The following is a 288358-nucleotide window of genomic DNA, read 5'->3' as shown; positions in this document are numbered from 1 at the left end:
TGTGTGTGTGTGTGTGTGTGTGAGAGAGAGAGAGAGAAAGAGTCAGAGAGAGAAAGAGAGAGCTTGGCACTGGTGGCTCATGCCTGTCAACTACTCAGGAGGATTGTAGTTCAAAGTCAACCCAGGAAGCAAAGTCTGTGAGACTCTTATTTCTTATTAACCAACAAAAAGCTGGAAGTACAACTGTAGCTCAAAATCTAGAGTATTAGCCTTGGATAAAGCAGTTCAGGGACAGCACCCAGTCCCTGAGTTCAAGTCCCGGGACCGGCACACATACCAAACACACACAAATGTGAAATACTTTGGTGCTAGGTGTCACCTGAAACATAAAAACAATGCCAAATACAGTGTTGATTTCAACAAACAGTATTTCAGTTATTGCAGAAGTAGTATATAAAGGCCACTCCAATTATCAAAGCATTTTAACCAGAAATCTGATGAAACTCTTGACTGGAAGAATTATCTCTACTCACCATACTATATCAAATGTCCATATGCCTAAAAATATCTCTCTTTTCAGCATATTTCCACTAATAAGACAGACTGTGAAAATAAGTATCTTGCTTATCTTCATGTAACATGTGGATGCTCTCTATTGCCTAGATTCAAAACTTGGACGTAGCTATAATGATAATTTTGTGATTGTTTGGGGCAATCATTTAATTTCCCTGTGCCTGGATCTGTCTAGTGATTTTTCATTTGGTTATAGTCACATTTTCTATTTTCTTGCATGTCCACTGAGGTTTGATTTTTGTTGATTTTTTTTAAACTGGATTTATGACATAAATTTTCCATTATTGATGATTTAATCGTATTCCTTTATATAATGTTGGACTAGTCCCAAAAGGCAATTATGGATTATTTTGCTCCTCTCAAGGTTTTTTTACAGGCTCCTTTAGGTCTGGTCTACAGTAAGGCTTATTCTTCTTAGTTCATCTTCTAAGGTCTCCAAAGTTTCTACTGAAATTTCATATATCTCAAACATTTGGCTGAAGATACTGCAAATGGTTTCTAGCACTATAAAATAATTCTCTGGGAATTATTTTACAGCCCCTCGATACTTATTTTCTTCCCAGGAATTGCTCTAAGACAAATACCTGGGGCCTCATACTACTCAAGTCTAGATTGATAATACAGTGAAAGATTCAGTGGTCTTTTGTTCTGATTTCTAGAGTTTTTCTCTTGTCTCCTCTCCTCCCCAGTACCATTCCCCCCCCCCCCCCCCCCCCCCCAGTTATTCTGTTTTGTTTTTTGTTTTGGGTCCGGTCCTGGGGCCTGAACTCTGGGCCTGGACCTTGTCCCTCAGCTCTTCAGCCCAAGGCTAGCACTCTACCACTTGAGTCACAGCGCCACTTCCGGCTTTTTTCTTATGTGGTGCTGAGGAATCGGACCCAGGGCCTCGAGCATGCAAGGCAAGTGCTCTACCACTGAGCCACCTTCCCAGCCCCTTTCTCTCATGTCTTAAATCAGAAGTCTCTCTGAGGACGTTTTGTGTGTATCACTATAATACTGATAAATTAGTCTTCAAGAGGTCTCAAAGGGAGCCCATTTTCATAATCGCTTCAAACTACCTACTAAAGATTCCCAATTACATTGACAACACTGATATTTACATTTCATCTACATATCCATTACATAGCCTAGATTAACGTTAGGTAAATTCATATCTCTGCCTCTCCTCTTCCTCCTCATAGAGGGGGGGAAGGGGAGAGAGAGAGAGACTTGGAAAATGATCTGGGGGACTATCTCTTTAGTATAGTTGTAAATGAAGCCCTAGCTTCACAAGTTAATATGGGTCTGATATGCATTTAGTAAAATGACAGGAGGTGTATGGGATTTTGCTAAATGCCTCAGAATTGCCAAAGTATTACCTACAGTGTGAAAGAATGGAAGCATTAAAGGGTTAATGCAAACTAGATGTGCAAACATTCTTTGTCTTAACAGCCAAAAGAGTATTAAGTAAATTCAAGATACTAATGCATAAATTAGCGTGGATCATTGTAATGACTTTTCCCCTTGTGTATGTCTCCCCTGAAGTTTGACTTTTTATCATAAACTCCAAGAGAGGTCAAGAAATTCGTTTTCTATGTGTTGAGGTAAGATAGTACATGCTTAGAAGCTAGATGTAAAGGAGTAATGCAGTTGAATTTTATTTCATTCAGCGATTGCAGATGTAGACACAAAAGCACTTCAAAAATGCCCTTTTACAACTCTTTGCATTCTTTCTGCCTCTGTCTCTGTGTCTCTGTCTCTCTCTGTGTCTATGTCTCTCTCTGTCTCTCTGTCTCTCTCTCTTTTTCTCTCCTTTAACTAAAGTTAAGAATAACAAAGGGTAGAGCTGTTTCTGGGGTTGTTTGTTAGATATGTGTGGAATTAAAAAAGAATCTTGTTTTCTTCCTCCACCCCTTGTTTCTATTCAGGAATAATTAACATAGCAGGTGAAAAATAATGTCAAAGAAAGACTTAGAACCAAAGAAAAGCCTTATAGGTTAACGCCTTACTTTCACATTTTACATCCGTAAAAATTGAGGTTTAAAGATGTCAAGAACTTTCTCAGCCTAAAAAAGCCCCCAAACACCACAACAACTGACGGAACAAGAACTCTGATTTTCGAGCCAACGATTCACTTACATCCTAATTGCCAACTAGATGTCCCACCTTGGAGGTTTGATTACAAGCAGCTATGACATTTGCATAGCATGGGACACAGCTGTTCAAAGTGAATAGGCAAGAATACTGGAAGCGCAGGGATTATTTGGCCATCTATTTAGTAAGCAAGTGACGCTTGGAATGTAGCGTGAGAGTTGGAAAAGACATTTGGAATGGTATTGTGATGAATGAGTATGGGTCTAAAGTTTTAAACTCTGGACCAGTTAGTTACTTTTTGCCTTGGCCGCTGAAAGTTTAAAAACAAGGGGAACACTTGATTAAAACTATTGCTCTGGTCAAGGTTGACCTGAGCATATAGAAAGATGAACGAGGTAGGAGCCTAGAGGTGCAAATACAATGATAAGATTAAAGATTACCAAAATAAAACCTCTGTTTTCAGCTGGGAGTCAAAGGGCAACAGGTGGGAAAGATAAAGATCTGAAGCTTTCCTGGAATGTCAAGTCATCCAGGGTCAAGACAAGGAGAATTTTGGAAGGGTGTGCATGTAAGGCCTAGAGAAAGACACAGGAGTGTGTGTGTGTGTGTGTGTGTGTGTGTGTGTGTGTGTGTGTGTGTGTACTTGCACTCAGGGCTTGGAAGCTGTCCTTGAGCTTTTGTGCTCAAGGCTAGTTAAAGCACTTGAGGCAAAGCTCCATTTAGTGATTAATTGGAGTCTCAACGACTTTCCTACCAAGGTTGGCTTCAAACGGTTACACTCAGATCTCAGCCTCCGGAGTAGCTAGGATTACAGGTAGGCACAGTTTTATACATTTGCATTTCGGTTTTGTGGAGGTCATTCAGATAGAACGTAAAAAGCTCAGCGAGAACCCAACCCGCAGACCTCAAAGCTTAGATAGATCCAAGACACAGCCCCACCTCTACAACTAGCCTGATTATGCAAATGAGCGAGGTCCACAGGGATGCCCCATCCTAAGCTCCGCCCAATCGGCCTCGCGCCTGCGCACTCTCGCCCTCCTCTTGGCCGCCGCCGCAGCCGCCAGGAAAGAGCTGGGGGTGGACGGTGGCCCGCGAGGCTCGTCGCAGACAACGCGGCGGCGATGTCCGCGAGCCAGGCGAGCGCCGCGGCGGCAGCGGCGGGGCCTCGCGCGCGGCAGGGCGGCCTGGGCTTTGGCCTCCCTCCGGTTCCCTGGAAGCGGGCCGGTGAGCAGCAACGCGGGAGCGGCAGCAGCAGAGGCGGAGGCCCCGGCGCGCGTCTGTCTCCTTCGGCCTGAGCCCGGGGCGGCCGGGCGGCGCGGGGGACTGGAGGGGGTCCGCTGCCCGAGGATGGGAATTCTCTTCACCAGGATATGGAGACTGTTCAATCACCAGGGTGAGGGGCTCGGGGCCGCGGCCCGCCGGGCCGGGGAGGGGAGGGGGGTCCGCCCGGACCGCGCTGTACGGGTGGGGGCTCGGGACACTTCCGGAGTGCGGGCGGCGCGGGTGCGGGCCCGGGACCCCGCCGGCCCTCCACTCGCGGTCTGGCGGGGTGGCTCGGGACCCGCCGCTCTTTGTCCCAGGGCAGCGTCCGAGGCAGTCGGAGTCTGCCACGAACCCATTGCTCGGATTTCGCGCCCCGGAGTGGAAAAAAGGCCGCCACGTCCAACGTCCGGACGTGGCCTGGGCCGGGCCTGTCTCTTCTGGCTTCCTTCTTCCAGCTTGGAGGAATGCCGGGGTCACCCGGCCATGGGGGTGGGGGGAGAGGGGAGGTCGTAGGTTACGGCCCTAGTCACCGCTGAGCCAGCGAGGGTTGCAGAATGCGGAAAACCCGGCAGCACTCTGGACCGGGCCGGGTACACCTCCGGGCCGGGAGCCGGCCTCACCCCCCCCCCCCCTCGGCGGGGAGGGCCTGCCAGCCTCCTGCGGCTTCCTGCGGGGTGATGGGTTTCTTTCAGTTTTATGTGTTGTTATAGATCATCTTAAGGTTAGGCTTAAGGTCATTAGCCTACCTGAGTGGGTCATTAGAGGGTTTTTCTTGTTTTTGTTTTTCTTTTTGGCTGTTAAAAAGGGTTAGAGTCTCACTGGAAGCTTTAAAAACCATCCTATCCTGTATTAGTTCACCTGAGGTCACTAGCAAGTTACTGAGTATAAAGGTATTTTGTAGGGATGCTGACATTTATATAAATGCAAACGATTGTTTCGAGATACAAAATTGGTTACAAAATGCATGTGTAAAACTGGGGAAAAAGTAGTTTTAACCAAAACTGGGTATTTATTACAATGCAGTGTAGTATACTTCTCAGGTTCGGCTATTCAACGTACTTCCTGTCAATAAAAGCAACTCTCCATCCTCCTTCAGGATGGAGCCGCCCCTCGTAAAGAGATAGGGGAGGCAGCACCAATGGACCCTTATGTTTTAGTTAAATTAAAGACTATAGTTTAGATCACGTGGTGCTAAGTGGAATTTTTCATAAAGTGAGAAAACCAGTTCTAATCAGCACTGTCTGTGCCTGTGTGCGTCCAGAAAGGGAGAGTGGGAACCATTCACTAACCTCTGTGAGCTTATGTGTACTCAGCTACAACACAGGGGATTTGTGGAGCCTACTCATTTTGAAACCTTAATCTCTAGGTTTTAAGTATTCAAACTTGCTGCAAAACGGATAGTGCTGACAGTAGATAAGGCCTATCCTAGTCTTAATTTCCATATATTAAAACAATTTCTTTAGTGAAGCTAGTGTTCTATCTTTACTATAGGGTTTGCTTTTTAATTGAGCTCTGGTACTGACAGGAAGGTAAGATGTCTCTACTTTGTGGTTTGAATGAATGATAAAATTGTTTCTGTTAACTTAAGAATGAATTAGAGCTTTTCCAACAGTTACTTGCTAGTAGTAAATAACAAGAAAATGCATTGATCACTAATGGTCACATTCTTGTAACCTGTGTTCTGTGGTCATTTAAACTGGTCATTTACTTTGTTAGGAAATAACTAGTAAGGAATTGGTGAAGTCAAATTCTAGAAAGTTACCTCTCAATATTGGGAAAGAGCAAGTAAACCTTCTCTTCAGTTAAACAATGTGGTGGTCTAATCAGCAGTCATTTTTCTGATTATTGGACATGCAAACTAGATATATTTTAGATGTTTTATTTTACCTTAGCGGGAAATTCAGGACACATTCCTATATTTTTTTTGTTTTTATTTTTATTTATTTCACAGAGACACTTGGGAAGGAGGCTTGAAGGATTTTGCCATATCTCTGTTTTGAAACGTCTTTTCAGTTAGGCATAATATTACTGCACAGTAGCGAGGTGCATTGGCTTAGGCTGTAATCCTAGATACTCAGAGGCTGAGATGTAAGGATCACAGTTCGAAGCCAGCCTGTGCAGGAAAGTCCAGGAGACTATAATCTCCACTTAAGCACCAAAAAAGCTAGAAGTGGACCTGTGGCTCATAGATTGCTGTTGTTCAGCACAAAACCTCAAGGACAATGCATAGGCCCTAAGTTCAAGTCCCAGAACTGCCACCAAAAAGTTTTTTTTTTTTTTTAAATTATTTCATTTTGAAAGCCAATTGCTTCCTTCACAAACTAGAAAAGCCAAAAGTTATATTTACATAAGGGATTCAATTAATACAGCATTCTAATAGATACTGTAATTTATATCATCTTTTTTTTTAAAAAAAAAGTTTCAACAGTTCTTTATTTAAATAGTCATTTATTCCCTCTCTGAAAAGAGGTAGAGGAACTTTCCCAGGCTATACAGCTGTTACATGGCAGACTCTGGCAAGGCAAAATAACAAAGGTATGTGGTGCTGGTTATTGGTCTCCTGACCTAATTTCCCCCCCTATTTTTCTGTTCAAAGTCTTTTGTAGCTACACTGTAAATCTTTAACTTTGGGACTTAGAAGACTTAATGACTTTTCATATATATATATAGAAGAGCCTTTTGTCAGTGATTTACTAAAACCAACAAAACCCAGCAATTTTTAGCTCCTGTTTTAGGTGGTGGAAATAAGGCTGGGAACAAAACAGACAAATCCCCCTGCCCTTAAGGAGCTTCCCTTGCAAGTTGTGGGGAAGTTCACTTTTATTGGCTTTTGCAAGGTTCAGCTCAGAGTGTTTCAGAAGATGGGCTAATTTAACCTTTACTTGGATGATTAACTCTTCACAGATTTCCATTTTACCAGGCAAGGAAACAAAGGTAGTTTTTTTTTTTTTTTTTGGGTCCAGTCGTGGGGCCTGAACTCTGGGCCTGGGCGCTGTCCCTCAGCTCTTCAGCTCAAGGCTAGCGCTCTACCACTTGAGCCACAGCGCCACTTCCGGCTTTTTTCTTTTTGCTTATGTGGTGCTGAGGAATCGAACCCAGGGCCTCGAGCATGCAAGGCAAGCGCTCTACCACTGAGCCACCTTCCCAGCCCCAGGTAGTTTTTTTTTAACTCCATAAATTAAAAGTACCTTGGATTACACGTGCGCGCTCGCACACACACACACACGGAAACATTAGGTAATTTTTTTAACTCCATAAATTAAAAGTACCTACACATATACACACACACACACACATTTTAACTCCATAAATTAAAAGTACCTACACACACACACACACACACACACACACACACACACACACACACACACACACACACACACACACACACACACACACACGGAAACATTAGGTAATTTTTTTTAACTCCATAAATTAAAAGTACCTACGCATACACACACACATTTTAACTCCATAAATTAAAAGTACCTACACACACACACACACACCAGCTTTCTTTGTCTAAGGATTCCTGTTAGATAAAATGAGGAACTTTCTGACACTGGTGTGAATAAGAAAAGGTTGTGAATTTCCTTATTGGTAGCCTTCATATTCCTCCTCTGATTAGTTCTTGGAAAGGGAGTTAGAGATTATAAGTGAGTGCCAAGGAAGATGTCTGTGCCGTGCAGACTGGCCTAGGGAAGTTACTCCGGCTTATATAGCTTATGTAATTTTAGTGAATTCAAACATGCAGAAGAGTACATGTGGAAGCTGATATCACAAAGAGTAGACTATACCATTTGTCAGTATATGGCCTCTTGGTTCCGAATGAACTTTTTTACATACTCTGAAAATGAAGCTGAGTCCTTAAAATACTTTTCTTTTGCCAGCTGGCATGGAGTTAGGCTCTATCAATAGACAGCAGTGGAGGAACATTGCAGGAGGACAGGTTTTTCTTTATGGTTATGGTTACCATATGCTCTGCTGACAGGCTCTTTGTGAACACACCTCACCAGTGCTGGGCTCTTGAACCTCCCCCAAACCTACCTCACCCCGAAACTGGTTTTCCTCAGAACCTAGAGAGGGGATTTCTAGTAAGTTCCGGATACCCCACCACCACACCTGCTTGGCCTTTTAGTGAACCATGTCTGACCTCCAACACCCTTCCTTCTGAGTCCTGAGAGACTGCGAGAGGAGCCCGTCTCACCCAGGGATGAGGCTTCTTGTTTGCCATTCCTTGACTTTTTTTTCTTACTAGCAAATCTCATTCCAGTCCCCTATAATGCATACTTTCTTTATATTAAACTCCACAAGTTCAAATGATTGTTTATGTCTCCTGATTGGCTCTCTAATTTTGTCATGTGTAAGTATTATTTTTTCTTTAAGAAAAAAATTTATTTTTCCCCCTGAAAATTTATTACTGTTGCTATAAATAACAAGTTTATTTTCAGTTTTTTAAAAAATTGATGATACTTAAGTTTTGAAAATTGACTTTTCAATCCAAATGGCTCCATCACATATCTCCTTCCAGATCTTTACATCTTCTAGGTCTGATTTGTTTACTAAATGATACATTATTTTTATTTATTCTTGCCAGCTCTGGAGCTTGAATTGAAGGCCTGGGTGCACGGTCCCTGAGCCTCTGTGCTCAAGGCTAGTACTCTGCCACTTGAGCCACAGCGCCCCTTCTTGTTTTTTCTGAGTAGTTAATATTAGAGGTAAGAGTTTCAGGGGCTTTCCTGGCCAGGCTAGCTTCCAACCAGATCTCAGCCTCTTGAGTAGTGGCCACTGGTGCCCAAAGATACATTATTTACCACAGACTTTCACACTCTGTGCTGAGGACTGAGGGAACAATAGTGAACATGATGAATCCGTTTTTTGCTCTAAAACTCGGTAAGGCTTAGTGGTCATTTGCATATGAGATGAGAATGTAGAAGCAAAGTGACGCCCAATTTTTTTGCTTCTGTGTTTTCTGACTTTGTATAATTCATAAGGCCTCCAGAATAATACTTTAAAAAATTAGATTTACTGCCGTGTTCAAATGTATATACATATGTATTTGCCTTTTTTTATTTTGGTGTTTTTGAGACTAGATGACATTGTTTATTTCAGCTTGCCTTCAAACTTTTGGTTGTTCTGTTTTTGCCCCCTGAAATTACAGGCATGTGAATTCATGCTTAGCTGAATTCATGCTTAGCTGAAAGGAACTGCCTGAGTGTGTAAAAAGAAAATAAAAGAAAAGAGAAATGAGAAAAATAAGGATTATTGTGACAAAACAACTGATTGGTAAACCAAAGCCTAAATGATAAATCAGAATTCCATCAAAGCATATAACAGTATGTAGTTGTTTTGGCTTATATGAGTAATTGCAGGAATGCTGTAGCACAGATAATGTAAAAGAAAAATCATAGTAAGCATGAAACTTGTTATAATTCACATGTATCAAATAGTTGAGATGACTGAAAATTCAATTAATGTTTTTCCATAGAAACTTCTTTGAGTGGCCATGTTTTACTTTGGTGTGCATTTGTCTGGAAGGACATTTTAACACTTTTCAGGCTACAGATTTGTGTTTATTGATATAGAGTCTTGTTTCATCTTCATGAGGAAAAGTACAGGCCAGCGTGGTGAAAGAACATAAGAATATTAGGCGTTAACTTAGTATTACAAAGTGTGAATAATCAAGAAATTGACTAGTTGGCACCTTTATCTTTGAACCCATTACACAATCAATTAATTTCATAGTTCTCATTGTGATTCACATGCTGTAGTTTAGATTTAGAAGGCTATTGAAAATAATCATTGATACTGTCTTGTAAACACTTTTTCTCCTCTCCTGCTAGCAGAAACCAATCTTGGGACCAATGGTCCAGCCTCCGGTAGAAGTTGGAAATGAGTGTTAGGCCAGGGTAAGGAGGTGATGATTCTCTGGATCATGGATTCTTCATTGGAATGGCCCTCCAGAAAGATCTTTGTTCCAAGCAGGTGGCTCTTCAGAGATTTCCTAGGTTCTATATGTTTGAAGTTTCTTCCTTTTTCTTTTTGAAGTATTTTTAACCTTTAAAAAAAACTCTTGTACATTTTCTTGATTGACTTTAGAAATCAGAGTTGGTATATTTGCACATTCATGTCTGTAGTTGACATAGGAATTGCTCATATGTTTAAAGTTGGGTAGGCAGGTGAGCAGGTTGGTCTTCAGGTAGAGAATGGTATGAGCAAAGTGAATTGGAAAACTATGAGACTTTGGGAACCAAGTAGAGATTTGGGTTAAAACTAACCCTTCTTTGTCATGTCTGTCCTTTTTCACCATGTTTCTACTCTTAACTTCTTTTTCCTTGTCTACTTTATCTGTCAACATGGTACATAGGCAGAAGGATACATGGCTTTTTGTTTTAGACTGAATATTTCGGGTCCGCACCTACCTTGTTGTATCTGCTGTACCCCATTAGCTATTTACCTACTGGGATTTCCAGTCATTCCTTGTCTTGTTGGGTAACATTTCTTTCCTTGTATGAATTCAATAGCTAATTGATTCATTACTTCAACCTTTTTTCCCTATTATTATAAAGGTGATGTTCAGAGGGTTACAGTTATGTGATTTAGGTAAAGAGTACATTGCTTTGGGGATGATGTCACCCCTTTCTTTGCTTCTTTCCAGCTTTTCCCTCCTGTCCCTGCCTACAAGTTGTAAACTTCATTTTCCACAGTGTGTAGTGAGTACCACTGCTGTATTGATTACTTTGTGTGTGGGGGTGGGGTGGGGGGAACGCAGGTGTGGTGGTCATAGGGTTTGAACTCAGGGTCTGTGCCCTGTCCTGTCCCTGAGCTCTTTTGCTCAAGGCTGGTACTCTACACTTTGAGCCACAGCTCTATTTCCAGTTTTTGAGGGGTTAATGGGAGGTAAGAGTCACTTAGGGTCTTTTCTGCCAGGCTGGCTTTGAACCACAATCCTCAGATCCTAGCCTAAGTAGCTAGGATTACAGGCATGAGCTTTGATTGATTGCTTTTTTTTATCATCAACTCTGATATCCTTCTTTGTTATTTTTCCATCATGCCACACATGGATTCTCATACTGTGTTATTTTCCATATTTTCTGTCTGCAGTGGTTTTTTTTTTTTTTCCCTAAGCACTGTTGAAAAAAGACAAAAATTAAAAAGGTTACACTTTTATCCACCATAGGTTATGGTATCTGATTTCAGTTTTCTGGTTGTCTGGTTCATTCTGTATGGTGGCTTCTTTTAAGAAGAGGCATCTTGAAACTGTCAGTACCTTTCCTCAGCAGGCAGTCAGCTTATGATATGAAATCTTTCTCGTATGAGCCTCTTCTGCCATCTTCCTTATTCCTCCTGTGTCTCTTATCTGTAAAATAATGGTTCAGTTTAGAACAGGTTTACCTTGCTTGTCACATTCTTTTCAGACAATAGAAAATCTGCCTGTTATTTTATTATTTGATAGATTCAGATCAAATTCTTTTTTCTTTTTTTTAAAATTTTTGCCTAGCTAGGTCTTCCTAACTAATTAGGAAAAGTCATAAGTTTAGAATCAGGCTTAGGGACATAGCTAAAAACAAATATCTACCTTGACCTATACCAGATGAGGATTTTTCTTTCTTTTTTTTTTTTTTTTTTTTAAATTTGAAAGCTAATCCTAGAAGGCTCCACTGATAATGTGCTGCTCTTGAAACTCCTTTTAGAATTTCTTCGGAGATAATTTTTTAATCTTTTTTAAGGAATTATACCTCATTTAACAATAAATAGTACTTATTTGAGGTACTTTTTCTTCATAACAAAAACAAATAAATCCCTTCTTTAAAATCAAATTAGGGGGCTGGGAAGGTGGCTCAGTGGTAGAGCACTTGCCTTGCCTGAGGCCCTAGGTTTGATTCCTCAGCACCACATAAGGAAAAAGAAAAAAGCCGGAAGTGGCGCTGTGGCTCAAGTGGTAGAGCACTAGCCTTGAGCTGAAGAGCTGAGGGACAGCGCCCAGGCCCAGAGTACAAGCCCCACAACTGGACCCCCCCCAAAAAAATTGTGGATAAAATCAAATTAGGGCTGGGAAGGTAGCTCAGTGGTAGAGTGCTTGACTTGCATGCATGAGGCCCTGGGTTCAATTCCTCTGCACCACATAAGTAGAATAAAAGCCAAAAGTGGCGCTGTGGCTCAAGTGGTAGGGCACTAGCCTTGAGCTGAAGAGCTGAGGGACAGTGCTCAGGCCCAGAGTTCAGGCCCACGACCGGACCCCCCCCCCCCAAAAAAAAAATAAATAAAATCAAATTAATCTTCAAGCTGGGCACCAGTGGCTCATGCCTGTAATTCTAGCTACTCAGGAAGTTGAAATCTGAGGATTGCTATTTGAAGTCAGCCCCAAGCAGGAAAGTCAATAAGAGTCTACGTTATTGCCAAGAAAACTACCAAAAAGCTGGAAGTAGAGCTGTTGCTCAACTGGTAGAGTACCAACCTTGAGCAGAAAAGTTCAGGGACAGTACCTAAGCCCTGCATTCTAACTCCAGACTGGCAGGTACACACAAATTACCTTCAAAGACGAAAGGATTTGCCACCATTGAAGGTATTCAGAATTTTATATCTTAGGTTTTGAAAGCAATTACAGCAGAATAGTGGAAAAAAAATCATAGTGTTGTTAACATAAGTGTTTATCCTCCTTAAGCCATTAAGCAACATGTAAGAAACATTTGTCTTATATTTAGAGATCTCTATGTACTTTGTTTATACACACACACACACACACACACCACACACACACACACACACACACATTTCTATTGTTATAAGGGTACCATTTCTTTCATTGGGCAGAGTCAATGTGTTTTCCTCATGAGTTTTGGCAAGTGTAACTTTTGTCCTGTCCCTAATATATGCTATTATTATAAAGTGTATTCCTGGAACACTTTAGCTGACATTTTAAGAAGGCACTGATTAAAAATTAGTAACCATCTGAGAAACTTCTGGCTGTACAGGTAGTTACATTAATAAAATTGAAGAGACGTGTCATTGTAAATTGGGGGCATAGAAAAATGGGTAGAAAGATAGAATTACCATGCTGTTTAGAAACTTTCTAATAGGAAAAAACCTGCACTGTTGAAGGCGTGGCTGTATTGTAAAGATGAGATTTATTGTGTATCACAGCCTATAATATTCCCTAGGTTGGAATTCCTTCCTCCTGAAATGAAGATTTTATTTTAATTAATTTATTTTTGTTGGTAGGGATTGAGCCCAGGGCCTGGGCTCTGTCCCTAAACTCTTTTCCTTAAGGCTGGTGCTCTACTACTTTGAGCCATAGCTTCACTTCTGGTTTTCTTGTGGTTAATTGGAGATGAGAGTCTCATGGACTTTCTTGCCAGGGCTGACTTTGAATCATGATTCTCAGATCACACCCTTCTAAGAGGCTAGGACAGGTGTGAGCCACCATTGCCTAACAAATGATCTGATTTTAAATGAGTCATGCTACATAATTTTTCTCAGGGAAAGATGGTCATCGATGCTATATGTTTAATAAAAAATAGAGATACATCTTGGGATGGAGCTGATAGATGTTAGTACTTAATATGGCTTATATGTGTTAGGTCAGAGTGAAACAATCACACTTCTTTTTTTTTATTTTTATTTTTTTTATTTAATTTAATTTTATTTGTGAACATACTGTACAGAGGAGTTACAGTTACATGGGCAGGATAATGCGTACATTTCTTACCAAGCATTGCAACCTCCTCCTTTGTTTACCCTTCACATCCCTTCCCAGCCTCCCCCCTCCCCCCCTAATCCCAATCCTCCTTCCCCCCCTCCCCCCCTTCCCCCCCCCCCCCCCCCCCCCCCCCCCCCGCACCAACGTTGTAAAGCTCGTTTTGGACATGACAACTTGTACTTCTTATTGTTGCAACAGGTCCACCTGTATCCTTAAACAACTGGTTTTTCCCCATCTCCTCCACAAGTTATACTGACATCAAATATAGTGAAAGCAGGGGTTATACTGTGGGGGAGGGACATACAAAGCAACAAAGAGATAATCTTATAAATGTGTTAGAAACACATGCATGAAAGAAAAAAAACATTAAAATACACATCTAAGGGTTCATTTTCCTGACATCACATTATCTGACCTTTTCCGCTTGACTCATACATATACTAGATATTACAAATAAGGGAAATCATGGGACCTACGTTTCTTTGGGCCTGGCTTACTTCACTTAATATAATTTTTTCCAAGTTTTTCCATTTCCTAACAAATGGGGCAATGTCATTCTTTCTGATGGAGGCATAGAATTCCATTGTGTATATATACCACATTTTCTTGATCCATTCATCTACTGAGGGGCATCTGGGTTGGTTCCATATCTTAGCTATGGTAAATAATGCTGCAATAAACATAGTTGTGCTGGTAGCTTTAGTGTGGTCTTGTTTGTAAACATTAGGGTAAATGCCCAAAAGTGGGATTGCTGGGTCATAGGGGAGCTCTATGTGAAGTCTTTTGAGGAACCTCCATACTGCTTTCCAAAGTGGTTGAACAAGTTTACATTCCCACCAACAATGAAGTAAGGTTCCTTTCTGTCCACATCCCCTCCAGCATCTGTTGTTGTTAGAGTTCTTGATTTTTGCCGTTCTAACTGGAGTGAGGTGATATCTCAATGTTGTTTTGATTTGCATTTCTTTTATGGCTAGGGATGTTGAACATTTCTTCATGTGTCTATTGGCCATCCTTCTTTCTTCTTCAGAGAAGTTTCTCTTTAAGTCTTTCGCCCACTTATTTATTGGGCAGTTGTTTCTTTGAGGATTTGTTGTTGGGGGGTTTAATTTTTTGAGTTCCAAGTATATTTTAGATATGAGACCCTTGTCCATTGTATGGCTAGTAAAGATCTTCTCCCAATCCATGGGCTTTCTATTGATCTTGCTAGCTATGTCATTTGCCCTGCAGAAGCTCTGCAAGTTTATGCAATCCCATTTGTCCAACCTTTCTTTGATTTGTTGTGTTTCCGGGTCTCTATTCAGAAAATTTCGGCCTGAGCCAAGGAGACCTAGGGTTTCTCCTATTCCATCCTGTAATGTTTTCAGAGTGTCTGCTTTGACTTCAAGGTCTTTGATCCATTTGGAGTTGATTCTGGTGCACGGTGATATATAAGGATCTAGCTTAAGTTTTCTACATGTGGTTAACCAATTTTGCCAGCACCATTTACTGAAGAGGTTGTCTTTCTTCCATTCTATTGTTTTAGCTCCCTTATCGAAGATTAGATGGCTATAGGTCTGTAGGTTCATTTCTGGGTTTTCAATTCTATTCCATTGGTCCTGAGGTCTGTTCTTATGCCAATACCAAGCTGTTTTGATTACTATGGCTTTATAGTAGAGTTTGAAGTTTGGTATTGATATTCCTCCAGCAGTGTTCTTTCCATTCAGGAGCGTTTTTGCTATTCGGGGTCTTTTATTGTTCCATATGAATTTTTGGATTGCCTCTTATATTTCCTTGAAGAATGAGGTTGGAATTTGGATAGGTATTGCGTTGAATTTGTAGATAGCCTTGGGAAGTATTGCCATTTTCACGATGTTAATCTTTCCAATCCAGGAGCATGGGAGGTTTTGCCATTTTTTAAGTTCTGTGTTGATTTCCTTTTTCAAGATTTTAAAGTTTTCATCATAGAGGTCCTTCACTTCTTTAGTTAAGTCAATTCCTAGGTATTTTATTTTTTGTGGGGCTATTACAAATGGAGTTGCTTTCCTAATTTCAGCCACACTTTTCTCATTGTTGGCATACAGAAAAGCCATTGATTTTGGGGGGTTAATTTTATAACCTGCTACAATCACACTTCTTAAACAGTTTTATTCTGTTCCGTCTATGACATCTCTTAACTCCCTTAACAGGTTTTCTACCTATTACTAACCTTTCAACAGCTACAACATTGTTATTCCACCCTGTTCATCTCTAAACATGAATAGAATGGGCTCTGGGTTTTAAAAATGATACTGAAGGGGCTGGGAAGGTGACTCAGTGGTAGAGCGCTTGCCTTGCATGCTCGAGGCCCTGGATTCAATTCCTTAGCACCACATAAGCAAAAAGAAAAAAGCCGGAAGTGGCGCTGTGGCTCAAGTGGTAGAGCGCTAGCCTTGAGCTGAAGAGCTGAGGGACAGCGCCCAGGCCCAGAGTTCAGGCCCCACGACCGGACCCAAAAAAAAAAAAAATGATACTGAAAAGCCTGTATGAGGGAACAGTACTTGCCTTGTGCCAGGAAGAGTAGTTGTCACCAGGAGTGTACAGGCCAACATGTTATAAACGGTTGAGCGGTGCTATTTTAAGCTGAGATTAGTGCACATAGAAATAATGGTGGTAAGTGGTATACAAGAAGTGTTGTAGGAAGGCAAAAGAAAAGTAATTTCTCATGGAAAATGGGACCTTAAAAGATGATTACAGGGCTGGTAAGGTGGCTCAGTGGTAGAGTGCTTGCCTTGCATGCATGAGGCCCTGGGTTCAATTCCTCAGCACCAATCAGGAAGTGTGCTGTGGCTCAAATGGTAGAGTGCTAGCCTTGACCTGAAGAGCTGAGGGACAGCGCTCAGGCCCAGAGTTTATGCCCCATGACCGATCAAAAACAAAAAGATGAATAGAAATTCCCTGCTCCTGCCATGAGTAGAAGTTGAAGAAACATCTGTTGTTGAGTGTATACCCTGAAGGGAAGCATGACTTGAACTGGTAATAGTAATGAGAGATAAAGCTGAACCCACTCAATTGTGAAAATCAAATAAGAGTGGCATTATCAGCTCTGTAGTGCAGAAAAAAATATTGTAGAAACAGAAGATGGATTTGAGAGAGACTAGGGAAAAGGATCAAAAAAAGAGTTGGGAAGGACTTCACCTAAAAAAGTAGGCAGTAGGTAGTTTTTTTGTTTTGTTTTGTTTTGTTTTGGTGGTGGCTTCTGTCCCTCAGCTTTTCAGCTCAAGGCTAGCACTGTACCACGTGAGCCATTGTACCACTTCCAGCTTTTTCTGCTTATGTGTTGGTGAGGAATTGAACCCACGGTCTCGTGTATGCAAGGTAAGCACTCTGCCATTGAGCCATCTTCCCAGTCCCTAGTTTTTTGAGATAGAATTAATGGAAGTTGTTAACAAAAAGATGTTGGGATGAATTTAGGAGGAATTTGGGAGCACAGTGTAGAAACTGTTTTGGTGGTAGGCATTCCGGTGTGCTATCCTAATTGTTATACTATACTGAAAGATATTTCCAGCCTGGGGGCTGGAAATGTGGCTTAGTGGTAGAGTGCTTGCCTAGCATGAAGCCCTGGGTTTGATTCCTCAGTACTACATAAACAGAAAAAGTCAGAAGTAGCACCGTGGCTTGCTTAAGTGGTAGAGTGCTAGCCTTGAACAAAAAGAAGCTTAGGACAGTACCCAGGCCCTGAGTTCAAGCCCCAGGACTGGCAAAAGAAAAAAAAAAAGATAGTGTTTCCTCTTATTATTTTACAGCAAAGAAATAAGGCCTTATAGTTAAATTTATTAATACATAGAATCAATATGCATTAGTAATTACAATTTCTTAAGAGAAAGAATCTTGGGGTCAAAGAAGTAATTGCTATAGTCACATAATCTTTGAGTTAATTTGTGATACAGTCAGTAATATATTACTATTTTTCATGGTTCTGTTATTTGACTGACCGCAGCCAGAAAGCTGTACCTTGGGAACTTAATTTTCATTACAGTCAGATGGCGGCTGGAACTATAGAGGCATCTAAAGCTTCAAGCATGCTGCATGTGCTAGATAGTTTCTTTATTCTTGGGTCTAGCGTGTCAGCTGGAATGGCTAAAACTGGGGAGGCTGGCTTTTGAGAGGCCAGCCAATTTTTTCTTACCATAAAATCTAACCATCCTAGCTTTCCTCACTTGACTGCACAGAATCTTGGACTTTATAATGTCTGTTCACCCTCGGTGGGAATTGTCTAAAACCACCAGGTGGCAAATATGTGATTTCTTTATCATTTAGGCTCAGAAATAAAACATCATTACTTCTTGCTACTTTCTGTGAGTTAAAAGTGAGTGTTGGCATCAGCTCAGCATCAAGAGGAGGGTATATCCAAGACCATGACTATGTAAGAATTGTCTTTGGAGACTAGCTTCCTCCACACACTGCTGTCTTTAGGATATGATTTTACACTCTGGAAATAGATGAATACCAAGGTGCCATAGTGACATATGAAGTAGGTAAATCCTGGAGAACACGAAGAGAAGGCAGTTAAAAACAAAGTAATAGTCAGGTCTACTCGTAGTGTAGTATAACCAGTATAATCGTAACTGTCTACAAATAAGTGAATTTCTGACTCGAACTTTAGGTATCAAGTGTATATATGTGAGATCGATGAATAGGAAAGAAAAACAATGCTCTTTGTAGTGTGTAACTATCATTCGTACATTTAAACCGTCGAACCATGGTAACATGACAGATCTAAGGATCTGTAGCTATGGTAGCAATGATTCCTCTTTGACTTGTGTGGCATCATAGTCTCTTCAATTTTCTTCCAGTCTCCTGACAGTCTGGTAGAAAGAATATAGTGCTTCTGGCTGCCTCCAGAGGTTGCTGGAAAGAGAAGAGGTCTCTGTGTAGAATGAGGAGAACAAGGGAAATGAGCATAATAGCACAATTCTGCTGGTATTCTTTAGTTCTAAGACGGTAAGATATGCCATAAAGTGAATTTACTGTACTAAGATGGGGCAAAGACAAATCTTTTGGGTGTGTCTATGTTTCTTTAAGGTATTTTCTTTAATTAAATTTGTTTTTTATATTTCAGAGCACAAAGTTATCATTGTTGGGTTGGATAATGCAGGGAAAACAACCATTCTTTACCAATTGTAAGTATTAACTACCTTAAAAATTAGTTGTTTTCAGTTACTTTTTCTGCCAGGTGATATTTGATAAATGAAAGCAAAACAATTTATGTGGAAGTTTCTCTGTACGAAAGCAAGTTGACCATAAACCAGAAGCCAAATTTAACTAAATCTTTATAGAAACAACTAGACATTTATGATATTGAGCATGTTGTTCAGTTGTTTTGTACTAATGCTTTTTTGCTTTGGGAGAGGTGAAAAATATTTGTTTATTGACTTTTCTGGAATGATCTAGATTATTACTCAATTCCAGTTCCAGTTCTTTTAAGTCTTAATTTGCTCATGATATGAGTTAGTGGGAAAGGGATAATTTGCTAAAAATATAAAAAGTCAGGTTGCTTTGTTTCTCAGCTAAAAATGCTTAAACAAGCTAGCTCCCTTACAGATTATAATATATATATATGATTTTTTTCCAGTTCTATGAACGAAGTTGTACATACATCACCTACAATAGGAAGTAATGTAGAAGAGATAGTGATCAATAATACACGTTTCTTAATGTGGGATATTGGTGGCCAAGAATCTCTTCGTTCTTCCTGGAATACTTACTATACTAACACAGAGGTAATGTTTCTTAATATGCTAAATCTTCTATGAACAGTATTCTGTAAATCTTTAGATTTGAAACTTTTAATCTTTCAAAAATATAAGTATTTTGATATATTGAGTTTAAGCATAGTAGAATATTTGATTTGGTATTATAGTATTGCATTTCTGGAAGGAAAATTACTAGTTGATTAGTCTGATTGTGTCATTGGTTTTAGACTGTGTTTTCATAATGACTTCCATCTCACAGTTTGTAATTTTATTTCTTATATTTGCTAAGGGGGGGCGGAATTTAGTTAAATGAGAGAAGACTCTTAAGGTTTTGAATCTTATCCAATTGTACTGTGCATTTTTTATGCGACACAGAGTATTTTTTCTTTTGGTTCTAAAGCATTTTAGACACAATCTTATGTTTGTATTTACATGTTTCTTCCCAGGAGAGGGTTTTAGGCGTATTCATTTATATACCTATAAAGTGAAGGGGCTGTAGCAATTGTTTCTTAGTGCTGATCATACTCTAAAAGTGTAAGGCTCACTTTAAATCACTAAGTAACAAGGATATATAACGGTCTGATAACCATTAAGAATTTAATTATAATTTTTGGAAAAGAAGAGATGTATATAATGATGAAGATACTAAATTATACAATACCTTGGAAAGTAATAGCTGTATTAAAATGCTTTGGAACAGAATGCATATGTAGTAATAAAGCCACTTAGTACACTAGCTGTTTTCTTATCCACTTGCCTCTGGATATTGAAATCCAACAGTAATTTGTTGGAAACAAATTAAGTAACTTTTAAAAAGTAAATAACTGGGAGCCAGAAGCTTGTACTTGGAATCCTAACTACTCAGAAAGTTGAGACTTGAGGATCACGATTTGAAGTCAGCTGGGACAGGACAGTCTTATCTCTTATCTCCAATTAACTACCCCCCCCACCCCCCCCACCCCCAAAAAAAAAGCCAAAGGTGGTAGAGTTCTAGACTTGACCAGAAAAGATCAAAAATAGGTCTAGGGTTCAGGCTCCAGGACCAGCACAAAAGGGAAGGAAAGAGGAAGGATTTTTTTTCTTGCCAGGCCTGGGGCTTGAACTCAGGGCTTGGGTGCTGTCCTGAGCTGCTTTTGCTCAAGGCTAGCACTCTACCACTTGAGCCACAGCACCACTTAACTTCTAGCTTTTTCTGTTTATGTGGTACTGAGGAATCGAACCCATGCTAGGCAAGTACGCTACCACTAAGCCACATTCCCAGCCCAGTAGGAAGGATCTTAATGATAGGCATTAACTTAGGCATTACAGATTAATTTACCACTGTTTCCCTCTTTTTTTATAGTGCTCTTAGAATTGAGGATCTTTCATTGTGTCTTCTACCAGTCTCTTCCTTGGGTTAAGAAAGAGCTCTACTTTCAGGAAACAGATTTAAATTACACAAGAGACAGTTTGTTTTTTAATTTAAAAGATTTCACAAGGAAGAATTTAAGAATGTAAACTAGCTCTGGTAGAAAGGATGTCTCTTGGTATTTACCGAATTGCATAAAACAGTTTTAGATACTGTCCAGATTTGGAGTATAACGAGCTGTTATGTAGTTAGATATATTATTTACTTTTTTTAAATTTCAGTGGAGTCATCAGCTTGGTTTCAGTCTGTAACATTTTAATGGATTCAAAATAAATTATATACATAGACATTATTATAAAAAAAAGCAACCATTTGATTTAACTGTCACATTACTTATATTCATGTCCTTTTCAGTTTTCAAATGGATATCAGTAAGAAATATATGCCTGGAAGTAACTTAATCTTAGGACTGTAACTTTTTTTTTCTTATGATAAGGTAATTTTTTTCTTTTTATTCTTTTTTCTTTTTTTTATTGTGAAAATACTGTATAGAGGGGTTACAATTACATGGGCAAGATAATGAGTACATTTCTTATCAAGCATTGTTGCCTCCTCCTTTGTTTCCCCTTCCCATCCCATCCTCCCCCCACACCCCCCTTTTAAAGGTTTTTTTTTGGGGGGGGGTCCGGTCGTGGGGCCTGAACTCTGGGCCTGGGCGCTGTCCCTCAGCTCTTCAGCTCAAGGCTAGCGCTCTACCACCTGAGCCACAGTGCCACTTCTGGCGTTTTTCTTTTTTTGCTTATGTGGTGCTGAGGAATCGAACCCAGGGCCTCATGTATGCGCTCTACCACTGAGCCACCTTCCCAGCCGGTAATTTTTTTCTTTATAGTGCAAACAGCTGGTTATAGGTCCATTAGTATTTAAGACTAGTTTAGAAAACAAATGTATTCTGTTTTGATTAAAATGTTAGCATCATGTTATTTTATTTTCCTTAAAAGTCAGTAAATATATTTGACTTAGACATGGATGAAACCTTTAGACTTTATACTCCGTAGCAACTATCAATGGTTTTCAAGTAATACCATAAGATTCTAATGTCTTGGTAGGCATGTAGACTCATGCCTGTAATTCTAGCCTTCAGAAGACTGAAGCATGAGGTTCTGGAGTTTGAGAGTAACCTGGGTTATTTTGTTGAGATTCTGTCTCCAAAAAAACTGTAAACAAAACAAAAATAAGAAAAAAGGATTTTAATCTTGTGGTACTAGAAGCCTTTACAGATTTTCAAATGCAAAATTATGTAATCACTCTTTTTGTGTGTGATCTTTTTAGTTTGTAATAGTTGTTGTGGACAGTACAGACAGAGAGAGGATTTCTGTAACTAGAGAAGAACTCTATAAAATGTTAGCCCATGAGGTAAGTCATCTTTTTACCTTAGATACTGGGGGAAGGAAATGAGAATTTGCATCACATTTGTTCTTCCCAATTTCTCATGGGGGTGCTATTTCAGAATTTAAAAGAAACATTAGTTCTAAACATCCAAATCTAAACTTTTTGTCAAATGATCCAACTTTTCTAAAACTTCACATATGAGGCTTGGAGAAACAAACTTATAACTATAAATGGCATACAGAAGTTGCTAGTATATATCTCTTGAATTTGCTATTCATCTCGAGTAAAAAAGTGTGTCATTTTAAGAATAGATATCTTCAGTACTTAAGTGTTTAAAATGGTTCATGTACAAAAGATCATGTTTGCCTTAAACATTGACATCTTGCTCTGTCAATTTGATGGATTGTCTTAGTCCAGTATATTTTCTGCTGATTTCATAAAATAGGTAAAATAGATTTACTAAAGCTAAATCAAGATCACTAAATAAAATTTGAACCTTTTCAATGTAAAAAAAAATTAAATTCAGAGTTTTATTTTGGAGACCCTTAAATAAATGGCTTTATTGTGTTTTCATATTTTTGGCTTAGGGATTTCTCCAAATAATTTCAAAATTAATGCTGATTACTTATAAATAAAGTAGCATATAGTATATATGCTAACTTGTGTTAGAGGTTTGTTCTTTAAATAATACCAGCATTTGCAAGCCTGACCTATAAAAGACTTGAGCAGCACTAGGAAGAGTTGTTGAAACCTAACAGGATAGGAATTCAATCCCATGGAAAATCCATTTACTTAGTGGCTCAGTCACATATCAACTACCAATGATGGTCCATTTTCCATTTAGGATAAGAGAGAAAAATAGTTAATGTCCTTGATAATGACTCAGTGCAAGTTATAATCAATTTCAAAATTTTTGGCCTTTTATAGAGCTACATGAATGAATTATAGTTGAAACTCATAATATTAAAATGATTAACATTTAGAAATTTTCCTTCCTGAACCTGTTATTCAAGAACTGTCAGCTGTGTAGCATTAACAGCTGCCATCCTGAAGAGGGCACTGTAACTAAAAGTCAGGCCTTCAAATAGTTGGACAAGGATTGTCAATTTTTTTGGCCTATAAAATGTTTTACATAATCATTTTAACTAAGAAATTTATATATTTTTCTAATAAAAAGATTGAGAAAGTCATCAAAACCATATTCAAACAAAGAATCATGTATGGAACAGTATCAATTTGTTCTCACTGATTTTTTTGGTTGTGCTAGTGCTGGTATTGGAGTGGTCTCTGGGCTTAGAGCGCTTGATTGGCTTTTATTATCAATGCTGGGGCTCTGTTGCTTGAGCTATGCCTCTGGTTTCAGCTTTTTGCTGGAGAAAAAAGTCTCAATTGTGTCTGGTTGGGCTGCCTTTGAACCTCAATCCTCAGTTCTCAGCTTCCTGAGTAGTTAAAGATTATAGGTGTGCTTGCTTGGATTCTTTCTTAAACACAAATATATACAATTAAGATCACAATCTCTAAGCAAAACCCTGGATTCAATCCTCAGCACTGCATAAAAATGAAGAAAGACAACATTTAACACAGTTGAGAAGATTTACAAGCACAACAACAGAACATTAGTTTTGTCAATATTGCTCTCTATATAAGTAAAATTTTATGGGACTTTAATTTATCAGTTCTAGTCTTCATGGTTTTGTGGCCTAAGAAAAATAAATATAATTTAGTTCTTGTACTTATTCTCAAAATTGTACATAAACTTTAAAAAATATTTACCTGCATGCATTTTTATCAGGAAAAGGGTGGTAACTTTGACTTGCTATCCAGTAAGTTTTGTCTTCGGCTTTAAAAAAAAGTTTTGGGGTGAACACAGTGGGCTAGAAAGAGACTAGGAACCTTTGGCCTATTCTAGGAATAAAACCTACCAGTCATCTTGTGATATGTATAGTTCCTATATTTGGAAAGGGGTTAACTGTGGTGGATATCTTGCTCAGATCAGGTTTACAATGAATGTTAAATTATAAAAAAACAAATTCAGAAAGTTGAAAGAACTTTTCTGAGAGTCATAGCATAGAAGTGTTAGAACTTAATATCTAACTGGGGAAATTTGATAGGTTTATTGCCCATCTAAGATGACTGTTACTCAAATTTATGAAATCTTCATGGCAAGGCCTCTGAGGTTTGAAGATGAGTACAGTTGAATTAGGATAGTGTTTCTCAACTGAGAATTAAGCACTAAAACTCTTAAGATAAACATATGTAATGAATTCACTTATTGCCTGTGCATTTAGAAGATATTAGCTATATCCACTGTTGGAAGACATGCAGTGTAGCCATGGTAATCACTTTTTATAGAACTTTGTTCTTTTGCGGAACCCTGGTTGCTAAAAGCTGGTTTAGGAGATTGGAGGGTGGGCAATGTATGCAGTTAAATGATTTGAATAATGTGGAGATAAGACTGCTCAAAATGGTTCAGAACAGTAGATAGATGATCAATTAAAGCAGCATATTTAAGCCAGCAAGGTAGCACATGTCTGTGGTCCCAGTGCTCAGGAGGATTGGGTTTGAAAGCATACTAGGTTACCTAGTGAAACCTTGTCTAAATAAATAAGTACATAAAATCAATAAAATAAAGCAGAATATTAGATAATGAGTAATGTTAAGTCAGAAAATGCAAAGTAAAATAGAAGAGTATAAGTCGGGTAGAGTTTTGGCAAGCCTTTGAGAACTAGATAATAAAGAGCTACTTTTTATTGGCCATGAAGCTTACATCTTGTATTTGAATATATGAAATACAAGGTACAATAAAAATGATAAATTTGTAAGTTCATACACTTACATATTTAAAGTTTGTTCAATTTTAAGTTGGCCTCTCCAAGCCTATGAGCTGTGACTTGGTTTAGGTAGAATAATTAAAGAAATTCTGAACAGAGGCTGGGTCTGCTAGTGGAGGTAAGATGATTGCTTTCTGAAAACAGCTGGCAAATAATTGTGAGACCTTTTTGAAAAGTAAACTAAAGCACAAAGGACTGGAGATAGAGATCAAGTACAAGATTCTAAGTTCAGTTTGAAACCCAACACTGCTGAAAGAGGAAAAAAAAACCAACATTATAAGCAGGCATAGTTGGGTGGGGTGCTGGTGGCTGAGAATAGAGTTTAAAAAATAAAAATAGATTCTAGTTTACTATGATTATGGAAAATTTGTTAGTTAAATTGGAAAATAAGTAGGAAAATATATTCTCATTAGAAGTTTTGTTTGCTTTCATAGGACCTACGAAAAGCTGGATTGCTGATTTTTGCTAATAAACAAGATGTTAAAGAATGCATGACTGTAGCAGAAATCTCCCAGTTTTTGAAGCTAACTTCCATTAAGGATCACCAGTGGCATATCCAGGCATGCTGTGCTCTTACCGGCGAGGGGTAAGAAGTCTTCCCCTTAGGTAACATGTATTTAGTCTAAAAATGTATTTCTTAAAATCACTTAAGTATTTAGAGGGGAGTTGTGTAACAGTTGAAGTCTACAGAGATTTCTTTTAGAATGATTCTGCAAATACTAAGACACAGCATAAATATAATACACATAAATCCCAACTAATACATATAAAGATGATGCAGTTTCTGAAGGAGCTCTTTGAGAGTTTGAAAAGTCAGGAAATGCCTGTTGTGTTGATGGAACTTAAGAATTAACCATTGCTAAGCATGTCCTATCTCTGGAGTGCTTTCCATACAATGTCTTAGTTAATCCTTACGACTACCCTACAGGATAATTGTTCTTACTCTTATTTTATGCATAAAAAAGCCAAAAGATGAAAAGACTCAAACCTAATATAGTGATACTCGCTGTTTATTGTATCACTGTTATCTGAAGGAAATCATTGCTGTGTGTTTGGTTCATGGGTAGACTGCTTGCCTAGCAAATGCAAGGCCCTGGGTTCAGCCTCCAGCACTGGGAAAGAAAAGTTATATGGCATGTGAATCCTTAGCTCTAGAGAGAGGTGTTGGAAAACGGGTAAGTATACCTACAGTAAGGTTTTGCCTGAGTCTAGTGCCAAGAGGTGAAAGTATTTCAAAGTAAAAGTAATGGATAGTTCAATTAAATGTTTATTGAGTTTAATAAAGAGTGAGTAAATTCAATGAAGCAGTTAATCAGAACAAATTTTATGTATTGGGAAAGTGGGCACAGGATGGTGAGTTTAAAAGGGAAGTGGATTTTAGGATAGCATCTCTAAATGCTTTTAAGTATGACAAGAAGAGAAGGGAGAGATTAAACAAAGGAAATTTCATCTGGATAAAAGCTATAAGGAACTGGGCACTGGTGGCTCAGACCTGTAATTTCAGCTATTGGGGAGACTGAGAGCTGAGGATTGTGGTTGGAAGCCAGTTCCAGCAGGCAAAGTTGAGAGTTTCTTGTCTTGAATTAACCAACAAAAAAAGGAAGTGGAAGTACAGGGGTGGCTTCTAGTGGTAGAATGCCACCTTGAGTGGAAGGGCCAAATTTCAAGCTCCTGTATGGAAGGGGAGGGGAAAAATAAATGGAAGAGCAAAGTTTCTGTTGTTATTTTTGAAAAATATGACAGATCTATATGTATTTAAAAGCAAGAATAAACAATTAGAGACAAGGATTCTATAAAGAGTTTTAAGTTTTAGGCTGAAATTCTTGGTGTATTTTGAAAGGGCAGAAATAAATGGGGTAAATGAGAAATTCTTACCTTTTCTACACCATGATGAAAGGTGAACAAATATTAATGAGTTCTCAAAACTGAATCTTAGTGAAGTAGAAGACTTGGTTTTCATTTTGATCAGCATTTAGACTCCGATGGTTCAAGAGCACACACTCTGGAGGCTGGCCTCACTGTTCCTCCTAATTTGCCACTGCTAACCTGGGTTTCACTAACATGGAAAGATTTTGATCTTACTATTAAGAAGACTGAAGTAATGGCTGTTAAATGATTAGTACATTTTCTAGGTAAGGGCTGCTCATTTAACAGTTTGGAGTTAAATTACCTAGTTCTTAATTTTATTATTTCGAACTATTCCCTATTAGTAATAAGAGAAAAACAAAAGCCACTCCAAATAGACATTTGTTTCTCTCATTGTCACTGACTTTTAATGATAACATTATTTGACTCTACTTGACTCCAAAAAATTTGAGATTTAAAAAATAAATTTTATCATGGTCTTTTCATGTCTACAAAAGCTCATATTAGATATTCATTAATAGTAGTTAACCCTTGATTTTGTTGTAACATATGTTTATAGCCATTACCTTCTTGCTAAACATTTGTGGGGTTTTCTTGCTGTTTATATCATAATGAACATTCTTTTTAGTATTTGGTTTAGTTCAGTTACCTGTCATTCAGCAGTAACTGGTTTAAGTAATATATTTTATTGCCTTCAAATTTTTATATCCAAGTATAAAATACGTATGTATAAACTCAATAACACTACTATAATAAAGTATTTTTTTGGTGTGTGTGTCCAGTCGTGGGGCCTGAACTCTGCGCCTGGGCGCTGTCCCTCAGCTCTTCAGCTCAAGGCTAGCGCTCTACCACTTGAGCCATAGCACCACTTCCAGCTTTTTTTTTTTTTCTGCTCATGTGGTGCTGAGGAATCGAACCAAGGGCCTCATGCATGCAAGGCAAGCGCTCCACCACTGAGCCACCTTCTCAGCCCCTTAAAGTATTTTTTGAAAGGAAAATTTTGTTACCTGATTTTATTTTAAGGTTACATTTCTAGAATTAGCAAAAGTGTTAGAGTGTTGGTATTTTTAATATTTTTGACATGTATGGGTCAGGCAGTATTTAAGGCTGAGTGTGTTTGTGTATTTGAGGTTTTGTGTTTGTGGTACTGGGACTTGGCTTGTTAGGCAGCTGCTCTGTCACTTGAATGCTTTCTTCATCCTGGCATTAGAGCTACAGTAGAACCAAAAGTAGATGTACGGGGTATAAAAGTGTGGCTTCAAAAAGCCGGGCGCTGGTGGCTCACGCCTATAATCCTAGCTACTCAGGAGGCAGAGATCTGAGGATCGCAGCTCAAAGCCAGCCCGGGCAGGAAAGTCGGTGAGACTCTTATCTCCAATAAACCACTAGAAAACCGAAAGTGTCACGGTGGCTTAAGTGGTGGAGTGCTCGCCTTGACTGAAGAGCACTGGGACAGTGCCCAAGCCCAGAGTTCAAGCCCCATGACCGACCAAAAAAAAGAGTGTGGCTTCCCTGTCATAGTGTCAGAATTGAATGTTACTGATTTTTTTTTAAGTCCTTGTTCAGGTTAATGAAAAATGTCTTAGTTTGTAGGCTGTAGCATTTTTAGTTCTGATTTTAATCATAACATTTGGTTTTCTTTCTAGATTATGCCAAGGACTTGAGTGGATGATGTCACGACTCAAGATTAGATGATCTCTACTGTCCTCTTCTCATGAACTTTGTATAAATGAAGTGCTGGACTTTACCTGAAAGCTGCAAAAATTAATGGTTTAGATATATTTATAATAAACTTTCAAACTTTTTCTATAAGAAGAAAATTAAGACCACTTATTTGAAAACAAAGATGAAGTTTCACCTTCTAATTTTCTTTCTCATTATTTCCTTCCAAAGTATGTTATTAAACTGTGATTGACATTTTTCTCAATGAATCCTTTCAGGACATTGTAGAGCCTGTGGTAAGTACAAAGGGAGAGGAAGACATTTTGAACTTTTAAGAGATTTATTATCAGTATAATACTCCCTAGTTGATTTTACTCTCTTCTTGTTCCATTGTGTTAAAATACAAATCACAGATGCTGTTTCCAATTTTTTTAATGTAATACTACTTAGGAAAAGTATTTTGTTTAGGGCTGTGTATGTATGTATACCTCAAATTCAGGTTAATGTCTTGATTTATATTCTGTAGAAAAGAAAATAACACAAAAATTAATATTCTTGGATAAGTACTGGCCTTGGTATTCAGAGCCATTTTGTACTTTTCCCTGTGTTCTCTGTATTGTACTAACCAGCTTTCCCAAATCATTGAGCTGCTCTTAAAAAAAACAAGAACCCTTGATATTGTGTACCTGCTTTTTGTTGATCAACAATACATGGAAACATGTAATCCAACCAAGAGGAATATCAGTCAGAGTCTTGGCTTAGTGTTACTAATGGGCAGAATTGCACAGTAAGCAATTACCAGGTTATTCCTTTTGTTCGTTCTTACACCATCTGAATTACAGAATGAACTTTTAATTAGCCAGTCATAATTGTGATTAAAACTACCAAGTTTTTTTCCTGATTACAAGCTATTGTCTATCCATGTCTATCCAGAAAGGTAGACTTCTATAAATATTATTAAATAGTTTAACTGCAGTCTTTTTTTTATTATTAAGCTAGATGTCAAGCAGTTAAAATGGATTTGTGAGTATAAGGCATCTGCCAAGCAACATTGATCATTTCTTATTTCACAAATTTCTTATTTTAGTAGTTGGGATAGTTTGAGACTTTTTTGTTCCTTTAAGTTTTCTTGTATCTTCTGTAATACAAATGCAATGTTTAACAACTGTAAAATATGAATGTTTTTGAATGATTTTAAGAATTTGATTGAAAAGTTGACTGACTTGTTATTTGTACTAGGAAATAAGTTGAACCCAAACACTTTTTATATTTGCTTAGCGTTTTTTTCTTTTTTTAATCTGAAAGTTGAACTTCTGTTATGACTAGAAATAGAATTATCCTATATTAAAACATACACTTGAATAATCTATTTACTTTTTTCATGTCCTGAAAATGTTAATCCAAAAGTTAATCCAAATTTAAGAATATTCCAGGAAAAAAAATAACTCAATCCTTTTAAACTTTAGATTTTGGTTAAGTCATAAGCCTTGAAAGAATTTTGAAAGTTCTTTCTATAAGATAAGGAATAGTTAATATCTAAATCCAATTCAGACATGATCAATGTTAACATTGGAGGTTTTGTGTTTTGTATTTGTGTTATGTTCATAATGCAAACAGATTACATAGTATTTGTCAACATCATTTCTAACAGTAAACCCTAAATTACTAAACTTTGTTCATAGGTTCCATACTTTTTCAAATCACTATAAGATGTATTAGAAATTCTTTAAGCTGGGTGTCAGTGACTCATAGCTATAATCCTAGCTATTTCATTAGAGGCGAATACTCTGAAGTAGCCCCCAAACACTCAGCTTTTGTCCTTTATGGTTTTTAATTTTAATAATCATGTTCAGTTCATTGGATTGTTGTCATGCCAGTAGACATGATACTAGCACATTTCCTTGTCATCAAGATGGCTGAAGTTCAATGGGTGTTTAAAGCATGAACTATGCTTTTACAGTTGTACTAGTATAGTTGATTTTTACAACATTATGAAAAACTTAAACCACATTTACAAAACATGATTTTTATTTTCTTCCTTCCAAGCTAAGCAGAACTTGTATGTAAACCCAGAATTAAAATGGGAAAAAATTTAAATTTATATTTGAAAATATCAAAATGTTAACAGTATTAAAGACAGAGCCTAATGAACAGATTTGAAATGCACATGTAATTTAAGTAGAATTAAACAGTGCTTTGGAATTTTTAGTATGCAGTTTTTGTTTTAAACATCTCATTTACAGTCATTATGCTCAGTTTTGAAAAGAAAATGTGGCTAGGCTTAACTGTTTTGATACTAGTTTTGAAAGTCATGTACCTTTTATTGACATGTTTATAAAAGTGACCATCTAGTAAAGCATTTAAGTATAGTTAATTATGTCATCATAGCATTTATAAAGTATTTTTTTAACATTATATTGAGGTTTTTAGCCTGGCACTGGTGGTTCATTCCTGTAATCCTAGCTCTGAGATCTAAGGATTGAGGTTCGAAGCTAACCCAGGCAGGAAAGTCTGTGAGACTAGTTAATCATAAAAAGAGCCGAAAGTGGAGCTGTGGCTTAAGTGGTAGAGTGCTACCTTGAGCTGAAGAACTCAGGGACAGCACCCAGGCCCTGAGTCCAAGTCCCAGGACTGATACTCCTCTCCCCCACCCCACCCCCCAAAAAATGTCAATTTTCATTATATTCCTAGCACATCTTGGCCATCACAATAGGCAAGTATACAGTGAAGGAAAATGGATTGGAGGTTAGGGAGTAGGTATTCATTTTCTTATATGACTTTCTGCCTTAAAATTAAAAGTGCTTTATTTAGCACAGTTGGCATTTTTAATGCAGGTGGTCAAAGTGGTTTCAGATAAGTGTAGTGTGAAGTAGAGGGAAGAAAAGTTAGTTTTCTGGCCTTTCAGAAGTGCCTAGTAGGTAGTTATCAGTGAATCACAGAGGTGTGCAAGGAACGAGAAAAGTGTGAACTCCCTGAGATATTTCCTTTTGTCTGAGTGAATAGTATTAAGATGCCTAGAAATGAGACTATTGTCTCCTCTCTTGTGGCACTTTACATTTCTTGCTGTGACTACAGCAACCACATACAGTACAGACAACCTCAAAATCTGTTTATACTATGTAAATAGAAACATTGTAGACAACCTTCTAGTGTTACCTGTGGGCAATCTGCTCTACTTTGTATATAAAATATAGTTGTACATCGTAGATCATTTGTCAATTTTAACATCATACTCTCAATAGCCCAGTCATATCCTGGCATCATTCCCTTAACTTGGACCCCCTCCCATTCTCCAAATATAATCTAAACTTCTTGCTTCAGGATCAGTTTTCCCTAGTTCAGCTATTCCTTGCTGTCCTGTATGTTTGTTCATTGTCAATCATAATAATTTTCTTTGTCCTGAGCACAGTTTAGGATGTATGTAGCATACAAGTGTCAGTAGAATTCTATAAATTATTACTATATTTAACAATTTAATGTGTCCTAATTTTAACTTTTATGTTGAAAAGTAATTGAGAAAGATAAGAGAAACATTTAGACTGTCAGATCCTTACTAGTTAGGACCATAAGGTATTATGTTAAATATATATTATGTTCACATCACACCGAAAACTGTTTTGGAGAATACCAGTTCAGCCAGTATAAATTGAAAAAGATGCCAAACCAAATCTGTTTGTAGAATTGAGTCATTGTCTACACGTCACATTTTTTCCTCAGGTTTACTTAAAGAATAATGATGAACATTAGTAATAGGAAACCTAGTTTTACAGAATAAACCTGTGAAGTGGGCTTTAAGAGACACCCAAATAATCAGCCATCGTGTGTTGACTAGATGTGGATACAATATAGGAAATAAATTTTCAGAGCTCCACATGTGCAAAAATAAAACTATCATACTTCCTCAAAGAATGTACGAGTAAGGGAAGGGAAAGAAATAGAGAATTCAGCCCTTTGGATGCTTATAAGGTGACTACTTCTACTTAACCTTAAAACAGTATAAAATTGTGAAGAAATGTAACTACATTTGGATTGGTTATGCAATATTGTTACTGTCTACTCTTGCATATTCTAAAAATGAAAGTTAAGGTTTTTATGGTTTTATCTGACAAGTATACTTTTAATAGAAATTTCTTATAGTATGTATTCAAGAAGTGCCTGAAATTGATTTGTCTTGATTTTTAAGCCCAGCTAATAAATTGTGTTTTTTTTATGGTATTAGAAATGCTTATCATACCGATGACACAGACCTGAGAGTTTCTTAAGATAAAATTTGTGTTTATTTTGAATAAAAATGCTTGAAATTGAAGCTACCCACCTACCCCTCATCATATCATGGTATAAAGAAGCTAAAATAGAACTATTTTTTTCTCTTTTCTGATAAAACTATTTCATGACCCTTGCATTAGTTAATGCAGAGACTAGAAAATTTAACTTTCTGTTTTTAAAAACAATTAGAAAATTTTATTATGTTTAGAAAACCTACTAAGAGTTTGTTGCTTGTATGAAAGTAGCCTCTTAGTTCTCATACTCTGTAAGTAATTGTTAATGTCATTACCATGTAGCTCCTGGACTGCTTCATTTATGTATATATAAATATGCATCAAATATTCATCTTTACATTCTACTTATTCACCAAAATATTTGATAAGATCTTACTAAAGTTTCTTTTGTGTTGTCCCATTTTTTAAAAATAAAACTGACCAGAGAGTGTAATTGAATTCTAGGGCAAATTATGTGCAATGATGTACAGTTACAATATTGTGCTCCTGTTACACTTCATCTTGCATGGAAAGTGAAATGTGTACATGACCTTAAATTACAGTTATGCATACTGTTCCCTTTTTTCAAGCTTATTGCATTGACAATATACAGAATTCCTCTCGTGTTTGCCTGAAATTAGTCTGCATAGATTGGGTAGCCTTTTCCTTTTGTGTGTCCCTTAGTGGTTCCAGGAGTTGGGTTGATACCTGCAAAGCACTTTTAAAAATTTTTAGGTTATGTCCATGGTACAGCATTGAGGAAGCAGCTATGTCTTTTAGGGGCTCTTTAGGTAACTAGAGATGAGGAAAAGAATGCATATTAATTTTAATTTGCGCATGAAATATATTTGCTAATTATATTGATTTTTAAATCTTTCTTGTTTATCATACCCCCCTAGAGAAGCCTATATTAAAAATGTATTCCAGTAGTCTCTGTATAAACCCCACCTAAACCAACAAAACCAAATTGAACTCTAGGCATATAATATCCAAATTAGAAATCCTTTTGAAACATTTTAGGTTTGTTTTATTGGAATTGCCAATTTTGTAAAAGATTTTCACTCAAGCTTTGCATGCAAGAAGAGGTCGAAATTGTGTCTTATCTCTGTATGACCTTGTGTTTCTCTGTATGCTAGGGAGATTTTACATTGAGGAAATTCCAGTTAGGGAGGATATTGGGAGCATGGTGCTTTTGTATTCCTCAGTGCTGCTGTGTTAGCTGTCTTGGATAACAATGCTTCATGGCCTTGGTGAGACAGCTTCATGGATGGCTGGGCGTATTATGTTTGGTCTGAGTCATGGGTAGAGTGGGCAGATTAGAGGGGTCACCCTTCTCCACTGGTACAGCAGCAGTTTTACAGATGAACCACTTGGCATATTTGTAACTTCTTGTTTCCATAATTGACTTTCAAGTTCCAGAAATTCAGGGCATTGGCCAAATGATCAGTAATACAACCTTTTTGGTTACAAAATGCAGGGGTACTATCAAAGTAATTAAAGGGAGGAAATGATGAAATTTTAGTGGTAAATTTCCATGTTTGATATGTATATACCTTTCTTTTTAAGTTGCATGTTAATCCAATGTATTGTCTCTGCTTTATGCTTTAAGCAGTTAAAAAAAATAAATAAAAGACTTGAGTTAAATCGTTACGTATTATGTACTGTTATGTACCTTTTCTTTCAGAAAGGGTTAATTATAGTGATTACTCACCCCTCTATATTGTCAGCATTTTTATTCTGATTTATTCTCTAAATGTACATATTCATTATAGTAGGGCTGGTATCTTCCTTGGCAGTTGGAAATGCAAGGCAGAGTTACCTGATGTTCTGTAGGGCCTTTTCCTACAACTTCATAGAGAGTTTTATCTTTGGAATGTTAGTATTGAAAATGAGCTTATTAAAAAGTGACTAGTGTGTGATTGGTGTGATCCAAAATGTGAAGAAAATCCAGTTACTTAAAAGGAATATTAGTGGACGTTCATGAACGACAATGGTGAAAGGGAGAGAATGGAACCTCAGCCTGGCATATGCTGCTTGAACATTGTCCTCTAATTCGTCTTAAGTGTAAGGAGGGCAATGACCCTGGGTATTGTGTTTACCAATTTACATGTTTAAAAAAGGGATAGATTCAGGGTTACTGTTTTTCACATTAGTTCTTAGCAATAAGTCTGATTTCCTAACAAATAACCTGAAAGCACAGCACAATGCAATGGGAGGCAAGTATATACAAATTTTATTTGGATCTGCATCTAGGGATGTTATATACTAGTGATTGAAATAGTAAATGTTTAGCAGCTTTTTTGATGGATAGGGGGTAAGGAGTATCGGCTTTTTTTGATCTCTTACTCACTTTTGTTTTCATATTGAACTATTACCTTTTCCCAGTAAGTAATTTGCCACATGGGATGAGTGAGATTTTCACAACACTAAAATAGCCTCTGACACTCATTCTGAATGTGTCCCTTAATGATTTTTTTGGAGATTACAAAGTGGCTAGTTATTCACATCCCCCACATGCTTTACATGCAAATCAAAATCAAAGGATTTCAAACTCGGTGCCAGTGGCTCAGGCCTATAATCCTGGCTGCTTAGGCTACATTGACCAGGTCTGCACCCTCCCCGCAGAAGGCTACCCTTTTTGGTTCTCACAGCAGTCTTTACATCCCCACAGTCTGAACAGTTAGATAAGGGTGAGAGTAAGCAGTGTATCCTTCCCAGTTGCCATACTATATAGCTCTTCAGTGTTTGAGCACATTTCTGTAGACAGTGAATAGATGTTAATTTTCATTCAGCTCCAGGTCCCATAACCAGTAGGTAGTATTCATGCAGAATGAATGGAAGCTTGCAGGGATTTGCCATGTTTTATTTTAGCATGCAATTATTGTGAAGTGGTATAAGTACCATATCCCCAGAGTTGTCTTAATACTACATATATTTTTAGTGAAGAGTTTATAAGGTGCCTTAGTGGTTTGTCTGCTCTTTTAAAGATTTATCAATTCACTTGCTTAGTGGTTAGGTGCTGAGTCTGTATGTAGGCTACAATACTTGTTTAGTTTATTCTCTGCAATAATATAATTAGGTAGAAGGAAAGGGTCTACATCAAAAAAGAAAAAACTAAGGCAGAGATTAGTTAACATGCTCTTTGTTGAGTTGCTAACTACTGAAAAACTAGGCTTCCTATTTTGGTGCTTTGTAAGTCATTAATGTGTTAAATGCAAATTTTAATTAAATTTAGTTAATTTATACTTAACTGATTTGGATCAACCTTATATCATTTTCTCTTATGTGCAGTTTCTATTTTAGGGGAAACAACTTGGCTAATGGCCATTCTGAAGACAAAAGCATTTGGAACATAAAGGTACTCTATATGAGACTAAAGTGTGTCCTTGCAATTTAATTAAATTTTCCCCAAAAATGTTTTCTAGAATGTAACTACACTTATTTTAAAGCTCATTAATTTTTCTTCATCGTATTTTTTTTTTCTTGACACTATTGCTGTGTAGCTCAGTCTGGCCTCAAACTCTCAAGCCTTCTGCCTCATTCTCCCAAGTGCTGGATGGCAGGTATGCTCAGGTCAACATTGTATGTTTGTTGCCAGGGCCCAAACCAAGGGCCTCCTGTATGCTAGGCAAGTGCTCCTAACCACTGAATATTATTTGATTACAAAATTGTTTGATTCAAGCAAAATAATATTCTTTCTCTTAAACGCAATCTTACTTGACATGAATAAAGGCAGATATGGAATGCCACCAGACAGTGGCTTTCTATAGAAAGGGGAATGTGGGGCTCTAAGACTAACTTTATGCCAGCCTTTAAGCCTAACTTTATGACTGAGCTGTGACTATTTAAGATGTTGATTTAATTATTCAAATACAGTTATAGTATCAAATTGATTATAACTCAACAGTATATTATGAATTGATTATCAGATCAAAACAGAAAAACACAACTATAAATATAATGAATAATAACAACAATGATTTTTCCACTCTGAATTTAAAGTTACAATTAATAGGCTCTTTGAATGCTATACAACAAGCTAATAGTTTAACCATTCATTAGTAAATGTATTAAAATGAAATTCACTGTAAAAGTAGATTCAGGTGTCCTATGCTAGATTTGAAGTTGCTGACAACACTGGTGGCAATATCCTGAATAAAGTTATGTCAACAAGCATGTGTTTGCTTCCTGCTAAGGGAAAGTAGTCAATGTAAGTATTGTGATCTTATTAAAGGCCAGGAAGCTGGTGAAATACTTTCCATAGACAGTACAGTTTTACAGCTGGCCCTGTCACTCTAGGAAGAGCTCACTTAAAAAAAGATCATGAAGTAATTTGAAACTCAGGAGTAGGACTGTAAGAGAATGAGCTAGAAATCTACTCATTAAAGTCAAAGAAAACCTCGTGTTTACTCCCCTATTTTTAGCCTATGTGATTTCTTCAGTGTCACTATTCCAATTTGCATACCCTATCACTGGGAATGCAGAAAAGGTGAGTGTGGAGCTTGGTGTTGTGAGAAAAATGCCTTTAAAGGTAGTAACAAGGGGAGAAAACCTATTTAGATGTCCATAATGTAAACCTCCATTGTTTATGTCACTTAAATCATTTCAGAATTGTGTTTCGAACTTATTAATTGCCTGTTTCCTCACAGCATAAATGTCAAGTATATAAATAAAATGCTTGAGCCCCAATACATGGAAGGAAGAGTCAAAGTCATTGCCTTCATCGTCAGCTCAAAGGAAATAAGAATGAAATACATGGCTTTCAGTGGACCACTGTCCTGAGCAAAGTCAGTGTTTCTTAGGACAGTATCTACAAATGAGTGATGTATCTCCCATATCCATCCTCCTTTCCTAGCACCCAAAAATGTATCTGGCTATGGATAGCAAAATTTTATTTATAGCAAAACAAAATCCACCAGCCATCTGGATAAACTGCGGTGTCCTAGGAGCTGTGCCAGGGATGAGGATAGGTTGCAGGGTCTGGAGTTAAGGTGTTAGTTTTAGGTGTTTCTGGAGATGAAGCTCCGGGCCTTATGAACTCTACTGAGCCACATCCCCATCTGTGGCCATGGTTGTAGAGAGAGAACATTTCTATTCATAGGTATATAAATCTGGTGGGATAGATTTATAAGCAAATAGCTTTTGTGGTGTTAGCTACATAAGAGGTGTTTTCTGTTTCTTGTAAAGTCAGTGGACTTTTAGAATGGCCCAAAGGCCAATGGGTATAAGAAAAAAAAGTGCCTGAGAATCTATGTCATTAGGTATCAGTACCAAGTATAATTCTAACTGGAATTTTTTTTTCTGCTTTATTTGTGACTACTGACTTGCTCTTTTGCCCTGGATTTTGGGCATTCCCTATGAAACATACACTGCAAATCATTCAGTTATTCCAAACATCCCTCTCCATCCTTCGTCTTTCATCCTCGAGCCCGTGTCATCTGTGATTGTTCAGAGAATGCTAAAATGTGATTTAAATTCATTTCCTTCCTCTCCCACCTGCCTATTCTTTCTAATTGCCCAGGTTTCAGCAGCATTGGCTACCTCTAGACACTGCAAATCACAAAAATCTTCAATAGAATGCTCTATTTTGCTCTTCCCTCTTTCCCTTCTCACTTTTTGGCAGTTATTTATGTTTCTCTTCTTTAAAATTTCAAGCAATCTTTTGGAATTTTCTCTTGGTTTGAATTCATAAAACTCGCTTCCTTCAACATTAACTACTCAAATCAATACTAATCAGCTATGTTAATACAGAACTACTAGTTTAGTATATATAAGGTATATAGAGTATATTATGTTATATAATATATGCTTATATAACACAATATATTTTATATATACTATATACATATATAGTCCTAGAAATGGTATACCTCACTCACTAATGCTTACCTTGCACTGTCAAGAATTACTCACATGGTTACTGGATGCAAGCTAGCTGGGCAATGTCATCACTGGCTTGGCAGCCTCTGTGCCATTACCACATAATAAAATCAATAGAAAGTTGGAGTTTGGTGGACAGCTGCTCACTGTCATGTAGGGTGCATGGACAAGTTAATAAATTACAAAATCATAGGAGAGGATACACCTAACGCAGTCAACTCATACTGAGAGACAGACCAAGAAAGGCTTTTTCCAAGAGGTGACATTGGAAATGTATCTTAAATGAGCCAGGTGAAGAGAAATATTTCAGGCAGAGAAACATGCACATATACAAGTGAAGCCACAAACCTGAAAGCTTCCCTCTTGTATGAGATAATGACATTGTTCCCCACACAGGCTGTTCCTCAGTCTTTGACAGATGCTGTCCTAACACCTTCAAGCAGAGGATTCTGGGAAAGGTTCAAGAGAAGTTCAAGAAAATTGTGACTTAGACAACCCCACTTGTCAATATCAATTTGGAGCATGATGCTCTGAATGAGTACTTTTTCAAGAGTTCATTATACCAAAAGAGAAGTATTAGAAAAGAGGAAAATAAACATCTAAAGAGCAAATGTTTGCTAAAGAGCAAACATTGACAGTTGTCTATAGGATGGGATATGAACGGCACTTTAACAGGATTTTTTTACTCAAAATCTTTTTCTACAATGCCTCTACCCCTGAGAACTTCCCACAATGACAGTCTTCTGTGTAGAGGGAGATTTTATTACAGCACAGTAGAAATGCCCTTGTCTTTATAGTGTATGTATCAATAACATTCAAACAGATATACCATTAGTGTTGTACTGCTTGAGCCACAGCTCCACTTCTGGGTTTCTAGAAGTTAATTGGAGATGAGTCTCATGGACTTTCCTACCTGGGTGAGTTTTGAACTGTGATGCCTCTTGAGTAGCTAGGATTACAGGCATGAGCCACTGGCACACAGTTTTCTTTTGTATATTTAGAGTTGACAAAAGTTTTATTTATGATATAGAGTATAATGTTTTAAAATATGTATACATTGTGGAATAGTTAAATCAAGCTAATTAACACATGCATTCCTTTATATGCTTCCCATTTTTTTTTACAATGGAAATATTTTAGAGATACGTTCTACTACAGTCACCATATTATAAACTATATTTCTTAAGGTTATTCCTCCTGTCTGAGAATTTATTCTCTTTGGCCAGAATCCCCACAGCTCCTTCTGCTTTCTGCTTCTAAGAGTTTAGCTTTTTTAGTTCCATCAGTAAGTGAGATCATGCTTATTTATCTTACTGTCTAGCTTATTTCACCTTAGCATATGGCCTGTAGGTTTATCCATATTGTTACAGTGGCTAGAGTTTCTCATAAAGAAATGTTGATTAGTAGGAACCCTGGCTTCTCCAGTGCTCCCTGAAGCATCCAACTAAGTACACACAGGTGTTGCTTCTCCTCACCTGCATCGGGGGAATCCCAACAAGCCCATGGACTCACTCCTCAGGCTCCATGGGTGAGAACATAGTTGAGACAGCTGGAATGGTCAAAGTACAACTTCTGTTCTAATGGGAAGAGTCTTCATTGTCTTTCACTTTCTCTTTCTGTTTAAAGAAAAAAATAGAAAAAGTTTAATCTCTTGACTTCATGCTTTATTTATTTGGCTTCCTTCTTTGAGAAGTGGGGCCTAGTAGGTGGTCTTCATGTCATTAAAGGACTGTCTGAGAAGGATTTGGGGGTCTGGACCCTCTTTCTCTTTCACATCCAACCATGATGTGAGCAGCTTTCTACCTTGTACTCCCTGCCTTGAAGGGCAATCTTACCACCATCCCAAAAGCAATGAGGTCAGGTCAGCTGATCCTGGCCTGAAAGCTTTAAAACTGAGCCACAAAATCTTTTCTCTTTGTTACAATAACAGAGAGCCGACTAATACACTTTATATATCCAAGATGTTATTGCAATATATAACAAATTAATGAGGCCTTTTATATTTTTATACTCAGTCTCCAAAATCTATTGTGTATTTTTAATTTAGAGAATATCAGAATTTGAGTTGACCCCACCCACATCTAGCCGTTAATAGTAATATGTGGCTAGCCAATAACTCCTATATTGGACAATTCAGATCTAGAGCACTAGCTTTTAGGTGGAGATGACAACTGTGATAATGATTCAGAAGTAAAGAGCCATCTTCTATAAGTTGTGAGGCAGAGCGGTACCACTGGTCATATCAGGGTAACAGGCTTTATTCACCTGCTGTCATCTGAATAAGCCAGGAGACATAAAGCACAGTGGGCAGAGAATAAATGTCCCTGGGCCAGGATCAAGGTGGATATATGCTCAAGAATCTCAACCTTTAGGCAGAAATAGGGGGGAGGAGGGGGATGGAAAGAGAGGGGAGGGGGGAGAGAGTGACAGAGAGAAAGAGAGAGATCCTTGTACAGTAAGAGGAAGTAGTGGGTCACAGTGCTTGCTAAATAGGCATCTGCCGACACATGAAAGAGCTCTCAGAAGTATTTATTGGAGGAAGAGACCATGTCTCAGTCTGTTAGTGCTACTATAGCAAAATGCCAGACTAGGTAAGTGTAGACAACAGAAATTCATCACAGTTCTGGAGTCTGGGAAGTCTAAGATCAAGGATAGATACCTGTAGGTTTGATGTCTGATGAAGGCCTGGTCTTCCAAGCCCTTGTATTATAAAGGGCCCTAGTCTTATCCATCTGCCTGTATGATTTATTACTTCTAATGGCCTGATTCACAACACTATAACACAGGTAACCATAGTATTACAGAATGCAGAGTGAGTGTGTGTGTGTGTGTGTGTGTGTGTGTGTGTGTGTGTGTGTGTGTGTGTGTGTGTGTGTGTGTGTGTGTGTGTGTGTGTGTGTGTGTTGTATATCGGGTTGAATTCAGGGTCTCATATTTTCTTGCTCTGCTTTCTTGCTCACAACTGGTACTCTACCACTTAAGCTACCCCTCCAAACTGGTATTTTGTTTGTTAGCTGGAGATGGAATCTCATGGCCTTTTCTGCCCACACTGTCCCGCAAACTATCATCCTATAGGTCTCAGTCTAGTGAGTAGCTGCGGGCTAGAGGTGTAGGCCACTGGCACCCAGCTGTAATTTGGATTTTTTCTTATGGGTTATTCTTTATTAATTGGTGTATGTTGAATAGTGCATTGTAAGGAGGCTTCATTAGGACATGTTCAAACATGCACATAATGTACTTTTGTCATAGATCTTCATGCCTCTTTTGTAATTGTTTCTTACCCAACTGTTCCTTCTTCCCTCCACTTAATTTTCTCCTTCTGCCTCCCTAATACACCCTTTTTACTTTTATGACCTTAGTTTTTTTTTTTTGTTTGTTTGGTTTGGTTGCCTTTAGTTCCCACAAATGAGAGAAAACATGCAAGACTTGTCTTTATGGGACTGCCTTATTTCATTTGTTTCAGTCCCATCCATTTCCCAGCTAATAATAAAATTTTGTTCTTCCTAAGGGCAAAGTAAAATTTTAGTGTGTATACATTTTCTTTCTCTGAGGTGGGGAGTACCCCTGTGGCTTGAATTCAGGGCCTTGTGCTGCTTAACTTTTTCATTTAAGGCTTGGCATTCTACCACTTGATCCACATCTTTATTTCCACTTCCAGCAAGAGTGATTATAAATTTTGTTTGTTGTTTTGGAAACAGGATCTCATTATTTAGACTACACTGGCCTTGAACTCATGATCCATTACAAGCATGTACTACCATGACCTCCTTTTCTTTCTTTTTTTTTTTTTTTGTGGATCATGGGGCTTGAACTCCAGGCCTGGGCACTGTCCCTCAGATCTTCAGCTTAAGACTAGTGCTCTACCACTTGAGCCACAGTTCTGTTTCTGCTTTTCTGGTGGTTTATTGGAGATTAGAGTCTCATGGACTTTCTTGCCGGGGCTGGCTTTGAACCATAACACTCAGATCTCAGCTCCTGAGTAGCTAGAATTACAGGCATGAGCTATCAATGCCTGGCTTCCTTTTTCAAGTTTAGTGTGTATATTTAAATAGCACAGTGTGATAGTTTGATACATGTATAAAATGTTCATTAGCAAGTCATTTCTGTTTCCTTAAACCTTAAGCATTCCTTTGTGCTAGAAATCTTTGAACTCCTTTTGTTTATTATTTATCATATATGTAATAATTTGATATGAACTATACTCCCCTACTATGATGTAGCTTACTAAAACTCCTTTTTTCTTTTTCTCCTTTTTTTCTAATTTGCTTCTCATTGTCCTGTAGACTGGTTTCCTTTTTGTAAATCTTTCAGCTAATTTACAGCATGTTTGGGGACTATTGGAAGAATCCAGCCAAACTGTTCATTCCAGTTTCTGGGTAGGAGATTGTCTCCAAAAAAAAAAGGGACAAGGAGCCTGATGTGGTGGCTTACATCTGTAATCCTAGCTACTCAGGTGGCTGAGATCTGAGGGTTGTGGTTTGAAGCCAGCCTGGACAATAAAAGTCCATGAGACTCTTACCTACTAACCATCAAAAAAGCCAGAAGTGGAGCTATGGCTCAAGTGGTAGAGCACTAACCTTGAGCACAAAAACTCAGGGACAGTGCCCAGGCCCTGAGTTTAAGCCCCAAGACTGACAGGAGAAAAAAAAAAGTGACTAGTAGATGTGAGCCATTCCCTAGACAATATCCATTCTTATATTCATTAACACATTTATGGGGAAAAATCCCTTATGTTTATTTAAAACTCATTTTTGTTCTATGAGAGCAAAATGTGTGTCATGCAAGGAGTCCAACCATCTAATATCCAGAGCAAGAAGGGTCTCCCACCTGCAGATGACAATTGTGTTTCATCTGCTTGGTGTCTTTATCTTTTGTCACTGAGTTCCTGAGTCAGAAGGCCCAATGGGGCAATTAGCTGTGTGGTTGAACCCTCTGATATGCCTGAATGGAGCAAGTAGAGAGGTGGACAGTGAATCACTGTACATGGTTTCCAAAGGTGGCAGTGGTGGCAGTAGGTGTCTGTAAGTAGGTAGGAGCTCTGAGCAGCCGTGGCACCACTCCAAAGACCCCAGCCTGCAGCAACAAGTGAGCAAAGGGAACATTTGTCTTTTTAGGAAAGGAGCTCCTCCTCCACCAAAATTTCAAATAAAATCTTGAAGTAATATTTTGATGGAAATGCATGATTTGAAAAAGATCACATAACCTTGGTGAGAGATTGCCAAGGTGAAGGAAGGAGGTAAAAAGAGCTCACCCAGCTCTTTCTTAGCACTAAAAATCCTGCTAACTTAGTGAAAAATATCAGCTGCTGTTTGGTAACAAACACAGACACATGATCAAAGCCCAACTGTTCCTCTCAGACTATATTAATATAATTAAAATCTAGTAAACAAGAAAGATCAGTAGGAGAATGTTCCAATGAGTAGATTGAGTTTCTCTAAGGAAAGGTTAATCCCTATTTACAGGCTTTCCCAGTTAAAAAAAAAGAAGTGAGTCATCATTGTATCACTGGTTATTTTAAAAGATTTTATAGAGTTAATCAGTGTTACAGCAAATGATCTTCCTGTCTGTCTTTCTATATGCATCAAAATATTCTACTCACCCTTCTTCCATCTACCCAGATCGATCAGATCCTATGGCCCTGAAAAAAATGAAACTCTTTGGGATGGCAAAGTTGAAGAGCAATGATGTGAGCTGTTCCATCTACCCAAGGGACTATGAACAGACTGTCCTTTAGGTCTGCAACTGGGAAGCCTGTAGCTCTGCTCTATGGAGCTTTCTGAGCCCTGGTTGTTTGGCCTCTTTTCTTCTTTAGACTGTACCGGATGTTTTCAGTAACATCTTCATGTACGTATGCATTTTTGTTTATTTATAGTCATCTAGAACCGACTTCCAAAGCCAAGAACACTAAGGGATGGAAGAATCTAGTAAGTGATGACACAGATGGAAATTCACTTAAACTTATATCAGCTGGGCACCCAATGGCACCTGCGTATAATCCTAGTTATTCACGTGAGTAAAATCTAGAGGATTAAACATTGAGGCCAGTTGGGGCAATAAAGTTCACTAGATTCAGGCTCCAAAAATAACTAGCAAGCAACAGGGATAGAGTCATGGCTCAGGTGCTAAAGTATCAGTCTAGCAAGCACAAGGCTATGGATTCAAACTCTCTGGTAGGCAAGGCTCAGCAGAGGTGTTACAGTTCAAGTGATCCTGTTCCTGTTGGCATTGACCTCAGACCATGGACACAGAGTGCATGATCTCTATCAGAAAGTTACAGCCTAGGGAAATTTGTCTTGTACACTGCTGTCATTGCTATTCCCCAGTTAAGAATCTAAGATACCCCCTGTCCCCAACAGGTCAGCTTTCCCAGTGGCAACTGTCCACTATACCTCTTGCCTAACTGGGGACCTGGGAAAGCTGAGGGGAACTAGTTGGCACTTCTGGGAAACTTGTCTAGATATACTAACCATATCTAGACAGATGGCTGGATTGTGAAGGACCAGTGTTGATTTTCATTAGAATTAGGCATTATTTTGAGGGTGAACAGGTTAGGATAGCATTGGGAATAGTTTGTGTTGCTTTTTGCTGTTCATATTAGGCATTAGAGTGAATGTTAGGATTAGTGTTAGCATTGAGAATACAGTTAGGGCTGTACTTGGGTGAATGTTAGAATTAGGTGTTATTTTAAAGGTTAAGGCTAGAGTTAGCATTGGCAATAAGGTTTATATTGGGGTTTACATTACTGTTAAAATTAGGCACTATTTTTAGGGTAGTGTTAGAATTAGGTGTTATAGTGAGGATTAGGGTTGCCTTTAACATTAGGAATAGGATTAGCGCTGATTAAGGGTTTGAGTTAGTGTTAGAATTAGGCTTTATAGTTAAGGTTTAGGGATACAGTTAGCATTAGGAATAGGGGTTAGAGTTGATCAGGAATTTGGGTATAATTAGGCATTATATTGAGGGTTTGGGTTAGGGTTAGCATTGGGTATAAGTTAGTTTGATTAGAGGATTTTGTTTTTGTCAGAATTAGGCCTCAATTTCTGACTTTGAAACCATAAAAATGAGATTTTTTTTACCTCTTGAATAAATAAATGGGAATTATTTAACTATAAATGGGTGGGGGAGGGCAACAGCCATCAAAGGAATATTAGCTATCCTGCCAAGCATGAGGCCCTTTGTGCTTAAACCTCAGTACTATGATGGGGAGTGGGGTGGGTGGGGGAGAGAGAGAAAGAGGAAAGAAAGAAGTAGAGGAGGAGGAGCAGGAGCAGGAGGGACCTGAAGGAGTTAACTTGAAGACAAGACAAAGGGTCCTGGTGTTCTTGCCCGGGTAGTGAGCCTTTCTACAATTCCCCAGGGACCCTCTGCTGCTGCCAGATCCAGCAGACAGACTAGAGAGAGATTCCAGAGCACACATGTGTCCTTGCAGGTGTGTGGTGGGCAGTAGTGATGGGTGGGAGGTTGGAGAATGTTTCCCTGGGAAAGCACATGCTGCATATTGGTGTCCAGAGGAAACCACCACCCTGGCTTGGGGAGACTGGGAGTGCCAGTCCCACTTATGCCCCATTCCTTTTTTCTTCAAAACCTGGATACACACACACACACACACACACACACACACACACACACACACACACACACACACATACACATCTGTGAAGCTTAAGGGAAATGGGACAAAATCCACTCAAGTTCCTGGATAATCACACACACACACTCACCCCTGTGAACACACACACACACACACACACACACACCTGTGAAGCTTAAGGGAAATGGGACAAAACCCACTCAAGTTCCTGACTTGAAAAGAGATGAGGTGATATAAATACCCAAGACTGGGAGACAGAAGAAGCGGTTTGCTACCTGGGATAGGATGCTCATTCCCAGCAGCACAGCACAATGGGGGTGAGGGAGGGAGGGGGAGGAGGAGGGGGGAGGAGGTTGTCCTCTGAAGGACAGAGTCACCTGGGGACATGGTGCCACCACTATATGCAAGCATGGATCCCATCTGGGCCATCTGGGATCCTGTAAAGCTCAGAATCAGATTTTGCAGAGAAAGAGATAGAGTCAGCAACTGCATCAGGTTCAGAGGACGTGTATGGCTAGAGACCAGTCACCAGCTTCCCAGCTCCCATTTTTTTTTTTTTCATGTGGGCCTGACTTTTAGTGTACCATCCTAGGCATTCCCAGCAACCTCTGCTCTCCTCCCAGTAATTAAGTTTAGGGTTTGCTAGGAGCTTGAGACCTTGTTTCCCTTGAGGTCTGCCATAGGCAACCCTTCAGAACCGAAAAGGGAGTGCCATACTTTTGGGACTTTGCCCAATTGAGCCATTCCGCTAAGGTCTATGCTTCAACAGCAGGGTAAGAGGCAAAACAGGATAAGAGATAAGAGTGGTCTGACCACTGTAGCAGGAACAGGCTTTAGACAGGGACTGGAGAGTCCTTTCAGTCTGATTTGTTAGGCCCAAAGATCAGGTCAAGGTAAAAGTAACCAGTTGGGAAAAGTTATAGTGAACAACTGAAATCAAGCTGTGGTGTTCCACCTATAAAAGGTGGAAAAGCCAGTGCTGGGTGCCTGCCACTCAGTGACAGAGTCCTAGCTGGCTGGACCTGTGAGGACTGGTCAGACCTTTGATAGGCACTTTGATAGGTAGCTACCAACCCAGTTCTTCAGAGCAGCTAAAAGGCAACTGTCCTTGTCTTGCAAATGTAGTCAAGTCCAGGACTTCCTAGCCCTTTAAATACATAAATACATACATAAATAAATAAGCTGGGACTGTGGCCCAAGGAATGAAGGGCCTGATTAATAAGCCTGAGTTGAGGTCCTGAGTTGAATTCTAGTATAGCTGATTGTTTGCTTGTTTGCTTCATTGCTCCATTGATTGAAACATTCTGAGGGGCCTGGGGATGGATCAGTTAGCCTAACAGCTGTGAGGTCCTGAGTTCCATCCCTGACATTGGAAAAAGCAAAACAAAAGCTTACTGATTCTTTTTTTTTTCTCCCCCAGATAGAAGGGGAAAAAAAAAATTCTTTTCACACAGGGCTCTCTATAGCCTACACCTATTTGGTAAAGGATATCTTTAAGTTTAACCATTGAATTTGCTCTGTAGTCCATCTATCATCGCTTCAAACTTGAAAACAAAGACAGGCAGAATAGATCAGGAAAAAGAAAACATGGGAAATAGCATCAGGATTTCAGAGACAAATGCTGCCAAATTAATGAACAGCTTGAGTTTAAAAGCACATAAGCACTATTTTCTGTTTTAAGCCTTACACTCCCTCATAAGTAGCAACATTTAGTAGAAAGAAAAGGGAAGAGGGCGAACAGAGCAGTTCTTTTCCCCTTACCATGTCTGCTACCCAAATAAATGATAGACTCTGGAATTGAGCAAAGAAATGTTAAAGGAAGAAACTTACGTTGGGGAGTGGGATAGAGAAAGCAGGGGAGGTAGGAATAGAAGCAAAAACAAGCCAGGCGCTGGTGGTGCATGCCTGTAATCCTAGCTATTCAAGAGGCTGAGATCTGAGGATCACGGTTCAAAGTCAGCCCGGGCAGGAAAGTCCGTGAGACACTTACCTCAAATTAACCACCAGAAAACCAGAAGTGGTGCAGTGGCTCAAGTAATAGAGTGCTCCCCTTGAGCTGAAGAGCTCAGGGACAACGCCTAGGCCCAGATAAAGCCCCATGACAGACCAAAAATAAATAAATAAAAGAAACAAAAACAAACACCAGGAAAATGAGTCTGCTGGGTACAACACATGTCTAAAATTACTTATTTCACCTGTCTTAAAGGGAGCTTGGGAAAAACCCATCTCTGTTCCAAAAGTTAGGGTCAGATTTTAGGATAAGATTTAGAGAGCTAGTTTTAGGGTTTGGGGTTAGATTTTAGGGCAAGAGGGTAGAAATTAGAATCTTTTCAAAGTGGTTGCTTGACATAAGCACTGTCATTTTAAGGATACCTGCCCACTTACAAGAAGCTATTTTAATTAAGCCACATCCTGTTATAAGACTTATTTTTCCAGGGGCTGAAGGAATGCACAAGTGATAGAGTGCTAGCTGAGTAAGAATTTTTTTGTGTCAAGTTTTGGCCAGATATCCTGGTTTTGGTTGATTGCTCCCATCAGCTTTTAACCCATTTCAAACTAGTCAGTCGTGCAAGATTGTGAACCTATTTCTTTTCTTTTATTTTTTTTTTTTGGGTCCGGTCGTGGGGCTTGAACTCTGGGTCTGGGCGCTGTCCCTCAGCTCTTCAGCTCAAGGCTAGCACTCTACCACTTGAGCCATAGCGCCACTTCCGGCTTTTTTCTTTTTTGCTTATGTGGTGCTGAGGAATCGAACCCAGGGCCTCAGGCATGCAAGGCAAGCGCTGTACCACTGAGCCACCTTCCTAGCCTCTGTGAACCTATTTCTGACCAATCAAAACAAAGAGCAGTGATGAACTAGGGATAAAACCTCCGTGGACTGCCCACCCAACACTTGTTTAGTTGGCTTTCTGTCAGTCACACGTCCTTCTACAGAAGTAAACTTTGCCTTACTGAGTTGTTCCAAGTTGGTGTCCGTCCTGTAACACCTCATTATCCTCAGATATTTTCAACAATTTGAGGTTTCTCCCAGCATCTTTTCATATTTCCTGAGGAGGGCTTGAAGGTCCCTCCTTAGGAGGAGAGATACATTCTGCTCTCCTCTGGTAGCACCCTTACAGCCATACCAGAGGGTTCTCACACAGCCTGATTGCTTCCTCATTCTCCAATGTTCATTCTTCCCTAGAGAAAAACAAAACCTTGGAGTGGGACTCTGCTCTCTCTGTCTTAGTCTTGGACACATCTCATTGAGAGAGAGAGAGAGAGAGAGACCTGAAAACACCTAACCACCAACTTAGAGCCTAAGGTTATCTGAGTATTGGGGTGCTTGCTAGGACCCCTTTCCCACTTGCTGGGTCTGTTGTCAGCTGTGAGGGAGTATGGGTTTTGTGCACCCTGGAGGTTGTCTAAGGAAAGCTGAACTAAGCAGGCTCCTTAGACATTTTCCCAATAGTCCATTAGGGAAATTGGGGGGAAATATCGAAGAAAAGGTCTGAGAAGTCAGTTTTTGTTTTTTGATTCAGTTTTTAAGTTCACTTTACACTTCTAAACTAAAATGGTCTGTTCTCTAATATATAAAATATAATCTTTAAAAAGGTAGATTAGTCAGGTTTAACCAAATACAGGCATTCAGGAATTAACTCTGGCTCCAGCTAAAGGAAAAAGGCAGTTTTAAATTCCAGTGGTAATAAGGTCTTCAAATTTGGTTATTTAACAGATATGTTTAATCATTATAGCATAGAAAAAAAAGTAAGATAGCTTTTATTTTTAGATACAATATTTTATTTTTATCTAAATTCAAAGGTTTTATAAGTTACTTCAAGACACAAATTTTAAAAAGAAGAAAACCACGTAGGAAAGATATGGGAAGGTATGAGGACATGTTTTTGTAGTTAAGTAAAAAGCCAAAGAGAATCAAACAGCCCAGGGAGGAGGAGTAAATGGAAAAGAAGGGATGAGCTAATACCTCAGATCTCTGTTTAAGCCCAGTCAAATTCCTTTTAGAAGAATTGCCAAATTCTAGCAAGCATAACTGTCTAAACCTGATAGAATAGGAGACCAAGATGTGAGCAGACCTATGAGAAACCAACCCCTTTTGAGACAAGTGATAAACTTTTTGTGGTTGGTTCTTCCCTGGGTAACTGAGGAAATACACAATAGATACGCCACAAGACAGAACTGCCTGACTGTGGTGTTCAGTCAGGTTGATTAAAAAGCGTTCAGTGATTCCTCAGCAGGCTATACCTGCAGTGATTTCTTCTTAATTGTTCAGCTCAAATCCACCAACTATTCACAATCAAGTATGATCAAATGGCAAAGGAGAGGATACTGTCCACAAGGAGCTTATCATTTAAGTCCTAGAAAGTTGCCTGATGAGCCTTGTGCTTCATCTTCTACTTTGTATTCTTTCAGGTTGAGGGGCTTTTGGGCTCAAACTCCTTTTTCATGAGTTTCTAGCTTACCTTCACCCACCTGGATAAAAGTCTATGGATAAAAGTATAAATGTATTTGATCCCACCTGGGAAGGATATCCAGTCCTTTTTACAACCAAGACAGCTATTTTAGAGCAGCAGAATAAAATTTGATCCATTAAACCAGAGTCAAATCTGAGTTAAGGTTTCTCTAGCTTCTTTCAGAAGGAAGAATTGACTGTTAGTCCAACACCCAAACCTAAAGCCTTCCAGAGGGGTGTTACCCTAGGTAAACATCACCTTGAATAATTCCCAGGTGATAGTTTGCCTTGCTTCCAAGGCCTAAACAGACCCTTGAGTTGTATGGATTGGGCCTTGGTTTAAGAGTTGTCCCTCTGAGTAGATGCAAAATTTGTTATAAATTCCCCACCGCAATGAGTCTTCCTGTAAGTACAACTCTCACCTCTCCTCTATTAGAAAAAAATGTAAGCAAGGCAGGGTGAACCATTTTTTTTCTCAGTATTCTCTAGTGGGGACCACTCAGCTTCTTGACAGTGTCTATGATTCAGTGTACAATTGAAGCAGAGGAGGACTCATGGGATGGTGAGTGCCTTTGGATCCATCTCAGTCTGTGGATCCTCAGAATAGGTGCCCAGGAAGAACCCCCTCCTCCACATGCTCTGTAGAGCTCAGCACACATGACTTCCATGCTGAATTAATAGTCTTCCCAAGGTAGGTAAGGAACAACTGAATGTTTCAGTAAGTGTCTGAGAGACAGCAGGTCACTGAAGCACTAAAGCATCCAGTAGAGACTGACACACCCTGAAGGAGACCTGGAGCCTGGTGTAGACAGCCACAGGAGGGTCAGGTGTGCACTGAGCAGAAAGGGACTGACATCAGCACGGCAGTGGGTTCACTGAGCCACTTCAGCAAAGTCCCTCACCATCTCTACCTCTTCGATGGCTATGTCCAATTTGGGACCTGTTTTTACCTACAAGGCTTGCACATAATGCTTACACATATGACTCAGACTTTAAATGCTGAGTCACAGGTCACTTATTGAATACTATTGACTTGAGATTTTCCTTATGGTTTATTAAAAGAGGAGGGGTAGAGGAGGAAGAGCAAAAGGAAAGAGAAGGAGGGAGAGAAAAAGGACAAGAAGAGGAGGAGAAGAATGAGGAGGAAGAGGCGAGAAATATGAGCTGATGCTAGACACCGGTGGCTCACACTTGTAATTCTAGCTACTCAGGAGGCTGAGATCTGAGGATCATGGTTCCAAGCCAGCCTCCAGCAAGAAAGTCTCTATGAGACTCGACTCCAATTAACCACCAGGAAGTGGCATTGTAGCTTAAGTGGTAGAGCGCTATCCTTGAGCACAGAGAGACTCAGGGACAGTGCCTACACCCTGAGTTCAGGCCCCACAACTGACAAAAAACAAAAAGTGGTCTGAATGCAGCTGAGTGTGGTGGTGTGCACAAGTCTAGGTGAGTCACCTTGAACTTCTAGTCCATAGTCTTAGGGAAGCTTCTCAACCTTTCTGGTACTTTCTTTCCTTACTCCCTATAAACATCATAAAGAAAGCAATTTCTAGTGTAAGATATTCAATGTTTGGTCAGCAATAGTGTGTTGAGGCAGTCTGACCCAGCTTTAGGACAGGTGGAAGGGAGCAGAGTGAGGACTTGGGGGAAGGAGGTTCTGGGCTGAAGGCAGAATAGGCTTCAGTCCTGGAGCTCCCAGCAAGAAGGTCAAGGGCACTGGGGTCCAGCCATTTGGGGAACTAGAAGGGGATGTCAGGGAGGAGAGTGCATTTCATTTCATTGGCAGTTCTCAGAATCTGGTATGAGAGGAAAAACCTCACTTTTCCTTCTTTGCCTGTAATGGTGGTCTTCACCCCTGGGAGGTAGAGCTGAGGCTGGGTGGGAAGAAGTTGGTAGCAGAGGAAGGAGATGGAAAGGGAGCACATTCCAGTTCATCCTATGCTTTTAGACTTTGAATTCACTGTGTAGGGGAGGAGATAATTCTGCATTCTCCCTCCTTTCCTTGACACCCAGAAAGCCTTGAAGTTCTTGCCTATGATTTGTTTTGTGTCTTACTTTAAAAAAGTATTTGCAAAGTTGAATAGTTATGTGTCATGCATATTTTCTTCCAAAGAAATTTGCTTAGCAAAATCTTTGAAAGCAAAGTAGAAATAGTCACTATTCTGCTGGTCTCAGGCTTCTTACTAGTGGTGGTGGTGTGGTATGGACTGGAACCTTCTGCTTTCCTTGAGGATCATAGGTGAGTTCCAGTACTTAAAACCAAGTAAGGAAAGTGATTTAAAATTTGATAAGGAAATGAAAGGAGCAAGCCTAGGATTTGAGAAATCCTAGGCAAAGATCAAACACAAATGATCAACATTAACTCAGCTATGTTCCTGATATCTGACCAGTCCTCAGTTACCTTTCTTTACCTAAACTTGTGCCAAATGGAAATACTTGAATTGGCAGACTCCAGTTTTGTCTCTTACCGTCAGCTCACCTTCCTAGAAGTATAGACAGGAAGGACAGGGAGTGTGAGGGAGGAGAGGTCTGGATGAGGCCTACCCACTTCCTAATTAACCCCATGGTATCTAAGATCTAGTAATGGCTTTTTGTTCATCCCTGAAAATTCCATCCAGTCCTCACCAGAAATGACCTTCCCAAAGAGTATTTGGGATGACTGTTGTCATCCCAAAACATTATACCACATGCTTGCTTTCTTGATCATATTTCTTGTCTAATAAATGTTTCTACCTTGTTTGCCTCTTGCCTGAATTTTCTTGACATAGGTAAGTATCAGTGTTAACTGCCCTGAACTTTTTGGTAATAATATAGTTGTTTTGGTCCAAATGTGTTTTTTCCCCTGACATCCATCCCAGGGTTAATATATGGGAAGCCTGGTCCTCAGTACGAAAGTGGTAAAAATTCTTTAAAAGAAGAGTCTAATGGAAGATGTTTCAGACATTTGAGGGATTAATCCTGGTCCTGCAGAGTGAGTTGTTATAAAAGAACAAGGCCAATACTTCCATGGTGGCTGACTTCCTATCATGTAACATGACTACTTCCTCTTACATGCGCTCCTCCATAATGACATCTGCCACATTGTGACTCAGCCAAGGAGACCCTCACCAGAGTTCACCCCAATGGGCCTGTCCTATCTTGAACCTGTAAGCTAAACAACCTTCTTTATACAAGAACAAAACAACGACATCTAAATGATACCCTTCCCAAGATTTAGAGATGTGACTTTGTCTTGTCTCCTCCCATCTCCTCTTCCAGCCCCCTTGGACTCTCTTCTTTGCTGAACAAAGCACATCTTTCTCTCCGGGCTTGTGTGTTTCCTCTGCCTGGGATGGTCTCTCTCAGACACTGTCAGCTTACTCTCTCCCTTAGGGTGATGCTCCAACTTTATCTGGCCCTCCTAGACTGCTTCTAATCACTTGCCTTCACTTGAATGTAAGCCAAAGAGGAGTTGATCTGTAGCTGGTATTACTTCCTAGAAAAATGCTATGTTTATGAACAGAGTCATAATTGTTGGCCCTCTATTGTTCCCAGGATCACAAACCTGTAGACTTTATTTGCTTTGATTGTATTTTTTGGCTGTGTGTACATTCATACAATGTGTATGCATGCATGTGCAGTTGCATATTAGAAATCATTTAATAGAAGTGCTTTTTTATCCAATTTTTGAGAAATTTGAAATTGTCACGTTTGCAAAATCAGGAGGCTGTTTAGCCAGAAAATAGAAGGGACAGAATGTTCAGCTTTGCCAATGTTCTCTGGGGTTCAGGGAGGCAGCCCAGCAGGCCTGCAGCTCAGCCTGGCTAGTGTAGAAGAGATACGCCACTCAGGACTTGCCTGGAAGTGTGAGGGTAGGTCTCCAATCTATATCTATGCACTAGGATCTCATACTGCAGGGCCCTTTGGCTCTGGCCTCATTGGACTAGGGAGATGTTTGATTGCTGCTATACTGGTATTGTGGGTTATATGGAGTAGTTAAAGGTTATGAAGTGATCTCAAGACCTCTGATTCTTTTCATTTGGTGATCACTGTCTTGCTGGGAGGATGGGGAGGTGGCACAGCCTATGCTGTGAGGAATGGTTGTCACAAGGAAGTCATCTCCTGTGCACCCTGCCCATGCCTCTTGTGAAGGTCCTTTTAGTCTGGCCTGCAGTGACATCATTTAGCATCTTCTAGTGTAAAATGTAAAAAATTACCAAGCATGTATATTCTGAATCATTTAGGTTCTTCTGTAACTGTTTGCCAAGTCTGTGCTAAAATTCATTAAAATGATTTTAAAACAATTTCAAGAGAAAAATCCCAGTGTGTAAAAGAACTATATGCAACTCTGAAGTATTCTTCAGACTAGGGTAACCCATAGGAGTTAACCTTGAGTGCTCCAAAGCCCATGGTCATAAAACCTCTATGCAAGAGTATTTCTAATAATGATAATAATGATAAGGGGACATGAATGTAACTGGGGGATGGTGTAGAAGGAGTCAGGGATGGGGGAAGGGAAATAAGTGAAGAGAATCAGAGCTGTATATATACACACACACACACACACACACACACACACACACACACACACACACACACACACACACACATATACATATACTTATACACACATACACATATGGGAATATGGTCAGAAGGTGAATTTGTTCAACATGTACTGTGTACCTGTATGGAAATATCAAAATGAAAGCCACTTATATTTGTAGGTCATTAGAAAAATTAAAGTATTTTTCAATGTTAAGAAAAGAGTTCATTCATGTTAGGTCTATGTCAACAGCTAACATTAAATATCATGTCTCCAACTGAAACTACAGTACACCCTTAGTAAACTACTGGAATTTGTACTGGTTGAAAGGTGGGTGGTTCTGAGAATCACTTCAGAGAAAGGAAGATCCCAGAGTAACCAAAGGTCATATTTAGAACAGTTGTGTCTAAAAATACACATCTACATGGGTCAGAGAGCTCTCTCATGTCTTGGCATATTGTTAAGACCATACCAGACAATAGCAGTTCTTGTTGCTAAAGGTGAAGAGTGAGGTGTGGCCAGCTAAGAAGTGGAGGAAGAACTTTTGTTTTTGGTGATTGAGAACTTGGATCTTCAGATCTTTCTCAGGCAAAACTGAAAACAGATGGTAAACAGTCATTCTTTCCCGTCTGATCTCTTGCCAGTGGTCTGTGGTTGACTGGATGGTTCCCATGTTTAAATCATGATGATGGATGGTCAGAAATAACTTATCAGCATTTAAGGATTAATAAGAAAATACCATTTTTCTAACAAGGCATAAATTGAATCATTTAAAATGTCTAATAGTTCTGATAATGCATAAACGTTAATGAGTTTTTATTTTACTATTTAATTTTGTCACATATAATAGTCTTTTTATACGTATGTGTTTTAATAACCTACAGTCATATGGTCATAGATAGTAATCATTGCATTAATTTGTAAAAGTCATAATATGTCAAATTAAATGTAATGACCAATTCCAGAAATGGATATCCATATCCACTACACATGTGCACGTGCATATGTATGTATGTATGAGCATACATGTATTCATGTGTGCACACACTCATGCATATATCTTAAATGGAGAATCATAAGTTAAAACTTTTAGTAACCAAAATATGAATTGATATGATGTTCATTTTTTAATTACAAGATAAATTCCTCAGGCAGGCATTTAGGTAAGTTAACGGTCTACAACTTGTATTTAAAAGTATGCATCAAAGTTTACTCAAAAGTAAAGGGCTGCTCTGTCAGCCTGGGATCTTAGGTTTTTACAATGTCCCCAGGTTCTTTTGCTGCTGCCTCAGTTTCTCACATTGGTATTTCACGGGGAGTCATTTAGTATCCAAGGGGTAATGGCTGGAAGTGGACATACAATCTAAGTGAATCACAAAGGTTCTTTGAGATCCATTTGTTCACTTAAACATGCTTTCTTTGAATACCTCGTCTGCTGAGTTACAGATGAAAACTACCAGACTTGCTTCCCACAGCCTAGAGAGGAGACAAAATGCAATACAGGCAAGGAGCCCAGTTCTACCTAATGCCTGGACCATCTAACACAGCTGTCTTTTTTTTGAGAGGTGTGTGTGTGTGTGTGTGTGTGTGTGTGTGTGTGTGTGTGTGTGTGTGTGTGTCTGGGTATAAGTGTAGGTGTAGGTACTGGGGCTTGAATTCAGAGCCTTACACACTTACCTGCTTTTTTGTTCAAGGCTGGTGTTCTACCATTTGAGCCACAGTTGTACTTCTACCTTATTGCTATTTAATTGGAGATAAGAGTCTCATGAGTCTGACCACCTGGGCTGGCTTTGAACTACCTAGCCTCCTAGGTAGTTATGGTTATAGTCATGAGCTGCCAGTTCCTGGCTAACACAGCTGTTTAAACAAGGGGAAGCATCCTAGGGATGTTGTGGGAAATATCACAAACTGGGTGGTTTACAACAGAAACGTATTGTACAGCTGTGAAAATAGAAGTCTAAAATCAAGGGTTTGGTGGGTCAGGCTTCCTCTGAAATGTATTGGGAAAAATCTTCTTTCTAACATTATTTGACAACCTATGGCTGGCTTTCTTTCTTTCTTTCTTTCTTTCTTTCTTTCTTTCTTTCTTTCTTTCTTTCTTTCTTTCTTTCTTTCTTCCTTTCTTTCTTTCTTCCTTTCTTCCTTCCTTTCTTTCTTTCTTCCTTTCTTTCTTTCTTTCTTCCTTTCTTTCTTTCTTCCTTTCTTCCTTCCTTTCTTTCTTCCTTTCTTTCTTTCTTTCTTTCTTTCTTTCTTTCTTTCTTTCTTTCTTTCTTTCTTTCTTTCTTTCTTTCTTTCTTTCTTTCTTTCTTTCTTTCTTCTTCCTTCCTTCCTTCCTTCTTTTCTTTCTTTCTTTCTTTCCTTCTTTTTGTTTTGTTTTTGTTGGTCATGGGGCTTGAACTCTGGGCTTGGACACTGTTCCTCAGCTCTTAAGCTCAAGGCTAGCTCTCTACCACTTGAGCCACTGCACCACTTCTGGTTTTCTAGTGGTTTATTGGAGATAAGAGTCTCATGGACTTTTCTGCTTGGGCTTGGTTTGAACCATGATCCTCAGATCTCAGCCTCCTAGGTAGCTAGGATTAGAGGCATGAGCCACCAGTGTCCAGCCCTTTCTTTAGCTTACTGATAAGTCATTCTGCTCTCTCCCTTTGTCATGACAGGGCTACCTTCTCCCCTGTGTTTATCTCTTTATGTGGTCATCTTTATTATGACCCTACTCACAAGGATACTAGTCATACTGGGAGAAACTCTCCTTATTCCAGCCTACTCTTAATTACATTTTCAACAACCTTATTTCCAAGTAAGATCACAATTGTAGCTCCTGGGGGACATGTTTTAGCATATCTTTTGGTGGCCAGGCCACATTTAACCCACAGTATGCATGACTATAAAGTTTTAAGAGACTCAGTTTGTCCTATTATACTTCCTCTTTAAAGTCTCTGGCTTAGTTAAAGAAAATTTTTTAAAAACTCTAGCAGGATTAGTAGGATTATCAACACTGTCACTTTAAAACTGGTTTAAATTATCAAATGAATGTAATAGAAACAGTTGGGAGATAACTTGATAATGACAGATTTAACTTAAAAATACTAATTTATAGTGCACTTTCAAAGGTCAAATCTAGAATTTAAGTTCTTAGATGAATAGTTTATTTGAATCTTCTTCGTTTACATTGGTCAGCAACTATGAGCTCATTGATAATAATGTCAGACACCCACTCTTGAAGTCCTTCCTGACAGCCAGGCTGAGCCCTGCCCTCAGTGGGAAAGAAGCCATTTGTATTGAAATATGGGTGTTCCTTCCCTTCTACCTGCTGAGCCAGCCCTGATGCTTTCCATCTCCCCAAAGCCTCACCTTTCTGACTCACAGTGTCAGCTGTCCCTCTCATCTGCATCCTGCCTGCTCATTGCTAAAGGGTGAAATGCTGCTAGCTGGCCGCATATGGCTGCTATTTGTAGCAGTGAACTCCATGGACAATACTGTGCTGGTATGCATCCCAGGCCTTAAGCCTATTTGCTGTTGTCTCCTGACCCAAGAGGGCTCCATGCTGACATACTTTTCTGAGTACTATAAGTGATTTTGTGGAATATTCTCCATAGATGATGGAGAGAAATTCAAAAAATATCTCATTTTTTTGTGCTGGTCTTGGGGCTTGAACTCAGGTCCTGAGCACTATCCTTGAGCTTTAGAGGTCAAGGCTAGCACTCTACTACTTGAGCCACAGTTCTACTTCCAGCTTTTAATTAGAGAAGACCCATTGCAACAATGACATACAATTTTTTGCGGGGGGAATGAGGAGTAGGCAAAGAAGGGATAGTAGAAGAAAAAAAAGGAGTGGGTAACAATGTTCAACAAATATTCTCATTACCTTACTCATGTAACTGGAACTCCTCTGTACAGCATCTTTACAATAAAAATAAATTCAATTTTATATACACATGTATATATGTGCATACACATATAAAGAATGTGCATATAATGTGTACATATATATATATATATATATATAATGTGTATGTATTTTATATAAACACACACGCATAATGCTGGCCAATGTGATGACATAGACTACAGAGTAGTCAATAAAGTCTTTGGATTTTCTTGGCAAAAAAAAAGTCTCAAGGACTTTCTTGCCCATGCTGACTTTGAACCACAATCCTCAGATCTTAGCCTCCTTAGTAACTAAGATTATAGGCACCAACACTGAGCTGAAAAATAATCTTAATTGAGTACTGGCCAGGTATTAGGGACTGTGCTAAACTTAATTACATGAGTTCTCCATTTAACCTGAAAAATCGTTTACAAGGTATAATATTTTCAGGCATGAGGATGATTTTAGGTACACATAGTCTCAGAAGGCTCAAATACAAGCAGAGGATTAGAGAGCTGACTTGCCTAAGGACATAATGAAGGCATCTTTGCAGAGCTAGGCATGCCACTCTCAGATGCTCTGAACCTAGGATGAGAATTTTCATCATTGTGGTTGTCTTGATCCTATCACAAGATACCACAGCTTATCAAGAACAGAAAATTGTTGCCATTTTAAGGGCTAGGATGTTGATCAAGGTTCTGATAGCTTTGGTGCCTGCTGATGGTCATCATCTTGACATAACCTTTCATGGCAGAAAGAGGACTATCTCAGACCTCTTGAAAGGAGCACTAATCCTACTCATGAGAACAGAGCCCCTATCAGTCTCCCAGGAGGCTCTCAATATAAAATGGCTTCGCACTGAGAATCAGGTTTAAGCTATGAATCTAGGGGAGACACATTGAGGCCACAGCAGGTCCCCTGCTGAGGAAGATCTGTGGGGGTCTATGGATGGATGAATAGTGAGGAAGCCCTTCAGGTGTCACAGAAACCCTCTAAATAAAGGTTATGGGAGTCAACTGTTTAGACTAAGTCACATCAGACCCAACAGAGCAGGCAAAGAATCAAACTGGAATTACTTATTCTAACTCCCATCACCAAGGTGTGCAGTCAATAGGTTTATCAGGCATAAAAAATCAGAATTACAGAAATTATAGCCTAATTTCCCAGACATACTTCAACTAATGTGATAATGCAGTTGGAAAGAATATGAAAGAACTGGATTTTTAAAAAAATTTTTTGTCAGCCATGGGGCTTGAACTCTGGGCCTGGGTGCTGTCTCTGAACTCTTTAGCTACAGGCTAGTGCTCTACCACTTGAGCCATAGTACCACTTTCAGTTTTCTAGTGATTAACTGGAGATAAGTATCTCACATACTTTCCTGCCCAGGCTGGCTTTGAACCATTATCCTCAGATCTCAGCCTCCTGAGTAGCTAGGATTACAAGCCTGAGCCACGGACGCCTGGCTAGATGTTCTATCTGGGTAGATGTTTTAATGTTCTATTTTTCTATTCCCTTCAAAATAACATTGAAATGACCAACCTACCCAACTTTTCTTTCTTTGTTTCTGTTTTTATTCTGTTTTTTTCTTCTTAAGTAGTTGTACAAAGGGATTTCAGTTCAACTTTCCCATTTGTGAATATACTGTAGATCAATGTCACCCCTTTCATCATTCAGCTGTTCTTTTGTAACCAACACGATTGATTCCCATCTTGGGTAGTGAAAAGCCAAAACAAGCACAGCCAAGAAATAAGAGTGGAGAAAGATTTATTACCTACAGCAGGTAACGACATAGAAGTTACTTCCAAAGCAGTGGCCTTTTCAAAGAATGTTTGGATATTTTATTTGGGGAGATTATGCATATTCATGTAGAAAGCACTTTAGGGGCTGGGACATTCCTGAGGATGTTTGGTTAAAGAAGCACATTCCTGAGTGTTCCATTTAAGGTCATAGTTCAAGAAGGAAAGATGGTAGACATATTATGGAACATAATTCCTCAAGATCAGGGAACAGATGTTCAAAAAGTTAAAGTGGTAGATAGGGACATATATAGAGAAGCTCAGCTTGCAATATCATTCTCTGTGACATAGTCCATACACTTCCAGGTACCAGAAGGACTTGACACACCTGCATTTTAGGTAGAAACTCTAGCAGTTTATGGAGACCAGATTGGAGGTTTGGATTTAGAGACCAAAGAGGAAGCCATTGATAATCCAAGTGAAAAATATTGATTGGCCTACATTAAAATAGTGACAGTGAAGAAGAAAAGAGGTGATGTGAAAAAGACTTAGGAGCTAACTCTGGGTTTGCTCTCCTAACAGCTTCCCATGGTTAGGGTTTCAACATATGAATTTGGGGAGAGTGACAAAAATATGTAGTCTGTTTCAAATACTTTGCCTAGGAAGTTGTAATTCCCAGTGCATGTAGATTGGATTTGCATGTTACATTTACATCTCTCTCCCAGCCTCTGTAGCTTCAGATTCATTCATTTCATATCTTTTTAACACTTCTTTAGGTTGTAAATCAAAATTCCAGCCAGTTACTCCTAAGGAAGGGGGGCACCAAATGAGTCACACCTGTAATTAAGAAATGTACCAAGTCGATTCCTCAGCACCACATAAGCAAAAAGAAAAAAGCTGGAAGTGGCGCTGTGGCTCAAGTGGTAGAGCACTAGCCTTGAGCTGAAGAGCTGAGGGACAGCGCCCAGGCCCAGAGTTCAGGCCCCATGACTGGACCCCCCCAAAAAAAAAAAAAGAAATGTACCAAGGATTTTTGTTTTTCTTAAAAACATGAAAGAAAAAGAGAAATTTTAAGGTAAAAAGATATTAGTTCCAATGGCTCCCGGTGTAACTCTTGATTCCTTGGAATTCCTCTTGGATATTATCTTATCCAAGGAAATTTCTCAGCAAGAATCAGTTAGCTTTGTGTACATTTATAAAACAAAAGTCAGGACTACATATTTATCAAATAAAACCGATACCATTGCTTTGCAATGTCATATAGTGCCTTAAAATATAAATTTTTTCCCCTTGGAGATCAAATTGGTCTTCTTGGAAAGTTACTAAGTGTCAGTCTTCAGCTATAAATTCATCCTGAGACCCGAGATATGGAACATCTATTTATGGAGGATTAGCTGTGGTGTCTGTCACTCAGCAGCCTAAGGGCTGGGGAGAGGTCAAGTTCTAAGGTGAACTTCACCCATGGGAAGAGATTCCACAGTGGTAGAGCTGAGAGGGTCACACAGCTCACTCATTTCACAGATGAGGAAAATGAGTCCCACAGCAGGAGACCAACTAACCACAGGTGACACATTTAGTTGTAAATGAAATGGCATGCAGGTCAGAAATGAGGACAGTAACGTGAGCCTTTCTCCCTGATCCTCAGTGCCAGGTCTATGCCGTACCAGCTCTGAGGACTCAAGTTTAGACTAGGACAGGTCTGGACAAGCATTAAGATACAAAATCACAAGTCTATACTATGGTACAAAATTAACTTGTGTCACCTAAAGCTATTGTTCCGTACATGACAAGTGAAATAAAACCAATAGATTTCTTTTACTTTGAGACAGCACTTCCCAGAGAGTTTAGAATTCAGTGTGCCTGCCAACCTCATAAAGTTACAAGATTCACTGTCTGCCACACTGTGGGCAAGAGACCCCTCATAGCCTGGCCTATGAAATGAATGATTCTGCAGAGCTCAGATTAAGAAAGGCCAGTCCCAATTCCCTTATTTACTCAAAAGGAAAAAAAAACTACAGTGAGCCTTTAAGGGAATGGAGTGACTTCCATTTTGGAAAAGAGGTTCTCAAGTTTCAACAAGCCCCAGATCATGCCCACTCTGGACAGCTGTCTACTGATGCAGGGATGTACCAGGTCAGGCTTTTGTTTGGATCACAAACTATAGGGCCTATAGGACCATCTTGGCCTTCCTAAAGTATTTTTAGTCACTGAAGATGGAAGGAATGACCAGTTCAGTGACCGCCAAACTAATGTTCAGTGGGTCCTAATCAGCTGGGCTTCAGGAACCTATCCATACTCTGAAGACTTTTCTGACTCCGATATGGATCTGGGAGTCAATGAACAGATGTCCACTGTTTATCTGCCTGATTTACTATTGTCAGACTTTCAGCTTCACATGTTATATGATTGATCATGAAAAATTAGTGAAGAAAAACTCCTCCTCATTTTCTTTGTGGAAAACAATGACAGAAAATGAGCTATATATTAGTTCAAACTCTTTTAGGCATTTACAGACTGCTCACAGACAGCACTAATAACATTTTAAAAACAACAGAGAATTATTGAATAATTGTTTGAGATGGTTTGGGTGGGATCCTTTGGCATTATAGAGGACTTTACACAAAGCCCACTCCCACACAGCTTTTCTCTTGCTAAATACAAGTTATAGGAGGGCATCTTGTTCCAAGACCAGCTCATTTGAACAAAGTCACATGGAAATATATATTCAGTTTTATAATTTTTATTGGAAGCTAGGCATGTCGGTACGTATACATCTATACTCCCAGCCCTTGAGAGGAGACAGGAGAATCACACCTAGGCTTGAGGACAGCTGGAATTATAGCGCAAGACCCTGTCTCAAAAAAAAAAAAAGCATACATAGACATATGTAATGTATAATTTCAAACTCTAGCACTTATTTTGACAACAGTGTAATGTCTTAAATTCAAATTAAGACTTAAGGAGTCCTTTTATCATATATATATGTGTTTGTATCTGTGTATATAATAAGCACACATAAATGTATATATACACATGCACATATACACACAATTTGTGTTGGAAATATTGCTATCCCTAAGTTACATTGGGTATTGTTATTTTATCTTTACATCTCATATTGGAGAAAAGTGAGGACGTGTGTGTGTGTGTGTGTGTGTGTGTGTGTGTGTGAACTTCCACTTGCAGATTTTTGGAGTTGGGATTGCAGATTTTTGGCAGTAGGTTGGTAAATTCTGATCATTTACATGGTAACAGTTAAATGTCTTTGAATAGTGGGTTGAAAGTAGTTTTAACTTGGCTACGGAGAGGTGTAAGAGGAATTGCAAAACACAGAAAATGTTTGGTTATTCTGATTTCAATGCAGAGATCAAAAGGCTTGGGACTTCCAAGTCAGGATTCTCTAAACAATAAAGTTTAGTGAAAGAACTCCGTTAGAAATAAATAAATCTATGTCCACAACCATTAGAAACCAGGGATAGGAGAAGAGGAATGTAGATATTAGTGAATCTTTCCCAACCTCCTTCCTGGAATGTTCATGTGGTTTCCTTGGGAAAATCAGGAGGGGGAGGTAGGAGGACTTGGAAGAGTGGGCTATGTTGGTGAAACTCTTTTTTTTTTTTTATTGTGAAAATACTGTACAGAGGGGTTACAATTACACGGGCAAGGTAATGAGTACATATCTTATCAAGCATTGTTGCGTCCTCCTTTGTTTCCCTTCCCATCCATTCCCACCTCCCCTCCTCTGCCCACCCACCCCCCCCTTCACCCCGTTGGTGAAACTTTCTATATATTCAACATGGACTTTGAACAGCAGATAGCACAGGAAGTTTGACTGTTTCATAAGGTTCCTTCCTTCCTTCCTTCCTTCCTTCCTTCCTTCCTTCCTTCCTTCCTTCCTTCCTTTCTTTCTTTCTTTCTTTCTTTCTTTCTTTCTTTCTTTCTTTCTTTCTTTCTTTCTTTCTTTCTTTCTTTCTTTCTTCCTTTCTTTCTTCCTTTCTTTCTTTCTTTCTTTTTCTTTCGCCAGCCCTGGGGCTTGTACTCAGGGCCTGGGCACTGTCCCTGACCTTCTTTTGCTCAAGCTAGCACTCTACCACTTGAGCCACAGCACTACTTCCAACTTTTTCTGTTTATGTGGTATTGGGGAATCGAACCAAGGGCTTCATGCATGCTAGGCAAGCACTCTACCACTAAGCCACATTCCCAGCCCCTTTATATATAAAGGAGCTATATATATATAACTTTGTATTCATACCCATGTTCTTACTGATATTGAATCTATATGTTTCACAGTTGATTATTGATATGATATATTTTGGAATTATCCTTTTTTTGCTAATGTCTGATTTATGTAAAGGTCTGTATTTTGTAGAACATAACAGTGATATGACCTTGTCAGAAAAAACATCATTTTTTACTGTGTGGCTGAGAGCTCAGGATCCCTCATTATATAGCTTTTACTTTGTGGTCTGCTTTTGGTTTACTACATGGAACTGTCTGGTGGTTCCTCAAAAGCTATCCCCTATGACCCTGCCATACCACTCCTGGACTCTACCTAGAACATCACAAGCCCGTCAAGACATTTGAACATCCATGTTCATTGCTGCGCTATTCCCAGTAGCCTTGTTATGAAAATAGCCCAGATGAGTAGATGAGTGGACCAAAAAAAAAATGTGGTATATACAAAATGAAATTTTACACACCTACTAGAAAGTATATATTATGTCATTTTCAGGGAAATGGGTAGACCTATAACAAATCACGTTAAGTGAGATAAGCCAAGCTCAGAGAGACCAGTGATGGATGTGTTCTCTCCTATGTGGAAGCTAGATCTAAAATACACTGGGACAATACATTTTACAGGATTCTAGGCATTCACACAGTGAGACCAAGGGAGGATACTCTTAGGGGAGGAACAGAAAGGTATAATGCCTTTCTTTGTGCTTGTGATCATATAAAATAATATTTATTAAAATGAACTTCAGGGAATGAAAACAAGAGGACTCTTGTTTTCTTTTTGTCTTGTTTGTTCATCTAGCTGTCTTTTGGGGGGCAAGGGGAGGCACAGAAATGGAGAGAGAACAAATGCAGCAGTGATACCCCCTAGACACTATGTTGAATAGACACTATGTTGTGACTGCGGATGGGAAGGAAAACTGAGAGAAAGCAAGAATAGAAAGGGGTGGCATTGTTTAAAAAGAAATGTACTCATTACCTGATTTATGTAAGTGTTTTTTTTTCTGTAATATCTTCTTTTTTTCTCTTTTTTTTTAAATGTGAAAATACAGAGGGGTTACAATTACATGGGCAAGATAATGAGTACATTTCTTATCAAGCATTGTAGCCTCCTTCTTTGTTTCCCCTTCCCATCCTTTCCCATCCTTCCCCTGTCCCCCATCCAATCCTCCCCCCACACACACCAAAGTTGTAAAGTTCGTTTTCAACATAACGACTTGTAACCCTTTTACATCACCTTTATAATAACAATAAAAAAGTTAAAAATAAAAAAAAATTAGTTTGGCCCATGAACAAGTGATCATAATTGGTTTCATTTTGTCAGAAATATAGTTTGAGTTGCTGTTTTTAAAAATAGATAAATTTGTTTTGCTGTGTTTCTCTTATGAAAAAGCATGAAAAAAGATTGTTAAAGACTAAGTCCTCTTTTTTTCTTCATGCATTTTTATTGTTATAAGGTGATGTACAGAGCAGTTATAGTTAGATAAGTCAGATATAGAGTACATTTCTTTTTGAACAAGGGACTAAGACCTCTTCTGACTGGGCTCTAGCTTTGCATCACTACTGTTCTATTTGTAGCCTCATAGACTCAATATGGCTGCTGTATCCCCAGATATTATATCTTTATTCAAAGCACAATCACAGAAGGAAAGGATGGCACAAAGAAAACAGTACATTCTACCTGAGTCTGTGTCTATTCATCAGGAAAATTATAGTTTTCCCAGAAGCTTTATCCCCTAGAATTAGGCTTATGTCTTACTGGGAAAACTGCATCATGGATTACCCTTAACTCAGGAAATCTAAGTACATGTTTAAATGGGTATGTTTTTGCACCACACTAAATTGTGGTTCTGTCAATAGATAAGAAGAGGAACATACCAATTGTTTAGCTTACCAGTAGCACCTGCTGTGTGAGGAAGGGATACAGAACAGCGCCTCATGCCTTGCCTATATTAGTTAAATGAGAAAAAAAAAAGGTTTCTACAGAAACAATTGTTGCCTAACATTTTTACAATGAAAAGATACTACTTTCATATTAACTTGAATACAGATTTTTATTTGAAATCCTAGAGCATCGTACAGTCCAGAAAGTAAGTGATTACACACACACACACACACACACACACACACACACACACACAAGTGTGCACACAGGCATACGCAAAATCCACTGGTATTTTATGGGGACACACTCTTGGCTTCTTGTTCCAGCCTGTTCCTGGGTTACACTCTTCACTATGAGTGGGGTTTCAGGTTCTGCTCATCATCAGTCTGCCTTTTAACTGCCAAAGTATTTTTTTTTTTTTTTGCTGGACGTGGGGCCTGAACTATGGGCCTGCTTCAGCTCAAGGCTAGCGCTCTACCACTAGAGCCACAGAACCACTTCCAGCTTTTTCTGCTTATGTGGTGCTGAGGAATTGAACCCAGGGCCTCATGCATGCAAGGCAAGCACTCTGCCACTGAGCCACCTTCCCAGCCCTGCCATAGTATTTTTAAAAGGTACATATGGCTGGGTGCCAGTGGCTCAGGCCTATAATCCTAGCTTCTCAGGAGGCTGAGATCTGAGGATTGAGGTTCAGAGTCAGCCCGGGCAGGAAGATCTGTGAGATTTAGCTCCAATTATCCACTAACAAACTGGAAGAGGACTTGTAGCTGAAGTAGAATGTTAGCCTTGAGTAAAAAAGCTAAAGGGCAGTGCTGAGGTCCTGCAAGTTCCAATATTGCAATCCCCCCCCAAAAAAATTAAGGACATATAAAGAACGTTGGAGCCCATTTCTGCCAAAACAGAAACCCATAAACTGGCTGCTTACAACAGAAATATCTTCTTCACAGTTCTGGAGGTTGTAAATCTGGGCTCAGGCACTAACTTGGCTGGGCCTCTCTGGCTGCACACTGACAGCTTTCCTCACCCCTTTTTTTTCTTTTTTAATAAGAGCACTGATGCCATTAATAAGAGCTCCATTCTCATAACCTAATCAGCAGCCCAAAGCCTAGTCTCATAACATATCATGATTTCCACATATGAATTTGGGAGATACAACATTCACCTTAAAGTAGAAGAGTACACTATTATACCATTAGACTATACAGATTTCCCAAGGCTGATTACTGCTAAACTTACGGAGATACTGCACAGAAAACAGGTGCAACTATTTTGGAGACTCTGCTATAGTAACTACTTGTAGAAGTATACCTTACAGATACATTTTATACCAATATGCAAAGATAAACAGGGAGGCTCATGTTATTTTCTTTCCCTTTTATTTTTGACATAACGTGCATGTAAAACAATTTATTTGTGGTGTATGACTATAATGTCAATACTTGGGAGGCTGAGGCAGACAGATTAAGAGTTTGAGGCTGCCCTGGTCTATATAAAGAGACCCTTCCTTCCCTCCTCCAAAAAAGATAAAGCAACTTAAGTGTTCATTAATGAAGCAATGATTAAACAGATTATACTCTTCATTTAGCAGAATTACTTGTGGAAAACAGAAAAAGGTTATACTCTATTCATTTAGCAGAATTACTTGTGGAAAACAGAAAAAGGTTCACCAATGTGAAGTTTCACAAAGATGCTACATATTTTGTTATGGATAAATTTGTGTTTGTATCTACTGAACATGTCTAAAACTTGACATAGCTTACCTCTAAATTTTATGCTTTTTACTTTTATATAATTTTATATTCTGTTCTTTAGAATCATTTTCAACTTCAATGTTTTTATAGCATGTATTGAATAGTAAGTCACAAGGTTAGCTTGCAGCTACTCAGTGAATGAGTTTATATTATACAAATATCTCACAGGATATGTGAGAAGAAACAAGATGAACTGGAATAATTAGTTTTTTATGACAAAATTATGTTAAATATAATTTAGCACATTATGAATCACAGAAGAAGAGAACAGTTAGATGTGTTTGAAATATGAGATTACTTCTTTTTTAAATATACATTTTTATTGTAAAGATATTGTACAGAGGGGTGACAGTTATATGAATAAGGTAATGAGTACATTGTTACCCCTTCCTTTGTTTTTCCCCTACCATCCCTTTCCTCCCCATGAGATTACTTCTTAACATTGCATTTCAATGAGAGGTTATAAATACATTGTTTCAAATTTATATGAAGATACAAGGGACCCAGAGGGTTTTGCCTCAATTCAGAAGCAACTCAGAGACAGAGAAATTCTCTGTCCTGGAAAAACTTGTGATTATCTGTGTTATATGTAAAGACAGGAAGACAGAATTTGATTTTACATGAAAAATAAAAGTGCCCCAGGAAGAGAAAGTATAAGAATGAAGAGCATCAGTCAAATCGTAAGAAAATTGTTACATGATTTTTTACAAGGTAAATGTCTTACATGGTGAATTGCCCCAATATGAAACTATTTCTCTTACTAGAGTATTCATTTAGTGTCTGTTCTTGCTATTCAGAAACTGAGCCTTTGGAAATCTGTGTCCACACTTTGCTCCAAGGAAAGAGGGGTCATGACTAATAGGAAGGCTGTAGCCAAGGTACATCTTAAAGGCTATGTATTCCTAGCTGCACCTGAGAGAATGATCCAAGTTCCAAATGGACATACTTCTTTGTTTAGTAACCGAAAAATGACACTCTGTGGATGTCTTGTCCAGTGTTACCACCAAATGGTTTTCACCAAATTTCATCACAAAATAAGGGTTTTAACAACTCGCTGTTTTGTGAGCGTTATTCCTCAGTTTTTCACACAGCAACCCCACTCTCACACCTGTATGTAGGTCACCTGGCAAACATTCTGAGGGTGGATGTGTTTACAGCTGTGAAGATGGAATACGTGATGTGAGGGCAGCGGCTATAGAAGGGCCAAAGCCTCTCAAAGGCATGTTAGTTTTCTCTCAACTCTTTTGCCTGAGTAGGATGTTGAGAGAGGATATGGAATGAGAAATTAAATTTCAATTTTATCCCTAGATGTTGGAAGTTAGGTGAAATTCCATCACCCTGGAATAGGTCTAAGCAAGCACTTTGTTACCCTTTATCCTTTAGTGGAAGTGATGAACAGGTGTTTTTCAGAAGATCACTCAGTATATTTAGCTTCTGAAATTTGAGTAACTCAAGATCTGATTGGCTGTTCTTGCCACATGATAATCAGATTCACAGGCACCACTCCGGCTTTTGCCTGGGGTTCTCAGGAGGGGAGAGCCGGGAGAGGATTTGCTGCTGAGGATTATTTGATAGCTCGAAGGTAAGGCCAGTTTGTATCTTTTTCTGTAATGTTCTCTGGAGAGAATATTCCACAACTGCCCTTGACGTTGTTTTCAAAGTTCTGGGTCTTATCTGAGGAAAGTGGTTATGAAATCCTGCTTGGAAAGGCTTTAGTAAACCCCATTGCCCTATGAAAGCCCAGATACTCCAAGAGTATGTGACTCAAGGCCTGTACTAACCAATTCTTGACCAAATTGGGCAATCTTGTTCCTCTAGAATTTTAGATTTCATTTCTCCTTTAATTTTTTTTCCTTAATTACGTTAGTATGAAACAGGATCAATGTGTAATGTTCCTATATTTATCCTGTTCTATTAGGCTTCATTCGCCTCAGAGTGGCAGTTTCGCCAGCTTAACAAAACCATCCACCCCAGGGTATTGGTTTACACACCAAGCGTCTTTGGTCACAGGCACAGCTGCTCTGAGCTGTCATCCCGCTTGCTGGCATTGAATTGAAGAGGCCTTGAGTCTTTCCTCAGTTCCTCAATTAGAAACATAGGCCAAAGACCCACAGTCTTACGTGTATTTCAACTAATGCTTTAAAACTTTATTGTCTTTCAGAGTTGAATGAGAGCTACAGAAACAAAAGAAAAATAATCCATAAATGCCAATGTTTTCCGGGAGAAAATAACTCCATTGCCTTGAGGTTTCTATTTTTCTTCTAAATTCTATCAACTAATTTCTTGTGTTATATATTCAAATTGGAGGCCTAATATACACTGTGTATAATACTCTAGATAGGATAGAAAACTAAGGTCTCTTAGAAGTTCAGTGCTATATAAAACATTCTACTCCTGAAAGCCAACCTGACTTTTCCTTTACTAGAAGTTTGGCTTGAAAGTATTTATTACCCAGGTGTTTGGAAATCTACATTCTCTTCTTATTGAGCTCAAAGCCTAACTCTTTTATCAACTTCCTTTTATAATTTTGACTAAATTGATCTTGTAGAAATAGTCAATATGTTACTGTGGGAATAAAGGAAAGAGATTTGAAGCTTTGTTGTATAGGCTTCTACTTGACATGCCTTCTCTACCCTTAGCCTGTGAAAATAGGCTAATATAGACTTGATTGGTTTGAAATTCTATTTTTTGGTATTTTATGGTATTCTAATTTCTGTCCTGAGGTTATATTCTGATCTATTTTTCTTTGTCCTGAATATGAAAAGTTTGTAGGTACAACTACTACTCGGGAAAATGGCAGATGACGAAGAATACGAGGAGGTGGTGGAGGTAAGATCAAAAACAAAAACAAAAAACTTTGACAGCACCAGTATTTATGGAGTGACAAGGACAAATAGATGAATCAATCATTAGAAAAAATGCAGCATCTGTTCTAACTCCACAAAGAGTCATCATTTAAGTCCAAGAAAGGAATATTTTATGTTCAGTTTCACTATAATTATGTGGGATTTAAAATCAAATTAAGATACCATTTTTGCCTTACTTTAAAGTTGCACAGAAAAGTTTCAGAAAGACAGAGGGTTTTTTTGTCTTATGAACCTTCTTTCTTTCCCATCTAATCCCAATGATCAAAGAGAGAGAGGCAATGGGAGCAAATTGTGCAAGCTGAGCTGTTTGTAGGAGTTCACAGCAAGGAAAGGGCTTTCCTCGGCTATGCATCCACTGGTTGAATATGTATAGGGCTATGTGGGTTAATGTAGTCTGATTCACCCTGTATATGAGATTTTGCATGTGTTTATGTGGCTATAACATACCCACAAACACATGAATATAACTTTCAGTCAAAGCCACCTTCTTTCTAACTCCATGGTATTTATGCATATAGGACTAGCTTCTGCTAGATAAAGTAACCATAGTGAAAGTCTTGAAAATTTTCCTTCAGATAATTGGTGGAAATCTGACATATTTTACCAAGTTGTTAGTTTATCATCTTGCTATTTTAAGTCATTTGTTTGAAAACATTATGGCTTTTCTCCATCAGCTCTTTAACTTCACATTTTAGAAATCTAAAGGCTTGGGGCTTTATCCATATTAAAACATTGTCATGAATGGAAAGAATGTAAATATTTGCAATTAGTGATCTAATAATATGATCATTTTGAAATTAAGTATAAGAGCTACCCCAAGCTACTCCAGATAAAAGAACCAAATTTTGTCTATAATTGATGAACACACTTTTATTCTATAAATAAAATTGCCTTTTTATTTTATCTTAGAGATATTCTTGTTAGGTAGCCCAGATTGTCTTCAAACTCTTCCTTCCTAGCTTCCTCAAGTACAGGGATTATAGGCCTGTATCAGCACCCCTAGTTTAAAATTACCTTTATTACCTGAAGCGTATTTAAAAAAAGAAGCCCAGAGTGGATCTCAAACAGTATAGTATTCAACCCAGTATAGTGTTTAACCTCTCTGGCTGAAAGGCCAGTGAGAACACCCTGAATGGTCAGTATATATTATCACTAGTGCATTTTATATGTGTCTCTAAGAGTCAGCATTATCACTTTCAAACACTAACACATTAATATAAATTCTATTTACAGACTAAATTGTCTACCCTATCATAATAATACCAGGAAGTCTTTTTAAACATCAAGTTAAACATCTCTTTTCTTTCTTAACATAACGATATGTTCATTTGTCACTGGAAATTGTTCTCATGGTAGACGTGATTGAGCCAGTCACAAAAAAGGAAGGGACTATTTTTAGGCATCCCATCCCTGCATTTTGCTCCCATTTCTGCTTCTGGATAATAGATGCCCTTCCAGAGAATATTGAACTGTGCTCTCTTTGGTCTCAGAAAAGATGGTGAAAATGGGATGGTAGAAAGCTTTAGAAAATTGATTGGGGAAGAGTTTGAAAAACAGAGGAACCAGTTTTTTTTTTTTTTTATCAATGTGTATCTCCTAGAAATCTTGGACAACTGAAAACAATTTTACTGCCATTCTATATTCAAACTAAGAAGAAGAAGCAAGGAGGTACTGTCTAATCAGCAGAACTAAAAAGAACATAAATTCAGCATATGAATTAATGTCAACCATTCAGATAATGTTACCTTTTCTGTGAGCTAATTTCTGATATACATAATATGTCAGGAAATATATGTCACAAATAAGAAAAAGGAAGCATAAAATATATAAATATATATGAGAGCCAATGAATGGCAACCTTTGATAGTTCAGAAAGAGCTATCTTTTACTTGGATGCTGAGCAAACTAAAAATAGTTGAGAATCAGGGCTGGGAAGGTGGCTCATATGCATGAGGCCTTGGGTTTGATTCCTCAGCACCACATAAAGCAGAAAAAGCTGGAAATGGTGCTATGGCTCAAGCGGTAGAGCGCTAGCCTTGATCTGAAGAGCCGAGGCTCAGGCCCAGAATTTAGGCCCCATGACCACCAACAACAACAACAAAGAGTTGGGAATCATTCATTTTAGTTTGATGTTCTCAGTCACTTGTGTTTTCTGTGACCACAGCAACACTTCTGTGTGTCAGCAGCCTTGAGCAATGTTCCTCAGAGTATCCAAGTGGTGTTTATTGTGTGCTGACGCCACAAGTGCCAGAAGTGTCTCTCTGTGCTGTAAGCGTATACTTCTGTTACAGATATGAAGGGGAAAAAAGAAGAGATTTCAAACTTAAAAAACAACACAAGGGCAGCTGGTCATGCCTGTAATCCTAGCTATTGTAGAAGCTAAGATCTGAGGATCACAGTTTGAAACCAGCCTAAGCAAACAAATCCAAGAGACTCTTATCTCCAATTAGCTGCCAAAGTCAGAACTGGAAGCAAGCCATGAGTACAAAAGCCAATCAAGAGTATAAAGCCCTGACTTCGAGCTTTAGTACCAGCACTCACATATACAAAGGCAAAGAAAACTCATTAAGAAAGTCACTGCAGGTGAAAGCAGCTGGCCTGCTGGCCATGGTTAAATACTTGGAGCATTTACCCAACTAAAAGCAAAAGAAAGGAGGCCATTGGAGGAAAATGTGTGTTTGCTGTACATCTGCCAACTTCCTTCTCTCCCCTAGTACATATTTTGGTGTCAGAAATAAGAGAAAGGAAGCATAAAATATGATGCATTTTGACTGAGAAAGTGAGACAAGTATTGCAATTTTTTAGGCCTTGGCTTGAGGACCTTGGCCTAAAGGAGCCTTTCTTTCTGTTTGCCCAGCAGAGCTGGTGAGATTGGGCCAGAATTCCATTGTCATTACACATCTAAAACAAAATGTCAGCCAGATCCCATCTGCATCTATTTATTACTAGTGATGTCAAAAGGACAACAAAAGTAGACTCTGTTGTAGATCTTGGCTGCAAGCACCTTGTAGCCATCAGTAGCAAACTGCAACTCAACCTCCCCACAGTTCATGTGGAGGAATCTTTTCATCTCCCTTCCTTCCCTTGGCATTTACAAATTGTCATCATGGTGACCTATTATGGCCATCCATACTACTGAAAAGTCCCACCATCACTTCAGAAGAAATTCCCATTGTGACCCACGGGATCCTGGACTAATTGAGATGTGGCTCTGCTTTCGATCTAATCATTTCCATAATACAATTCATTAAAACATTTATTCACTGGGAGGTTCTGTGTTGTTGTTTTTTAAGTAAACAGTGGGCCTTATAATTTCTCTCTGATATCACATCTATCTTGGGTACCATAGAAAAATATTACTTGACCCAGAAAAATAGCTTTCCTGAATAACAAACCAGCCTCAGACACGGCTCATCACTCTTACATCTTTTTGTGCAGTCTGATGCATCCACTTTGGCTTTCTAAGGCTAAATGGATTTCCCCAAGTAGGAACAGATGCCTTCACCAACTTCCTTCCCACAGATATTCCCAACCAACTAAGCTAGAAAGCCAGCTGAGTAGTTCAGCTGAGGCAGACAGAAGGTAATCATCTTGCTTGGGTTTCTGATAATGTCTTGTGCTCTATTTCTAGTACTACACGGAGGAGACAGTTTATGAAGAGGTGCCAGGAGAGGTAAGGTCAAGCCTACCCCTGCACAGACTTATTCTCATTGAAGCAGGAAGAGGCTTTTCCCTCAGACTCCCAGGCTCTCAGGGAGATCACCTACCTCGCTGTGCCCAGAAACGAGTGGTAAAATTCAATCATTACCTGTGTGATAGGTTATTTCATTTTTTAAAAATTAACTTTCCCAAAATGTCAGGGAATGCTTTATCCTATAGCTTAAGTTTTTAAAATTTAATTCTTGCTGATTACGATATCAGTTTTCCTCATCACTCTCTAACTGCACCAAGTGGGATGAAGCTGGATTTGTGATTGATAAAGGGATCAGTTGTTTCATTGCACAGAATTATAACTCAGAGGATACCATCTCTACATCAAAGGTGGTCCTTCCAAGAACGATCTTTGTCCCCAATGATGCAGTGAAATGCTCATTCAGATTTTAGCACATTCTCCTAAATTCTCATAGATATTTCAAGTTGGAATTTTCTTTGCTTTCCAAGGTGAAATACGTCTTATACTTCATTTTCTGCATGGACTTGTTTTCCTTTGAGCATGACAAATAGTAGTATGGCTGGTTAATCCTGAAGCCTGCTCAGAGAGCTTGTGACTGCATAAAAATGAACATCTGGAGATGTTGTAAATTGTAATGAGCAAAAGAAGACCAATTAGAAGTGATCTGACCACACTAGGGGGATTGTTACAGAGGCATGATTTCCTTATTCAGCTTTGTTATTTTTTTAATGTGTTGCTAGAACTTTTCCTTTGGGGAAGATATTTGCTGTGAAGGAAATGATACTATGAGATGGATTGAAGACCTGGTTGCTCATCTTCTTTTCTTACACATAGTATTTTTAACCTTGGACTGGATTCAAACTGAGTTGATTCCAGTTGTAAGGAATAGTAATTTCCCACATACTACATAGACAGGGCTGTTGTGAGGATAATTACCCCATTATGTTGTCACCATTATTCTTGTCCACCTAAGCATTTATTAGTGTAAAAGACACTCCAATTCACATCGGCTGACTAAGCCAAGAAAATGGTAATCACTTCCTATTGGTGTGATTTGTTATTTTAGATTTCATTCTTTGTATCAGACTATAGAGAATGCCTAACTACCTGCAGAAAATGCAATGGATTTTTTTTCTTATTCACTTAAAAGTTAATTTTGAGGCTGGGAATGTGTGGCTTAATGGTAGAGTGCTTGTGTAGCATGCATGAAGCCCTGGGTTCGATTCCTCAGTACCACATAAAGCAAAAAAGCCAGTGGCGCTGTGGCTCAAGTGGTAGAATGTTAGCCTTGAGCAAAAGAAGCTCAGAGACAATGCCCAGGTCCTGAGTTCAAGCCCTAGCACTGGAAAAAAAAAAGAGTTAATATTGAAGTCCAGGTTTTGACCTTCATTGGCTTTAAAATTTGTTCCCCAATCTCATTTACTTTTGCTTTGCAAGGTTTTCAAATGTTCAAGAATAGTTTACTTCTGATTTTTATATTGCCTTGAAGTCCTTGAGTATTTTTATGTAAATGAAATGGGCAGGCAAGTCATGATTGGCATTCAGATTCAGGTAATGTAATGTGCCTTCACCTGGATGTAGTGTATTTTAGACATGGAGAAAAAGAATACCCAGAATGTAAATCTGACTTGCAGGTAGAGTAATAGTATACCAAGATCATGGTGAACAGTCATTACTTTCATAACATTGTTGAACTGAATGTCAAAATTTCAGACAGTAACAGAAGTCTATGAAACTACAACCACAAGGACAATATCTGACTATGACCAATCAGAAACTTCCAAACCAGCACTGCCACCGCCAGAACCGGCAAAGCCAACGGAGAGGAAGAAAATCATCCGGAAGAAAGTGGATTCTTCAAAGTTCATGACTCCTTACATTCAACATAGTCAGAAAATGCAGGATCTTTTTAGCTCAGTAAGTTTCACCCATCTACTGAACTGGGTTCTATTATTGAAAAGTTAGTGATCTTGACTGACTCTGTTTTAGATGATAACTGGTTGGGTTTATTTTTTTTTTGTATGAAACAAACTCTTCTTTTGCTGATACTTAAACTCTTGTGACTCATGAATTTTCATTTCATATACTTCATTTGTACCATCATACACCAAGGAAAACATAGACCCTGTTCCTGTGGACTAAGCAGAATAAGCACAAGGCCAACACTAAAACACTGCTGGTATTCCATCGAGATTAGCCAGTCTAGATGAACAAAATCACAAATGTGGATTTAATTGGGGGTAGTTTAGAGTTCAAACATGTTATTTCACTTGTATGTCTGAATGGGATTGCCCTTTAAAATGGTAAGTAGTAGTATCTGAGAAAGTCTTTAAGGGTTATATAGTGAAGAGAGGCTTGTAGTTTAGAAAACTCAAGGTCAGACTAAACTTCTTTGAAACTGAGATCAGAACATTTGACACTACCTGAGAACCACACTTTTAAGCCATTATTGCACTCTGGAGTGTTCTGCAGGGTTGAAAACCATGGATGCTCAAACCATTCTGCTATTGTAATTTTATTGGCTTATGTCTTGGGTGTGTGTAAAAGGCTTTTGTTTTTTTTAAGCTGCCCAGATATTTGATGGTCTCTGGTTCTTAAATTCCATGTAGAGTGCTATAATTGTACTAATTGACAGCAGTTTTAGACCCATTTCAGTGAATATAATTTTTTTTTAATTTTTATTGATTTTTTAAAAAGTTTTTCTTACAAGGTAACTTGATAACATGTCTTCTGGGGACTTGAAGACAGGAAATGTAGCTCAGAGAATATTGGATTATGCAGGATCAAAAAGTTAATGTGAAACATATCCTGTTGTGGTTGGCCAATAAATATCACTTTCAGTTAAGTATTACCTGCTAGAAATTAGTAAATTTCTGCTTCAGAACAGTAAACAATCTAACACTTAGTTTTCTAAATGAGATGTTCTTGCCTCATTCAGCAAAGATAGAACATTATTTTGTTAATTTATTGCCATAAATCTCATTAATTCAAACACTGTGAACCTAGAATTTTTTTATATTCTAAATAGTGTTGTCAAAGTTCTATAAAAATTTGAAGTCATTAGTGATGAAATCAATAATACAATTTTGGTTGTTGTCTATCCCACTCAAGAATGCTCTTGAAGCCTTGATAGTAACAAATTATGAACACTATCATTAAGGCAAGAACTTGCTCTGTATACTTAGCAGAAATAATAAAATTACTTTCCTTTACAAAATATTCCATAATTCAGTCTTTCTATTAATTCAGCTAGCGTCTCAGCAGCATTTGAGGCTTAGCTGCAACTTCTGAATTGAATATTTTTACATTGTATTAGCAATCAAAGCTTTTCAGACTTAACTCATTTTCTATATTTACTTTCTAAAATAATTGTGGCTCGGGCTTTTTATATGTGCATTAAAACAAAAGAAATTGAGATAATCATTTTAGGACTCTTCCAAGACAGCTTTCTATAACAAATTTCCGCTATCTGCAGGATAGGAAGGGCAATTAACAAATCTATTTTAGTTTTTTGAAAGAATATGGGATAAAATAAATGCTAGTCATTATTAGAGCTTGGAAAACTTAAAAAAAAACAACAGGAAGAGTGTGTTGCCTATAGTTTCTGCTGCTGTCTTTTAAGGCTAATGTCTGATTTTCTTTTTTTAGAATAAATACAAGGAGAACTATGAGAAAGCAAAGGGACAGCCATATGCCAGCACAACCGATACTCCAGAACTTCGCCGAATCAAGAAAGTACAAGATCAGCTCAGTGAGGTGGGCATTCTTAAACAAAGGAGAGAAACACTCCAAAACTGTGCCTTACACCGGAGATGGAAGAACCTAATTATGTGCAGAAGGAATAAGAATTTGAATTACTCTAAGCGAGTCTAGGTATCTAAAGAACATATTGGCCAGAGTATGTTGCTGAAAATAGGAACTCAAAGAGAATTCTAGAAGCTTAGCCTACCAATTCATGTAAGAGAACACTAGGAGATGATAGAAATTCCTGCTCACTATGGTCCTCCATGCTGGAACACAGTGAGAGCAAAACGTTGCAGGCTGGAAATTCAGAGAAGTGATCTATGGATCACTGAAGATAAAACTTTACTTTGTGTTGTAGACTTAGAGTGCCTGGGTGAATGTTCTTTGTTTATAAGACATTATTTAGTATAGTTCATGCTTTGCATGAACTCTAATTGTGCATTATTTCTGCAGGTTAAGTATCGAATGGATGGTGATGTTGCTAAAACTATCTGTCACGTGGATGAAAAAGCAAAAGACATTGAACATGCAAAGAAAGTGTCGCAGCAAGTCAGTAAGGTAAGGCCATGTGATGTGTGGCTGGGCTATTCAACAGCATGTGCATTAACTCAGGACATAGATCCTGATCCTTCTTACCAGTCCCCTGGGGAAGTATGAATTGAATGCCCACATACATGATTGAAGTGGCTCATAGGAGCTTCAGGAGGATTGAAGATTCCAAGACATCCTCAAAGAAGCAGTTGTGATTCTGCTCTGGGGGTTTGCTGCACAGGATGCAGTCTCAGTGTTGCTGGAATCTTTTTTTTTTTTTTGTCACACTAAGGCTTGAACTCAGGGCCTTGTGCTTGCTAGGCCAGCACTCTATCACTTGAGCCATTCCCTGAGCCCAGCTTGATTTGAATTGAGAAAATTCTTGCTAACTTGCTCACCACAATCCTCTTATCTCTGCTTGCTGAGTAGCAAGGATTAAAGGTGTACATCAATACTTGTTCAGTATTGGAGCTCCACCTTAGGGCTTTATGCTTTTACTTATCTTCTCAAGAATTTGGGAGCCTAAATTTTTTTCCCAATTTTAAATATGAACAGCTAAGTTTAAAATTCTAGAATTCTATGCAAATTAGGAGAAACTTGCTTCCAGCTAAATGGACCAATGATCAATTGTTTGCCCAGTTTGAAAGGAATCTGTGGACAATCAGAATCACAAGCATTTTTTTAATTAAAAATTTTCAAGCAAAACTTTACTAATACAAAGGAAGTGTATTAATATGGTTGATGTATTTCTGGTAACACATCAGCTGCCTTTGCGTGATAACACCTATATCACTGTTCTCTAAATCTTCATGGACTTGGTGAGCTTGTAAGGCACAGGTCTTCTGCTTTTTCTGTCTAGGTTTTATACAAGCAAAACTGGGAAGACACCAAGGATAAGTACCTGCTTCCCCCTGATGCCCCTGAACTTGTCCAAGCCATTAAGAACACAGCCATGTTCAGCAAGGTAAGAGCCTCTGCCCCATGGATAAGTCTAGTTTTCTGTCATTCCACCATTGACAGCAAACAATTGACATTTGGTATAGTTTCTGATCTTGTTTGTGAGTGCCTTGGAGAGATGAGGGAGTATAGGGCTGGAGCTTGGCAAAGAAGAGTCCATGCTTCATTTAAAGAGGGTGGCAGAACTGAGCTACCAGGTAAGAGATCAACAAAGTAGTATTTTGTATTTTTTTTTTTAAATTTTATTTTATTTTATTTGAGAACATACTGTACAGAGGGGTTACAATTACATGGGCAGGATAATGCATACATTTCTTACCAAGCATTGCATCCTCCTCCTTTGTTTACCCTTCACCTCCCTTCCCAGCCTCCCCCCTCCCTCCCACCCAATCATACCCCCCCTCCCCCCCCCCGAGTATTTTGTATTTTTGTGTAGACCTTGTGCTACACTCCTATTAGAACTCTGTGTGTGTGTGTGTGTGTGTGTATGTGTGTGTGTGTGTGTGTGTGTGTGTGTGTGTGACAGAAACTATGGAAAATTTATCCTTGGCTCCGTATACTTGTGTTAGCACTTGTTGCAAGAGAACTATGAAGTCACAAGTAAGAGATAAAGGCAAATACAACTGCCCCAGTGATTTTAGGAGAATCAGGTCAAACTTATTTAAAATGATTGGAAAGGTGGGAAAGGGGGAAGTTATCTATGAATTTCACTTTTACTCTCACTCTGCCCTATGCTCTTGATGAATGAATTGTAAATTAGGTGTAATATGAAGTGTAATCTTATTTTCTCATGGCATTTCACTGTTTTCTGATTTAGAAATTGTACACTGAAGACTGGGAAGCGGACAAAAGTTTGTTTTACCCATATAATGACAGCCCAGAACTGAGGAGAGTTGCTCAGGCACAGAAAGCTCTCAGCGATGTAAGTGAAAGGTCATTGGCATCATGGGAGTGTGAATAATATTTGTCCAGATGTTCATTGCAACACTTGTTTTTAAAAGACTAAGTTGCCATTTTTGTAAAAGAGTACATTCAGAATAATAATGAATGATATTTCCTTTAACTTAGCTGTAATTTATGCTTTTTAGTAGGTAAGATTTAGCTCAATGGCTGAGGTTGCGTAGGTAGTGGCAAAGTCCAGATTTGTGGTTCCCCAAGCCAATTTCACTCCCACTAGAAGCACCTGTCATCCCCCTTGCCTCTTGTCTCTGCTTGGAGTTGTTCTGTGACAATGAAATGGCAAGAAAAAGAATACCTATTGGAGTTTTAGACACCTTTGCAAATTTCATATTAAGTAACTAGTGTCAGCGAAGACTTTGCTCTGCTGACCTAATCACTGAGTCTGAATTACAGGGTGTCGTTGTTTGTTGCATGGGACCTGGCTGGAATATTTACTTACACATCTTCACATGGTTACCCCTCAAAAAGCTCTTGACAGTGGTATGCATAGAGAATATTTCTCAGACAGTAAAAAATTGACTTGTCAGAATTTTACTGTCCAAGACCTTGAAAATGGTGTATAAGACAAACTAAAAAGGCCTAAGATCTTCATCTTTGAGGTCAGCTGCAGTACAGAGCTCCACTTACGTTTTGAACTTGCCCTCTTTTGTTTTTAAACCACTGAATTTTCTGGAAGCCCTATTGATAATCCAAGGCCACTGCTCTAGTTTTTAGCAAAGCAGTGAGTATGTTGTAAAAGCACATGCTATAGATTCAGTTGTAAACTAGATCTCAAAAAGTTTTCACATTCAATATAGACTTAATGAGGCAATTAGGACATTGAGATTTACTTCCAATGGGTCCTGGGCCCCAATGTTTGCCCTGAACTGAAGTTATACATATTTATTTGATGGGCTCCAACTTTTGAGATCTGATTTTTGTTGCTTCTTACCTGAACATCTAGTGAATACATTTTCTATCCTACTTTTCACATGATTGGTTAAAGATTAGGTCATGTAAGCTGTGGGCCTGTGGTTCTTGCCCCTACTCCTAACTACTTGGACCATGATACGAAAATCGCAATTTAAAATCAGCTCAGGCAGAAAAGTCTGTGAGATTCTTAATAAATTTATTTATTCTTAATTAATTTGCTGGCTAATTCTACCTAACCAGCAAAAAACTGGAAATTGAAGTGTGATTCAAGTGGTAGAGCCCCAGCCTTGAGTGAAAAATTCAAGTGAGAGTGTGAAGTCCTGAGTTCAAGCCCCAGGACTGGCACAACTATATATATCCTGTATGTTAGATAAACTCTTATCCTTCCATGAGACAAGTGAGGAAAAAAAGCTACTTTAAACAGATTTTGAAATTACCTAGTACCTAGTACGAATATTATTATGTGGATAATTCTTCAGTGTGTGATTCTAAGATGAGCTTTTTGGTTCTATATCTCATAAAAGCATATACTGTTATGAGGCCTTCATCAAGTGATCAATATCTATTGATTGAAAGTCAATCAATTTGCACAGCTGATGCTATGCAAAACAAATGTACGTATCACCCAATGTGGAAGAAATAACTGTATTGTAAAGCTCATAGAACTCATAAATGTTATAGACCATGAAAAAAAGTCTTTATGAGTCTATAGTGTACTGCCCACACCAAGGATCTGAATTTGCTAGTAATGGTGCTAAATAAAAGCAAAAAAAAAAAAAACCAAAAAACAAAAAAAAGAAAGTCAATTATGCCTGTATAGCTGGCAGAATAAAAAAATAATACAAGAAATGTCCATCTTTTCCCTATGAGAATGTACAATCACACTGACAAGATTAAAGTCTACAACAGATAAGAAACAAATGTAAAAGCAAAACAAAACACAACATCTTTATATTTGCCATGAGAAAGCACGTGTGGTGGTAATTCGAGAAGTTGTAAGAGGTGGTGATACAGAGGGGAGAGTAGTGCTGAAGAAGAGGAACAAATGAAATAAAATATGTGGGTGGCTTATCTCAAGGGCACTTGTGAGATGACTGGCATTCATACCTTAAAAATCAGACAAAATAGCTTAGGCACAATAAGAGAAGAGGCATCATGAGATACAGTACTGGAGAGGGATAAAAGTAGAATCTGGAGAACTCTTGCTAGACTGTAGAATTGAGACTAATGAGCATTTGTAGATGTCCATTTTAATGATACCGCTGAATCAGAGCAATAATGATGACGAACGAAACTCTAAGGCAATAAGTACTAATAAGTGTATTAAGGACATTGGATATTGGAACAAATGAATTGCAGCTGAGTTTATGGCATACCCATGTGGGCTGGACGAGCTGGGGCACCTCTGGTAAAATGCATTAGTGGAGAGAGACACATAGACTTGAAATAATGGCAGGATTTTTTAGATCAAAGCATCCTGGGGATAATTAGAACTATGGCACCATTGCAGGTAAGGACAAGGATTTAATAACAGTGGTAATAGCTACAGATGTGAAACGGATGAGAAAGGCACAACAGTATGTGGCCAAGGACAGAGTAGTAGAGGACACTCACACATTAGGATATCTGGAAAGGAACCAGCACAAGGATAAAGGAATGAACTGAGAAGTTGAAAGGGATCCAGGAAGTGCTATGTAAGCCTAGGGAGAGATGTCCAAAGAGACACTTAATCTCCCAGTATCTCTGTTTAACTATAAAACAGAGATGAAGGATTATCTCAGTGCCACTCTCATGTGATGAAATTGAACTTTACAATCGTAAAGTTGACAATGTGTTTTCAGATATCAAAATAGAAGCAAAAGGAAGAAGACACAACAATGTGTCTTCCTCAGAAAGACTTGGGTGTAGCTTTAATTTTTATTCTAGTCCAGATGCATTAAATATCAGATTGCAAGCATGGCTATTAATACTATTGCCAGCACCATGAACTTTTATAATTGTTGGGCACAGACTCTTAAGCAACCTGCTGTTCCTAGACCATCCCACCGGGCAGGCACGTAGCTTCCTAGCTAAGGGCTTGAATTTATAGGCTCCCTCTCTCTGTCTTCTACCTTCTTCCAGTGTCCCTCTGGGCTCCATTTATCATGTTTTTCTTAGGAAAAACATACTTTGCAAATACCAGGACAATCTCAGAGCTGATCTGGAGTACAGAATTCTAACTAGACAGAATTCTGAGCATGGCTCCTGAAAATGTCAAACTTCTGGATCAGATTTCTCTGAAACTTCTTGACAGAATGTCATACTTAATAAGCATTTCTCTCTTTTGAATGTTTCTTTCTCCCCAAGGACTTAGCCAATCATGAAAAATTCCAATTGTCCCTACACTTAAAGTCTTAACTTAAAAAAATTAGGCAGTGAAATTTATGTATATTTAAAACTACCTTTCATAGTTGATTTCATGCTCAGAAAAGCTTTTGTTACAGGCACTAGATTGATATTATTAGAATAAGAGAAAGATTTGGTGAAAGTATAAGATAATTAGGACCTTAGAATGATCTAACTCATTCATATATATGACTTATTATATATATATATATATATATGTACACTATTATGTGGAAGGAAAAGTAATTGGTAGGAGTCTCACTGTTATGTGATGAGAGTTGGAAGGATAACCCTACTGTTCAGACTTCCTTCACAACCTACATGTGTCTTACACACATACAGAAATCAGTCATTGACTCCCTCCCTCTGGTCAGGCACCATGCAGGCAACATGGATTTCTAATGGGAGGCCATTCCTATGTTCATGGCCTATGGAAAGACAGAACTGTAAACAACTCAGATGATCACTGTCATCTGAGGACCTCCTTACAAGAGACAAGTGCCATATTGATTGAGATCTCAAGAGAAATTTGACCCAGGGAGGGATCAGGAGAGAAAGCCATGTTGTTCTGAGATGTGGAAAAGGGGATAAAGTTCCGGACACATGGGAGAAGGAAGAGTTCAGATATTCCCAAGAGAAGGAATAGCATAGATGAGGTTCTGAGCAAGTGAAGGGTATCTGTGTCTGAGGATCTATGAACAGTTTTTCCACTGGGTATGTAGTTTAGGAGTAGAACACTTGCCTAGCACAAGCAAGGTGGGTTTGATCCCTAGCACATGAAAGGAAAAAAAAATTATGAATAATCTCTGAGTTGTTTTTCATTATGGAAGGCTGGGACTAAGAATAGTAGAAGAAAAACCCAGAAGAGCCAGTAAGGATGAAAGGAGGACAAGGGAAGGCCTAGGATTATTCATGGTACCATACTTACATAAGACAATAGAGCCTTTTGCAGGGAGGAAATTAAGAGTGAGATTGCAATTGGATCTGTGAGAGAGAAAAAAGGAAGGACTGTTGGGCTAGATAAGGGGCAGCTGGAAGGAGTGGTCTGGAGTGTCCTGTGACAGATGCTTCTCCTCAGAAGCAGGGTAGGGGGTCAAGAGACAGGGATGTCTTAGAGAAATGTAAGTATATACAGTTACTCTTTCATCTCTAACAGAGTAAAAGAGAACTGAGAGCAACATGGAATTGATTAGGAACCTAAAGACAGTGTTGGAATTTTAGACCAGCCTCTAGGAGAATGGATTGATTAGAAACATATCATGGGATGTTCATAAAGTTCACAGGACTCACAAGTGGATAGACACATGGATTTCAAGTTAATTGCTTGGATTCAAAGGCTCCTTCCCTTCTACCTTCTTCTGGAATCATTCTCTACTTATGTCATTATTGTCCTACTCATAGATTTGTGTGGTTTTCTTTTGTAGCCCTCAGCATAAGAAAGAAATATGTAAGTATGTAAGAAGTATGAAATTGAGGTTACCTAAAATGGAAGGTTTTGTGTGGATGTGAAGAAAAGAGAAGAGGTTGAGAGCTAGGATGCTGGTTAAAGAAAAATATTGCAATACCCAGTCATGGAGAGAAAGCAAATGGAAGAACAGATCTAGAGTCCAGAGTACTAGAGAAAAGAGAAGTCCCAAAGAGCTAGCAATAGCTGGTAATAATGACATTAAGGGTATGTAATATGGAAGAGGGCAGATTATGATACCTTGGTGCCCTAAAATTGAAGACTTCCTACAAAGATGAAAGCATTGTCCTTTTTCTAAAATGCCAACAACTGGAACATGAAAAATGGTATAATTTTCTATGGCTCATAAGTATCCCTGTGATTTATTTTGTCAGATTGCCTACAAAAAAGGTCACACTGAACAGCAAACTCAATTCACATCTCTGCCAGATCCTCCGGACATAGTATTTGCCAAAAAAGTAACTGGTCAAGTGAGCAAGGTAAGTAAACAGAGCTGGACGCTATCTCTTTTGAAAACTCTGCTTCAAAATTTCCACCATTAAAGAAATAAAGGAATACCCCAACACAACATCCAAACAGGAAGAGTAATGTTGCCTATGATTCCAAAACTTCACAGCAAAAGCAGTAAATCCACTAATAGGGTAAACTATTTTAATGAATGTGTGGCTAGCTTGATGACCAGCATTTTTAGATGTCAAAGGTACCTTTTGGACACAGCCTATGTCTTAATGTCCCTTGACATTTTTAACTTCTGGGAGTGATATTCAAAGAATAGCTCAGTTAACCACACCCTTCCATGGAAGATCCTGTCTAATTCAGTGGGAAGGCAGCATACCATTGTATGTTCAAATGTGAACAAATGAGAATGTGTGAGTGGACATAGCTTTGTTATAGCAATGGGCAGTGCTTCATAATTGTTAAGGCCCAAACAAGTAGCTTAGCCTGCTTATATTTAGGCTGATAAATAAGCTCTGAGGAATGCAACTCCGACAAGGAATGCAGAGAGACAAATGGTCAACTGATGTTGCCTAGTTTAAATCCTGTTTTAAACTGGTCCAAATCAGGCCACTTTCTCCTGGGATTCTGCTGCTTTTAAGTGTTTTTTTATGGGAAGGGCAGTATTTCTTTTGTAGATGAGAAAGAAGAAAAGATAGGAAGGATAAAATTTATTCAGTGATATTTTTAGTGTCTGGGTAGATTACTTAACTGTACAGCCAGAGACTATTTGAATAAAGACTGTAGTAAGTAGAGTAAAATTTCACTAACAGGAAACTGACATTTTCCCCAGGGCTAAGCAGAAATTATCTTGAGACTTTGCATAAAGACATGGCCTACTGGATGTGTGAATACTGAAAATAAGATTGGGAGAGGATTATAGTTTTGGATGCATAGTTGTTTTTAAACAGTCATTTAGAAATAAATCTGTTTTTAATTTTTATTTAAAAGATACTTAAAAAGGATATCTTACTAAGAAAACATTCTTTTACCTTATTTGATTATGAAATGTGGGTAATAGATTTTATACAAACCACTTTCAAACTTTTCTATAGTCTTTTCCCAATAATCTAGGCTTGTTAATCAGATTAGAGTCATGCTTTTCAATATGATAGCCACTAGCCAAATAGGACTCTTAAACATTTGAAATGTGATGGATAAAAACTTGGGCCTCTATGAGGGAACACATACACTGAGGGAGGCTTAAACAATTTGTTTCTCACGGTTCTGGAGGTTAAAATCCAGGATCTAGTGTTTTGTTCCTGTTGAGAACCTCCTTGCTGGCTTATAGACAAGCCATCATCTCCCTGTGTCCTCCCTTGGTGGAGACAGAATGAACTCTAGTCTCACTCTCTCATGATAAGAACACCAATCTTTTCATGGTGAACAGACCCTCGCCACCCACCTGAACCTGATTACTTCCCAAAGATTACACCTCCAAATCCCATCACTTTGGGAAATTTAAAGTTTCAACATATAAATCTGGGGAAAACACAAACATTGCATGAGCATTGAACATTGTATAGACACTGGATCTTGAGCACTTACCATGAAAAAAAGACTAAGACATTATAGCTCATTGATTATTTTTATGGTTAACTACATGTTGGAATGATTATACTCTGAATTTACTGGGTTCAGTAAGATGGATTATTAAAATTAATTTCCCACCTGTTTCTTTTTTTACATTAAAAAATATGGGCACTAGAACAGGCAACACTTCTATTGGACTGCCCTACTGTAATTGGATAAGGTAACACAGCATTGGCTTTGAAAGTATTGCCAGACTTGGGTTTGTCCTTGAAAGGACTGCCCTTGTAGAATAACAATATGAGCTAAAGGGAGAGCAGCTGTGGATAAAGGTTTGTGGATTTGCCCACAGTGATGTAATTTATTCTAGTATTTCCAAGATTACCGTGTTCTTAGGAGCTATTGTGTATACAAAATAATAGTCACGTAGAGGACATCTGCTTGTGCTTGGTGGCAGTTCATCTAACAAGCCACCTACAGAGAGAAAGAGGGCTGCCAAGGGTGACTTATCTGTGGGGTTTTCTCCCTGTCTCTCTACCATCTTCTCTACTATCAAGCTACTTGGACCCATTTCAGTGTCATCATATTTTCTTTTCCTAAAAGAAAAAAAAAATCTCCCTTACTGACTCACTCTTATGACTTATACTCTTGGCATTTCCTTACCTAGTTGGGATGTCCAGATCTACCTTTTGTCTGAGGGATTCCATCAATAAAGATCAGACACCTGCAATGGTTACATTGATGTTGCATTCTTTTTACCAGTCTTCCTTACTATGCTTTTCAGAATAATTTTTTGCCTTTGTCACTGGCTAAAGTTAGGAGCTTCATTCTAGTATCATCTCCTGGCTAAGGTGCAATTTTGTAGCTTTAATATAAGTGGACAAGCAGAGTTGTTCACATCATAAGCATCCCAGGTAAGGTGCTAGCTAAAAGCAGAATTTTGAATGCAACAATGGGAAGTCCTTTTAGTTTCTCTGAGTCTGTCTTTCCTCTTCAGATTCACAATAGGAGCAATATAAAATTTCAGATTGGAATTTCCAGTTAATCCCCATTGGAATCTAGAATGTTCTAAAGGAAACACATATTTTTTTCTTTTTTTATATTTTATTTTACTGTTAAGATGCTGTATAGAGGGTTTTTTTTTTGTCAGTTGTTTAGCCTGCACTCTGGGCCTGGGCACTGTCCCCCAGCTTTTCAGCTCAAGGCTAGCGCTCTACCACTAGAGCCACAGCATCATTTCCAGCTTTATCTGCTTATGTGGTGCTGAGGAATCGAACCCAGGGCCTCATGCATTTGAGGAAGGCACTGTAGCACTGAGTCATCTTCCCAGCCCCAAAGCTCCCATTTTTTGAAACAGCAAGAACTCTTCTATCACAGAGAATTAGAGTCCCATTGGTTGCTCCAGAAGAGGAAGACAACCCTGTGCTTACTGTGGCCATTATAAACACCAGGTAGGACCCTTTCTGTCAACTCTAATAGGATATCTTTTCTGTGATTAGGGTCAACAGGAATCCCAATGTTTAGCTACTCAAAAGGGGAGATGTGATTAGTTGGCTTTATATTCCTTTCTGTTTATCTACCACCTAAACTATAGATGCAGTTGTGGAAAGTAGAAAATGAAGCCACACGTTCATGTAAGTCATCAGGGGCCTAATTTGCTACCCAGTGGATGTACCCTTAGCTGCCTGGTCTCCATCTTAGTTAAATCTTAAAAAAAAAAATAACCCAGACATCTATCACTGTGAGGATTAGTCTCTTCAATTTGTTTTTTTGTAGAAAACCTACATGTGCAATGCTGTTTCTCAGTAATACCCTAGGATTTTGGGCTTATTGAGAGCATTGGGTGCTACTTTTGTTGTTGTTGTTATTGTCAGTCTGAATTCTGGGCCTGGGTGCTGTCCCTCAGCTCTTCACCTCAAGGCTAGCGCTCTACCACTTGAGCCACAGCACCACTTCTGGCTTTTTCTGCTTATGTGGTGCTGAGGAATCGAACCTAGGGCTTCATGCATTCAAGGCAAGCGCTCTACCATTGAGCCACCTTCCCAGCCTTAGGTGCTGCGTTTACATGCCCAAATACACACACACACACTCACATACACACACACACACACACACACACACACACACACACACACACACACACACACACACACACACACACACACACACACACACAGATTTTAACCTTCCAGGTGCCTGAGATTTATGCTTGTAATCCTAGCTACTCAGGAGGCTAAAATCTGAGGATTCAAACCAGCCCCAGGAAGGCAAGTCGATGAGATTCTTACCTCCAATTAGCCACAGAAAACCAGAAGTGGAAGTGGTATAGTAGAGTGCTAGACTTGAGTGAAAAGTTCAGGGACAGTGCCCAGGCCTTGAGTTCAAAAACAAGATCTAGATCTTAACCTGAGCTATGTATATGTAAGAACTTCAGACATATTTGTTGTTTTGAGAGAGGATCCTACTGTGTGTTACAGGCTGGCCTTTATCCTTCTGCCTCAGACTCCTGAGTATTGGGATTACAGATGTGTACTAACATGGCTGGCTGTGACTTCTGAGGTGTTAAAGTGTTTATGGGCACTTTATAGCCTTTTCAGATTCACAAATAGATTTATTTGCCACAAAGATTAGAAACACTTCTGCAGGCAGTCTTAACAAATTCAAAAATCAATTCTATTGACTTGATTTTCTTTTATTGTTATTGTGGAGTTGATATACAGAAGTTTATAGTTACCTGAATTAGGTAATAAGTAATGCGTACAATTCTTTTTGAACCATGTCTCCCCTTCCATTGCTCTCTCCCAGTTTTTCTTTCCCATCCCTACTCACAAGATATCTAGTTAGGGGCTGGGAAGGTGGCTCAGTGGTAGAGTGCTTGCCTTGTATGCATGAGGCCCTGGGTTTGATTCCTCAGCACCACATAGGCAGAAAAAGCTGGAAGTGGCGTTGTGGCTCAAGTGGTAGAGTGCTAGCCTTGAGCTGAAGGGCTGAGGGACAGCGCCTAGGCCTAGAGTTCAGACCCCACAGCCAAAAATATATATATATATATATTTCTAGTTAGTTTTCCACATAGTGTTTAGTGAGTATCACTATTGTGTTTGTTCATCCTTGTTCCACCTTTTACATGCCCTCTCTGACGCTCCTAAATACAAACAAACTAACAGACAAGATAGAAGGAAAAGAAAACAAAAACAAAAATGGCAACTAGAAATGTCTCATTTCTTTTTCTTGGAGTTCATTTCATAGAATATTTTATATGATCATCTGCACATAGCTGTTGAATTTTTTATTGGAGAAATTACTACAGCAGAGAGTGGTAGGTAATTAGTTGACTCTATAATGCAGATTTTTGTTCTGTTTTTTGAAATTACAAGGTCTTGCTATGTAGCCCAGACTGGCCTTGAACTGTAATCCTCTTACAGCTACCTCTTACCTGTATAATGTAGATGAGAATCTCAACAAAGATTTCCAATAAGAAATTCTCATTTTCTCTTCTTCTTTTTTTCCTTCTGCTCCTTCCCCCCCCCCATAGGTTTCTCTCCAGAGTTCCTCTGTTATTATAACAATAGCTGTCATCATCACAGTATCATGATGGACATTTGTTTAGCACAAGAGCTTACAAAACCCTATTAGTGGATAGCCCTAAGTCCATCTGTGTGAAGCAGTTGTGATAGAGGAATTTGAAACTTAGAGAGGCTAATTCATGTTTTTGGTAATCATAGTCTAGAGCTCAAAGCTTCTGAAGCCAGACCCAAAGTTCTAAATTGTGTAGCTATAGAAACCCCTTGCTATTAACTGGCATAGTTACATTTTGAGAAGAAAGCAAATAGTGTGTTTGAGAGAGAGCAATGATTTTCCTTTAAGTACAGGCTCTGCATATCACTCATACTTACTCCTACTTCTGATGAGGGTACACCAGGAAATAGCTTACTTTTTCTTGGACGGGTATGTGCAGGTATAGACATGCAAGCAACTTGAGATCCATTGGTTATGTCTAAAGCACAGTTCTATGAGCCACAGGTTAGAATTGCTTTAACCCAGCTCTAACACTGGCTTGTGGTTCCAGGTTTATTGTTGGCTAGGTTAATTCTGTTTAAGAACACTTAAGCAAAAGTAGTTCATCATTGTCTCGGTTTAGTATAGTTAAATGAAGATATATGTGGTAACTTCTTTGTACTGCATTCAGAGCTGGAGTAAGTATATAACAAAAAGAGGATACATTTCCTTTTAAAGAGCCACTAGCTTGTAATTCAGGTGGAATAGTGGTTGGGCTAAGATAGGGCAGCTGTTCAACTTGAATATTGTATTCTTATCAAGTTTAGATATAATAAATGAATTCTTATTCTTGAGCCTGCAAGCTGGCTTTTACATGTGTCGCTTTCTGGTTAGTTGGAGTTGGGTGCAGCTAAATTCATTTGACATAGACTTCTAAGACTGATAGGCTTTATTATGTCAAAAATATAAATAGAGGGATATGGGCAACTTCTGAATGAGCTATAAACTTCCAAGCTCAGCAAAGAAGGGAAAGATAGCACTCTATTTTTCTCAGTTCCCTCACTCAGTATTTTTGTTGGTTAAATTGACATGATACTAGAAGATTTTTTTATGAAGATATTTACTAAGTACCTATAAATCTTGGGCAAGATAACTTTAAAAAAGTGAAACATTGTTATGCTGTGTGTGTCTTAAATTGTCAACTCCTGGATTTTCCTAGTCTTTGGTTCATTTCTTTCTTTCTTTTATTTGTCTTCCCTAGCAAAAATACAAAGAAGACTATGAAAACAAAATCAAAGGCAAATGGAGTGAGACACCTTGCTTTGAAATTGCAACCGCCAGAATGAATGCTGATAACCTGAGCACAGTAAGTAGGAAGGGAGGACCGCAGACCCAGGGTGGAAATCCTTTTTTATGATTTCTAGCCAATCGCTTCAATAATACCAGAACACGGATCATTTTGAACAAGTTCTATGATTTCACAGAACAGTGTGAGTCCCCTTTGATTGCAATGTTGTTGGTATGCATTAAAAGAGCTCTTTCTAATTTATTATTTGTCTGAGGAATCAAACTGAACATATATAAAAGCTGATTTAGTTTCTTTCTACTGCAAAACAAATCTATTCCTTTTTCTTTCTCAAGTTCTCTTTTCTGGCTTTCAAGAACTCTTTTCTTTTAATGTCTTGCAGAGGAAATATCAGGAAGATTTTGAGAACATAAAAGACCAGATATATTTCATGCAGACTGAAACACCTGAGTACAAAGTGAATAAACAAGCCGGGGTGGCAGCTAGCAAGGTAGGCAATGGTCTTGTGGATGTTGATACTTTTAATGAGTGAATTTCTTATATCTCTGGCTATTGGAGATTAGGTTCTTGGGGGTAATTACGAAGGTTGAGATCAACGGGTCTCAGACATTTGAGGAAGAATGGGATGAAAATAACAATATTTTGGAATTATAATAGGGCTACTCACTTTTTGGTAAGTATGAGCATTAACATCAAATTTCTATCTTCAGTATTTCATGGAATAAAAGGCCTTTTGTTATCCAGAAGTAGAAAAGCTATAATTTCCGCTATCAATACTTTACCTAGCAAAGAACAATTGGCAGCTTTAGATGAAGACACATACTAGCACATACAATTCTATCATTATTTTTCTTATTTTCCTGCTAAGTGGTGAAAATCTTGGTCACAAACAAGTCCATGGATATGCTCTTTAGGTAATAAGTTTTACTTATTGGTAGTCCAATAAAAAATGGTTATTACATAACATCAACACTGAAGCCAAGCACACCTGAATCTGATCTTTGGTTTTACCAAAGCCTTGAATCTTTCAGAGGAGAGAAAGTAAGAAGACTACATAATGTGAAGGTACAAGACAGTCACATTTTGGATCAGGAGGGTAGCAAGGCGGACAACAGAAATAGTGTAAACATAGAGCCAACTCGAATTGCTGATGGATTGATTGGGTATGATATAGGGAAAGCATTCAATTTAAGTAGTTAGATCAATGAGGTTGCTTTTAATCAAGCTAGGGAATCTTGTGGAAGAAGTAGGCAATTTTTAAAGGTAAAACCAGAGTTTTCATTTCCCTGTTAGATTTAAGGTGCCTTTTAGACATCTAAGTAGAAATGTCAAGGTGCCAATGATTGTAGGAATCTGGCGTTCCTATTTATATTTGGAAAGGTTATATAGATTTGGGAGTTATTAGCATATGTAAAGTATTTAATGTCATAAGATTGGAGGGTACCAAGATAGGGAAGTGAATAGGAAACAGCAAAGTCTGAACCTTGAGTGCTTCCACATGAATACATCAGCAAGATGAAGTAGGAGTTGAGTTGGTAGAAAGCAGTGTTTAGGGGAGCAAGTGCAGGGAAAGCCTGTGCAAATGTTTCTGGAATGATCTACCAATGTATGGTCACTAGTATCTAAAAAGCAGTTCAGTTGAGTCTGCTTTGCAAGGACTCATGAGTGAAAGAAAAGAGAAAATTCAATATAGAAAACATTCCCTCCTTCAAAGTATTTTTCCCACAAAGAAAAGAAGAAACTAAGGTAGTACCTGAGGGAAAAGTTTTGAAGAGAGAATTACTAAGAGTGGAGACATGAAACACCATGTTTCTATGCTGAGGGGAAAATTCAATAGAAAAGGACATTGGTTGGTATTGGAGGAGGGATGTCATTAGGTATGTGGAAGGGAAGAGGTTTAATGCCTAAGAAGAGGGATGACTTTGTCACAAGCTCTGTAAGTTCATCTCTATAACAGAGAAAAAACTTGCATCCCAAATGCAGGTGGGGTATATTAGGAGTTGTCAATTTCTTTTTTGGCCTTTTCCATTTTCTCAGGGAAGTACAAAATTCTGTAAGGTATAAAGTCTATTTTGTTTCCCAAGCTTGTAATATCCCCTGTAGAGTTAATACATCTGAGTTTACTTGTGTATGTCCTACTTTTGGGTACTAATCTATAATTATTAAAAGTAGATGATTTATCTAGAATCTGTCAAACTTCTAAGATTATATTGTCTGTATAAATGGCTTAGACTAGACTAGGGATAATGGTTTGCACAAGAATCTATTTTTTTCTTCTATTCCCTATTGACATAAGGGACCTTTAAACCTAACCCCTCCACCAAATATACACAAGCATACTCTTACTGCTTCAGCCATATCTGGAGTTAAAAGTACAAGGTGGGAAGGGGTGATCATGTCCAAAAAGAAATGTAATCCTTACCTGACTTATGAAATGGTAAACCCTTTGTACATCACCTTTGCAATAACAATTTTTTTAAGTGCAAGGTGGAAAGGGTAGAGAGACAAGATGAGGTTGCCCCATTCATTCACACCCAGCTCCTTTCTCCTTCTCCTGTAGAATATTGGACATGCACATGCTAAACACACAGCTACAGGTGAGGTAGAAAAGTATAGGCTGATGATACTTCTTTTCTTTGAAAATGTGTTGGAAGACAAGCAGTTGGAATTTAAAAGCTGAGTGAAGGTTTCAGAACAGCAGTCATTTTGGGGCAGAGTGTGCTGTCATTATTCTGTATCTTTTTCTCTCCATTATTTATGTATATCTTTCTTCCAGGGCAGGGACCATGTGATATTCTTTCCAGAGCCAGGCACATAATCAACTCCCTGTAGATATGTGTGAATGAATAAATAAGGAGAAAAAGTACACTGGAAATTTATGCCATTTTTTGTTGCTGTTATGAGTTACTATGAGCACTTTGTTTATCAAATGTCAAGTTGTCATATTTCTAAACAGAAAATTGAAGAAAATTGATCTGTGGAACGATGTCATAATTACCATGGTGGAGAGGAGGATAAAAATAACCCCTTGAGTTGTTTTATCATTATATTTTATCTTGTAGGTAAAATACAAAGAAGATTTTGAAAAGAATAAAGGAAAAGCAGATTATAATGTACTTCCTGCTTCAGAGAACCCACTGCTCAGGCAGCTGAAGGCGGCAGGAAATGTCCTAAGTGATGTAAGTATATTCTTTTCAAAAATTACTTGTAAACCTTAGCAGTAAGAGAGATGGCGTTTTTCTCTTTCTACAGTAATGGCATTCATACAAAACTTTGCAAATACTTGAAGGCTATGGAGTAGCTGTTGCACCAGAACTAGCTAACCATAGAGGGCTGAGTGCCTCTGAGTATGATGTGTGTCCATTTTTGCAATCCTGGAAATTCAATTCAAAGAGCAGAGAAGTCTTCATCTGTTTAGAAGCTCTGAGGATCTGGACCAATGAGCACATTGAAAATGTGCTGTGATTTTGACCAGGCAGGAAAACCATTCAAATACAAATCTTGGGCTTAAGTACAAAACTTAAAAGAAGGCTTTTCCTATCACTGTACTTTTTTTTTTTTTTAACTATGGAGTTATTAAGACACTCACTAAAGCCATTAGATGTGAACTAGATTAGATAAGCCTCAGTCTGGCTATAAATGACTAATGGCCCAAGACCAATTTGTCCGTATATATAGACAAATTGTACATATATGCATATAGATGTACATATATACAACTTGTGTGTGCATGTATACACATATACACACATATGTATGTTTATATTATGTGTGTCATCTACACATACATACATACAACATAATCACTGGAGAGTTTTCCTTATTGTTAGAGTACATTAAATTTTGTCAATATTTAAGAATTTTATGTAGCTTTCTGAGTAGGCTAGTTATCTGTTCCATACTCTTGATTTAGGTCCACATTGTAGGAAATGTGTGTCCGAGGTTGGAGGGTGGTGGAGAGACATGGTTAGAGAGTACAAATGGATTTGTCCAAATAGCTAATACATAGCACTTCTTCTCTCTACATGGACGTATTTATTAAACATATTAACAGCCCAGATTGAAATCCACTTTGTTGACAAAGAATGCAGGGAATAAGATGATTTAAATTTTGAGAACCTAATACTGAAAAATTACAATGGTCTTCCTCATTTAAAATGAATCATTGATTCTCATTGTTGTTCAAGTTAAAGTGTTAGTGGAGGAGAGTTCATAATGACTCATACTTTGAATTCTCCAGATAGGCTTCCTTTTTAAGACTAATTGCTTAATTAGAGATTTCCCCACTCCCTTTGCATAAAGAGGAAGAGAAATTGTACATAACTCAACTTACATTAACTTTTACCTGAATATATGTTTAAAACAAAAAGTCAAACAATTTAATTTCCTAAAACCTCTGTTTGCTGGGACACAATCAGCAAGAAAAGAATAATATCCCAAAGACAAGGAGCAACTCAGAGCTCTATAGGATCTCTGCCTTGGCTAAAGGCAGTATAGTGGTGTCTTAAAAAAAAAGTTTAAAACTTAGGCTTTACAATAGTGATTGCTAATAGAAAATGGCTATGATTTATGACACCCCATCTTGGATTGTCAATTTTCAGACAGTTGATATCTTTTCTATTTTGTTTAGCGTTGGAAAATACAGTGTGGGAGTAACAGGAGTCTATTTAAACTGATTTCTTTCTTTGACAGAAACTATACAAGGAAAACTATGAGAAGACAAAGGCAAAGAGCATAAATTACTGTGAGACCCCCAAATTCCAGCTTGACACAGTTTTGCAGAACTTCAGTAGTGATGTAAGCAATCCTTAGCAACTTCCCCTTCTGTTAACAAGACCCAATCATTTAACAAATTATCTATTTGATTAATCAATGAACTGTGTTTTGTGTTTCAGACTAAATATAAAGATTCCTACTTAAAGAATATTTTGGGACACTACATAGGCAGCTTTGAGGATCCGTATCATTCACACTGTATGAAAGTTACAGCCCAAAACAGTGATGTAAGTTCTGGGACAATTATTAGACTTTCCAAATAACACATTTCAGAGGATAAATACAACAGTTGCATCCTTACATCTGCTCTTTTTCTTCTCATAGAAAAACTACAAAGCAGAGTATGAAGAGGATCGTGGGAAAGGCTTCTTCCCCCAGACTATAACTCAGGAATATGAAGCGATCAAGAAACTGGATCAGTGTAAAGATGTAAGTCCATAGTATGCACTGGGAATACCCACTGTTGCAAATAGTGGGTCAAGATAGATTTAAAATTTTGACACTTTTACAAATATATTTCAACAAGGAAATCAAAAGAAACAAAATCTGTTCTGCAAAGATGCACTATTTTTCCTGGTTGGCATCTCCATGTTTCAAGACTAAATTCCAGCTCATTTTCTTAAAAAAATAAAAAGTATCAAGAATCTAAAAACAGGTCAAAGTTTCCAATATACACACCATAGCATCTGCAGAACAAACTAGTCCAGTTAGAAAAAAAATTATACTTGCAGTCTCTTTGATGGGGGATAGTGTTCTTCTTTCTCTTGGCCTCCAGTATTTGACAGCTAAAGCAAATTCCTTTCTCACTGACAGCACACCTACAAAGTACATCCAGATAAGACGAAATTCACTCAAGTCTCCGACTCTCCTGTTTTGGTGCAAGCTCAAGTCAATTCCAAACAACTGAGCGATGTAAGTTCCTCTACATACCCAGAGATTCCACAAAGGAAAGAGAGCTTTTCATAATCCCACACATGAAGTCTAACCATGTTTCGGTTTTGTAGTTCTGGAGGTGGAATCCAGAGCCTCACTTATGCTGGGTAAGGCAAACTACATCCCCAGCCCACAAAATTTAATTTTTTGTCACATTTATACAAAAAGGCTAAGGAGCTAGTCACTGGTGCCTCACACCTGTAATCCTACCTACTCAGGAGGCTGAGATCTGAGGATCACAGTTCAAAGTCAGCCCGGGCAGTCCGTGAGACTCTCATCTCCAATTAACCACCAGAAAACCAGAAGTAGTCTGTGGCTCAAATGGTAGAGTGTTCACCTTGAGGTGAAGAGCTCAAGGGTCTGGGTCTGGGATAGCACCCAGACCCAGAGTTCAAGCCCCATGACAGACCAAAAAAAAAAAAAAAAGGTTAAGGTTTAGCAATTTATACTTGTATATGTTTATAATCACATAAAATATAATTTTATTTGTATCATCTTAAACAGATCATATTTAGGGAAAAAAAGTGATCATGTGAAGGAAACTTTGAGAACTAAAAACATTGAGTTCTAAAGTTAGACAAAACTGGACTCAAGTTTCAGCTCTGCCATTTATGACCAGATGGCCAAATTGTTGACTATTTCTATGCCTCTTCTTTCTTTTTTATAATTTGATGTTTTGAAAATTAAATGAAAGGAAAATGAACACAGCATACCTTGTAGCTCAACCAAACTAGATAGCATATAGGATTACTTTCTCCCAGCTAAGTTTCTGGAAAATAGAACCTTTGAGGTTTTTTTTTTTTTCTTACGAGCTTTAAATATAAATTTCTAAACCAATGTTGATTTAAAAATGTGAAAATAAAAAGTAACCTCAATAGATTTATGGCCAGAAATTGTTCATGGCATCAACAACTATGATATATAAGAGGTGACAATTAGGAAAGATTTGAGCATCAACAGAAAAAAGACAGGGTAGAGTATCTCAGATTATCTCAGATCCTACCATGCCAAAAGTGAAGTGCATGGAAGGGAATGTGTAAGGGACACCTCTCTCCAATAGGGTCTTGCCACAGCCACAGGTGAACCAATAGCTGTCTAGGGTCCACCACACAGTAATGTAGGATGGCCTACTTAACCTCTATCTCTCTCTCATGATCTTAACAACTTTGTCAGTTACTTCACAAAATATACTATATAAGAAAAGCTTTTGTATTTTGAAATGATTCTCTCTTTCTTCCCCCCTCCCCAAACCTGGCTCTCTTTAGCTAAATTACAAAGCAAAACATGAAAGTGAAAAGTTCAAGTGTCATATTCCTCCTGACACTCCTGCCTTTATCCAGCATAAAGTCAACGCCTACAACCTGAGTGATGTAAGTTTCCTGTCACTGTACACTATGACAAACTGACAACCTGGGCTCTCATTTTGCCATTGCTTCTTTGCAGCTGAATGAATAACTCAATGGTAAGGTGGGTAAAATAGTTAACATTTGTATCCTGTTGGAATAGGACGTAATGTATCTGTCAAGGTAACTTGAATTCACCATTAAATGGGTGTAGCCATAGCCATCTCGTAAGTAGATTCATTCAACTAGACAATCTTAATATATTTTAACCATCCCTCAAAGTATCACCACTCATATATGCTTAATTGCAAATCTTAATGGTGATCTTTTAGCTATGCATTCATTTATACTATTCCGAAATACAGTTCTTCAGAATCTGGTCTTTTTAGATATAATTTCATGGTAGGCTTAAAATGTCCTTCATTTTCACAAATGATACTTCTACACATAAGATAACTTGCAGGAATGAAGATATAAAACATTTAAAAGGAAAATGTTGGGCTTCCCATTGCCATCTCTTGTTTACTGAACTTAATTTGATAGAAAAGTCATACTGTCCTTCTCATCCTGAGGGGGGAGTGTCTTAATTTCTTCATCAATTCCATAATAAGTTTCAAGATCCATGAAATAATTTTTGCAGAAGATTTAGATGCAAGTGATGCCTTTGTATCATAAGAAGTAAGTTACCTCTAGAATACTTGGGCTCTTTGTAAAATAGTCAGTGTTAGTAATCAAGTATCAGAATGAAAACTAGAACTATAATAAGTTGATGAAAGAGTCTAGTCTAATGGAGAGAAGAAAAGCCTGTTCTTGGAGAATCAGCTTGAGGAGAATTATTTAAAATATTCACGATTTCACGGACAATTAAAAGGGTTCATTTATTTTACATTAAGAAAAAGTAATTCGCTGCCCTTCAGTCCTCAAGTGTTGTAACATGCATGTCACCTTTGCCAATTCCTTTGCTGAAATGTTCCTATCCAGAATGCCTATAAGCACGACTGGGAGAAGAGCAAAGCTAAGAAGTTTGACATTAAAGTGGATGCCATTCCCCTGCTGGCAGCCAAAGCCAACAGCAAGAATGCCAGCGATGTGAGTGTGGCTCTGGGTCTGGGCAGGGAGGCCTGAGGGACGCTGCCTGCTGGGCAGCATCCAGCATGAGTGATGTCTTTGCAGGTGATGTACAAGAAAGACTATGAGAAAAGCAAAGGGAAGATGATTGGTGCCCTCAGCATTAATGATGACCCCAAGATGCTGCACTCCCTGAAGGCGGCCAGAAACCAGAGTGATGTGAGTATCTTTGAAAACCACTCATACTTTCCAGTTTGGCCACATTTCTATCATGGACTATGACTTTTTTGTGCCAGTTCTGGGCTTGAACTCATGGCCTGGACATTGTCTCAGAGCGTTAGTGCTCAAGGCTAGCACTCTACTATTTGAGCCACAATTCCACTTCTCACACTTCTGTTTAATATAACCATGGACTGGATTTTAATTTAATTGAAATCTTAGATTCAGAATGACAAAGAATGAAAGCAAGAAAGGCTGGATGATTAGGGAAAATGAGTGACCTTAACTACTCACTTACTTGTTTACATTGAAAAGACACTGAATCTTGAAGAGTTAATTCCAGCTCATTTTCTTAAAAAAAAAAGAAAAGTTCTATTTTCACCGGAGGGAAAATATACTAGCAATGCTTTTTTCTTTGTCATTTTTTCTGGAGATAGAGTTCGTATGTATACATAGTAGATACACATATATGCATTCATTCAATGCCCTGAACTGATTAAGGTATTTGCAAGGTCCTATGCAGAAAAATAAAAACAAATGAGAAAACTTACAGAAATAGGGCTGTAAGTGGTGGCTCACACCAATAATCCTAGCTACTTGGGAGATTGCTAATGGGAAGATCATTATTTAAGGCAAGAAGAAGCAGGAAAGTTTGTGATATCACTACTCCACCTAACTGGGCTCCACTGTCATGTCCTGACATCTCAAGGTACATGGGAGGCTGAGATGGATAGGATCACAGTACCAGGCCAGCCCAGAAAGAATAGTTCACGAATCTCCATTGCCATAGAGGGAGCTGGATGGGTTGATACACACCTGAGATCCTAGCAACTATGGGAAGCCTAAAAGTAGGCAGAACACAGCTCAGCAGCCTGGATTAGAAAGACATCTTTGCAAGTACTTGGCTCTGAGTTTAAACCCTAGAACCACTAGACGGGAAAAAAATTTAAAAGTAGGAAACATTAGATGAAAAAAAAATCAAAAGTAAAATATTCGCCTTGAGAATTTTATAAAGTATTAATCTCATTTTAAACACTTTAAACTCCTTACCAAAAATAAAATTTTAAATCCAAATTGTGTTTCTAGTTTTTAGAAAGAAATACTTCCATCTTCCTTACCCATTTACAAGTCCTGTCTTTGCTGAGGATATTTTTGGATTTCTACATGAGAGAACTTAAAGAGAGTGTGAAGAAATACATGCAATGATTTAACACATGTTAAATGATTTTTAAAAACCATATCTTCATATATTGTTGTCGTAAAACAAGAAAGGCCAACTTGCTAGAGGGGTGGTACAATGTGTTGTCACCTTGTTCTGAACTGATCATGTTTCTAGGGTAGTTCCTAACATCTAAGGTCCTCTTTAATCCATATCCTCATTTTATACCAACTTAAAAAATTTATTTTCTTTCAAATACATCAAATGTAACAAATACAAGGCAGAAATGTGCTCTAGCAGCAATGATGTGTTTTAAGTTTTTCAATCTGAGAAATATTAGGACAAACAACATAAGCAAATTTATGATTATTTGCAGAGAGATTTTATAAAAATGCAAAGCTCATGTATATCTTCTGTTTGGTGGTAAATAAATATGGAGGAAATACCAATTTTCCCCATTGGTTGAAGGACAAATAACATAAGCAAATTTATGATTATTTGCAGAAACATTTTATAAAAATGCAAGGCTCGTGTATATCTTCTGTTTGATGGGAAATAAATATGGAAGAAATAAAAATTTTGCCCCATTGGTTGAAGAATAGCAATAACATGAAAAGCTTTGCTTCCATGAGATATATTCTTGTTGGTTTGATTTGGTTTTGTTTTGACAGAGATTATACAAAGAAAATTATGAGAAGACAAAGGCGAAAAGCATGAATTACTGTGAGACGCCGAAATATCAACTTGATACTCAGCTGAAGAACTTCAGCGAGGTTGGTAAACCTAGTTACTTCCATGGTGGGAAGGCTTTTCCTATTGTTTAACAAATAACTATGAGCTTAAAATATGTATGTTTTCTTTTTCAGGCTAAATACAAAGATTTGTATCTAAAGAATATTTTGGGACATTATGTAGGCAGCTTCGAGGACCCATATCATACACACTGTATGAAAGTTTCGGCTCAAAATAGTGATGTAAGTTTGAAGGCAATTATTCATTTCTCACAGTGACATTGTTCGGGGAACAACAGCAATTCTGATCTATTTTTGTTCTTCCTCATTATAGAAAAGTTACAAGGCAGAGTATGAAGAAGATAAAGGGAAGTGTTATTTTCCTCAGACAATAACACAAGAATATGAAGCAATCAAGAAGCTAGACCAGTGTAAAGATGTAAGTGGGCTTGCCTTGAATTCTTACAACGGTTTAGGGTGCTTGTGCCACCTAGTGGTAAACTGAGCAGGAGATTAAATAGTAACATCAAGTGATTAGCAGGACATCAGCAATTTAAAATTTTGCCTGAAAAAAATTACAATTTTGCATGTTGGGTGTGTGTGTGTGTGGAATTGGGGAACATAAAAATGAAGTTGTTTACCAACTATCAAATAATTTCATGATTTAGAAGTCTTTCATTAATGTGTGTATGTGTATATTTGGGGCAAAAGGAGGGATATGCAGGTTTGTGAGAATTAGGTTTTCATCACTGAGCAGGTTTTTCACAAGGGACTAGCGTGTGCCAGGCATAGTTCTTGGTGCTGGGAAGGAGTAGAAAACAAGGCAGACTGCCTCTCCTTGAGCTTCCTTTGGAATGAGAGAAACAAACAATAAACAATGGATTCCGGGAACGCAAAAGATACCAGACAATGTTAAAATGCGCACAGGATGGTGTTAAAATCCTAATATTCAATGTACCTATGTGAAAATGGAAACAGGTAACTTGAGGGGATGGACAGGGTTGGGAGAGATGGAAAGGAAGATGATGGGAAGGGTAATGTTGGTCAAGATGCATTGCACAATACCTGGGCACTGATGGTTCATGTCTGAAATCCTAGCTACTCAGGAGGCTGAGATCTAAAGATTACTATGAGACGCTTTTGTTGTTGTTGGTGGTGGTTGTGGTGCCTGAACTTGGCCTGGGTGCTGTCCCTCAGCTCTTCAGTTCAAAGCTAGTGCTCTACCATTTTGGCTACAGCACCACTTCCAGCTTTTTCTGCTTATGCAATGCTAAGGAATTGAACCCAGGGCCTCATGCATGCAAGGCAAGCATCCTACCACTGACCCATCTTCCCAGCCCTACTATGAGACTCTTATCTCCAATTAACTGCCTAAAAATCAGAAGTGGAGCTGTAGCTCAAAGTGGTGGAATACCAGCCTTGACTGCAAAAGCTCAGGGACAGTACCCAGGTTGTGAGTTCAAGTCCCATGACCAACAACAACAACAAGAACAAGAAAACATGCATTTTACTCATGAATTGATATGTGCAATTTAAACCCCTTTGTAACATTGTTTAAAGATAATAAAATAATTTTATTTTTTCAAAAAATAGTATTAAACTAGGATAATGTGAGAGAGCATGATTGGTTGGCCACTTTAGACTCAGGAAGGTATGAGACAGTAATGTCCAGCCCTGCCAAGATCAGGGTAGAGAAGCCAGAAGAAGACCCTAAGAAGAGAATGAGGAATTGGAAGGTTCGGAGACAGCTGAGCTTTATTGGGAAGGGGGAGGATTGTGAGAGATGATATTGTAGGAAAGGAAGGAGGGTAGATGCAGGGTAGCTTGAATACCAACTGCAGGGGAGAGCTGGTTCAGGGAAGATTAATGTAGTGGCAGAGGTGAAGCAGAAAAACAGGCAACTCCAGGAGACAGAAGTCAGGAAGGAGAATGGGAAAAAAAGTAAAAGAGATGAGATAAGAATGTATCAAAGTTTGAGGAGCAATCAAACAATTTTTTACTGGAACCTCTTCATACATGAGTGTGAATTTGACAAGAATATAAAGATACATTTAATTTAATTAAAATCTATCTTCTTTTCTAGCATACTTACAAACACCACCCGGATAAGACTAAATTCACAGCAGTCACTGATACTCCTGTACTATTGCAAGCCCAGCTTAATACCAAACAGCTTAGTGACGTAAGTACCTTGACTTGTGCTTTGGAGGCTACCTGCATAGAGTGCTTGGTTTCATTTAAAATGTCACCATTTACAAACTTAATCTTCATGGACTCATCAACCATCTAGTAATGTGGCTCTGTGGCTCAAGTGGTAGAGCACTTGCCTTGAGCTGAAGAGCTGAGGGATAGTGCCCAGACCCAGAGTTCAAGCCCCACAACCAATACGCACGCGTGCACACACACACACACACACACACACACACACACACACACACACACACAAATTGCTCCTATGGTTTCCATTAATTTACTGATTCACTGATTTTTAGTAAGAATACTGTGCTTTCTCTCTAGGACCTGCTACATAGACACTAAAACACTAAAATCAGGGCCAGAAAGAGCCTCCATTTGTGTGGGTAACTAGGCAGATATTAAGTTATGAAAACTTCACAAAGAGAAAGAGACACAAGTACCATAAAGACTTCAGACAATAAAGAAACTACTACACACAGATTATAATTGTATGATGTTGGGGAAGGCATTAGTAATTAAGGAAAATTGAAGGCAGGAGTGGTTCAACCATGCAGAGATTGGGAGAGCAACCATTTCCATTCATAAGATCACCTAGTGACTCTGTTAAAAATGTAGATTCTAATTTAGTAGGCTTTGGGGGAACCTCCATATTTTGCCTCTCTGCTTGTGCTTTGTACCATCAGCTACAGAATTGTACAACCTAATGTATTTGCATTCCCTTTCTTCTACCTAATACTGCCTTTTCTAAACGTTAAATTCCATGTTTAAAATTTTAGTAGGAGTTTATCATTTTAGCTGTGTAAATATCTTTAGGATTATTGCTGTTTTGTTGTTTCTATGATCATAGTATTTAATACTTTTCATGTCCTTCAGTCACAGAGCAGTGACATTAATCAGATATGTTTGTCCCTAAGCAATTAAATAGCAACTTCAAATCTGGTTATACCATAATCCCTGAAAGAGAGGGTAAGAACTCAGAGCCTTTTCTAACTTTGATAGCATTGTGTACCTTAGTGTGCTTTTTCTTAGTACCAATGAATTAGGTATGTACACACACACACACACACACACACACACACACACACACACACACACACACACACACACACATATATCTGAGCTGTTGGATATCTGTGTTGGTCCATTTTCAGTTGCTATAGGAAAATACTTGAGACAAAATTACTTATAAAGAATAAAGGGTTACCTACCTCATGGTTCTGGAATCTGGGAAATCCAAGAGTATGGTGCTAGTATGTAGAGATGGCTTCTGGTTGCATCATAAAATGGTAGGAAGAGGACATCATGTGATGGGACAAATCAAGCTAGCCAGACAGGTGGCTTTCATAACAAAGCCACTCCTGTGCTCACCCATTTACCTACTAATGTATGAGTGGATTAATCCATTTATCAGGGCACTGGCCTTCATACACAATTACTTCCCAAAGATCCTACTTTTCAAATAGCCATTAATATATGACTGGAGATTATTTTTCCAATACTGAGACTTGGTAGACACCTTCAGCCCATAGTTGAACCCACTGTTTTTCAGCTGAACTACAAAGCAAAGCATGAAGGTGAGAAGTTCAAGTGCAATGTACCAGCAGATGCTCCTGAGTTTATTCAACACAGGGTCAATGCCTATAACCTGAGTGACGTAAGTACCAAAGCCACAGATGCCTGTTTGGTGTGTGTGACAAGAGGAGATATATGTGTTTAAAAATAATCAGTCAGGCACTAGTGGCTCATGACTGTAATCCTAGCTACTTGGAAGGTGGAGATCTGAGGATTGTGATTCAAAGGCAACCCAAGCAGGAAAGTTCATGAGACTCTTATGTCCAACTATCCATTAGAAAGCCAGAGGTAGAGCAGTGGCTCAAATGGTAGAGCACTAACCTTGAGCAAGAGAAAATACAGCCCAGAGACAGTGGCCAGGGCCCTGAGTTCAAGTCCAGGACCAGCACAAAACAACAGCAACAAAGAAGACAGAATCAAAAGTTATGTAAATAAACTGTAAGATTGTTAACCATTGTGAAAGTAGAGATTTAAGGCCCAAGTACTCTTAAGACGCTTACTTAGCAATCAGGCTTAATTTTCCTTGGCTCTTGTCAGTGTTTCTTCATTTATCCTGTTGCCAATCACTATTGTTTTCAAGCTCACTTTCATGCAAATATCACATTTCATCTTCTTTAAATGGCTGTCATTTTGAATTATTCTTTATATACTAAGGTAATAGTTTTTACAATGTTCTCAACATTCAAAAGAGTATGTAATATTCCCATTCTTTTTCCCACTTATGGAAGAAGAGACTAGATGATAGACAAATTAAATTATACTCATATTGCATAAAATCACTTATCAGTTAAAAAAGACTGTGTACCAATGGGTAAGAATGTTGAAAAGGGTAACACTGATAAAGATGTATTATATTCATAAACTGCTTTATTGAATGGCAATTCCTTTGTACAACTACTTAAAGAGAATAATAAAAAATTAAAACAAATAAATAAATGATGTATTAAATAAAAAAAAAAAGCTTATGCCCAGGTGCTGGTGGTTCACAGCTGTAATCCTCAGGCAACTGAGATCTGAAGATAGAGTTTCAAAGCTAAACTGGGCAGACAAATCTAAGAGATTCTTCTCGACTGTTAACAAGCTAAAGAAACTAGAAGTGGAGGTATAGCTCAAGGGATAAAGTGCTTGAGCAAAAGTGCCAAGCAAGAACACGAGTCTCTGGTTTCAAGCCCCAGAACTGAAACAAAGGAAGAAAAATCTAATTCGAAAGCCATTGTCATTTCTAAGGCAGATTATTTTCCATTTTGTAGCACACCAGCCTTGTAGAGTACTAGCCTTGAATGGAAAAAAGCAAGAGTTAAGAGGTCCTGAGTTCAAAGCTCCAATACAACAAACACACACAAAGAGACTGGAAAATTTTAAGCGTTTTTATGTATTAATCTGTGCTCAGTGTTGATTTTTAAAATAATTCTTTTACTGAAATGTTTCTGTCCAGAATGTCTATAAGCACGACTGGGAGAAGAGCAAAGCTAAGAAGTTTGACATTAAAGTGGATGCCATTCCCCTACTGGCAGCCAAAGCCAACAGCAAGAATGCCAGCGATGTGAGTGTGGCTCTGGGTCTGGGCAGGAGGCCTGAGGGACGCTGCCTGCTGGCCAGCATCCAGCATGAGTGATGTCTTTGCAGGTGATGTACAAGAAAGACTATGAGAAAAGCAAAGGGAAGATGATTGGCGCCCTCAGCATTAATGATGACCCCAAGATACTGCACTCCCTGAAGACGGCCAAAAACCAGAGTGATGTGAGTGTCCATCTTAGGCTCAAGATGGTCTTCCTGCTAACATGCTTAGAAGGGCTTGGGGGCGAGGGTGGAAGTTTGGGTGGTAGGGGACAGTGGTGGTGGTGATGTAACACATAAAAAGATTATATATTGAGAGTGCTGGTGGCTTAAATCTTTAATCCTAGCTACTCAGGAGGCTTAGATCCAAGGATTGTGGTTTGAAGCAAGCCGGGGCAGGAAAGTCCAGGAGACTCTTATCTCCAAGTAACCACGGGAAAACTGGAAGTGGTGTTGTGGCTGAAAGTGGCAGAGCTGTAGCCTTGAGAATAAAAACCAGACCCTGAGTTCAAGCTCCATGACTGAAACAATAAAAGAAAATGAAAAAAAAAGAATGTATACCCAAAGGCCCAATCTTGTTCACAAGAACTTGCTGAAAAGGGCTTGAAAAGTAGAATGATTTCCCAGGGTCTTGTATGTTGCATGTTTGGGGAAAACTTATTATTGATTGGCATTTGAAGTACATTTTACTCTGAAAATGGTATGCATTAATATTTAATACATTATCATTCTCAAAACCTCTTGGAAAACATCATCAGATGTTTTAATCTAAATGAAAAATGACCTTTAAGATTTAAAGTACCTTTAGCAGAAAATCATGACTGAATATACTTATCCATGCTGTTAATTGATACTTTAGTCATTAGTACTGGCCTAGGCCTAAGAGAAACACTCCACTGATTATGTAACCCTTTAAAAATACAATTTTTTAAAAAAAATTCAGCTCCCTCCCTAGAAAACACTTTTTTAAAAATAACTTTTTCCTAAATTTCAGGGAATTAATAGATTTTTCTAAAGATTATCTTTAGGCTTTATTTGCTATAGAGAGGCAAACATCTAGTATTGCAAATTACAGTATATACTGTATTTTAAACATTTTTTTAATTGTGAAAATACCATACAGAGGGGTTACAATTACATGGGCAAGGTAATGAGTACATTTCTTATCAAGCATTGCAGCCTCCTCCTTTGTTTCCCCTTCCCATCCCTTCCCATGTCCACCCCACATACCCCGTTCTCCCCACCCCCCCATGCCAAAGTTGCAAAGTTCATTTTTCGACATAACATCTTGTACATCTCATTGTTGTAGTGGGTCCACCTGTATCCCTATTTAAACAATTTGTTTTTTCCCTTCCCCTCCACAAATTATACCAACATCAAATACAGTGAAAGCAGGAGTTATACCGTGGGGGAGGGACATACAAAGCAACAAAGAAATAAATTATAAATACATTTTTTAAAGCCTTAGAAAGCTGGATGCTTGTGGCTCACAGCTGTAATTCTAGTTACACAAGAGGCTGAGATCTGAGGATTGTGATTTGAATCTAGCCCAGGCAGGAAAGTCCATGACTCTTATCGCCAATAAACTATTCAGAAAAAGCCAGAAGTGGCTCAAGTGGCAGAGTACTGGCCTTGAGCAAAAGCAGCTCAGGACAGAGCTCAGGCTGTGAGGTCAAGCCCCAGGAGTTGCACAAAAAAAATAAGGACAAAGGAAAAAGAAAAGAAAAAAGAAAGAAAGAAAAGATAAAGAAAAAAGATAGAGCTAAAACTGTCTATCCCCCCCTCCACATACACACACACACACACACACACACACACACACACACATAGAGTTTACACAAGGTTAGACGATCCCTTAGAGTAATAACAGTGTTCAACATAGACTTGCACCATTTACTTTAATCATGTATTCATATAATGATGTGTACACACCTTCTTCCTTGTCTTGTCAGTATAATTGCTCACAAACACAACACTACTAGCCCCTTGTCCTACTCAAGAAGGTTCCAGCTCCTGTTGATGTCATGTGTAGCTTTATCTTTTATTTTTTATCCTGCCACCAAATGCCTTAGAACATGAGACACAAATAAGTTTACAAATGTTTGTTAATAACTGGTGTCAGCACCTGGAAGAGATCATCAATGGAGTTATGCTCACATAATGCCCAAGCTAAAAGAATCTTTTAAAGGCATTTGGATATTTGACAATACTTTGTCTGCACTGGGATGTACCTTCAAGTTTGAACAAAAACAAAAGAATCAAAACAATTCCACACACTGTCTACTGTTGTACCATTGCTTATCAGTTTCTTCTAACAAAAAAACTTTTAAAATGTTCTTATGATAATGAATTTCCATTTTTTATTTTCATAAGTGAGGGTCTAGATTTATAATTAAACACTAAATTTATTCAGTAACCATGATTATCCACAAAATATCAGAAAGTAGCTCAAATTCCCTAAGCTAAATGATCCAATCATTTGCGAGGAAAATTACTACAGAAAATTTTACAAAGTACATTCTCTATTTACTGACTTGGGTCACTAACACTTTGAGTAGTTATAAAGAAGAGAAGGTAGTTTTATAGCTTTTGTAAAGGAAATTGGTCAGAATTTTTTTCTCTATTGAAGTAACTGGTAAGTTGATAATGATGAAACAGGGAATTTGGCCTAATTAGCACAATGTCTAACCATTCCAGAATACCTGCCAATGAAGGTGCCTCCTGAGGCCAGCCAGGACATTTGGCTTATGAGAGCATAGTACACAGGGCCAAGGTTACTTTCATGGCTCCCTTTCACAAACTTTGTTCCCCTGAGGTTATATAACTACAGCAGTCTGAAGCTTCTATTAAATTGTCACTAAAATTAAACTTGGAATGAAAAAACAAACAAACACCCTTGCTGTTCTCAGTGGAGCTCATAATAGGTTGAAAATGTAACTATCATTTAAAAATGACTCTAGAAAGCTTGGAAGATAGTTCTATGTGTGAAGTAGACAGGCGATAAAATCAATGGTATGAAATGACTTTCATGTGCTTTTCATTAATTAGAAAATACATCTTGATTGGGAAACTTGAAGTTAGCTTTCATCAACAGAAACAATGCTTGATAGCAGGCCTTTTGAAATCCTGTTTTAAAATAAGCCCTGTATGAAACAGAAGCGGTGGCCCATTCCTAATGTCTGCTGTCACTCTCTCATAGTTGCTATTTGATCTCAAATGATTTGGGAGGATCGGTGCAGATGTGGTTTTTTAGGGGATTTCACGGATAGGTGAGATAGGAGCAGATTTGGGAGCAAAATATCTCAGTTGTTTGTATCTCTTCATCCAGTTTGTATTTACTTTGCTTTTGAAAATCCATTAGGGATTTGTATTAAATGATCATTTCCTCTCACAGCGCGAATATCGCAAGGACTATGAAAAGTCAAAAACCATCTACACGGCCCCACTTGATATGCTCCAAGTCACTCAAGCTAAGAAATCTCAGGCAATTGTCAGTGATGTGGATTATAAACACGTCTTGCACAACTACAGCTACCCACCTGATAGCATCAATGTGGACCTCGCCAAGAAGGCATATACACTGCAGAGTGATGTGAGTACCTGAGTTTTCTCTACTCTCTCTTTATTATTGTTGTTGTTTTTGTGCCAGACCTGGGGCTTGAACTCAGGGCCTGAGCACTTGCCCCTGAGCTTTTGTACTCCAGGCTAAAACTCTACCACTTGAGCTACAGATCCACTTCCAGCTTTGTGGTGGTTAATTGGAGATAAAAGAGTCATATGGATTTTCCTGCTTGGACTGGCTTTGAACTGTGATCCTCAGATCTCAGTTTCCGTGGTAGCTAAGATCACAGATATGAGCCACTAGTGTCCAGCTAAGATTACAGACATGAGCTGCTTTACTCCCTCTTTTGAAGGTGGAAACTAAGAAGGATTTCTAAGTTGAGCAAGGTTTCTGACTTCTCACAGACTCTGTAGGGTCTTCTGTGTATAAACAAGCAGGTCATGAGAAATTACCCTTGTAGTATTAGAGGTGCTGATCCTTGGGTGTAGGGACATCTGATCTGGCATGCACTCCATTAGCAACCTTGCTGGGTCTAGAACCTTCCTCTGTTAAATTGGAATTCAACAAATGTGTTATTTGGAAGGTCTAAGTGGATTCTAAACACTAGTATAATGCTAAGGCCCTTTTGTAAATGCCTAATAAACATTAGTTATCTTCAGTGCATTTATTATAATCACATTCATCATTATCATTCAATTTTATACAGATTATTATGTCCTGGGAAGAAAATGTCATTTGCAGCAGCATCTTTTATTGCTTTTTTCTGCCAATCAAAACTTCTTTAGACAAATTTCACTTATAGTATAGTATAGTATACTTAATATTCATACATGTTGCTTTTGTCAGGATTTCTTTCCTTTTTATGACCAAATTAAATTCCATTATCTATATCACATGTTATTTATACATCCATCTGCTAATGGATGATTAGGTTGACTTTACCTTTTAGTTATGGTGGATAATGTTACTATGATCACCAATAGAAGAATGTTTCTTCAAAGATCTTCCTTTTAATTCTTATAAGAATATGTCCAGGAGCTGAAATGATAACTCATATGGTATTTTGGATAATATAGTAGTTCTATTTTTAACTTCTTTGGGGAAACATCATATTGTTTTTCTTGCTTGCTACATAATTTTATACTCTCACCACTAATAGTTCCATTATTGTTTCTTAATATTTCTGATTCTTCATATCAAGTAGATTGTAAATCTTGCAAGGACAGGGACCAAATGCTTTCTTTTTATTCTTATTCAACACTAAAGATTAATTCTTTGAATTTTATGTCCAAAATATGTCTTTATATCAGCTATGGCCAGACAATAAAACTGACTCATTATTTTAATAAATGAAGTAACTATCTCCCAAATAAGACCAGTTCCAAATAATTGCTTCTTAAACAAATTAACAAGCATAACTATTGTAAAATCTCGTTAGTCAATGTAGAAAAACTGATAATACAGGGCTATACATGTGTAAGTTCAGTGTGCACAAAGCACTTAGGAAAAATGACTATGAAGTCTTATCTAATTAGAAAAAGAGCAGTTATTCCTTCATTGTGAGTTTCAAGTCTAACCATAAAAATGTAATATTTGAAGTTTCAGGGAATGAACCTCTTACATTTAAACATGTAAGTACAGTCATTTGATTAATTCCTCAAAACAAGCATTTTCTGGGTTAAATTTAGAATTCTACATACTCCCATTGAGCAGGAAATAAGAACAAAATGGACTAAACACTCAAAAGGAGAAAAGAAATAAACCTTGGGGCTGTTCAAAAAAAATCTCTCACAAAAGAAATATATAATTTTTTCCAAGTCTTTCCATTTCCTAACAAATGGGGCAATATCATTCTTTCTGATAGAGGCATAGAATTATTATATTAAGTGAAGTAAGCCAGGCCCAAAGAAACTTAGGTCCCATGGTTTCCCTTATTTGCAATAACTAGTATATGTGTGAGTCAAGCAGAAAAGGTCAGATAAGTTGATGTTAGAGAAATGAGCCCTAAGATATGTATTCAAAGGTTTTTTTTCTTTCAGGTGATTGTTTCTAACACATTTATAAGATTATTTCTTTGTTGCTTTGTATGTCCCTCCCCCATGGTATAACCCCTGCTTTCACTGTATTTGATGTTGGTCTAATTTGTGGAGGGGAAGGGAAAAAACAAATCGTTTAAATAGGGATACAGGTGGATCCATTGCAACAATGAGATGTACAAGTCGTTATGTGGAAAAACGAACTTTACAACTTTGGTGGGGGAGGAGGAGAATTGGGGGGAGGGAGGATGGGAAGAGATGGGAAGGGGAAACAAAGGAGGAGGCTACAATGCTTGATAAGAAATGTACTCATTATCTTGCCCATGTAAGTGTAACCCCTCTGTACAGTATTTTCACAATAAAAAAATTGGAAAATAAAGAAATATATAATCTCCACCTATGGAGAAATAGACCACCTAGGATTTTTTTTTTAAAGAAATGGTTAAAATAGTAATCATTTTAAATCAAAAGGATGACCCTGAACATAGACATGTACATTTTCTCTTGGTGTTTTAGGTGGAATACAAAGCTGACTACAACAGTTGGATGAAAGGCTGTGGCTGGGTGCCTTTTGGGTCTTTAGAAATGGAAAAGGCAAAACGAGCTACTGAAATCCTTAACGAGGTAAGCCCATGGGCTTTGTTCCATAGGCTAGGAATGTGTTGGGTTTAAGACTCTCAAAGCCATGGGAAGTGTCCCCTTTTCTGCTACATTCCATGATCATTATTACTGGGAACAAAAGGAAAACCACTTGCATGAGTGGTAGATAAACATACACTTGTGCATTAACTGTAATCACACATGCTAAACATTTGAAATAGAAATATTTTAACAACTTTATAAAAAGATATAATTTACCTATCATCAAATTCACCTATTTTAAATATATCCCTTTACAAGTGTAATAAATTCATATAATTATGCAGCCTTCAGCAAAGTGAACTTAAAATGCTACGAGTATTCCAAGAAGTTTCCTCAAAAAATGTTACTTTTCCATCCTCAGACCCCCACATAAAACTCTCTCCAGTTTTATTTTTTCTAACGATTTCTTTTGCTTCTTATGATGTTTTTGAGGTTATCCATGCCTATGCCTGTAATTCATTCCTTTTTTTAAAAATTAGTATTCTTCCCTTGTATGGACATAGCAGATGTTGATGTTTTCTTTGTCAGTTAGTGGTGTACAGGTTATTTCCAGTTTGGGGTGATTGTCAGTAATGCAGCTGTCATCTTTGAAAAAGTATGCCCTATGTTATAAGCGTGATGACTCTGTAGTAGTTCTATAAATTACTATTAAGTCTTTAAAAAAGCATAATCTTGAGGATTTTAGAGCAGCAAGTTTCGCTGTCCTCAATCACTAGCAGCTGAAAATGCATTGTAATCAGGTGACTGTGTCATCAGAGGGTGACTACCTGGCAGACAGAGGTCTTAAAGATGTTCCAGCTTTTATCTGTCTTGTTACTTTGTGTTTTTATTTTGTTCTAGTGAACACAGTTTGCGAACTCTTTCAGAGGAAGTTTTGGGGTTTGTTTGTTTTTGTTTTCCGAATTGCTTGTCTTCAGAAACCTAAAGCTGATAAAGCAGTGTTACCCTATGTGTAAAAGTGAGAATGTATGATATGTACCAAGGATGAGGATTAGGAACATAGAATAGAATGGAGGATTAAAGATAGCTAGATGTTGCTGGTTCCCAGTTGGTACACCTTCCCACAGTTCCCCTTCCTTGACTATTCAAGGTTAATTGATAACTGTAGTGCTAGCTCCAGCAAAGCTAGCAAAGCAGGGCCTCTCCATCTTAGTCATCTATCATTCCTGGCTGTTGCCCTAGATGCTTAGCTCCTCCTCCTTCAACTGAGAGGCATCTTTCTTCAGTTGTTAGTGGAGTGACAGGAAAAATGATGTCCCTAAGAATCCATTAGTGTCATACAAACATACCCAAAATCTTCTTGCTTGCTTTACTGTGACTCCTTGTTAGAACATTATGATGTTTATGGATTCAGCTTAGCTGGGAGCAAACACTTCATGCTGTAAGCAAGAAATGAAGGGTTAGTGTATGTCTGGCTCCTGAAAGTTAAATTGGTCTATGCTCTAAATCTTCCATAGTTAAATCAATTTTAAAACATTGGCTTGTGTAGTATGTTCCTTTTTCATTCAAGCCAATCCAGGTATTAGTATTTTTGTATCTTAGTATTTTACATAAATGTAGTTTACTATTTTAAAATCCAAAATACATTTTGAGGATTTTGATGCATGTTAGTTTCAGTGAAAAATATATAATTTTCTCTTTTTGATTTGTCAAATAGAAAAAGTATCGACAACATCCAGACACACTCAAGTTTACCTCAATTGAAGATGCTCCAATTACAGTACAGTCCAAAATTAACCAGGCCCAGAGGAGTGATGTAAGTGTTCAACCTGTGTATAGTTTAATAATTACTAATTAACACAAATATATTTGAATGCAATGATCACCCATAACTATACTACAGTCTAAAGAGTACATTTACACAAGCAATTATATATTTCTCTAGCTGCTCACTAATAAAACACAACTAATTTATATCTTCAGGGTATTATGCATATTATGTATAGGATATTATGTGTTCAGTATATATGTAAACCTTCTTAATGATAACTACAAGAATCTGTAGTAATGAATATAGAGGCACCAGATCTTGTGGAGGAATTCTATTTTAAGGAATTCTATCTGAAACTAGGACAAAGATTCTATGTAGTGTAAACTATACCCCTAAGTCTCTCTAATCTCCCACAAACTTTAACAAAGGTGGCTAGAGTACTCCATCCCATCAGCCTTTCCTATCTTCAAGAAAGTATCTGCAGGTTAATATTTTTATCAGATCACCTCCCTAGGCTAAGTTCTACCAGGTATCCTTATCTTGGTTCAGACATCCCTTGTGCATGCTAAGAGATCTTTGCTGACAGAACCAGCACTGTGGTAGGAACTTGTATAAAAGTGACCTTAAATACCCACAAATATTTGCAGATAAATATGGGGGCAGGGCAGAGTGACTTTCCTAAAACTTTCTTTTGGCAAGATCTCCACTCTGAAATTACTTTCTTGTTCATGAAATGTTTATTCTTTGTCTATGTACCATTTCTCTTCTAGATCAATTACAAAGCCAAAGGAGAGGAAATTCTGCACAAATACAACCTACCAGCAGATCTGCCACAGTTCATACAAGCTAAAGTCAATGCCTACAATATTAGTGAGGTACATGTGTGGATTTCGGCTGTTTGTATGTATTCAGTCTTCACTAATGTGGCCTTGAGGTTATACTTGGATGACATTTTTCTTTCAGAATATGTACAAAGCAGACTTGAAAGATTTGAGCAAGAAGGGATATGATCTGAGAATTGATGCAATTCCCATCAAGGCTGCCAAAGCTGCCAGGCAGGCTGCAAGTGATGTAAGTCCATCTAGGGTAATTAGAAAATGTGGGTGGGTGAGTTGGGGCCTCATGGGTTACTCAATAGTTGCACATCTACTGGAAGCAAGTCTAGCTAAAAACTACTCTAGAAAGAAAGCTTTCTAAACAGATCTGAATTTTCTTGGAGGACAAGGCTGGTATAATTTTCCACTAATTACTTCTCATATTCGCTGAGAGTTTAAAAGCATCATCTAGATTTCTGTACAAATTCACATTTCTTCTCTTTTAAGAAATTAAGAAGTAATTTACCACTTAAGTTGTAATAACCTCCTGGTGGTAAAATTTTATCTCACATCTCAATTTGTATGATTTTCTTCTCTTTCTTCTCCTTCCCTTTATTTCATCTATTGATGGATGAATTGGTCTCAAGTGTCACAGCAGCTAATAGTTGATTGGTTTCCATTGATGTTTAGAATTTTAATTTTTTTTTACCATTGTTCATTTTCACCTAGAAATGGACTGAAGTCACATTGCTATTTGAGATGTTAATGGCATTGGCTAGGGCCCTGCCTGTTGTCCTATAGGAAGCAGAATCCCTTGCTCATAGGGTCTTCAGTTCCTCTGAAGGGTTTGCTTTTAGAAGGCAGCTGTGTTCACCACTATATCCCCAGTAGAATAGGCAGTTTATGTTTTTGTGACCACCCCCTGGCTCCTGGTTTGCATGGGGTGGTTTTTCGTGAGCTTATCTGGGCACTCCTCTGGTAGATTTACTTTTTCTGCTCCATGTGAACCAGATGTGCACCCAAACTTTCTTTCTGACTTCCCAGAAAATTCCAAGCACAATATTACTGCTTGAAATGAGGTTTACATGGCACGAATATGAATATAATTAAATAACAAATGTCCAAATTCTGAAAAGCTCTTCCACCCAAAGTTTCTCACTGACCTCCTTTCTCTATGGGTATTTCTTTCAGCCATGCTGTGCTCCAAATACCACCATATTCCCTCGTCTCTCTGCTTGTGTCTCAAGCTCCTCTCCAAGTCTCCCTTCAGAAGTCCAATAACTTACCTTTAATGTTCAGAATCAATTAGTGTCTACCACTGGCTCTAGGCCTCCCTTTGAATAAACAAGGACTCTTGAAAATTCTACAACTGCTAAAATTCTAGGACTAAGAAAAGAAGCAGTATGTGAAACTCTAGCAGTCTTAATGTCATTGACACAGCCTGTGACATATTTTTGTTTCCATTCTTTCCCAGTAACTATGTGCAAAAGTATAGACAATTACTTTGTCATTAATATGAATTATGGGAACAGTCCCAGTCCAAGTAATTTAGCAATGATTTAAAGTACACAGGATACTAACATAAACTACAAGCATCATTTCACACAGGGACTCATTTATGCATGATTTTGGTGTCTGCAGGGCCAGGAGGTTGGAAACAGTCCTCTTATCAGTAACAAGAAATGTCTCCTTGTACAAGGGAATAGCTTATTGGTTATTGATATAGAGTGTCAAATTTGAATCATGGCCCTATTTTTCTGTAAAATCTTGTAAACTACATTTAAAAACATGCATCTTGAAAACTACATTTTAAAACATATTCATTTTTTGTTTCCAACAGGTTCAATACAAAAAAGATTATGAAAAGGCCAAAGGGAAAATGGTTGGCTTCCAAAGTCTCCAAGATGATCCTAAACTGGTTCACTACATGAATGTGGCTAAAATACAGTCAGACCGGGAATATAAAAAAGACTATGAAAAGACCAAGACCAAATACAATACACCTCATGATATGTTCAATGTTGTGGCTGCCAAGAAAGCTCAAGACGTTATCAGCAATGCCAACTACAAGCATTCTCTTCATCACTACACCTACCTGCCCGATGCCATGGGCCTGGAATTGTCTAAAAACATGATGCACATCCAGAGCGATGTAAGTGCCATGACTCCCACAAGAGATTCCCCAACACCCAGTTCTGGGCCCATCACCCAAGTGCTTACTCTTCTTTTTCTCTGTTGTTGTAGAATGCCTACAAGGAAGATTACAACAACTGGATGAAGGGCATTGGCTGGATACCAATTGGTAGCCTTGACCAAGAAAAAGTTAAAAAGGCAGGTGATGCCCTAAATGAAAAGAAGTACAGGCAACATCCAGATACTCTCAAATTTACCAGCATCGTGGACTCCCCAGTGATGGTCCAGGCCAAGCAGAACACACAGCAAATCAGTGATGTGAGTATAGAGAAGCGTGAAGGCATACGGTGTAGAGGGGAGCTTTTTAAAGAAAGAGCTAGAATCAGCTCAATAGTTTTATTCTTCAGAGAAGTGTGTTTTTGTTTAAAACATTATTTTATACAATTAGTGTAAAAACAAAAATCATACTTTTTAAACAGTGGGTAGCAAAAAAAAAATTTTAACCTTCTTTTAAAAACATTTTCCATCTGGGCACTGGTTGGCTCATGCCTGTGATCCTGGCTACTCGGGAGATGGTGATTTACATGAACATGGTCAAAGCCTACCTGGGTAGAAAAGTCTACCAGATTCTGTCTTTTAAATAACTGGTAAAAAGTTGGGCTAGAGGCATGATCTCAAAGGGTAAAGCGGCAGCTGAGGAGGTAAGCCAAGCATATATAAGGTACCAGCAAAGAAAAGAACTGCATTTTAGCTGCCTTTAAGACAGTGTCTTTAAGAAACTTTGTTATTTTGGATACATTTGGCATGTATTGGTAAACAGCTATATTCTTTGTTGTTGTGTTTGTGGTAATGGTGCCGAGGTTTGGATTCAGGAATTCATGCTCTCATACTGAGTTGTCACTACTAACTGTGCCTTGCCTCTTGCCTACAAAAAGTTCTATTTTAATCCTTCATGTACATACCCCCCCCATACACAACAAATTTAGCCTAAATCACACACTCCCTGTGGCAAATTCATCTTATTTAACACTAAGCTGACATTTGCTTTTCATATATGACCGTATGGGAAAACAGCACAAATGAGTGTATTTGTTCCTCGGAATTCATTCTCAATGAGACATTTGAAATGTTATCTTGGTGGAGATAAGGGTTGTTTTCTAACTTCCCATGGGCAGTATATATGCTCTGGCTAATGTTGACAATTTTGTTTATTTTTGAAAAGGTTATAATTTTTATTTATTTCTATTTCATTTCTTCAATGTTATATTAATGTACACAAATCTACCAATACAGATTAATAAGTGCTCCAAGAGCATAATATAGTTCTGACTATATCCATGCACTCACTAATTCATACCATTTCACAAACCAGCACTACTATTTCCAGTTCAGGAGAATCAGATTGAAATAGCTTACATCACTTTTCTTAGTTCATATGATATGAAATGGTAGAGCTGACAAGATTACCTTCAAATTCTATTTTCTTATCTTCTCAAATTTTCAGGTATAAAATACAGATATTTCGTTACCACTTGCTTAGCCTGGGATCACATATTCATTAATATTCCTCATCTGAATATTTGAAAAGGTGCTTCGAGCATGGTTGTCTCCAATGATTAAGTATTTTGAAATACATGGCAGATGTCTAGAACTCTTTCATAAACTCTCAGATTTAGCATGCTAAATGAACAGATCATCCCATGAGTGTCTAAATAAATGGGTGGAAGGATAGTGTCAGTCTGGTGGAGGAACAAATGAAAGTTGTATCCTCACATCTGAACCTCAAGCTCTGAGAAGGATTGAGCCACGTCGGAAAGGGAGATGGAAACCACCTCTTTTTCCAATGTGCCAACTATGCAAAGCCTACAAAAGAAGATTAACTAGTCAAAACTGTGACTAGGTAAATTAAAAAGTACCCCAAGTTAAGAAACAATTTTCTGTGTACTGTGGTAATTAGAAATGTTGACAATTGTAAAGGAAAGTTTGAAATGTAGAAGAGTTAGAAGCACAGCAGAAACATCCACTCATTATTTCACATAGTCAGTGTTTGAACATCTATGTGCTGACCGTTTCCTCAGTGCCAGTGGCATACGGGTGACATAGAGGAGGCTTAGTGAGACATAGGAATTAACAATGGCCTTGGGGTTGGAGGTGTGCTTCAGTTGGAAGAGCACTAGCCAATGAACAAAACCAGAAGGTACTGAGTTTGAGTTCTGGTCTTGGACCTAAACAAAAAAGGAATTAACAAGAGCTTAAGAAAAAAAGCACAAGTCTAAACAGTGTTTCCACACAGAGAAGCAAGAACTGAAGGAGAGATCCGTGTTAAGAAAGTACAGATAAGTTGGTAACTGCCTGGCAGTTTCCTTAGAAAATTTGCCCATTTTTTCCTTTGCTAGTGAAGGAACAATAGGGACAGTACCAAAAGAACACATGGTCAGAGATGAGCTCAGGATTTAACCTGATCGTTGAGGGTCTCAGATGCTAATTGTAGAGTATTTTGGACATTACTAAGTCCGTAATTTGTAATGTTGAAGATTTTTAATTTATGGAGTCACATCATCAGTCACATTTTAAAAGAGAATCTGACAGAAATGGTTGGAGACTGGATGAGAGAAATGAAATTGGAGGCAGAAGGTAGTAGTAGTAGAGATTGTTAGAGTTCTCAAAGAGAAGACTTGAATGAAGCTGAAACAAGGCAAAAAGAATTGGTAAGAAGGAGGTAGAATCTGTGACATTTTGTGAATATTTATATTGTTCTTCAAGGCAATTGGGTTCTAGAAGACATTATTCAGTACTTGAAGATACATTTAAATGTCAACATTTTAAGCTGTGGGCTTAAATCCTAGCTATTCAGGAGAAGACTGCAGTTGAGAGCCAGCCCTGGTAGGAAAGGCCCTCTGAGCCTCTTATCTCTAATTAGCCACTCAAAAACCAGAAGTGGATCTCTGGCTCAAAGTGGTAGAACACTAACCTTGAGCAATAGAGCTCAGAGACAGCACCCAGACCCTGAGTTTAAGCCCCATGGCCTAAAATCAATCAATCAATCAATCAATCAACTTTTTAGGTTTAGGGGCTGGGAAGGTGGCTCAGTGGTAGAGTGCTTGCCTTGCATGCATGGCCCTGGGTTCGATTCCTCAGCACCACATAAGCAAAAAGAAAAAAGCCGGAAGTGGCGCTGTGGCTCAAGTGGTAGAGCACTAGCCTTGAGCTGAAGAGCTGAGGGACAGTGCCCAGGCCCAGAGTTCAGGCCCCACGACCGGACCGAAAAAAAAAACAACAAAAAAAAAACCATTTTAGGTTTATTTGTGTATGCACACTAGTGTATCTGTGATACTCCTTGAGTTCATCTCTAGGAACTATAGTAAGTGACAAGTTAGATTGGAAGTCTCTTTCAGCCAGTTACCCTGGCTCTTTTCAGTTTTAGAAATAGAATTCATTTATTCTCAGTTACCAAGATGAGAGCACAATAAAGTCTCTATATTATATACTTTGGTGACTTTCAGTAAAGTATATGTAATTTCTTAAATTAACAAAATAGCATAAATAAGAGTGGTAAATCTTTTGATACAACCTTTGAATTCCTATAAAATACCTTCAGGTGAGCTGAGAAGGTGGCTCAGTGGTAGAGCGCTCACCTTGCATGCATGAGGCCCTGGATTCGATTCCTCAGCACCACATAAGCAGAAAGAAAAAAAAAAAGCTGGAAGTGGCGCTGTGGCTCAAGTGGTAGAGTGCTAGCCTTGAGCTGAAGAGCTGAGGGACAGCGCCCAGGCCCAGAGTTCAGGCCCCATGATCGGACCCCCACGCCCCCAAAAAATAATACCTTCAGGTATGAAGAAATTATTGTATACTTTCACTGATACAATTATAATTGGAAACTTTTAAACAGAAATTTTAAAAAGAAAATATTCTAACCATCATCTCCTTTCTAGACATGAAAACTCCAAAAAACTAACAAAAATTTAGGAGCCTTTAATTCCATTGGCAAAGAACAAATGTATCTAGCTCTAGTGAATTCTGTTGTTTTAGGATTTTATATTTGGATTTCCTTTATACTTAAAAGAAAACCCAGGTTTTCTATTAAGAATTTTTTTCTCTTTTAATGCATAGAATTGCCAATGCAGTGCTTTAAAAAAAATAAAATGAACTTTCTTGGTGTTTTTTAATCTATAAAAATGATGGGGGTGTCCGCTTTGGCAACACATATACTAAAATTGGAATGATACAGAGAAGATTAGCATGGCCCCTGAGCAAGGATGACACGTAAATTCATGAAGCATTCCATATTTTTAAGACTTGGAAAAAATTATATTAAGTGAAGTAAGCCAGGCCCAAAGAAATATAGGTCCCATGGTTTCCCTTATTTGCAATAACTAGTATATGTCTGAGAAAACAGAAACTGTCAGACAAGTTGATGTTAGGCGAAATGAACCCCAAGATAAGATTCAAATGTTTTTTTCTTTTTTGAGATTGTTTCCAACATATTCATAAGATGATTTCTTTGTTGCTTTGTATGTACCTCCCCCAAGGTATAAGCCATGCTTTCACTGTATTTGATGTTGATATAATTTGTGGAGGGGAAGGGAAAAAACAAACTTTAAATAGGGTTACAGGTGGACCTATTACAACAATGAGATATACAAGACGTTATGTCGAAAAACGAACTTTACAACTTTGGTGGGGTAAGGAGTGGGGGGAGTGAGAGGTGGAGGGGCGTGGGGGTTGGGGGTGGAGAGGGGAAGGGATAGTATGGGGAAACAAAGGAGGAGGCAACAATGCTTGATAAGAAATGTACTCACTATCTTGCCCATGTAATTGTAATCCCTCTGTATGGTCTTTTCACAATAATTTTTTTAAAAAATGATGGGGATTGACTAGGAAAAACTCATTTAAGCATGCATGATATATAATACACTTTATTTTTGTTCCTGTGTATTACAGATCTTATACAAAGCCAAAGGAGAAGATGTGAAACATAAGTATACTCTGAGTCCTGATCTTCCACAATTTCTCCAGGCCAAGTGTAATGCTTACAATATAAGTGATGTAAGTAGGGTCTTCAATGTGTGGAAACAAATTGTGACAATAAAATAATCGAATTTTAGAATATGACAATTATTTTGTCAATACCTTGACCCATAGAGTATATCCCTTGATATGCTCTTTATCTCTAGAGTTAGCCCTTTTAGGGTAGGATAGCTCCATGGGTTATAACACTCTTCTCTATCATGTATTCCCCCAGAACTTCTACTTTATTTTCCATTTGGGAAAAGTTATTATCTGCTAGATATAGCCACCATGTCTTCTCTTGACCTTTCTTTCATAGACTAAACAGCTTAATTCTCTCCCATTGGTTCTCACTTAACCATGGTTTGCAGAAGTCTGCATTCACCCATCTTTCAGAATCCTCCTGAATATCCAGACCAGATCTAAGTGAATAACTAGTACAGTGTCCCATAGTTTGATGTGTCCAAAGTGTTACACTGACCACAGGACATTATTGGAAGAGCTTGTACAGCAAGGGATCCTATAAGCTGACATCTGGAAAAGATCAAACCAATTCCAGCAGTTTTAGAATCATGTTAACTGATTAATATACCACCTGCTTATACATCCTTTGCTTTTTCATCCCAGGTCTGTTATAAACGGGACTGGCATGATTTAATTGCCAAAGGAAATAATGTGCTGGGTGACGCAATTCCCATTACTGCTGCCAAGGCATCAAGAAACATTGCCAGTGATGTAAGTTTTTAAAGAAAGTTAAATTTGAGTGATTGCCTTTTTAAAAATGGGATCAAAATCTATGCTTGTTTTAAATGGTTTCCTCATTGAAAGTAATATGCTGAGTTAATGACTTGAAAGTTCTCCACAAAATATTGTTTTGAAACCCTGTCACTTTTCCAACATTCTTGTTGTTCTTTTCGGTTGACCCCACTTGGTAGAGCTGTCATAAATTTGACAGTGGCTTTTGCTGTGATTCATAGCCCAAATTACCTTTGCTGCCACTACTCTCTAACGGCCCTCATTCATTTTTCATCAAAACACCTTGACTGACACTAACATGTTAAATTCAGATGACTATCTGAATTACAATTATATTTTAAAAACTGAAAACATGATATAAATATACATAATTTTGTGAAACAAATGGACAAGAAAACCATATAATTTTGATTCAGGTACCCATTTTATCTGTATTAAAAATAAACACATACACATTATCATCTTTGAAAAAGAAAATTTTCTAAAAGCGCACATACCTTGCTGGGTTCCCCATTATCATACTCCTGGTCCAGGGGCTATACTCTTGGTTTGAGAAAAGAAAAAACACAAACCACAGGTAGAGCCCTCATAGGAAATATGGGGATATTGAGACTCCACAATTTTTTGGTAGGGATGGTTAACAGTGCTGGAAACCTCCTTCTCAAAGTTTTGCATATAATGCATGACTCTGTGAAATATATTTCTAGCTTAGATACAAAATAAAAGTTGATAGTATAACTTCAACTTTTTTTAGCAATTGCATGGTGCTCCATCTCTCCCCACCACCAACTGCTGCCCCACTGTAGTGGGGGCCTAGTAATTTATTGGATGATCTGTTCACATGCTAAATCCTGGTTTAAGAATCCAGGCAGAGGGCTGGGAAGGTGGCTCAGTGGTAGAGCGCTTGCCTTGCATGCATGAGGTCCTAGGTTCGTATTCCCCAGCACCACATAAGCAAAGAGAAAAAAAGCCGGAAGTGGTGCTGTGGCTCAAGTGATAGAGTGCTAGCCTTGAGCTGAAGAGCTGAGGGACAGCGTCCAGGCCCAGAGTTCAGGCCCCACGACCGGACCCCCCCCCCCCCAAAAAAAAAAAAAAAAAAAAAAACAATCCAGGCAGAGCACAGTATTTGGGTAGATTTGAATTCTTTGGTATTCTTGAAGGAATTGACCTATTTCAGATAGCTCAATCTACTTCTCATTGCTATTCCCAGCTGCAAGGGATCTTGAACAGATTACAGTTTTCTGGCCAGAATTTTACTTATGAGAAAGCCTGTGGCAGTTCTGGACCTTGTTGTGGCTCCTTAATTCACTTGAAGCTGCCTCTTCCTGGAGCTTGAAGAGGAGCTGTGGATAAGTGGTACGGGGGAGACCAGCTATCTGCATAGGTGGTACTCACATCTATGAAGTGAATACATATATTGGATTAGGAAAATTCACATTCTTGTGAAGCCAGAAAATAAGTCCAACATTTGGAAGGGGACATGTTCATATGAAGTGTGAAATCTCAGTTGATTTAAAATACAGTTCTACACTTGTCACCTACAGAAGTCAAGACAAAGGGGAAAAAAACCTGTTTCTTAATTTATCATTCAAGTATTCCCTTGAAGCCTCTACCAAGTTTGAAACAAATATTTCCATGCCAAATTTCCTGGATGAGGTGTATTTACTGTTTTTTTTAATACTTTTCGCAGAAAAATTACAATGTTCTGAGTGCCTTTTTGTGTGAACGTCATTGTTGCATCTAATGTTATCAGCACCCTAGAACTTTGCTAACTAAATTCTGTCTTTGCAGTATAAATACAAAGAAGCTTATGAGAAATCAAGGGGAAAGCATGTGGGTTTCAGAAGCCTCCAAGATGATCCTAAACTTGTCCACTATATGAATGTGGCAAAGCTGCAGTCGGATCGTGAATACAGGAAGAACTATGAGAACACTAAAACTAGCTACCATACCCCTGGGGATATGGTTAGCATTACAGCAGCAAAGATGGCCCAGGATGTAGCCACCAATGTCAACTACAAACAGCCCTTACATCATTACACCTACCTGCCTGATGCTATGAGTGTAGAACACACAAGGAATGCAAATCAGATTCAAAGTGATGTAAGTGTGTACCATGTAACAGAACTAGATGTGTTTGTTCTTAAAGGATGGTCACTGCTGTGCATTTTATTAGAATTCAGACGGCAGTAAAATATTAGAGAAAAGCACCTTAGAATAGACAATGTGTGATAAAAACTACCAAAGTGCATGTTAGACAAGTGGTTTCTGCTGGCTTTCTGTACTTATATTGCCATCACTGACATTGCCTTTATTAACTTATGGACAAAAGATAAAGCCATTTTCCTTAACTATGTAAGAAACTTTGATTCTCAGTCAGAGGTACTCTCATGGGCCTCTATGAATAATAATAGTGGTTTAATATTAGTCAAAGAGAATTTTTGATGCTTCCTGAATTCGGGAAAGCTTACTTTGTTTATTAACCCAAGTTCACCTGATCCTCTATATAACTCTGTGTAATGAGTCATCTAAAATGAAATGAGAAGTCTTTGGGCTTCCCACATGATTCATGGAGAGCCACACAGTATGTTTAACATTCAGAATACTCTGTCTTCAGGAAACAGATTTCTGTAAGAAATTGTCCTCTGTAAAGGAAAGAAATGGTATTCATTTCTTGATGCTCAAGAAAAATCTTTCTGTCTAGTTGAGATCAGGAATAGCTTATTTGGACAGTGTATGTGAAACTCAAAGTTTTGGAGTCTTCAGTGAAATCAAAAGGAAAGCTCAAATTGTCAAGAGATAGAACACTTTGAGCAGTACCCATGGAAATATATGACCCAGATTCCTGTCTGTGCTGTATGATAAATTCTAACAATAGAACTGCTTTTCCACATTATCCAATTGCAGGTAATAAACTGTGTGACAGACAAGACAGACAGGAACATAGGAACATAGGGAAATAATTGCTGTTCCCCTTGGATGGAATTACAGAAACTTCCTTGAATCAGACTTATGTAGGATACTTTCTCATAAGAGCTTATTACTCTCTTGCAGAACGTATATAAAGATGAGTACAACAGCTTCTTCAAGGGCATTGGATGGATCCCTATTGGCTCTCTGGAGGTTGAGAAAGTCAAGAAAGCAGGTGATGCATTAAATGAAAGGAAGTATCGACAGCACCCAGACACCATCAAGTTCACAAGTGTCCCTGATTCCATGGGCATGGTTTTGGCTCAACAGAACACAAAGCAGCTAAGTGATGTAAGTGGCTTGCTTCCCTTCAAAAGGATTTGCCCATGAATAACCAACCCTCAATGCCAAGCCTCTCCACCACCTTTCATAATTCAATACGTGAGGATGCATCCATGTTACCAAATAAACGGCTCTCAGGAATAGAAGAGAGATGGGTTTTACTTTTGAAGCAACATGGAATATGAACACAGGGAAAACAGGCAGGGGAAAAGTGATTTTTCCGAACTTGCTTTGCTTTGTAAATGCAGAGAATCTGTGCCATTCATAAGCAGACACCCCCGACTACCCACTATACACACGGAATGGCATTATCGTAATCATGTACAACTCTGTCTGAATTGCAAAACAAGCTATTTTATTGTTCTGGGTGACAATATTTCTACCCAGGTAAAAAGGCTTAATGTCTTAATCCCTTGCATAACAGCTCAATGTTCTGAGAGGCAATCTTAGAAGAAGGCCCCTGGGGAGGAGATAAGCAGTTTATTTGCAAGCATCTGAGTCTCATTTCTGAGTCCCAGACTCTCTTTCTTTCAGTCAGAAGGTGATTACAATGTTCAACCTATCATATCCTTTAGTAACTTCAGAGTTCTTCTAAAAGGCCTTCATGGAAAGAGATGGGTGAGCACAAAGCAAAGAAAGAAAGGGACATTTTGTTCGCTTGCTTTCTTTTAGTTCTAGATCTTTATTGTTTATTTTTATTTTTGGCAAAGTAGCAAGCACTTTCCTTGAATTGGATCACATTACTGCAGAGGAGTCATTCTATTTTCGTGGTAATAATGCTGTAGAGACTTTTGATTTCTTTTGTACTAAGGCAGGCATCGTTTCTCAGTGTGTGTGTGTGTGTGTGTGTGTGTGTGTGTGTGTTTTCCTAGTTAGGAGAATTGTATGCTCACTCTATTAAGTCTTCCCCATCCCAGTAAATACCAATTATAGCTAGACAGATGTAGTAACTCAAACCAAAAGCTTGGTGGTCACTTTAACACCTCTATGTTTGTACTCCTGCATCCAATACATCTGCCAGTCAGTGTCCCGAATAGCTCATCCAGCTTGCTGAAGTGCCAGTCCCCTCATCCCTGCTTCCTTATCTCTCATGTTGACGACTGCAATGACCTGGTGTCTGTATTCCCTAATTGTGGTCTCAAGCAATCAGGTTATATCTTAAAGCATAAACCACATTCTAATGGACAACCTCTTAAGAACTTCTGCTTAAACTGAACATCCCTACTCTTTAACTTGTCTGCAAAGACCCTTCAATCCATGCTCTGCTCCTCTTCACTGTCCACATTCAAGCCCCCAGTCTCGGGCTACTATTAGTTCCTTAGGTTGGCCAGGCCATTTTCAGCCACTGGGCCCTGCAAATGTTGTGCTTCTTCGGCAAACTCTCCCTTTTCTCTTAAGTTTGAGCATAGTGCTGCTTCTACAGAGGCCTTTATGATTTTTCTTCTATGTTCACTCTATTTATAACACATCATAAAACTTAGCTATAGTTCATAGTTTACTGTATATCTGTTTCCTCTGCTAGACTGGAATTTCAAGAGGACAAATCAGTCTTTTTCAAAAAGCACTTTAAACATAGCCTGCCACTCAGCCTGGCACACACAATCCAATGACTATTAGGGGCTTGAGGACATGAATTTATCTACCCTGAGCCCCTTCCTGTGACAGAATAGGCATTCATTCACCTTGTATGGGAAACACAAGCAATAGCCTTTCTTTTTAAAAAGAGTGAGTGAAGTTCATACTAAGTCAGCTAGTGGTGTTTTCACACTTTCTCCTTGTTTGCAGTTGAACTACAAAGTGGAGGGGGAGAAACTGAAGCACAAGTACACCATCGACCCTGAACTGCCTCAGTTTATTCAAGCTAAGGTCAACGCCCTCAACATGAGTGATGTGAGTATTTGGCTTGGTGCCAGTCTAAGATAGCTTATGCTTCTTGCCTGTTCTGGTAACTCCTGCATTAAGTAGTTCAAGGGGAGGAAACCTGAGTCCACAGGTGGGACTCTTACCATGCAATCTAAGAATAGCAGCCACCATAAAATTTTACTTAGACCTTAATAACTCATTAGTGGGTGGTAAAATGAGCCTAGAAAATAGTACCCAACAAAATGAGATGGATGAACTGGAAAACACAAAACGACATAGTCTGTATTAAGTGTAAATACTGGATTGGGTAACTTTTGTTTTAACTATTATTACTTCCAAGAATCTGACTTTCTTCAAAAAAGTTTTTAAAACAATGTAATTGGCCATCTTGGAAAGCCTTGGCACATAAGTAGAGATGATGTTTAAATCCATTATATGAAACTGGTCATGGTGGTGCACATTTGTAGTCTAAGCTGCTCAGAAGGCTGAGGTAGGAAGAATGTGAGGTCAAACCCAGAATGAAAAACATTGTTGTCTCAAAAATAGATAAATGAATGTGTTGTTTCTTTTTAAAAATGTCAGTAAACTGGTTTAAAGACCCAATCAAACTTGGATAAGTGGTTTTATTTAAATGGCTTTATGTTTTCTTTCTTTTTTTTTTCTTTTTTGTCGGTTGTGGGGCTTGAACTCTGGGCTTGGGTGCTATCCCTCAGCTCTTCAGCTCAAGGCGAGTGCTCTACCACTTGAGCCACAGTGCCACTCCCAGTTTTCTAGTGGTTTATTGGAGATAAGAGTCTCACAGACTTTCCTGCCCAGACTGGCTTTGAACCATGATCCTCAGATCTCAGCCTTCTGAGTAGCTAGGATTACAGGTGTGAGCCACCGGCGCCCAGCAATTTTTTCTTATTTTTAAGTTCTGTGTTGTCTCAAGTATACATTTTTTTGTCTTTTATCCATTTAAATTTTTCCCTTAATTTTATATGTAATGATCATTAAAATCAAGTGAAAGTGAGTAAACACTAGATCTGCATATTTTATTTTTATTGCCATATTGTCTATAAGTTTGAAATGTTTTATGCTTATTTTTCCAAAAGTATTATAGGAAAGTTAGAAAATTAGGAAAAAATAAATAAAAATCTTTTGTTATTCCACATTGTTTTCTTAGACAAATGTATAACTTTTGAAGTCAGTTGAGGTGATATTGTAATAATTGACTTTTGAGGATGGAGTAGGATTGTCTTTCTTTTTGTCCTGTTTTTGATTTTTGTTTGGTTGGGCATTTGGGGACTGAGTCTCACATGAATTCATGATCCTCCTGCCTCAGCCCCTTGATTTCTGAGATTACAGGTGTCCAACAATGCACCCTGCTCCTGTGTTGAGTTTTATTATTATTTTTTTGGTCCTGGGGCTTAAACTCTGGGCCTAGGTGCTTTCTCTGGGCTCCTTTTGCCCAAGGCTAGCACTCTACCACTTGAGCCACACTGCCATTTCTGGCTTTTTTATGTCATTAATTGGAGATCAGCATCTCATGGGCTTTCCTACCTGGGCTGGCTTCAAACCATGATCCTCAGCTCTTGGCCTCCTGAGTATAGGATTATAGGTGTGAGCCACTGGCATCTGCTCTAATATTTTTATTAAAGAATCTGATACATATGTATAAGATGAACTAATAGCCTTGCTATGAATTCCTCTTAAAGAAACACTGTGATAACGTGTTGCATTCTTCTTCTAACAATGTCAAATACTGAAATGATATTCCCTTTATTTGAAGGCTCATTATAAAGCAGACTGGAAGAAGACCCTTGCTAAGGGCTATGACCTGAGGCCAGATGCCATTCCCATCGTTGCGGCAAAGAGTTCAAGAAATATTGCCAGTGATGTAAGTCTAACTACAAAGCAACAAACTCCATTTTGAACATTGTGTATGAAACCATGAAGTATAAAGAAGCAAACAAAATATATTAAAATATTTTCTAATTTCCTAAAGTGCCACTGATAAATATAGCTTCATTTAATTTTTGTGGTGCTGAGGAATAAACCCAGGGCCTTTCACATGCTAGGCAAGCAGTGCATTACTGCCACAGCCATAACTACTTAAAATTTCTTTAAAAACCCAGTGACTTTGACATCTGGCATTTGCAGAAAAAGAAACAACTCAGTAAACTGTTTCAAAAGAATGCTCTTGAATTTAGGTTTTCATACATTTTTTTTTGTCAGTTGTAGGACTTGAACTCAGGGTCTGAGTGCTATCCCTGAGCTCTTCTCCTCACGGCTACCCTTCTACCATTTGAGCCACAACTCCACTTCCAGTTTTCTTGTGGTTAATTGGAGATAAGAGTCTCATGGACTTTCTTACCTGGGCTGGCTTCAAACCACAATCCTCAGATCTCAGCCTCCTGAGTAGGATTCCAGGTGTGAGCCATCAGTGCCCAGCTTCAGAAATATTTTGATATAATAAAACATAATTAAATAAAAATATATCCAAATAGATATTTTATACTGTTTTAATATATATTGTAATTTCTACAAAGAGAAGCTAGGAAAAATTATAGGCTGAATAACCAAATATTACATTTTTACAGGTTACCTTATGTTTTTTACAGTGTTATATACCTTCTGAAAGTGCAAGCTCACTAATTTAAGTTCACTACTTTAATTTGTATTAGAGTCTTGCTGAAAGTTACGACTTGGAAATCACTTTATCAGATAATTCAGAATAATAATGTAAACAAGGTAAAATACACAACTTTAAGGAAACTGAATATATTCAAAGATTCTACTTACAAACAATCTTGATATAAAGTTCAGGACAGGTTTCAAGGTTAGAAACATTTTGCTAAATGTTTGTTTTAAACTACTAAAACAAAGAGGTTCACTGTTACTTAGATTCCAACTGTATTTGGCTTTTGCTTAGTTTGTTGTATAAATTCAATTCACATCAAGCATCTCCCCTCTCTAATCTTTTCTTTGAACTAGTGCAAATACAAGGAGGCCTATGAGAAAGCCAAAGGGAAGCAAATTGGATTTCTTAGCCTTCAAGATGATCCTAAACTTGTCCACTACATGAATGTGGCCAAAATACAGTCAGATCGTGAGTACAAGAAAGGTTATGAAGCCAGCAAGACCAGGTACCACACACCGTTGGATATGTTCAGTGTGACTGCTGCTAAGAAATCTCAGGAGGTTGCTACCAACGCCAACTACAGACAAGCATACCACAACTACACCCTCCTGCCTGATGCCTTGAATGTGGAGCACAACAGGAATGCCATGCAAATTCAGAGTGATGTACGTACTGGTCAGCAGCTGACAGCATGCTTCATTTCCTATTTCCATGCATGGTAGAGAAAATTCCAGAGCCACTTACTCCATCTTAAACCTGGTTCAACTTGCTCTTCTCACTCTTTTTTTTTTTTTGGGGGGGGGGGGTCCAGTCATGGGGCCTGAACTCTGGGCCTGGGCGCTATCCCTCAGCTCTTCAGCTCAAGGCTAGCACTCTACCACTTGAGCCACAGCGCCACTTCCGGCTTTTTTTTTCTTATGTGGTGCTGAGGAATCGAATCCAGGGCCTTGAGCATGCAAGGCAAGTGCTCTACCACTGAGCCACCTTCCCAGCCCCATCAACTTGCTCTTCTCTCTAGGGAACTCCTATAGACTTTGAAATTTTATAATTTGACTCATTTGAACTACTTATAGCTTTCTTGTCATTTGTGAGTTTATTTTTTCCTCACTGGTGTCCTTAAACCCATTTATCCCCAAATACCAATGGTTTACTGTATATATCTTTGGTTTTAGCTCCAACATATGATCTATGAAAAACTTAAGAGGCTTAAATGGGTGAAACATAATATTGTTCCTAAGGCAAAATCTTGTTAACCTTTCATTTCTTCAAGGAAGTTGACATCTGTGAGACAGGTTCTAGCTATAGACTGACCTGGAACTTACAATCCTGCCTCCGACTTCTGAGTGCTGGAATTATGGGTGTGATTCACTATGGTTTGTTAAGAAAGTTAATTTTTTAAGGAATTGTTACATTCAAATTTTCAGTTCAATGCTTCCATGAATATAATCATTTTTATAAGTGATTTTGCCATGGAAAATAAAAATTACGAATTCTCTCCTTCTTCTTCCCTCGTTTCCTTTTTGATAATGAGTAAATTGTGTAGGCAAAGAAACTCTTGGCTCTTACTGAAATGAAAATTTTCTCCTTCTTTATTAAGAATCTCTACAAATCTGACTTCACCCACTGGATGAAAGGGATTGGCTGGGTCCCGATTGACTCCCTGGAGGTAGAAAAGGCAAAGAAAGCAGGAGAGATTCTCAGTGAGAAGAAGTATCGCCAGCACCCTGAGAAGCTCAAGTTCACATACTCTATGGACACAATGGAACAGGCGCTGAACAAAAGCAACAAAATCACTATGGACAAGGTAGGAGCCCATCTGCTTCATTAGCCACGGACCCCTGAAGCACTCATGATGTAGGCCCTGGAAACTTCTTCAGCAGCTTTATCTTCTATGATGATGATTGTGGTGATGGTTGTAGGCAGGGATGCTAACGCTTTCCTTGTTTCTACAGCTCACACCATCTTGATATCATATTAAAACCTCAGGACTGTTAAACTCAGAATTAGTTTAAGATACGGGCAAGATGGCATCTGTTGCTTCAGGCAAAGAGGGCTCCCATACTGGACAACTGATTGCCTTTCTTATTGAGGATCTGGTTTCCTCAGCTTTTCTTCTGTTTCATCCATTTCCCACTCCAATTGAACCATGATGGAGATGCGAGTCTCTTCCTCCTGCTAGCATTGCCAGAAACCTGTTCTGCTGTAAAATCATGTACTTTACCTCCCTTTTGCAGAGGCTCTACACTGAAAAGTGGAACAAAGACAAGACCACCATTCACGTCATGCCTGACACTCCAGATATTTTACTCTCCAAAGTAAACCAAATCACCATGAGTGATGTAAGTAGATAAACAACACAAAAAAGTGGGGTTTTTGTTGTTTTTTTGGAGGGGAAGAAGGCTGACCATTTTGAAACCCCAAAGGATCTCCACTCTAAACTAGTAACAAGGTGCTGTTGTTTTTCTGTTCCATCATTTAGAAACTATACAAAGCAGGCTGGGAAGAAGAAAAGAAGAAAGGCTATGACTTGAGGCCTGATGCTCTGTCCATAAAGGCGGCAAAGGCTTCTCGGGACATTGCCAGTGATGTAAGTCTTCCCCTGGCTGTCTTTAGGCCAAGCAAAGGAGGGTAAATGAGAAACCCTTGTGTGTATTCAGGAACTGTGCTCAACTTTACTCAGTGTTTATGGTAACACCATCCTGGATCACCTAATCTAAGCATCCTCACTTTTGCCTAATCCAAGCATCCTCTAACCATTGTTTATTCTGTAGTGTAAAAAACAACTGAATCATGTATTTTTTTAAAAAAATAATAAGCTGCTTTTAGACTATTCAAATCATTTACAGATAATTTTCAGCCTCATGCCTGATTTTAGAGTTTGAATCCTTTTGCCTACCACAAAGCTCATAGTACCCAATGAATGAGATTTTTGTTCTCCTCCCTTCACCATTCCCATTGTTGTGTTTCCTTTTCTGTCCACAGTACAAATACAAGAAAGCCTATGAGCAATCCAAAGGCAAACATATTGGCTTCCGGAGCCTAGAAGATGATCCCAAGTTGGTGCACTTCATGCAAGTAGCGAAGATACAGTCAGACCGGGAATATAAGAAAGGCTATGAGAAATCCAAGACCTCCTTCCACACCCCAGTGGACATGTTCAGTGTAGTGGCCGCCAAGAAATCTCAGGAAGTGGCCACCAATGCCAACTATAGGAACATAATCCATACCTACAACATGCTACCTGATGCCATGGGCTTTGAATTGGCCAAAAATATGATGCAGATTCAAAGTGATGTACGTAAAAGCCACAATAATTACAGGGCATTTGTTTTAGAAAATAAGTAATGATTGACTAGAAATCACAACATCCTGAAAATCCTGAAAGAAATTTGTGTGCAATTTTCTGAGGTGTTGCATGTCTTAAGAGTGAGTATATATCTTTTAACAAGAGATCTAATCAAGAAAGCAGTCTTTCTTTCTACTCTTGTTGGTACAATGCTGTTGGATTTGGCATCCAACAAAGACAGCAAATCAGACACAGTTTCAGAATGAATGTACAGAAAGGAGCCTAGCAAAGAAGATCAAATGCATGAAAGACTCCTGATAGATGAATCAAAGGAAATTCAGCTGAAGAAGCCATTGGTAACTGGAAAAAGTGAATTTAACTTGAAATCTAAAAGGAGACCACATTAAACCAAGCCTAGATCTCTCTTTGGGGATGTCAAGGCGGTATATCAATGCATAAATGATGGTAGTTATAGGGAGAAATTTCAGATCTGAGCAGGGGAAGTCAACAAAATTTGCCTCAGTACAGTACCAGTGTGGTTTCGTGTGTGACTTAGAGAAATTGTAACAGTAGTAGGCAATCAGAGACTCATATGCTAAAGAGAAAAATGAGACTTATAGAAGTCTTCCATTGCTGGGTACCAGAGGTTCACACCTGTAACCCTAGCTACTCAGTAGGATGAAATCTGAAGATTGTTGGTTGAAAAACAGAAGTGGAAGTTATAGACTATTAGTAACTCATACTTCTTGGGAAGTTTTGAATTCTCATCACTGAATTTTTTTTCCCTCTTCTCCAGAATCAGTACAAAGCGGACTATGCTGACTTCATGAAGGGCATTGGTTGGCTCCCTCTTGGCTCCCTAGAAGCTGAGAAAAACAAGAAAGCTATGGAGATTATTAGTGAAAAGAAGTACCGCCAGCACCCAGACACTTTGAAATATTCAACATTGATGGACTCAATGAACATGGTTTTGGCCCAGAATAATGCGAAAATTATGAATGACGTAAGTCTTTTTCTTTTCTCTTTTTAAATATATATATTTTTATTGTAAAGATACTGTACAGAGGGGTTACATTTACATGAGTAAGGTAATGAGTCCATTTCCTATCAAGCATTGTTATTCCCTCCTTTGTTTTTTCCCCTACCATTCCTTTCCTCCCCAGCTCCCCAACTCCTCCCTCTCCCACCCCTGCAAAGTTGTCTTGTACATCTCATTGTTACAATGGGTCATCCTGTATCCTGTTTCAGCATTTTGTTATTTCCCTTCTCCTCCCCAAATTAGAAAAATATATATACAAGATACAGGACACGGGAATCAAATACAGTGACAACAGCGGTTGTTCCACGGGTGAAGAACATATAAAGAAACAAAAAAAAAATCACATAGTACATTATAAATATATTAAAAAGAACAACAACAAAGATAAAACCTCTTGTGTCCCTGTCTTGGGGTTCATTTCTCTTAACACCAGGTTATATGGTCATATGTACATAGCTTTTGACCTCTTCTGCTTGTCCTAGACTTATACTAGTTATTACAAATAAGGAAAACCATGGGACCTTTGTTTCTTTGGGTCTGGCTTAATTCACTTAATGTAATTTTCTCCAAGATTTTCCATTTCCTAACAAATGGGGCGGTGTGAATGGCATAAGTCTTTTCATAATACAGTGTTACTGATCAGACAAGATACAGGTATTTAATCTGCAGGTTTTGCTAACACAGTTGCAAGGGTTCACATTTAAGGCTTCCTTTACCTTGAGAAAGGTTACTATAGTTTTAAAATAAAGAATAGAAATTATACCCAATCAGAGGCTCTAACTGTTAAGTCACTGATAAAAGATAAATAGAAACGCTTTATTTAATAGCCATCTTGAAATTTCTTTGGCTATGTTAAGGTTGAGTAGGAGCTAGGGCAGCTGTTCCAGTGGGCCTGTACTTTCTGCTCTTCTACTCAAAAAGTTCACCAGCATCTGGTTGAAGAGAAAAATCTTTTTGTTTTACTTAAGCCGAGCTAAAGCAGAGAATTTTTCTTCTACCATAAAATACTTTAAAATTATGTATGCCTAATGTCAGCAAGGGAATTTATATTGCAAAATTTAAATAAATTGTCAATGTTTGTAAAAATGAAAAATTTAGGTATTCATGCTCCTATAGAACTCTTAATGTACAAAGATACGCATAATACAATAATGTTTCTGAAGGATAGAGTTCTGAGAGCAGATGCCCAAAGAGAATTTGGCATAGGCTTTTTCTTTTTAGGAATAGTACTCATGGAAATAATACTCATAAGAAATCCTTGGCCAATGCCATGCAAAGCCTCTTGAGTATCACCTGTTAGAGTACACCATATTACGCTGGATTGGACAAGCTTATATATCCCCACTATGATGAGTCATAGATGTGGGAAGGCCATGTGCTCAGATGAGGCAGCATACTCCAAAAGCTGTGTGCCAACAGCTGGGTCAACAGATCCTTTCTGAGCTGACTATATGGGTGGCACATTGCCTGACCCACCAGGAAGACCATGGCATTGTTGCTTGAGATAGGAAAAGACTGGAATAAATGTACATCAGTGGAAAACTGGTTAAATAAATTGGGTTATACCTCATGACAAAATACGATGTAGTTTTTTTAAAGAATGAATTAAAGTATTTTCAAAATAAATGTCTAACCTATATTATTCAGTGCAAAAGCAAGATGAGAACATTACATATTATATGGCTTTACTTATATTTTAAAGGGACAGCTGTGCTATAAGATGCCTAGAAGACTTTAGGAAGAGATATCATCTCCAAACTTAAGGAGACAGGGCACATTTTCTGTCTTATATTTTCCCCATTATATCGTTGAAGAAGATCTTTTTCAGTAAAAATAAATTTTTATACCAATCTTGGGCTTGAACTCAAGGCCTGGGCACTATCCCTGAGTTTTTGTATTCCAGGATAGCTCTCTACCATTTTGAGCCACAGTTCCACTTCTGACTTTTTGGTGGTTAATTGGAGAAAAGAATTTCATGAGGGAAAAATAAAAGAAAAAAATATCTCACAGGGAAATTGGGGAAAAGCAAAGGAAGGGGAGATTTTGTCCAAAAAGAAATTTACTCATTACCTGACCCCTCTGTACAATAATAACAATAAAAATTACATTAGAAAAACCATGTGCCACAGTATGTTCACAAAAAATAAAAATAAAAAAAAAATAAAAAAAAAAAAAAAAAGAAAAACCCATGTACCATATTATGCCTCAAAAAATAAAAATCTCACAGACTTTCCTGTTGAGGATGGCTTCAAACCATGATCTTTGCATCTCAGCCTCCTGAGTAGCTAGGATTATAGGTGTGAGCTACCAGCACCTGGCTAAAAATAATTATATACAGATATATAATTAGTTATAAATAATAAGATAATATAATAATATTATTATATAATAGAAATAGATGATACATATATACTAAATGAACTCTTACTAAGATTTTAAACATTTCTTTATTTTTTTGTCCCCAGCACCTCTATAAACAAGCATGGGAAGCTGACAAGACCAAAATCCACATCATGCCTGATATCCCCCAGATTATTTTGGCCAAAGCAAATGCAATTAATATGAGTGATGTAAGTATATAAGTATAATTCCCTCCTTTGAACCAGTAAGACAAAACAAGCTCATCAATGCTTCTCTGTTTTTAAAGATGCTAATGGAAGTCCACAGATGAGTAATTTTCCCATTCTAATTTTATTCTGACCACATTTGGAGAAGGTGAGAGAAGCAATTAGGAGTTTAGAGGGTACTAGGGTTTTATTCCTAGCAAACATCCATCAAAGCACAAGATTTAGAAGTTAATGATAAGGCTTGGGGCAAGAAATGCGAGTCCCGGGATTTCATTCTTAGGGAGCCCCATCATCAAGCTTTTGGGTGGTCTTAAACCAGAGATTTAAATGGAAAAGGAAAATAAAGAAATCAGGGTGACCCTACCACAAGGAGTGTGAAACACTCGTAAGAAAATGCACTGATGTTTTATTTCATTTCCTTTCTCAGCCTGGTCATAGTTGCTAGAAATTTCTCTGCTAGGAATTTTTCTTTTCTTTGAATTCCACAAAGATTTGGAATTACTGACTGTATTGTGGAATCCACATAATTTTATAAATGAAAGACTTGATGTAAAGACCTGTTTGTTTTTTTGAAGATAGCTTTTTTATAGTCTTTTAGTTATAAAATATATCCTCTTTGATGTTTATTTGTAAAAGGAGACTAGTACTATTTATGGTTCTGAAAAATATGTTTGAATGTAAGCATTTTGTCCCCCATATGACTTTTCTTTATAAGGTCACGCAGCCATTAAACAACCAATGAAACCTCTAGCTCAAATAAAAAAGATGCCACAGAACTAACTTGTTGTTCGAGAATAATTCAGGCTTCCATATTTAAAAGAAAATTATTGATTTTTTTTTGTTTCTCTTTACAGAAAATGTACAAACTTTCTTTGGAAGAGTCAAAAAAGAAAGGCTATGATCTTAGAACAGATGCAATTCCTATCAAAGCTGCGAAGGCTTCCCGGGATATTGCAAGTGATGTAAGTATAAAACAAGATGGTCATCTGGCTGGGGTTTTCAATCAACCAAAATAATAAGGGAAACATCCACGAGATAAAATAGGAAAAACACACGTGCCTGCTAACAATAGACTTATTGTGGTCTATGAATTCCTCTTAGCTCAGATCATTTGTTTTCTCTGGCATTTCTGAAATATAAAACACAAACCATATTACAACTCTCCTAGATATCAGCTCCCACTTCAAGAGATGTAGGTGAATTCATTTTGAATTCTCTCACCAAAGCACAGCAAATAGAAATCCAAAGCCCTTACCAAGTTTTCATGGCTGGTGCTGTTCTTGCTTTCTCCCTTTTAGGATCTGACTTCCCAACAGTGTACCTTGTGGAGTGTTGTGCTAGGAGTGCTGATTATTGGGCTAATGATCTGATTTTCATGGGAAGATTTACAGACTGGTTGGTAGCTTGATGTCATCTGTGGAGGGAGAATTTACACCATAGAAACTGGCAAACACTATACAACCCCCAGGAAACTGATGAACCAGCATGGTACTATCATAACACATTTCATTTTATGAAATACATTTCACTCCTCAAAAAACCTACTCCCAGGGATGACGCAGTAACTTGGGAGTGAAAGGTAGATCACATTTTAAAGTATTCTTTCCTGGTCACCTTCCAAGTTGTACTTGGTCTCTCTTCTCCCCTCTGATCTTCATCTTTATGACCTAACCAGCATATTCCTCGCCCATTGTCATGAGAGTCACAAGTTCTTTTCTCTCCATTACACTCAAGCTATTCCACTTTCCTGGCTTCTACTCTATAACTTGTAGACTCCACTTCATGAGGAGTCAGGCAGAATAAGAATCTCTCCACGTATCACAATATCCTCTCCATAAAAGTTAGGGTGGTAAGTAGGACAATTTCTTTTAAAGAGTCTTGAAAGGAATGCCACAGATATAAAGCTACTATATAATTAAACTGTACATTTCATAATTGAACCTGTTCTCATCAAGAAATGACTACTGGTTGGTTTATCAGGGCAACATCAAGCTGCTTAAACCACCTTGCTTTTTGTTGTGGTATTCTTATTCTTGTAGCACTAAATCATGTATAAGTCACTATGGTATAGTGTGTCCACAAGTTATCTCAGCAAGTCATTCACCTCTCTGGTTTCAGCATATAATCATATATAAAATGGGTCTGTAAGGAGAACTCTGTAGTTGTGAGAATTAAGTTGTACAGGTAAATGTCAGAAATTTATGATTTGAGAGGGCTATATGAGTATCCATTTTATGAAATAGAATATTGATACTAGAATGATAATCAGCCAAGAGACTTGTTCTTCATATGCATCCATATTTTCTTCACAGTATAAATATAAGTATAATTATGAAAAGGAGAAGGGGAAAATGGTTGGTTTCCGCAGTCTGGAAGATGATCCTAAATTGGTCCACTCCATGCAAGTAGCCAAGATGCAGTCTGATCGAGAGTACAAGAAAAACTATGAGAAGACAAAGACTAGTTACCACACCTCTCCTGACATGCTGAGTGTCACAGCTGCCAAGGATGCCCAAGCCAACATCACCAACACTAACTACAAGCGCCTGATTCACAAGTACATCCTCCTTCCAGATGCCATGAACATCGAGCTGACCAGGAATATGAATCGCATACAGAGTAATGTAAGGCTGCTCTTCTAGTGGGGTGATGTTTGGATCTCTAGCATGAGGAAGCCGATACTTTTGTAGCATACTTTTGTGTGTAAATTGATAGTTTGTCTCTTCTTTTTATAGAATGAATATAAGCAGGACTATAATGAATGGTACAAAGGGCTTGGCTGGAGCCCAGCTGGTTCTTTAGAAGTGGAGAAGGCCAAGAAAGCAACAGAATATGCCAGTGATCAGAAATACCGTCAGCACCCTAGTACCTTCCAGTTTAAGAAGTTGACTGATTCCATGGATATGGTGCTAGCCAAGCAGAATGCACATACCATGAACAAGGTAGGAAGAACTGTTGCTTTTCTACAGCAGACCCAAGTAAGGAAAGGCTAAAAGGCCCTGGTTCTTGTTTGGAAACTGAACTCCACTCCACCACTTCCAGGCAGTGGTGAATCATTTAAGAGCATTGGCCTATACTATTTTCCAGGGTCCATCTCTAGGGTCCATCTCTAGTATGGCCTTCCTTTGCCCTTCTAATTGGGTGAGAAACTACTTATATTTCTTACAGTGAGGTATTTCTGAGAATGAGATATCCATTCTTAAAATGAAATATTATGAAATTGCATGAGGAAGTAAAAAAGGGAGTAAAGGAAAGTGATAGCAGGTATTATTGATTGGAATACATTGTACGCTGAGTGGAAATGCCACAGCAAAATCCCCCTTTGATAGCAAACGTATGCTGACAAAAATTAATTTTTTAAAGTTTCATTTTATGTACTCAACTTTAGCATCTCTTTTATTAAATTTATTTTTTGTAAAGACTTATACAAAGGGGTTTCAGTTGAACATGTTGATTTATGAGTACCATGCATTCCGCCATTCTTCTTCCTATACTTTGAGAATCTAAGAAATTATATCTTAAGTGCTTTCATCTACATATAAATGATGGAAAGTATCTTAAGTATTATTTTTTAATCTGTGCTTAAAGCTGGACACGTGGTATATGCCTGTAGTCCCGCATTCAGGAGGCAGATGCAACACAAAGGCTGACCTCAAACAAGGTCTCTTCTGAGGCATATGTTCTTTTCATTACTTACTACTTTCAGTGAAGTGCATTTAAGTACTCCGTATTTTCTGTTTTGCCTACACAGCTATTCACATTTCAAATATCTTTCCCTCCCTCCTCCCCCACTTCCTAGCATTTATATACCATTGATTGGAACAAAGATAAAACCAAGATTCATGTGATGCCTGATACACCTGATATTTTGCAAGCAAAGCAGAATCAAACACTCTATAGTCAGGTAAAAGTACATACACATGGTTTTACATTTTGTTTTAAAACTTGTGAATTTATAATGTGCTTAGTTAGAAAGAGTGATGTAAACGTAAGACAATGGGAAGGGAGGCTGCACGAGAGAGTTAAGAGCCAGGGCTCCAGCTCCAGCTGTGTGCACCATTGAGGCTGTAGCTGTTTTGTTGATCTCTGTGTTTGTATGAAATAGGAAATAAATAAATAATTGCTGAAACAAAAAAAAAATTGGCTCTAGCAGAACTGATAGGAGTTTTGGCTTTGGCATTGTTGAGTCACTTGATATTAATTAAATCACCTACCAGCTAAACCTCAGGTCCTCATTCCTAAAATTAGGACCATAAAAGTGCTATCACGTTAAATTGCCACAAGAAGCAAATGAGAAATTCTATGTAAGGCTCTAAGCAAAGCTCATTAGAAAGTATTAGACTATTTGCTACTTTTTATTTAGATGACTATTTGCTACTAGTTACTACTTTTCTTACTACTAAGATTTTAACAGACATAAATCCACTCAATGGATTTGACTCAGAAAGGCTAACACAATTATTGTAATGTATAAAAGGTAACTATTACTTTTATCATTAAGTATTTAGAATGCTGTGGTTTTCTTGTCATTTTTATTATCTTAGTATTAGTGTTTAAAACAAGTGACTTTAGGAGCCAAAATGAAAAATAGAAACAGAGCCACATCAGATGATGCTATTAGTCTGTCAAACAGCCATCTTTAGACATGAGGTAGATTAGGTTAGAATTTGATTAACACTCTATGTAAGCTTGTGCTTAATAATCTACTTTTAATATAGAAAAAATAATGCTAAAAAAAGTTTTTAATTTTCAGAAACTCTATAAACTTGGATGGGAGGAAGCGCTGAAGAAAGGCTATGATCTCCCGGTGGATGCCATTTCTGTACAGCTGGCAAAGTCTTCAAGAGACATTGCTAGTGATGTAAGTACCAGTGTGACTTCCGTAAGGATATGTTTATCTCCATCAAGTGACTAAATGGCGGTAACTATTTTTATAGAAAGTCTTTAGTTTTCAAAATGCAACATTGCTCCCTTCATCTTAACTTACCTTCAGTTTTACCCAAAATTCACTCCTCTTTATCAGTGTTCAAATATCAGTAGGTGCTTCTTGATTATAGGTTGGTCAGAGGTCCTCAAAGATCCATTACACTAAGATGTTGTTTTGAGATACTATAAAGGAACTAAAGATTTCAGATTTTTCCTACTTTGCTTGAAATTAATTTTTGTGTTTCCTACTAGGCTATTTTTTAAAAAAATAAATTCCAAGTACCCACTAATAAATCAACCTCAAACATCCAATAATAATTCCTTTCTATATGTACATATTTAAAAACTAATTACCAATTATTTATATTTAGGCCATTTACTTCCTAATGTAATTATAAGAAATTAGCATGGAAAATCCTAAAAAGTTCAGAAACTTATATTTATGATACAATTGGACACCTGTTCTAAAATTCATAGAAAAAGGTCACTTGCAGAACAAAAGACTTGTAGTTATAATTAGAAATGGTGCACATTTGCCAAATATGCTAGATAAGGTCCCTATTAATAAATGAATTTTTATATACTAAGATAAAATGTATTTAGACTAACAGTTCATGTTAGTTACTAAAATTTCATAGGGCAACACAACTTTTTTGTTTTGTTTTTTGTCGGTCATGGGTCTTGAACTCAGGGCCTGGCCACTGTTCATGAGTTTTTCTGTTGTTGTTTTTTGGTTCTTTGGCTCAAGCCTAGCACTCTATCACATGAGCTACAACTCCACCTTCAGCTTTTTTTTTGTTGTTGTTGTTGTTGTTAGTTAATAGGAGTAAGAGGCTGACTTCAAATTGGGATCCTCAGATCTGAGCTTCCTGAGTAGCTAGGATTACAGGCATGAATTATCAGTGTCTGGCTGAGAAACACAACTTCTTAACCAAAATCTTTAAAACAAAAAAAATGACTTGATTCCCTAGGTCAGTTAAAGTAGAGTGTGAAAAGAATCTCTAAAAGACAGAATCTGACACCAAATTCCAAGAATATTAAAGAAGATTCTAGCTAATTCAAGGGTGGCACTCAGAAGTTCTGCGAAATGTATTATTATTACCCACGTCTAGCTTACAGGTCAACACCTCATTAAAATGAGTCACTATAATGATGATCCTAAAATGATACTGATGTTTGAATGCTCCCCAGAAATTCAACTCATTTCATTGAAATTACGTGCTAAAGATAGCTTAGGAATTAAAAAAAACATTAGTATTTCAGAACAATCTACCATTTGATAAAACCTAATTTCTTTTCTGTGAACTCATTACTTAGAATCTTTAGAAATCTTATACTAAAATTAACTATTAGTGAACTTTTCCACCACTGTAGAAATTATATTTCTTGAGACTCAAATAATTCATATATATATAAATATATATATCTTCAGCAAATTAGAGCTCTTTTTGAGTATGTACTTTAATAAATTAGAAGAATAGAAATTAGAAGATAACAGTTTAATCCAACCTACCAATCAACATTTTACCTTGTCTCCACATCCAACAGCCTCTGGATGTGTAGATAGTTACTAATTTCAGGATCCTTCAGGACAGGTCATGCCCTTCTTGGAACATCTTTGTCATTATACACTTCCTTATTCAAACTTAGATATTTTATCAATCAACTCTAGGTCTCTGTTCTAGAATATCACAAGCCTAGTTCATTTCCTCTTACATGTGATAATCTCTTCAAACATTCTAGGTCTCTTTGTTATTCTCTTTTTTTTTTTTTTTTTAATTTGACATAAGTTCTTCAATTAGTATGTCATGCAATTAGTACTCTAACCTAGTTGTTTGCTCTCAAAATGCCTCATAAAATAGTCCCTACATCTGGTAGAACCAGTACCTGTTTCAGGTCCTGGTAAATAATTATTTTTATCACTTCAAACTCTAGTCCACTTAGCAGTCACTTTCTTACTATTTTCCTCCACCGCCTAGCAACTATCACTATGCTTTCTGGCTTTCTGGATTCATCAGCTCTGAATGTTACATATAAGTGAAATCTTACACTATGTCACTTTTTGTGTCTCGTGTTTTTCAGCTAGCATAGTTTGTTGAGATCAGACATGTTGTACATGTATCTGCCCTTTATTTCTTTTTTATGACTGAATATTCCATTGCATATATACATCATATTTTACTTATCCATTTATCTAATGATGGATATTGTTGTTATTGCTAGCTCTGGCTGAAGTTTGGGATTTATGTAGGAGGAAAGGGAGACAAATTGCTATTGTGAATCATACTGTTATAAATATTCATGTACTTGGAAAAAATTACAGTGCCTCAAAATTTAGTATTGTTTTGATATAGGATGTTAGGCCAGAGTAAATGAGCTGTTGTACATTTATCTGTGTTCCTTACAGAATTTGTGGCACTACTTATTGTGTACGTAATTTTGTCAGATTGTCCATAATGAGGATAAAATCGACTCAAAGTACTGAATAACCTTAATATATGTAACAATAAAACTAGGTATCATGAGAGAGTGGAACCTACTCAATTATGCTATGCTCAGCAGCTAACAACAAATAAATGGTATTAGATTCATTTTTAGCCTTGCTACTGTCAATTACACTAATTTTTTAATGAATCAAGACTAGATTTTTCTTTCACTTAAATTTAGGCAACTCACACTTATTTGGAACTACACTGAGCTCTCGTGGAAACTTCTAATTTCATGTTTTAAGCCACCTGTGGGTGCAAGATATTGATATAGGACTGATCATCCTATATAACCGTAGCCAGACCTCTGAAAATCCTGCTACTGAGTAAATTCAGCTGCAGTTTTAAGCTTGTTCACCAAGCCATGTACTTAATAATTTCTCTGCCATTTAATCCATATTTTTCCAGTAAGATGATCATTTCCAGAAGAATCTAACAAATATTTTAGGAAATGTTATCCTGAAGTCAGTCTACAGCCTCTAGTTGGAATTTATTAATTCTTTATAATAACCTCTTGCTACTCAATGACATCAGGTTTCTTTAGAAGCCTCCACTTAAATAGGAAATAAGAAAACTTTTCTAAGTTAGCATAGATATCCCTTCTCTTGTTTCAATATTTGAAAACAAATATGAAAATGGAACACATTTATTGTAACTTGACCTTGGTTTGTGTTGATGTACTGGATTTCCTTTGATTTCAGTTTAAATACAAACAAGGCTACAGGAAGCAACTCGGACACCATATTGGATTCCGGAGTGTGCAAGATGACCCAAAACTTGTGTTGTCAATGAACGTAGCCAAAATGCAGAGTGAAAGAGAATACAAAAAAGACTTTGAAAAGTGGAAAACCAAGTACACCAGCCCAGTAGATATGCTGGGTGTGGTACTGGCCAAGAAGTGCCAGACACTGGTTAGTGATGTGGACTACAGGAACTACCTGCACCAGTGGACATGCCTGCCAGACCAGAATGATGTTATCCAAGCTAAAAAAGTATATGAACTACAAAGTGAGGTCAGTGTCTATTACATTTGTTAGTTTATGTAATGCTTCATGTTTCATATTAATAGCTATTTAGTTATATAAAGCAGAAATTAGAGGAATTGTCATTGAAAATCTAAAATCCATCTATTTGTAATGCATGTAGTCACTTAAGCCAAGGGGTCAGGTGAAATCCAGATTTTTGATGGCTTGCTTTGTCCTTTCACAGAATATGTATAAGTCTGACCTTGAGTGGCTGAAAGGCATAGGATGGAGTCCTTTAGGATCTTTGGAAGCAGAGAAGAACAAGCGGGCTTCAGAGATCATCAGTGAAAAGAAGTATCGCCAGCCTCCAGACAGAAACAAGTTCACCAGCATTCCTGATGCCATGGACATAGTTCTGGCAAAAACAAATGCCAAAAATAGGAGCGATGTGAGTATCGCTTTAGAAATTGATAAAATAGAATGTAGTGTCTGCTACCTAGCAGTTTCTCAATAGTATGCATTTAATGAAGGAGCAGAATAGCAAAGTATTATACTACTTTCCACAGGACAGCATAATGGTTTATGTTGATTTACTGTATGTTGATTTGTGGAATAATATAAAAATAGTTGGTATCAATTTTAGTCAAATTTTTATTTATTTATTTATTTATTTATTTTGTTGGTCGTGGGGCTTGAACCCTGGGCCTGGGCGCTGTCCCTCAGCTCTTCAGCTCAAGGCAAGTGCTCTACCACTTGAGCTACAGCACCACTTTCAGTTTTCTGGTGGTTTATTGGAGATAGGAGTCTCACGGTCTCTCCTGCCCGGGCTGGTTTGAACCGCGATCCTCAGATCTCAGCCTCCTGAGTAGCTAGGATTACAGGCGTGAGCCACTAGCGCCCGGCTTAGTCAAATTTTTAAAATCAGAATGTAATGAGAAAATTACTCAACATGTTTTTTCTGTGAAAGTTCAGGGCATTAAAGACATAATTTTATTTTTAGTTAGAATAGAGTAGATGAAGGGAGATAGTATATAGACAAAGTAGAAATTTTATAGTGTTTATCTGCCACATGTAGTAACTTCAAGGGCATCCAGGGCTACTTAGTGAGACCCTGTCTCAGAATACAAAAGAGTATTTTTTGCCAAATGATTATAATGCATTTAATATAGCTAAATTGAGATAAAATGATAATGCCTTAGCATAGTAAGTACATATATATATATGTACATATATATATATGTGTATACCATCTTCAACTTACTTTTCTCTCCATTACTGACACCAGTGCAGGCATATAATAGGTATTTGATGAGTATTTATTGAAAAAAACAAATGGAAGGTAGCAGTGCAGATTAATTTTATGCTGAGTAGGGAAAGGCTACTCCTCACTACTCAACTAAATAGCTTAACCCTGAACATTACAAAAATAAGTATTTTATATATATATATATATATATATATATATATAAGTAACTGTCTTAGAGGATCTAAAATATGCATGCATATATGATCTAAATGTATATTTTATACATAGCATATATTATACAATGTGTTATGTATTTTACCTATAGCACCTATTTGAAAAGTTTTAGATAACATATCCAGGCCCTTTTTCAGCTCATTAAATATGAATAAATTGTAACTCCTCTCTCCTTAGCCAAACTCATACACTTTGTGCAATTTTGTTTTCTAAAGCTGTAGTAAATGCTGACCTGTCAGCTTCACTATTCATGTTTAAATATCCATTCCTTCATTTTTTTGTTTTACTATGACAATTTTAATCTAAAGGATTGATAAAGCACACATCTGTGCAAAATAATTCCCCCTTCTTCGAATCTTTTCCCTCTCCACGAAGCTCTGAACATATAATAAGGTGACTAAGGGAAAAACTGTAGATCATAAAGTGGCCATATGTACTCAATATGGGGTAGTTACAGAGATCCTGATAGACTAATTCTCTTGGGCCCAGGCAGAACCCAAACCAGCTGTCTCTTCTTTCCAGTATATCTATGCCAGTATGAACACTATTAGCATTCTTTTTCTGGTTCCTGGGATGCAAGTGGCACATGCCATTAAGTCTGTTTTAATGGTTCTCAATAGGGACAATTTTGTTCCACAAGAGACATTAGATACCATCTAGAAACATTTTTTGCTTATTGTAACTTAGAGGTGGCATGCTACTGGCCTCTAGTGGATAGAAACCAGGGATGCTATAGAAAATCCCACAATGCGCAAGACAGCTCTGGACACCAAAGAATCATCTGGTGTGCAGCACCAATAGCTGGAAAATTGAGAAACTCTGGTGGTGGGAATGAATCAGAAAGGTGGAAGCAGAGCTGGGATAGATGTAGGTGAAAGTTAATGAACCTCACTTTGCTTTGGCCCTGGTAGTCTTAATTGGCTTCTCTGGTTTATATGTACTGAAGCCATCATGTTGAAAAAGAAGAAAATGCCACTCCCACATGTCTCACATTATACTTCTCAAAGATATATTGATAAGTATGAAAATATGTTAGAATAATTTCAGTGATACATAAAGGTTAAAAGTGGATTAGACTATATATTTTTCATCCTGATTACATAAATATTACCATTTTAACACATTTGGTTTCCTATCTCTTCCTCCTCCTCTTCTCTATCCGTTTATTCATATCTGTAAGATAGTAAGTTGCTTCATGATGACACATTAATCCTAAACACTTCAGAGTATATATCCTGCTAGTAATTTATATAACCACCATGGGATGATCAAAATCAAGAAATTAGTGTTGACATGATATAGGATTTGTTCGGTTGTACCACTAATATCCTTTATACTAAAAGAAAAACTTGTCACTAGCTCAGAATCCAATCCAAGGCCATATATTTTACTGTACTATACTATACTGACATATTTCTTCACTGTTACCTTGTCTTTCAAGTCCTTAAATTTCTGAGAAAAGAAAAAATAGGTCAATTGTTTTGTAGAATCTCATCAGTTTTAGTTTTCTGTTATGTCCTTGTTGATTTGGAAGGATGTCAAATGTTGTGTCTTCTGATCAGGGGATACATGATATCAAGTTGTCCCATTGCTTATCATTTTAACTTTGATCACTCTGTTAAATTATTATGCCCAATTCATCCACTGTCAAGTTACTGTTTCATCGTTTGTAATTGATTAAAAAGGATATTATGGGGAGATTTTCCAACACTTTAAATATTCCTGTTTTTTAAATGTTGATTCCTTAATTTCAGTAAATCTGTGAAATTTTTGTTTGGGTCCTCTTTGTCTTCTGTTAAAGACAGAAATACAGATGGCTTTGGGATATCTGCATAATCTTGATAAATTTCTAAACAGTCCTTATAGGGATCCTCAGATTATCAATTTTCTTATCCTCCAAAATAATTGTATGATAGTGTAAGCCACATCTATTTCTAGAAACATATAAGCCCTAGTTTCTAGATATACTTTGAATAAATCATCTTTTAAGAAGACAATCCCAATTGTTGTCTCCGAATTAAGAACTAAAGAAGATTTTTACTTCCTAAAAGAAGTATAATTCCATTCCATTTGATATTGGCAAAGGTGCTACTTGAATTGATTTCTTATGGTCTGTATTATATGGAACTTGGAAAAGGAGATCAAAAATCTATAGCTTGAAGGGTGTTATATCCCAGATAAGTCAAGAAAACTGCACGTTAAAAAAAAAAAGAAAAGAAAACTGCACTTTTTTCTCCTTATGTTGTCTCCTTATGTTATCAATTATAATGTTCACATGAATTCAGCATATCGTTTGAAGCCAACTATGTCATATACTAGTCTAAAAAATACTGAAATATTTTTATTTCTTATTTTAGAGACTTTACAGAGAAGCTTGGGACAAGGACAAGACTCAAATCCACATCATGCCTGATACACCTGACATTATGCTGGCTAAGGCAAACTTAATCAATACTAGTGATGTAAGTTTCCAAATTCAGCCTGCATTTTCAGAAAATTCAGTTTAATTGCTTCTAAGTCCATGGAGTCAAAAGTTCTTTTGCATTTCTGAATCATTTTCATTTGCAAATGACATGAGACTTGTATTCCGTATTTGCTGAATTCTAGATTGAACATCAAAATGTAAGTACTCCCTAACTGGGATTGAGTTGGAAAATTGTGCTTTACTTTCCTTTATTTCATTATTGAATAATGAATCTTATTAGAATAAACAATTATTTCACTCTCCTTTATATGGGTAGGTCTTATTTATGAGCACAGATAATTCTCTCCAGATCTGCATTATTTTCATTAGCATCAACACATACTCACTGAAACTTTGAATGAACACATGAAACCCATGCAGGAGAATTTTGTTTTTAATTTTATTCTCATCATAGAGTAATCTCTTGAGATATATAGTTGTAAAAATAATTAAAATAACAAATTGCAAAATCTAATAGAATGGCTTATTTTTAATTTAAATTTACTTTTAAGCTGAATACTGGTTGGTTCATGCCTGTAACCTTAGCTATTTAGGAGGTTGAGAGCTTAGCATCATGGTTCAAAGCCAAACTGGGACAGGAAAATCCTGAGACTCTTATTTACAATTATTAACAAGCTGATCACCAACAAAACAGAAGTGGAGCTGCAGCTATCCTTAACCAAAAAAAAAAGCTTTGGAACCATGCTTGGGTACTGAAATCAAGACCCAGGACTGGCACACACAAAAATTATCTTAAGTAGTTATACAAAGGAGTTTCAAGACAACATATCAGTTTATGAGTACAATGCCTCTTGATCCATGAGAGTAATTATAATATTGAAGAAAATATTGGAGTAATACTACAAGAACTAAAATACAAAACTAGATCCAAGACCAGCAGGCATTTAAACAATCTAATTTTTAAATAAAATGCTTTTAATTTATAGTCTCAATTATTTCTTTCTGTCACAAATCTGAGGAAACAATGTTTTATATGTAAGGTTTTCTAACTCAGTAATAAAAATATTTAAATATTAAATTTCACAAGTTATGAAGACTGTGTCTTACCTACAGATAATAATCCTCCTTCAGAATGACTTGTAGCATGAGGTAGTTACTGTTTCATAATACATTAGCCATGCAGAAGCAACCACCCTTATGCACAATTTTCCTCCACTAGAAGATTAACGTGGAAAGGCATTGCTCTTATTCTAGCAACTTATAATGAAACACTCAGCATTAATTGGAAAACAGCGCCTAAATTATAATCCATTTCATTTTTTCTAAAACTTGGTCCCTGTTGCATTCTCATAAGTATTGGAGAAGAACTGACATTTAATTTTGTGCATTGAGGTGATTATAGAGCTTAAAAGTTTAAAATGGGCTCATTAGCAATCTGTAGCCATAATTTCCAATTACTTTTGGGTTATCTAGTGCACAGATACTATTCTCATGGACTGTTAAAGCATTTAGCATGTTGGACTCATTATGTTGCAGTTGCTTATGAAAAGTAATTTTCCCTAAAGTGATCATCTTTTTCTCTCAACAGAAACTCTATCGAATGGGTTATGAGGAACTAAAGAGAAAAGGTTATGATCTCCCTGTGGATGCTATTCCAATCAAAGCTGCCAAAGCATCTCGGGAAATTGCTAGTGAAGTAAGACTTTATCTCCCACTGATATTGATTGGATTTTAATTTATCATTTCAAAGCAATCTTAATGTAATTATAAATTGAACAAAATCATCTAAGGGATAATAAATTAAAGCAGAGTGAAATGATCTTAGGTATGCAGTTGTAGGATGGGAATAAGATTAAAGGTACATTTATTATATGTGGAATTTATAGCTAAAGTTAGCCTTTAATCCCTCTTATTTGAAAGCTGATATTTTTGGCTCTCCAGGCTTAGTGAGATCTTTAGAGTTAATGAGCTTTGTAATTTGCCACAATAATGGCAACAAAAGTTAATTTTGAAAGGAATTAGACATGTTTTATTTTTCCTTTAGTACAAGTACAAAGAAGGCTTTCGCAAACAGCTGGGCCACCATATTGGAGCCCGGAACATTAAAGACGACCCTAAAATGATGTGGTCCATGCACGTGGCCAAGATCCAGAGTGACAGGGAATACAAGAAGGACTTTGAGAAGTGGAAGACCAAGTATAGCAGCCCGGTGGACATGCTGGGGGTGGTGCTGGCAAAGAAGTGCCAGACTTTAGTCAGTGATGCAGATTACAGACACTACCTGCACCAGTGGATTTGCCTGCCGGACCAGAATGATGTCATCCATGCTCGACAGGCCTATGACCTCCAGAGTGATGTGAGTCTAATTTTCCTTTGCTCAATTACATGATATGTCTGCTTTCCTAATTATCAAAGTTCTCTGAAGTGAAGGGAGTTGAGTTTCTAGAACTAAGTTCTAAATCCCTGGATTCATGCTCAAAATGTGTTCTGCCACCCAGACATCTGTAGGTACCATTATTGTACTCCAGGGGCTTCAATGCATGCCTGTAGATGACTAATGTAGGCATAAAAAAATTGACACATTCTCTATATGCTTTGAAGGTTTTCTGAAATTTAATATGCATTAAAAAATCAAAATATTCCAATTGGAAGCATATTTTGTTGATTTGTAACTCATAGCTAACTTTTGAAATTTCTAAAAAAATAATAATGTAAGCCAGGTGCTGGTGGCTCATGCATGTAATCCTAGCTACTCAGGAGACTGAGATCAGAAGATCGCAGTGCAAAGCCAGCCCAGGCAGGAAAGTTCATAAGACTCTTATCTCCAATAAACTACTCAAGAAAGTCTGGAAGTGGCACTGTGGCTCAAGTGGTAGAGTGATATCCTTGAACCAAAGAAGCTTAATTAGGGACAGTGCCCAGGCCCTGAGTTCAAGCTCCAGGAACAGTACAAAAAAATAAAATAAAATAATAATGGCATATAATATGAACTTTTATTTCTTTAGGATCATATGCTTAACATTTCATGATTTATCACTTGAAATTTCAGAATTTGTACAAAGCCGATCTTCAGTGGCTAAGAGGCATTGGCTGGATACCTACTGGTTCTCTTGAGGATGAGAAGAACAAAAGAGCTACTCAGATTTTGAGTGACCATGCTTACCGTCAGCACCCAGATAAGTTCAAGTTCTCTAGCCTAATGGACTCCATACCGATGGTGTTGGCAAAAAACAATGCTATTACCATGAACCATGTAAGTCCTTTCTTTGCATGCCGGAGGTATTTTTTGGGGAGGTGGAAACTGAAATCTATTTATATAAGACAATTCATAAATATATGATATGATATTAAAGTAGGTTTTAAGTAAATGTACTTCTTACCAAGCAAGATTGACGGTGTCATAAATTCTCACTAAGAATCAGACTACTCCAAGAATCCAATGTATAGCCTACAAAGTTAAGAAGAGAAAGAAACAGGATAGGGGATAGGATGGGTAGGGAAGGGATGAGTGAGAATGTTGTAAGGAGTGACATTGATCAGTGTATATTGTATTCATAAACTGTTAAATGACAACTCCCTTGTACAACCACTTAAAGATAATTAAAAAAACAAAAAAGGATCAGACTATTAATTACAGACATATGCTTGTTATGTCTTTGTTTTAGCACCTCTATACAGAAGCTTGGAATAAAGATAAAACTACCATCCATATTATGCCAGATACACCTGAAGTTTTACTAGCTAAACAAAACAAAGTGAATTACAGTGAGGTAAGCAATGTATTTGTAGTACAAGATAAAGTTTCCTTACAATGTACTTTATAAATCAAATATAATTATTTCTGTCTACTGCAGAAATTATATAAACTTGGACTCGAAGAAGCCAAGAGAAAAGGCTATGACATGCGAATTGATGCCATTCCCATCAAAGCAGCCAAGGCCTCCAGAGATATTGCAAGTGATGTAAGTACAGCTGATAAGCTCTGCTTTGAATATCACTTTGTTTCTCTTGGATCCATCATGGAGCAAGTGCACTATGACGTTAAATCCCTTGCTTATAGTTTATCTTTTTTTTAGGAAATAGATGAAAATAATGGTAATAAAATTCTCATCATGAAAGCTAAATTCTAGCTATGGTGGAGCCCATAGCACCATTTCAAAATGTGTCCATGTCCTACTGAATACTTGACTATAATTCAGATATTCATTTTTAGTTACTTACATGATATATTTCTTGTTAATAAACTTACTATAGAGTTCCTTCCAAGGCTGGCCTATGCAATGAATGGGTAAATAGCTCAGAGTCAGCCCATCCATATGAACCACATGTCTAGGCATGTTGGCTATAGGCATTTTCTTTCCTCAACAGAGATTTCCACACTTCTCTTAACATTGTTATGCTGTCATTTCTTTTTTTTAAATTTTTATTTATTTTTTATTGTGAAAATACTGTACAGAGGGGTTACAATGTCATTTCTTTTGTCCATGGATAAAAATGTATTTTCCTTTATTTCAAAAATAGTAGAGGTAATTATAACATAAATATCAATGATCAATAATCAGAGAAGGGTTAAATTGTTAATGTATGCCATATAATGAAACCCTTGTTGCTATTAAAATCATGTTTATGGAGAACATTGAGTGACAGAAGAACACTTACATAATAACTGAGAAAGCAAGCTAAACCCCATACAATGTCTGACTCATATTCTAATTTTATTGTCTTTCATATGGAGGCATCATGAACAGTTTGCTCTGGGTGGTAGAATCATGTTTCAATTTAAATTTTATTTTTGGTATATTGATTTCATTTATTTTCTAAATAGTTTATAACATGCAAATATCCACGATATACCTAATAGAAATGTATTCATTTTAGTTAATAAAATAACTTAGGGCTGTTTTAACTAAAAGTCAAAACAGATAAATGAGAATCTTTTTCTTCCTGCAGTTCAAGTACAAAGAAGGCTACCGTAAGCAGCTTGGACACCATATTGGTGCACGAGATATCCACGATGACCCCAAGATGATGTGGTCCATGCATGTGGCCAAGATCCAGAGTGACAGGGAATACAAGAAGGACTTTGAGAAGTGGAAGACCAAGTACAGCAGCCCAGTGGACATGCTGGGGGTGGTGCTGGCTAAGAAGTGCCAGACTTTAGTCAGTGATGCGGATTACAGACACTACCTGCACCAGTGGACGTGCCTGCCGGACCAGAATGATGTTATCCATGCTCGACAGGCCTATGACCTCCAGAGTGATGTGAGTATTGAGGATGATAGGAATGTGAGAAATTAGTGAATGACTCCCCTTTGACAAGGTAGCCGTAGGTTGCTTCAAGCTCACCAGCCTCTGCAAGGAGGAAGTAGCACATCTGCCTTCTTTATGAGCATTCATCCTTTAACCTTCTAGGCTTGCTGGCCTACTAAATTGTATTTGCAGGGCTGAAGACACAGCTTCAGTGAATGCCTGCCTAACAAGCACGAGGCCCTGAGTTCAAACCTCAGTGCTGCCAATAATAATAATAACAATAATAAACAATAGTGTTCTAGAATTCTTGTCCTTTAAATGAAAATACATTCCCATGAGAGGATAAATATTTATGGAGTATTTATGTCAACAGAATATGTACAAGTCCGATCTCCAGTGGATGAGAGGCATTGGCTGGGTACCCATTGGCTCTTTGGATGTGGAAAAATGCAAAAGGGCCACTGAAATTTTGAGTGACAAAGTCTATCGTCAGCCACCAGACAGATTCAAGTTTACCAGTGTGACTGATTCTCTGGAACAAGTGTTGGCTAAGAATAATGCCATTACTATGAACAAGGTAAGTGAGTCTTCAAAATTCAGAAAATGAACCTCAACCAAAGAAGAAGGAGTGTGACTGAGCAAAGTCACATGAGTACTGAGCAACAAAAGGTGTCTGTACAAAATCTATCCATCATCTCTCTCTCTCCTTCTCTAATCTATCATCTAACTTCTAGTGGAAGCATGTCACATTTATATTTTAATATTTCCTTCATGCCTTTGATAAAAATTACATATTTTGTGGCTAAAGTCTTTGCATAAAACATTCTTTCAACTATTAATATTTTCAAATTATTAGAAGTCTCTTATAAATATCTCCTCCATGATGAACTAATTGAAGATGTTTATAAAACACAAATGTATGTAAAATTCCATAATCTTACCTTTGTTGTTGTTGTTATTCACAAACTTATCATGGTCCTGAAATTCCTATTAATTATGCATTGATATTTTTTGTCCTGATGACTTATGTATTTTCTTTGACAGCGTTTATACACAGAAGCCTGGGACAAAGACAAGACCCAGATCCACATAATGCCAGACACACCCGAAATCATGCTGGCAAGAATGAACAAGATAAACTACAGTGAGGTGAGAGCAGATGCTCATTCCTCCACATTTGCACAGTTTTATATTTCAATTATTTCAATGGTGACATAATAGTAAATGGCAGCTTTATAAGGAATCCTTTTTTTTCTTTATATAAATACCAACTTTAACATTTCTTTATCACAATCATAAATGGTCTGTGTAAATAAGAATTATAATTTTGGGAGTACAGATAACAAACATAATTAGTTCAAAGAGATTAGTGGAAAAGAGATTAAATATACCATGTTCTTTCATTGGTTTTTAGTGAAGAAATTAGCAATAAACTGAATACATATGTATGTCATCTTAATATTAAAGCAAAGCTTTAGTAAATTTTCCACGTATGGGTATTGTACTTAAGTTACAGTTTAGGGAAAAAATTTAATTGTGTGTGTGTGTGTGTGTGTGTGTGTGTGTGTGTGTGTGTGTGTGTGTGTGTGTGTGTGTGTGTGTGTGTGTGTGTGTGTGTTGGTCCTGCAGCTAGAACTCAGGGCCTGGATACTGTCCCTGAGTTATTTTGCTCCAGGCTAATACTGTACCACTTAGCCACACCTCCACTCTAGCTCTTTGGTGGTCTATTAGAGATAAGAATCTCATTGAATTTCCTGCTTTGGCTGGCTTTGAACTGTAATTCTCAGATTTCAGCCTCCTGGGAAAATTTAACATTTCAATATATAACATTAAAGGACTAAAATCACAATATTACCAAATAACACAGAGAGAGACAGAGATTTTGAGAATCTTTGTGTACATATTAACAAGCCCATTTCCTTTTCATTTCTGATGAGCACAGGGACATCTTGGATTTCAGAATCCCAGATGCTGGAAGTGGCGCTGTGGCTCAAGTAGTAGAGGGCTTGCCTTGAGCTGAAGAACTGAGGGGACAGTTCCCAGGCCCAGAGTTCAAACCCCATGACTGACAAAAACAAAAACAAAAAACAGAATCCCAGATGCTTAGGCAAAAAGGTCACCCTCCCTTCCAGGACTGGAGATCTCACCCAACAGGTTGTCAGTCTACTTAGGATTTCCCAAAGATAAGAAGCTTTATCATATGAATCAGCCCATTTTTTTTTTTTTGGTGGAAAATCCCATTCAGATGTGCTTTTAAAAATTATTGTTATTGTAAAGGTGATGTACAGAGTGGTTATGGCTACATAAATCAGATAAAGAATATGTTTATTTTTGAACACTTTCACCTTTCCTTCCTGCTCTGTTTTTCCCTCCTGTCCCACAAGTTGTATAGTTCCTTTTCAACATAGTGTCTAGTGAATATCACAGCTTCATATATCAAACCACTTTTCTCTCTGCAAATGCAGGAAATCCTCAGAGGCTAGCAGAAATGAGCTGTGCCCAATCCACAGAGAGAGGCTAGCAAGGGGTCCTCCTTTATTCCCTCATTTCAAGTTCTCTTCATAGTCCTAAGTGTTCCTGGAAATTCCTTATGTGTTATCCCTGGTAAAATGTGACTCAAAACCAAACAAAATACTGGGAGTGAGGAATACCATTGTAGAATAGAGTGAACTATTCTATTTCATCTTCTGGGTATTTGACATTTGTTTCTACACTCTAGGGTACATTGGCAATTATGTCACTACTGGTGCATGTGAACTTGGGATCAATCAACACTACAAGACATTTTACATGGGCTAATGCTACATTTCTTCTACCTCACATTTGTACACTTAGTCATTTAAATCTCAGCTCCAAGACTGATATTTCCCTCCATACAATTTCTTTTTTAAATTGAGGCTATAAGATTAATTTTCTGATAGCAAAAAAATAGAATATTATACTTCTGCTTATATAAAATATACTTGATACTTAATATATTTCAGATATAATATACAGGATTTAGATTCAGTAGCCACCATTTAAACGATTTTATTCTGGAAATGCAGATTTGTGTATCTAGTTCTTGTCACCAAAAACTAAAAACATCAAGCTCCTTTCTCACATCAGAAAGCACTGAACTTTTAGCCTAACCATTATTAGAAGTTCTTATTTTGTTTGTTGTGGTAGTGGGGCCTTGTGGTTGCTACCAACTGAGCTATATCTCTAGCCAAGAAGTTTTCAATTGTTACAGGAAAACATACATTGCATTCTGACATTACGAATATCAGGAGATCAGGAATTTCTATGAGTTACCACTTAGCATTTCTGAAATTCTCAGCTGTCTTCTTGAAAAGCTCCGAGACTTTTTGTATGGCTACTGGTTCAAAGAAGCCCAGGGAAAATTCCCGTTTGAGTGCTTATCCTTGCTTGGTCTCCTTTGCCTGTTTATTCTCAATCAGTTAAACTCTTTGTATTTCTACCTCATTTAAGACAAGATGATACAATGTTAATTTAATATGAAACTCAAAAATTTGTGTGTGTGCCTGTATTAGGACTCAAACCTGGGTTCTCATATCCTTGCTTAACTGTTTAATTCAAAGCTGACTTTCAATCACTTGAGCCACACTTTTACTACCGACTTTTGCTAAGTAATTGGCGATAGGAATCTCTTGGTTTTTGTCTTCCCCACCTTGATCCTTAGATTTCAGCCTCCTGAATAACTATAGAAGTAAGCATCAGAGTTTTCATATTTCATAGCCCAACCTCTGATTTTTTGGTTCATTCCTGGCACTTTTCCTGGGGGCTTTACGCCCCTCTTTTATTACTTCAATTCATTCACTCCCATGTGAATTAAGTTTTCTTTCCCCTGCCATTGTGGTTTATAGAAACCTGCCTCATCACCAAGATCCAACTCAAAAGTCACCCTTCTTTCAGGAACTTCCTATTCTTAGTTCATAATAAGTGACCACTTCCTGGAGCTCTTTGTTCGTGATATGGCTAAAATACCTCTGTGCTAGATTTCTCACTGGTTGGTGCCATCCTAGATTATTGGTCTCTTACCAATTCTCCAGAAGTGTCAAAGCTGAGAGAGCCCTCATCTTTGTATTAGATTTCCAGAACAGCCATGGGCACAGAGTCTGCATGGCATAGATTGAATTAAATTAATTCCCACGAACAAGAGTTCATTTAAATTTTCCTACCTTAGGCCTGTAAGCTTTGGTAACCTAATACATTTGAATTATGCTATATGTATATAGGTAGTTTGATATAAATTTGAGAATAAAAATCAGATATAGTATAGAGAATAGTAGTCACAAAAATAAGAGTATTACAGGTTTTATGTGTGGAGAATTTTGTGATTTATTTCAATGGTCTATCAATTTTTGGATGTGAATATCAACATCTGATTTTTTTCTCTTTTCTCTTCTTCTTTCTTTTTGCTGTCGGCCTAAATTTAGAGTCTGTATAAACTCGCAAATGAAGAAGCAAAGAAGAAAGGCTATGACTTACGGAGCGATGCCATCCCCATTGTGGCAGCCAAGGCCTCCAGAGATATCGCCAGTGATGTGAGTTCTAGTCCCTCTGTTCAATCGATCTCACATGCAATTTTAAGTGATCAACATTATTCAAAAGAAATTTCCTTTGAAAATATATCAGGGATTAGAAATGGAAGATGTAATGTTTCTGAAAGAGGTTTGTAACCTGTAGAACACAGGATCTTCTACACAAACTGTTCTACCAAGAACTGAGAAGGATGCATTCATGTATGTCCACTACAACACAGCTGCAGATGTGGAAATGTCTACATAAAAGTGGTCACTGGGCTTGCAGAAAGCAAAATGCACATGCTTAGATTCTCAGTGAGATTGGGATCTGGCTTTATGTAGCACATTCATAGGTAAATACTGCATATGATACTTATTATAATTCATCTTGTAAGATTTTAAGGGGAAGACCATGGCTCAGTACTAGAGAAAGGCTAATGACACAAGCTTACATACTTAGCAGTAGCTTCTAGCCAAGAAGCCCTACTTCGCACTGTAGAACCAGTGTGCTCACTTGTTACTTCTAGACTGTGTGAGGCACAGACCACTGTTATACAGATGAAGGCATACTATCCAGGAATATGATGAGACTCTGTTCTCCATGTTGAAATAACATATTAGCAGCTCACTTCAGGTTGGCAGTGGTGGACTCTGACACCCCAGAAAAGGGATTTTTAGTAATTACAGCAAATGGTGGAATACTAACAATTGAGAAAGATTCAGAACTCTTTATGAAGCCCTCCCCCATCTTGCTTATTCAAGTTAATGCTTATTACTGAAAGCTAAACTCAAATGAAAAATAGGATAATTTTTTTTATAAGATGTTTGGTCTCTAAAAGTTTAGAATAAAGCTTGACTGGTGAATTTTCTCTTCAGTACAAATATAAAGATGGTTACCGCAAGCAACTAGGCCACCACATTGGAGCTCGGGACATTAAAGATGACCCCAAGATGATGTGGTCCATGCATGTGGCCAAGATCCAGAGTGACAGGGAATACAAGAAGGACTTTGAGAAGTGGAAGACCAAGTATAGCAGCCCGGTGGACATGCTGGGGGTGGTGCTGGCTAAGAAGTGCCAGACTTTAGTCAGTGATGCGGATTACAGACACTACCTGCACCAGTGGATTTGCCTGCCGGACCAGAATGATGTCATCCATGCTCGACAGGCCTATGATCTCCAGAGCGATGTGAGTACAGTATCTACCAGAGAGCTGTGTATAGAAATACTTCATATAAAAGTTATACTTTCTAGACCACCCATTGAACTATCCAAGCTAGGATTCTTTGATCATTAAATAAGGTTTGAATCTATTTTAAATATCTGAATTGCTTTCTTCTTAATACATTGAGTTCCTTATAAGGAAATAGATCTTCTAAGCTTGAGTTAGTCTATAAAACTGGAATCAAACATTGTTAGAATTCAACATCCACCTGAAGGAGGTACTTTTTTGTTCTTTAAAGAGGAAAGAAGCTAGCAAATTTTTATTTAAAAAAAGGACTTCAGAATCTGTTGTTGGCTTTCTTGTCAAATGAAGGAAGCTATAATTATTAGAACTTTAATGCTGGCTACAGAACTACATGCTATTCTTGTGTCTGAAAGTGATTGATGGCTTCTCTGCGGCTCTCTTCATGGTGGAACTACATGGCAACAACAGAGCTTTATACCTATTGGAGGCTCAAACTCTAGGTGTGAAAAGCACATTTCCTGTACTGTGTGTTTTATAAACATTTGAAGGAATTATTAAGCATTAGGAAACTTTGGAGAATAGATCAATTCACCATAATTGTCTGTTAGTTGGCTGTTCCAGGAATCTGTAAAGCCCACATGAAAAACTCCCACATCTGTACCTTCCCATGGACAGAGTGCTGTGCCTTGCAATTGTCTTCAAGAAGAAATGCTTTTGTTTCATGTAAAAAGTAGTTTAAATAGGTGGGTGTCCCTCATACAGTGACAATATTGGCAGACTGCCTGCCAACTGTCTGTCAGTCCTTTATCTGGATTGCCTTCTTTCCATTGTGATTGGTCTTAATAATACAGAGGCATTTGAAAGTTAGAATGGCTTCTGAGGTATAAAATGTTACTGCTCTCACTCTTCCTGCTGCTCTTTATGGGGTGATAACTAGTCAGTGAAAGATAATTCCAATTGCCTTTTCCTCTGTGAAGTACCACTTTACATTTTCTGCTCAGCTGCAGATATGGGTGAAAATCTTCCAGTGAACTGATCAGAGGTCCAATAGCATTGTTGTGAGGCAGTTATAATATTTAGCAAGTATAGAAAAATCTGGGAGGCTGGGAAGGGAGATGAAGGGTAAACAAAGGAGGAGGCTGCAATGCTTGGTAAGAAATGTATGCATTATCCTGCCCATGTAATTGTAACCCCTCTGTACAGTATGTTCTCAAATAAAATAAAATAAAATTTAAAAAAAAAAAAGAAAAATCTTCAGCAGGAAAATAATTTTAAAGTGAGAAAGATATGATATGACAATTCTAAAAAGAAGTTCATGTTTCCTATCCTGAGAACTTGGTAGGGGAGCCTGGACCAATAACATAGTCATTTATTGCCCTGACTCTCGAATAGTATTATATCTATCAAGGGTCTGCCTTGGGGCATCAGAAATTCCACATCACTTTTTTTCAGATTTGGTGTGGGGCTTGAACTCAGAGCCTGGGCTCTGACCCTGAACCTCTTTGTGCTTACTGCTAGTGTTCTACCACTTGAGCCACAGCGCCACTTCCGGTTTTAAGTGGTAATTTGGAGATAAGAGTCTCACAGAGACTTTTCTGCCCAAGCTAGCTTCAAACCATGATCTTCAGATCTCAGCCTCCTGAGTAGCTAGGATTACAGGCATGAGCCACCAGCGCCTGGCTTCCACATCATTTTTATATATCACTAACTTCTTTCTCTTTTCTTGAAGGAAGTTATTTTGAAATATTAGGAAAAAGTACATACAAAGCAATAATACTGGTCACTCCAACCACCAAAAAATCCTCCTGTTCATATAATTTATTCAGCTTGTTAAATGTGCTATTGAATATCATTTAATATTCTATTGATAACTTTGCTCCCTGCATCAAATGATGCTTTGTTAGATGCAGAGCATTTTATTTGGCTAGGCAAAAAAATTGATGTGTTAATAGCCTATTATTTGACACTAGTGTTCTTTCCCATTCATGGGGACATTATATAACAATAACATTCACTGGAATGACTGACAGCTACTGGTGGTATCAGCTAATGAGCTGAAATATCTGATGACTTTTTAGGAGACATTTCTGGGTCACTTTGGAACACGATTTCTTTTTTAGCCTACCTACTACAGTGAGCTTGTTTTCTATTTAGAAAAATGGAATCATACTTCATTGTTGGTGTCATTTGCAATATTACATTATTTTGGTCTTGGTGAAGTTTCTGCCTTGGTTTTCTCTTCTCAGAATGTTTACAAGTCCGATCTGCAGTGGATGAGGGGCATTGGCTGGGTCCCCATTGGGTCTCTGGATGTGGTCAAGTGTAAGAGAGCCACTGAGATCCTGAGTGATAACATCTACCGCCAGCCTCCAGACAAGCTAAAGTTCACCAGTGTGACGGACTCTCTGGAACAGGTGCTGGCCAAGAACAATGCTCTCAACATGAACAAGGTGAGCTCCCAGCCACCCTCAACCTCCTAAGATTCCAAAAATGTTGTTAAGCTTTAGCGACTATGGATTCAAAATTATCCATGTAGGAACAGGATCACATTCAAATACATACTTAAAATCTTTTGAGTCAGAGATGGGAAACTTTCTGCCAGGAGCCATTTAGATATTTAATTGTAAAAGAAATTGTAGACACAAAATGACAAATGATCAATATAGGTTAACAGGCTGCAGACAGCTCACAAGAGCTGATGAGAAGCATGTATGCTTGTTTCCTCATGTACTAAATAATTCTGTGGGTTCTGTGGATTTCACACAGCTTTTGGGCCAGGGTTTTCCCCATTTCTGGTAAATTGTCATTATGGAGTTTTAACCTTGATAACTAGCAATAAGACTTGAACCTCTAATGGAATACCTTACATCCAAATCTGATTTATTTTTTTCTAAGTAGATCAATAATAACCCTGCTTTAATATGATTTTTTGTAGTCCTTGTCTCAATGATTTTTCAATCAAATCTTTTTTTATAGCGTTTATACACTGAAGCCTGGGAAAAAGACAAGACTCAAATTCACATAATGCCTGATACACCAGAGATCATGTTGGCAAGGCAGAACAAAATCAACTACAGTGAGGTAAGGACAAAAATTGTGCTGTTATACTGACTATGCTGGCATCATTGTTTTTTTTATACTTGATTTTATGGAAACTCTTGGATCCAACTGCCATGGTAACTATGGCTCAAACACCTACTCAACTTTTCACTCATTGGGTTAAATATTGTATTTCATAGAATTCTGCAGGCAAACTCATCACATTATGTTTTCAGTTTATAGCTATTTCTACAGTTTTAGTGAAACTGAGTAGTACTTTGAACTTTTCAAGAACTAATGATCACTAGATAAAATACTGTCTCATTGATACTAAAGCAGTCTTTTTTATTTTCCTAAAATTCAAATTCAACTGAATATACTCTATTTTCATTTGCTAAATCTGGCAATCCTACCAATGAGGTATACCAATTCCCCACACAGGTCTTGAATAAAACTTAGATATAAAACAAAGAAGTAGAAATATAAGTCAAAATCTCCTCCTTTTTTGTATACTAAAAGTAGATTAAAGAACATATTTTGTGAAAGCCAAGTGAGCCTGCTAAGTACACATCAAAGATAGGGTTTTCTGCCCAGGTATCAGCTACATGGGGACATTCAATCTGCTCCACGCCCTCGTAGAGGTGAGTGAGGCCCAGCTTACAAGGCATGAAGCTGGTTCCCAAAGGAAGAACAGGAGAGCTGAACGGCTCTGAGCATGACCACTAACTCCATCCCCACCAGTCAGATAAGTCAGCAAGTCACTGTATCTCTTCAGGGCAGAGCGAATAAGAGAGACAAAGGTAAATAATCAAGTTTCTTTACTAAAAGTGCTCAAGGTGAGGAAGAAGTGTTTTCTATCAGAACACTGAAAAATAGTTATGTTTCAAGTAAAACTCAATTTTATAGATACAGGTTTTATAATCTCACATAACTAAAATTTAGAATCTTAAACTTGAGCTTATAGCCACATTAACTGTGTTTTAAATTATGCATTAGGTTTTTAAAAAATATTATAAAAATGTTACTTAATTTTTATAACATCTGAAGTAGTAAAGAAATGAATGAGTATATATCTTAAGGCTAGAGGTTACACTCAAGCAATAGAGCCCCTGTCTAACAACTGCCTTAACTTCAAATCACAGTCCAATCCAAAAAAGTATGTATATTTTATACATGAATGCATAATATTAAACATATTGTTCTGTCATTTTCTTTCCATTTATATGTATGAATTGATGCTTTGTCTATGAATCTATATTAGTTGTATTGATGTATATTGATATATATTAATCTGCAAATTATATCTTTATCTGTAATAATGCATATGAAATAGATTAATATATCAATATAGATTAATATCCATTCTTATATCACATTTACTTCTAATGCTAGGGTTTTTTGGGGGGGTATAATATAATGTAATTTATTTGCTTTTCACTGTTTCCAGAAACTTAGATTGTTTCCACTTCTTTTCCTTTCAGAATTATGTTGTGAGTCACTTAGTACCCTCCAAATTGTTGCTGTCTGATCTTTTCCTTTAACTCTTTGACTCTCTTTCTCTAGAGTCTATATAAACTCGCCAATGAAGAGGCAAAGCAGAAAGGCTATGACTTGCGAGTTGATGCCATCCCAATTGTGGCAGCCAAGGCCTCAAGAGATATTGCCAGTGATGTGAGTATCTAGATATTTATATGGATTAACAGAGTAGGGAGAAAGCTTATCGCTAATCAAGAAGAACCATCCAGATGCCAGTTATAGCAACATTGACTTGTTTTTTCTAATCAATTTTTTTACTTAAAAAAACACACCTATTTTAACTCAAAATTATCTAGCTCTCATAGGGGAGGAAGTATCTTAACTGTGATATAAAATTGAATCCAAATCTATGCTTTTAATATGTATAGTTGTAGAAAATTTACCTTCATATTTTGAGCATGGAGCCTTATGGAAATAAGGAACTATTAGAATAGTTATTAGGCATAGCTTGGTTCCACACATTGGTTCAACACCAGTGAAGACCTGCTTTAGCACAGGCTGGAAAAATTCACATTTTACCCAAAACATAATCTGTATTTTTGCACACCTTTTCTTTGAAAGCTCATCTGATATCCTCCCTTTTCAGTTCTTTTAAAATAAAATACAAAGACAACCAAAACAAAGAATGGTGAACTTGAGATTTCTGCAGTCTCTGAAAGAAGTGGCTTCTTTGGTAGAGAATTTAGACCAATGTAAACATATATTAGGATGTATGTGATAGTCTTGCCTAGAGAGAAAGTATTGAGTCAGCTTTTTTTATCCCACCAATAAAATGTTCTCCTGCTCAGTTATAGTTTATTTTTTCATTTAAGGAATTGTAGGCAGAACACAGCCTAATTTGATCTCCAACAGAGCAGGGCTTGAGGATCAGAGACAAGGTCCAGTCAATTTCAAGGACTCTAATAACCCAGAGAAAGTTATCAGAGCCATATATGGGAGGGCGCATGGGAGGGCTAAGTAGCCAGGAAATGCTATCTGCTGATTCAGGAAATAATGTTCCCAAAATCACATACATGAAAGATTTCTGGGTTGGTTATTTCACTAGCACAAGATGAGGAAAATACATCAAACCAATAATGATTCATTTTCTGAAAAGTGTTGCTGCCTTTATTTCCAGTAACTTAGGTCTGCAAGCCCTAAGATTATGTAATTCGACCTATCTTCCCATTAGATTATTGTTGTGAAGTCTAATCAGAATTTAGGTTAAAGAGTTAAGTTGAGATATTTCGATATTCCATTTCTCTTCAAGTTAACAATATTAAAACAATGAAGTTTTTAAGTAATTAAATTCTTCACTTTATTCATTTTTTTGTTTTTGAAACACCACTTTTCTTTCAGTACAAATATAAAGATGGTTACCGCAAGCAACTAGGCCACCACATTGGAGCTCGGGACATTAAAGATGACCCCAAGATGATGTGGTCCATGCATGTGGCCAAGATCCAGAGTGACAGGGAATACAAGAAGGACTTTGAGAAGTGGAAGACCAAGTACAGCAGCCCAGTGGACATGCTGGGGGTGGTGCTGGCTAAGAAGTGCCAGACTTTAGTCAGTGATGTGGATTACAGACACTACCTGCACCAGTGGACGTGCCTGCCGGACCAGAATGATGTCATCCATGCTCGACAGGCCTATGACCTCCAGAGCGATGTGAGTGCCTGAGATCCATGATAACCAGACTCATGGCAGTGATGCATAGCAATACATAGACATTAGTCTCATGCTGGAGTCCTCAAAAGGTTGCCCTGTCTTGTCTCTGTTCCTCATATTTTTAATGCCCCTTATTTGACTTAAAAAAGATAATTCAGAGCTGAACTCTGGTGGCTCACAGTGTAATTTTAGCTACTGAGACTAAGATTGGAGGATCATGGTTTGAAGCTAGCATAGGCAAGAAAGTCCCTGAGACTCCTATCTCCAATAAACTACTCAAAAAAATCCAAGAGTGGAGCCCTGGTTCAAGTGGTAAAGTGCTAGCCATGAGCAAAAAGGCTCAGGGACAATGCTCAGGCCCTAGGACTGGCACACACCAAAAAAAGCAGTATCTTGAGATTAAGTCCAATTTTCCTTTTATTTTAAGGCATGGACAATAAAGTTTAAGTTTTTCTATCACTTGCATTTTTTAAATCACTTGATATAACAACTTCCGTAATACTTGCTTCTGTGCTCTATCTCTGCAGAACATTTACAAGTCTGATCTGCAGTGGATGAGGGGCATTGGCTGGGTCCCCATTGGGTCTCTGGATGTGGTCAAGTGCAAGAGAGCTGCAGAGATCCTGAGTGATAACATCTACCGCCAGCCTCCGGACAAGCTGAAGTTCACCAGTGTGACGGACTCTCTGGAACAGGTGCTGGCCAAGAACAATGCCCTTAACATGAACAAGGTGAGCTCCCAACCTAGGGGAAAATAAAACAGGCCTGTATGTCATTTTGAATGAATGATTATGATTAGGTTAGGTTTTTTATTTCATCTAATTAAATTGCTATTAAAAAATAATGACCTGGTTGAGTTCTCTACTGCTTTATGTGAGCATTCCAAATACAAGCAGGAGAATTTCTGCTTTGGTATCTTTTGTATAATACCCACTATGCATAGGATAGCTGCTTAGGGCTCAAATTGTTTGAAGTCTCTTAGCATTATACATCGCTTGATATCAAGCTTTATTTCCTAGGTACCTATCTATGGGAGCATAGAACAAATAAATATGATGAAAATCTAGAAATGGCATATCCAGCTATATTTTCAGTTAGTAACTAACAAGCCCCATCAAACAAAATCACAGGAAGGATTTGTTACTGAAGCCAACATGGATACATGAGCATGCTTGGGAAATGCCTTTAATTTAATACAGGTGTGGGAGACTTCATAATGCACATGTATTTGTTTTATGTTTACATGTTTTTCCTTAGTGTACATTTTCATTTAGTTACAGTAAACCATAAAATCAACAAGGTTGAAAAGAATGTCTATCTCACACAGCACAGGTAGCAGAGGCTGGCTGTCAGTGTTTCCAGGACCGCTTGCATGAAACACTCTGGTTTATAACAAAATTTTGTTTCTAGTTCATTAACCTTCTCATCTTTCACAGCGCTTATACACAGAAGCCTGGGACAAAGACAAGACCCAGATCCATATTATGCCAGACACACCGGAAATTATGTTGGCACGACAGAACAAAATAAACTACAGTGAGGTAAGACCCTTTGGTTTCTTTGTTTCTTGTGGCCACTATCCATCTTTGCTAATGTAGGAATGTCAGAGTCAGGAATTTGAATCATTGTATAGACCAATTAGTTTAGTTTTGCTTGGGGGCTTTATTTTCTTTTTCTGTTTTTAAATAATCACCTTTAGTTGTACAAAGGAGTTGCCATTTAACAAAGCAGCTTATGGATACAATGCATCAGTATCACCCTTTTCCAGCTTAGTTTTATTTTGATACTCATTATCTTACTTTGAATATAGATACCATTATATTAAAAATAGGTAGAAAAAAATAAAAATAGATAGAAGCTGGGCACTGGTGGCTCAAGCCTATAATCCTAGCTACTCAGGAGGCTGAGACCCGAGGATCGAGGATCGAGGATCGAGGATCGTGGTCAAAGCCAGCCAAGGCAGGAAAAGTCTATCATGAGACTATCTCCAATAAACCACTCAGAACTGGAAGTGTCAGTGTGGTTCAAGTGGTAGAGCCCTACCCTTGAGCTGAAAAGCTGAGGGACAGCGCCCAGGCCTAGAGTTCAAGCCCCATGACCAGCAAAAAAAAAAACCCCAAACAACAAAAACAAAACAAAAAAAGGTAGATAGCTGAGTACCAATGGCTCACACCTATAATCCTAGCTTCTTAGGAGGCTGAGATCTGAGGATCACAATACAAAACCAGGCTAGACAAGAAAGTCCATGGGACTGTTAATATCCAATTGACCACCAAAAGCTGGAAGTGGAACTGTGGTTCAAGTGGTAGAGCCCTAACCTTGAGCAAGAAAAGCTCTGGTCCTGAGTTCAAGCCCCAGGACCAACACACACACACACACACACACACACACACACACACACAGAGGAAAAGGTAGATAGAGTGCCTACACCACAAGAGGAAAAAATTCCTAATAGTTAAATATTAATGACTGAACTATGTGGTCATTTTAGTTTAAGACAACTATTGCTATTTATCAATTTAGAACTTGTTTGAAAATTATTCTATATGAACATGTCCTTAATTGCCTCAATTATAAAGTGGGAAAAAAATCTTTGACTTGAAATGCTTTTGTGATGACAAAGTGAAGTGAAATATATATGCCTAGAAAAGAGACTGGTGCAAAATACTCACTTAATAAACTTTATTTTTTTTCTCTTTACTCTCAAGTCACAATGAAGATTTATATTGGCTTAATATACTCAAAGTAACTTGAGGTTTATTAACAAGAACTGAAATGAGATTTTTTTTTCTCCTATCCTGAGGCTTGAACTCTGGGCTTGGGCACTATCCCTAGAGTGCTCAGGCTAGCAATCTACCACATGAGCCATAGCACCATTTTGGATTTTTCTATGATTTGATTGGAGATGTGAGTCTCACAGACTTTCCACTTGGGCTGGCTTTTGAATTGTGATCCTTAGACCTCAACCTCCTAGTAGCTAGGATGTTAGGCATAAGCTGCTGGTTCACAGCTTGAAATGAGGATTCTTTCACATTGGTCAAGGACTATGAAAAAAGTTCTTTGATGACCTGTATTAATCTTGCTAAATTTGTCATTGAAATTGATTGGTTAATGACAGTCTAAAAGAAAAAATAAGCTTTGCAGTCCAAAAAATGCACTTGTGCCTTAGTCAATCACTCCTAAGTCAAGAAGTTGCCTTATCAATTTAAGAATCCTGATTTCTTACATTTTGATGTCAGCTGGCAGACTTATTTTTGAGCGGAGAGGGCTTGACAGCATTTGAAAATTTAGATATTTGTTCTCAAGATTTAGTCAAATTTATTGTATTCCTCTTTAATTACTTTTGCCTGTTGGAGGCCTAATTAGGTGGCACACTTCTATTGTGTAACCTTGACAAATAAAATAAAAGCAGTATGATTTTTTTTTCAACACTGCAGAACAGACCCAAGGATAAAGCAAGTCATAAATATCTGATTGGCTTTAGCTTCAGTCTCTTTGGAATGAGCAATTTTCTTTTGGCTATAGAATCTTTCTGTGAGATTCACTTCGCCAGAGAAGTCTGACTTAAACTAAAACAGATGGAGTTGGCTTCTATTCTAGACTATACCAGAAGCTCTTAAGCCGCTCTCTTACTTACCTCAAGTTCGTGTTGAGGTAGGGTTTCTTTTCAGACTACCAAGAGGATAATGGGCTTATTTTTTTGTTGTTGCTAATTTCAAAAACCTCCAGCTAGATTTACTTTCATTAAAATTGCAAGATTATGTTAATTTCCTAAGAATTGTTTTCTGAAGGTTAGGTTTCAGAATGGCCTGTGTGAATTTTGCTTCTCAAGATATTTGTTAATGGTATCTGGATCCCATACTTTACTCCATAAATGTAAAATAAATTTAAAAATGCCTGTTTTTTTCCTTTTGCAGCCTTATTACCTCTTTTACTTCTCCTGAATTAAAAAAACATACTAAATAAACTTTAAAATATTGCCTCGAAGATAATGATAATTATGCTATCTGAAACAATATTTCTCCTCTAAATGTTGAAAGAATTAAGAAATTTGGCCTGGAACAAGGGAGTGATTTGAACACATTTCCCTCCATTTATACTTTGAAGACATATTTGATCATTTATGCAGCAATAGGAAATTATAATAAATGAAGTATTTGGTTTCCCTGTTATAAAGGAAATGTAAAAAAAAAAAACTTTGGATTTTATCTGAAAATACTCAATGTATTCTTATTTTTACTTCAACATTTTCTTATAAACTATTACCTTAAAAAGAATATTAAACTATCATAGCCTAATAATCTACATTATAAATATACAATAGCGGAGGAGGCAACAATGCTCGATAGGAAATGTACTCATTACCTTACTCCTATAACTGTAACCCCTCTGTACACTATTTTTACAATAAAAAATATACAATAGCATCTCTTAATGCCTCTGTACCATAGTTAAAATTCAGATATTAGTCCATCATTCTTAACTCAATATAATTTTAAATGGGGCATTAAAATGCATCATTTAACTTTGTTTTTGTCACTCTTTTTAATAAGTTTTCTTACATTTGAGATTTGTGTTTACTGAAAAGTATCTGAACAGTACAAATAAGAAAGATAAAGCCCTAATGATTAAAGTGCCTTCAACTTCCACCTATATATGCTGCCTGAAGTACTTCTGCCTTTCAAGCCTCCTTCCCCCTTCCATAGACACTTTGCCATCATCTTAAAATAGGATAAGCACTATATAGAGATGAGGAGAGAAAATAGACCAAAAACTGGAACTTGTACTAACTTTTGAATTGAATTCTATATGGATATAAAAGACACTGTTTAAACACTTGGTTAAAAGCTCTAAATAATCACAGTTTAGTAGACAATAACATTGTAAACTATTCTCAGAGATACAAGATGAAGCATTTATAAGCAACCTTCATGTCTATACTTTTTTCTTAATTAGTTCAACAATCGAAAGTAAGTAAAAGCCAAGCACCAGTGCTAATGCCAATAATTCTAGCTCCTCAAGAGGCTGAGACCTGAACAGTCACAGTTTGAAGCTAGCTAGGGAAAAATAGTTTACTAGATTTCATCTCCAAATTAATCAGCAAAATCCAGTGGCAGGTGTGGCACAAGTAGTAGAGCACTAGCCAAGCAAGCAAAGTCAGCAAACACAGGCCCTGAGTTCAAATCCAAGTACCATTACCAAGAGTGGGAGAGGAAGAAGGATAAAAAAGAAGTATAGGTAATAAACACATAAAGATGGAGAGCAGGAGAGTGCTACAAAATATGACAAAAATGTGTATAAATTGGCAGTTGGATCTTCAGTGTATCATTCTTTTTTTTTTTTTTTTTGGGTCCGGTCATGGGGCCTGAACTCTGGGCCTGGGCGCTGTCCCTCAGCTCTTCAGCTCAAGGCTAGCACTCTACCAGTTGAGCCACAACACCATTCCAGCTTTTTTCTTTTTGCTTATGTGGTGCTGAGGAATCGAACCCAGGGCCTCAGGCATGCAAGGCAAGCGCTCTACCACTGAGCCACCTTCCCAGCCCTAGTGTATCATTCTTATAATTTTTTATAGGCTTGAAAATTTCCAAAATAACAAAATATGCACTTAAAAATATAAAAACATATATTAAGATATATTGTACTGAGTATGATTATGTCAACTATTTTTTAAAAGAAAAAAAAGGTATATCTGTCCCAGTAGTTACTATGAGCATAAATGAGAAAATTAAGAACAAAATTGCTAACCAATCTGTGCCATAAAAATCTTTTTAAATCAATGCACCATGAGCTCCTTCAAATCATAAAAAATCTTTTTAAGTAGCCAGGCACCAGTGGCTCAGGCCTGTAATCCTAGCTACTCAGGAGGTTGAGATATGATGATCGAGGTTCAAATCCAGCCAAGGCAGGAAAGTCCGTGAGACTCTTATCTCCAATTAACCACCAGAAAACCAGATGTGGCGCTGTGGCTCAAGTGGCAGAGTGCTCGCCTTGAGCTGAAAAGCTGAGGGACAGCACCCAGGCCCAGAGTTCAAGCCCCACAACTGAAAAAAAAAAAAAAAGATGATGCTAAGCAAAGTGAACCTCAAGATATAGACACAAGAGGTTTTTCTTTGTTGTTGTTGTTGTTGTTCTTAATGTACTCTGCAATTTTTTTTTGGTTTCTTTTTATGTTCTTCCCCCATGGTATATCCCTGTTGTCACTGTACTTGATTTTGGTACTCTGCATCATGTATATACATTTATGAAATTTGGGGAGGAGATGGGGATAACAAAATGCTGGAACGAGGACACAGGATGACCCATTGCAACAATGATACTCACAAGACACTATATTGAAAATTGAATCTTACAACTTGGGGATGGGGGAGGATTAGGGGATGTGGGCGAGGGAAGGGATAGTAGGAGATAAACAAAGGAGAGGGTAACAATGGTAGCCAACTAATGTACTCATTACCTTCTTCTCTGTACAGCATCTTTACAATAAAATAAAAAATTTTAAAAATCTCTTTAAGATATCCAATACATTTTTATTTATTAAGTTCAAAATTTATTTTATAAATTATATTTTTCTGGGCATAGTGGTGCATTGCTATAGTATCACTACTCAAGAGGAGTACTGTGAGTTTTAGGCCAGCCTGATTACATAGCAAAAGCTTGTATAAAAGAACATTTTCTGAAGAAAACCTTGTTTTGATTATTGACTACCAATATTAGCCATTATTTTAGATTTCATGTTTTAAAAGGTTGTAGAAATAGTCAACATTGTTGAAAACAGATTTGTTTAAAGCTAGAAAAAGGCTAAAGAATATTGGTGTTGATGATTTGTTGAAGTATGGTTCAGACCATGTCCCAAGACACCCTCATGTTTTGCCGTCTGTCTGTGTCTGCCCTTTTATAGCATCCAGCACTGGTGCTTTCTCAGTGCAAAGACAATAGAAACAAATAGAACCTTAGCATTGTTGCTTTTGTGACTTACTGATCGCTGGTACCTGCTATCCCTGGGCCTGTTAACAATTTCCAGCAGATGACACAAATGAGGAGGGAGCAAATAAATATATACAGAGCAACTCAGAAGCAGCAGTTCAGCATTGCTTTCATTATGGACACATTTCCCTAGTGGTGGTGGTATATCTCGTCAGGTAATGACATAACAAAATTGTTCCTCATTCAAGCTTGGAGTTGACTGCAGCAGAATTTCTTGATGGTTTTATGAAAAGAGCAAATGCTAAAAAAAATAAAAAAAATTAAGAGTCATCAATTTAATGTCTAAAATCTACAAGGAGTTTTAGAAGGCGAAGCTGTGGTGTTAAAAATGCATCAAACATGTAACGTCCATGTTCTATTTTTGACAGAAATAAAGTTTGGGAGCAAATTCGTGAGTTCTCCATCTAAAAACTACTACTTCTCTCCTCAGAGCCTCTACCGCCAGGCCATGGAAGAAGCCAAGAAAGAAGGCTATGACTTGAGAAGCGATGCCATTCCTATCGTAGCTGCCAAGGCCTCCAGGGACATTGCCAGTGATGTAAGAATTGATCCAGTCACTGATTATTGACTGTTGGGCCAGCCACCTGCTTAGAGAATCACATTACTGGAACCTAGAAGGCAGTCTCTTTAGTCATCATCCACCTTAACACCCTCTGTCACATAGGCAAATAAGTTGGGACTTAAGTCAGTAGATACCTTGCCAAAGATGACAGGCCTCAGGGTATCCATGTCTCGATTGCAGTGTATGTCTTTTGGCCTCTGCTTAGTGGAAGTGAATGTCTCACAATTGTATGGACATCTACTGAGTGAGTCCTAAATTCTCATGAGCTCTGCTTGGGATATACTCAAAGCAAAGATGCTAGGCAAGAATTGGTTGTTGTGTAATCGATCTTCAGCTTTTTTATCTTGCAAAACTAAAATTCAATACCCATTAAATCACAAAAATTACCCATTTTTAAACTACCCTTCCTGGATTATAGAAGAAACTATTTCTTCATCTATCCTTAAAAAAAAGGAAAAAAAAAAAACAATTTTAATGAGCCGTGTAAATGCGTGTGTGCCCGTTTCTCACTCATGTGAGAACTTCTGAGGCACTGTCATTGCTTGTCTCTGTGATTGGCCTGTCCCTTTCATTCTGCAGCTTTATTACTTGTTGCTAGGACATGATTCTCTGGCATGTGTAAGGCATTGTCATAGAGTTCAGTTAAGATGTGTTAAGAAGCACACCACCAAAGGCTTCAGGAGTAAGCATTCTCCAATGTGTAGTATTCCTGCAGCTCAGCTGAGAAAACCTCTAATTAAGGCTTGTAGAGAAAAGCATCCTACAGAAAAAACAGCAGGGACCAGCCCTCAATGCCTCTTCCTTATGTTCTGTTTGCTCTTGCAGTACAAATACAAAGAAGCCTATCGTAAACAGTTGGGTCACCACATTGGTGCCCGTGCAATACATGACGACCCCAAGATGATGTGGTCCCTGCACATTGCCAAAGTACAGAGCGACCGTGAGTACAAGAAAGAATTTGAGAAATACAAGACAAGGTACAGCAGCCCAGTAGACATGCTTGGTATTGTTTTGGCCAAGAAATGTCAGACCTTGGTCAGTGATGTGGACTACAAACATCTTCTACATGAATGGACCTGCCTGCCTGACCAGAATGATGTCATTCAGGCACGGAAAGCATATGAACTCCAGAGTGATGTGAGTATCCCTAATGCTGGCTCTTCATGCTAAAAGGTCAGAGGCTTGCCTTCCAGTGCCAATGGACTGGCACTAGATTGGTGCCAAGGGACTGGAATCTGTATATTTCAAGCAATGTACAATGTCTGAAAGGAGTTTCCATTGGAGATACTGTAATATGTTTCAATATGTTTTCCCTTCTAAAAGTTATATGCAAAGAAGGAAATATATATTATTAATTCTATATAGGTATGTATTTTTTTAGTCATTCAGGCTTTCTTGGAATCAAATACAATTTGTATATCACTGTCAAGCTGGTAGCTCATGCCTGTAATCCTAGTTACTCTCAGGAGGCTAAGCTCTGAGGATCATGATTCAAAGCCAGCTCAGGCAATAATGTCCATGAGACTCTTATCTCCAATTAACCACCAAAAAGCCAGAAATAGAGTAGAGCTGTGACTCAAGTGGTAGAGCACCAACTTAGAGTGATAAAACTGAGGGACAGCATTTAGGCCTAGATTTAAAACCCTAATAATAGCATACACACTCACACACACACACACACACACACACACACACACACACACACACATACACACACACACACACACACACACACACACACACACACACACACACACACACACTATAGCTCTGTCAACTTGTCTAAAGAGCTGGAAGTGTATGTGTGTTAGCAGAATAGTATGGAAAGAATGGAAAGTGCATTATGTTGTATTACTTAATAAATGGTCACATTTAATATTTACTAACAAGAAAAAACTAAGACATTCTTGGTTTGTGTTTATTTTAAATCCAATCATTGAATACTTAACACCTGCCATGCCCTATTGGCATGGTAAAATAAATTAAATAAATACACAGTATCTTTATGATAGCACATTTCCTTTTCATATTTAGTATATTTTGTTCTTAATTTTTATAAATCTTTAAGATGAAAATTAAGGCAAGAGAGTTTTGTGATTGCAGTGCTCATATATCATTGGCCTGTGCATATGGTTTTATGAGGCACATTTTTCCAAAGGCTAATGAAATATTGCTCCTGTGTAAAAATCTTGTGATCCACTCAAGGGCAGCACCGTGTCTTTCAAAAAGGCTTTCAAGCCTGGCACTGGTGACTCACTCTGTAATCTTAGACACTTGGGAGGCTGAGGATCCCAGTTTGAAGCCAGCTTGGGGCTGGCTCTTATCTCCAATAAACTACTCAAAAAAAGCTTAAATGGAGCTGTGGCTCAAGTGATAGAGTGCTGGCTTTGAACAAAAGAAGCTCAGAGACAGTGCCCAGACCCAAAAGTTGAAGCACCATGACTGGTATTAAAATTAATTAATTAATTAATTAATAAGGCTTTTATCATTCTTGATGAAATCCTCTATAACAAAAAATTTCTAAAAATGTATATGTATATACTTAATAATAATATTGTGCAGATGAGTGATTGACCATGCTAGGAATTCTGTCCGTTCATTAGTACTTTTTATTTCATGAATCGGAAGCAGTAATTAATAGATAGTTCTTCTCTGTTGATCTTCAGAATGTGTATAAGGCAGATCTGGAATGGATGAAAGGCATTGGTTGGGTTCCAATTGGTTCCTTGGAAGTTGTTAAAGCCAAGAGGGCCACAGAGATCCTCAGTGATAATATCTACCGTCAGCGTCCAGACACATTGAAATTTACAAGTATTACTGACTCTCTGGAGCAGGTGCTGGCCAAGAACAATGCAATAAATATGAATAAGGTGAGAGTCTCCTCCATTAGCAATAAGAAGTAAGCAGAGAACAAGGTAAAAATTCCAACAAAACTATTGCATTTGAAGATCATTCTAAAGCTTATGTTACTTTCAAAAATGTCAGTTTTTTATCAATACTTAAAAATATTAAACTAATGTGAAGAGTTCTATGACAGGGGCTGGGAAGGTGGCTCAGTGATAGAGTGCTTGCCTTGCATGCATGAGGTCCTGGGTTTGATTCCTCAGCACCACATAATAGAAAAAGCCAGAAGTGGTGCTATGGCTTAAGTGGTAGAGTACTAGCCTTGAGCTGAAGAGCTGAGGGACAGTGCCCAGGCCCAGAGTTCAGACCCCATGACCAACAACAACAACAAAAAAAGACTGCTATGAGATAATTCTTTCCAAACATATTTTGATACTACAACCCAATTATACTTTTCAAAGCTGTTAAATTCTTTAACAACTAAAGAATTAAAGAATTTAATAAGGAACAAAAGAAGGAATTTATAGAGCTTTAATAAATTTATTTCTGCTCCGTAAAAAAGAGAGGTGACTGACAAAAATCTATGAACGTCAAATGATTTTTTTTTTTTCATTTTGTTGACAGCGCTTATATACTGAAGCCTGGGACAATGACAAGAAAACTATCCATGTCATGCCTGATACACCAGAAATCATGTTAGCCAAACTCAACCGGATAAACTATAGTGATGTGAGTAATGAAAAGCAGAGTAAATGCCTATAACTGTTCCAATGGCAGGCCAGCCTTTTAGTAATAAGCTGTCAGGAATTGGAATGCTTTTGTGGAGAAATGTTCTAATAGTAATAATACTCTTAAAATTTTCCTGTAGCCATTATGAATATTATTAGGTCATTAGACTTGGTTACCCCTATGTGCAGGTTACATCACATGTCCACAGATTGAGCCGACCATGGGTCAAAAATATTGAGAAGATTGCATCTGTCTTAAACAGGTAGAGAGTATTGTTGTTAGTGCCTAGATAAAACAGTATAACAGCTGTTTAGTATTTATATCATATTAGGTATCACAAGTAGTCTGGAGATGATATATATTGTAGATGAGGACATGTGTAGGTTATCCATCTATGCCATTTTTATATAAGGGACTTGAACATCTGAGGATTTTGGTATGGGAGGTGGTTTTCTGGAACAAATCCTTATAGATATGGAGGTACAACTATAGCCTATTCAACAGCTATAATAAACAGGTACAAGGTGGGATAACTCAGTAAGTTATTACAAATTATTATGAGTTCTTTTGTTCCTTCAGTATGCTCTGATTATCATTCAATGTTATTGGAAAGCAATTATCTAGTCATCTCTATCAGGACCACTATTATCATAAAGACAATGACTCAAAGTCTAAATACAGGTCATGGTTCATTGTGAGGAGAAATAAGGACAGAGCATTGCATTTTTCATAAAAATCAAATATACTCCATTTTTTTGAAACACTGTCCTATTCTTTCTGTCTTTAGCACTTTATTTTCTTTACCCATTAGCCTTTTTTTTTTTTTTGCTCCACGCGAGCATTCTACCTGTTAATCCAAATCTCTATTTCCAGCTTTTAGCTGTTTATTTAGAGATAAGAGTCTCATGGACTTTCCTGTCCAGGCTGTCTTCAAAAACCATGGTACTCATATTTCAGCTTTATGAGTAGTTAGGGTTATAGGCATGAGCCACTGGTGCTTGGCCTACCTTTAGTATTAAGATGGCAGTTTTTTTTTTTTTTTTTTGGGTGCAGTAGAGGGCCTGAACTCTGGGCCTGGGCACTGTCCCTCAGCTCTTCAGCTCAAGGATAATGCTCTACCACTTGAGCCACAGTGCCACTTCTGGCTTTTTTTTTTCAGCTTATGTGGTGCTGAGGAATCGAACCCAGGGCCTCATGCATGCAAGGCAAGCGCTCTACCACTGAGCCACCTTCCCAGCCCTAAGATGGCAGTTCTTTTACATTATGATGACAATAGTAAACTATTGGTTTTCACATGCATTGTCTGGCAAAATAAAGTTTTGACAACCAGATGTTGATATCCCCCTGAACTTTTTCAGTTTATGCCTGTAAAATGATAACATTTAGAACATATGTCTGCAAATTCTTGAGCATCTCTGACAGTTATCTATAAACCCACCTGAATACTTAATTTGGTGCTTTTCTTTCAGTAGTTTAAATGAGGACAGAGAAAATTTTAACAAACAAAAAAAACCAGCTTCATGTTTTATGAAAGGGCTAATGACTATTTTCCACAGAAACTCTATAAACTTGCTTTGGAAGAGTCCAAGAAGGAGGGCTATGATTTACGTGTTGATGCCATTCCAATCCAAGCAGCCAAGGCCTCCAGAGATATTGCTAGTGACGTAAGTTGACTATTTTCGAAAGAAGCATTCTTTTTTATTATTTAATTTTTTTAAATTTACTTTAAAAATGATGAACAAGGAGTTTACAGTTACATAAGTAAGGTAATGAATACATTTCTTTTTAAACACAGTTACCCCTTCCCTCATTTTCTCCGGCCTACTATTTCCCACTGGTCTCTTCCTCCTCCCCACGTTGTAAAGTTCATTTCCAACATACTGTCTAGTGAGTACCATTGTTGCATTAGTTCACCCTTTGTACTGCTATGATTCCCTTCCCTTCCATGGATCAGCTAAGCTTATATACAAGATGAGGAGTACAGAAAACTAAAGCAGAAAAAACTAGATATAACTGCATACAGACATAATAAGAACCTCTTGTTTCCAATGAAAGAAACATTCTTTACTCAAAGAGGTATAGATGGCAGCTGTTCAGAGTTTTTCTTGCCAGAATTTCTGTTGTCTCTCCAAGTCTAAATTCCCTTAGTGATTTCCCCAATGTACAAATGCAAAGGAAAAGATGGAAGAATGTAAGGAAGGGAGGCCAGCACTGAATCCTATGTCCATTGTATGTTACTCAAAGATAGGAAAACACTTTTATTTTTGAGCCTCAGAAATTAGCCTCACACAGAAATGGAGGGACAAAGGATAAACAAATGAAGCAGTGGTACTCACTAGTCACTGTGTTGAAAATGAACTATATAACTTGTGGGTGGGGACAGGAGGGAAAAACTGGGAAAGAGTGAAGGAATAGGTGACATTATCCAAAAAGAAATATGCTCTTTATCTGACTTATGTAACTGTAATCCCTCTGTATAGCACCTTTATAATAACAACTAAAAATTTTAAAAAGGAAATTAGCTCAGTAGCTAATCCAGATGTTATGAAGTTAGAAATTGATGCCACTAGCAAATCAAGTGATATAATTGTAAACTCCTTCTTATTACTTCTGTGCAATTGTGCTGACATTAAAAAGAAGACAGGATGATGGATGTGTATTAGTTTTATTTAGTTCTTTGTAGCTATCAGTGAAGTTTTCTTTTTTTGCGGGGGGGGGGGGGGGGGGGGGCGGTCCGGTCATGGGGCCTGAACTCTGGGCCTGGGCACTGTCCCGCTGTCGCGCTGTCCCTCAGTTCTTCAGCTCAAGGCTAGCACTCTACCACTTGAGCCACAGCGCCACTTCCAGCTTTTTTCTTTTTGCTTATGTGGTGCTGAGGAATCGAACCCAGGGCTTCAGGCATGCAAGGCAAGCACTCTACCACTGAGCCACCTTCCCAGCCCCATCGGTGAAGTGTTCTTACTAACATACCTCTCATAGGATTCAAGAACAGCCTGGGAAGTGAGGCTTTTCTCAATACCAACTGGACTCTTTACTCCTTTAGCATGAGAAACATCTGCAGGGTGCCCATATCCTCTCTGTGTACCATGCCTCTTTAGGACACAAATGCAGACTTATTCTGTAAGGACCTAACACCTTAGATTTACATTTATTCTATTACTAAAGCCTTTTCTAGCTAGTAAGCTGGAGAAAGAGGGTCACTCTATGATCTTCTCATGGTAAAATGGACCAGGATGCCGTTTTCTTGAATTTAAAAAGAAAAAGGAAATCAGAGTCTGAACCTAAGGCATAACTGTCTCCTTGTGAAAGTTCATTTACATTGGCAGACCAGTAAGGGAGCTATTTCCTGGTGACATATATTCTACTTAAATGTCTAATACATCCTTGACCAAGAAATTCAGTATGAACTCTAAAAAGAAGAATTTTTTTTTTTTTTTTTTTTTTTTTTTGTCGGTCGTGGGGCTTGAACTCTGGGCCTGGGCGCTGTCCCTCAGCTCTTCAGCTCAAGGCGAGCGCTCTACCACTTGAGCTACAGCGCCACTTCCGGTTTTCTGGTGGTTTATTGGAGATAGGAGTCTCACGGTCTCTCCTGCCCGGGCTGGCTTTGAACCGCGATCCTCAGATCTCAGCCTCCTGAGTAGCTAGGATTACAGGCGTGAGCCACCAGCGCCCGGCTAAAAAGAAGAATTTTATTCCTAAGTATTCCTAATGTCAAAAACTTTCAGGAAAAAATAACCATGTCTTTTAAGTAAAAGCTCTGTAGATTATACAAAATGGTTTACCTTATAAAGGAATTCAGTATACACTGGATAGTGTAGAAAAGAGGGAAATATTCAGAATAAGCTCTCTAGTCTAGGCTTAGTCTTGCTACCAGGTTCTACTTTATAATAGGAGTTGATGATATTTACCTTGTTTCTTTATGATAATGTAGAAAATACAAATAAATACAAATAAATGATTACAAAAATAATAAAAAGAATATTCCTTTTCTTTCTTCAGTATAAGTACAAGGAAGGATACCGCAAACAGGTTGGTCACCATATTGGGGCCCGGAACATTAAAGATGACCCCAAGATGATGTGGTCCATGCATGTGGCCAAGATCCAGAGTGACAGAGAATATAAGAAGGACTTTGAAAAGTGGAAGACCAAGTACAGCAGCCCAGTGGACATGCTGGGGGTAGTGCTGGCCAAGAAGTGTCAGATCCTTGTAAGCGACATAGACTACAAGCATCTCCTCCATGAATGGACCTGCTTGCCTGATCAGAATGATGTCATTCAGGCTCGGAAGGCCTATGACCTGCAGAGTGACGTAAGTAGGTCTTTCTCTAAACATGGTCTTCAGCCATGCATCTGCAGCTTTAGAAAGAGGTTCTACTTTGTGTGTATGCACCCCAGAATCTTTCTGCAGTTTGGTAACACCCAGGATACTTTCTCAGGAAAATGTTATGAAATACATAAAATAAGATAAACACATTGTTGTCATAAGAAAACCATATTTAGATATAGTTCTGAAAGTATTATTCCAAATTTGTGATTCAGTAGCATATTTGTTTTTGTTAACACAGTGAGGAATTACAATCATATAATAATAACTAGCTACAAAGAGTGGTAAATAGTTTAAAAGAAAAGCTTTTTTGTAAATATTTTAAGATGTCAGCAGCATTTGTAGTAATATATGGAAATAGGATGTTGTTGACAAAGGCACGTTAGTGTTAATACTACTATGATCCATGGCCTAGGCCAATAATTGAATGAAGTGCTATATTTCAGTTAGAAGTTAATGAAAATAATGTCTGGAATGGTGGTTTACACCTACAATCCAGCTGCTCAGGAAATGGAGACAGGAGAATCAAGTGCTTGAGGCCAGATTAGGCAAGAAAGTTAGCAAGTCTCTATCTCAGAAGCAAAATAAAACAAAACATGCCGAGGTCTGGCTCAAAAGGTAGAACATTTGTCAGGCATGCAATGGATCTTGAGTTTAATCTCCAATAACGTCTTCCTTGAAAAAAAATTGTTAAAAAAAAAGTTAGGTCGTTATGGATGTCTTCTGCTACCATGACTCATGAACCGGACTCCAGCTTCTTCATCCTTTCAAAACAGACTCACAGGAGTCATCACCTTTCACAGAGCTTTCTAGGTCTTCAGCCTCTATTGGTGCTGTATCACTACTCCCTGCCCTGTGTTCTGAATTTATTATTATTGTTTTTTTGACTGAGCAGCTACCAAGTTCTTCAGCTTTCCATATGCAGATGGCCATTGCTGAGCTATTTTTAGCTTCTAATTATGTAAGCTTATCTTTAAAATTCTACACACAAATCCAGACGCTGGTGGCTCATCCCTGTAATCCTAGCTAGTGAAGAGGCTGAAGTCTCAGGATCATGGTTCAAAGCCAGCCCAGGCAGGAACATTCATGAGACTTTTATCTCCAATTAACCATCAGAAAACTGGAAGTGGCACTGTGGCTCAAGTGGTAGAATGCTTGCCTTAAGCTGAAGAGCTCAGGGACAGTGCCCAGGCCCAGAGTTCAAGCCCCATGACCACCAACAACAAAGAGTTCTTGGTATAAGCAAACCTGTTCTCCAAATGAATTGATTGAGTTATCTACCAGTAGGTTTTCCTTTGGCAACTTAAGCAATATTTTATTGGTATTATGGCCTCTTGTTTGAACCAAGCTCTGACTAAATAGTCATATTTGGAAAATGATGAAAGTAGTGGTATTGTAAAAAAAAAATGTTCTAAAGAGCCTACAAAAAGAATTGTTTGTTCTTTTGAGGAAAAAATCTCTAATTATTTAAATTCAGCAAAGAAAATGAAATCATTAAATGTCTTTTTTTTTAATCATGGAGTTTGAACTCAGGGCATGGGTGTTGTTCCTGAACTTTTGTGCTCAAGGCTAGCACTCTGCCACTTTGAGCCACAGTGCCACTTCTAGTTTTCTGGTGATTAATAAGAGATAATAGTCTCATGGACTTTCCTGCCCCAGCTGGCAGCCTCCTGAGTAGCCTAGTATTACAGACGTAAGACACCAGTATCCAGCTTTTATACTTGAATTTTGAGACAAGAAAAGGAACTTGGAACTAGATAAATAAGAAGGAAAATATCTGTATACTTTGACTTAGAATCATGTACCTAGAGTCTTATGATGAAAGAAGCTTGTCATTTTTGTTGTCTCCAGAGAAGACGTTACTTCACAAGTGTTCAGTCAATATGGTTCATCTATTTTGTGTATCATATGATTGGTGTGTGATGACTACCTTAAGATAGGAGCTCTCTGTATTCTAACAGAGTATTCCCAATTTGATTTCCAATTGAAGGAGCCAGTCACTGCAAAGAATAAACACCTTGTTTCAGGAGCCAGGCAAGGAAGTTCCTTAAAGTGGTTGAATACCAGTGAAATTATATTAGTAGAGAAATTAAATTAGTAGAGAAAATATTGGCCAGTCATCAATGGCCCATGCCTATAATCCTAGCTACTTTAGAAGGTTGACTTGTCAAGATTGAGATAAAGCAACCTAAGCAGAAAATTGCATGAGACTCATCTCCAATTAGCCAGCAAAATGCCAGAGAGGAGGTATGACTTAGTAGTAAAGCACCAGCCATTAGCTAGACATACCTTGTGGTACTGAGTGCAAGCCCTAATGCTAGCATATAAAAGCACATATTGGCTGTTGTCAGGAACAAGGCTTTGTCTACTCTGTCTCAACAAAATAAAGCAATCCTGTGTATCTTCCAAAAGTGTATACAAGTAAGATTCAAAATTATACATTATCTCTATGTGTTAAAGGCAGACATCAGGATGACTAGACAGTGTCTACAGATGTCTAACATTACTTTGTTTCCAGGCTGTCTATAAGGCTGATCTGGAGTGGCTGAAAGGCATTGGATGGGTTCCTATTGGCTCTCTGGAGGTGGAGAAGGTCAAGAGAGCTGGAGAAATCTTGAGTGATAGGAAATATCGTCAGCCTGCGGACCAGCTCAAGTTTACATGCATTCCAGACACCCCAGAAATTGTCCTGGCAAAGAATAATGCCCTGACAATGAGCAAGGTGAGTCCTTAGAGGCTTCCTGCTGCCAGCTGTGCCTTCAATCAACTTGGCTTGTCAGGTAAAGAGTGCCCTAAATGGCCCTGAAGAAAGGAGATGGGGTGGGCCTGTTTCCCACGCAGGCCTTCCCCGTGGCATCTGTATGAATTTTAGTTGGCTCTCTCTGTTCTTTTCAATCTGAGCCCTCTAGTTTTCTGCATGAGTATGAAAGCATAGCTTAGAGGACTTGCCTTGAATGATGTATATACCCACTTCAGCTACAATCAGGAGATGCACACGTGTTACATTTCCATATACATTCCTCTTAGCAAAGCATACCCAGGGAGCTGGTTTGCTCTGCCCATCAGTAAGGAATATATCATGCAACGAACAGCATTTTATGGCATAGCCAGTATCCAACTCAAATTAGTTATCTGCTTTGTTTTGCCATCATAGGATTGGAAAGCTACATGTGAAAGTAGATTGCTATTGTTGTTTACCATTTTGTAACCCAAAATAGATGATCGCTTCCTTGCTCAGTATCATATCAACTTGTCTATTTTTATGCAGTCTTCAGGCCCTTAATATGCACACTTTAGATGAAACTTAAATGAATTTTCCAACCTCTATCTCAGTAGCTTCCAACTAATGGGGCAGTGAGATGGAGTGTTTAGAATGGAATAGGAAATTATCCCTCAGATAGCAAACTGCAGAGTTTTAGATATGCAATTCCAGAAATACTGTTTTACACCATACCTACCAACTATAACAATAAAGATAATAATTCTAGGAAGTGCTAAAAAAAACTTTTGAGGACTTCCTAGGGCTCAGGCATTTTTACATATGGTTAATCTTTAAAACTACCTCACAGGGTGAACAAATGCAGCAGTGGTACTTACTCACTAGACACTATATGAACTACAACTTGTGAGTGGGGATGAGAGAGGAAAAATGGGAAAGAGTGAGCAAAGGGGTAACATTGCTCAAAAGGAAGTGTACTCTTTACCTGACTTAAGATAACACCTCTGTACATCACCTTTATAATAACAATTAAAAGCATTTTTAACTACTAAACAAAGAATATATATATATATATATATATATATATATATATATATATGTCTCCTCCATAGGAAAGAAGTGCAGAGTACCTTTCTGAAGATCACACAGCTGTTTGAACTTGAGATTGACTTTTTGCTTATAGCAGTCTTTATCATATCATATCTGTGTGACCCAGCTCTGTCCTTGGAGAGCCTAACAATAAGCTTCTGATTCACTGGATGAAAAGAATTGATCATTAGACCTCTGGATTTAAAAAATAACTTTATTGTTATGATTAAGCTGTTATACCATTTCTCTATATTGCTTTATATTAGCTTTGAACCTATTGTATAGCAGTCTAAATGTAACCATGTTTTGTTCTCCACTACTTTTTTGTTCTCACTCCAAATAACCAAGAAAGGATCATATATAGTTAACTAAGCCATTATTGGCTTTAATGGAAGTTTTTCCTCCCCACCCTCCCATAGCATTTGTACACAGAAGCTTGGGATGCTGACAAGGCCTCCATCCACGTGATGCCAGATACCCCGGAAATCCTGCTAGCCAAGAGCAATTCTGTCAATATCAGCCATGTAAGAAATTTTTTCTGTTGTTGTTTAAGACTTTTACAAGTTTATTAAAATGTTTTTCTGTACCTTAACAGTTTGACCTGTTAACGTTCTTAAAACACTTCTATTTTCTGTGTTGTTTGATCTTCTGCCTAGAAACTTTATACCAAAGGATGGGATGAATCAAAGATGAAGGACTATGATCTGAGAGCAGATGCTATTTCCATCAAAAGTGCCAAGGCCTCCAGGGACATTGCCAGTGAGGTGAGCTCCTTCCCTCTTGCTCCCTTGATCTCCACAGTGCTGAGCAACCTACCACAGGGCTGATGGGCTGTGCTCTGTACTTGCATGCTCCTAGTCTTGCTTTCTACCCTCCAAGACTTTTTCCTTGCTCATAAAAGGTTAGATAGTTAAAAAAAAAAACTTGTTCTGAGGTGTCAAAATGTTTGAGGTATGAAATTCTTATTCATTTCACACTGTCAGCATAAGCCTGGTCCCAAGACTGGATTTTTAAACCTATGTTTTGGGTATTTTAGTACAAATACAAGGAAGCCTATGAGAAACAGAAAGGTCATCACATTGGAGCCCAGAGCATTGAAGATGACCCCAGGATTATGTGTGCCATCCATGCGGGGAAGATTCACAGTGAAAGGGAATACAAGAAGGACTTTGAGAAGTGGAAGACCAAGTACAGCAGCCCAGTGGACATGATGGGGGTAGTGCAAGCCAAGAAGTGCCAGACCCTAGTCAGTGACGTGGATTATCGCAACTACCTGCATAACTGGACATGCTTACCTGACCAAAACGACATTATCCAGGCAAAGAAGGCCTATGAACTACAGAGTGATGTACGTAAAGTTCAGGGTTTGGGGAGTGGGAGGGCATCTGTGCCTCTGTAGACAGATTTGCAGATATGCCTATCCCAGGGTGGGGCTGGAGGTGGGGGTATACCATTCACATGGTTTAAAACCTGTATTTAAGACTTACATCACAGAAAGCAAAATATAGAGATGAGCTACAGTACATAGCCAAAGGATATAATGAGGTTATGTCCTTTATTTTCTGGCTTTAATTTCAAACTACTTTTTCCTGTCATTTATAATACCTAACAATGAAATATATTTCAAAGAAACATAAAACAGTCTGAGTGCTTTGGTCCAAAACACTAGTCTTTTTTGTTGAATCCATTATTACATGATTAAAATGGAATGAAATTCAATGAATTTTAAGGGTTTTTTTTCAACTATGTAATTGTTTGAAACCAAGTAATAACATCCTATAATATCGTAGAAGTTGTTAATACTATTTATTATTTGTGACTAAAACAAATGGCTAAGCTTTTATAAACAACTTGGCCACCCATATTGAGATTCATGTAAGGTCTTTGGGTCTTATTTGGTAAAACTACCATCTCCTTTATTTATCCTCTTCTTACCCTCTTGAGCTTTCGTGTTCAGCCAGCGGGTGGTATGTCTAACATTTTTACCTAATGTCTTTAGAGTGTGTATAAAGCTGACCTGGAATGGCTGCGTGGCATTGGCTGGATGCCACAGGGCTCCATAGAATTGACCAGAGTGAAGGGTGCTCAAGACCTTGTGAATGAAAGGCTATACAGAACACCACCAGAAGCCTTGAAGTTCACCACTATTGTTGACACACCAGAGATTGTCCTGGCAAAAGCCAATTCTCTGCAAATGAGTGAGGTAAGGATCACTTTACTGCCAAGCTTTCATTTTTCTGGTTTCTGGGTTGTGCTAATGACAGTGAAACTAATAAGGAGACATGGAACAATCTGAGAGTCTATTAGTAAAGGAACACACAAAGTAGAGCTCTGACAACTACAGCACATGCTTTGAAGAACTAAAGTAAAAGAAGTCACTTCATGGTGATTTGGGGAAATAAATATTTAACTCCTGTTAATATTAATATATAACATAAACCTACATCATAAATGATATATTGATATAATGACATAATGGTAAACATAATATTGTATGGTCTGGGATTCTCTAGGGAAACAGACCCAATGTGATGTACATATATAGGTATATGTGGATAGAGTCAAAGATATTTTAAGGAATTAGCTCATATAATTATGTACACTGGGTAGTTCCAAAATCTATAAGGTAGGATGCAGGGATGATCAAATGATGGTAGAATTCCTTCTTGGTCTTTGAGTGAATGGATGAGATCTACCCACATTAAGGAGGATATTTTGTCTTAGCCAAAGTTTGCTGATTCAAATGTTAATATTATTTTTTAAAGCACCTTTGTAAAAATATTGGTACTAATGAGTAACCAAATAGCAATATTATTTATTCAAGTTGATATATCAAATTAATCATCATAAACATATATTGAAACATTTTTTTCCAGATAATGACTAGAACTTAATGTTTCAGATATCCATTCTCTTTTTTTGGAGGTCAGTCATGGGGCTTGAACTCTGGGCCTGAGTGCTGTCCCTCAGCTCCTCAGTTTTTCTGAGTGTTTTTTTTTTTGAGGGGTGGGGGTCCGGTCATGGGGCCTGAACTCTGGGTCTGGGCGCTGTCCCTGTGCTCTTCAACTCAAGGCTAGCACTCTACCACTTGAGCCACGGTGCCACTTCCGGCTTTTTTCTTTTTGCTTATGTGGTACTGAGGAATCAAACCTAGAGCCTCAGGCATGCAAAGCAAGCGCTCTACCACTGAGCCACCTTCCAAGCCCCTTCTGAGTGGTTTATTAGAGATAAGAGTCTCATGGACTTCCCTGTCTGGTCTGGTTTTGAACCATGATTCTCCGATCTCAATCTCGGCCTCCTGAGTAGCTAGGATTACAGGCATGAGCCACCAGCGCCCCTGCTCAGAAATCTATTCTTCATAACTGAGTCAAAGTAATATTTTCCTTCTCTCCACAGAGACTGTATCAAGAAGCCTGGAATAAAGATAAAACCAACATCAACATCCCCTCAGATACTCCAGTCATGCTCCAGGCCCAAATCAATGCCTTGCAAATCAGCAATGTAAGTGATATAAACATGGTGGACTAGATGGAACAATGTATCCATTTGTGGGATGTGCTACAAAATGGCGAATCATTTGCCTTAGAAATAACAATGGCCTTTTGGTGCTAGATCTTATATTAAAAATAACGAAATTTGACTGGGGCTTGAAGTCAGGATCTCATACTCTCAGATGGGTTTTTTGTTGACAGTTGTTATTTTACCACTTGAGCCATATCTCTACTTGTGGCTGTTTTCTGTTTAATTGGAGAGAGGAGTTTCACAGACTTTACTGCCCAGGCTGTATTCAAGATGTGATCCTCAGACCTTGGCCTCCTGAGTAGCTAAGGTTATGGGCAGGAGATACCAGTGCCCACTGATATGTACGTATTTTTGTTTCTTTAGCTATCATTTCTAAAACAACTGAATGGAAATTCTGTCATTTAACATTATCTTAGATATATACCTGGGTGCCTAGACTTCATGAGCTGGGATGCGTGAGCCCTGTCAGTGTTCTCCTTTCAACCTTGAAACATCTTCCCATAGATATTGGCTAGGTTAACTTCCTTTTGTGTTATTTAGGAATAATGAAGTCCTCTGCAATCAAGTGCCCCTGACTCTATAAAAAACTGATCACTTAGGTCTCTTGATTGATCTAAGACTCTATTATTTGACATTTCAAAGCCATATAAAAACCAAAAGAAGCTTAATTTTGATTGTTTTTCAAAAGGCAAGGTATCTTTGTCACAGTAGCAGAAACTTTTGGTAAGTCAAAGGGTAAAATTAGGAGAAATCTTATCATGTCTTCTCTGATATCTGGAGAAACGTTTTTGGCCTCATGTTGAATCTTAATCTCATGTGCAATGTGTATCATATTGTGATGGATAGCTCTAAATTTTAATCAGAAGTATCCTATAATCTACAAAGGAATGAGAGCTTTTTTTTCTTCCGTGGCCCTCTTTATGGATCATACTACTTTGAGTATATTTCTTATTTTCAATTCTTGTTAACACACTTGTATTTTGCCTTAATAGAAACTCTATCAAAAAGACTGGGATGAGGCCAAGCAGAAAGGCTATGACCTGCGAGCTGATGCCATAGAAATCAAACATGCCAAAGCCTCCAGGGAAATTGCCAGCGAGGTAATTCCTTCTATTTCCTTTTGGCTTTTCTCCAATAAATGAAGCAGGGAAATGTTTTTCAAGATTTATTTATGCATGCATGCATAAATCCTGGTACTAGGCTTGAACTCAGGGTCTGGGTACTGTCCTTTACTTGTTTACTCAAGTCTGGTATTCTACCACTTGAGCCACAGCTCCACTTCCAGATGTTTGATGACTGATTGGAGAGAAGACTCATATGGACTTTCCTGACCGGCTGACTTTGAATCTTGGGTAGCTAGAATTATAGGTGTGAACCTGGCTAGTTTTTAAGAATTTTTAAAATCCATGCAATAGTTGCATTTTGTCGTGTTCTACAGAGTTTGTTCTCTCTTGTTTTAAATCTTATTTTATTTTTTCATTGTTATTATAACAGTGATGTACAGAAGTTACTGTTTCATAAGTTAGGTAATGAGTAACATTTCTTTTTGGATAATATCCTTCCCTCAATCAGACTTTCTTCTCTTGAAAAGTATTAAAATTGGGGATTAAAAATTAAGTTAAACATAAATGTGGTATATGTTAATAATTTCTGCATTGTTCCTAAGAAAAAACATGAAGAATCCCCATGAAAAATTGGGGAAACATTTGGGAGCTATATCTTGTTGTTTCTTCCCCAAAAATATTTCTGATACTCTCTACTATACAATTGGCATGTGAATGTTTCCTCTAAGACTTGAAGCTGAAATTCTACTTTATATGAAACATTTTGTACTAGAGGCTTATGTATAATGTTTTTAGGAACATTTTCCAGTTTATTTAATACTGATTTTGAAACTTGCTAACAAGCTAAGTGGATTTTCCTTCCCAGCTTCTATCGCTTCCAGCTCAACATCTTCATGCCACCTTATTTCCTTTGTCTGGGATCCTCTTTGTTCTTTATTTTATGCATCCAGCTGTCTCTTTCTTCGTCCTCATTTTTACCTTTAAGAACCAATAACCACACCTTTTTCCAAAAAAATGGCATATTCATTTCCAAAATTCACATCCTATCCCAGTTTTCACTTTCTCCACTCTGTCTAAACTTTCCTATGATTTTCAAGCATGTTTGTAAGGACATTATATCTATCACTATAGCCCTGAGACACCCCTTAAATGGGCATCCTTGCCCATAGACCTCTTACATCAGCTTCTGATGGATGCCAACAGTCTTGTTTCCTATCTCTCAAGTATGCATGTTTCCTGGCTGTCTCTGAAGCCACAAATAAGACTTTCTCTACCTGAGATCATGCCTGTTCTCTTAGAGATGATCTAAACTAACATTTCATTTGTCAGGCAACCTTGTTACTCACACTATACCTTATTTTCATCCATTTATAATAAAGAATAATGGTAGCATCTACCTCATAGTGATGCTGTGAGAATTAACTGACTGTAGTTACCAGTACTCAACTAGTTTTAACTGAAAAACTTAGTTTGACATGGATCAAACTAACTAACATATTTAAAATTCACGTAGTTATATCTAACATTCAGTGATTGCTCAGTAAATGTTAGCTATTTTTTAAATTATTATTCATGTAAAAAAATTATTATTCATGTTCACCATATTATTTCCTTCCCCATTTACTTATTTCCTCTGAGAAATTACCTTAAATAGTCCTTTTTCTTGAAAGTGAACTGAAATATATAATGACAGCCAGTAATAAGCCCATTAAGAAAAATCCTGAAATTACTTAAAGAAAAATCTCCTTAATACATTATATTCATGTTTTTCCCCCTCTGTTTTCTTACAACTTTAGTACAAATACAAAGAAGGCTATCGGAAGCAGCTAGGCCACCATGTGGGTTTCCGCAGCCTGCAGGATGACCCCAAGTTGGTGTGGTCCATACATGCTGCCAAGATCCAGAGTGACAGAGAATACAAGAAAGCTTACGAGAAATCGAAAGGAATTTACAATACACCCTTGGACATGATGTCAATTGTTCAAGCCAAGAAATGCCAGGTCCTGGTTAGCGATGTGGATTATCGCAATTATCTGCACCAGTGGACATGTCTGCCAGATCAAAATGACGTGATCCAGGCTAAGAAAGCCTATGAGCTGCAGAGCGATGTGCGTATGCTATCACCAAACTCCAGGGAGAAGTGTGTTTGTAGGTTTCATTGTGATAACACTGTGTGGTCCTCTCTCAAGGCATAATTTAAGTGATAATCTTAACAGAACCTAAAGTATTCTATACAATTCATGGTATTAATAGGGGAAGTTGTTGTTGTTTTTTTCCTCAGCACTTTCTATCTTATGAAGGATTTCATCTTACGGTGGTGGGATCTTATTCATCAGAATGAAAAACCAACCTCTTACCTTATCCTATGTAATTAACTAGAAAATTTTAGTCCTAGCTCTTCTGATTCCCTACTTTTGCACTGTCATTTGTCTAATTCTCATAAGCAGATTTAATGAAGAGGAAAGATTGGGTTTCAAATTTGATACAGAGAGAGAAATAGACATAATTATGTATCTTTCCTATATGTTTCTCTCTAAAATCCCTGTAGAGGTTATTCCTAGTGGTCCATAAAAGACAGACTTCAAGTGGTAAATACAGAAAATCAACCTGGTAAAAAAGTAATTTGATGTGCCATTGCTGTCTGTCATTCCACCAAGTAATACGTGTGGATACTGCTCCAGTCTCTGTTGGATACTGCAAACCTGTCCTAGTCAAACCTGTCCTATATGTCAAAGACATGAAACCAAATGCTAGTATTTAATGTCATTTCTTGAAGGCGAGAGACTGACCACCCAGATAACTTAAGTAGAAGTGTTGTATGGTTTGCATCCCTTTGTGAACAGATTTTAATTTTCTCCCTACTGTATGCTTCTCTCCCCCCATGTAGAATGTGTACAAGTCAGACCTGGAATGGATGAAGGGTATTGGATGGTTGACCGAGGGTTCTGTGGAAGTGGAGAGAGTGAAGAATGCTCAGAATCTCTTGAATGAAAGGTTGTATCGCATAAGGCCAGAGGCCCTCAAATTCACCAGCATTGTTGACACACCAGAAGTGGTCCTGGCAAAGACCAACGCTCTACAGATCAGTGAGGTAAACTGGGATGGGAACGTTTTCAGACAAATTGAAGGAATCTCTATGTAAAAAAAATTCTCCCCAGGTACTGATGGCTCATGCCTATAATCTTAGCTACTCAGGAGGCTAAGATCTGAGGATCTTGGTCCCTAGTCATCAGCCTGGGCAAGAAAATCCATGAGATCTTGCCCATGTAATTGTAACCCCCTTGTATAGTATTTTCGCAATAAAAAGGGGAGAAAAAAGAAAATCCATGATACTCCTATGTCCAATTAACTACCACGAAGCCAGAAGTGGAACTGTGACTCAACTGGTAGAGTACTAACTCTGAGCAAATTGTCTCAGGAAAGCACCCAGGCCCTGGGCTCAAACCTCAGGACTGGCATTATAAAACAAAATCTGAATGTGGATTTCAAAGTACCATTAACACAGCCTTAACATTGTGAATACACATGTGTGCAGATAGCTCTCATGCCACCAGCCAATTAGCTAGTCTCTCTATTCCATTTGATTTGTGTCCAGCCTGTGAATCATACTTTAATCATATTTAATCATATTTTGAGACATATTTTAATACCATAATCACAAAATTGTAATTTTTAATAGTTATTCAATGATGAAATGGGCTGAGAATTTCAGGGGTGATCTCAGTATTGAATACTAGCATAGTAATTTGGGCCAAAGAAGCAAGATCCTGTTAGCAGTGCAGAATATCACAGTAACCTACAGGGTGGATTTACCTTCCCCATAATTAAAAGTGAATAGGTAGAAAGGGGGCAATTTTACTAGTATATTTCAGATTCAGTTTATATTGAGCCACATCTGAGTGACTCCTCAGTTGCTCGGTACCTTTTAAAGTCAATTAAAACATGAAGATAATATGATCTATATTGGTATGGGAGAAGGAGCAACAATAACTTTTAGTGCTATTTTGAACTTGGTTCATGCTTGATTTATTTATTTATCAGCGCTCTCATTGCTTTTCACTCTCATCAGCCATTGTACCGTGATGCCTGGGACAAAGAGAAGGCTAATGTGAATGTGCCAGCTGACACACCGCTGATGCTGCAGTCCAAGCTCAATGCCATCCAGATTAGCAATGTAAGGCACTGACACTCATTTTCTTTGCACAGTGCTCTGTATGCAACAAAGCTGAAGCAAGCCTGGCCAAAAAACATTTTCCTATCAATCCTTTTATTTCTAGTGTTTAAGCTAATGATAAATAGCTATGTGTATTTACAATAGATGTATCTTCATTGAAAGGAGAGAAACAATGATTCCTCAAAACAAAAGAACCAAAAAAAAACCCCATAAAACTCAAAGTTGTATATATAGTGATACTTAGTTTTTCTTTTTAGTGAACCATTTCTTTTTTCCTTTTAAAAGCCAGTCAATATAATTTTCTGATTTTAACCTGATTTACTGTCTCCTACATTTCCATTTTAAGGGATTAGTAGGGAAATCCTTTACAAATTATCTTTACAAATCTACTGGAATTAAGTTCATTATAATAGAATGTTCTGTGACTAACTGTTCTTGACCTGTCATGTTGACTCAGTAGTTCCTCTTTCAGACTGAATGTGGCATTGCAACCTCTATTTACAGAAACAATACCAACAAGCCTGGGATGATGTCAAGATGACTGGGTATGACATTCGAGCAGATGCCATTGGAATCCAACATGCGAAGGCCTCTCGGGATATTGCCAGCGATGTAAGAGTTCTTTCTCACACACTCTCAGCAATAGGAATTTAACTTAATTCCTTAAAAATTATGTTTAAGTAGATTTCAGGTCATTGTTAATATATTGTTTATAAAGTGCCATATGCCAGAATAACTCATTCAACCATTTGAGAAGACTCTTAGATATGTGCTTGATTCTACAGTACTTATGTACAAGCACAGATTTTAATTTTCCCCCCCAGTTTTCTCAATGTCAGTTATTTAAAATCACTCGTAGACATTTGATGGATACAAAGAATATTGGGTTTGCTTGGTGTAGCATGCAGACTGTGTGCCATTTTGTGTAATTCATGAAAAAGTACTTTTTAGAGTAGTTACATTGCTGTTTAAATCTGTTCAAGAAAACACTGATCATTCTCCATTTAGATGGAGTTATGAATGTTCAAAGTTTCTAGTTCAAAAGCAAATTTATTTTATTAAAAACTTGAATGGGGAATTAATGGCTCAAACTTGTAATCTTAATTACTCAAGAAGCTGAGATCTAAGGGTCACAATTTGAAGCCACCATGGGCAAGAAAGTCCGTGAGAGTCTTAATCTCCAAGTAAAAAACAAAAAGCCAGAAGTGGATGTGTGGCTTAAATGATAGAATGCCAGCTTAAAGTGAAAAAAGCCAAGTGAAAGTGAAGGCCCTAAGCTGAAGTTCCAGTACCAGCACACAAAAGAAAAGGCAAAAAAACAAAAACTTGATTCAAAGTAAGATGGGATACTGGTTGTATCTGCATGTGGCAATATGTTTGCATGTGGCAAACAATGATAGAAGTTTGGGGAACTCCGTTCAAGGGATGATTCAGAGACACAGCCTTGCCTTACAGGTATTCACAGTGAAATGTGTGTATTCAAACACCTACACATACACATAGAAAGAAAAAGCAATTTAATGAGGAGTTGGAAACGTATAGCTCAAAGTTAAAGAAAAGTAGTGTCCAAAATAAGGATAACTTTAAGACAGTATAATGGTTTTGAATGGGCTCTTAAAAAAATATGATTGGAAAACAACTGCTCTTCTGTTCACACCTCCCAGTATCTATACAAGACAGCTTACGAGAAGCAGAAAGGCCATTACATTGGATGTCGCAATGCCAAGGAAGACCCCAAACTAGTTTGGGCAGCAAATGTACTGAAGATGCAAAATGACAGGCTGTACAAAAAAGCCTACAATGACCACAAGGCCAAGATCTCCATCCCAGTGGACATGGTGTCCATCAACGCTGCCAAGGAGGGTCAGGCACTGGCAAGCAACGTGGACTACCGCCAGTATCTGCACCAGTGGTCTTGCTTTCCTGACCAGAATGATGTGATACAAGCCAGGAAAGCCTATGATCTGCAGAGTGATGTAAGTGTGTGCCCCAGGACAAAGCTTGGCTTGGAATGATGGCATCTTCTAATGAGCTGGAAAATCTTAACTCCCTCCACATAGGCATATCATCAAATCTACTAAGGCCAGATTTGTTTAGAAAATTTTAATATTTTCATTGCTGAAAATGATAGCATGATTTTTCTATAGGCTTACCGATGTATATAGTATTTATAGTTTATTAAACATAAACATGCCCCTGGTCCTTCAACTATGTATTGAAGTTCAAATTATTTCAAGGGTTAATGGCATGCCCTTTGCTTGGATGTTCTTCATGACATTGTGTTTCTCTACCTTACCCACAGCCCTTTTAGATTTGTTCCTATTTGTTGCCAACTCAATGGTCTAGAACTGCAGGCTTCCATAAGATTATTTAGTTCTTGGGTAGAATGACCATCTTCTTTTAATTACCTGAACTTCAAGAGACAGTTTTAAAACAATGAATGGGTTTGTTATAGGCAAGTTTGCTCATCACTTTTTATTAATTACCAAGTGGTAGTTGGCGCCAGTTCTTGAGGAACTGCATTCGTATACTGACATGCATTAGCACATTGAGGCTTGTCTATGGATCACATAGAAAAATGAGAAGGAAACACACTTTTGAATTTTGGAGATCCATCACATTTTAAGCATTGAGATATACATCATCATTCTTCCTTAGGGTAGACACTTTCTAGTATTTTTCATTCTCCTCTTGACATTTTTAGCTTGATATTCATATCTTTTAACAAGTTATAAAAATACTGGTTCTGGGCATCACAATGACTTTGAAAATTAATAACATGTTTAATATAGAACAGTTTTATGTGCCTAACTTCCATATATATCTGGAGCAGCAGGTATAGATAACTAAGAATGTGGAAATACCAATGGAAAGGGAGGAACTGTCTTAATATTTAATATTTTAAAATTGTGAAACTCATGATTGAATTCTTAATTGTCATTTGAAAGACTACCCACATGGCAGTCCCTCTGCTGTCACAAAAGATACAATGGTGAATAAAGGAGAAGAGAAAGCAGGATACTGATCATAAAGAAATCGATATTAAGAGAGAATATCGGTAAACCATGGGATGCTAAGAAAAAGGGGCCTGTGCACTGTGAAGAGAGAGGTCAGGAAAAGTACTGGAAAAAGTACTGATTTAGTTGGGTAAGAGGTGAAGGAGGAAACAGCTGTTCTTGCAGGATAAGCATTTGGCAAAGGGCTGATACAGACCTCAAGCGGAGGGAAGACAATGTGTTCAGATCACAGAGGACGAAAGGAGGCACACAAGAGATGAGTCTGAAGAGTAAGAGTAGGCTGACTATACCAGGCAGCCATCTCTTTTCTGTAGTCCAAGTTAAGGAATTTGATCTTTACTTTAAAGTGATAGATAGGATAGGGCAAATGTGACTCAGATTTGAATTTGGAATTTTGAAAAGATTGTCCTGGCTACTATTGAGATAAAATCCCCACTGGGCCAGATGCCAGTGCCTCATGCCTGTAATCCTAGCTTCTTAAGGGAGGCTGAGATCTGAGGATTACAATTCCAAGCCAGGCAAGAAAGTCTGTGAGACTCTTGTCTTCAATTAACCACCCAAAAGCTGGAAGTGGACCTGTGGCTCAAGTGGTAGAGCACTAGCCTTAAGCAAAAAAGCTCAGGGACAGCACCCAGGCCCTGAGTTCAAGCCCCAGGACCAGGACCAAAAAAAAAAAGTACATCTTGGCTATGATAATTGCCTAGATACTAGTCAAATTCCATCCTTGCATACACCCACATAGAGAGCTTCCACATCATTCTGTCTTTTAAACTGCCTTCTAAGCATTACAACATTAGAACAGAACAAAACACTGTTGTGTATATGGGGAAATATGTTTGTCAGGCCAGTAGTCTTTGTTTTATTAATTACTACCTTTAGTCCTTATACATAGGAGTTGTCATTTAACAATATATCTTGAACACAATATATCTTGATTAATGCCACCCCTTTCAACATTCTCACCCATTCTGGCCCTACCCACCCCCTCCCTCACTCCTCTTAACTTTGTAGGATAAACATTAAGTTCTTCTCATTTGTCCACTTCTTTCCCCTTGGCCCCATCCCACCCCTTTTCAGTTCCTACTTCTTCATGTTTTATTTTGCTGAACTTTGATTTTGGCTTTCTGAGGCAGAGCTCTGTTTTTACTTACTTGTGAAAGAAAAAAATAACATTAAAGATAGCTTCCTTTTCTCTACCACCCACCATCAAAACCAAAACAAAAGCAAAAACCCTATCTACCTTCCCCTGCCCCCCAGGCCATCTACAAGGCTGACTTGGAGTGGTTGCGTGGTATTGGCTGGATGCCAGAAGGGTCACCAGAAGTCCTGAGAGTCAAAAATGCCCAGGAAATCCTATGTGACAGCGTCTATCGGACACCCGTGGAGAAACTCAAGTATACAAGCATTGTTGACACACCTGAAGTAGTCCTTGCAAAATCAAATGCTGAAAATATTAGTATTGTAAGTCACTTTTGTTTCTTTTAAAATCAAATTCGAGCTACAGAGAAATCATAAATGATTCACTTGGTGATTTAACTTTGGGATGAAAATAAGATTGATGATAACAAAAATTTTATTCAGTAACATTTATAGCATTTAAAAACTCTTAAGAACTAGTAAAAAGACATTAGGATAGATTTCCAATCAAATTTGAATAATTTATTTGAAAAGATTCACATAAAATAAGTCTTTGCCTTACTATGAAAAGATTTTAATCTTAAAAGTATCATGATTACAAATTGTGAAGTGATTTTTTTTTATTGACTCTTTCCATAGCCAAAGTACAGAGAAGTTTGGGACAAAGATAAAACTTCAATTCACATAATGCCAGACACTCCAGAAATTAATCTTGCTAGAGCAAACGCCCTTAATGTGAGCAATGTAAGTACCACAACAGTCTCTGGTTTGCTTGGAAAGTCACCAGCTAGGCCAGACAAGACCAATAAGTTTTATAGCTGAACAAGAAATCTGCAGATTGCCTGTGTGAAGGTGGGGGGTGGGGCTTGGCCTGGACTCCGGGATAGGAAGCCAGGGCCCTCCTCAGAGTCCAGGGCAAGGCCGGTAACTGTGAGCCAACTTTAACATGAAAACAGTGGAAGAGGACAAATAAAAGAATAAGGAGGTAAGTAAGCAAGAAAAGAGAGTTCATGTCAAATTCAGATGAACTAAAAATTGCAATTCTTTGCAAAAACAAATTAATCAAAAAAGCTAGATCTATGGGAGACTTTCTAGATCTATGGGAGAATTTCTAAATTATCAAAATTGATCCCAGAAAAACAGAAACCATATAGCAAGAAACAAAGAGTTTTAAACATTTTCATTTCTCTCCTCAAATGCCCAGATTGCCCTGATAATTTCACAGAATTCTTTTAGGATTTTCGGAAGGACACTACCATGGAGCCTAATAGAAGAAGGAAGGCTATCATGGCTTCCAAAATGCATTAAAAGTTCCATATATGAAAACTGTAGATTAATAACAGAAAAATCCTAAAATATTGATAAATTAAGCAACACATTCAAATGGAGCTTAATCAGAACACCAAGAAGGTTCTATATTCAGAAACCTATTAATAGCACTCAAAGGGAAAAAACAATATGCTAATTTTCTTAGATTTTAAAAGTTGTGACAAAATCCAATTCCCTGTCTTTTTTCCTTTTAAATAAGAGATTAGTAAAAATAAAATGAAACTAGTATCTTCTTGACGTGACTTAAAAAAAAAATACATCTCAAATCATAGGCCTGCTTATCCTCAGTGACTTTCTTATTCAACTCAGGATTAAGACAAGGATGCTTATTAATATCCTATTTAACATCTAGAATTAATTGCTTAAGTCAGGAAGCTTCCAATGAATACTAATATAAGTGTAAGAAAAATATAAATATTAAAGGGGAAAAAACAGGCAAAATTACCATTCCCAGAAGAAATCAGACTAAGCCTGGAAAAGGGAAGAGAATGGAGAGGAACAAAATATATTAATTAATGAGCAGAATATAGTTGCATGAAATAATCATGCAGCTAGGTGAATGTAAAGTGTAGAGAAGTGTCACCCCATTGGTCTGTTATACCAAAGAATCAAGGCCATCCCAAACTGATGTGCACTATTCCCATACACTTTAATCGTGACGAGTCCATACAGAGATCTAATGGCCGTCACCCCCCTTACAGAGAATGTGAAATCTCTCTAGTTCATATCCTAGTCTTGCCAGAGATAAATAAAGCTTGTAAGTCTCAAAAAAAAAAAAATACAGTTGCATGACTGGCTATACAATTCAAGAAAGGTCCGGAGAGGGGCTATCTTGTTGGATCACAAAGATTACCCATGTGCAGAATAAATGTGACTATATAAAATGGATAGTACCTGAGAGCAGTTCTTTATGATTTGAAACACTGTATCTTTGAACAATAATTAACCTTTGTGGGAGAAAGAGCCCACAGCTCAAAGATTCCAGATGCACCAAACTTCTCCATTAGTTGAATGAACTACTTGGAGACTAATTTTTACAACACAATTTTGGAACACCAATGTATACTTTGGGAGAGGAGTAGTGGGACTGGAATCAATATCCTGGTGCAGTGCTCTCTTGTCAAACGGCTTGGGTCAGTGGGCAATCAGTTCATCACAGGTCGGTCTCCTCTACATGATGCAGGAATTTCTAAACCTTGGAGAGTATATTGAGACTATGATTCAAATGCAAAAAACAAAGCCTTTTAAGTCCCAGACCCTTGGACCATATTATGGCCAATGGCGCACAGAATTAATTTTTCACGTACTCTTTCAATTAAGATCTTAAATCCTGGACCTTCAAAACTGTTGCCTTATGATGCTAGTTGAGTCGTCAGAGTTACTTGATGAATTCAAACCTTACATTTTCTCATCTTTAGAAACTTTACCGTGAGGGTTGGGATGAAGTGAAGATGAGCTGCGATGTCCGGCTGGATGCCATCCCTATCCAGGCTGCCAAGGCCTCCAGGGAGATTGCCAGTGAAGTGAGTGTGGCCTCTTCTACCTCCCCCATGTTCTAAGCAAAGGCTCCAGGTGCATCGTGCTGTGGTTCATTACTTCGTTTTTCCATTTCCAGTATAAGTACAAGCTTGACCATGAGAAGCAGAAGGGACACTACGTGGGCACCCTCACAGCCAGGGATGACAACAAAATCCGGTGGGCCCTCATAGCTGGCAAGCTGCAGAATGAAAGAGAGTACCGGCTGCAGTGGGCCAAATGGAAGACGAAGTTCCAAAGCCCTGTGGACATGCTTTCCATCCTGCACTCTAAAAAATGCCAGACTCTAGTCAGCGACGTTGATTATCGCAATTACCTGCATGAATGGACATGCATGCCTGACCAGAATGACGTGATTCAGGCCAAGAAAGCCTACGAACTGCAGAGCGATGTGAGTGGCCTGTACTGAAAGATGAATTTGCTGAATAGCAAGTCTTTGTAGTAAGGAATCAAAATTACCAAAGTCAGGAAGGACCTAAACTTTGTATCAAGAAATAAATGGTAGGGGTTGGAAGATGGCTCAGTGGTAGAGTGCTTGCCTTGCATGCATGAGGCCCTGGGTTCGATTCCTCAGCACCACATAAGCAAAAAGCCGGAAGTGGCGCTGTGGCTCAAGTGGTAGAATGCTAGCCTTGAGCTGAAGAGCTGAGGGACAGCGCCCAGGCCCAGAGTTCAGGCCCCACGACCGGACCAAAAAAAAAAAAAAAAAAAGAAAGAAATGGTAGAAGCCAGGCACTGATGGGTCATACCTGAACTCCTAGCTACTCAAGTTGCTAAGATCTGAGGATTCCAGTTCAAAGCCAGCCCGGGCCAGTACCCTCAAGAGACTCATATCTTTAATTAACCAGCTGAAAGCTGGATGGAATTGAGGTGCTCTTGAGTATCAACCTTGTAAGCCAAAAAAGAGCATGAGGCTCAGAGTTCGAGCTCTGGTACTAGAACAAAAAATGAATACCAAAAAAAATGTGGTATTAACTTATTAAAGAAAACTGTGAAAATATTATTTCTATAGGAGTTAGATTGCAGTTATGGTTTTACCAAGTAAAAGATTAGTAAAACCTGAGAGGAGGAGGGCTTGGGTTGGATGAGCAAGAATGATGAAGGGTTACATCAACCAAGATGTACTATATTTATAAAATGATGTGTTGAATGGTTAACTCATTTGGAAAAGTACTTAAAGATAATAAAAATATAATTTTTTAAAAGATAGAGCATGAATAGGAAGTAGACATGGTTCTTTGACCGATAGGCTCAGTAAGAACATTTGAATTAAATGGCCAAGACGTTTAGATCAGGAAAGTTTTTTAACTTTGTATGATTATTATAAAGGTGACATACAGAGGGGTTACAGTTACATAAGTCAGGTAAAGAGTACAGATTAGGAAAGCTATTTATACAAAGCTAAGATTTAAACTGGGTGCTGGTATTCATGCCTATAATCCTCATTACTCAGGAGGCTAAGATCTGAGGATCAAGGTTTGAAAGCCAGCCCAGTCTTGAGATTCTTCTCTCCAATTAACCACCCAAAATACCAGAAGTAGAGCTATGCCTCAAGTGGTAGAGCACTAGCCTTGAGCAAATAAAGCTCAGGGACAACACCCACGCCCTGAGGACTGGTACGTACTCTGCTCACGCGCACACACACACACGCACACACACACACACACACACACACACACACACACACACACACACACACGCCCATAAAAGTTAAGATATCCCACTTCTCATGAAAATTCAAAAGACATAGCTGTAGATATGTGTTCCCCTTGACAACAAAAACTGGAAACGAATTGAGGTTAACCTGTTTCAAGGAAAAAATAACCTCCAGGTTATCACACTACCTGACCTAATGAATCCTACCAAACTGAATATGTCATCCTTGGCTTATCCAGTACTTAAATTTGTTTTTCTTCATCAGACTGAACGATAGACTAACTAGGTCCAGGAGACTTGGGCTGCTGAATTAATTCTGGCTTTGTTTTCACAGGCTGTTTACAAGGCTGACTTGGAATGGTTACGGGGAATTGGGTGGATGCCGAATGATTCTGTTTCTGTCAATCATGCCAAACATGCTGCGGACATCTTCAGTGAGGTAGTCCAAGATTCTGTGCCCTGCTATCTAGTACATTTCCAAAGAGCATGAACTAGATGATATGAAACAGACCAGCAATTTTAACCATTTTTAGTTGTTTTGGTTGAAGATAGATATACATTTTCCCCAAATAATCCTAAACTATTTTATGATATTATGGTGCTATATCCCTAATATCATATCCAGCACCCTCATTAATGCTTCAAATTGTAGAACTGGAAATTTTTCTTAACAGGAATATTCTGGGAGAGGTTTATTCAGTTGAAAACAGGGATTATTATTATATACAATGATATGACTTTGGGGAGAAACAAAATTGCAAATTTGTTGTTTTAAATCTGTGGAAGTGTTGGGAGGGTCGCTCAGTGGTAGAGCACTTGCTTAGCATTCAGAAGGCCAAGGGTTCAATCCCTAGAACCCTAGAACCAGTATATATGTTATATTTTATATATGTGTACATATGTATATATGTATATGCATATATATGAAGCTGATCAATCAGTTTAAAATATAAACTATAAGATGCAAACTAAATTGCCAAGATGTAATTCAGATAACATTTGTGGTTTTAGCTCATCAAGATGAGGAACTCTGACTAACAAATTTCTTTTTCTCATAGAAAAAATATCGCACAAAAATAGAAACTCTCAACTTTACTCCTGTGGATGACAGAGTTGATTATGTGACAGCAAAACAAAGTGGAGAGATCCTTGATGATGTAAGTATATGGCTATTCTAAAATCCCATAGCTGTGCAGACATGTTTGTAAAGCTTTTCTATATTCTTGCAACTATTGTCTGAGATACAGATTTTAATTGTTGAAGTTATTGATGTCCAATTGCTTGGACAGCATGGTGTATACTTCACATATAGTAACTAGTGTGGTTGCCTCTCACTTGTAGATTAAATACAAGAAAGATTGGAATGCCACTAAATCCAAGTACACCCTCACAGAAACCCCCTTGTTGCATACAGCCCAGGAGGCTGCCCGCATCCTGGACCAGGTATGAGTTTTACTTGGATGTCTGGGACTGTGGGTGGAGATGGAAAACCTTAATGGAACCGAAGAGAGTAATGCACGTAACTTATTCCTCCCTCCCTGCTGACTCCTCTTTTAACCTCTGTTGTGGCTCTTTGTCTTTTAGTACCTCTATAAGGAAGGCTGGGAGAAACAAAAGGCCACAGGCTACATTTTGCCTCCAGATGCTGTACCATTTGTTCATGCCCATCGCTCCAGTGATGTTCAGAGTGAGGTAATTTATTCCCATCTGAGTGAACTTGGCAGAAACAAGGCCTTGCCCAGAAAAGATGCCAGCTATGCCCAAGGCACAGATGTCACCTTAGGAATGTAGTATTTCAGCTTGGCAGACGTGGCTGAGGGCTGTAGTGCCTCCTCCTGTCTTATCTCATGGGTTTTGCATTTGCTAATGTTTCTTTTTTCTTCCTCAAAAGCTGTGGTTTGAAGACTAGAAAGGTAGCTCAGTTTTAACGTGCTTGCCTTACATGTACAAAGTCCTGGGTTCGATCTTCAGCACTGCAGAAACAAACAAAAAACCCTGTTGCGTGGCTGGGAAGGTGGCTCAGTGGTAGAGCGCTTGCCTTGCATGCATGAGGCCCTGGGTTCGATTCCCCAGCACCCCATAAGCAAAACGAAAAAAAGCCGGAAGTGGTGCTGTGGCTCAAGTGGTAGAGTGCTAGCCTTGAGCTGAAGAGCTGAAGGATAGTGCCCAGGCCCAGAGTTCAGGCCCCATGACCAGACCCCCCCCCCAAAAAAAAAGAAAAACAAACAAACAAAAAAAAAAACCCTGTTGCTTGAAACTTATTTTTCAATGTTTTATTTTTTTTCTTATGTTTTCTGCCTCCAATAAAAATCTCTAGTCTCCCAAATAAATATATTGCCAAAATTGGAAAACAAGTAGATGATTTTTTTAAACTTGGAAATAGCTATTTCTTCATATGTTTCATTGCTATTTGTTATCTGTTCTGAGGTTAATGGATCCAAAAACTTGAGGGCTGAGTTTGCTGATCATTCTTGGCAGATAACTACCCCACCCCCACCCCTGCCACTTTGCCTTTTGTGCTTGGCAAAGCTGATGGTGTCTATATTCTTCTTCCCATCAGCTGAAATACAAAGCAGAACATGTAAAGCAGAAAGGCCACTATGTTGGGGTTCCGACAATGAGAGATGATCCTAAACTAGTGTGGTTTGAGCACGCTGGCCAAATTCAGAATGACAGACTCTACAAACAGGACTATCACAAAACAAAGGCCAAAATCAATATACCTGCTGACATGGTGTCTGTTGTGGCTGCCAAGGAAGGGCAGACTCTGGTCAGTGATATTGATTACCGTCATTACCTACGCCAATGGACATGTCACCCTGACCAAAATGATGTTATTCAAGCAAGGAAGGCCTATGACCTACAGAGCGATGTAAGTGGTTTTCATTACTTCATTATCTAGAAATCTATAATATACTCTGACAAGGACAAGCAGCATTCTAGAGTCACCAGTGTTTAAAACTTTGGGCTATAAATATTTGTTCCTAGAAGGGAACTGAGGAACTATAAAGGAAAGGAAATGTGGGAGAAGTCATTGATTGATAGATTTGCTTATGGACCGCAATTCTGCATAACATTCAATGTCAAATAATTGCAAAGTCCACTGCTTTTATACCATTTCTCCCATTAGGAATTCCTCACTCACATTTACATGGAGACTTGCCAGCTGATTTAAGAAGAGAGGTTATGTTGGGGTTGTGACAATGTCAGATGATGCTTTAGACAAGGACCTAAGAATGCCTTATTGCTGTTTAGCTGAGGATCCTACTTCTCAAAGTATTTTAATGAGTCACTTACAAACTTATAAGAACAAAAGTAGAAGAAACATAAGGTATAGATTAAACCAAATGAAGCACTACCATCCTTCACTCAGAGCTTTGCTAAGACTAGGATAAAGAATGTGCCGGGTACCAGGGGCTCACACCTCTAATCGTAGCTACTAAGGAGGCTGAGATCTGAGGATCATGATTCAAAGCCAGCCCGGGCAGGAAAGTCTGTGAGACTCTTATCTCTAATAAACCACCAGAAAACTGGAAGTGGCACTGTGGCTCAAGTGGTAGAGTGCTATCCTTAAGCTGAAGAGCTGAGGGACAGCACTCAGGTCCAGAGTTCAAGCCCTATGACCCACAAAAAAAAAAAAAGGAAAAAAGAATGTGACACAGAACCTCACACCAGAACCTCAGTTAAGATCTCTACCTATCTCCAGCCTTCTGTAGGCAAGGAAAGAAACAAGATGCTTTGATTACTTGCTCAGGTACACAGAGGAACCCTACCTGGGTCTTCTCAACAGTACAGGAGATCAAATATAGATACTGAAATGAAACAGCCTGTCATATTGTTATTGGAGCAGAATGACTTATTGAATTTAATGAGATTAGCAGCTCCTTTTCATTTGGGAGGGAAGAATTCTGGAACCAGGGACAATAGGATGGGTGTGGGAGGAGATAAACAGTGTGGCCACACTGGAGGAAACACCCCCCCCCCTTCCCTACCACCACACCAGCATTTATCAATTCCCTTCATTTAATCTAAATGTCCCATATGCTTCTACATACTTATAAATCTATCGAATCTATCTACAATCACCACCTTCTTGATAAACCTTTTATGGTCATAGCTGGAAGTAACTATCCTTTTCGTCCCTAATCTTCTTGTACTCATGCACCTAACCTTATCCTTGTCCCTGAAAGTACAGGCTTTATTTTGAACAAGCACAGTCTCGAGAAACTTTGCTCAGATAGAGTCAGGATGAAATGTGGGAGACAACAGCTACTAAAGAGAAATCTTTAAGACAAAACATAAAAAGTGTTTGTTTGCAATCTTCTGTCTGTCATCTTGTCTGACCATCTCTCTTCCTATTCCCAGCATGTCTACAAAGCTGACATGGAGTGGCTCCGAGGTATTGGCTGGATCCCCCTGGATTCTGTGGACCATGTGAGAGTTACTAAGAACCAGGAGATGGTGAATCAGGTATGGGAAGTTTGTTCTGTTTTTAACCCTATACCTACCCTTCTTATCTGCCCTGTAGGGGCAGATTCCCTGTTGGAGTAGACCTGACTTAATTGTATCCATTTCTTTTCAGATAAAATATAAGAAAGATGCACTTAACAATTACCCCAACTTTACCAGTGTGGTTGATCCTCCAGAGATTGTTTTGGCCAAGATTAATGCAATCAATCAAAGTGATGTAAGTTTGCTTTGTCTATGCTGAATGCTTTGTCTATGCTGAATTGCAGGCAGCTCATTGCCTGGAATTGAGTGGATTGTTTTAACTCTGTAAAAAATTGGGAAAGAGGTAAATTATAATCATGAGAGTAATATTTAAAAGTCACTAGAAGGTAGTATACTATAACCACTTTTAGTTATCCATATTCTTATCCAAAATATTCTATTCTACTAGCCTAAAATTGTCTGAAATTCAGTCAGTTGGCTAGTTTTAATACCTAAATGAAGTCTAATTATTTTGCTGCTAGGTAGATCCTATGAAAGCTTAAATATACATTTATAGTAATTGAAAGGTTTTGTTTTGTTTTGTAGGTAAAATATAAAGAAACATTTAATAAAGCCAAGGGCAAGTATTTATTTTCTCCAGATACACCTTATATCTCCCACTCCAAAGACATGGGGAAACTCTACAGCACTGTGAGTACCTAAACAACAACTCAGTTCCTAGTTTTAAGCTCTTGTCAGGCAGGATTCATGAATTGTTATTATAAAGACAATGAACAGAGGGGTCACATTACATAAGTCAAGTAAAGAATACATTCCTTTTTGAATAATGTCACCACTATCTCATTTTCTCCCAATATTTCCTTTCCATCCTCCACCCACAAGTTCTGTAGTACACTTTCAACATAGTGTCCAGTGAGCAGGACTCATAGTCTTGACTGATTTAGCAAACATTGAAATTTATCAGGTAACCTGTTGATTTCATTGTATTTCATCTTGTTTATTAGAAGTAACATGTATTCAGCTTTGCTCGAATCTGCTCAGAGTAAGTTGCATGTATTCAACTGGTTATGTTTTTAGTTCCTGTGATGTGCCCTACCCTTCCGAGGCACTGAGGGGCTAGTGTTCAATGAGGTAAGCTCATCCAAGTGAAAGAAGCAGATCTAAATAGGTTAATATGAGAGGTGCTATGAGGGCTCTAGGAGCACATGGGATGGAACAACTATGAGGAGAAAGAGGAGGAGAGCCTTGTCTATCTTCAGCAGCTACGCACAAGTATGGCCAGGGAACACAATTTGCCCTTCAAAATTTAAGTCAGCTAATTTAAAAGGAGAGGAGTGTGGATAGAATATGCTCAATAGGAAGCAATCAGATGATTCCTTCTATGTTTGCAAATTTTTCATCTTTTATAAAAACTGAAAATATAGTTAACTCTGTTGTAATGTGTGTGTGTGTGTGTGTGTGTGTGTGTGTGTGTGTGTGTGTGTGTGTGTGTGTGTGTGTGGATTTAATTTGAAATACAGTATACCAAATGCCTGCCCTATTCATGGGAGGTACATTGGTGGCTACAAGTAACAAGTTAAGCCTCCTTGTAAGCACAAGTGATTTGCCTCAACATTGCTTTTGGTAGTATCTGAAAGTAATTGAATGCAAACATTTAGTGATATCTATTTCTTTGTTCTAGATCTTATACAAAGGTGCATGGGAGGGAACCAAGGCTTATGGCTACACCCTGGATGAACGCTATATTCCCATTGTTGGAGCAAAACATGCTGACCTAGTGAACAGTGAGGTCAGTCTGATCATTTCCTGTCTGAGGTCTTTTAGTGGGCAGCAAAGGACTGATTAACAAACCCCAGTGATTCTCAATGTTGAACCCATTTCACAGCTGAAATACAAAGAGACGTATGAGAAGCAGAAGGGTCACTATCTCGCTGGGAAAGTCATTGGCGAGTTCCCTGGTGTGGTTCACTGTCTGGATTTCCAGCAGATGAGAAGTGCGGTAAGCAGTGTTTACTCCTGCAGCAGATTTGTCTAGCGTCAGTGGGCTCTTCTGTCTCCCCACTTATAGATGGCCCTGGGGCTCCTGGTGAGGTGGGGGATGGACTAATGTGGACATTCTTTCCTAACTCTTAACTATAAACCCTGGATGGCTGGGGGCTTCTTCCCTTCCCTTCCTTTCTCCTTACCTAACATAGTGAGGGCTCTTGACAGATTGTATGAACAATTGAACCTTGAAGGTAACCTGTTGTTTTCATTAAATATGGAAATGTATTGGGAAAGAGGGAGAGCCTTAAGATCCTTGTGACCCTGCATTGAAGAGAAATGCAAGGGAAACTTTAGAACTAAAAACTTAGAAACATCAGTCTGTTCCAGAGGTTCTGACTTAGATTGAAAATGAGACTAAGGAAATGGATTTGCATTACTTAAGCTTTAATTCTCCTCTAATTTTTTGTCTATTAAAAATGTTATTCTTTAGTTGAACTACAGAAAAGATTATGAAGACACAAAAGCCAACGTGCATATCCCCAATGATATGATGAACCACGTGCTGGCTAAAAGGTGCCAGTACATCCTCAGTGACCTGGAGTACCGACATTACTTTCATCAGTGGACATCCCTCCCAGAAGAACCCAATGTTATTCATGCTCGAAATGCCCAGGAGATCTTAAGTGATGTATGACCGTCTTTCTCAACTTAGTTATAGGCTTCACCCAGTCCTGTCATAGTCCTCCATGACCCAATTGTCCCTGTGTTCATAGACCTAGTGGCATGAGTAAATACTTTTTGGTGTAATAGTTCCATTTGCACCATAGGACACCAAATTGAACATTTAATCAGTTCCTCACTAGACTGAGACTTTGGTACAACTATCTCCCTAGCCTTCTTTAAGACAGAGAATTAAGACATCCCAGTGGTGAGATGCCTATCCTAAGTCTTTGAAGCACTACGTACATACATAGTCAAGGACTGTTAAGAACTATCAAATTGCTCAATGGTAAATTCAGAATATCTGTCACCTTGTACTGTTCTTGCTTTCTTTCAGAATGTGTACAAAGATGACCTGAATTGGCTGAAAGGCATTGGTTGCTATGTTTGGGATACACCCCAGATCCTCCATGCCAAGAAATCATATGACCTTCAGAGTCAGGTGAGCAACCTCCCTAGGAGGACTGGGGTTCCCCTAAATCAGAAGCTATGCAGTAGTATCAGGCTGCAGGCCAGGCTGTCTCTCTGCTTCCTTGGAAGCTGCTACAATAGTGCATGATCTGAGGGAACCAAATCCCCTACCCACTCCACATGTCCCTGGCTCCAATTAAACTTCTTATGGAAGCATGTGCTAGTGGGAGTCTCTCCATGGCTAACAATCATGCATCGCGAGCTTCTTGCAAGTGACTCTACCTTGACCAGGATAACTTGCAGAGTAGGAAGCATAGCATATAACCACAGGTAGATATATTTTTGTTTGTTTGGGTTTGAGGATTTGTTTGGTTTTGTTTATTTTGTTGTTTTTGTTTTGTGCTGGTCCGTGCTTGACTCAGTCCCTGAGCTTCTTTTACATAAGCTAGCTCTCTATGACTTGAGCCACAGCTCCACTTCTAGCTTTGTGTGTGTGTTTGTATGTGTATGTGTGTGTGTGTGTGTGTGTGTGTGTGTGAGAGAGAGAGAGAGAGAGAGAGAGAAATGAGTTTTGCATTACAATTCTCAGATCCTAGCCTACTGAGTAGCTTGGATTACAGGTGTAAGCTACCGGTGCCTTGCTGGTAGATGTTTAAAAAACAAGTCTTAAGTATCTGGGCCCACTTGCAGAACATGGTAGGAAGCTCTGGCAGGGAGAGTCCACAGGTCTCATGGGGTGGCAGCTGTCAGTTGTGGAAGAGGGAAAGGAGAAGGCAACAGAACCAGGAAGGACACCTGGACAATTCCTACCCTACTCTTGGTCAAGAGATGCTATTTGGCAGGCACACACAATCTGCAGGATGACAGGCTGTTTGTTAGGATGGAGCAGAAGTCTAGAGACAAGTAAAGCTACCTCTAAGTTGACATAAATAGCTATAACTGATGATAGTCTTATACTTTCCAGTTCTTGGTGACTTTTTCCTTTTCTCCACAGATAAAATACACAGCAGCAAGTAAAGAAAACTTCCCAAACTATAACCTGGTGACAGATACGCCAGTTTATGTGACTGCTCTTCAAAGCGGCATCAACGCCAGTGAGGTATGTGTTCCTTGTCCTAGGGACAATTTGTGTGTTTTCCAACAACAGAAGTAAATCATCCTTTCCATTTTTGTTTTTGTTTTTGTCTGTAGGTGAAATATAAAGAAAATTATCATCAGATTAAAGACAAATATACCACAGTTCTAGAAACAGTGGATTATGACAGAACCAAGAATTTGAAGAGTCTTTATAGCAGTGTGAGTTGAGTTTCTCTTACATATGAGCTACCTTTCCCCCTTCAGATTCATGTATAGAATAAATGAGGGTAAGCATCCTGTCCCCAAATGTTTTTCTAGAACCTTCAAATTCCTACTTTCTCTCATAAAATTATTATGTGTAGAATGAAACAAGAATCAAATGAATTCGAGTCCTGGTGTTTGGCAAGGACTGTCTGAGAAGGACAGAAAAAGTGCTACTTGAGAGCTAACTAGAGTGCATTTCCTCTTACTCATAAGCCTTTTTAACCCCTCCAGAACCTGTACAAAGAGGCCTGGGATAAAGTGAAAGCCACCAGCTACATCCTGCCAACCAGTACCTTGTCCTTGACACATGCCAAGAACCAGAAGCATCTGGCCAGCCGTGTAAGTGCAAACAAGAGCCTCCCGCTTCCTCTGCCCTCTCCTGGTCCCCATGCCCCGAGTTTTTCAGGCTAATTCAACTGTGCCTCCTCAGTATCTCCAGCACCTCTCTGGGGCTTCCAGATTCCTGTCATCCGTCTGTGTGCTCACTGAATGACTCCTTCTAGAGTTCTGTCTGAGGAAAGTCACAATACCAGCACAAAGGGCACAGATGTGATATTGTAGGCTACCTTTGTGTCAATGACTTAGTCAAGAAAAAAAGAAGACATACCATACAAAATAGTGTGCTTTCAATAAAATTAAACGTAGGTTTGGGGATAAAATTAAATGATGGGTATGACAACTAATTATCACACCATTCCAAAATTAATAGACGAGGCCAAAGGCACATACTTCAGATTTGGGAAGAGTTTTATACATGAGACTTACAAAGCCCAGTGGAGGCTGTTTTCCTTCAGTCATGAAAACTGCTGTGTAGAAGCAGGATTCTTGACAACTTGTTTGGACAAGGTGGATCAGAGAAAAAATATAACCTTTTTTAAAAATAAAATTTAGGTTTTATTCAAATAATTGGTACAATTCAGCATGTCAGTTTATGAGTACAATGCATCCTGACTAATGTTACCCCTTTCATCATTCTCCTCCCATCTGCTTCAACCTTACTCATTCCCTTATATTATTAGTCCTTTAAAAGGATTCCAACCTTCTATTTTTGTTTGATTGTTAAAACACACACACAAACACACACAAGCTGAGTGCAAGTGGCTCACACTTATAATCCTAGCTCAAGGGCTGAGATCGAAGGATCACAGTTTGAAGCTAACGCAGACAGAAAAGTTTATAAGACTTTTATCTCCAATTAACCACAAAAAGCTGAAAGTGGAGCTGTGGCTCAAGTGGTAGAACACTATCTTTGAGTGTAACAGCTCAGGGACGGTACCCCATGACCTGTGTGTATACACACACTTACACACACACACACACACACACACACACACACACACACACACACACACACACAGAATTTTCTTGTTTGGAAAATTCTGGTGGAAATTTTGGTCTCCAGTCAATGCAAGTTTTGGTGAGAACTCTGATACAAATGCCTTCCACAGGGCTGGGAAGGTGGCTCAGTAGTAGAGCGCTTGCCTTGCATGCTCGAGGCCCTGGGTTCGATTCCTCAGCCCCACATAAGCAAAAAGAAAAAAGCCAGAAGTGGCGCTGTGGCTCAAGTGGTAGAGTGCTAACCTTGAGCTGAAGAGCTGAGGGACAGCGCCCAGGCCCAGAGTTCAGGCCCCACGACCAGACCAAAAAAAATAAAATGCCTCTCATTTCACTGAGATGTGTGTTTTTGGTTTTGAAGAAGAGACTGTATTTATTACCAAGTACTAGGACATTATTACCCAAGTCATGCAATAACAGAGCATTCATTAACAGGCAACACAGATTAAGAATTAGAAATTGGTTGCATTGTATTTTTTGAAAACTTGTAAAAATTAAAATTCAAGAATTAGCCAGGCACTAGTTTCTCAAACCCATAAACCTAGCTTTTCAGAAGCCTGATATCTGAGGATGGAGTTGGAAGCCAGCCTGGGAAGGAAAGTCTGAAAGACTCTAATCTCCAATTAACCACAAAAAGCTGGAAGGGGAGCTATGGTTCAAAGGTAGAGCACCAGCTTTGAGTGTAAAAGCTGAAGGACAGTATCCAAGCTGCTCAAGTTGTACTCATGTACATGTATGCACATGTGCGCGCGCGCACACACACACACACACACACACACACACACACACACACACACACACACACACACACCTCTTAAACACCAATCTCTCAATTGTTAAGAAAAATGATATTCCTGAACAGTTCTGACCTTTCACTTATAGTAGAAAGAAACAAAGACATTATCATGAGACAGTATTTTAGAATCATATAGTCCTGGGCTGGTAATATTGCTCACTATTAGAGCACTTGCCTACCATGTACAAGGCCTTGAGTTTGATCCCCAGAATCACACCTTTAAAAACCAAATCATGTAAGTCTAAATATGAGTTAGTTGAATAGAAACAGTAATATTATTATAGACATTTCAACATAGTAAGATTGTACAGTGTGCCACAGTTTTAAAGTACTTTCAGATATGGTCTGATTTTAGCCTCACACGGGCCCCGTGGTAGCTCTGCTTCTGTCTCTGTATAGACGGAACATGAGCTCAGGAAAATGGTGGCCTCTAGTCATCTGTGTTGGACAGGGCAAGGTCCCCTCCTCATTGTCCCATGCTAGCAAAAGTAACCCATTACTCTACAAAATTAGATTTCACCTTCTCGATTTTGTCTTCTAGATCAAGTACCGAGAAGAATATGAGAAGTTCAAAGCCCTTTATACTATACCAAAAAGTGTTGACGATGATCCAAACACAGCACGGTGTCTCCGAGTCGGCAAGCTTAACATTGATGTAAGTAATGCCCAAAGGCCTTTCTTCCCAGCAAAGCCAAGTGGACATATTATGGGGATTGTCTGCTCAGCCCAGGATCTGATCCCCTGCCCATGACGGCGGCATGTAAAGAAGCTGTGTCATCCCAGCCCATGTTGCTTTGCCTTTTCATTTGTCCTGGTACTAATAGGTAGAAAGTGACAGACCCTCCCAGCCCCATGGACCCTAGCTGTTTGCTATAAGCGGCTCACCGTGACTTCTCCGGGATAGGAGGAAGGCATGAGTTCCTCTGGCCAAGATGACTGACATGTGAACTTAATTTCTCAGCGTCTATACAGATCTGTATATGAACAGAACAAGATGAAAATCCACCTGGTGCCTGACATGGTAGAGATGGTGACCGCCAAGGATTCTCAGAAGAAAGTCAGTGAGATCGACTACCGCCTGCACCTCCATGAGTGGATTTGCCACCCTGACTTGCAAGTCAACAGTCACGTCAGGAAAGTGACAGATCAAATCAGCGATGTAAGCCCATTGCTTAGGAGGTCCCTGCCCCTGCCCACCCCACTGTCCTCCCTGTTCACTTCAACCTTTTCTCTAGCTTACTTTCTTGTTATTTGTCTGATGGGATTGCAGGAAGTGGGGCTCTGTGAGCAGATGTTTCAGTGGCATTTTCAGCCTCATTGTATGGTGCCTTTTGCTGGTTTTTGTTATTTTTACAGTACTGGAGTTTGAATTTGGGGCACTGCACTTGCTGAGTACATACTTTACCCCTTGAGCCATGCCCTTTCAGATCTTATACTTTTGCCCAGGGCTGGCTTCTGACTTTGATCCTCCTACTTATGCCTCCTGGTATTACAGGCATGAACCACCATGAGAGACTTAAATTGGTTGAGATATGATGTCCCTAATTTTTTGCCTGTCGTCCCCAAACTCCAATTCTTCAGTCTCTGCTTTCCTTGTATGCAGCATTACAGGCATGGGGCAATGTGCCTTATCTGTCATTTTCTTTTTGTTCCCCAGTATCGGGGACCAGGAAATGCCTGTTGTTTAAGTGTTAAAATTGTAGAGGGAATTTATTCTTATCTCATACATCTGTTGAAACTCTCTAGATTGTATACAAGGATGATCTCACCTGGCTGAAGGGCATTGGTTGCTATGTCTGGGACACTCCTGAGATTCTCCATGCAAAACATGCTTATGATCTTCGCAATGATGTGAGTTTCCATTTTGATGTCTGGGAATGTTTCCATGTCTAGAATCACTGGAGTCTTGTGAGTTAAAAGCCTTGTGTGAAAACCAGCCATCTCTAATATAATAAATGCTCTAACCAGGCTGGCTTTCTTCCTCCTGGCAGATCAAGTACAAAGCTCATGTGCAGAAGACAAGGAATAACTACAAGTTGGTGACTGACACACCGGTCTATGTCCAAGCTGTCAAGAGTGGGAAGCAGCTCAGTGATGTAAGTGATCCCTGAGGAGTGACCCTGATAGATAGTAAGGAAGACAGAGGATCACCAGCCAACCAAAGCTAGGGCAGTGCCAGCCTTTCCCGGCTAGAGAGCAGAGTTGATTTCTGAGAAACTGCTAAAGATTCTGCCTTTGTCTCCCAGTGCCTGAACTGTCAATATTTGGTGGGGGTAGAGTTGTAGGTGAGCTGTGTACAGTACTATGTTTGAGAGATTCTAGAATTTCTTTTTGTACCATACCTTGTGTCTCACTATCTAGGCCTTCAATAATAGGGCAGGTGATGGTAAATCAAGAAGTGAGCAGACTGAAGTTAGGGATACAGAATGTGGAGTTCTGCATCTAGTACATGTAACCAGGGGTTGGTGAAAAGCAAGTGATCTCTCTGAGCCTCAACACAATATGTGCAAATGGGAAAGTATATGTAAAAGCCTACACTGGTGCTCTTTCTAACTTAAATACATAGGTTATTAATTAAACATTAGATCCCACTAGTGAATTAGATTGACATGGTGGTAACCTATCAGAGTTCTCCAGGCAAAGGAAGGCAGGCTAACTGTATATTAATTAATCAAGTCACCTGATGATTGAACTCAAAGATTTATGCTTCCTAGGCATGCTAGGCAAGTGCTCTACCACTGAGTTACATTCCCTAGTTTTTCTTTTTTGTTGTTTTTGGGATTTTTGTAGAGACAGACCTGGGAGTTGAACTCAGGGCTTCATTTACTAGGAGGATGCTCTACTGCTGAGCTATGCCTCCAGTTCTGTTTTGCCTGGTTATTTTTGAGATCAGGTCTCCCTTCCTACCCAGGTACATACCTGGGGACAATCTGCTTATGTTAGGCTTCCAGACATAGCTAACTTAATAGGTGTGTGCCACTGTGTTCAGCTCTCAGTTGAGAAGAGTATATTAGTTGGTTGAGAGCTTTTGTCTGACTTGAACTGGTCTCAAACTTTGATCCTCCCAATCTCAGCTTCCCATGTAGCTAAGATTATAGGCTTGGGCCATCAATACCTAGTTTTTTTTTAATCGCTAAGAGGGACTTGGGTCCCTTGGGTATTCTGATTCTTCCTGGGCACAATCTAAATCACTCACTCTGCCTCTCTGTGCTCCCAGGCTGTCTATCACTATGACTACGTGCACAGTGTCAGGGGCAAAGTGGCTCCAACTACAAAAACTGTGGATCTGGACCGGGCCCTTCATGCATACAAGCTGCAGAGCGAGGTGAGCAATGAGAATGGGCATGGCCCAGCAGAGAACCGTGCCACTGAACCCAGAAGCAATCTGGGTTTGGGCATCCCCCTAGACTGACCTTGAAAAGTGTAAAAGCTGTTCCATTTGATGAGTACTTCTTGAATACTAAAAGTAACTTGATTTTTAATTCTTCACTATTCTCTGTGTGTGTGTGTGTGTGTGTGTGTGTGTGTGTGTGTGTGTATGTGTGTAGGTGTGTGCATACACTCACATGCCAGTACTGAAGCTTGACCTCAAGGCCTTCAGTTCTCACTTAAGTTTTTGTTGTTGTTGGTGTTGTTCACAGCTGGCAACTTGAGCTACGCCTCCAATTCTGGCATTTTGCTGGTTAATTGGAAATAAGAGTCATCAGATTTGTCTACCAAAGTTGGTTTTGATCCATGATCCTCAGCTCTCAGCCTCCTAAGAAATAAGGATTATAAGCATGAGCCAGGATTGCCCAGCCCAATTTTTCCATTATTGTTAATCCTGTAGTTCCTAGGGGTATTTAAGATTACTGGTATTTAAGGTCCCTTACTGCCATTATTATGCCCATTCTGACCTCTTCAAAGCCCCATGCCAAGGGCGCATGGGAGGTCAGACAGGACAACCTAAAGCTATGCCTGAGTTGTATGACTGTGCCGGAGATTAGTGTTAGCTTGAATATCATCTGAAATGGATTAATGACAGGGTAGGCCTTTGGCTGCCTGCTTTCTCTGCATTCCCCAAATTCTTGCTAGATGAAATGTAGTCAACTGGTTACATGTTGGGAAGCATGTTTTTCCAAAACAGTAAGTTGAGAGTGATCCGACTCATTTCATGACTCTTAGTATTTACTTAAGTTCTTGTTGAAATTAACTCAAAGGCTAAGGAAATTAATCTTCCATTTAAAAAATCTAATATTGGGGCTGGGAAGGTGGCTCAGTGGTAGAGCACTTGCCTTGCATGCATGAGGCCCTGGGTTCGATTCCTCAGCACCACATAAGCAAAAAGAAAAAAGCCAGAAGTGGTGCTGTGGCTCAAGTGGCAGAGCGCTAGCCTTGAGCTGAAGAGCTGAGGGACAGTGCCCAAGACCAGAGTTCAGGCCCCATGACCGGACCTCCCCCCATAAAATCTAATATTAATTGTATGCAGCTTATTTAACTTGGGTCAGATATTTGATACCACTTGTAATTTCACCTGTTCTCCTCCATCCCGACAGAACCTGTACAAGACTGGTCTGCGCTTCCTGCCCACAGGGTACAGACTTCCAGCAGACACGCCACATTTCCAGCACAGCAAGGATACCCGATACATGAGCAGCTATGTGAGTGGTCTCCTCATCCCACTGAAGTTGGGACGGGGAAACTAGTGTAAATAGTCTTTCTTACCTCAAGTCAGACCCTCCAGGTGCAGGATGATACAATGATAGAAGCAGGGACAGTGGACAGCATGATTTCTGGGGATGTGGTGGAATGGCCACTGCTGCATCTTCTGGCCTATGTAGCCCAGTGAGTTAGAATAGGATGGTGGGAACCTTGGCTCAGGGTCTATGATGGCAGGATGCCCGAACTATTCCAAGCTATTTGCTGGAAATTCAGCTTCACACCCTCTATTTTGTGTGTGCAGAAGACACAAGCTTGTGTGTTACTGTGAAGGGGAAGGACTTCTTACCTAGCTGCTGCCCCTGATCCTTACCCTGCTGTTTACCTTCTGTGTCCAGTTAATAGGAAGCAAGCTTGTGGGGGAAGCAGAGTAGACTCTCACTGTGTACAGCTTACTTAGGTGTGGTCTTTACCACTTTCTCCACTTTATAAAAGTACTAGATTGGGACTTAATGAATTTACCCCAGGGCAAATCCTAGAGCAATTTTGGTCATCCCAGTGAATCTGGCCTGCAATCTGTACTCATAAACTAGCCATCATCTTCCTTTCCATGCTATGTTTCGGGTCTACTAGCCAGACAAGACCTAATAGGAGCCCAATAATATGTTTTTCAAAGCGGCCACTTAAGCACTTATGAGCCCAATGTACTAGTTTTTAAAATTAGTCTGTAAAGTCATCCATTGATCTTAAAAGTGTTCTCTTTCTTTATGTTTTCTAACTTCCTGATCCCATTGAGGCTAAAAATACAGGTTTATATTATGTTTTGCATGCCTGTATATAAACAGATTTCATCTAACAAGGTTAAATTTGTTTCCTTTCTACACCTAGTTTTATCATACAGTAAATAATTTTCTTTTTTTTTTTGGGTCCGGTCATGGGACCTGAACTCTGGGCCTGGGCGCTGTCCCTCAGCTCTTCAGCTCAAGGCTAGCGCTCTACCACTTGAGCCACAGCTCCACTTCTGGCTTTTTTCTTTTTGCTTATGTGGTGCTGAGGAATCGAACCCAGGGCCTCATGCATGCAAGGCAAGCACTCTACCACTGAGCCACCTTCCCAGCCCCATAATAAATAATTTTCAAGACGGCACAATATTATCATTTTGTCAGTGATTAATTGATGATTGATTTTTAGACAAGGCCTTTCTATATAGCCCTTGAACTCATTATGTAGCCCAAGCTGGCTTTGAACTCATAACCCTCCTGCATCAGGATTACAGGTGTGCCTACCACCATACGTGGCTGACTTATTTCTTATATTTAATGTTAAAAGAACATTTTCAAATAAAGATGAAATCTGTTTTCCAATTAAGAAATATAATGTTGGTCTTTGTATAATCATCACTGATCTTACTCTGATGTTGTTTTGACAGTTTAAGTACAAAGAAGCCTATGAGCACATCAAGGCAAATGGGTACACGCTTGGCCCCAAGGATGTACCATTTGTTCATGTCCGGAGGGTCAACAATGTTACCAGTGAGGTATGGTGAATACTGGTTTTCTGAGGGAATTATTGAGTTTCAAAAATCATAGCTTTATTTGAAGTGCATTAAGAAGAATTTCTTACATTTCAGCTGTAAACTTACACATCCACAAAGAACAAGAGGGTTATTTTGTCATTATTTTGATACCTGTATCCCATAGCACTCTTTTTCTGTATTTGGTAATGACATCTTAGAGTCCTAGTTCTATAGAGTATGATGCAAGACTTTTTCTAAAGAGATAACTTCTTTAGACATTTGTATTTAAAAATCTTTAATAAAAGGTTATATTTTGGTCTGACTTACACCCTGTTTTCCCTATCAACTATTGGTTTGTACAAATAGTTAATCTGATCCTGCTATGCAACCACCTATTAAAACATAGGTGACATTATACTCAGAAATCTTCCCCTAAATGAAATAAGTATCATTTTTCTCCTAGCCTAATCTTCATATTTCTAGTATTACCTCTCCTGGATCTCTATGTAAAGTATTGGGTTGTTTACTCATTAGTTGGTAGATAGTCCTTATCATCTCACACTAAATAGTTACAATGGCTTTCCTGTACTGTAGAGACTGTATCGAGAATTGTACCATAAACTGAAAGACAAGATTCACACAACACCTGACACACCTGAAATCCGCCAAGTCAAGAAGACTCAGGAAGCCGTCAGTGAGGTGAGTATGCTCTGAGAAGAGAGAGAAGGCCACAAGGCCCAGGAGAATGTGAACCACTCGGTCTGTAATATGTGTGTTTTTGGTATTGTTTTAGTTGATCTACAAGTCGGACTTCTTCAAGATGCAGGGTCACCTGATCTCCCTGCCATACACGCCCGAGGTGCTGCACTGCCGCTATGTGGGGGACATCACCAGTGACGTAAGCATCTCCAGGTCTTTCTGGAAGAGTCTTAGCAGGAGGCAGGCTTGCTTTCAGCATTTCAGACCATTCGTGGGCTTTGAGGAGACTTTCCATTGAATACTTGTAAACTAATTTACATCTTGGTAGTGAAGCAGTGTGGGACAGGACTCCTCCATTTTCCAGCATGGGAACAGTAATGACAGGATTGCTGGGGAAGCAAGGTCTACCATCATGTGGTGACCACCATTCCACATGCAGCCCAGAACCCTTCCCAGCTCCCCAGGCTCCAGTACTGTGTCCTAGCCCATGCTCACTAACAGCCTGCTGCCATTAAAAAAAAATCTCCTTGGATATATCCTTCTCTAAAAAGACCAATCTGTTCAATTTGTGCTTTTCTGCTATCAATATGGTAATAATAATCAGCAGAGCTTTCTTTCCTCAGCTCAGGGTTTGAGATTTAACTTGTAATTTGAATGTTAGATCATGGAGTGGACATGGATGACCTGAAACCTGGATATTACCAAACCCCATATATTCTGTTTTTCCCTATATATGCATGGCTGGAGTACAGTTTAATTTATAAATTAGGTACAGTGAGAACAATTGCCCTAAGATAAAAGTTATTTAAAACTGATGAATTATTTCCGAAACTTTCTACTTAGTATTTTCAAGTTATACTTGACAGATAACTGAAATCACCATAAGCGAGCTATGGGTGAGGGAATTGCTATACATCCATAAAGAAATGTTGCTCCCATGTACTTTTTGTTCTTGATTTATATTTGCTTCTGACCAGCTGTTTTACTGTCTGCCCCATAGATTAAATACAAAGAGGATTTGCAGATCTTGAAGGGACTTGGCTGCTTCCTGTATGACACACCTGACATGGTCCGCTCCCGGCACCTACGGAAGCTCTGGGTGAGGATGCACCTTCCCAGTACATTACCCCATCACCCGCCTCCAGGACTAGGACAGAAAAGGTCTTACAGCCTGCAGCTACTTTTAGGAGAAATTCACTATAACCCACTTGGGCAAGTCATGGCCTACTTAATATGATCTGTGCCTCCTATAAAGAGCTGATGGGTTTAGTTATAAAGTAATTGTTGTTCCTGCCTCATGAGACACCATGGGGGGCCTACTACTCAGTTTGCGTTTACCAGACACTTGAAAGGCATGATGTGCAAATCTTTAAGTGGTTAATTATTATACCTTATGTTTCTACCTTTTTAAAAGTCTAATTACCTATACACGGATAATGCAAGGAAGATGCGAGACAAATACAAGGTGGTGCTTGACACTCCAGAATACAGAAAAGTACAAGAACTGAAGACCCATCTGAGTGAGGTAAGGATGCTTTATCCATAACTGTAAGAAAATCACCCTGGTCAGCATGAACCATATTCCTCAAGAAGGTACATTATACTCTCTAGTGATCAGCTTTCAGGCAACTACGGAAGGTTAAAGACTGCCTTCTAGACAGGTGCTAGTTACTCAGGTCCTAGTTACTCAGAAGGCTGAGATCCAGAGGATTTCAGTATGGAGCCAGCCCCATCAGAACTATCCATGAGAATCTGTGTTCAAAATAACCAGCAAAAAAAAAGCAGGGCTAGAGGTGGGGTTCAAGTGATTGTGCTGGCCGAGGGAGCACCAGGATCCTAGTTCAAAACCCCATCACTGCTGGGCATTGGTGGCACACGCTTTTAATTCTAGCTACTCAGGAGGCTGAGAACTGAGGATCGTGGTTTAAAGCCAGTCTGGGCAGGAAACTCTGTGAGACTCTTCTTTCCAATAAACCACTCAGAAAACCGGAAGTGGTGCTTTGGCTCAAGTGGTAGAGCACTCCCCTTGAGCTGAAGAGCTGAGGGAGAGTGTCCAGGACTGGAGTTCAAGCCCCACGACTGACAAAAAAAACAGAAAACAAAACATTACTGCGCGCTCTCTCTCTCTCTCTCTCCCTCTCTCTCTGTCTCTCTCTCTGTCTCTCTCTCTCACACACACACACACACACTACACGCGCGCGTGCACACACACACACACACACACACATATTATCTGCCCTTAACCATGCAGTGGCCATGTTTTCAAACAAGTCAGTTGACCTTACTTTGGTTCCATTTATTTCTTTTGTTCTTTTCAATAAGAGGATATTGATATTTGCTTTCCTGTGAGAAATGGTTTTAAAGTCTCTGTCTTACAGAATTGTAGTCTCCAACCACTTCAAATATTTTATTTATCTCTGCTATTAGGAGCCCTAACTAATGGCAGTGACATTTTTAAAGTCTTGAATGACATCTGACTCTGTTGCCTGCTCAACACACTTCAAATTCCCTAGTTGCATGTTCTCTGCACAGCTGGCATTGAGCCTTCTGACTCATGGAAATTACTTGTGTCCAAATGGGATCCTCTTACCCAGACAATCAGTTCCTTCAGGAGTGGGCCCATCTAATTTCCAAGTGCATCGTCATACTGCCTTGGCCATAGCAGATGGCCATGTTTGCAAATAACCAAATGTGCTTTGCACAGGTAAGAGTTCTCTACAGCTGTAAATCGTTGCTATCCTTACAGGTCAGTGGCCATGCTTGTTCTACCAACAGTCTGTATCTTAGCTTCTCCAAGCTAAGCCAAGCCTTCAATATCAGATCATTTCCCTATTCTCAATAGGTTTACTGGCTGCTGGCTGGGCACCTTAGGCTCTCAGATTTAGAGATGCCCTGACACAACCAACATTACCCTCCAGTGCATAGAATGTGCAACTCTTAGACTCTCAGCCCCAGCGCATGATTGATCCTCTGGCTCACACACACAATACTTGAACCCGAAGCCAGTGCTCAGACAGGAATGCTTATGTTCTTTTTAGCCCCATAAAGCTGTGTTTCTCCATTCTGAATGAGACGGAGGAGCTGTAGTGGCATGTTTTACAGTGCCCTTGAGTAGACTCTAGCCTCTAGCTCTATACAGACTGGTTCTCTGTGTCTGGGCACCTGTATGCTTTCAGGAGATCCTTGTCTCCAGCCAATGTTGAACTCCTTCAGTTATCAAATAATCATAAGCACATCAAGTACCCATGAGTAGAGCGTCTCTGAAATACCTTTACTTCTCTTGGCTGCCTAAGATAAAAATTACCTAAAACTCTACTTTTTCCACTTCCCAATTCCTGTTGGTATTTAGTGTATATTTTAAGAAATATTTGAAGAAGAATAACAGATTCTTTTTAGTAATGCAGTTTCTACCACACTTTCTCTCAAAAAAAAGAAAAAATCCTTCTGAACTCAAAAGACCTGGGATGGAGCCTGCAAATCTGTTTTTAATTTTAAAAAAATCTTTGGGAATTTATACTATTAAGAAAGTTTGGGAGATACTGACTTGGTAAAAAGAAGTTCAAGTTGACTTTTGAGTTCTTGACATCCATAAAAATTTTTGGAACCAGGAAATGTGAATATTGTTTTAAGAAACACAAACAATGCATACCTGAGGACAAGGAACATTCTTACTAAAAATTGTAAAAAATGACATGGAATGGACAGGTTTTAGTCCTGGATTTACTTCCAATTACTTGCATGACCTTAAGTAAATTGTAACATCAGCACTCCAGTTTCTTAAGCCAGAGAATTTGACTAGATGATAATTTGGGTTTCTTTAGTTATAAGATTCTATGATGGGGCTGGGAAGGTGGCTCAGTGGTAGAGCGCTTGCCTTGCATGCCTAAGGCCCTGGGTTCGATTCCTCAGCACCACATAAGCAAAAAGAAAAAAGCCGGAAGTGGTGCTGTGGCTCAAGTAGTAGAGCACTAGCCTTGAGCTGAAGAGCTGAAGGACAGCACCCAGGCCCAGAGTTCAGGCCCCACAACTGGACCCCCCCCCCCCCAAAAAAAAAAAAAAAAGATTCTAAGAGTCTGTTAAATTGCTTTACTCTAAATTTATCACTGGGGGCTGGGAATGTGGCTTAGTGGTAGAGTGCTTCCCTACCATGCATGAAGCCCTGGGTTCGATTCCTCAGCATCACATAACCAGAAAAAGCCAGAAGTGACTCTGTGGCTCAAGTGGTAGCGTGGTAGCCTTAGCAAAAGAAGCTCAGGGACAGATCTCAGGCCCTGACTTCAATCCCTAGGACTGGCAATAAATAAATAAATATTTTATAAATAAATAAACAAATAAATAAATTTAGCCCTGGAACTAGAGGTATAACCCAGAGCTTAGCATACATGAGACCCAGGGCTTAAAGAGAAAAAGAGAAAGAGAAAGTGAAGAGAAAAGAAAAAAAAGCTAGCATGAAAGAAAAATTAAATTTGAATTTAGTTTATCTTCAACAGTAACACCAGAATCAGCTACAAACACCTGAGCTACATTTTGTTTAAACTGGGAGCTGCACAGAATTTCGATTTTTAAAAATTGTAATATGCCTATATGTGTATATAATGTTTACATACATAATATAATATATAATGATTATCCACATGTACTTCTATCTGCAATCAGAGTTTATTTGGTATCCATTTGTTCCCTTTGGTATCCATTTATTATATTAAATGAGCTTAACATTGATTAAATACCCTTGTGTAGGTACCATGTGATGGAAAGCAGTGATCTGAGCTGCTTAATTCCAAACCCCCCAGTGTGAGAGCAGAAATAGGTTTCAATGTGATAAATGGTATTTAAGGAAGTTAAAGAAGACAGCTTGGGCTCTCGGAGATTACCAGAAAGATAAGAAGGAGAAGAACATTCTAGGCAGGAAGAAGAGTAAAAACGTAAAATGTAAAAATGGCCATGAATTTTAATAACAGAATAGTTTCAAACAGCACATGAGTTAAAAAGCATGTGTGAAAATGGAGCTAGAAACACAGGGTGGTTCAGGTTATAATGACTCATAAACATTGGTTATTAATACAACTTGAGCTTTATGGAAGAAAAAAATAGCATTGAAGACTCTAAGGAGCCTAGATCTAGTTGTTAAGAAAACCTGTCTGACCTTTGTGAAAGACGGGTAGCCCATAAGCAGCATCCCCACAGAGGAAGAGGAAGGTGGCTTAGGAGGTTCTGAAGGATAAGTAGAAAACAAACAGAACTGAGAAAAAATGGAATAGAGAGATCAGATTTTAGGACACACCATTCTGATGTAGGAATGAAGGAGGAATCTAGGATGACTCCCCAAGATTCAGGCCAGGTGACTGAGAGATCTAGGAGTCAGCAAAGTAAAGAAGACTAAGGAGCAGATTGGGCTGGAGAAGGAGGGCAGCATTATAGAAAGCATTCTACTTTAAGTGTGATAAGACCTTTACATTTACAAAGTTGTTAAAACAAAACAAAACCCTTGGGGCCAGTTGCTGGTGGCTGATGCCTATAATCCTAGCTACTCAGGAGGCTGAGATCTGAGATGCTGGTTCAAAGCCAGTCCAGGCAGAAAAGTTCCTATGAGACTCTTATCTCCAATAAACCACTCAAAAACTGCTATGGCTGAAGTGGAAGAATGCTAGCCTTGAGCAAAAGTGCTCAGGGACAATACCTAGGCCCTGAGTTCAAACCCCACAACTGAGAAAGAAAAAAAAAAAACTTTGGTCTGAAGAGACACTGGATAGGCTATGCTTTGAATATATGTTGCTTAGCTTTTTATACTCAAGTATGGCACTCTACAACTTGAAGCATACCTCTAGTTCTTTGTGGTTAATTGGAGATAGTCTCAGATCTTTCTGCCCAGTGTCTTGAAACCTTGATCCTCAGATCTCAGCCTCTTGAGTAGCTAGGGTTAATCATAAGCCACAGGTGCCTTAGAATAGTTTTTAATATTACAAAATGTACTGGGCACCAGTGGCTCACATCTGTAATCCTAGCTACTCAGGAGGCTGAGATCTGAGGATCTCAGTTCAAAGCCAGCCTGGGCAGGAACATCCATAAGACTTTTATCCCAAATTACCCACCAGAAAATGGGATGTGGTACTGTGGCTCAAGTGGTAGAGCACTAGCCTTGAGTTGAAGAGCTCAGGGACAGTGCCCAGGTCAAAACAAAGTTTCACTGACTTCATTGGTATGGTTGGTTAGAGGGCAAATTAAGAACTTGAGAAATAAAAGAAAGAAGAAACATAGGTAGTTTGGCAGAGAAAGTGGAGACAGAGAATGGCTTGATGAATGGAGGGATCTGATTGTGTTTGCAGATGAAGAAAGAGTGCTGGAAATAACAGGAAAGGTTGAAAATATGGAGGAGAGGAAATCATTATCAATAGAGGGTTCTAGAAGAAACAAGTGAATATGATCCAAAACTATAACAGGCCACTTGAATTTTGAACAGGCCAGGTAATATCTCTTTTACAAGGGGAGGGAGGACAGAAGACTCCAGAGGTAAATTATAATAATCATTGGTTTACCAGAAAGCAACTAAGACAGTGATGGTGGGAGGGTCCCTGACTTCTCTGAGTAGGTAAGGCATCTACAGAGAACATGCTATGTTGATGAAGTGAAAATGACAGTGGTAACTTGTTTTATGTGTAGCTGGTGTACAGAGCAGCAGGCAAGAAGCAGAAGTCCATCTTCACATCCGTTCCTGATACTCCTGATCTTTTAAGAGCCAAGCAAGGACAGAAGCTTCAGAGTCAGGTAACATGGGTTGTTCACAAAGATTTATAAGCCTCTCACACTGGCCTCAGCTAGGGCAGTTGTGTCTTCTGGACTTCTGGTCAGTAGCAGACTCTTACAATGGACTCTCCTTGCTGCAGCTTTATGCACATTAACTTCTATGAGCAGATGTTTCTCAGACCATGCTAACTACAGTTATGTTTTCATGAGCAACAGATGTCACATTTTCCATTTTAAGTGCTATATCACTCCATCATTGGATGCATGGTCCATGGTCCACACAATCGCTTGGTCGCTTCATAAGAGCTATTATTCACAGACAAATAAAACCACATTTCATATGCTCAGGCAAAACTGTGGGGAAGATAGACTAAAGGTTCTATCAGCTCCTCTCATTCTTCTTCTGGAATTCTTTATTACATCGTTTGAGATTGGCCCATTATCAGCAACAGGATTAGTGGATAACTGAGCACGTAGATATGTTTCCAAATATCAGACTCAGAATGAACAAATGAGCAGAAACACATACTCAACCAGCAACCATCCGAAGAGACATGTAAGGGTTAAAAGTAAAAAGGACTAAACACCAGATACTAAATGCTTCATCTTAATCATATCTCATCCCATTTTCTTATTATTCAGTATCTGTATGTTGAACTTGCCACTAAAGAGAGACCACATCATCATGCTGGAAACCAGACCACAGCCATGCAGCATGCTAAAGATGTAAAGGACATGGTCAGCGAGGTAAGACAGGGGTTCTGCACTGGCCCTGGGTGAAAGAAATTGTGTGTGTGAATGACTGTGTGTGTACATCTGTGTGTGCACACACACTTGTGTATGCACATGGTTAAAACTTGCAATCTCTGACCTGAAAATTGATTACTACAAATTGTGCTAAGCTTCATCAGAAACACTGAAGGTAGAGCTGTTCTCTAAAATTTTGACATGCTGTGTTCCAAGAAACCTCTGACTTGGTTGGGAATTAGGAAGGGTGAAACTACTTGAACGTAACTTTGTCTTCTTCTATCTTTATTCCATAGAAAAAGTACAAGATTCATTATGAAAAGATGAAAGACAAGTACACCCCTGTTCCAGATACACCAATCCTCATCAGAGCCAAGAGGGCCTACTGGAATGCCAGTGATGTACGTATCTCTCCCCTCTATTCCTTGTTGTGGCAAGGAGAGCTGAGGTTGAAGGACCTACAAAACCAAACTTGCAGTCACAGCCATGGTACAAGATCATGGCCTTGGCATGGTCAGGAAAAACAAACAAACATTTAAGCAATACCAGTCAAAGTAACTGAGAGGTGTGCTGAGACATTCTAGAAGCCTAGTTGTAGTATTCTCCTATTCAAATATATGACCCTTTCTTGTTATTCTCTGGTATCATTTCCTAGGCACACTTGACAACTAATTTATTCAGAAAAATCATGGTCTTAGAGAGTCAGACCTACAGGGACTGTAATCATGATGCAGTCATTTGTTTATTCTATGATTCCATATAATTTACCTGATTTTTCTTACGTGTCAAGTAAGGGTGGGAATCATGATAAATAAGACAACAAAAGAAAATGTAGGAAGTAGAGGTTTGGCTCAAATGGTAGCACCAGCTTAGGGTGAAAAGGCCAGGTAAGAGCATAAGGCCTTGGGTTCAACCCCCAATACCAGCACAAGAAAAAAAAAGACATCTTTCATTATGTTTTCTGAGTTACTTTAAAAGATAAAAACTACTTGAGGTTGAAAACAAACTGCTCAAGGAAGGACTTTTCTTGCATAGATGAAATGAATCTACTATGATAGTCTTAGGCTAAGACCTGTTTTTCTCTTGGAGTATCACAAAAATAAAGATTGTTTTTGAATTTTGAATTTTGATAGCTTAGTCTTTCTCCCCTTTTTATGTACTAAAGTTTGACCTGTGCTCAACAAGGCTGTGTGATTTTTCTTCTCCCAAATGAGTTTTTAAGTAGTCTTTAAGTAGTCTTACAGTTACAGAAAAATGCCAAAGATAGTAGACGATTTCCACATATTCATAGTTTCCCCTATTGTTAACAACGTACATTACCATCATACGAGCTTCTCACAGAGATAAAACAAGATTAGAGCATTATTCTTTTATCAGTCCATTATTTTAGATTTTGTTAGCTTTCCCTAGTACCTTTTTTTATTTTATTTTATTTTATTTGTGAACATACTGTACAGAGGGGTTACAATTACATGGGCAGGATAATATGTACATTTCTTACCAAGCATTGCAGCCTCCTCCTTTGTTTACCCTTCACCTCCCTTCCCAGCCCCCCTCTATCCCAATCCTTCTCCTTCCCCCCCCTTATCCTTAGTACCTTTTTTTTAATCTTCAAGGATGTGAAGCAATCTCTTTAACCTTTTCCCTAAGTTTATTCATAGAAAAACTAAGAGTTCAAGCTTTAAAGAGTTCAATTATTTACCTTGCTAATTGATGTCATTGATGCACTTTTGTTTTCTTTTTCAGTTACGCTACAAAGAAACATTTGAAAAGACAAAAGGAAAATACCACACTGTGAAGGATGCTCTGGACATTGTTTATCACCGCAAAGTCACAGATGACATCAGTAAAGTATGTCCCTAGACAGTCTACCTAGAGAGCTCCTGTTGAACTCTCTATCTCATCCTCATTTGTTTAGCTACTTCTCTTTCCTAAGACTCCAGGGAGGCAGCACATCCTTACATTAACTTTGGGAAAGACTTTCTAGCTATGTTTGTGTTTTTGTGACAGGTGAAATACAAGGAGAACTACATGAGCCAGCTGGGAATCTGGAGGTCCATTCCTGATCGCCCGGAACATTTCCACCACCGCGCAGTCACGGACGCAGTCAGTGATGTGAGTGCTGACATCTATTTTCACACATAGATTCATGTTATTAGATGACTTGTGAAAGTAGCCACTGCATTCAAAACTAAGAAAACACTTGTCCAGATTTTAGATATGGGGAATGGATGTTTAAGTCGTTTAATTGCTAAGTGAGTAAATACCAGGTTAGGAGAGGGAAAAGTATGTTTAAATTTATAAACCTAGGTTTTCTTCTCCATGTTGGACATTATAATATATGATAAAGTACTATACCTTATTTGGAAAAATAGCCTGTTTTGGTCCATAGAAGAGACAATTTTATGGAGCAATTAAGAAACATAACAATGCTCATTTAGATTAAATTATATCTGTCTATATGAAAATATGCCTGGCAAGTGAATGATACATTCTGTAGTAAAGCATTCTTGTTAAATTTGAATTATTTTGCCTGGGTGTGGTGGTGAATACCTGTAATCCTGGATACTTGGGAGACCAAGATCAAGAAGATCATAGTTGGAGACCAGTCCAGACAAAACCTTAGTAAGACCTCATCTCAGTTAAGAATCTGAATGTAGTGGTTCATATCTATAATTTCAGCTATTCAGGAGACTCTTAGTAAAAGGATCATGGTCCAAGGCTGACCTCAAGCAAAAACAAGAGATACTCTCTGAAATATAACTAAAACCAAAAAGAGTTTGGGTATACCTCAAGTGGTAGTGCCTTGCCTAGCAAGCATGAGGCCTTGAGTTCAAATTCTGGTACCACCAAAATATTTTAACTTATTCCAATTAGTAATAAAATGAAAAATATTAAACAACACAATGTTACAGAAATCAATATTATTGGAAACTTATATAAGAGTTTAGTACTTTGACATACTTCAAAAGTCATTTACTGTTTATTTAGCTTGTACAGATCCTAATCTATAGCTATTGATGATAGGTTCTTAAAGCTCACTGATGTGCTTCTTCTCCCAGGTAAAATATAAAGAAGACTTAACCTGGCTTAAAGGCATTGGTTGCTATGCCAATGATACCCCAGACTTCACACTGGCTGAACAAAACAAGACTCTCTACAGCAAGGTATTAGTTCAAAAAGAATAGCTACACCCAATCAACACACAACACATGCCTGAATTCCCAGAGGGAGTGGCAGCACTGGGGAAATAAGGAGAACTTTCCGTGTGTGTGTGTGTGTGTGTGTGTGTGTGTGTGTGTGTGTGTGTGTGTGTGTGTGTGTGTGGAGAGAGAGAGAATAGAGAAAAAGAGCAAAATGATAGCTAGATAGATAGCTAGTAATTTTTTTAGCTTTTAACCCAACATAGAAAACAGATCTCTTTGATATCCATCAAAGTGTTTTCTGCTATGTGTTATGGGGCTAGTTTTCAGCCACTTCTATCTTTCATTACCTTAGGAGGCAAGTAGATAGTTGTTAATAACTTATTGGGCCTATGAATTATTACAATTATATAAGATAGACAACATGTCTTATGGTATGCTATCAAATAACTATGTTCTTTTTCTCTAGTATAAGTACAAAGAAGTATTTGAAAGGACAAAATCAAATTTCAAGTATGAGGCTGACTGTCCAATCAATAGACATTTCAAGTATGCAACTCAGTTGATGAATGAGGTATGTTTAATCCAATTAAGCCTATTCAATTCCATCAATATATCTATTGTTGTTTGATTAGACTTGGAAAGACTATATAACGTCATCATCCAATGGGCTCTGCCAAAGTCATAAATAAGAAGCAAAGGGAACATTGGAGTGAGGCCCTACAACCATCTGCACCTCAGGGCAACACAGCTCTGATAGGGGTAAAGAGGAAGGAATTGAAGGATTTTGTGAGCTATCAGCTGAATGTTGTGTAGACTTAGGAGACCTAGAAGTTTGAAGTCAATTTAGTATCCCCTCAAAGCACCACATGGAAGTGATTAGAAGCCCTATGCGAGACAATTATGATTCGTGCATTCAGATGTATTACTATTGTTGCTCCCACATATATTAGTGCCTACAAATATTCATTTCCCTCTATGTTCTATCCAGTCTTCCTGTAACCATCTTTGTACCAACTTAAGTTAAATATAACCCAGAGCAGCTGGAATAAGTATAATTAAAATATACTTAATTCTCTATTTTCAGAGTTTCATAGATTTATTTTTAAAGTATTGGCAGCTTAGTAAAATGTATCTAATAATGAAAATGTAACTATTAAATGTATGACTTCTTGTTGTTTGTTTTCATTTATATTTGATTTAATTTGTTTTCTATAGGCTGGACCACTCTGAAAAATTACTGTCAGTAACTTTCTAACAGGACAGTGTTGTGTATTTTATTTCCATTTTTCTATTTCACAAAGGATTTCCAAGTGTGCTTTTAATAACTAAATTAGTGTTAGAAGACAATGGTAAATTTTCATAAATGTTTTAGCATTAGTTATACTTTTGACTTCTCATAGTGTTATATGTAAACCTTTAGCTTCTCTCAGTACTTACTTTAAATATGAGATGCCATAAAAGCTGACATCACATGAAAAGATGGAAAATGTTCACAAAATACTCTGTTACATGAGTCAGATCTCTCCCAAGCTCCAAAATTCTCTAGGCAATATTTCTCCACTTGATTCTCTTTGCTTCTCTGGTTGTTGTTGTTTAATTGTTCTGGGTGTTTTAGGAAGCCATTTCTAGAAATAACATGTTTCTGGCTCTCTGGAATGTTTACTTTGGGACATTTCTGTGTAGATTTGAAGTTGTACTCTTGCCATAATTTAATATGATGTTTGATCAGAAAAAATACAGAGCTGATTATGAGCAGCGGAAAGATAAATACCACCTGATAGTCGATGAGCCTAGACATCTGCTGGCTAAGACCGCAGGCGACCAGATCAGTCAGGTACTGTGATGGGGCTGGCTGGCCCAGGCAGGACTGTGCTCCAGTTTTTCCTGAGGTGTTGTTCCGTCTGCTGCAAGAATGTCATAGGCTCCACCTATGATGTTGGGCTGTCCTGTCCGAAGTATCTGTCTAGCCACCCAAAGAGCCCGGGAGCTATTTGAGTGTGCCAGTCCATGCATGCTCTGTGTCGTCACTTAGGCTGGGGAAAAGGTAGAAGATTGAGTCCTCTCTTACTTTGTTCTTCTGCAGAACCTGTTTGCAAAGAAATTATAAAAACAAAAAAAAAATTAGGGAAGGAAAAATATGGAGCTCTTTGCTGTATTTTTCTCTTCCTATGATGTCACCTTCTCCACAAGTGAGACTAGCTATCATTTCCCATTCACAAGGACCATCGATGGATGGTGATTATAAAAATGGTAAATTTCACAGCCACTCTGCTTGGCTTCCTTTCACCTCCCCAGCTGTGTGAGCACACAGAGTGTGAATGCCTACATCTCTTCACTCAGAGGTGACTGGGATATAGAGCCATGTTCTTTTCTGTCTTTATAAGTCTCTTTTGTGCTTCACTGCTCTTTGCATGGACAGAGAAAATATAAATCTAGTGCCAAGATGCTTCTGAAACAAGGATGTAATGAAATTCTGCGTCCAGATATGTTGACTGCCCTCTACAATACACACATGTGGAGCCAGGTAATGTCTGACGGGGGGGTGAAGAGGCAGGGTTAGACCTTAGGTGCATTCCCTTTAATGCTTCCACTAGTTTCCTCTCTGGCCCCCTGCCCATGCTTCTTTCACATGATAAAGCTGCATACATATTCATTCTCTGGAAATGAACTCTGAACTTGGTCCAGTGTGATGCTGAGACTGCCATCGCCTGAGTACATTAGATGGTTTTGGAACTCCTCGTAAGTAGCTGAGATGACTTCAATCATCATTTCCAAATTGATACTGAAGTATGTATTTATATATGTATGTGTGTGTGTATATATATGTATACATGTATACTTATGCATGTACATGTATACATGTATACATATACATATATACACACATATATAGTATTTTCCCCTAAGAAATAAATTTCTTAGAGACAGAAGATTGCAGATTCAATAGCATTTAAAGATCTGAATATTTAATGTTTTCATCTTTTTTCCCCATGGTTAATTATCACTGCGATTGTACCATTTGGGAGAGATGAGAATAATCATAACCTTCTAACTTTCTAAATATTGTACATATTCATGCTGGCTATTTTTTGGTGGCACTAGGGTTTAGACTCAAGGCCTTGTATTTGGCACCATGCCTCCAGCCCAGCTTTTTGCTGGCTATTTTGGAAATGGAGCTTCCTGAACATTGTACATATTCATGATTCCCTTGTGTGTGTGATGCTGGGGTTTGAAGTTAGGGCCTTGTGCTTATGTAGCTTGCACTTGACAAGTTGGACCTGTCTCCAGTCTAGCTTTTTGCTAGCTATTTTAGAGGTGGAGTATTTTGGACTTTCTGCCCAGGCTACATTCCAGCAGCAATCGTCTGAATTTCATCCTCCTGAGTAGTTAGGATTATGGGCTTCTGTAACTGGCATCCAGCCATATTATCATGTTGGTTTTGGTCCTAGCGTTTCTGGGGTTTGAACTCAGGACTTCATGTGTCGCTCTACACTGAGCCAAGCTTCCAGTCTGATGAAGCCTTTTGAGTTCAATGCAGAATTACTGGCTTACCACCAGCACATCTGTTTCCCACTTATTACAATGTCATGGGTAACAGCCCCTTTCTATAGGGCCAACTGAAACACACACTGCCAATTTTCCATTATAGGCTGAGAGCTAACAGTGATAATTATTAACTACTGGTTATTACGTTCATAAAATGCATTTTCTCAGACCAAAGGAAGTACTTAATTAATTTTTTATACCAGCAACTTGTCTTTATCATTTTAGTTTGCAATTAAATCCATGCATTGAAAGAGTGGCTACTCTTATAAATATTCTGTTTGGCTGATCTTTCTCCTTAGCCTTGAAATGATTGCCAGATAGCTGTGCATGAGGTTTTGTGTGCTCACTGTATCTGTCCTGCTTTAAATAGCTTATGTGCCTGAAAAAAATTGTGACTTGTAAATTACAAAAGCAAATACCCTTTTAATGATAAAATACCTTTCAAACTACATATACTCTTGGGGTTTTTTTTTTGTTTGTGTTTTTTAATTTTTTTTTTACTTTTTTAATCTTTTTTTTTAATTGTGAAAATATCATACAGAGGGGTTACAGTTACATGGGCAAGGTAATGAGTACATTTCTTATCAAGCATTGTTGCCTCTTCCTTTGTTTCCCCTTACCATCCCTTCCCCTTTCCACCCTCCCCCCACCCATCCCCCCCTCAGCCAAAGTTGTAAAGTTCATTTTTTGACATAACGTCTTGTACATCTCATTGTTGCTATACTCTTGTTTATTTAACATCTGTTTCACCTTTGACATGGAAAAATAACTTAAAAGATCATACATATTCAAACAATATGTTAGAGTGAAACAGTACTTGTCAAGAGTTCAGAGAAGATTCTAATCCTGCTCTGAGATTCATTCTACATGTGTCCTCAATATAATCTCAATGTCATGGAACCTTCTTTTGTCTCTATGGATATAAAGTATATTGGAAGATATGGGCTGGGAAGTTGGCTCAGTGGTAGAGTGCTTGCCTTGCATGCATGAAGCCCTGGGTTCGATTCCTCAGCACCACATAAGCAGAAAAAAAAGCCAGAAGTGGTGCTGTGGCTCAAGTGGTAGAGCCCTAGCCTTGAGCTAAAGAGCTAAGGGACAATGCCCAGGCCCAGAGTTCAGCTCCCATGACCGACAAAAAAAAATTTTTTTAATTGCAAAATATAGCCATTATCTCTCCACTCTACTACTATTGCTAGCAAATACAAATTTTCACTAACATTTACAGTTAGGATTTCTCCAAGCCCTCTACCTCAGTTCTGAGAATTATCTCATTCTTCTTTCCCACCATTCAGATCAAGTACAGGAAAAAGTATGAAAAGTCAAAGGACAAATTCACCTCAATTGTAGACACTCCAGAACACCTGCGAACTACAAAAGTCAACAAACAAATCAGTGATGTAAGTAGAAGATACTTACTAGATAGTCTCAGATTTAGAGAGACTGGCATCTTGGGTTGCCACACATCTGGAAGATTACTGCCATTTAAATGGGAGGGAGGGAGCCAGAAATACTGCATGTCTCCTCAGCACAGAACTCTCCTTGCACAGCAAAGAATTTTCCCACCCAAATTGGCACTAGCCACTAGCAAAGGGCATAGAAGTGCCTGTTGAATCCATAGAATTCTTTTTATGCATTTCTACCTTGCATTTTACATTGAAAGTAAAACATCCTCTCTGCTCTTTAATCTCCTTCAGATACTTTATAAATTGGAATACAACAAGGCCAAACCCAGAGGCTACACGACAATCCATGACACACCCATGCTGCTGCATGTCCGCAAAGTTAAAGATGAAGTCAGTGATGTAAGTGTCTTTCTTCTTGACCTCTCTTGATGTGATCTAACAGACCCTGGCTCAGTGACCTATTCCTGTTTACCAACCAGCTGAGAACTTAGCAAATTAAAGTAGTAGTCATCTACTTTGCTTATGATTCTGTGCGTTGACTGGGCAGAGCTGAGTTTGTTGCAGGTGACAGAGGCCCAGTTAGGCTTCCATATCCAAGTGGCTATTCCACAACAACCTAGTCCCAGTATCTAAGGCCCACCCCAAGGTACTGTGAAACTGAAGAAAAAAGACAGATCCAGGTGAATCCAGGGATTAAGTGGCTGGACTCACTGACAGAAGCCTGGTTCTGGGCAGTAGCAAGACCTTTATTTTACAACAGAAGGAAGGAGATAGATAGATAGATAGATAGATAGATAGATAGATAGATAGATAGATAGATAGATAGATAGATACATAGATAGATAGATAGATAGATACATAGATAGATACATAGATAGATACATAGATAGATACATAGATACATAGATACATAGATAGATAGATAGATACATAGATAGATACATAGATAGGTGATAGAATTATTATATAATATTATATAGATAGATAGATATATAAGTCAGGACAAAGGGACATCATCTAAACTGGAATGAGTTTGGATTATCTTAAGACATATCAAAGATGCACATTCTTGGCCTCAGAATCAGGTTGTAAACTCTAAAGATTTTGTGTATGTATAGCTTGCTGGGGAATGTTACAGGAAAAACTAACTAGATTACTGGGACAGTCATGGTTTTTACAAATGAAGAAGCTGAATCATTTTTTTGTTGTTGTTGTTATTTTTTTATTGTGAAAATACCGTACAGAGGGAGTTACAATTACATGAGCAAGATAATGAAGCTGAATCCTTATAATAGTTTAGTCACCTGGCTAGCAGCTGATGATTTTTGTGGGTTGAGAGCTTGACTCTGAAACCCCATCCACATGGCATTGCCACGTGTGTGGACATCTCACAGTGTGATAATGGCATCCTAGGAAGCAAGAAATAGAAGTTACTATTTTTAGAATCATCACAGCATTGTTTTCCCCATTTTTTAATACACTCAATTCTAGGGCATGTTAGGCAGCTATCTTTCTGTCACCACAACAAATACCTGAGATAAATTAATATATAAAGAGAAAAGTTTCACTTTGACTCATAATATGAGAGGATTTAGCCCATGATCAATTGGCCTTTGCACCTATGGGAAGATAATCAGAGTACAGACGCATGCAGAACAAAGCTGCTTACCTGATGGCTGAGCCAAAAAGAGAAGGGGGAGAAGGATAAGATCCCACTATCCTCTTCAAGAACACACCCAATGCCTAGGAGTCCTCTCCCCGCCCCCCAGTTGTGGGGCTCAAATTCAGAACCTGAGTGCCGTCCTGAGCCTCTTTGTGCTCAAGGCTAGCACCCTATGACTTCAGCCACAGTGCCAATTCCTGTTTCTGAGTAGTTAATTGGAGGTAAGAGTCTCATGGGGACTTTTCTGCCTGGGCTGGCTTCAAACCGAGATCCTCAGATCTGAGCCTCCTGAGTAGCTAGGATTACAGATGTGAGCCACTGGTGCCCAGCTAGAAGTCCTCTTACTGCGCTCCACCCCTTACAAGTTCCTCCACAGACACTACAGACAGGGAACTAAGTAGCACCACAGACAGGGAACTAAGGCATTACCACATGGGCCTCTGGGGGATAGCCTATTGCAATAGGGAAAGAGTATTCAGTTCCTCTGGATGAATAAATGGCAAAGCCTCACAGCAGAAAAACAAGTTAAATGGGAAATACTATTAAAATCATTATAAGTGACTTGTAAATGGCATGTAAACTATGTAATGTGTTATAAATGCTGTTAACTCTGTAAATTTTATCTTGACTAAGAAGACCAAACTAGATCAAGCACCAGTGGCTCACACCTGTGTGTAATCCTAGCTACTCAGTAGGCCGAAGTCTGAGGAGCATAGTTTGAAACCAACCCAGGCAGAAAAATCTGTGAAACTATTATCTCCAATTAACAAGCACAAAGCCAAAAGTGGAGATATGGCTCCACTAGCAATAGATCACTATTCTTCACTGAATATAGCTAAGGGACAGTGCCGAAGTCCTGGGTTCAAGCTCTAGTACAGGCACAAAAAAATTTTTTTAAACTAATAGTCTGAATTTGAAGAGAAATTATATTAAATTTAAATGTTGAGCCTACCTAGTTTTGATAGTTCATACTTGTAATCCTAGTACTTGGGAAGCTGACACAGGAAAATCTTGAGTTCAAGGCCACCTCGTGAGACCCTGTATCAAAGAAAACTTTCTTGGCTTGATTCTGTACTTGAAAACTGGCATCATTTTGACTGAAAAGCAGAGTCAGTATCTGAAATAACTCCATGGCTCCAGGAGAGTACTGAAGCAATGTGCACGTCCCAATGTCTTGACTGTGGCTAGTGCTCAGGATACTTTGTAAATGAGTAACAATGTCCATACTCCTGATCTCATGTTAACACACACACCCCCCCACACACACACATACACACACACACACACACACACACACACCTGAACATACTCAGTGGATAGGTTAAGAAGGCAGAAATGTATAAAGCATCTTAGACATAGGAAATGCATGAAAAATAATTCTTACAACTGAGCATTGGTGGCTTCCTTGTAGTCGTAGCTTAGGAAGCTGAGATCTGAGGATCATAATTTAAAGACAGCTGGGGCAGGAAAGTCTGTAAGACTCTTGGCAGTTAAACATCAAAAGGCCAGAAGTGGAGCTGTGGATCAAGTAGTAGAGTGCTAACTTTGAGCCAAAAAGCTCAGGGACAGTGCCCAGCCCCTGAGTTCAAGCCCTAGAACCAGCACAAGAAAAAAAAAATCTTTCAGCTACAATCATGAACAGCAGATGTTCACAGATGCCCATCAGGTAGATATCAATTATATCTCTTACACCACAGGGGGGAGCACTTCTACAATCATATCCCCATTTTCTGATTATAAGAATAATGGAAAAATATTAATTTCCAGGCCTTCCCCTAAAGATACTGATTAAGATATTAATAATATAGGTTAGTGGTAAAGCCCAGGACAAATCCTATTGTGGTACCTTAAAAAATAGTTTCTCTTGGCCTTAAGCCACATTAAATACTGGGAACCTTCTTCAACAGTTAGGGCCCAGTAAGGACTTGTTCACTAACACCATGAAATTTAGAAGAAGCAAAAGTGGATGAAGCTAGAAACCCTGGGCCCAAGAGCCTAGGCTTTCCTTGCCACCCTCCCATCCAAACCCACACATACCAGAACTTTCTAGATATGGCCCTAGCAGGGACAGCAGTGATTTCATCCACCAGTTCATTCATCATCAAAGACTCAAGTTTCCATGTACTTGACACTAGAAATGAAATAAGTGACATAAAGCCTTTGGCTGAACGTGGTTCTGAAAGAATAGGCAAATTAACAGTCACACTATAACATGAAAACAGGAAGCACTATGGGAGCACAGGAGAGCAGGACCAAATTCTGTCCATAGGGACTGGTGAGGAAACTGCCTGCACTATTAGCTGTTTTCAAGATGTTCAGAACCCAGACTTTCCTGGGGAAACAGGCACGGAGAGCCATCAGCTGGTCCTTCCCGCACAAACTGGGTGTTCCGGAGGATGCTGCTAAGATCTCAGGGATGACCTCAGAGCTGGGCACCTCTGCATAGCCACATCCTTTCTTCATAGCTGACTTATAAAAGTAAAGACTCTACCTTAGAATTCCTTGTCTGTTACTGTTGCTTTTTAAAATATTTAGTAGTCTGCTACCAGAAACTAATTTTATCACTTTGTGTCCACTCATAGTTGAAATACAAAGAAGTTTACCAGAGAAACAAATCTAACTGCACCATTAAGCCAGATGCTGTTCATATCAAAGCAGCCAAGGATGCCTACAAAGTCAACACCAATGTAAGTTCTAAGAAGTTATCCAAGGTCTTAGTCTGTTGTTTTCCTGCTCTAACAGAATACCCAAGACCGAGTAATTTATAAAGGACAGAGATCTGCTTGGTTTATAGTTCTTGCAAGGTGGGGAGTGTTGCAGGAGCACCTGGCACAGCCCTTTCTTACGGCATCATCCCATGGCAGAAAGCAGAAAGGAAAGAGAAAATGACCAAGAAAGCAAAAGGGAACTGCTTTTATACCGTGCTTACCCTCAAGATTATATATATATATATATACATACATATAGATTGTATATATATTATGTAATTATAAGGGCATTAGTCTGATCAGGAAACCAGAGCTCTCATAACCTAATCACCTTCTAAAGGCCTCATCTTTTCATAGCATCACAATGGCCATGAATTTTCAACATGGGTTTTGTAGGGGGCATTTGAACCATAGCAAGGCCTGATGGGCCATTTCAGCTTTTGCTTCTTTTCATCCACATATCCTCCAGAGACTGAGCTCTAATGTGTCAACATCAACAGCTATGCCCCAGGAGCATGGACAATAATGCCAAAAACTTTGGCTGCCTGCCTTTGGTCCTCGCGGGGGAACATGGGGAAGTGTGAGGGTGGTCTTTCCTCATGACACATGGTGGGTGATGGTGAAGTGAAATTACATCAACCTCTCCCCTATGATCCTCTCTGCCACATGAAATTCTGAAGGAGACCATATTTGTCACATGGTGCCCTTGGGTTGGCTAAACCTTCCTCCTGCTCAGATTCTCCCTGCACTGACTTATTTCTGTGGTGCATCCTAAAGACTCATTCACAGAAACCGTCTTGTACATTTAGCGGAGCACTCACTTTTTTTAAATGCATAAATGGTATAATGAAACCATAGTAATCCAACTAATGTCCATCTTGCCAGGAACATGCTTTTTTCAGAGCAAGCAAACTCGGACATCTATAGAAGCTAGCAGTAGGCTTGTTTGCAGTAACCTTTCAGCAGGTTGATGGATAGGGAAGCATGGAAGAAGAGATAAGGGATAGAGCGAATGTAGTGCACTTTACATGGTAGAGCCCAGGTTGTGTTTGTGTGGGTATTATCTATGATGAAATGTTTTTGATGTTTATTGCAACAAATCACTTTAATGTTTCCCATGTTGGAACAAAAATTCATTTTTCCCAGTAAAATGGGAGGGGGGAATTCTCATTAAATAATTTGGTTAAAAAGCATGGTTAATGATAGTGTGTAAATATACCGCAATAAAAATAAGAGCTAGGGAAAAATGAGAGGTGCCTGATAGGGTGACCTCTCTCAGACACTCAGATTACATGCATTCCTGTGCCTCCAATTTGCAGTCCTAGGCAGCCAGTTCTCTAGAACTTAGTAAAATCTGGACAGTGGACAAACACCACAGAAGCTGGCAGCCTGCCTGGAGTCCAGCCCCTACTTAACCCTTCAAGGCAGTTCCTTAGCTGACTGTTTCATTCAGCTGTTATGAAGAGTTAATTGTATAAGGTTTATCATTTTTTAATTTTGCAATTTATGAAGCACATGGAAAAGGCTTGGTATGATATAAATACCTATAGTCCTGAATTTGGTTAGAAATTTAAAAGTACTAGACTCTGATGAAACTGGCCTGGCAGTTAAGAGAGTGTGCAGAATTATTTAACCTAAGGGCTTTTTAAAGTTTCAGCCCCTACTGAGGACCAAAAGGTATCAACAGATGACATCTGAACAGTTGACTAGCTGTAAAAATTGTACAGGAATTTTAATGGGGGTGGCCTCTCTGTTATACTGAGAACCGTGTTTTGTGACATGTTAAGTGTCAGGTACCAAGTTTGATGTCCAGTCTCTGATTTAAAAAAAAAAAAGGCAGTGTTTCTGTACTTTGTGTTTATGAATTCAATCTTCTGAGTGAAGTGGTTTCCATTGTATTAAAACAGCTGGACTACAAGAAGCAGTATGAAGCCAACAAGGCCTACTGGAAATGGACCCCTGACCGACCTGACTTCATCCAGGCTGCCAAGTCATCCCTGCAGCAAAGCGATGTAAGACAAGAGACCCACCCAATGGTCCTCCATAACCCCCGTGGTGGTGGTAGAAACATGAGCTTGTGTGAGATCCACAAGGAGGAGGGTAAAAGGCAAACTCAAAACCTAAGCTTGGCCGTTAAGGTCAATCTCCTCCTGGTGGGCTAAACACTGGGGCCCAGAGTCCTGACTGAGACAGGAGAGAACCTGGACAAAGGCAGGCTAGGAGAGCCTGAGCCTGGCTCCTGGATGGAAAGGAGGAACCCCACAGGTAGTGACAGTGAAGGTACAAGAAGCCCCTCCTCCCTTACTCTGGGAACATAGTAGACTCCTCAAGAGAGCTCTTGGTTGGTTTAAGGCTTAATGAAATGCCCAGCTTCCTCCTGTGCCAGTAACCCACCCACCCCATCCCTCACCCGCCTCTTCCTCTGCCTTTCTTCCATCACAGTTTGAATATAAGTTGGATCGCGAGTTTCTCAAGGGCTGCAAGCTATCTGTCACGGATGATAAAGACATGGTTCTGGCCCTCAGGAATTCTTTAATAGAAAGTGATGTAAGTATCCATCCCTTCCTCGATACCTAACCTGACTCCATCTTCTGTGGCACAGGCCCCAGGGATACATGGGAAAGGACAGAGCTGCTCTGTAGGTGCTGACAATGGCCCTGCCCTGAGTGGATACCAGAGATGCTTAGCTGAGCGGCTGCTATGCAAAGGCTGTTAGCCCCAAGTGACAGTTCTTGGTTTATACCATGCCACCAGACAGTCCACACAGCACAAATGAGGATTCGGAAGGCCTGGCCTCATCACTTTTTTTCTGTGGGACCATACTCTTCCCACACTGCAGTTTTCCCATCTATGGAGGAGGAAAGAGGAATCTCAGCTGATGGAGAGTCCGTACTTGAGAATGATGAGAATTAAAGTCTTTCTGTACTAAGAAAGACCTATCATGAGACTTTGTTATAAAAATCTTGCCTTGAAAGCGATAAGGGAAAAGACTGTTTAAGTATTTTCCAGAATATCCAAGCATCAAATCTTCTTGTTGAGTTCAGTGTTGCCAGTTCATTAATGATACTTTGCTCCCAACTACATTTTGGGGGTTTGGGATTTGAGTAAAGATGTATAGGATGCCCAGAGAAGCTAAAGTAATGCTTCCTTCACCCCACAGCTGAAATACAAAGAGAAACACATCAAGGAAAGAGGAACTTGCCATGCTGTGCCTGATACTCCTCAGATCCTCCTGGCAAAGACTGTCAGCGGTCTGGTGTCCGAGGTAACGTTCCAGCACCCTATATGTTACGCTTCTGTCTTGGGCTGCAGCCCCAGGCAGACGGCTTAACAAGCTCTCTATGGATTCCCCCAGAACAAATACAAGGACTATGTCAAGAAGCACCTGGCCCAGGGCTCATACACAACACTGCCGGAGACCCGGGACACAGTTCATGTCAAGGCAGTGACCAAGCATGTCAGTGACGTAAGTGCCCAGCCCAGAGCTCTTAGTGGCAGTGTGCCACTTTACCATATACCTGGTGGGAGAATGTGCACTGCCTTTCGCTTGCAAATGCTCTCATTTATATAGCATCCCTCTACCCATTAATACATGCATGTAAACCCTACACTCTAGTCTAAAGATCTGATATTGCCTTTATAATTATGGCCAATGTGGGTCTTATTATAGAACATTAACAATGTAAGATATAATAATGTTAAAAATGGGAGAGAACAGGGAAGATTAGGAATGGCCTCTTCGGGGCTGGGAAGGTGGCTCAGTGGCAGAGTGCATGCCTTGCATGCCAGAGGCCCTGGGTTCAATTCCTCAGCACCACATAAGCAAAAAGAAAAAAGCCAGAAGTGGTGCTGTGGCTCAAGTGGTAGAGCGCTAGCCTTGAGCTGAAGAGCTGAGGGACAGCGCCCAGGCCCAGAGTTCAGGCCCCATGACCAGACCCCCCCCCCAAAAAAAAGAATGGCCTCTTCACCACTGAACTGCTAAGCAATTCGAGAGGTCAAAGTACCTGTGTGCCTCAGCAATTTCTGACCACTGTATCCTTACTCAAAATACTAAAGTCATTGTACTGTTACATTTTATGAGTCTCATATGGTTTTATATATTTTAAGATAAAGGAATTATGAATACAAAAGTTCAAATTCCTTATACTCAGGTCTCCAAAGAATGCTGGATGTTTCTAGCATTGTGTTCCCAGACAGAAATAACAAAAACCTAGAACATGGGCCCCAAGTGTTAAGTCTCAGATGGATGCCAAACTGGATTTTCTGGAAGGTCTTCTGAGTGCTTCAAGTAAACTAGCTTTATTCCCAGCTGCTTTTGCTCACATGAATAATTCTGGCTCTGTTTAGACAAATTATAAAAAGAAGTTTGTCAAGGAGAAAGGGAAGTCCAACTACTCCATCATGCAGGAGCCTCCAGAGGTGAAACATGCCATGGAAGTGGCCAAGAAGCAGAGTGACGTATGTTTCCCCTCCCGACATTCTCAGGGGCCCACCAGGGAAGCAGGTCCCAGATTGGTCCCAATGCCCTATCTAGTGGTGGTCACCATAATTTCTATATTTACTAATTACAAAATCATGGTAGTAGGCTCAATGTCTCTGTGCCTCTGATCATATAAAAAAATATTTATTGAAAGGAACTTCAGGAAATAGAACTACAAGAGGGGTTTGGGATTTTGTTTGTTTTTTGGTTTCTTTTTGTCTTACCTGTTCATTTATGTCCTTAAGAGGGTCAGGGGGGCACAGAAATGGAGGGGCAAAGAGTGAACAAATACAATAGTGATACTTACTAGACTGTATATTGAAAATGAACTACACAACGTGGGTGGGGATTGGAGGGGAAAACAGGGGAAAAGCAAGGGAAGGGGTGACAAAAAGAAATGTACTCTTTACCTTGTGAAATGGTAATGTATATCACTTTTCATAATAATAAAAAATATTAGGATAAAAATGACAGTGAAAAATGTTAAGACAGAGTATCTTGAGTGAGTAAGCATTTTCTTCCTCAAATAAAGGTCGCTTACAAAAAAGATGCCAAAGAGAGTCTGCATTACACCACAGTGGCTGATAGGCCAGACATCAAGAAAGCCACACAGGCAGCCAAGCAAGCCAGTGAGGTAAGGGTAGAGTTAAATATTCCTGATCCCCAACAGACACTGTCAACAGGGTATTTTCCTTCAAGGTATCATTGCCCATTGTGGTTTTTCTGGATCCAGGTGGAGTACAGAGCTAAGCACCGCAAGGAAGCCAGCCATGGACTAAGCATGCTTGGTCGCCCAGACATTGAGATGGCCAAGAAGGCAGCCAGGCTAAGCAGCCAGGTAACACACGCAGATGGCCAAGTGGTGATGCTAATATACCTTACAGAGAAGTGATTCCCAGCATGAATGTGCAGTATTAACAACCAAAGGGACCTGAGGTCTTTACTTACACTGCAGAGCTTTGCAAAGTACAGAGGGCTTTGTCTTGTCCAGACTGTCCTCACGCTCTACTTTATGGACAGTCATCTAGGAGTCTGTGTTTAACTGTCCTAGTCTGGAGGATAAATTTTATGAGCTCTCTATGTATAACACATGCATCTTCTTTGATATGTATATTTCCATTATTCTTTATTTATATATTCATTTTTCTTCAGTTCTCAAGTTAGTTGATGTTCAGGATTGATTCAGATGCTTGCATTTACTGTTAGGTTAAATACCGAGAAAATTTCGACAAAGAGAAGGGCAAGACACCAAAATACAATCCGAAAGACAGCCAGCTCTACAAAACAATGAAAGATGCTAATAATCTTGCAAGTGAGGTATGTTTTTAAATTCTGGCAAAGATAGCCATACTACTCTATTTTAGCTATGTATAGTTGTATAATTCAGTAGTGTTGAATAAGTTAATCATTGCTCAGATATCCCTATACTATTTCCTAAACTTTTTTCATCACCACAAAGAAAACCTGTCAGTTCCGACTTGCTCTCAACTCCTGATAACCTCTACTTTCTGTCTCTTTGGGCCTACTTACTTTACAGATTTCATTTCATTACAATAACAGTAGTTGCCTTTTTCTATCTGGCTTATTCTAGAATTTTCAAGGTTCATTCATATTGTAGCATGTATTGAATTTATTTAAATTTATGGCTGAATGTATAATTTTGGCCACCTGTACATGGAAGCTTGGGGGGTTTTTTTCCCACCTTAGGCTATTGTGAATGGGATGTGATTTGTTTGGTGTTCTTTATATATATGTAACTATTACATTTATACAATCATGGATTCCTTACTGTGATTTCAATTAGAGCTATTTTCTAGTTATATGATTTTTCTTTTGTTGTTTTCCTCTTGAACATATAGGTTAAATATAAGGCCGACCTGAAGAAACTTCACAAACCTGTGACTGACATGAAGGAATCTCTGATAATGCATCACGTCCTGAACACAAGCCAACTGGCCAGTTCTGTAAGCTGGGTCATTTGTTCCAGAGACAGCCTGTCTCTTCCACTTGCAACCCAATTCCTTCTCTGAGCTCATGTACTCTCCTGCACTGCTACTCATTACTTGATTTATTACAAAGTTGCTTCTATTTGAGGGCATGACACCGAATTGCAACATTGATCTTTTACATCTCCATCAATAATAATACCTCTCAGAATGTAAAAATGCTTCTACTTAGACAGGGGTATAGTTCAGTGGTACAGAAACTGTTTAGCATGTTCAAGGCCCTGGATTTGATGCCAGCACACACATACAAAGAAAGTTGTTTTGTTTTGCCAGTCCTGGGGATTGCACTCTGGGCCTGGGTTTCATCTCTGAGTTTCTTTTGCTCAAGGTGAGCACTTGAGCTGCAGCACCAGTTCTATCTTTTTCTGAGTAGTTAATAGGAGATAAGAGTCTCACAGACTTTCCTGCCTGGGCTGACTTGAACTGCAATCCTCAGATCTTAGCCTCCTGAAGTAGTTAGGATTACAGGTGTGAGCCACCTGCACCCAGCTAAAAAGACATTATTACTTTTAGAATATTTTGGCTTTTTTTTCTAACTGGTGCTCTACCACTTGAGCCATACCTCCACTTCTGCCTTTTTGTTGGTTAATTGGAGATGAATCTCTCAGGTTTGTCTATGCATGCTGGTTTCAAACCTTAAGCGCAGATCTGTTGTCTAGGTAGCGAGGATTATAGCTATGATCCTCTGGACCCCAGTCATTTCTTATTTCTAAAACCTTAAGACTACTTGACATAGTTATCTTCCACTTTTAGAGTTTTAATTGTTTTATTTATTAGCATGAATTGGTTTTACAAAGGGGTTTTATTATTATATTTCTGTACATGTAGACAATGTAACCTGATCAAATAGAAGAGTCATAGAAGAGGTCTTCATGACTCTCCCTCTTTAAACAATTTAAATAGATTTCACTGTTCTATTTTTTATTTTAATTTTATTGTCAAAGTGGTGTTCAGAGGGATTACAGTTACATAAGTAAGGTAGTAAATACATTTCTTGTCAAACTTGTTACCTCCTCCCTCATACTGTTCTATTTTCATACAGGCTTATAATCACTGTTAGCCTTTAACTACACCTAACTTTGAAAAAGCCATGCAAACAGTGTTCACGTCTAGTATTAATGGACAATACTGAACTTGGATCTTCATCTTTTAAGATTTTCCTTGCAACATCATATCTCCACACAAGTTGGTGCTTGCTTATCTCAGTTTGCTCTTAACCATGATGCTGTCAAAGTGCTCAAGGAGGAAAAATTTGGAATATCAAGCATTTTCACCTGTTGCCTCTTCTGCCCTCTTTCCCTCAGTACCAGTACAAGAAGAACTATGAGAAGAGTAAAGGCCATTACCATACCACACCTGATAATCTGGAGCAGCTTCACCTAAAAGAGGCCACAGAATTACAGAGCATAGTAAGTTCATCAAGATTGGCTTTCCCAGAACCCCACATCTATTTATCTACAATGTCAAAAACATACCATGGATTTTGTATTAAGAATGATGCTTTGCTGGGCACCAGTGGCTCATGCCTGTCATCCTCGCTACTTAGGAGGCTGAAATCTGAGGATCATAGTTCAAAGTCAGCCCAGACAGAAAAGCCCATGAAATGCTTATTTCCAGTTAATCACAAAAAACATCAGAAGTAGAGTTGTGGCTGAAGTGGTAGAGTGCTAGCCATGAGCACAAAATGCTCAGGGGAGTAACATTCAGGTCCTGAGTTCAAGCTCAAGGACTAGCACAGAGAGAGAGAGGCAGGGAGGGAGGAAGGGAGGGAAAGGGAGAGGGAGGGGGGAGAGAATATGATACTTTAAAGGCTATTGTTTGAGATAAGTACAAAGGTAGAGGGACTCCAAATTCCCTAACTCTTGAAAACTGTTAGGTACAAGCATTTATAATAGTGGGGAAATATACCTGCTATGTGCTCTGCAGGTTACTAGCAGGGCTAGAAGCATTAAGACTGTCCCAAAGAACACAACAACCCTGATATACCCCTCTGATCTGGGCCAGATTAGGAAACAGAAATGAATGATAGATGGTGGGGAGACGTTGGAAAACAGAACTAACACTACCAGGTTTGCCACTGAAGAAGTTCCTAGGTATATAAGAAATTACTGAACTTGTAAAATGACTGGTGATTGTTGTCAACATTATTTAGATCTCTTTTTGACATTAGCTAGAGAGCTAAATTACTAGAAAGTTCCTGTGGGAAGCAACCTATGCCCCCAGGCCTCCATTTTAAGGTCTTCTTAGAATCAAAAGAGCTGAATAGATGGGATATCATCATGAGCCTTTCTGTCTTTCCAGTTTCTCCACTATATAATATGAATGCTCAATTACATGGTGTAAGGATCAGAGAATTTTATTTATATAATAGCCTTAGGAGTCTTTTTTGAGAATGTCAGGTTGATTAGAAATTCAGTTGACCTATAAACTAGTTTTCCTATCTACGTAAATTTATATTGGCTACATTAAATAGCCATTGATGATCCTGAGAGTTGTTTACTTATGAAACTACGTGTATTATTACAACAAGACTCACTCCAGATCCCTAATAAAAACTCCCGTTCAAGAAAAATTGGATGGGGTTGAGAAGATGGCTCAGTGGTAGAGCGCTTGCCTTGCATGCTCGAGGCCCTGGGTTTGATTCCTCAGCACCACATAAGCAAAAAGAAAAAAGTCGGAAGTGGTGCTGTGGCTCAAGTGGTAAAGCGCTAGCCTTGAGCTGAAGAGCTGAGGGACAGCGCCTAGGGCCAGAGTTCAGGCCCCTTGTCCGGACCAAAAAAAAAAAAAAAAGAAAAAGAAAAAGAAAAATTGGAGCTGGGTGCTAGTGGCTCATGCCTGTAATCCTAGCCAACTAGGGGGCTGAAATCTGAGGATCAAAGCCAGCTCAGGCATAAAAGATCCATGAGACTCTTATCTCCAGTTAACCACTAGAAAACTGGAAGTGGAGCTGTGGCTCAAGTTGTAGAACACTGCCTTGCACAAAAAAGCTCAGAGACAGCACCCAGGCCCTGAATTCAAACCCCATAAACACAAAAAGAGAAAATAAAAATCGGAGATTTTCTTTTTTTAAATCAGAGATACTGGCTAATGTTGAAACCAGATTTTTAAACCTCGTAGAATTTTAGGAGTTCCATAACAGGTCTTGCCACTTATTCCTATATAGAAAATAAAGAGACATGGTGAAAAGTTAAGGAGGAAGGTTTATTACATAGCACAGGCATGCCATGGGTGATAACACTTTAGTGTATCTTCAGACATCTTCAGGGACAAGACAGAACTGGGGGCAGGGTATGAAAGGTAGTCATGGGTAGCTTCCCAATCACAGGCTAGGCCTGCTTGACTGTTATGTCAGTCCTTGTTTTGGAAAGATTCCAGGATAAACAAGACATCATTGCCTGGTGGATGGTCTGTCCTAAAGAAACTCTATCACTGGTATTTTTACCCATCTTTTGCCATAAGGATGTTGTCCATCAGCCTTCCTGGAACCCAAGGTGATTGCAGTGTGACGGCAGAGCGAATGAGCTTAAAGCAAACACACACATAAAATGGAGGCAGTGACACCGAGCTTTTCTCTTGCTTTTAGTTAACATGGAGCCCCAGCAAAAGCACCTTTTAAACACTCCTCCAATGCTATTTATTGTTAAAATGTCCACAACCAGACTTTAGCCAATCTTAGGTATGAGTATTTAACAGCAGCATTTACGTCAGCTAGTTGCCAGTGATTGTTTGGGTTCCTTGGATCTAAATATTATGACTTTTAAACAGCAATTGTCCTCCCCACAGGCAACGACAAAAAAAAAAAGTGCTGAATCTGAAACACAACAGGAAAACTGTTGAGTGGCAATGAAAAGGGCCTAATTAGACAAAACTTACCAATCAAAACATCTTGACTTTAAATCGGTCTCGGTCTAGGAGATGTTCAGCAAGATTTCTAACAAGACTTTCCATCAATAGGTAAAATACAAAGAAAAATATGAAAAAGAACGAGGAAAGCCTATGTTGGACTTTGAGACTCCAACATACATTACTGCCAAAGAGTCTCAGCAGATGCAGAGTGGGGTAAGTTCTCCCAAAACACCCCAGACAGTAAACTCATGAACACTACCTCTGCCACAAACATATCCAGCCTCCTGTTGTCCAAAGTGGCAGAACTTTTGAACATGTGATCATGAAGATCTTTCTCATTGCAGAAATTCTACAGTTCATCTACATATTTAAAAAAATTCTAAGTAGTAGATATTTTCCACATTTCTATAACCATTTTCATAAAATTAGAACCAAGCAAACTATTCCTAACACTGGGAGGGTGGGGGAATAGCCTGAATTGAATTTTTCTCTGATAAATTAAAAAGTTCCCTCCATAGACAGATGCATCCCTGGCTTTGGAACGCTGTCCACTATAATACACACCTCAGGTCAAACAAAAAGGGACCAGGGGAATCAAAACTTTGGTAAAACAAAAGTCAAAGTATCCCATTTCCTGTTCTAGAATTGTAAGTGGATGCATTTTTTTAAAATCACTTTTAATTTAAGCATGAGGAGAGAAGTAAATCTTAGAAAATCTGTTTCATTCGCCGGGCACCAGTGGCTCATATGAATAATCCTAACTACTCAGAAGGTTAAGATCTGAGGATCCAGTTCAAAGCCAGCCCAAGAAGGAAAGTAATGTGAAAGCTTTATCTCCAAATACTACTCTGAAAATGCTGGAAGTGGTGCCATGGCTCAAGTGGTAGAGTGCTAGCCTTGAGCAAAAGAAGCTCAGGGACAGAGCCCAGGCCCAGGACCAGCAAAAAAAAAAAAAAAAACGGAAGGAAGGAAGAAAGGAAGGAAGGAAGGAAGGAAGAAAGGAGGGAGAGAAAAAAGAAAAAGGAAAAAAAGAGAAAGAAAAAAGGAAAGAAAGAAGAAAGAAAGAAAGAAAAGAAAGAAAGAAAGAAACAAAGAAAGAAAGAAAGAATTTGAATTTCATGGGGAAACAGATTATTAGAAATATGTTTGCCACTCTTCCATGGGAATATCATTTAGTTACAAAGATAAATGCTTTGCTTGTTCCTTTTTTTAAATAAAAGTTTGAGTTTTCTGATACCAAATACCAAATAAAGCCATGATTTGGTGGCTTATGCCTGTAATCCTAGCTACTCAGGAGACTAAGATTGGAAGATGGTAGTTGGAAGCCAGCCCAGGCAGAAGAGTCCAAGACTTTTATCTCTAATTAACCAGCAAAAAGCTGGACATGGAGCTGTGTCTCAAGTAGTAAAGTGCTAGCCTACAGCAAGAAAAAACTAAAGGATAGGCCCAGATCCTGAGTTCAAGCACCGGTACTTACAGACACACACACACACACACACACACACACACACCCCAAAAACACACACACACACACACACACCCCAAACACACACACACACACACACACACACACACACACCCCAAAAGCTTACAATAATTTCAAACAACTAGTAAGTCCAAGTAAAGGCTACATGGGAGTTCCTTCTACTATTCTTTCAATTTTTCTATAAATTTAAAATTCAGTTGGGACTTTTGAAAGCACACCAAAAATGTACTTTTAATATATATTCCAAGCTTCCTTGACATAGTAGAGAAGAGGATCTGGGAGGTAGAGTGTCCCTTTCTAACAAAACCTCAAGATTCTTCTACGTATTCTTGTCCATCTAACTTATTCAGTGGTTTAAAAAATAGGCACAAAATGGATGTTGGTAACTTAGAGCATCATAGTAACTATTCAGAAGGCTACAATCCTGAGGATCATGATGTGAAGCCAGCATGGACAGAAAGTCTGTGAGACTCAATTTCTCATTAACCCACAAAAAGCCTGTATTCAGGTGTAGCTCAAATGGTGCTTCCAACTATGAACAAGCAAACAAAGCAAGCTCAAGGGCCTAAGTTTCAAATTCTAGTAGTACCAAAAAATTGAAAAGAGGTCCAAGCTACTTATTGCTTAAGACTACACCCTAGAACTTACAAAGGCATGACCATGTGCCAGGTATTGTAATGCCAAAGCCAAACAGTACTGCCTGTAAGCAGTAGGCACTCCATAAATGTTTTCTAGAAATGAAAAGATAAAAAAGAATCATACCCAGCCAGGTTGACAGCCTCAAGAGGAAGGATAGTTCTAGGACACTGTATAGCCCTGTTTCACGAGCTTTACAAATAGGCATGCTTACAAAAATTACCAACTTGCCTTTAGTGACCTGAAGTTCTGCTTCCTGTTACCCCGACCCAAATCACTTCTAGTTTTAAAACAAAATCTTTTATCCATTTTTCTACTCTTGTGGGGAACAGCCCCAGTCACAACCTTAGAGAGATGATGGAGGTTTGGAGTATCGATCTTTCTCAACCTCTGAGTTTCCATGGAGCCATTTTGCTTTAAATGAAACCGTTCTAGAACAATCAGATGACATGTTTCAAATGTGTGACCCTCAGTAAAACTGTGTTTAGGAGGCCATACGCGGTAAAAGAAATGTAATTTTTTTTCTTCCTAGGATTGAGAGATAAACTGTAACAGATTCTTTTTTGTCTTTCCTCCCTACTCATATTAGAAAGAATATAGGAAAGATTATGAAGAATCCATTAAAGGCAGAAATCTGACTGGCCTGGAGGTCACGCCAGCTTTATTACATGTCAAATACGCAACCAAAATAGCAAGCGAGGTAGTGGCCGCTTGGTCTTTTCTTCTCCTCTTGATCCAAATAATGACACTAATGACACTTAACAGTGTGTTCCTGCTGCCGTTTCCACCACCTCCTCTTCACATGTTTGGTTCTTCCACCTAATCTATCACTCCTCTTAATTCTTCTAATTGTTGAATAGATTACCTCTAATAAAAATGTGCTTATTTTAGCATTCCATTCACTTCTAGTCTTTTATTTAATACTTAATATTAACTGGTCAAGCCTATACCCTGCCTTTATTCATCTTTACTTACTCAACCATTAGCTGTTAAAAATTGGAAGGGTTGTTTTGTTTTGGGGGGGAGTTTTCTAACTCTTCACCTAAGAAAACAACCCAGACTCTCTTGTCAGTGCTGTTGCTTTTACTTTGTGGTATAGAAAGAGTACAGGAAAGATCTAGAGGAAAGCATCCGTGGGAGGGGTCTCACTGAAATGGAAGATACTCCTGACATGCTACGAGCAAAGAACGCCACTCAGATCCTAAATGAGGTGAGACCATAGCCAAATGCATGAACATAGTTATTAGGGTTTCATCTTCCCACCCAAGTCACAGGAAGAGAGAGAAATAGAGGCTTTTTGAATTCCAAGTTGGATATGCACCATAATTATTAGCCATTTAATAAAATGTCCGTGTCCCATAGTGGTTATCGCAACCAATTATTTACCTGTATGAATTAGCCTAGACAGATTTGGTATGTGGATTTAAATTAAAACATCATATGATACTGGAGTGGTATGACATTAATCCTAATGTGTACCAAGCCAGATCTGATTTCAGTTTTAACTTTGCAAGTAGAGAATTAAAAAGGCATTCAAAAGGAAGATTTACATTGGTTCACACTGACAAAGCAGAATGATGTTCCCACAATGACCCCTAAACATATCACTCCATCTTTTACATGGACTGGTGAAAGTACCATGATACTTGAGGTGATATGTTATTTGAATTTGTATCCACTCTGTTGCAGGTACCATCTACTAGTAGAAGTTGAGTGACTTTTTTTTTTTAAATAATTCTTCTATAGAAAGAATATAAGCGAGACCTGGAGCTCGAAGTCAAAGGAAGAGGTCTGAATGCCATGGCCAATGAAACTCCAGATTTTATGCGAGCCAGGAATGCTACTGACATTGCCAGTCAGGTCAGTTTTTCTATTCCATGTCAATCTTTCAAAAATGTAGTTGTGATTAGAAAGTCATAATGGACATTGTCGTCTTGTTTATAAGTGGTAGCCAAATGCACATAGTGGCATTCTTGAACATCTTCCTGTTTCTTGGTCAATCTTCTTGTTTACACAAAGAATTCTTCAATTAGTATATTTGGGAAATTCTTTCTTTCTCTGCTTTCAAGACCTACATTTAACACATCTTTTACAAATCCAGTATTAAGTGGTATGCGGGTCTTATATCTTACCTCTTATTCTGCCAGCCTTTTGTAAAAAAAAAAATCCATGTTTTACTATCAATAATGTCCTTAACATTACTAAAGCCTACATTGAACTAGACAGTAAGTCTGAACGATTAAGACCATCTTTTGGACTCTCATTCTTTAATATAAAGCTATAAACATAATAGGAAGAAATGTCTGTTAAATGTTCAATGAATGAGTCCATCTTGCAAAAAAGCACTATTGATTACCTGTTTTAATCAAACCAAGCACTTACCCAACTGCCGGTCTCCTTCTACAGATTAAATATAAGCAATCAGCAGAAATGGAAAAAGCCAATTTTACTTCTGTGGTTGACACTCCAGAGATCATTCATGCCCAACAAGTCAAGAACCTTTCAAGCCAGGTAAGAACATTGATCAGACTGTCTTTTCATATGCCCCAATCAAACTTAACAAAAGTATTTCTGTTCATACTTAAAGAGACTTTTTTTAAGGAGACTTTTTAAAAGTCACAATTTCTCCCATTTGAACAGAAAAGCTTTACCTCTGATATAGGATTACAGCAGAGTTTTCTATTAAGATTTAATATATTAACAAAGGGCTAGGGATGGATGACAGTGGTAAGGTACAAGGCCTTGGTTTGGTCTTAGGTACTAGAGGAAAAACATCTGAAAAATTATAAAGGATGTGGGTGGGAGCAAGAGGGAGAAACTGGGAGAGAAGGGATGACATTGTCCAAAAAGAAATTCATTACCTGACTTATGAAACTGTAACCCCGCTGTACATCACCTTTATAATAATATATTGTTATATGTTATCCATAGTTATTATATATAATTATGAAGAGTCTTGAAAATATTGAAAACTTCTTACATGGAATAATTCATAATTAATACATCAATATTGTAACATGTAAAATATCTTACTATGCGTATGTGGGAGAGCCAGGGAGGCCAGCACACTTTGGGTTGCTAGAGCCCCAGAATGGCTTGGGAGGGATTAGTCACGTGACTCTTTTGGGGCTCTCTCTGGCTGGTGCTTCAAAACCTAAGATCTGGCCAGGTTATTTCCTGCTCAATAACTAAAGTGCAGTGTATACCTTATAACTTCTGAACTTCTTACTTGGGAATTAAGACAAATAATGCAAGCTCACTCACAAATTCAGGGTATGATATTGTTTTTAATGCCAAGGAAATTCAGGACCTTTCTTCCTCAAATACTTTGTTTCATGTTCCATGTGCAAATAGATTGGTCAGAGACCAAAATTATCTCTGTAAAACTAGAGTTGCAAACCAGGTGAGCAGCTTTTATTTAATCTTAAAAATTAAAAATAAAAACCAAGAGAACTGCTTATTTTCATTTCCCAGGAAAATGAGGGATCTTTTTTCATATATGCTTGGGTAAATAAGAAAAGTTAGTCAGGAGACTTCTCCTGAACAAAGCATCTGTTTCTGAACTGCCTGTTCTCCCAGAAACTTATATTTTAATTGCGTCCCAATTAGGTTTTTTTTAAAAACTAGGACATTTCTTTTATGGCTAGAGAAGCTGAGCATTTCTTCATGTGTCTATTGGCCATTCTTATTTCCTCTTCAGAGAAGTCTCTTAGTCTTTAGCCCACTTATTAATCAGGCAGTTGTTTGAGGATTTGTTGTTGGGGGATTTAATTCTTTTGAGTTCTAAGTATAGTTTAGATATGAGACCCTTGTCCATTGTATGGCTAGTCAAGATCTTCTCCCAGTCTGTGGGCTTTCTATTGCTCTTGCTCGCTATGTCCTTTGCCATGTAGAAGCTCCACAGTTTAATGCAATCCCATTTGTCCAACCTTTCTTTGATTTGTTGTGTTTCTGGATCTCTATTAAGAAATGTTCAGCCTGTGCCAACGAAACCTAGGGTTTCTCCCATTCCTTCCTGTAATGTTTTCAGGGTGTCTGCTTTTATTTTGAGGTCTCTGATCCATTTGGAGTTGATTCTGGTGCAGGGTGATCTATAGGGATCTAGCTTTAGTTTTCTACAGGTGTTTAACCAATTTTGCCAGCACCATTTACTGAAAGGCTGTCTTTCTTCCATTCTACTTTTTAGCTCCCTTGTCACAGATTAGGTGGCTATAGGTTTGTGGGTTCATTTCTGGGTCTTCAGTCCTATTCCATTAGTTCTCAGGGCTGTTCTCGTGCCAGTACCAGGCAGCTTTGATTACTATTGTTTTGTAGTAGAGTTTGAAATTTGGTATTGATATTCCTCCAACACTGTTCTTTCTACTAAAGATTGTTTTTGCTATTCGGGGTCTTTTATTGTTCCATATGAATTTTTGGATTGCTTCTTCTATTTCATTGAAGAATGATGTTGGGATATTTATAGGTATGGTATTGAATTTGTATATAGCCTTTGGCAGTATTGCCATTTTCACGATGTTAATTCTCCCTGTCCAGGAGCATGGGAGGTTTTTCCACTTCCTTAGTTCTGCTTTAATTGCCTTTTTCAGGTTTTAAAAGTCTTCATCATAGAGGTCCTTCACCTCTTTAGTTAACTCCTAGGTATTTTATTTTTTTGTGGGGCTATTACAAAAGGGGTTGCTTTCCTAATTTCAGCTTTGCTCTTATCATTATTGGCATACAGGAAAGCCATTGATTTCTGAGGGTTAATTTTATACCCTGCTACTTTACCAAAGTTTCTGATCAGCTCAAGACAACATTGAGATTCCACCTTAGTCCAGTTACAATGGCTATAATCAAGAAACCTAGTAACAACAGATGCTGAAGGGGATGTGGCCAAAAGGGAACCCTACTGCATTGTTGGTGAGGGTAAAATTGTTCAACCACTTTGAAAAGTAGTATGGAGGTTCCTCAAAAGACTACACATAGAGCTCCCTATGACCCAGCAATCCCACTTTAGGGCATTTACCCAAATGATCACAAGCAAGGTCATACCAAAGCTACGAGCACAACCATGTTTATCGCAGTATTATTCACCATAGCTAAGATATGGAACCAACCCAGATGCCCCTCAGTAGATGAATGGATCAAGAAAATGTGGTACATTTATACAATGGAATTCTATGCCTCTATCAGAAAGAATGACATTGCCCCATTTGTTAAGAAATGGAAAGACAACTTGGAAAAAATTATATTAAGTGAAGTAAGCCAGGCTCAAAGAAACATAGACCCCATGGTTTCCCTTGTTTGCAATGACTAGTACATGTCTAGGACAAGCAGAGAAGGTCAAAGGCTTTGTACATGTGACCATATAAAATGATGTTAAGCAAGTGGTTTTTTTCTTTCTTGATACTGTTTTTAATGTACTTAATGTACTTAATCACTATGTGATTCTTTTGTTTCTTTTGTATGTTGTTTCCCCATGATATAACCCCTGTTTTCACTGTATTTGATTCTGGTGTTCTGCATCTTGTATATACATTTTTGTAATTTGGGGAGAGGAAGGGATATAGCAGAATGCATAAATGGGGATGCAGGTTGACCCACTGTGACAATGAGATGTACAGGACACTATGTTGGAAATGAACTTTACAATGTGGGGGGGAGGGAATGGGGAGGGATGGGGAGGGAGGAGTTGGGAAGGTGGGAAGGAAAGGGATAGTAGTGGAAAAAACAAAGGAGGAAGTAACAATCCTCAATAGGAAATGTACTCTACCGTACTCATGTAATGTAACTCCTCTGTACAGTATTTTTACAATAAAAAATACATTAAAAAAACTAGGACAAACTCTCATTGGCTGAAACTGTATCACTTTCAGTGTTTAGCCTGGTGTCCATGGCTCATGACTGTAATCCTAGTCATTCAAGAGACTGAGATCTGAGAATCACAGTTGTAAGCAAGGCTGGGCAGGAAAGTCTATGAGACTCTTATCTCCAATTAACCACTAAAAGGCCAAAAGTAGAGCTGTGGCTCAAGCAGTAGAGTACAAGCCTTAAGCAAAAAAAACAAAGAGATGGTACCCAGGCCCTGAGTTCAAGAACACTACACACACACAAAAATGTATAAATATAATTCATATAACTCAACTTAGACATAAACAGCTTATTTTACCCCATTATAAAAAAAAGTGACTAGTCTCTTTCCTCCTCACTCCTATTTACACAAACTTCCTTGAAAAGTAGGAGAAAGCCAAACTAGAGACAAAAGCAAAAGGACACAGTAACAAACAATAAAAGGAAAATATGGCTGAGGTCCAGTAAGTGTTCTGCAGAGAATAACTAAAGTCTAGGGATGGCATTGGCTGTGTATATGTCCAGGAAAAGAGCAGCCCATTTGTACATTTCTTGCTTGTCAAAGACTATTGTGATTTGGGAAAGCCAAAGAAACTGCTGGTTCAGACCAATGTCTTGCTCAGTGTGTTAGCCACAGTAGAGGCAGCCTCCTGTCCGGTCAGGCAGGTTTCCACAGCTCCAGAGCCATGATCTGGAAACAAATTCTGTGTCTGTTCAATCGGATAGCCAGGAGCCCTGAACTCACCTGTTTAAAGTTCAGTGAAAATCTCCATGCCACCAGTTAGACTGGTTTTCAGGAGGCCAAGACTGCTAACCTTTCTACTTCTATCCTCTTGTCTGGCTCCTGGCAGTGATGGGTAAGGCAACGGCAGACTTCTCCATCTCCCCTTCAGTTCTCCTGGAAAGAACAGACATGGCCCTAAGAGGGCTGTACTTTATAATTCTCTGACATTCTTAGATGTTCAAGATGTAGAAAACCTTTCTCTAGCTGAGCTGAAAGGACTATTTTAGGTTATTGGCCCCTATCCCTTTGGTGGCCACCCTCCTTAATTTCTTGGGATCTATTTTCAGAAAAAATACAAGGAAGATGCTGAGAAGTCCATGTCATATTATGAGACTGTTTTGGACACTCCAGAGATGCAGAGAGTCCGGGAGAACCAAAAGAATTTCAGCCTTGTAAGTTTTTAGTGCTAAGTTATTAGCTCTAAGGCAAAACCCTTAGAGTGGGTCAGGCAGGCTAACAGGAAGTATCTCTGGACACATACACTGGGGCATTCTTCCATCTTTTTGGGTGCTGTTGAGTGGCTCTTTGCAACTCCACCCTTGCCTTGAGGAATGTGTACTTGGTTCTTTTCTGGGATCACTTTATATTTCCATCCCAAGCCCTAGTGTGAAGTCCATCTGTTCCTTGGTGGGTGGCTTCCTGTCATGAACTCTTATGCTTCCATTACTTAAAGTAGGTAAAATGATGCTTTAAAAGACCAGTGTTACACATTTCAAAGTTTTTAAATTTAGTTTCTGTGGCTGAGGCTATATGTAGCACAGGGGCAGAGCGTGTGCTTGGCATGTGGGAAGACACTGGATTCAGTCTCCAGCAATTCTCCCCACCACTTCCAGCAACTAGCTTCCCCACAAAATCCTAAATGAAGAATCTGGCCATCAGACTGAGATCAGTGTGGCATCAACTTTTTTCCTTAGTGAAGGATTTTAGCTGCCTTTACGCAATATAGAACGATTAAAATATATAAACAGTGTTGAAATTGTAACAAGACATGTATTTATTACTCTTTCTTCATAGCTCCAATACCAGTGTGACCTTAAAAACAGTAAAGGAAAAATTACAGTTGTTCAAGACACGCCAGAAATACTGCGTGTTAAAGAAAATCAAAAGAATTTCAGCTCGGTATATTATTTATTTTCAATGTAATGCTAACCTAATAATTTCATTCTCCTCTTTTTAAAAAGTACTCTGGCCTAACATTGGCACAGACCTTTAACATCTAACCTCCCCAGTTAATACTAGTGGCTACTTGTTCAAATTCCCCTTCTTTGTTCCAAAATCATCACTCCAGAGACCATTCAAAATAATAACAAGTCTTCTAACAAAATAACTTTTCTTCCTTTCTCAGTTTTTTAATCCTAGAACAATAATATATGTTGTCTTGTTCCAAGAAGGTGGATTTCTTTTTGGCAGTGTGGTTTCTTTTATTTTCCCTACCCCAAGTAACTGAATGACTTTGCATTTTTAATGGTTTTTTTGTGGTTGTTAATCAACATCCTGTTTTTTTTTTCTCATCCAGTATTAATATGCTATGATAATCTTAAATCTCATCAACATCCTCTTTTTCTCATCCTGTATTAATATAGTATGATAATCGTAAGTGAAATCTCAAGATATGGAAAGTGATTGGTGGAGTAATAGATGGTTTGATGGAGAAGAAGTCAGATGATACTTGGGCTTTTGCCTGAGAACACTATCTAGTATCCTTTGTTTTCACAGAAGCCATTGTGTTCTCGGGGAATGTGTCCTAATCTTTCCCCAGGAATTGCTGGGGTTCTCTTCCTTCTCTGTAACACTGTTCTGATTCAATTGTCCAGGTTTTATATAAGGAGGATGTCTCACCAGGAACAGCAATTGGAAAGACACCGGAGATGATGAGAGTAAAACAAACACAGGACCACATCAGTGCGGTAAGGCACTATGACTCACTTTGTATATCTCTGCCACCATGTGGTAATTATTTGCAATGACCTCTGAGTTACACCCACAAGGTTTGTCACAAACCAGCTTACATTCTAAAAGAGGCACCTGCTAACTGTCACACCATAATTTATGTACCAGTAATTACACTCATCTCATGCTTATAGTTCTGTGGCAGTTTTCAGTTCTGTCAGCTATGGAAATCAGGCTTTTGAGAAATTGGAATGTTAGTCAAAGGATCAGTCTTCCTAGAGAGACGTGAATATATCTATCCTAATCAAACAAATACTTGTATAGAGTAGTCCTCTCTTATCCACAATTTTACTTTCTATGTTTTCATTTAGCACCCAACCTTGATCCAAAAATATTAAAAGGAAAAAATCTATTATTACATATGTTTTAAATTGTGCTCCATTCTGTGTACAGTGAATGAAATCTCATGAAATTTTATGGCTTCCCACTCTGTGGCAGTGGGGACATGAATTATTCCTTCTCCAACATCTTCATACTGTCTAGGTCACCTGTGCTCACTAGTTGTCCCAATACCACATCACTGTCTCAGTTCTGTGCTTGCTTGCTTGCTTGCTTGCTTGCTTGCTTTTTCTTTTACTTTTTGTTGCAAGATCAGGACTTGAACCTGGTACACTTTGCTTATTGGTTGGCACTCAACTGAGCCATTCCTCCAACTCCAGTTCTGTAGTGTTTGTAGTATGTTTTGGGGTTTTCTGTGTAGTCCAAGCTGGTAAGGTAGGCTGGTTGGAACTCATAATCCTCTTCCTCAGCTTTTCACATGCTCGAAAAACAGACATTGCCTCAGTTGTCCTTATTTTATTTTAAAATGGCCCCAAAATGCAAGACAGTGACGTTAGCAGGTCAGTTATGCCAAAGAGAAGCTAAACATGGTGTTTCCATTAAGTGAATGTTCTCCATTTAGAGGAGGTTGCTAAGATGTGTAGTAGAATGAATCTCCTGTCCATGTAGTAGTAAAAGGGGAGAAAAAAAACTGAGCTTCTTGTGGTGTCATACTTCAAACTTCAAAGATATAGCCACAGTATGTGGTTAAGTATAATCCCCCACCAAAGTTAGGCCTACTAATCAAATACATGTTGTAAAAAACAACTACTCACCATGTAATAATACATTTCTCTTTTTATTTAGGTGAAGTATAAAGAAGCAATTGGACAAGGAACTCCAATCCCTGACCTGCCTGAAGTAAAACGTGTCAAGGAGACCCAGAAGCACATTAGCTCGGTAGTGGCCTTTACCCTCAGCATGTGTTTGTATGATTAGCCCCCTCTCAACTGCTACCCAGTTTCATTCATCCTTTCTTCCATGGGACTCTTATTCTTTTGGGGAAGCTACAAACCTACCTAGGTATTGAAGGGAATACTATCTATTGCAAAAGTAGATAGGAAACCCACCCAAATCATATTAAGATCTCATTCCCTCTTCACTCTCAATTTATACTCTGGAGTCTTTTGAAGTTTGTTGTCCACTAATACGTGGGAAATAGCACATAGCTACTATGATACTTAGCATTGCAACTTCTTCTGTTTTGTTCTGTTGTTCATGATCTGTCCTGATGCCTTGCTGAGTTAAAAGGAAGAAAATAACTCTGTTACCAAGATGAGAGATTTTTAATGATTCCTAAATGTTTCCTGACAAAACAAAAAAGTCACATTTAGCTTGTCACTGAGTCTAGGATGCAAACCTATTTCTGATGCAAACCTGTAGGTTATTGTGTTGTTCACCACCCCTATGCAGTAGTACCCCATAGAATCCATTCATTTAGGCTGAAAGTCTAACAGTAAGAGGGAAGAAAGGAAGCAAGAAGCCAATAAAGTAAAGGTTCTCTACTTTCTCTCCACACACACACACACACACACACACACACACACACACACATCTATCTATATCCATATATATATAAAGATATATATATCTTTATATATATAAAGATGTATATACATATGTATATGTATTATATATGCTAATATTCAATTAGTATAGAATAGAGTATCACATGTCTAAGAAATTATAAAACAAGCAAGCCATTTCTCGAGTACATTCTTGAGTACTTAGTGTATGCACTAAGTAAGTACTGGTTATAGAAAATACAATTTGTGGGGCTGGGAAGGTGGCTCAATGGTAGAGTGCTTGCTTTGCATGCATGAGGCCCTGGGTTCCATTCCTCAGCACCACATAAGCAGAAAAAAATCAGAAGTGGCGCTGTGGCTCAAGTGGTAGAGCGCTAGCCTTGAGCTGAAGAGCTGAGGGACAGCGCCCAGGCCCAGAGTTCAGGCCCCACGACTAACCAAAAAAAAAAAAAAAAAAAAAGAAAGAAAATACAATTTGTACTTAGTTTCCAAGTTGGTAAAATTACTATTTTGAAGAGAACAAATGTGGAATTTCTTTCCTTTAGTTTTTGAGTATCATATTTGAAAGCTACACTTAACTGTTGTTGTGAGACTCACCATATGGCCCAGATAGCTATGTAATCTAAAGGATTTATGGTTATTTTGCCTTCTGGGATATTCTAATTATTTTCTACAGGTTATGTACAAGGAAAATTTGGGAACAGGCATTCCAACCACTGTTACTCCAGAGATTGAGAGAGTCAAACGCAATCAAGAGAACTTTAGCTCGGTATTTATAAATATATCAAATAAACTATTCCCCGTCTTTAAAAAACTACCAGAATAATCTATCATCCTGTTTAAAAAGTAACCTCTTAACAACAAATTCTGTGTGTCTGTGTGTATCATAATCTGACCCAAACCACCTGAATTAATACAGAATGACCCACTCTTCCAACTAGTTTGAGTGCTTAGGTCTGAAATACTCAAGTAGTATTAACACAATATTCTTCAGTATACTCATCTATAACTCCATTATGCTGTCCATTACACTTTCCACTCAAGAATTAGCACTTAGAGTTCATCCTTAAAAATCCCCAAATCCAAATTCTTACTAAATATTACTTACTAAAAACATTTTTCACCCAACCCTCTCCTTTCCTCAAGTTTCTATGCTCGTTTTGAATGTCTTTTGGGTACTTTCTTGTATCTCACAGGTTTTATACAAAGAAAACTTGGGGAAAGGAACCCCTACAATTATCACTCCAGAGATTGAGAGAGTCAAACGCAATCAAGAGAACTTTAGCTCGGTATTTCTTAGAAGTGAAAAACAATTTTTAAAGTCATTTAATTCTTATTCAAATAATATCTTAACATGTAAAATTACTAAATTCAAATAATGAATGAGATCAAGTATTTCTAAGTTTTCAACTCAAATCTAATTTAGAATTTACTTTTAGTGTTGGTGTGAAATTTTAATTATATTTTTCTAAAATATAGATATTTTATCACTTTCCTTAACTCATAAAACTATTTCCTTCCTCCACTTCTTCTGTAATAAGAGGTGTCTTTAACTGGTGTGACACAAATCAAAAGTAAAATTTCTAACACCTATTTCGAAAGAACAGTGCTAATCAGAATTTCGGTTGTATTTATTGTGGATGTTTGCTATATTTTTTGTCTTTACAGCTATCCTTAAAAGATTACAGTGCTTAAACATTTTCATTCAAAGACAAAACAGTAACTCAGAAATAGATATACTTTTCTGAGCTACTTTTGTACATCATGCTAGATATAAGTGATCTTTCCTTTGTACTATATTCAGGATCGTTGAAAATTAAGCTAATATTTAGCTTTCAGTACCTTAAATTCAGCTCCCCAAGTCTCAACCTTTTTTTTCTAATGTAGTGTTACCAACAACTGCTCATAGATATTAATTTAGCTTACATACTATTTGATTAGACCTAACAGTTGCATCTGAGACATGGCATTTATAAATCAAGACACTGTGTATCCCTTGATGCCGCAGACATTGTAATATGTAAATTTAGTACAAATTGCACTCTTTTGAAAAGTTCTATTTTATATCATTGTAAAAACAAATATGTTTAGACACTTTTTTAGGATCAAGTATATGTAAAAGATTTGTCTAGACTAATTTGATTGTTGGTTTTATGCACACAGATATTGTACAAAGAGAACTTGAGCAAGGGGACCCCCTTGCCAGTCACTCCTGAGATGGAGCGAGTCAAACGCAATCAAGAAAACTTTAGCTCGGTATTTGGGAGAAAGTTCCTTTAACTACATATTAATTTCTATAAAACAAAACTTCCCTTTTTAATAATTTAACAAATGCTTTAAAAACAAAGCAAAAAAACCCTCACCAACTCAATCCTGTTTTCTGGATCTTTTACTTACCATTTGAATCTAATGCTTCATGCTTTCTATAATTGTCCCTAATAGTCCCTTAAATGTTTCACTGGTTCCTTTATTTCACTCTTACGTCACTGCTGGCACTTTTTTGAAGCTAACTGATTTCCAAACACAACCCAAACACTTAAGCTTTTACTTAGTTGGAACTCTTACCTGATGTCTCTGGGTTAGTGTACAAGGAACCAGAAGCCACATGTAGGAATGATGCCTCTTGCTTTGGAACAATAGTGACCTTGACATAGATCCTATCTGAATAAATAATACCTAGAAAGAAAATTGCCCAGTACTGGAACCAAAAGCATTTTACCATTTCATGAATAGAAATCTAGGCCTTCTGATTTGTTTTAAGGAGAGGACTTTTTTGAGGCAGGAGCTCACTAGCCCAAGCTGCACTCATATTGACAAACTAGCCTCCTGCTTTTACTTTCCAATGCTGGGCTTATAGTATACACCATTGTGCATAGTTTTGATTTCTTAAAATATACAGAGTAGCGGAGACTCTATCTCCAATAAACTACCAAAAAGCTGGAAGTGGGGCTGTAGCTCAAGTAGTATAGCATTAATTTTGAGTAAAAAGAAGCTCAGGGACATCGCCCATGATATGAGATCAAGTCCCAGAACTGGCACAAAAAAAGGTATAGATAGATAGATAGATAGATAGATAGATAGATAGATAGATAGATAGATAGATAGATAGATAGATAGACAGGCAGACAGACAGGTAGATAGATATAGATCACACTATGCATTTATACTTAATCATATTTTCTCTTTTCTTAATTGCTGTTCCAAATAGTCCATGATACTTTTACATAAGGTTCATAGGCCCATTTATGCTAGTGATAGAGACTCAAATGTCTTTAGGAAAATTTAACTCGATCTGTTTTAATTTTGTTTGACTGTTTTTTTAGAAGTTTGATTCTTTGACATAATTAAATTAGTAACTTTTTTGTTTTATTTTTAATTACTATTTACTAACAACTCATGACCTTTCAATTTTGTTAAATTTTCAATGTGCTTTAGTATATCTTTTGAAGTATTTAATTTTCTGGTTTCTCCCCTGCAGTTTTACTATCATTATTCCTTCCTTAAAGGCTTGCATCAATTTTCACAACTATGTTTTAGTTATTTCTTGTTTGAATTCCATTTGAAACTAGTAATCCTGGAATTTGTTTTTAAAGTAACCATTCGTGTTAATTTTATAAGGTTGCATTAATGAAGCTGTCCATTGGTGCCAAACTTTGTGGATAATACCACATATTAAAACACCAACTTGCAGACTAGCTGTATAGCCTAAACAGAGACCAATTTTGCCAAAGTGTGCAGATTCGGGCTGTAGTTTTAAATGTTAGACTCTAAGGCAAACATTCTATGTAAGAAAAGTATTTATTGACTTAATTTTAAAAGACTCTATTGTGCACTGAATGGAAAATGTAAGACATGTAAGTTTTCTATTCTTATGAGAATATTTTACCCACTTTTATAAAGTGACTTGTATTCTCGTCTGTTTCCTGACACAGGAAATAAACATGTCTTTGTTTATGGGTAAAGAATTAAGCCTCAGTGTGCACTCACCCTAGCCTGCTGCACAGAGCAGTGAATTTATCTTTCCTGTTTCATGTGTGCTGTCTCATCACAGTCTCCCTATGTATTTTCTGTTGTGTTTTTTTTTTTCTGGATGCTTTCTTGTGTCATACAGGTGTTATATAAAGAGAACCTCGGCAAAGGGATTCCAATCCCCATCACTCCAGAGATGGAGAGAGTCAAACACAATCAAGAAAACTTTAGTTCGGTATTTAAAAGAAATCCCCTTCACTATTTTTTAAATGGCTAGATTTTTTAAAAATCTAATCAACTTATCCCAATAAAAACTTTGACCACCTTGTTCCCAAATTAATACCGCCATTTCCTACAAAGCAGTCGTCATACTTTGGCTAAACCTTAATCTGATGGTTGATTTAATATTTAAAATATGTTCAGTAATCTATTCCTACTTTGAAAGACATAACATTCTCAGTGTGTAAGCATCAATGTTTATCTTACCATGGCAAGTTTGATCTGAACAGGAGCTTTAAAGAGATCTGGGAAGATCTCTTGGCCTCATTTCCTATTCTAATCTGCTTTGGTACTTGTATAGATATTTTAAAGTTTCTCTCTTTAGTATGTGTCCTTTTCTAATTGCCTTAAAAATAATTTTTCCTACCATCTTCACCCGAACTAAAAATTCATTATTTTGACTTATTTTAGAAGTCAACAAAAGATTTGTGTATGTTATCTTCCTATTTATATCTATAAAACCCAAACATCCTTATGTGGTTCATTAATAGCATTTCCAAATCAAAAATCTGTTTCCATCCCTCCCTTCCCCAATAACAAGATGAGGATGACTAATTTCTCCTTTTCCTGGTGTTCGTTGCTCAGGTCTGTACAGATTAGGTCAAATAAGAATAATAACAAAACTTCCTTTTCATATTTTTTAGTTTTTGCTGTTCTTTCCTGCATTCCTTTGTTTTTAAACTTATACAGGTTGAACCTAAAACCTTCTGTGATTTCCTTTCTCTAACTCATTATCTTCCTCCACCCTTCCACTCCCAATCACTGCAAAGATGAGGATCTCAATTATTGATTGCTTTTGTTCTGGATGCTTACTTTCTGTACAGGTGCTATACAAAGAAAACCTGGGGACAGGAATTCCAATCCCTATTACTCCTGAGATGCAGAGAGTCAAACACAATCAAGAAAATCTTAGCTCGGTATTTTGGAAACAAAGGGGGAGAAAGATGCCATTTAATTTCATAATTACACTGATCATTTTAAAACCCTCTTCCCTTTCTTTGCTTCTAATGTATCTTACTTTGCAAAAAGACATCCTCTCCTTTCTATAATATAGTTAATTTTGGCATTTTTACTTCATATTTTTTAAACTTAAAAGTAAAATAACAAAAAAGAAATAACAAATGGTTTAGTTTGTGTGGATAATGAAACACGAGTTCTAACCACTGACATCCCTGCATTACTTAGGAGTCAACCTACTCAAAGAAGCAGAAAAAAATTATTGATAACTTTCAGCTTTCTCCCACCTAGCAGCTGAGGTTCTTGCATCCTGGAGGGTGCAGCTTCCCCAACCCAATAACAGCTATCACTAAAGTATCTTGTCAGTGTACAACTCCTGGCTCCCTGGATTAGTACTGTTTTTGGCCTTATACTTCAAACTTCACAGTAAAATGGAACATCACTTACGATATCTCTCTGATGCTTTCTCATCGTGCAGGTGTTATACAAAGAAAACATGGGCAAGGGAACCCCTTTACCTGTCACTCCAGAGATGGAGAGAGTCAAACACAATCAAGAAAATATTAGCTCGGTACTCTGGCAGAAAAAAAATGTGTTTTTTTAAATAATTTTAAAACACTACTTCAATGATTTAAAATAATACATATTAATCCTAGTTTTTTAAAGACAACTGTTTTAAAGACAACTGCTGTTCCCTAGCCTTAACTCTTATTATAACAAAATTGTTTTCATCTTTAACAAAGTTCTAATATCAAGAAGTAACAGATTTTCCTATAAAACATTCTCTTGTTCATCTCTCTCCAAGGTTAACTCTCCACTATTCCCAAGGTCTCTTTGTTTTCCATGAAAAATTTGGGGTGAGCTTGTGTGGGGTGGTGTAGCAGGTATAATGGACTCTTTCTTGAGTATTAGAACCATGATGTCATGTTGATCACTTTGGGTTCTAATCTACACGGCACTGTCAGGTTTTTCTATTGCCATTGTTATTGTTTTGTAATGCTGAGGATCAAATTCAGCACTAACCACTGAACTACATCCTTAGCCCCACACTGTGAGAGTTAGACAAAGAAACCTTGGGAAAAATAACTCCTATCTCTCCTTCATGGATAATGGCATAACTTCTGATCCAGTAGTGTTTTTGGCAATTGTCAACTTAAAAACTGGAGTGTCACAGAAAAGGTCTTTTGTGTTACCCTTTCATCTTTATCATGGTCTTTAAATGCGGCCTGTAAGCTTTTACTGTATGCTAGTGTGTATATGTGTATATGAACTACCATAGGGCTAGGGTTCGTGTCAGCATCACACCATGTACAGATTTCTCCAGTCCTAAGTCCAGTGTTTCTAACACATAAGTATGCAGCAGAACCATCTGGAGGTTTGTTCAACCAGACTGCTAGGTGTATGACCCCATGTTTCTCCTTTAGCAACTGTGGCATAAGACAAGAGAATTTGTATTTCTAAGTTCTCAAGTGATCCTGACCAAAGCTGACTCTGCTTTGAGAACCACTGCTACACCAGAATTCTTGTTAAATGCCAGTTTTTCAAACCTCCCAGGTTCCCCAGAATGAAAATGAAGGGGGACATTGGGTTCAAGAATTTAACATGATGCGGTGCTGTACTTTCTATGATTTACCATAGGGATGTGAATGCTGAAAGCATTTGTTTTTATTGTGATATACTAAACAAATTCACGAGGGAGTGTACAAGGGATAGAAAGAAAAAAGGACTCCTTTGCCTTGTCTGAGGGCCTACAATTTTACTGAGCTGTCTATAAGAGTTTATGGTCTGTAGACAAGGCCAGTAACTAGCTGCTGTATTGGACCTGTTTCAACCTCAGTAATTCCCAATCTGATGATTTGTCCAGAGACTGACATTCATGTACTAAACAGTAAATTTGTTCTTTCTGGAAACAGTGCAGATCCCCCTTGAAATCTGTAAAAATCTCAGGGTTAGGGCTCTACCCTGTAAACAAGTATCTTACTGTAACTACAATCAAATTTCTTACTAGTCTTCATCTAACCTTATTTGCCTAGATGATATGATATTCTTAGTCTCATAAAAATTATCTGTTCCATTTCTTATTTTGATAACTATAATCCCTTTTCCTTTTTCTTTTTTTCTTTTGGGCTTATTGGATCCATTGGACTCGCTTAGGTTTTGTACAAAGAAAATGTGGGGAAAGCCACCCCAACCCCTGTCACTCCAGAGATGCAGAGAGTCAAACGCAATCAAGAAAACATTAGCTCGGTATTGTCTTCAGAAACAAAAATGCTTTTTACAGTAACCCCTGCAGTTTGGCCTGCTCCTAACCCCATTCAAGGTTTAAAGATTCTGTTCAATTTGAATCGCCTCTAAATACCATACCACATTTACGATTGGCATTAACGCTTTCTTCTTGAGAGCTGCTCTCACTAATAGTAATAGATGAAACCTAATGTTTCCCTTCCTCTGATTGCCTTATATTTAATAGTGACTATTGCTTCCTAGTGACTTTCTGGTACAACTTTATATCTCACAGGTGCTATACAAAGAAAATATGGGGAAAGCAACCCCCACACCTTTTACTCCTGAGATGGAAAGAGTCAAACGCAATCAAGAAAACTTTAGCTCGGTATTTCAGAGAGGAAAAAAAAAAAACATTAAAATTTTAACAAGCTTGGCCATTATGGCTATACCACTAATTTATCTCACAGTGTTTTCAAAACTTGTTATCTTTTAAATTTTTTCCTTGACCATTTAAAAACAAACCAATCCCACTAGCTTGCACTCATTTTACTTCTCATCCATTGCTTTCTGTTATAACATTTTAATGCCTTTCACTTTTTTGAGGTGTTTCTTACAGTGTGATGTAATTAAGCCATAACACCAACTACATTATTTTTTTGGAACTGGTTTACCCACTCTCTGATGTCTGGATGCTTTCTTGGCTCCCCTAGGTATTGTACAAAGAGAATATGAGAAAAGCAACTCCGACACCTGTTACTCCAGAGATGGAGAGAGCTAAGCGCAACCAAGAAAACATTAGCTCGGTATTTTCTAGGACTAAAATGGAGTAGTGCAACAACTTATAAAATAACATTTTAACATGATGAAAACATGCCTTTCTCATTCAACTGAAAAACCACACTAAAATTTAAAGAGATAAATGCAACATCTTGGAAAATAACATTTTAACACCCATAAAAATGTACAGTTCTTCCCTTGAAAATCTACACTAAAATTAACACAACTGTGCTTTTCAGTTCCAAACAACCATACTAAATATAACTGCCAATGGTTTTCCTCCTTTTTGGGGTACTTTTTCATAACCAACATTGAGGTAGTTTTTCATAACCAACTATAACAAACTGATACTCTTACCTCTGCAGTTTCCTGCTCTCCACTGCTTTTAAAGTATTTTATGAAATGGGTATTACTCAGAAATAGACATCTTCTTTGGTTTTGAAATATTGAGGTTTTATCTCTAGGGGACTTTTATTTCCGTGTTAGCATATTGGTTTGTGAAATATGGACATTATACCTTTTAAGGGATGGATCTTTCAGATTCCTTTTATTGTCAGATTTACTGACAATACCACAGAATATGCTGGTGCTGATGCATCAATTCCTAACAAACTCAAGAGGCTACGTTCCCCCTTTTCCAAAGTTATACTGTGTCCTTTCCCCTTCTCCTTTGAAAATGAGTGTTTCATTTTCAAAGGCAAACAAATTCTTTGTCTTCTGATATGAGACCTACCTGTCCTCATGCAGTAATCTTGATCCACTGTTAGTTCCATGTTTTACTGGGTCCTGTCAGATGACTCAAGCTTCCCTCCCCAGCTTCTTCCATCTCCATCTCTGAAAAGGCTTTGAGGTTTAAGAATGAAGCCAGCCAGCCCTATGACCTATACTCATCTATGATCTCTCCTCCATAGGTTCTTTACTCTGACAGCTTCCGGAAACAAATACAAGGCAAAGCTGCTTATGTTTTGGATACCCCAGAGATGAGACGGGTGAGGGAAACCCAGAGGCACATCTCAACGGTGAGTCAGTGATTCCTCAGGGTTTACCGGTGGCCTGTTGGAAAATGAAAAAAAAGAAAAAAGATGATCTCATACAATATTTTAATAAAGCGACTTTTTATGGTATTTCAGGTGAAATATCATGAAGACTTTGAGAAACACAAGGGTTGCTTCACACCAGTGGTGACAGATCCTATTACTGAACGAGTAAAGAAGAATACACAGGACTTCAGTGACATTAACTACCGAGGAATTCAGAGGAAAGTGGTAGAAATGGAACAGAAACGGAATGATCAAGACCATGAGACTATTACAGGTAGTTAAAAACAAAAGTAAAATAACTATATCTAATTAAAGTACAAAGGACCCCAATCTGGTGATTTTCTTGGCGGTACCAGGCTTTGAACTCAGGGCCTTGCACTTGTCAGGTGGGCTTTCTGCTAACTCAGCCATGGCTCTAACCCTTTGTAGTCACTTTATTAATAAGGGCTTTTTTTCCCTATAATCTTCCTATTTACACTACCTGTATAGCTTAGATAATGGTTTGCACCACTATCCCCAGCTTTTTTTTAAATGTTTTTTTAATTGTAAAAATATGGGGGGTGGGGAGGAGGATGGGAAGGGATGGGAAGGGGAAACAAAGGAGGAGGCAACACTGCTTGATAAGAAATGTACTCATTATCTTGCCCATGTAATTGTAACCCCTCTATACGGTATTTTCACTTAAAAAAAAAAGTGTGCAGAGGGGTTACAGTTACATGAGTAAGGTAATGGGTACATTTCCTGTCGAGCATTGTTAACACCTCCTTTGTTTTTCCCCTACCATTCCTTTCCTCCTCACCTTCTCTCCTCCCCCTCCTCTCCCACCCAGTTATAATTTCTCTTGTATGTTCTTCCTCACTGTATTTGACGTCAGTGCCCTGCATCTTGTATATACCTTTTTCTAATTTGGGAACTATACCCAGCTTTTCACTGACTTAGATGTGGTCTTCTAAATTTTGGCTCTGGTCACCGTTGTCCAGATCTCAGCCACCTACTTAGCTACACAATCTGTCTTCATGAGTTGTGATAGTAAAGTCACTATTACCTCCCAGTGCAAAGCTGAGGTTTCTGCCTTTCTTTGTTCCCTTAAGATAAACAAGAATGATTCAATCCTCCTGCTCTTTATGTTCATGGCTGAAAGGGTGCAAGAGTACCCATTTTGATCACTGGTTTTCCTTGCAGGTTTACGTGTCTGGAGAACAAATCCTGGCTCCGTTTTTGACTATGACCCAGCAGAAGACAATATTCAGTCCCGAAGCTTACACATGATCAATGGTATGTTATGCCAAAAGAGGTTTACAACACAAACCTCACCATTTGGTGGGCTCAGTAACTTTTAGGCATTGAAGTTTCTCCCCTCTGGAGTTGTTAGCTTTCTGAATTACCCTTGGAGAATGGGTAAAGCTAGTCAAATTCAAGTTAGAAAAAAGTTTTAGTTCATTGACTCAGTCGATGTCTCCTTTGGAGACATCATTATCATCTGTAGTTTTTTTTTTTAATTAAGAAAGATAGTAAAAGTTAGAAATAAATTCTTTTGCAGAGGGCAGATGATGAATTTTCCCTGTATGTCAAGAAAGATATTCATTCAGCAAAACAGTGCCACATCTTCATACTTGCTGTTCATGTTAAAAAGTAGAATCCATATTACCATTCCTTAAAAGATTAATATTCTAGTTCACTGATGAAAAGAGATCAGTGAATCCTGGTTATGCCTTGACATGCTTAATTTTAAAGGTCTGTCCATAATATATTGGCACCCAGAGTATTTAAATCAACCAGGAAGTTAGAAGTCCTTTCTGGAGATATTGAAAATGAATTCTAAATGTGATTAATATCTACTTCAGTAAGCCAGAAAAATGGCCAAGGTGGTAGGAAGAATAGTTAGTTAAGGATAGATTCATAGATTTGAAATCTAACTGACATAAGACCTTTGGACATATATTTAAATTATTACCTATAAAATAAAAATGACAACTATACATCTGAAACATTATGGAAAACTATAGTTGGCAAAAGAAAAAACCACAATTGTGATGCAATTATGATTATTACCTTAAAAATTCCAACTCTGCTATATGTTGCCCAGTCCAAGCTCAGCGCCGAAGCCGGGAGCAGTCTCGATCTGCCAGTGCACTGAGCATCAGCGGGGGCGAAGAGAAGTCTGAGCACTCAGAAGCTGCCAACCACCACCTTTCCACCTACAGTGATGGTGGAGCCTTCTTCTCTGCAACCTCAACAGGTACAAATGGATGCTGCTGCCAACCACCACAGCTAGACTGTGACTGTAAGAGGAGCAGTAACCACGGTAAAACAGAAAAACCTTGTTCTCTTTTTCTAATAATCAAAGGCTAAAATGGAGGAAAGTTACATGTAGTTAGAGGATTCATGTTCATCTGCTTTTTAGATCTCTTAGAAAAGACATTAGCTAGTTCCTGGAGGCTCATGCCTATAATCCTAGCTGAGAGCTGAAAATCACAGTTCAAAGCTAGCGCAGGCAAGAAAGTCCATGAGACCCTTCTCTTCAGTTAACCGTCAGAAAATCAAAGTGGAACTGTGGCTCAAAGTGGTAGAATACAAGCCTTGAGCAAAAAAGCTCAGGGATAATGCCCAGACCCTGCGTTCAAGCCCCATGACTGCCAAAAATAAAATAGAAAAGACAATACTCAGCTGCTTAACAGATTCAATATCTAGCCCTGTTCTTTTTGTCCCCCCCCCCTCCTATTTGTAGCTTACAAACATGTAAAAACCACAGAGCTCCCCCAACAACGATCATCTTCAGTTGCTACTCAACAGACCACATTATCTTCGATCCCATCTCATCCATCTACTGCTGGAGTAAGTGACAACCTATTCAAATCACTTGTTTGTTGATTATGTATTAGCTCATGTATTCTGTTCTTTGCTTTCTTTCAAACAAGACATTGTATTTCAGAAAATCCTTTTGTTAACAGAAAACCTTACTACAGGCTAGGAAGTTGGCTCAGTTGGCAGAGTGCTTGCCTCGCATGCACAAGGCCCTGGGTTCGATTCCTCAGCACCACATAAACAGAAAAAAACAGAAGTGGCGCTGTGGCTCAAGTGGTAGGGCACTAGCCTTGAGCTGAAGAGCTGAGGGACAGCGTCCAGGCCCAGAGTTCAGGCCCCACAACCGACAAAAAAAAAAAACTCACTACAAAAACCCAAATTAAAAGCAAGCATTATTCAGTGACTGAGAGGAGAGAGAGAAAGAGAGAGACAGACAGACAGAGAGACAGAGAGGCAGAGAGACAGAGAGACCAAGAGAGAGGCATAAACTTTGGCTCACAGATTTTACAAACTATCCTAAAACATTTACTGCGTAGGCTGGCAGCTTGAGCATGTAATTACTGTGGGTCTATGATCGGAAGGATTGTAGTTCAAGGACAGCTTGGCAAAAGAGATTGTTAAGACCCATTCTCAGGAGAGAGTTGAATGTAGTAGTTGGTACTGGTGATATCTTATCTACAATGGGAGTCCTAAACCAGGCAGATGTCAGGCTAGGCACATACCTGAGCAGGAAGCAAAACCCCCTCTCAAAAGCTTCAGACATGGCTCAGCAGTAAAGTACCTTCCTAGTCAGGGCCAGGCCCTGCATTCAAACTCCATTATCACACAGATACACTTATTGTGCTTGAAATCATATTTCAAAGATGTACATATATTTGTGTATGTATGTACACATGCATGGATGCACATACATACATTTATATATAGTGAAAAAGTAAGCCAAGTATGTTAACATTTCACAAGGTTTCATTAAAACTCACTTAAAAACTCAGTATCACTAAAGCATAATACTTTATAACTGAAAAGCATTTGTGTGAACATAACTACATATTTAGACATTTATATTTTATTGTTATACATTTGCCACTTCTCCTAAAAGAATAAAATTAGGTGGTTCTAATGAAATTCTCAAAGGGAATTTTTTAAATTGGATATGTTAATCTTTTAATTTATTTGAAATACATGTCAGAATAGCAAAGCAAATTTTAAAAGTAACGTAAGTCATAAAATAGAGGATTATTTTAATCAAATATGGGTGGGACACAACAGTGGATACAAAAATACATGAAATCCAGAAATAATCTTGAAAAGGAAACTGAGGCAAGAGGATCATAAAGGCTAGCTGGAACTACCACAGAAATGGCTTTTGTTTGAAAAAAATCGGCAGGAAGGGATGAGTTCATGATTTTGAGATATGTTAGTATCTACTTAACAAAAATAATGAAAATTACTCACCTGAAAGTGTATTTCAGCAACAGCTGTACAAAGATCTAAACATAAAAAATAAGACTGTAAAAACATACCAGAAAAAAAAAATTTGATGAACTTGACCATTAAAAGAAGACTAACGGGGCTGGGAAGATGGCTCAGTGGTAGAGCGCTTGCCTTGCATGCCTGAGGCCCTGGGTTTGATTCCTCAGCACCACATAAGCAAAAAGGAAAAAAGCCGGAAGTGGTGCTGTGGCTCAAGTGGTAGAGCGCTAGCCTTGAGCTGAAGAGCTGAGGGACAGCGCCCAGGCCCAGAGTTCAGGCCCCACAACCGGACCCAAAAAAAATGAAATAAAAAAGGAAACAAAAGAAAAGAAGCCTAACTTCCTTTTTATTCTGTTACTTTATGTCGTTAGGAGTATAAGGGGAAGCACAGAAATGGAGGGACAAAGGGTGAAAAAATACAGCAACAGACAGTATGCTGAAAATGAACAATGAACTGTGCAACTTATTGGTAGGGATGGGAAGGAAAAACTGTGAGGAAGGGGTGACATTGTCAAAAAGTGTACTCTTGGGGCTGGGAAGGTGGCTCAATGGTAGAGTGCTTGCCTTGCATGTATGAGGCCCTGGGGTTCAATTCCTCAGCACCACATAAGCAGAAAAAACTGGAAGTGGCACCGTGGCTTAGTGGTAGAGCACTAGCCTTGAGCTGAAGAGCTGAGGGACAGCGCCCAGACTCACAGTTCAGGCCCCATGACCAAAAAAAAAAAAAAAAAAAAGTACTCTTTACCTATGTAACTGTAACCTCTCTGTACATCATCTTTAAAATACATAGGGGCCAGGTGCTCAGGAAGCTGAGATCTGAGCTCAAAGCCAACCCAGACAGTAAAAAGTCTGTTGAGACTATTCTCTCCAATTAACCACCAGAAAACTAAAATTGGCATTGTGGCTCAGAGTGGTAGAGCACTAGCCTACTAGCAAAAGAGCTTAGGGGTAACACCCAGGCCCTGAGTTTTTAAGCCTTATGACCACCACCACCAACAGCAAAATGGTCCCAAATGACTACTAATGCAAATGAAAACAAGTGTCATGTAAACATTATAGTAAGCTTTTGTCAAACTAATTGTACAAAGGGATATTGTGATATTTCTATATCTATCTATCTATCTATCTATCTATCTATCTATCTATCTATCTATCTATCTATCTATCTATCTATCTATATGTACTTGGATGAAATTCACCTCATCTATGACTCTTCCTTCATTCCTCTGGTCTCTCCTCACTTGTAACAATTTCAGTGAGTTTCATTATGCTATTTAATACAAAATAGTTTATGTTATAAAATACAAATATCATTTGCAAGAGCACTTTCATCTTTCAGGTCTTAGGGATTAATGATTAAAATATATGCACATATAAAAACTCCATTGCACTGCCCATGTAATTGTAACTCCTCTGTACAGTATTTTCACAACAAAAAAATAAAAAAAACTCCATTGCACAACTCGCATATGCTAAGGAACTTTAAAAACTGAATGATGTTGTGACTATTATGGGGGCTGGTACCAGCAAAGCCAATGAGGAGAAGATGAATATGAAAATAAAACAATTAAACTGATTGTTTTAAGGAAGGCAGAAGGTGGATCTAGAAGAGTAATAGAGGGGGTGAAATTGATCACATTGTATCCATGCATGTATGGAAATATCACAAGAAGCCCCCTGAAACTAATAACGTTTCTCCAAACATTCGAATGCACATTCTAATGTTAAAGGAAAAGTGATTAGTAAAACTTCAGAAGAGAAGGAATGGTTAATTTATGATAGTATTAAAACATGGAAATTCTCTGCAGCAGCAAAAAGAAAAAAATTTATGGAAGAACTTGCAAGCTAGGACAAATCATTGTTATAGGCCAAGTGGAATCATTTACGCAGGGAAAGAGGGAAAATGAGTTAATATAAATGTGTGCATATTTGAGGATACAAGAAAAAAATTCATAGGTTACATTCCAAACAAACACTGCTATTAGGAATACACTACTTAACCATATTTACTGTTTGCCTCCAAAGTACCATGTATTTAAAACATGCTGGGCAGCTCTCAAAAACTTCCTACTGGCATTCTTACAAATCATCAAAGCAAATAGGGATACAGGTGGACCCATTGCAACAACGAGATGTACGAGACGTTATGTGGAAAAATGAACTTCGTAACTTCGTGGAGGGGATGGGGGGCAGGGAAACAGGGGAGATGGGAAGGGGAAGGGGAAACACAAGAGGAGGCAATACTGCTTGATAAAAAATGTACTCATTACCTTGCTCATGTAATTGTAACCCCTCTGTATGGTGTTTTCACAATAAAAAGGATAAAAATATGAGAATAAATATATTAAAAAAGAGATGGATGTGGATGGCACATAAACCTAAGTAACATAATTCCTTATATTTAGTGAGGAATACAGAAACATTGTAATAATATATGCTATAATAAACTCTAGATACATTCAAAGGGAAAGATGCTAAAGCAAAGTGAGCATGCTAAAAAATATTTCAAAACACTTATCCTTAGCTCCAAGGAATTAACATGGCAGCAGCAGACTGAGGCTGGATAGTTTCGGGCAGAGGTCTCCTGTGTATGTGTTTGTAGCAGTCTTTGTGAGCTTAAGACTGCTTTCCTCAAAACCTTTTGCTTTTTAGTGATCCTATTTTGATTCTGATGACTTTTACACAACGTGTTTTACTAAGGCATTTAAAGTTCGTTTCTAAAAACACAAGATTGACTGCCTAAAAACGGAGACCAAGGCCAGAACCAAGTAGGTAAAAACACAATTTTATGAGCATATAATTCACAGGGCATTCAAAATAGAATATACAATTTTTTTGGGGGGGGGGGGTCCAGTCGTGGGGCCTGAACTCTGGGCCTGGGCGCTGTCCCTCAGCTCTTCAGCTCAAGGCTAGTGCTCTACCACTTGAGCCATAGCTCCACTTCTGGCTTTTTTCTTTTTGCTTATGTGGTGCTGAGGAATCGAACCCAGGGCCTCATGCATGCAAGGCAAGCGCTCTACCACTGAGCCACCTTCCCAGCCCCAGAATATACAATTTTTATTTTTACAAAGTTGTAATGACTAGTACTGTTATCCCCAGCACATAAGTTACACTCCTCCTGGGTGTACACAGACCAGAGTAGATAATGTAATGGCCAAATTGTCTTCCCAAGAGGTTGTGCCATTTCATCTTCACATCCGCTGTTTGCTGGTTAGTTATCACCATTTTCCTCCTGGCTTTGTATTTCCCTGATGGTCGAGGATGTGGGAAATCTTTTCTTCTGCTTGTTTATTGGTGTGTCTTCTCTAGAGAGATGTCTGTGCATATCCTTTGTTTGATGAGTTGGAAGTTCTAATATATTCCTGATGTTAATTCCTTTGCAGATTTGTAAATACTGAGTTTTTACTTTCTTGGTGAATATTAGCATACTTTTGTGTGACTTAAATGTAGATAGCCATTTTTTTAAGTTGTAAACTGGATTTTAATAATTTGAATAACCAATTGTTCTATTTTTTAACTCCCAAACTAGAAAATCTTCCGTGCCATCTATGACTACATGGCTGCAGACGCAGATGAAGTATCCTTCAAAGATGGAGATGCTATTGTAAACGTTCAATCTATTGATGAAGGTTGGATGTATGGCACAGTGCAGAGGACTGGCAGAACTGGCATGCTCCCAGCCAATTATGTGGAAGCTATTTAGGCACCTGTGGATACAGTATCTGCAATTCCTGCAGCCAACATTTCACTTTAGACTCCATTGTTACCCAAGCTCTGAACTGCCTAATGGTTTTTTGTGTCAGTGCAAGTTATGGCCACAGCATACCTTAATGTGTTCCTACACAAACTCGTGTGTTCTAGTATTCTCCATTAAAACAAATGTTAGTAAACTTAAACCTATGAAAGTTACTTTTAAAAAATTAACCATGATCAAACTGCCTTTGGGATTTGAAATATGCTGAACTTCAAAATGAAATCTTCTAAGGAAGCTTCTTTAATGTTATACAGTATTACTATATTGACTCACTTTCCCAATTACAAAACATACCTTCTTCCTTGCTTACTACTAAATGTTAGTGTTTGATCTAGTTTGGAATTATTCACAAACTGATAACTAATAAAATCTTTAATTCTACAACCAACTATGATGGAATGAATTTTTTAATGGATTTTACAAATTCCTTACAATTTAACTAAATTAAAAGTGCACAACCTTAGACATTCTCAAAACTATCCAAACTTGTGGATTAAGGATGAAAGCATGGAAAAAGATCTTCCAAGAAAATAGACCGAGGGGCCTGGGAAGGTGGCTCAGTGGTAGAGTACTTGTCTTGCATGCATGAGGCCCTGGGTTCGATTCCTCAGCACCACATAAGCAGAAAAAGCTAGAAGTGGTGCTGTGGCTCAAGTGGTAGAGTGCTAGCCTTGAGCTGAAGAGCTGAGGGACAGCACCCAGGCCCAGAGTTCAAGCCCCATGACTGACCCAAAAAAAGAAAAGTAAAGAAAATAGATCCTGTAAACAAGCAGGAATAGCCACACATATCTGACAAAATAGAATTCAAACTAAAATTCATCAGAAAAGGGAATAATCCATGAAGTGGTTATAGTTAACATACCTGTATCATAAGTGCTAACAGATCTTATAAGTGCTAATAAACCCCAACACAATTGTAGGAGACTTCAATATCCCTCATAGGTCATCCAAAACAAAGCAACATAGACTTTTAACACCTATAGAGAATTTTATCCAATAGTTGCTTTATGTCTTAGGATATGATCTATTTTGGAAAAAAATGTATATTGTGCAAGACCTAACACAAAATAACTGAAATAACTGTATTCTTAAGAGTTCAACAGCAAAACATATTACAGAAAACATTCAAAACATTGCTAAATGACATGTGAGTCAATGAAAAACAAAGACAGAAATCAGTAACTCCCAGATTTTAATGAAAATGAAAGCATATCCTGTCACAAGTTTGTAACACAGCAAAGGAAGTACTAAAAGAAAGCCTATAGCCATAAGTGCCAACATAGAAACAAAACAAAAAAAAGAGTATATACTCAATGGCCTTATGATGCACCTCTAATTTCTAAAAAAATAATAAAGATTAGGGCAGAAATTAATGAAACCAAGAGTTTAAAAAAAAACAAAGATTTGGTTCCTTGAATAAAATAAGAGATTCAAATTAATAAAATCCAAAGTGTCACAAGGAATATTTAAAAAACAAATATGCAAACAGGAAAATCTAAAAGAAATGGATTTTTTTTTTCTTTTTGTCAGTCGTGGGGTCTGAACTCTGGGCCTGGGTGCTGTCCCTCAGCTCTTCAGCTCAAGGCTAGCACTCTACCACTTGAGCCACAGTACTACTTCCAGCTTTTTCTGTGCTGAGGAATCAAACCCAGGACCTTATGCATGTGAGCCTAGCACTCTACCACTGAGCCACCTTTCCAGCCCAGAAATGGACAAATTTTTAAGATACAGTGACACACCAAAATTGAACCAAGAAATTATCAATAACCTAAATTGGCTATGAGAAGCAATGAAATTGAAGCAGTAATGTCTCCCAACAAAGGAAAGTTCAGGGCCAGGAAGACTGCCAAATTCTACCATATCTTCAAAGAATGAACACTAAATACTCTTCAAACTCTTCCTCAATTAGGAAAGGAACACTACTAAACTCATCCTAAGGTTCCAAAACCAGATAGAGATAAAAAAGAATTACAGACCAATTTTGATGAACACTGATGCAAGAATTCCCAATAAAATCATGGCAAACTGAATGTGACACATTCTAAGGATAATACCTGAACCAGTTGCTTTTCCTCCCAAGGATGCTAATGATAGTTCAACAGAAATCAATAAAAGTAATATGTCAAGCCAATTCTAATGGCTCACACCTATAATCCTACCTACTAAGGAGGCTGAGATCTGAGGATCATAGTTAAAAGCCAGGCCCGGCAAGAAAGTCTGTGAGACTCTCATCTCCAATAAACTACTCAGAAAAGCTGAAAGTGGGACTGTGGCTCAAACTAAAGCAGCTCAGGGACAGCACCCAGAACCAGAGTTCAAGCCTCAGGACTGGCAAATAAAAAAGAAAAGTAATATGTCATATAAACTCAAGAACAAAACTCATGTGGATTATGTCAATATGTAAAATACCTTTGACAGAATTCAACATTAACTTATGATAAAAGTTTTGAAGAGGACTGGGAAGGTGGCTCAGTGGTAGAGTGCTTGCCTTGCATGCATGAGGCCTGAGTTTGATTCCTCAGCAACACATATGCAGAAAAAGCCAGACGTGGCTCAAATGGTAGAGTGCTAGCCTTGAGCTGAAGGGCTGAGGGACAGCACCCAGGCCCAGAGTTCAGGCCCCACGACTGACAAAAAAAAAAGTTTTGAAGAAACTAAAAAAAGAATGTACCTAAACAATACTGACAAACCCACAGCCATCATATTAAATGGGAAAGCCAGAATTTCTTTTAAACATTGCAATTTCATATATTCTCCTCTGCATCAAATTCTTTTATAAACACTTAAAATCCAAAATCCAAAATCAGGTGGCAAGATGTAGTTTGGTGATCCCTGTTCCACTAACTACTTCAGGAACTGAACACTGCCATACTCATTTCTATATTCAAAATGGATAATCCTAATTCCACTTTCTTTACAAAAAATTCCATTCTATAAAAATAAAATGCTTTAGATACTATTCAATTGTGTTAGGACGTTCCATTTTAGTTCCATGACACTTTATTTTAAAGGTGAACTTCCTAGTTATAAACTTTTCATTTAAGAAAAGCTGAAACCAGGCACCAGTGGTTCATGCCTGCAATCCTAGCTACACAGAAGGCTGAGATCAGAGAAACAATTCAAAGCTAGGCCGGGCAGGGAAGTCTATGAGACTATCTCCACTGAACTACCAAACAAATAAAAATAAAAATAAATAAGCCATAGTGTAGCTGTGGCTCAAGAGGTTTAACACTGGCCTTGAGCAAAAGCTCAAGGGACAGTGCCTAGGACCTGAATTCAAGCCCCAGGATCAGCATCAAAAAAACAAAGAAAACCCCAGTGAACTGGATATAGTGATGTATGATCTGGCATTCTAGTAATTGTAATAATTCTAGTCTAACACAGGTAGATTGTGCCCTGCCACAGTGCTAGTCTGGAAGCAAAACTCTCAATAAGCTGGAGAGGTGGCCCAGCAGTAGGAATGCCTGCTTAGCAAGTAGTCACAGTTCAGAAAGTAGTTACTTCAAAAAAGTTGTCATTTGCCGGAAACTATCACTGGGAGAATGGAAGCATGGCTCCAGTGCCCACTAGGTACAGTCCCTTAAATTCTTTTTTTTTTTTTTTGGAGTGGGGGCAGTTCTGGTCATGGGGCCTGAACTCTGGGCCTGGGTGCTGTCCCTCAGCTCTTCAGCTCAAGGCTAGTGCTCTACCACTTGAGCCACAGTGCCACTTCTGGCTTTTTTCTTTTTGCTTATGTGGTGCTGAGGAATCCAACCCAGGGCCTCAGGCATGCAAGGCAAGCGCTCTACCACTGAGTCACCTTCCCAGCCCAGTCCCTTAAATTCTTAATCCATTACAGGGAAGATACTAGTTAAAAGGTAGAACACTAAATATAAACAATCACTTAGGGTGTACATGAACAATTACAGCACAGTTCTTAGGGAATACTGACTGTCAGAACTATTTTCAAAATATTTAAGACGTATCCTGATATGACATGGCTTGTTTACTATTAAATTTTCAGCTTTATGTTCCCTTCTTTCTCTGTTTGGCTGATTGGGACACAGGGTCTGACTAAGCATGGTGGTACATGCTTGTAATCTCACAATGAGGAGGTTAAGCAAGATGAAAGTTTTGAGATCAGCCTGGTGAAATCTTAAGAACACAAGAGAAAGGGTATGCACTCTAGCCTAGAATTTGATTCTCCTGCCTCAGTCTCTATAGAGTAGATTTCAGAAATACATCATCATGACCACCCAGTTAGGCTTAATGTTATTTCCACAAGTACAAATTAGAAAAAATAATATTCACAAAGAATACAAAATTTGCAGTGTTTTTCCTTCCATTGACATAAAGTGAAAATACTGTCTTCAAATAACTTCGTAGTGTCATCTAATTCTAAGGGTATTTTATTCAAAGTGTCATTTATTCTAAGGGCATTTTCCAGGGAAATAAGCATTTACAGCTTAGTATGTCATATTGGGTTTCATTAGTCTTTAGAAAAGGCTTAGTCTGTGAAGAAAAAATGGCT

General features: G+C 38.4%; 2 protein-coding genes and 1 non-coding gene across 5 annotated transcripts; all 3 read left to right on the top strand.

The window, feature by feature from the left end:
• The first annotated feature begins 3718 nt into the window (after positions 1-3718).
• Arl5a (ADP ribosylation factor like GTPase 5A) lies at positions 3719-29725 on the top strand. Of its 2 annotated transcripts, none has more exons than XM_042683525.1 (6): positions 3719-3979; positions 18627-18687; positions 19140-19287; positions 21938-22021; positions 25263-25414; positions 28341-29725. In XM_042683525.1, the coding sequence occupies exons 1-6, from the start codon at positions 3934-3936 to the stop codon at positions 28387-28389; spliced, it is 540 nt and encodes a 179-aa protein (XP_042539459.1). In that variant the 5' UTR covers positions 3719-3933; the 3' UTR covers positions 28390-29725. The 2 variants fall into 2 exon arrangements, with proteins under 2 accessions (XP_042539459.1, XP_042539460.1); XM_042683526.1 differs by lacking the exon at positions 3719-3979 and adding an exon at positions 18489-18508.
• Positions 29726-71324: 41599 nt separating this feature from the next.
• Neb (nebulin) lies at positions 71325-284171 on the top strand. Of its 2 annotated transcripts, XM_042683485.1 has the most exons (155): positions 71325-71360; positions 75030-75071; positions 76785-76988; positions 78720-78827; positions 79269-79373; positions 80206-80310; positions 81121-81225; positions 86400-86504; positions 92807-92911; positions 93234-93341; positions 95914-96030; positions 97544-97648; positions 97747-97854; positions 97952-98056; positions 98441-98539; positions 99826-99930; positions 100885-100992; positions 101077-101190; positions 103021-103122; positions 103216-103323; positions 103415-103519; positions 105164-105262; positions 106826-106930; positions 108284-108391; positions 108475-108588; positions 111800-111997; positions 114520-114627; positions 116303-116401; positions 117127-117231; positions 117320-117427; positions 119012-119323; positions 119416-119622; positions 124246-124350; positions 124939-125046; positions 126859-127170; positions 128122-128328; positions 130105-130209; positions 131954-132061; positions 133159-133470; positions 134403-134609; positions 135040-135144; positions 135285-135392; positions 135788-136099; positions 136888-137094; positions 139596-139700; positions 140552-140659; positions 142010-142321; positions 142433-142639; positions 143497-143601; positions 144451-144558; positions 147811-148122; positions 148319-148522; positions 151912-152016; positions 153568-153675; positions 154024-154335; positions 155029-155232; positions 155645-155749; positions 155834-155941; positions 156930-157241; positions 157603-157806; positions 158274-158378; positions 161669-161776; positions 162632-162943; positions 165190-165393; positions 165920-166024; positions 167546-167653; positions 168857-169168; positions 169696-169899; positions 170605-170709; positions 176583-176690; positions 177540-177851; positions 179381-179584; positions 180183-180287; positions 181844-181951; positions 184287-184598; positions 187132-187335; positions 188841-188945; positions 189078-189185; positions 189458-189769; positions 190421-190624; positions 191818-191922; positions 192936-193043; positions 194804-195115; positions 201456-201659; positions 201975-202079; positions 204083-204187; positions 204280-204591; positions 206191-206295; positions 206915-207013; positions 207198-207299; positions 207441-207548; positions 208417-208728; positions 210222-210326; positions 210439-210543; positions 210894-210998; positions 211990-212097; positions 212194-212307; positions 212785-212982; positions 213352-213456; positions 214420-214524; positions 214617-214721; positions 214998-215105; positions 217439-217552; positions 217859-218056; positions 218644-218748; positions 218889-218993; positions 220115-220222; positions 221433-221537; positions 222965-223072; positions 223646-223750; positions 223845-223949; positions 224751-224849; positions 225165-225275; positions 230411-230515; positions 231137-231241; positions 231538-231642; positions 232988-233092; positions 233252-233356; positions 234304-234408; positions 234854-234958; positions 236117-236221; positions 239226-239330; positions 239628-239735; positions 243582-243686; positions 245615-245719; positions 246150-246254; positions 246868-246972; positions 247063-247173; positions 248055-248165; positions 248720-248821; positions 248921-249025; positions 249394-249504; positions 250047-250151; positions 251498-251602; positions 254148-254252; positions 256751-256861; positions 257261-257371; positions 257908-258021; positions 258568-258672; positions 263062-263166; positions 263789-263893; positions 264589-264681; positions 265850-265942; positions 267245-267337; positions 267765-267857; positions 272252-272344; positions 273928-274020; positions 274292-274384; positions 274710-274802; positions 275688-275795; positions 275907-276090; positions 276999-277091; positions 277903-278055; positions 278545-278651; positions 283624-284171. In XM_042683485.1, the coding sequence occupies exons 1-155, from the start codon at positions 71325-71327 to the stop codon at positions 283795-283797; spliced, it is 21462 nt and encodes a 7153-aa protein (XP_042539419.1). In that variant the 3' UTR covers positions 283798-284171. The 2 variants fall into 2 exon arrangements, with proteins under 2 accessions (XP_042539419.1, XP_042539421.1); XM_042683487.1 differs by lacking the exons at positions 162632-162943; positions 165190-165393; positions 165920-166024; ... (4 more) ...; positions 194804-195115; positions 267765-267857 and adding an exon at positions 270680-270772.
• LOC122110863 lies at positions 123489-123595 on the top strand. The gene has a single exon (XR_006147926.1). It is a non-coding gene; the product is annotated as a U6 spliceosomal RNA (small nuclear RNA).
• Positions 284172-288358: the final 4187 nt, after the last annotated feature.

This window comes from Dipodomys spectabilis, unplaced genomic scaffold (genome assembly GCF_019054845.1).
Source record: "Dipodomys spectabilis isolate Male_0828 unplaced genomic scaffold, ASM1905484v1 ptg000081l, whole genome shotgun sequence".
Taxonomy (NCBI): Eukaryota; Metazoa; Chordata; class Mammalia; order Rodentia; family Heteromyidae; genus Dipodomys; species Dipodomys spectabilis.
Note: the sequence above shows the minus strand (reverse complement) of the source record. Positions and strands in the feature narration are given on the sequence as shown.

What these genes read in the sequence shown, in the direction of transcription:
- Arl5a (XM_042683525.1), top strand. Translation starts at nt 3,934, where the DNA reads ATGGGAATTCTCTTCACCAGGATATGGAGACTGTTCAATCACCAGG. An exon ending in CTTACTATACTAACACAGAG is followed by an intron (nt 19,288 to 21,937) that starts GTAATGTTTCTT and finishes TGATCTTTTTAG; the next exon opens with TTTGTAATAGTTGTTGTGGA. An exon ending in TGTGCTCTTACCGGCGAGGG is followed by an intron (nt 25,415 to 28,340) that starts GTAAGAAGTCTT and finishes TTTTCTTTCTAG; the next exon opens with ATTATGCCAAGGACTTGAGT.
- Neb (XM_042683485.1), top strand. Translation starts at nt 71,325, where the DNA reads ATGGCAGATGACGAAGAATACGAGGAGGTGGTGGAG. An exon ending in TGCAGGATCTTTTTAGCTCA is followed by an intron (nt 76,989 to 78,719) that starts GTAAGTTTCACC and finishes TTCTTTTTTTAG; the next exon opens with AATAAATACAAGGAGAACTA. An exon ending in CCACAGAATTACAGAGCATA is followed by an intron (nt 251,603 to 254,147) that starts GTAAGTTCATCA and finishes TTCCATCAATAG; the next exon opens with GTAAAATACAAAGAAAAATA.